Raw genomic sequence first — 243887 nt, forward strand, 5'->3', positions numbered from 1 at the left:
ATTTGCTGTGTGGCTGGCGTAGGGATTAGGCGAGTACAGCGGAAGCAGTTTCTTACAACACTTTGTGCCAGTCTACGGCCCCTCGGTGGCCAGAATTCCTCTCGGATGACAGTAAGGAGTTGCCGCCCGCCGCCGTGAAGCAATTTACGATGAAAGTGCTCGAAGATTAATCGCGTGAATGGATGATTAGAAGGTAGTAGGACAGGATGCTTAGCCTGGTAGGGTAGTTGGGCAAGATTTAATCTACCTCCGACTCTCAACACTCCCTCTGGGTCAAAGAAAGGATTCATTCGACGAATGTGCGACTGTTTGTGCACGACCTTGCTCTTCTTTATTTGTTTAATTTCCTCTTTATATTCGTCTTCTTGAGCTAATCTAACGAGAATGGTTTTTGCTTTGGCGATTTCGGCAACTGTGAGCGACATACCGATAACGGAACCTTTTGCTGATGATTGTGTGCGTATTTTGGATCGGGTGTTGGCAACGAAGCGATTTATGTATGCAACGATGTGAAGCAGGCGGCTGTAGGAGGACCAGCAAAGGAATATCGGGTGAATGGTTGTTGATTCCTGAATAACAGCAACAGTTGGTTTGATTTCCAATTCTTCTTCTGGAACTCCTGGAGGTTTGGAGATCGGCCAGTCTTGTGGCGAACTTGCTAACCAATTTGGACGCTGACTCCATAAATGACTCTTCAGAAACTCGTCCACAGAAATGCCACGTGAGATCAAATCTGCTGGGTTCTCGATTCCTCGAAAATGTTTCCACTGACAGCCATGCGTAAATTGCTGAATTTCCGAAACCCGATTGGCAACGAATGTCGGCCAGGTGTTCGGAGTTGCCCGAATCGATTGCAGTGTAACTGAAGAATCCGACCAGAAATAGGAGGACGAAACATTAACGTTATTAGCCTTCTTGATTCGGTCGTGTAAATGAGCTGCTACCACGGCTGCGCATAATTCGAGACGAGCGATAGTGAGTCTTTTAAGTGGGGCTACTCGGGATTTCGATGCAAGGAGCTGGATGCGTACTGTCCCCTGTGCGTCTTCGCAACGCACGTAGGTGCAGGCACCGTATGCAGATTGTGATGCATCTGCAAACGTGTGAAGCTGGATGTTTGAACTAGGAAGAAAGGCATAACGTTTGGTATGATTCCCATTTTGACTTAACAGGATCCGGTATAACCACCTTTCTCCAATAGACAACTTAGTTCGGATCGTAGATGGATTGCTTCCTGAACAGATTATGCTCCTCCAATAAAGTCATCAACATAGAAGCTCTTTTTCAACGCCGGAGCAGCCTTTGAAAAGGCTTCCCCTTCATCTTCTGCGAGCTGCTGAAGGGTGCGCGTTGCTAGGAAGGACGATGGCGCTAACCCGTACGTGACGGTAAGAAGTTCGAATATTTGTACTGCAGCTTGTTGAGAAAATCGCCACAGGATGCGTTGTAGTGGCGTGTCGTCAGGATGGATAAATACTTGGCGGTACATTTTGGCGATGTCGCTGACGAGAGCAACTGGAAAGGTTCGAAAACGCAAAATGATGTCGAGGAGATCGTCCTGCACCACGGGACCAACGCAAAGAGCTTCGTTGAGGGAGAAGCCGGTGGAGGTCTTTGCCGAGCCGTCAAATACGACTCGAACCTTCGTCGTCGTACTCGCCTCCTTAATCACGGGATGGTGGGGCAGGTAATAGGCCGGAGAATTTTCTTCTTCGTCCGCTTCGACCACGCGCATATGGCCGAGGGAGAGATACTCTTTCATGAACTGATGATATTCTTGTTTCAATTGCGGATTTCGTTCCAGTCGCTTCTCTAGATGTTCGAATCGTCGATGAGCGTTCTCTTTCGATTCACCGACCATATGATTAAAATCAGGTTTCTTGGGGTAGCGAACTATATAACGGCCGGTATTACGAGTAACTGTTGATTCGTAGAGTGCTTCACATCGTCTTTCTTCGACCGAATAGGTGTCCGCAGATGTCAGCTCTTCTGTCTGCCAAAAACGCTCTAACGATATCATCGAAACCGTGACTGTTTCACAAGTAGTGGCACACTGAGTAGGAGAGACCGACTTGGAGTATCCAACGACAATCCAACCGAAAACGCTATCTACTAAGAGTGGGAGATTGTCATCCAATTGAACACGCGGGAAAAACGAATAAAAATGCTTAGCTCCAAGCAACATGTCGATAGGCTGACTCTCGCTGAATGACGGGTCGGCGAGAAACAAATCCGTAGGCATCTTCCATCCTACCGTGGAGACACTTTGCGAAGGGAGATTGGCAGTTAGTTTGTCCATCACAAGGAAGTTAACGCCGCACGAGAAGTCCCCTTTCCTAGATTGAATGTGAGCAAAAACTGATTCGTGCACCGTATTCGAATGTCTCCCAGCTCCTTGCACAGTAACATTTACTTTCTGCCGTCGCAGTCTCAAAATCCTCGCCATTCGATCCGTTATCAGATTTGGTTGTGATGCGCTGTCCAGAAGCGCTCGAGCTAGATGCTCTATACCTGGGAGGGAGGCACCGATACTACACACGAAATATGACACAACACTTTTCCAAATTGCAAGATAACTCCCGCTCACCAACGACAATCAAGGCAGGCTTGGGGAAAATCGCTAGTTTTCTTTTGTTGTGTACCTTCGATCTTTCTGGACAAACTTGGAAAAAGGGCCATAGTTTTATGTGCATTCAATTTTAATAATGATTGGAAAACAGTAAAAAGATGCGTGTTTCTTGACTTTATATTCGATCAAATTAAAAGGTATTATCGTGGCATTGCTTTTGGGTGTTGCAGGAATTGATTTTCAACCGACTGTTGTCAACTTTGTTGGAATGCAAAAATTTGTTTTGATCAATTACGCGCTTTTATCAAGTTTGTCCTTTCTTCAAGATCTGGGCTCACCGTGACAGTTCGTGACAGCAGAATCTCGGTTCACTATGACGTACATAAATTTTGTATCGGTTTCTCCCTCCCAGCTCTATACCATGGTCGTCGGTAATTTTCAAAACAACGGTGAGTAGGAAAACATTTTCACGGGGATGTTGAACAGTAGTGCTAACTTCAACAGGCAAGATAGCTTTGGCAGCAGTAACCATGGATTGCGTTGGAGACTCAATAACTGATGGAGCATTCGAACTGGCTGGCGTAGGCATTACCGGATTAGACGGGACTTGATTGATGGACTTACGTGCAGCTTCGGGTTGTTCAGGATGAAGCAGTGTATGATGACGTCGATTACATATACGGCAGCTGAAACTGGACGGACAGCTACGAGCGAAGTGATTTCCCTTGATGCAATTATGACACAGGCGTTTTGAGTTAACCAGATGCTGACGTTCGTTTGGCGAAAGGTTGATAAAATTCTGGCACCTAATCACAGCATGTGACTGGCCGCAAGCAATGCACTTCTGCCCTGCAATCGTGGTGGTGGAGTACGAAGAAACTTTGTATTGGGAATGATGATGGTTTTTTTTCAGCTGTTGCGCAGGGCTTCCATTAGAGGGCACCGTACCCGAGCAAAGTAGGGTAGCAAAAAGATAACAATTTGTGTTATCCGATAACAAGCATTTGATAACAAAGTTTGTTTTCATTTTGGTTGAATAAGCAGGCAACATAACAAACGTGATAACAAAACTTTACACTAAAGATATCATATAAATATCTCATTGTGTTATCATTTGAAACACATTGATAACAAGTTTTGTTATCCAGCCAATTTCCCTCATTGATAACTCATTCTGTTATCAATTAGTTATAAAGATCGAATTATGATAACAAACATTTGACGTCATTCACCCGTCGGCGGCATCCTCGATCTGACAGCTCAAAATTCGTTGATAACAAGAGTCTTCGTATTGATAACAAAAAATAACAAAATGAAATCATGATGTGCATCTTGTTATCACTGTGTTATGTGGTTGTTATTCGACTTTGCTCGGGTATTCGGTCCATGATTGTTCACAGAAATTGACTCCAAAACTCTCGTTTGTCGCTGGAGAAAATCGATGAGACATACGTAGTTTGGGTCCTCCACAGTAGACGCATGGTCCTCCCAAGCCTTCACCGTGTCGTTGTGCAGACGCGTGCACAGCAAATGCCCCAAAATGGTGCTCCACGAATCTGTTGGCTCTCCCAATTGATTCAGGATCTTCGTATGGCGCTCAAACTCGTCCACCAATCCATGCAGAGATGCAGCGGACTCCTTCTTCATACAGGGAATGTCAAAGAGTACCTGCAGGTGTCGCTTCTTCAGAAGATAGTCATTTGAATACCGGTTCCTCAGCGTCTCCCAAGCCAAAGCGTAGTTAGCGGAACTGATTCCAATTGATTTAATTAGCTGAGCAGCTTCGCCCTTGACAGCTGCTCGCAAATAATGAAATTTTTGAATATCTGGCACATCGGCATTGAAATGAATGAGCGCCAGAAAGGTGTCATGGAATGCAAGCCATTGCATGTAATCTCCATCGAACTCTGGCAGAGAAATTGTCGGCAACTTAATCCCAGAGAGAGCGGAGGAAACTTGAGGGGGTTGAGGGACTTGAGCGGCAAAACCAGAAGGCGGGGGCAGTTTTGAAATCAGACTGGCTTTAATTTCAAAAAGTCGAGGCTCGAACTCAGCCCGAACGTTAGCATGCTCTGTCCTACCTTCATCAGTCGTCTCGCTGTCCTCAATTTGTGAATGTACTGCCTCTAGGTTGCTCCAAACGCCATTCAAATACTCCAGCCTCAATGGTACTTGCGCTTGATCTCGTTGAGGGTTATATCCAGTCGCAAATGCCTCTGCCCGGCCCAATGCAGCAAGAAGTGTCGTTCGACGTGCTATGAGTTGACTCCGGGACCCTAACGTAGGCATCTGGGCTTGCTGATGGCCGTCCGTCATCCTTTGCGGTAGTGTCTTATCCAATAGAAAAGGGTTCCAATCGAGAAGCGACCTGCCAACCAAAAGACCACAAGTAGACCCACGGAGGTAAAGATAAAGCTCTTGGAAAGGTACTCACCTTATCCAAGGCAGAATATGCCTTGAATTAATTTCTGCCTACTGGAACTCGAGGCAGCACTGTCCGTAGTGAATGCCAAGTTAGATCAGCAAATCTCTAATGATCGGTCTACGATGTAGGTGTACTGACTGACTGATTTCTGTCAATCAGTGTTACTGTAGCTGGGGACGCCACAGGAAAAAAATCCACGATATTTCTTTTCAAGTATCACCAGGGCTGGGAACGCCACGTGAACAAAGATGCGATTGTAACCGACCAGGAAGATGGCGCTCAGACAAAGCCACACTCGGGGATGAATGGCAGCAATAGTCCAGCAAGATCGATTCTTTGTAGCAGTGTATGCAAAAGGAAATAAAGGTATCTAAAGGACACCTGTGATACCCGCAAAATCAGATCGGACAGATCGTTACCTGGCGCCCGATTAAACGAGCCGTGTATTCATTTACGAGCAGCAAACAGGATGGCGACAGTTCCACTGATATACTAGCGTCCAAGATGGCAGCGCCCAGTGGACAACTCAGCACGTGTTGAATAGGACGAAATCCTGGTCACGGCACCAAAAATTATGATGGCGTGCGTCCCTACGTTGTGCTTTTTCAATTATCCTCACCAGAATTTCGTAGGTGTACGAAGGTGTAGCGCTGACACTAAGCGCCTCTCAGGGACATGCAGCGGAATTGCACTTGCACACACAATAACTTTGTTAGGAGGAAAGAGACTCGGATCTTCACTGTGAATAATAAGATCTAGATTTATCAGCTGTGTTGTCTAATTCACTTGCTAACTACGACTGACTCTGGTGATCGATCGCAGTATGCCGGTTCCCGATCATCATCGTCAGCTGCACTGACTGTGTTGCCAGAGTGGTTTAAAATCTCACCTTAACTACGAGCGGTAGCACCGACTACTACGTGAGAAGATGATTCTCACGCGGTTTCGACAATTCAGATTCTGAACCAACAACTCTTATTCTTCACTCGACTCGAAGAAAATACCAACGATTCATTGTAGGATCAGTGTTCCCTTAGTGGACAGTCCCCTATAGTCGCACTAGTGGCTTTTTACGGCCGTTTTGCTATAAATCTTTTCAAAACATTTTTTGACATGAAGGTCAGGAGCTATTTATCTAAGTACCATTGATATACAGCTTGATTTTGTTCGAAAAATGATCGAAATAATAAGTTTTGCTTAAAATTTAAGCGCCTGTGGTAAACCCTATAGTAGCACTACTGAGAGAAACTATTTTTTATTATACGAAATAATTGATCAATTAAGATCCACACTTTGTAGGAAAAATATAAAAGTTTTGTAAAAAGACGATTTTAATAAGTATTTTGCCAACGCCATGTTGCTAATGCTACTATTTGAACAGAAATTAGAAATAGTACTACTATAGGCACATGTATTCCTATAGTGGAACACGCGATAATAAATACAAACATTTGAGTTTTCGTAGTTTTCATATTTTTCCCACAAAACCAGGATAAAAAGCTTTCAAATGATGTGAAAATAATGACGCTAGCGTTATTTTTTGATTTTATACGATTTTTTTCTTAGCTATGCAGCTATTGGTACATCGACCCTAGTACAAAACAATGTTGCTTTCATTGATTGCACTCGCCATATACGTCAAAATCGTAGAACATGATTAAGAAAATCGTTCATTTCATAGGGTAAATACCATTGCTCACCTAGTTGTTGAAGCCTATCTTATGCAATTTTTTCTCAACTTTCTGATAATGGTGAAAAAACGGTTTTTCTAATAAAATCTTTAATTTTAGCATATACTAGCGATCAGTTGGAATTCTAACGATGTGTGCCGATGGCGACCAAGTTTAAGCGAGAATTGCTCTATTCAAAAAGATTTGTGTCATTTTTTGAAGAATTGAATTCAGAATCCCTGTAGGATTTTGTGAACAAAATTGTTGAGAAGCCTTCTGGTAGTCGCTTCTTTTTCCAACGTTAAGTCAAATTAGCAGATCTGGCCATTCTTTTTTTGTCATTGAAAAGTCTTCCCAAGTGAAATAGTCTATATCTTTAGCAATTTTTGTTGCATACATTGGCATGCGCTAATGACATCTTTAAAATAGCTTCATGCTTCATTGCTTCGAAAAAAGTACAAAACTTCAAAATTTCAATCTCTATCGAATTCATATGTTCAAGCTCTTAGCCAATCAAGTATCGATCTACTACCATCGTTTGCCACCAAAGTTCAACCCTTCCTATTTTCAGTTGAGCTTTCCGTTTCTCTCTGTCTCTCTTTGCTGCATTTCCCGCCAGGCAGGAAATACCCACAGTCAATACTATTCATGCGACCACCATCGCCACCACACACTGCGAATCAAATTCCGAGGTTTGCTGTAATTATGCATATACTTAAATTGTATATGAGTTCTGCGTTGTTGCTGGAATTTATTGGTTAAATTGATAATAATATGTTACACGCTTCCGCGGTAGCACAAACCGTCCCACCCGTCCTCACATCCCATCGAGGCAGAAGCTTTTATTCCTCGCTTGTGGTGAGAGCCGATAGGCACGAATTCTATCATCAGGCCATTACCATTGCCAGCCTACATTCGTGACAGATAGGATTATTGTATCTTTCAACGAACGCCAACTCTCCGAATGACTCGTTTCCCGGAATAAGAAATTTCTGCTTTTGCTGAATTGAGAATACTTATGAAAATTTTGATAACGGATTCGTTTCTGGCGTATTTTTAGTAAGAGCCATATTTTCCTTGCTCATATTTTGTATTTTCAGAACTTATGTTACCCGTTTTACAGTAGGGGAAATTGGCTAATCGGGGAAACGGGGTTTTTGGAGAACTAACACTCGGAGAAACGTAACACAACCGACAGATAGTTTTTCCCATAACATTCGTGTTCTTTGTGGGGCCTTCCTTAGCCGAGTGGTAACAATAACATTCGTGTGTACCAGGTAAATATCCAAATCCAATGCAGAACACTGATTGACAATGCATTCATTCATCATTATCAGTAGGTCAATTTCAGAGCAGAAGCAGATGAGAAAGAGGAACCATAAAATTTCATAGTTTTTTTTTTAATGCAAAGAGGTCGCAGCTGGTCGCAATGCTTCATTTCGTCGAATATATCAGGAGCTGAAAAAACGAAATCTATTCAAACTCTCTTCAGAGCCTCTCTGGCCAACTATCCAGTCATCATTCGCAACAGTTTAAGGTGTACCCCATGTCCTCCTATATTTTTGAGAGCCGACATCGATGTTCGGCAGCCAGACAGCGATCCAAATATGGTGGTGTCACGTATGACAACACGCAGTCAAAGATAATGAAAAAACAAATCAATTTTGGACCCGATTCGAGTCAGTGTTTAGTCGCTGCAAATTGCACTGAAAATGAGAACTCATTTAGCATTTTCAGCTGCGAAAACTGGTTTGGAGTATGTCTTGGAAGGCGAACATCAGGGAGAATGCATTTTTGGAGTTATCACTTAACCTTAAAAGGGGGGGCTGGTGAGAGATGTCAACTGGTGTGATAGCGTGAAAAGTGCAACGCAAATGATTAATCACCAAAATTGACTTGTTACATTTATGGTTGTACTGATGAAGATAACTTAGGTGTGTAAGATTAACAGAATCCATATATTTAATAAAGACGGCCTAATTTTGTTTTTTTTTTTTTTTTTGTTATGATGTTCAGAGCTCAAATCAATGTTTAAGTATATTGTTGTTTAATTTTGAACTTCTATTTATACTTATACTTATACTTCTCAAACGCTCGAATCAGTTGTTGACATAGATATGTCAAATCAAATGCATTCTTATCAGACGCATTGTCACTGGGAACGTCCCTATTTTCAACGGCTTTGTGACTTATCTACTGCTACGATCAGCATGTCGATTAACCTGCCCTGTTGTCATCGAATGCATAAATGCAAACACACACACCCTGCGACACACAGTTAGCGAGGCTACATGCATCTGCATATCTTCACTTGTCATCGTTGCTCAGCTTGTTTGCGCCCTCTTCTATCGTCTTTTTTCTGTTCTGTCGTCTTACTCGTTGATGTTGATGCTGATGGTGTTGTTCGCAGCGTCTAACAATTTGTACAGATTTGTTGATTGTGGTCGGGCCTGGAGCTGGCAGGGCGGTGCCAAAGGGAACTAGAGGTACGTTGTGTACACACGTAAAGTTATTAATTTAAATACGATATAATGGCAGATAATTAAACTGACGACAAAGCGCTGGCAAAACGCGCGTTGATCCAGCGGGAAGTTTTTTTTGCACTCATGCTGCTATCGTAGGTTGGTAATGATTGCCACTGGCGAGTTGTACTCTCCCACCACAGAACGAGGGGTTAACATGGCAGTGAGGGGGAGTCATTACCTGCTTCGTTGAAGACGAACTGATTTCTAAGAACAAAATGACGTTTCAATAGAGATATGTGTTTTCAAACTAATATACATGACGATGGTTTTGAGTAATACTAATTTACAATCGTATTTCCCATCCAAAAGTTTCTAATGATCAACATACGATCCCGCATTAAAATTGAACAATTCATTCCGGAGGCAATGAATTTAAAATAATGAGTGAATTGTGCGTTGTGCAAATCAGTTGAATATTTCGAACCCAAGCACCAACGCGACCCTTCCTCTGACTTTACCAGTTGCCATGTACTTTGTTTTGGTGCATTGTTTTTAATCAAGGAATTTTGAACCTGTATTCAAATTTGATGTAGTTCACATTTTTTAACAAATTTCAACAGTTTGATCTCATTTTTTATATTGTTTAGCACGATTTAAATACAGTGGGATTCCGTTTTTGGCATGCTCCGTTTTTGGCATGCTCCATTTTTGGCGACCCCCGATTTTGGCAACAAAAGGGATCCGTTTTTGGCAACAATTTTGAATACCATTAATTTTTTTTTTTTTTGTAAATATTATCATGTTTGTTGCTTTATTCATTTCAATAGTAGGTCAACTACACACCGATTACATACAAGAGTTCCATTTTCGTCGATATTCCCCCAAATCTCACCCACTACTAAGGGCTTCTTATTTACTTCCGGATGGTTAATGGCCCCAAATCTCACCAACCACTAAGGCTTATTTACTTCCGGATGGTCATTGGTCATACATTCGCAACGTTTCATGAGGCCATTAATCTCCACCAGTATCTCAACTAGATACTAACCTCTTTTCTCAGGCATTCATACTGAGTGACCAGCCCACTTGAGTCTGCCAGCAGGGGATAATAATTAAAAAAAACATTTTTCCTCATATTTGGAACAGCTTAAGGATTCCTTAGGGAATTCTTGGATCTTAAGGGAATTCGCAGACATTTCAACGAATTCTTAGGAATATCTTGCAGATTCCTAGCGGACGCTGAGTGTTTTTTGCGGGATCCTGAGATTTTTTTTTTTTTTGGGAATTATATCAAAAACCTAGTGTTTCCTAATAAACTCTTAAGATTTCTAGGGTGTCCAGTGAATTTCTAGCGGGAAAATGTGGATTTTTACAGGTATTTTGAGTATTTATGGCAACATCTAGGGGATTTTGGAAATATTTCCAGAGGAATTAAAGGAGTGCTAGTGGTAGCCTAAAAATAATAAACATTTGAAAATTTTCATTCGGACACTTGAGCATTTTCAGCAATATCACAGCGGAATTCCAAAATTTTAATTCCTATCAAAATCTTTGGCGAGATCCTACGGATTCCTAGCAAGATGCTTCAGAGCCCTAGCGTTTTCCTGTGGATTCCTTAGGCGGCATCCATTTATTACGTAACGCTAAAATTGAAATTTTTCGACCACCTTCCTCCCCCCCTCAGTAACGCTTTTTGTATGAAATTTTTTGAATTTTTGTATGAGCGGTAACGCTTGAGCCTGCTCCCCCTCCCCCTAGAGCGTTACGTAATTTGTGGACGGCGCCTTACGAGAACCTGTAGATTCTCATCAGGCTCTTGAGGTTTCATAGCAGGATGCTGTAAATTTCTGTTGATTTCATAAGGTAGGTGTAAAACATATATAAAGCTCAATTAAAAATAATTTTAAGTAAAAAAGATAAGAAGCTTGTTTGTGCATTCTACAAAATTGCGAGTCGCATTTATGGGTCATCAGATGTAGTTGTTTATGTTTGCCATTTTGACTGCAATTAATCATTCATTATTAAATGCTTTATTTTATCAGAAACATAAATTACAAGGAACAATTCTAAACTTACCAAATTGTGTTTTTTTTTATCTTTTTCGTATTCTTATACTGCCGTTATACGCATAATTGTTCCATGTTGCTTTTTGTGCATTTAGACTTTTTGTCATCAAACAGTTTATTTTTACGCATAGTTTTGGAAAACACTTACCACTTACTTGGCGGTTCTAAAACTTAATTTGCGATGTATCAAATTTGATTTTGCAAACTAAGTCCAAAGAAATATCAAATCGTGTGAAGATTTGTGTAGTGAATTTTGAGTTAAATATTTACTCCGTATAACACCCTTGAGTTCGCAGATGAGTTTCTGACAAGCCTGCAGCTGAAAGAGTCGATATAAGAATTTATTACATCTTATAAACTCTCTACCTTAATCATCCACTCTTTCTTTCACTAAACTCATACATTTTCTCTTTATCACACATACAGAAAACTTTGCTTTCCATCCCAAGCTATAAAATCGTATTTCTTCACTTATTCACACGTGGCTCCGTTTGGCACATGTCCCTTGAGCCTTCATTAGGTGCCTATACATAGTCTTGAGAATATGCGTCCTCTACATTCGGTACAATATATACGTAAGAACGGTCATCTACAGCCGTATGCTTAGCACACAATTGTAACTAGTAACTATCAGTGGGACTGTTATGTGTAGAAATTCATCAAAAACTCCGTATTTCTAGGCATAACAGTCCCACTTTGAAATTTGTAGCTAAATTTACTTTATTCCCATAATACAAAATCTTGACTCAAATGAAAACGCTATTCTTTATACTATTGTAAAGATTTTAATTTGATTTATCACACACCTGGTCAATACAAGGCCTAAATGTGATAAAATCTTTAAACGCGTTTTTCTCGATTGCATATTTTGGAACATGGGACAATTATGCGTATAACGGCAGTATACAGTTTCAAGGAAATGTCCAGTTCTTGGATACAGGTCATTTATGCGATTATTAATTTTGCATGGCCCACTCATACAAATAGTGTATATAAAACTTCTGAAAAATCACTGAAGACGTTGAGGCGTGAAAAGTATGAAACGATTGACAAAATTGACATAACGGGACTATAGATTCATTGCGAAGATCTACCCTACAGAAAACTGCTTCCAAGTGAACCATTCCGAAGTTTCAATGCCATATGGTTCCATAAGGATGATGTAATAACATTCTGACGATGTTTTCAAAATCAATAGTTGAAAAATGAAATTTATAGTATGGGTTCCGATTTTGGCATGGTTCCGTTTTTCGCAACTGAAAATTTCGACTTTATTGCTAAAAACGGAATCCCACTGTATTACACTCCAACCTCTTTTTACGACCGTTTTTTTACCGACAGTTCTTTTTCCGACCACTTTTTTACGACCGAAATTCAGATTAACGACCGTTTTTATAAATGATCATTATCTTAAAAAGTATTCAAAATAGAGGATCATGATGTTCAGCAAAATTGTTCAGTAGTTCAAGGGCTAACATATGGTGGTCATTGAATTGCGGAATTCTGCCACTAAGCGGCGCTAGTGAGCATGAAACTTTTGTTTTGCGGATATCTCAGGATCCTGGCCACTTAGAAAGATGGCGTCTTCGGCAAAGTTGTTCAGTAGCTCAAGGACTATCATAATTCTAGCCAAGAGATTCGAGATTTTGCCACCAGGCAGCGCTAGTGAGCATGAAAATTTTGTTTTGCGGATATCTCAGGATCCTGACCACTTAGAAAGATGGCGTCTTCGGCAAAGTTGTTCAATAGCTCAAGGATTACCATTATAAACGCTATAAGGTTCAAAATTTTGCCACCAGGCGGCGCTAGTGAGCATAGAATTTTTGTTTTGCGGATATCTCAGGATCCTGACCGCTTAGAAAGATGGCGTCTTCGACAAAGTTGTTCATCAGCTCAAGGACTATCATTATAAAAGCTATAAGATTCAAAATTTTGCCACCAGGCGGCGCTAGTGAGCATGAAACTTTTGTTTTGCGGATATATTAGGATCCTGACTACATAGACATGACGTCTTGGGCAAAGTTGAGCTACTTAACAAGTTTACCGAAGACTTCATCTTTCTTAGTGGTCAGGATCCTAAAATATCCACAAAACGAAAGTTTTATACTCACTAGCGCCACCTGGTGGCAACACTTTCAATCTCATGGCTTTTATAATGATAGCGCTTGACCTACACTGAATTAATTGGAACAGGCATACTTATCGGAAATTGCATATATTCTCTACTTCCTGCGTTACACACATATTGCAATAACATTTCAATACTTATCATCATTAAATCCGTTCAGATTTACAAGGCTTCAAATAAAAGTTGAAGTTCTGAGTCCATACAAAAATTATTTGTTCTTGGCCTATACTTGGTGAGTGCTTTGCATATAACATTCACAAGGCTGGTCAATTTTCGAGTCTCTCATGTGAACTGTTTGTCAGAATCGAAACCATAATGTATTATCAACCAGCATCTCTGGATCCTCATCAGAATATCATTGTGATTTGAAGTGAAGTTTATTATTGCAATTTCTTTCTGAAGGTAAGTAATTCATTAAAAAATTGAATACAAGGAATATTAGAGCGATTTCCTTCTAGATTCAAGGTTTCCTGGTCAATAACTGGAAGATGCAAATCAAATAAAATAGAGGCAGATCATTTGTGTTGAAGCCAAAGGTAAATGATTGATTATTTAAAAAATGAGGTTTTAATAATGTAGTTATTTTTTTAGATCCAAAAACATGTTCAAAAATTTTTGACGGAGGCAAATGCAGAAGTGAAATTCAATCCAATAATTTGGCTATCGGGACCCAGTAGCAGAATTCACTTTGAACAATTTCGCCATTCTTTTTGTTTTTTCTTTATTCAATTATGTTATTATTCAAGTTCAAGAAAAAAAAAACGCTTTGAATATACTTAACCTAACTTAACCTAAACATATAACGCATTAATCGTGGCAATAGAAGATTGTAACGATTTTTGCCTGAAATTATTAATTATTTTATTTGACATTTGTTCCAATGTTTCAACATTGGATTTTCTATGTACCCATTGGTACTATACCAGGGAGGAAGCTTCAGAATCATTTCCAAATTTTATTGCTTGATTTTCTGATTCCAGGCACGGAACATGAGTCCATTGCTCGATAAATACTTGTTTTTAATTATTATTCCGTAGCCGGTCGTTTGAGAACGTCGCGACCCATTGGAAGCCCACACAATAGAAACCTCAGCCAGCGCAGTTGCTGGCTAGTGTAGTGTGCTATTTCCATACATAAAAAACAATGCGCTCTCGGGCTAGGCATTGGATATATATAGAATGCGTTGTGTTTGGATGGGCATCTAATTCTTCCGAAAGAGGTGCACTTTGCGAAAAAGGACCACGTGATTATTAAGCTGAAATCGAATTCAGGTTAACTTCTGCGTTCATGGGTCCTCTCATGGCATTTTGGTAACGCGCCCTAACTAGAGATCAGGGAGTCGTGAGTTCGATTCTCAATGAGAAGACGTGTAACTTTTTCGCAAAACTTCATATCAATTTGTCCATTTAATCCAATTGCAAAATATATGTCATGTTTAGCTTTCGGTAGTTGTTAAACTTCCACTCGGCTGGTTAGCCGTACCACGATTCATAATTAAAAACAAGTAAAAAAATCATGCTCACTAGCGCCGCCGGTGGCAAAATTTTGAACCTCATAGCGTTCATGATGATAGTCCTTGAGCTACTGAACAACTTTGCCGAAGACGCCATCTTTCTAAGTGGTCAGGATCCTGAGATATCCGCAAAACAATAGTTGCATGCACACTTGTACAGCCAGGTGGCGCAATTTCACTTAAGCAGTGTTGCCAGCTACGAAAAAAAATTTGAACCCTTCATGAAAAACTGGATTACAGTTGAAGAGTATTGCTATTTTGCTAAGCATTATATTTTTCTGTTCCGCTCAAGTTTGATGGTTTTGATCTTTACTTTATTCTTCTTAAACAGTGTTGCCAGCCACATGAACATTTGTGATTCGGCCGATTGTATGGCGCGCAACACTTCCTTCGACTTTGGTGAACATTCGGTATCGTTATCTTTAAATTTTGTTGGTATTTGCTAATCACACCCCCATAAAATTGGCTCTTTTGATAACAATCGAGCAGTGTTGCCATCTTTTACGAAAATATGAAAACTTGAACGGCCATTTTGGAAAGTTCTCAACCCATGCTTCAACTTTGCCGAAGATCTCGAATCAGTATTTCCGCATCTAGACGTTGCATTTTTCAATAACATAATTATAACCCTGATTATTTTTACGACCGATTTTTTTTACGACCCCCCGATAACGGTCGTAAAAAGAGGTTGGGGTGTATTACTTAGTCCTATTTTTTCCCAATGTGATCGAATTTTCTGCAATTAATCAGAATGTGTGCTACTGTAATCTCATCGTTTCACACTTTACAAACAGAGGGATTTTGCTTATTAAAAAGAGGTTTTTTTTTTCGTTATCAAAGTATGACCAATTCGATGCCGAGTTGGAACACGTTATTTGCGTCTGTCCGGTCTGTTTATCCATTTATCTATCGAAGGTGTGCAACTCTTAGAAAAGGGCGTCCTGTGAGTATTCCACGTGTTCTGGAAGCTCTCGTATACCAAAGTTTTGATCCATGTTTTTACATCAGACGAGGGAACGGTCGTGTTGAATGTCCTAGGAGATCGCCCTCGTTCAGCTGCTCGGTCTGCTTCTACATTTCCTGTGATTCCGGAGTGGTCCGGGATCCAGCAAACGGTGTTGTTTTACTGTAGATCAGTATTTTCAAATTCTTGCAGGGTGGTCGGATTTGCATTTATCGATAGCAGCGGTACAACTAGCTGAATCAGTTATAATAACCGTTGGAGTTATTGATGCATGTCGTGTCACTGCTAATAGAGCGACGGCTTCTGCAGATTTAACAGAACACTGGGGATGCATTCTTCTTTCGATTCATAACTTAGATCCAACCACTCCGATACCGACTTCGTTTTGGATTTTCGATGTGTCAGTAAAGATTTTCACATGATTACACAAGAGATACTACTCTTTTCAAGATACTTTTTCATACTGATCCTCGCTATATTGGTATTGTTATCTTTCCTAAAGATGTTCTTAATGGACCAGTCTACTTTAACCTGTGGACAGTTCATTAACGGTGGTAAACACATTGAAGCTTAGTGATATCAGGAATGTCACCTCTTGCAGTTTAGCGGAGCGCAATATCAACCGCATTGCGGAGGTGAGGATAGTCGTGATCTGTTTTTTCCACCAATCGGCAGTACTTACGGATCAGTATTTCGATGCTCCGTAGCTCTAGTGGCAGCTCCCCAGCTTCAATAGCAAGGCAATAGGCAAGGAATGCCCCCGATGATGTTCTTAGTAATTGGTTGAAGATGAGCAGCAGAGAACTGATTACTTAGTGTTGTTCCGAAAAGTTCGATACCGTACAACATATTTGACAAACAAACTGCATTGCAGATTTTCCACAAGGTTGATCGATTTGCTTTCGGTGCCAAAGCTCTAATGAAGTTGATCCGACTGTGAAGTTCTTCTTTTGTCTTGGCGCTATACTGAACTTGGAAGCGCCTATTCTTTTAATATTCTGCAATGCAAGCTCTCATCCGATAACCGACGTGAACACGACCAAATTGGTTGAGTATATGTGGCCGCCAGGCTTGATCATAGGCCTTTCGGATGTCCAATAGAGCGAATTCAAGATGAGTTTCTGTTTGTTTGGTCTCTTCGATGATTTCGTTGAACTCAGCAAAATATGACGAAGTTCCTCTGCCGGCTCGAAACGCATGGTGCCCCGTATGGAGAAACTTGCTTTTTTCGAAGAAAGTTGTCAGGCGATGATCACCATTCGTTCGTATATCTTTCCAATGCAACTCAGTAGAGTGATTGGACGATAGTTTTGTACAGAATTTGGTTGAACACCAGGTTTGAGAATTGGTACAACAATCCCTTATCAGCCCAGACGTGGTTGAAGCTTCGTTGCATTGCTACTTCTCCGGAGATGGATAGATGGCGAATCAATTGAAGCTTTTTCTAAGTTATTGGCAAAGTGTTCGGCAATGATTGCTGGATCCTGCGTGCACTCATCATCAATCGTGAGTCCTTTGAGCGTTGATCTTCTTTTTCCGTAAAGCTTGTTGAAATTACTGAGTAGGTGAATGGATTAAAAGAACTGCAGAAAGTTTTCCACGCTTCTTCCTTTGCCGGTTTTGCCGTTTTCCTAGCAATACTAAGTACTACACAACACACTACCACCCTTCAAACCGCCGTTTTACATTTGCTAAAAAAAATCTCGTTGCGTGTTGTTGAGATGTTCATAATCGTACTCCATTTGTATGCAAGGGTCGTCTTGCGCAGTTTGGAGTTTTGCTAATACGTTGTCCATATCAGGGTCCGGATTCATTCCAGGGTCAGTATTTCCAGGGGCGTACATGGGAGAGTTACTAGTAGTCATCATCGGTGGTGCCTTCGTTTTTCATGGTACCGATCCGGAGGGGAGATATTAACCTTCGGGCTGTCGCGCTGTTGTACTTTGTACAACAGTTGTGATTTATATGCTATCAATTTGCAACAAAGATATCTATCGACACCAAACCAAAATGTTTTCCTCAAGAATCTTCTTAAGAACAATACTCAACAGTTTTTATTTACAGTATGGCCCTTCATAATACGGTAAAATCAACAAATGTACATGGAATTCGCATAATAATGAACGCAGCGCTAGTGAGCATTAATTTTTTGTTTTGCGGATACTGCAGGATCTTGACTTTTAAGACAGGCACCTTCGGCGAAGTTGTTCAGAAGCTCAGGGAGTATCATGATTTTACAAAATCTCGAACTTAAAGGATTAAACAAAGAAAGAATTTGAGCTACTGAACAACTCTGAAGAAGACGTTATCCTTCTAAGTGATCAGGCTCCTGAGATATTTGCGAAATAAATGTTTAATGCTCACTAGCGCCACCTGATGGCAAAATTTTGAATCAACTAGCTCAAACAATGATAGTCCTTGAGTTACCGAACAACTTTGCCGAAGACGCCATCTTTCTAAGTGGTCAGGATCCTGAGATATAAGAAACACAAGTTTCATGCTCACTAGCGCCGCCTAGTGGCAAAATTCCGAATTTCTTGTGTAAAATAGAAGTAGCCCTTGAGCTACTGCACAATTTTGCCGAAGACATCATCTTTCTAAGTGGTCAGACTCCTGAGATATTCGCAAAACCAAGGGTGTTGTACAAAGTACAACGCGCGACTTCTCGCGTTACAAAAATTCGCGCGACGACCGAAAGGTTAATACGCTTGTCACTTTGGCTTCGGTTCCGCAGTTACATAGCACTATGGTCCAGGAATCAGTTTTACGCGGAAAGATGCATTTTGAGCTTTAGAATGAAACATTAGACAAAAACGGTCTTCTACAAAGTTGTTTGTATTAGTTGAGCCCTTTGTTTGGTTTTATTGAAAATTAGGGTGGACCACATTTTCATAGAAATTGTGTAACTAACTTTCTTATTTGTAAAAATTATATTATACATGCTTCAGCAAAGTTGTAGACCATTCAATTTCAAGCAACTTTGCCAAAAAAAAGTTTTTTTTATCTCTTAAATTGACCAATTTAGAGCTTTTTTCCTACGGTGACATAGGGTGGTCCGAACAAAACTGGTTTTCTGGCTCTAGAGTTTTCAATTCAAATTTATCATCAAAGCAGTCTAAGAAACACTTTTAGAGCTTTGAAAAATGCGTAATTTGGTGAGTGAAGAAACTCGCTATCTCCTTCCGTTTAGGAGTTATTGTTGTTTTTTTTTCTCAAAAACATGCCTACTTTGATTGTGAATATCTCTGATTGGGGCAAACATAAAAAATATCTTTTGACGGCATTCAAAAGACAAAATAATATTGTATATTATACGAAAAAATTACAGATGTGTTATTTTTGTAACTCTAATAAAACGTCTTGAAAGTCAAATATTTTTTATCACAAAAACTTTAATAACTTTTGAACTAAAATAGATATCAACAATCTTTTTGCATGAAAATTTGCGTTTTGTTAAGTTCTAAAAGTCGTTCATAGACGACTTTGATGAGAAAATAATATTAAAAAAACTGGAGTTGAAAAACTTATTTTTGTTGGACCACCCTGCGATGATTAGGAAAAAATTCTCTAGATTGGTCAAATTTTGCGCTACAGAAAAACTTTTTTTGTCAAAGTTGATCAAAATTTCAAGTTCTACCACTTTGCCTAAGAGCATATACCAGTATTTTTGCAAATGAAAAAGTTGATTATATGATTTGTGTGATATTGTGGACCACCCTAGTTTAAATGACACAGTATGTTAGCTTACATTTTTAGAAACAATTCTGTAGAAGATCATTTTTGTCTAAAATTTCATTTTCATGCTCAAAATGCAAAATAATAAGGAAATACATACTATGAAAATCTTCAAAATAGTTTTAGAGGCCTATCTTTCTTATTTCGGATTTCTCGTCAAAGCGGTCTATGAACGACTTCAAGAACTGAACAAAACGCAAATTTTCATGCAAAAATATTGATGATATCTATTTTAGTTCAAAAGTTATTAAAGTTTTTCTGCTTAAAATCCTTTGTTTTTCAAGGCATTTTATTAGAGTTACAAAAATAACACATCTGTAATTTTTTGAAATAATATACAATTTTATTTTGTCTTTTGAATGCCGTCAAAAGATATTTTTTATGTTTGCCCCAATCAGAGATATTCACAATCAAAGTAGGCATGTTTTTGAGAGAAAAGCAACAATTACTCCTAAACGGAAGGAGATAGCGAGTTTCTTCACTCATCAAATTACGCATTTTTCAAAGCTCTAAAAGTGTTTCTTAGACTGCTTTGATGAGAAATTTTAATTGAAAACTCTGGAGTCAGAAAACCAGTTTTGTTCGGACCACCCTATGTCACCGTAGGAAAAAAGCTCTAAATTGGTCAATTTAAGAGATAAAAAAACTTATTTTTGGCAAGGTTGCTTGAAATTGAATGGTCTACAACTTTGCTGAAGCATGTATAATATAATTTCTACAAATAAGAAAGTTAGTTACACAATTTCTATGAAAATTTGGTCCACCCTAATTTTCAATAAAACCAAACAAAGGGCTCAACTAATACAAACAACTTTGTAGAAGACCGTTTCCGCGTAAAACTGATTCCTGGACCACTGTGCATAGTGTAAAACATTCTATTGTTCGTGCTGTGTGATGAGATTTTTGGAGGTGACATTGATAATTTGTATAATTTATCTTTCCGAGATTTCTTTCCGGTAATTACATTTACGCTTGTCCAAGTTCCACTCATGGTAACAGGTGCGGATAACGACGGCATTTCTATTATTATTTATTTAGTTGGTGTTACATCAATTAATTTGATAAAACCTCGTTAACGATGTTACTCCAATTTACTCGGTCCATGGCTGTGTCCCTCCAACTTCGATTTTGTCCCACGCTCTTCAGATCCTGTTGCCTAGATCAGGTGCCCCCTCGCTTGCTGCGGCTTTCGCAATCTTCTGGACACTGGGTTGGCCGTAGAGCCTAGCGAGCTCGTGGTTCATTCTCCGCCGCCACACACCGTTTTCCTGCACACCGCCAAATATGGTCCTGAGCACCCTTCCTTGGAGGTACGACTTTTATGTTGATGTTTGAGGTTATAGCTTTCAGTCCTAAATAAAACTCAAAAACGGATTTTTGCTTACATCCGACGTTTCGGACACATGTATTGTGCTTTTTCAAGGATTAGCTGTGTTCCGTTTTATCCGTTTTATAAAACGAATTCCCCGTTCGGGTACTATACGGGAGTAGAAATCCGAAAACGATCCGGGTCGCAGAACTGAAAACGCAGTTGCCTGTTTTGGCGCCACTTTTACTCTTTTACTTCGTTTGAACACCTTCTTCAGCAGTACATGAAGAAAGGATAGAGTCGGTACAAAAACAATTTTTATTATATGCTCTTCGCAAATTAGGTTGGACTGAATTTCCATTACCATCTTAGAAAGCTAGATGTTTGTTGATTGATATTCAAACACTAAGAGAGCGTCGCGAATATGCTATGATTTCATTTATAAACGATATTGTTTCTCATAAAGTTGATTCACCAGAATTATTATCTAAATTAAACTTTTATGTACCATCAAGACGTTTACGCCATCGAGAACTATTTGCAATCAACTATCACCGTACTAATTATGCAAAATTTGGACCAATGAACCAAATGATGACCACTTATAATAAACATTATGATTTAATTGACTTAACTTGGTCCAAAGCAAAGCTAAAACAATACTTCCGCACATTATCTTAAGTAGGAAAATTGAATGTATTAGTGAAACTAGCACATAAGAAATTCTATGTAACGGTCTACAAACATGATTGACGGCAATAAATAAATAAATAAATAAATTAATGTTGAATTCCTGATTCTATATTACAACAAAGACAGTATCCTCTTTTCGATCAGTGTATTTTGTATACTACACACACTATGTATCACACGCACACTATCACACTAACCAATGTTCATTACTCAAACCAGAAATAAAAGTTTCATTCCAAGTTCGTACGTTAACCGTATCACACGTTTCTTTCTCTGTACTGCGTATATCACAACAGGTTATGGGCCTGTACGCGGAGAAAAGTAAAAGTGACGCCATTTTGTCGAAATACCATTTCTGTTGAAAATCGATTGTTCCGTCGCGGTTCGTCGCGAGTTTGGTTGATTCGCCGTGAAAGTCGTTACCGTATAAATCATGGATGGATCCCGCTTCAGCATCCAAAACTTGAACAATAGTAACTATCCCAGCTGGCGTTTTAAAGTTGAGCTGCTATTGATCCACGAGGAGCTCTGGCGCTATGTAGAGCCAGGAGTCAAGCCGGAAGGTGAAGTAGACGCTACCTGGGACGCTGGGGACGCTAAGGCGAGGGCAACCATCGGGCTCCTGATTGACGATAATCAGCATAGTCTGATTCGTGCCGTAAGAACCGCAAGAGACACATGGCTCGCACTGAAAAACCATCACGAAAAAACCAGCCTAACCTCGAAAGTTTCCCTTCTGAAACGCATTTGCGATAAACGCTATTCGGAGGGGGAAAGTATGGAGGAACATTTGTTTGCCATGGAGGAGTTGTTTTCGCGGCTTGCTAACGCCGGGCAAGAGCTGGCAGAAAATCTCGCCGTCGCAATGATCTTGCGAAGTCTGCCAAACTCTTTTGACGCCTTGACAACTGCACTCGAGAGTCGGGCCGAGGCCGATTTAACGTTGGAGCTGGTAAAGCGAAAGCTTTTGGACGAAGCTGCTAAACGTCAAAGCGCAGTAACGGATTCAGTGCTAAAAGTGAAAGAAGGATACAGAAAGAAGAAGCAAATCATCTGTCATTTCTGCAAACAGCCGGGGCATAAACAACAGTTTTGCCGGCAGCTCATTCGTGAATCAGAAAAACGAAGTAATCCCCAACAGAAGCCCACGAAGAAGAAAGAAGACAGTGTTTCGTTCGCCTTCGTGGCCTGTGCGACCGTGAACGACAGTGTAAACAAGTGCTGGATTGTTGACTCTGGTGCTTCGAGCCACACCGTCGCGGATCGAAATTTTTTCGTCGAATTGCACCGTAGTGATGTTCAGTACGTTAAGTTGGCGGACGGAAAAGTGGCTAAAGTGGAAGGCGAAGGTCCTGGAGAAATCGAGTGCTGCAATGAAGAAGGTGAGCGGAGAAAAATGCGACTCAGCTCAGCACTGTACACTCCGACTCTAGCGATGAATTTGATTTCGGTATCGGCACTAACACAAAAGCAAGCGACAGTGATCTTCAGTGCCAGTGGTTGTCAAATCAAACGAGACGACGTGACAGTTGCAGTCGCCAGTCTAAAGCAAGGATTGTATCAGTTGAAGCTACCCGACGAGACTGTTTCCGTAGCGAAGAGCCAGCATAACGTGAATTGTAAGCATGTCTGGCATAAGCGGTTTGGCCATCGGGAGCCGAATGCTATCAGATTTCTGGAGAAGCGCGGACTGGTATCTGGATTGAAAGTCTCCGAGTGCGACGTTGATGAACCGTGCGAATGTTGCTTTAAAGGTAAGAGTACACGTCTTCCATTTCCTAAAGAGTCCAAAACGAAAACCGCGGCACCGTTGGATATCGTCCACACGGACGTATGTGGCCCGGTAGAAGTCCCATCGGTAAGCGGGTATCGATTCTTCATGACGGTGATAGACGATTTCTCTCGCCATTGCACGGTATACCTGCTTAAGGAAAAATCAGAAGTTCCCGAGAAAATTGAGGAATACGTAGCCTATGCGAAAAATCATTTCGGGCGCAAACCGAGAATTGTGCGTTCGGACCAAGGAGGGGAATACTCCAGCAAGAGACTGCGACAGTTCTACAAACAAGAGGGGATTACCCCACAATTTACAGCGGGATACAGCCCGCAACAAAATGGGGTAGCAGAGCGTCGCAACCGATATCTAATTGAGATGGTAAGATGTCTGCTTTTCGATGCTGGGTTGCCACAGTCCTACTGGGCAGAAGCTTTATGTACAGCGGTGTACTTGCAGAATATCCTACCGTCGAAACCTGTGGAAGCTACCCCATACGAACTGTGGTTCAAAAGGAAGCCGGACGTGAGCCATCTCAGAATCTTCGGCAGCAGTGCGTGGGTCTACGTTCCTAAGCAAAAACGCAAAAAGCTGAGTGAAACTTCCCGGAAGCTTACGTTCGTGGGCTACTCTCCAGAACACAAAGCCTACAGATTTCTCGACCGAGCAACAAGGAAGATTATCGTAAGTCGCGATGCCACATTCATGGAAGGATCGCCTGCAATCCGTGATCCAGAGGTTGCATCCGGTAACGAGCAGAGTGACATCGTCGAGTTCGAGCTCAAGCCTGGAAATCGCCCAACATCAGTACCACCTACAGTCGACGAAGATGACGATGGTGATGCCGATAGTATGGAAGAATCAGATGACAGTTTCCACGGATTCAGCGACGATGAGCCACTGTTGGGTGTCGAAGTCGGACAACCAACAAGACGTTTCGAGCGTTCGACTAGAGGTATGCCACCGGAAAGGTATGGTAACACATCCGGTGCTGTAGCGCACAACATCGGCGAACCGAGAAGCTATAACGAGGCGATCAATAGTTCCGAGAAGTCTAAGTGGCATGCAGCGATGAAGGAGGAGTTGGATTCCCTGACCGAGCACCGAACGTGGGATTTAGTTCAGCTTCCTCCGGGTAAAAAGGCTATCGGATGCAGGTGGACCTTCAAGAAAAAGGAAAATGAATCCGGACAAACCGTCCGGTATAAAGCGAGGCTTGTTGCGCAGGGGTTTTCGCAACAATATGGTAGTGATTTTGACGAGGTGTTCGCCCCCGTTGTCAGACAGTCAACCCTGCGTACAATGCTGACAATCGCAAGTAGAGAAGGTATGCTGGTTAAACATCTAGACATAAAAACAGCGTACTTGTATGCCGAGCTGAAAGAGGACATATATATGAAGCAGCCACCGGGTTTTTCTGAGGATAATGGATTGGTGTGCCACCTGAAGCGCAGCATATATGGCCTCAAACAGTCGGCGCGGGTCTGGAATAAGAAAATTGACAGCGTACTCCAGCAGATGAAGTTCCGCGCGGCCGACGCAGACCCTTGCCTCTATGTACGTAATCGAGATGGCAAATCGTCATTCATTCTAATTTACGTTGACGATATTGTCGTCTTCTGCCATTCAGAACGTGAGTTTGAAGAAATTTGCGGAGTATTACAGAAGCATTTCAAACTATCGAGCCTTGGACAACTGCGACAATTCCTCGGTATTCATGTGGAGAAAATCGGAGATCACTATACTCTCAACCAGAAGAACTACATCGAGAAGATCGTCACGAGATTCGGACACGAAGATGCGAAAACTTCAGCTATTCCCATTGATCCGGCGTACGTTAAACAAAAGGAGGAGGAGGAGCTTCCCAACAACGCTTCCTATTGCAGCTTGGTTGGTAGTTTGTTATACGTCGCCGTCAATACCCGTCCGGACATCTGTGTCAGCACCTCACTGCTGGGACGCAAAGTAACAACGCCAACCAACCGGGATTGGACAGAAGCCAAACGCGTTTTACGATACCTCAAGGGGACCAAGGACTTGAGGTTGCACCTTGGCTCTGGAACCGGAGGCCTCGAATGTTTCGTTGACGCCGACTGGGCCAGCGTCGAAGGAGACAGGAAGTCAAATTCCGGCTTTCTTATAAAATACGGTGGTGGACTGGTAAGCTGGGAAACACGTAAGCAGTCGTGCGTCGCGCTATCGTCTACAGAGGCGGAGTTTATTGCTTTAGCGGAGGGTTGCCAAGAACTTCTGTGGCACTTGAAGCTATCGAGTGACGTCAACGAGAAACAGCTTACACCGATACCAGTTTGGGAAGACAATCAGTCCTGTATTAGGCTGGTTGAATCGGACCGTATTGGTAAACGATCGAAACATATAGATACTAAACATGCATTCGCCAAGGATCTGAAGCAACGAGAGGTCATCGATTTGAAGTATATTCCAACATCTGAAATGCAAGCGGATATAATGACGAAGCCCCTTGAGCGAGTCAAACTAGAGAGACATCGAAGTGCAATCGGCGTTAAGTTGATGGCTGATACCGTCTAAGTTGAGGAGGAGTGTTGAATTCCTGATTCTATATTACAACAAAGACAGTATCCTCTTTTCGATCAGTGTATTTTGTATACTACACACACTATGTATCACACGCACACTATCACACTAACCAATGTTCATTACTCAAACCAGAAATAAAAGTTTCATTCCAAGTTCGTACGTTAACCGTATCACACGTTTCTTTCTCTGTACTGCGTATATCACAACAATTAACACTCCAAGTGCTTACAGGTCCTCTTCCAGCATGATCCATGCTTCATTTCCATACAGGACCATCGGTCTTATAAGCGTTTTGTACATGGTACATTTGGTGCGAGGGTGAATCTTTCTCGACCGCAGCTTCTTCTGGAGTAGGCGCGACTTCCACTGATGATGCGTCTCCGTATTTCACGACTAACGTTGCACTATGGTCCAGGAATCAGTTTTACGCGGAAAGATACATTTTGAGCTTTAGAATGAAACATTAGACAAAAACGGCCTTCTACAAGGTTGTTTGTATTAGTTAAGCCCTTTGTTTGGTTTTATTGAAAATTAGGGTGGACCACATTTTCATAGAAATTGTGTAACTAACTTTCTTATTTGTAGAAATTATATTATACATGCTTCAGCAAAGTTGTAGACCATTCAATTTTAAGCAACTTTGCCAAAAAAGTTTTTTTGTATCTCTTAAATTGACCGATTTAGAGCTTTTTTCCTACGGTGACATAGGGTGGTCCGAACAAAACTGGTTTTCTGGCTCTAGAGTTTTCAATTCAAATTTCTCATCAAAGTAGTCTATGAAACACTTTTAGAACTTTGAAAAATGCGTAATTTGGTGAGTGAAGAAACTCGCTATCTCCTTCCGTTTAGGAGTTATTGTTGTTTTTCTATGAAAAACATGCCTACTTTGATTGTGAAAATCTCTGATTGGGGCAAACATAAAAAATATCTTTTGACGGCGTTCAAAAGACAAAATAAAATTGTATATTATATCAAAAAATTACAGATGTGTTATTTTTGTAACTCTAATAAAACGTCTTGAAAGTCAAATATTTTTTATCACAAAAACTTTAATAACTTTTGAACTAAAATAGATATCAACAATCTTTTTACATGAAAATTTGCGTTTTCTTAAGTTCTAAAAGTCGTTTATAGACGACTTTGACGAGAAAATAATATTGAAGAAACTAGAGTTGAAAAACTTATTTTTGTTGGACCACCCTGCGATGATTAGGAAAAAATGCCCTAGAATGGTCAAATTTTGAGCTACATAAAAACTTTTTTTGGCAAAGTTGATCAAAATTTCAAGTTCTACCGCTTTGCCAAAGAGCATATACCAGTATTTTTGCAAATAAAAAAGTTGATTATATGATATGCGTGATATTGTGGACCACCCTAGTTTCAAATGACACAGTATGTAAGCTTACATTTTTAGAAACAATTTTGTAGAAGATCATTTTTGTCTAAAATTTCATTTTCATGCTCAAAATGCAAAATAATAAAGAAATACATACTATGAAAATCTTCAAAATAGTTTTAGAGCCCTATCTTTTTTATTTCAGCTTTCTCGTCAAAGCGGTCTATGAACGACTTTAAGAACTTAACAAAACGCAAATTTTCATGCAAAAATATTGATGATATCTATTTTAGTTCAAAAGTTATTAAAGTTTTTCCGCTTAAAATCCTTTGTTTTTCAAGGCATTTTATTAGAGTTACAAAAATAACACATCTGTAATTTTTTGATATAATATACAATTTTATTTTGTCTTTTGAATGCCGTTAAAAGATATTTTTTTATGTTTGCCCCAATTAGAGATATTCACAATCAAAGTAGGCATGTTTTTGAGAGAAAAACAACAATAACACCTAAACGGAAGGAGATAGCGAGTTTCTTTACTCACCAAATTACGCATTTTTCAAAGTTCTAAAAGTGTTTCATAGACTACTTTGATGAGAAATTTGAATTGAAAACTCTAGAGCCAGAAAACCAGTTTTGTTCGGACCACCCTATGTCACCGTAGGAAAAAAGCTCTAAATCGGTCAATTTAAGAGATACAAAAAAACTTTTTTTGGAAAAGTTGCTTGAAATTGAATGGTCTACAACTTTGCTGAAGCATGTATAATATAATTTCTACAAATAAGAAAGTTAGTTACACAATTTTTATGAAAATGTGGTCCACCCTAATTTTCAATAAAACCAAACAAAGGGCTTAACTAATACAAACAACTTTGTAGAAGACCGTTTTTGTCTAATGTTTCATTCTAAAGCTCAAAATGCATCTTTCCGCGTAAAACTGATTCCTGGACCACCGTGCGTTGTTATCAGCCGTTAACAAGGATCCGAGGTAGGCGAACTCATCAACCACCTCAAAAGTATTCCCGTCTATTGTAACACTGCTTCCTAGGCGGGCTCTGTTGCGCTCGGTTCCGCCTATCAGCATGTACTTTGCTTTTCACGCACCACCACATTTCAAGCGGGTGTACAGGTCTGCCACCGTTCTAAATGTTCTGCCGACAATATCCATATCATCCGCGAAGCAAAAAAAGTAAGAGGTTGTTTCTAAGATACGACCGCCAAGTTGACGTTGGATAACGTTAGCCTCTTCTATTTCCTGGCTTGGGACCGTCACGAACTTATGAAAGATTTCTACTGCTAAAAATCCAATTAATTTTCACACTATTTGTTGCATGTCGATTCTGATTTATTATAGACATTTGTGTTATTATTTTGTGTTTATACAAAATAATCACTTTCAGAAGCTTAGTCCGTTATATTGAAGAATTGATTTTTAAGTGTATACTTAATCATTGTTAATTTGGAGCAATTAATTCAAAATATTTGAATCATTCCTTAACAATAGAAAATATACTGCATTCCGACAGCACTGCAGCAGCGTCTTCGGAAACATTCTCAAATTGTCGTTTTGTCAATTATTCATAACTAATTAGAGATGAATTATAGCAAGAATGTGGTAAACACATTAGCAAATATAACACAAACAACTCTTTAGTACACATTTGTTAGCCCTGAAAAGGGCCGATTGAACTGTGAGAATCGAGTAACTATTATTTAGTTCACCGACAGTTCTGTTGCTGTGAGAATTGCCAATACTGTTGCGCTTCATGGTAGAAATATTTTCAAAACTCTTTCAAAATTGAATTATCGTCCTGAAAAGGACGGTTGGGTTTGGATATCGTCGATCGCCATTCCATGCACAGGTTTGATGGATTCAGTGCTAGTTTTGAATTCTGGTCTCGGTGATGGAGGTGATTTAACCTCAAAATCTGTACAGCGTATGGCCCTGCCACTTCAGAGCGTAGCCGACAGAATTCTGGATGACTTCAGCACACCGCGGGTTTTCTCGTAGATGAGACCGAAGGTACGCTTGACGTCACCACGGCGAGCCAGACGGCGGTGGTTTGGTGATGATGCAATTGATGTTGTCACGCAAAACCTTGCGATGACGCTTGGCGCTTCCTTTTCCGAGTCCGGTTTATCTTCGGCAACGATTGTAACAAAACTGATGCTTGGCCGCCGGCTCAGCTCCTTTTATGCGGTACGCAATGGATGAATTCTTCTTGCTCGCTCGCTGTTCACTGTTCGTCTCGCTCGCTCGCAAGAGAAGATCATAAAAGGGACCGGCAGCCGCGCACATTCAATCATTCATTTGTTTCAATCCGTCCAGAGAACACTACGACGATGGCTCTACCAAGCCGACTGCCCGTAAATCCACTGGTGGAAGCGGCCCCACGAAAGTCTCTCGCTAGAGCGCCTCAGCCACCGGAGGAGTCAAGAAGCCGTATCGCTATCAGCCAGGAACGGTCTCTCTGCGTGAGATCCGTCGCTACCAGAATTCGACGGAGCTGCTGATCCACAAATTGTTTTTCCAGCGCCTGGTCCGTGAAATCGCTCAGGACTTCAAGACCGATCTGCGATTACAGCGCTTGGCCGTCATGGCCCTGCAGGAAGCGAGCTAGGCCTATCTTTGAGGCTACCAACATGTGCGCGATCCACGCCAAGCGTGTGACCATCATGCCGAAAGCCTTCTAGCTGGTTCGTCGTATCCGTGACGAACGAGTTTAAATTTAAATTGAATGACACAAGCAAAACGGCCCTTTTCAGAGCCACAACAATGCATTCCACGTAAAAGAGTTACGGCTAGAGATATTTCACATATTATTATTAATTTATTTATTTAATTGCCAATTGAAATTTCGGATGATTAGTTTTACAACGGAGTGAAATGGCAAACAAAGTTTTACATAGGTTCCCGTCGGGCGGCGGTAGCATTTTTGCAGTCTACTCTGTGCGATTATTTGGTTTCGACCGACAATTTCTTACCAAATCAAATCATCAACGAAGCTGTTGCTGATAAGTTTTAGCTTTCAAATCGACAAGTTTATACTGATCGTTTTGTCATGCATGTGGTTAGCGACGACGACGACAACGGCATTATCCAATCATCGCATAATGCGAGGCAAACCGGGATCCTCATTCTAGTGCCGTCCCCAATTTATCTCTCATGCACACAATGTCGAAGATTGCCCTGCAAGAGTGCGATGGGAAATTGATTTCTTGGCCCTGTGATTCTCGTAAAGCACTAATGTTGACGCTTATGAAAGATTGCATGCAAATGACTGACCGAAATATGAATCCATCACATCCATTCACCAGTAATGTCGCTCTTCACGGTGTAAAATTCTCATAAATCTCTTTCAAAATGAAATTGTCGTCCTGAAAAGGACGGTTGAGGGTAGTCACAATCGATCGAACTGGGTTTTCATTCCATTCTTAGACAGAAACACACCAAAAGATTACCGAAGACGATTTAATTAAAATGCGGTCGTGCGCGTGCGCGTGAAGTGGAATTTGATTGGCTTCGACTGAACACGAGATAATGGAGAGAAGTAAGAAGAAGACCGAAAGGGGCGTTTCCCTTTGAATGACGAAAGTGGCTAAGATATCGCGCAATGATGTCTGTGTCAGGAATACACAAGAAAAATGTGCTTTTCTATGAAAAATAAGACATGCTTCGATATTTCTCAATTTTTCAATAGTTTAGTCATGAGAATCAATAGTTTTCATTGTTGGAGTAGATTCGTAGAAAGATTTCCAATCGATTGGTGAAAGAATCTTGAAAATCTATCCGGGCATTAGAAAGTTATTAACAGTCAAAATCTAACCACTTCTCGTGACGCGAGCGATTTTTCGTTTTTCGAAATTGTACCCCAGTATGTTGCCGTAAGACGTTATCCAACGTCAAAAAGAAGATAACTTTTGCGTCTGCTAAGAAGAAATTGCATCTGGCGGTACTGAGGAAAATTTTATCTTGGCTTTGGCAATGACGGCGCATCACAACGGAGATTGGAAAACATGCGAACGCAGTGACGACATCAGGCCTTATCGTTCAAATATATCGTTCCGTCACAGGGGGAGGGAGAGGGTCTTCCATAGTGTTACAGCCCTTATACACAATTTAAATCTTCCATACAAAAGTTGTTACGTGGGGAAGGAGGGGGTCTAGAACTGGCACATTTTGGGTTATGTAATATTTGAATCATTCCTTAACAATAGAAAATATATTTATTGCATTCCGACAGCACGACTCGGAAACATTCTCGATTTGTCGTTTTGTCAATTATTCATAACTAATCAGATATTGTATGATGCTACGAGATGAATAAATGTAAGAATATGGTAAACACATTAGCAAATATTACACAAATAACTCTTTAGGACACATTTGTTGGCACTGAAAAGGGCCGATTGAACTGTGAGAATCGAGTAACGCGGACACATTTTGCCAGCGAACAGGTTGAAATCCTCCTCGCCCGATAAGATTTGCGGTGGCGATGATGATGGGCGCTTGAACAAGCGGCTTGAGCTGATTTTCTTCAGCCATCTCGTAGCCAGCGATTTCACAAACCGGACACTGGATTTGCAGCAGCTTAAGGTGAAGATGAATCGAAGCCAAACCTCAAATTTTCAAGAGCACGGATCTGGAGAACCAAACATACGTTTAAGCTGAAAACTTTTTCGATTGGTCACTCGCTGGTGGTGACCAATCGATTAAGTTTTCAGCTCAAACGGGTTTTCGGTTCTCCAGATCCGAGCTCTTGAAAATTTGAGGTTTGGCTTCGATTCTTCTTCACCTTAATGATTGTTAATTATTGATGCTGGTTTTCTTGTCCACACACTAAGGGTGAGTTACGAATTTTGATAATAACTCAGCAGCGGAACATTCGGTAAACAAAATTTGTAGATATTGTTGGAATTTTACTGATTTTGGTAAAATGTTACCGCAAATCACTAAAAATTTCACCAAAACTATTATTTTTGATTCACCGACAGTTCTGTTGCTGTGACTATTGCCAATAATGTTGCGTGAAATATTTTCGAAACTCTTTCAAAATTAAATTGTCGTCCTGAAAAGGACGGTTGGGTGAGGATATCGTCGATCGCCATTTCATGCTCAGGTTTTGTGAATTCAGTGGTAGTTTTGCTGTCGGTGATGGGGACGATTTAGCTTCCAAATCTGTACAGCGTATGGCCCTGCCACTTCAGAGCGTAGCCGACAGAATTCTGGATGACTTCAGCACACCGCGGGTTTCCTCGTAGATGAGACCGGAGGTACGATTGACGTCGCCACGGCGAGCCAGACGGCGGATGGCGGGCTTGGTGATGATGCAATGAATGTTGTCACGCTTGGCGCTTCCTTTTCCGAGGCCGGTCTAATTTCGGCAACGATTGTAACAAAACTGATGCTCGGCCGCCGGCTCGGCTGGTTTTATGCGGTACGCGATGGATGAATTCTTCTTGCTCGCTCGCTGTTCACTGTTCGTCTCGCTCGCTCGCAAGAGAAGGTCATAAAAGGGACCGGCAGCCGCGCAAATTCAATCATTCGTTTGTTTCAATCCGTCCAGAGAACACTACTACGACGATGGCTGGAGAGCAGCCCCTCGCAAGCAGCCGGTCACGAAAGTCGCTCGCAAGAGCGCCCCAGCCACCGGAGGAGTCAAGAAGCCGTATCGCTATCGGCCAGGAACGGTCGCTCTGCGTGAGATCCGTCGCTACCAGAATTCTACGGAGCTGCTGATCGACAAGTTGTATTTCCAGCGCCTGGTCCGTGAAATCGCTCAGGACTTCAAGACCGATTTGCGATTACACAGCTTGGCGTCATGGCCCAGCAGGAAGCGAGCGAGGCCTATCTTTGAGGGTACTAACATGTGCGCGATCCACGCCAAGCGTGTCACCATCATGCCGAAGGCCTTCTAGCTGGCTCGTCGTATCCGTGGCGAACGAGTTTAAATTGAATTAGGACGCAATTTCAAGCAAAACGGCCCTTTTCAGAGCCACAAAAATGTATTCCACGTAAAAGAGTTACGGCTTAAGATATATCACCTATTATTAATTAATTAATTTATTTAATTGCCAATTTAAATTTCGGATGATTAGTTTTTCAACGGCAAACAAAGTTTTAGCTAGGTTCCCGTCGGGCGGCGGTAGCATTTTTGCAGTTTTCTCTATGCGCTTATTTGGTTTCGATCGACAATTTCTTACCAAATCAAATCATCAACAAAGCTGTTGCTGATAAGTTTTAGCTTTCAATTCGACAAGTTTATACTGATCGCTTTGGCATGCATGTGGCAAATGACTGACCGAAATATGAATCCATCACATCCATTCACCAGTAATGTCGCTCTCCACGGTGCAAAATTCTCATAACTCTCTTTCAAAATTAAATTGTCGTCCTGATAAGGACGGTTGGTGGTAGTCACAATCCATCGAACTGGGTTTTCATTCCATTCTTAGACAGAAACACACCAAAAGATTACCGAAGACGATTGAATTAAAATGCGGTCGTGCGCGTGCGCGTGAAGTGGAATTTGATTGGCTTTGACTGAACACGAGATAATAAAGAGAAGTAAGAAGAAGACCGAAAGGGGCGTTTCCCTTCGAATGACGAAAGTGGCTAAGATATCTCTCAATGATGTCTGTGTCAGGAATACACAGGAAAAATGTGCTTTTCTTCGAAAAATAAGACATGCCTCGATATTTCTCAATTTTTCAATAGTTTAGCCATGAGAATCAATAGTTTTCATTGTTGGAGTAGATTCGTAGAAAGATTTCCAATCGATTGGTGCAAGAATCTAGAAAATCTATCCGGGCATTAGTAAGTTATTAACAGTCAAAATCTAACCACTTTTCGTGACGCGAGCGATTTTTCGTTTTTCGAAATTGTACCCCAGTATGTTGCCGTAAGACGTTATCCAACGTCAAAAATTGACTAGATCTTTTGAGAATCGTACCTCAGATATTGAACCCGGCTCTCCGCATGACACCTTCTAGCACAATGTTGAACAGCAGGCAGCAGCAGAAGTCCATCACCCTGTCGTAGTCCCCGGGGGGATCGAAACGAACTGGAGTGTTCGCCTGAAAACTTCACACAATTTTGCACACCTTCCATCGTCGCTCTTGTCAGTCTCGTGAGCTTCCCGGGAAAGCTGTTCTCGTCCATGATTTTCCAAAGCTCTACGCGGTCGATACCAGGGATTGAATCCTGAGAAAATTGAGAGAATCTCTCACGTATCGCTCTCTGTAACTATCATAACATGCTGCACATTATGAGAGACTGTTTATCGTATACTGCTACAACTTTGATCAGATTGGGGGGATAGTAGTGCATGATAAACCCCCTCTAAACATGCTCCAAGCCTGGGGGACACTATTGCTATTGGAAGTTCGTAGATTGTTTATCGTGCCAGTAAAGAAAAACACCTATCCCCAACGGTAAACGAGCGAGAAAAATGGATTTTATCATCGCTCTCATTTTGGGGCTTTCGCTCGCTGCTTTTATTTATCAGCCTTGTTACACCCTGCGATACAATGACGATCGTGGACCGCAACAGATGGGATGTTTTTCTTCGCTTGCTTTGATCGTGCTTCATTCTCAAATGAGAGCGAATTCTGCAATGCCTGGTCGATACTATTGTATGCCGCCTTGAAATCGATGAAGAAGTGATGCGTTAGGACCTGGTGTTCACGACATTTTTGGAAGATTTGCCGTACAGTAAAGATCTGGTCCATTGTCGATCGGCCGTCAACGAAGCCGGTTTGATAACTTCCCACGAACTCGTTTAATAGAGGTGACAGACGATGGGACAATACTTTGTAGACCACATTAGAATGGTGATCGCTCGAAAGTTCTCACAAATTAACTTGTCGCCTTTCTTGAAATAGGGCATATTATCACTTCATTCCACTCCTCCGGTAGCTATTCTGTTTCCCAGATCGTGCCTATCAGCCGGTGCAGACAAATGACTAGCCTCTCCGGGCACATCTTTATGAGCTCAGCTCCGATTTTATCTACTACACCATCCTTACCATTAACTTTATTGTTCTTGAGCTAGTAAATGGCATCCCTAACTTCCCTCAAAGTAGGGGCTGGTTGATTTCTATCTCCCACAGCACTGACGAAGGCTTCGTTGTTCCGTCCTTCATTGTCTGGGCTCTCAGCGCAATTCAGGTGTTCGTCGAAGTAATGCTGCCACCTTTCGATCACCTCACGCTCGTCCGTCAAAATGCTCCCATTCTTATCCCTGCACATCTCGGCTTGGCTGCATCGTTGATGGCTGCTTTCACTGATCTCCCCCTCAAGAGGGGCTTTATCCAGCCCACTCTCTTCCGGTAATGCAGCGTCGAGGTGCCACGCGTATGCAGTTGCGACATCGGATTGCTTAAGCCACTCTAGGTCATACCGGGGCGGCCTTCAATACCGTGGTTTGTTAGCGACGGAGAGTTTTGGGCGCAGTTTAACCATCACCAGATATTGGTCAGAGACGATGTTGGCGCCACGAGAGGTCCTGACGTCGATAATGTCGGAGAAGTGTCGTCCATCAATTATAACGTGGTCAATTTGTGATTCTGCCTGCTGCAGTGATCTGCAGGTGTGTCGGTATTGAAGGCTGTGCTTGGGTGGGCACTGAACTTTCCAATAGTCGGTCTGAATTCCTCCTCCTGGCCAACCTGAGCGTTTAGATCTCCTATGACGATTCTGATGTCGTGGCTTGGGCAGCTGTCGTACTCGCGTTCGAGCTGCGCGTAAAATGCGTCTTTATCTTCATCAGTGCTTCTTGAGTGAGTGTATTGCACGTTTATTATGCTGAAGTTGAAGAACCGGCCTATGAGCCCCAACTTGAACATTATCTCATTGATCGGCGCCTCTGCATACCACATTGATCCCTTCCAACACACTTTCTGCAACGCTACGATGCCGAATCCACGGTCCTTCAGCACGTCGGCGTGTATGCGTGTGCTCCCGATGAAGTTGAGAGATTTACAGTTCCATGTACCGAGCTTCCAATCGCTAGTCCCTTTACGTCGCTGTGGTCTTCGCCGATTGTTTCGGTTCGTAATCTCTCATTGATTATTCATTGCTTGATTTTTTTACAGCTGGCTAGCAGGGCCTGACACCAACCCCCTAGTTTTCCGGAGGACCCCTAAATGTTCGGAGGGCCATAGTGCGCAGTTTAGCTTAGAGTCCTTCTCTGGTACTCGGACGATGATCAGCCGCCTCTGACATGGGGAACAGACGCTGTTGTGAGCCGCTCCTAACATAGAGTACAGACGCAGGTTTGCAGAAGCAAAAGCAAAAGCAAATCCCCCACCCCTTCCCTTTCAGCATACGACCAAAGTTCCCAGTTCCCACCGGTTACTCGTACTCCGGCTAGTACCATGAGGAGATAGGCATAGGAGTAGCTGGGCAAGAGGCTAAGGACCGCACAGAGGGGTCTCTTTTATTCCTTCAGGTACGCGAGGTACCAATGGTACGCCATGCCCAGCCATTAACCAACGCACCACGATGTACTCGCGTTATGGGTAATCCACCGGAGATAGTGTCATATCTATTCGCCATAAATGTATGAATATCCGCGTTCCGATTTAACAACAAACCACACAAACTCCATCAATTTCAATTAATTTGTGTAAGCATTCTTTTATTCCTTACGGATGCGCTTTGCCAATGGATTCCCAGTCAGTTTGTGCTTGTCAGTGATTTGAGCAATTCAATCATGCCGGCTTCTGCAGTAAACGGGAATACTACTTGCCTGCTGCTGATGATGTTGATGATGCTGCTCCAGAGGAATGTGTTCAAAAGGCCTTCGCCGCGTGTAAATAGACATTGCCCTGACCGGAAAGGTGCGCTCGGCCCAGCTCCAGCAGTTGGTTCGATTTCTAGGAATAATGCAGTTGCAAATCGCTTCCATTAAAGTGCAAGTGCACTCCGCAAGCGACGCGACGACGGGTGAGCGTCATTCCGATGGATTTCGCCTCAGAGCACATAACTGAGCGGCGGCGGTGGCGGTTTGATTGATTCATGATGGTTAATTATAATATTTTGTATTTGCGCTTGTCCTGTTTTGTGTCTCGGGCGGTTGAGATTGAGGAAGGTGCAGATGAGGTGCAACTGAGCTATAGGTGTTCAAATTCATATTTGTTCCATGCATAAATTTAATATAGGAAATTTCCTGTAGTCCATTAAATTTGCGGTGCAGTTCAGGTTCGATTCCAATCAATTCCTCTACGATTCTCAGCCAAATTAAGCAACATCTTCTCTACCAGCTGCTGAAGTAACATCTCTGTTAGTCCCAATCGGTGGGGCTGGGTAGATTTGATCCCACCCTATTTTCTTGAAGTCTAAAACAGTTTTGTTCCAAGCAATGTTGTGCAATACTTCTTTGAAAAATGATAAAAATTAACGTATGTACCTAAATTTAAAATTAATTAAGAAAAGCAAATATATGGATCGCGCAAATATGATCGAATTTAATAATAATTCGAAAGTATGAATGTGTTTTTCACCAAAAGTGGAGTAAGTTTGCATAAACTTCTAGTTTGATCTAGCACGTCAGTCTTGCTTGGAAGTGTACCGGCTTATGTAGTGATTTATTTGCTTAATTCCTCACAAAATTCAATTTTTATGCCTCAAGGGACTGAAGACGACCTTACAGTTGAGGTCGAAATACGCGTATCTGTCGAGAGGAATTAAATGGTATAGTACTAAATTCGGTTTTTCATTTACTTATAGGTATTACACCAATGGGGCCTTCCTTAGCCGAGTGGTTAGAGTCCGCGGCTACAAAGCAAAGCCATGCTGAAGGTATCTGGGTTCGATTCCTGGTCGGTCCAGGATCTTTTCGTAATGAAAATTTCTTTGACTTCCCTGGGCATAGAGTATAATCGTACCTGCCACACGATATACGAATGCGAAAATGGCAACTTTGGCAAAGAAAGCTCTCAGTTAATAACTGTGGAAGTGCTCATTAGAACACTACGCTGAGTTGCCGGCTCTGTCCCAATAGGGACGTTAATGCCAAGAAGAAGAAGAAGATTCCACTAAACAGCTCGAAGATTTTTATCATCACTGCAAAACATGTTTACAGGAGAGCCGGTGCAAAAATCTCATAAAATTTTAATTTACCTGCAGAGTTACAGTTTTATTAATGATGGCGAATCAAATCTCCCCAACATCCCCTACTGTCTGTCCGACTGCATCTGAGGTCGATTACGGACTTTATTATCTAGCAAATAGGTGACGCAATTCGTCCGCTGCGGATGCACACTTGCAAGTCTACCGCCGGATCCAAAACACCATCATTCGTCATCGTCTCACTGCCTCCCGATGATACCGCGAATAGTTGATGTCGAGTAGCATCATTATCATGTTTGGTCCATTATTGAAACACATATACGCCGTGTGCTGCACTGCAAAACAACTTAGAACTTGCCACCGTCTAATTTGCTGCAACTATATTCCTTGTCGACTTACGACTAAAAGGGGGAGGGCACAAGGTACGGACAAAGGGCACACGGAATGGGAGCCTCCGGTCACGTGAGATAATGAGCAATGAAGGCGCGGGAGATTGATGGTTTTGTTGGCTTAGCGACGTCTTTATTGTTGGCAATTCGCGCACTGTTGCTACTTATTGGGCATTGTGCGGTGGGAGGAACAAGCACTGATGGAGATAATTGATGTCAAGTTGAGGAATTTCCGGAATTCCTGAATTGATTGCGTCTACCGTATGGGGTCTACAAGTGTGGAGTTCAGTGAGTTAATGGGTTTATCTATTTTGGCTTGACGGCATTCACATGAACAAGGCGTAATTGAATGACTTGAACTAACTTTGTCCTACTAAGCGGATAAATCTATTAGAACAATTCATCAAATTGGTGAATTGGGACTTATCAGATTAGATGAACGCTTTTCAACGGTGTTTCCAGTACTTCACAGGTAGCACAATAATTTGTAGATGTTAATTGGTCTGTTACAATGCCTACCGATGGGCTGCTCAAAAAACAAATTAAAAAGTTAGGCCCAAGTGGCCTACCATCGATCCTAACGGTGGGTTCTCATCATACGCTTAGTACAGGGTTTCCCTACCGGTGGTCCGTGGACCCCTATGGGGCCGTGACGAATTCTCAGGACCTCGAATCCATTGAGAATCAGTGTCGTATCTCTTGATCGATGAATGAATGTCTGTACCGAGCTGTAAATTTTTGATTTTTTAAGTATTTTTAAACGGTAACCTATTTTTTCGTACTGTGGAAATACTGGGAAATACCTTCGATGCAAGCCGGATATAATTACTAACCGCGCAAAAGCTCTAATTTCTATCCGTGTGTCTTTGAGTGCTAAACAATACAGTATGGCCCATAAAAAATGCGAAAATTTTTTGAATGTGAGTTTAGCATACACACGCGTAATTTTCTTAATTTTCATGATTGTATGTAATATCTGATGACTGTTGTTCATTCTTATATAACTTCGCTATATAGAACCATTTTTATCATTAACCTAAAAAGTCAGAAAAAGCATTTGTCTGTCGTATACTCTGGTGATAAACTTTCCACCTTGGAAAATCACACTTAATTGTTGATAATATTAGCTTGTTAGGTATCAGAGGGTCAAGGAGTTCTTAAACTACATGTTTTTCATGTTAACAATAAAATATTTTGCCAGGGTCATGGTTTTGGGAGCATTTATGTCTTATGGGTTTGGTGTGTCTTCATTTTTGGTTAAATTTTAATGAAAAATTAACACAAAGGTCTATGAGAGTTTTTTGAGGAAACAATTAGTTTTTTTTTGGTTAGAGATAACTAAGATGAATACTAGCTCAAAGGTATATAGCAAAACAGAGTCACTTATCTCACTTATATAAAGGTTCAACCACGGCTGTTCAGAATGAGCCATTTATTATATTATTATTATATGTTCATGTCTCCAGCGCTCCAAGTGTAAATCTATTCTGTCATTTGGCATGGGCGAATGTTCAAGACAAGGCCTGTGAAGAATCTCACTTTATCGTTGATGTTTTAAAATCTCATTAAGTCAAGCAAGTAGGAAAATAAGGTTTATACTTTGTTCCGATATATTCCATATAGATTATAGTTTGAAAGCTTTTGTTTGGCATATTTGCAATGCATTCTGGACTATCAATATATTCTTAAAAAAATGTTTTCCCTTAGGCTGGCTGGTGCTTCTACCCTACTTTATTCCGGAAAACTTTTCGTCAGGAACGTATTTCGACTGTGCCACTGGGCATTGCATGCTAGTCCGTTTTCTAGTGTGGTGCTTCCTTCAAAGGACATAATCGTCTACTGAAAGCATTAACGTATCGGTATCGTCAAGTACGGAAAAAACATTGACACATTCTGAACTTTCTAGTTGTTGATAAGTGCATGAAATACTTTTTCGAGAATCAAGTTTCTTCAGTATCCATTATGTTCTCTTATTCAGCGATATAGTTTCGTTGGAACTCAAAATCTAGTAGAAGTAAACTTTTAAGTTCACTGCTTAAGTAAAATCCGAACTTTTGGTTGTAAAGTTGTAAATTCGTGCTAAAAAATATAGATTTAATCGTAAATAATTATTACGATAATTAATTAGCAAATAATGCAAATATTTTGTTATTCCGAACAATTGGGGTACGTTTTCCTGAAATCATTAAACAACACTTGGTTCAGTCTGTCTGAACACCGACCAATTGTGATTAGACCAACCTGGTTCAGCAAGACCATATTGAGGATTATGGGTTCGAATTCCTCCGGAGGCGGATCTTATTGCATTCCTTCCTTGACATCCCTAGGCATAGAAGTACATGTACAAGAATGGTAAATTGACAAGAAAAGCTCTCTGACAATAAAAGGCTTATTTTATTAAAAGCCCATTTACAAATGTAATAACCCTGAAATGTTGTGAGTGGTTATCCTCAAAATATTACTCAGCTCATACAAAATGTGCAGCTGAAACTGGCACTATCCAGAAAGAAGAAGAAACAGATAGTTGCCATAGCTGGCATATAAAAGAAGGGAAAATATATAAGGAACCGTCCATAAATGACGTAGCATTTTAGGGGGGAGGGGAGATTCTTTGATTTTGTGACGAAACACGTATGAGGTATGGGAAAATAGGCTACGATGTTGAAGGGGGTGTTGAAAATTGTCCAAAAAATGCTACGTCATTTATGGACGGTCACTGATGAAAATTTTACTGACCAATAATACGTACTTTTGATTATCAATTTACATTAGAGACACATACATGAATGTTCAATCTTTTATAATAGAATGGTCAACATTTTTTGGCCGTTCAACAAGATACTACACTGTATCTCATGCTATTCGGTTAAATTACTCATTGGGGGTAGTGGCGTTCAGGATAATTACTCTTTCTGGGTATTGGCTTTTGGGGTAGTGACACATTCGGGGTAATGGCGTTCAGGGTAATGGAATGGAGCCGTGTATGAAACATATTCAAAATAGAGTTTGAACTTTGAGCCTTGTTAAGTGTCCGAATATGGATGTATCACGGTATATATTTTTTGATAAAATTCACTGGTTTGTCTGTGAAGAGATCTACGCGAGTTTTTCACAATTCAAGCTAACTACCAATATCCTTCCCAGCACTGGCTAAAATATGAGCCGAGTATTCGAATAAGGACACGATTTCAAACTTTTTACACTTAAACACTGTGAAAAAAAAATTTAATATCGCTACAACTTGTGCACAAGAGCTCCGCAGTTTCAATGAGAGAACGTTTCGTCTGATGGTTGCCCTCAGACATTCTCATTAGTTTATGAGATAGCGAGTCAAGCAAAAATTTAAAGGAGCGAAATTTCAATACTCGAATTAATCTACCAAAACCCTTGTTGCTGTATACTGAGTGTATACTCCGTTAACATTATGTGTGAAATAAAATAGAGCAGCGTTTCTCAAACTATGTTCCGCGTTAGAAATCCTTTCCTTGCAAGGATGTTTCTTGAACATTTTTGAATCGTCATTTCTTCAAATAAGGTATTGAACTTCAAGACAAAACTTCTTATTTAAAATACTGTCAATAATAACTTCAAATTATTATTTTAATAACCTAACCCTTGGCGGGACATAATATTAGAGTACGGGAATTCGGGCTAAATGAATATCTTCACATGTTCTTCCAAAACAGACGCGTGATCACTGAAAATTCCCACCGATTGGGAACACGCTTAGTAAAATTGCATTTAATAGATTGTCCATCGTAAGAAATATTTAATATTCTACCACCACCACGATACTCTACTGGTTTTTCACAAGAAACATGTAGGAGGGTTGCCAATTTAAATAGCATTTCACCGAATGTTTTGACTAAAAAAATGAAAGTCACTGGAAAGGATTGATAAATTCTTAGAGTAATTCCTTCATAAATTTACATATTTTGTACTTAATCGTTTTCGAGATAGTATCGATCTCTCAAATGTCAATGAAATTTCTGAACATAGACTCTAGACTACATCAAAATGATGCACTGCATAGATACTTAGATTTTAAGTGTGAGGCTCTTATTTTCAGTGAAATCTATATTGTATTTAACATCAGCAATTTGACAGTTTGAATAATTGGTAATAAAATTATTTAAAGATCTGCTGCACCCAATCGCTCTATTTATAACATTTTTCCTTTTTTCAACATGCATTTCATAATAATTTCACAATAATTTCATAATCAGTGAAGAATATTCAGATCATATATTTGAAATAGATACCGTCAAGCTACCATTCACCGTGCATTTGAGAAAAATCTGCACTACAAAAAAATATATAACTATTCCAAATCATTGAAAGTAATTTTTAATGCCACTACGAAGCGTGCAATTATACCATAATTCAGAAGAAAATCTAAAATTAGTGATGCATAACGAAAAATCACTCAAAAATTATGTTCACAAATATCATTTAAGGTCGCCTCGTACCGTTCTATGTCACCGTTCACGCTAGTGCACCATTTACCGTGCGTATAGTTTTCGTCATGATTTTATTTCGTATCTTGAAGCAACGTTGTTGGTAGAGCAACTATGCAACTAGTAGTGTGCGCACTCATTTTTAATGGTATTCAAATCTTATTTTATAACAAAAGCCATAAAAAGTTGAAAAAATAGATGATTTTTTTTTTTGTTTTTTTTAATCGTGACTGTATTGTCCAAACCATTTCATATTCTCTCAAAAACTAAATATGGAGTGGGTAAATCACGACATAACAATAAATCCAACATTACCCAATACAAGCCTTTTACACTAATGCACGGAAATAGGAACCATAAATATTGAAAAGGATTCACTTACCGTGCATTTGTGTTTCGTCTGAAACACAATAATGAAGTCTAATTTGCATGAAATCTCATGGTTCATTCGGTGAAATAGGTCTCAATAGAGGTATCTGCAGCGAAAACTTATTGAAATTATGAAAAATTTGATGGTCTAATGTTAAAATGAAAAATGTGAATTTTTGGCGTTTCTACTAGTAAATAATCGCATTATCAAACAGAATTCACATGATTCTGGGTACATAAACTAAAAATCTTTGTGAAAAGAACTACTCCATTTCATCAGTTTTGTCTTATTTATTGCTTAACTTATTGCTGATAAAAGAATGAATTTATTGTGAAAATTGTATGCATATTCTGTAGGAATTTGTATAAGTGCACGGTGGATGGAGGCCGCATGGTGACTGGTGACATAACGGTACCTAGATCAAATAAAAAAAAGTTCTATTCGCATTGAATGTGTTTTTCATTCACAACATAGAAAGAAGTAACCGATCATTTTGTTTGCTAAATTCTAAAGTATTGCAAACCATATGTTTCTCAAATGAGGGTGCAATGATACCGTCAGATCTTTCAGTGAACAGATAATGCGACCGGGTCCAACAAAAAAATATTGACCTCCCCGACGGGGAATTGAACCCCGGTCTCCCGCGTGACAGGCGGGGATACTGACCACTATACTATCGAGGATGCGATGATGGAACACTAATTTGGTACAAATATCAACACAAGAATTTTATTTTATACCAGTGCAAATTGCAACTTTAATTTCAAATTAGGTCATATACGGTCACTCTTGCGTCTATTTACCTTACATAAATTAAAGAATTTTAAACGCATTGCCATATTCAAATCCTTCGAGTTTTCTTTGGCTGTCGTGAGTTTCGGATCGATTTTCAAACGAGTCCACAAGCTATAGTAGTTCGACGATATTTCTACATACATTATACAACTACAGGCTAATCAGACTGAGCGGCTACTACTTCCTTACACAAAACACAGCAACACGACATTCGTTCTGTCCGAAGCAGTTTTGCTCTGTTTTCTACTTTTTTTTTGTGTTAATCAGCGTGACTATCAACCATCGTCTTTTTGAGGGCTGGGTGTCGACCGTTGAACTCGTTGTCATCGATGTTTTCTACCTTTGGTTTTGGCTCGACAGTCGGTTTCGAAGGCTTCTTCTTGATGTACGCCTTGTAGTAGAAATCGAGAAACAGTACAAACATGAAGAGGTTCTGCGGAAGAATGACAAACAGCGGCCACTTGGGGAAGTTGCAATTCGGTTGAAACACCAGCACGAACCACTGGAGGAATATTGCTCCAAATTGAATCTGAAGGGAGGGGGTATAACGAAGATAAGATCAATGATTAGGTACTATTATAGTGAGAATATTGGATCTTACAATTTGCAATTGAGTGATGTGTTTCTTCCACCAAACGTTAGCCTTGTACTTGGGGCTGATCGAAGTTAGGAAATAGTAGTAATACATCACCACATGAACGAAGCTGTTGATGAATCCCATGAATACACTATGGCCACCTGAAACGACCAAAAATAAAGTCGGTAATTCTGTCTTTAACTTTATTTAACGATGAACCAACCTGGGAACCATTTGACTCCACTCCAACTCAGCATTACCATTCCGGTGTGGTGATAAACGTGCAAGAAACTGACCTGATTCTGTTTCTTCCGTAACACGAAGAATACAGTATCTAGCAAATCTATAACTTTTACCAAGAAGTAAATGTAAGCTCGCCTGGTGATCGCAAAGGGTACCCCTTCGGTTGAATAATCAACTGGTTGACATAGTAAGCTGTAGTCGCGCAAATAACACAACCGTAAACCCTAAAAAATGGTTCAACAAATTATCAGATAGGATCTTTTCAGAGCCCAATTGCATCGTACCTCCACAAAAAGAAATGAACAAATCAGAACTTGCACCAGATTGTAAATCTTAATTATATTATCGATCTGCATTGGTTTCCGACTCTCCATCCATTTCGGCCCCAGTTTCAACACAAACCAAAGATATAAACCAAGGATAGCGAATCCAGGCCAAGGTGTTCCCATCAACGGCAAGTCATTCACCCTCGCATCTATAAAAATCAATCACATTCTTCCAGAACAAACTTCAGATCTCAAACAACTTCAGGTATTACCGCTAACTTCATAGTTAACATAGTTGTAGAACGACGCCAAGTACCGCAGCACCAACATCCTGGCCAATATCCAACTCAACGACAAACACCGGTTATCCGCGAATCGACGCACCCGTACGGACTCGACACACGTGCACTACTGGACCAGACTTCCTGCAGTCCCGTGCGAAACTAAGGTGGCCATTAAAGACGCGAAAAATTACGTCGAATCATTGTGACCAACCGGCACCAATACGGAACCAACTTCACACAACAATAGCTGTGACCAACCCGTCATTACACTTTTAACAATATGCATTTATTCAACAAAGGAAATAAAATTACAACTTTCTCGCTAACCGTTATGGCGTCGACAGCGCGAACCTTAAAAACATGGAAAGCGCAACCCCAACGCAGTAGGCTAAATTCTAACTCGATTGCACCGCCCGGTAGTATTGCGCAAGTAAACGCAATAAGTAGAACAACGAAACGGCGCGGCATTAGAGTGGCGTCTATGCGAAAGGACACTCAATGGACTTTGAGGGCAGCTTTTCTACATACGTTTGTCAACGTCATTTGGCAAAGTGTCTTTGCTGTTACGATACTGTGTCGGTGTAAGGAATTCGGATATAAGAGGTCAAGTGAAATATTCGGTTGTAGCACACAGGTCATCACTAACAAGCGAAACGAACACAGTGAGAAGTTTGGCAATATTCAGATACACATACATTTCAACCCTGCTAAATTCGATGAAGACAAACCCACATATACAAGCACAACAAAACGAAACCTAAGAACCTTATTAAATATTTTGTTCATATTACTAGCGGAATAAGGTTATAAGGCAGCGTCCATTTAGTTATTAAGTAACGCAAAAAAAATGAATGCATTTTTCTTCCCCTCCTTATTCATTACGCTTTTTGTAAGGAAAATTTCAAATGTGTGTTTGATCCGCAAAACTACTCAACTCTTCTCCACTCTCTATAGTGTTGTGGATATTATTTGTGGACTTAGCCTTAAGCACTTGTCAAGTACTATATTAAAAATAGGTACTGATAATTTTTATTTTTCGGGGATGAACCAGCCTCGGGCTGAATTTCCCCTTAATAAAGAGTCAATCAATCAAATCAATAATTTTTATTATCGTATTACTATTGGACGTCAATCGTTTTAGTAACTACAATCAAATCAGTCGATTCAGAATTATTTTGATCATTTGAGTCCATTAAGCCATGCCATCCACTTCAGTTATGAGTGAAGCCCAAAATCACATGGACGTGTGAAAACCAGTACACTGAAAAGAATAATGCAACTGTGGATGAAAAAGGAATGGCATTAAGAAGATGTGCAACTCTTAAGCAAAACTGTTTAATTTTAAAACATACTCTGTGTAACAATATTTAAGTTTGTGGAAAATATTTAAAAGATAAAAGCAGTGCGATAAAAAAACCCAAAGAAAATATTAGTCTTCAAAATTACAATAAAACTTTAACAAACTTTTAAAATTTTCATCGGGATAGGTGTAGATAAGAACATAATTTAGAGAGCCATTTTCACCAGTTTTTTTTTCATTTTTCTAGAGATGCATCTGGATATTTCCTGAAATTTTTCCTGTAATTTCTCAATGGGTTCCCAAAGAAACCCCTCAAAGAACTTTTCAAGAAGAATTTTTCCAAAAATTTGGTGTTTAATTCGAGTCAGCCACGTGGGATAGTTCCGCATAAAACTCTTCTATTTTTCATTATGCCCAAGCAAACAAATCCCCCGACGAGCATAAACATGCTTTAATTCGGCTGTCGAGATCAACTGAAAGGGGAAATATTGAAACGCAAATCAAACTTTCCTGATTTCACCTCAATGTTTGCATCACTATATTGATGTCACACTCAGATGACATCAAAATATCGAGGAGTTACATCAATTCTTCAAAATATTGATGTCGTCTAAAGGTTGCTCTAGCGAATCGATCAGAGATATTCTCATAGATCCTTCTTAGAATTCCTCCACTAGTTATTTGATTAATTTTTTCAAGGATTCCTCCAATAATCTCACGTAATTTTTTCTCCAAAATTCATTCCATCTCCAAAAATTCATTTATGAAACAACGAGAAGAGTATCATATCATTGAAACTACAAGCATTGCTGCATTAACTACTCCACCAGCAGCTTATATTTTTATTACAAAAGATATTCAAATCGCGATAACTTTTTTGTTTCTCGATATGTTTGTACTATTTTTTCACAAGTTCATGAAAAATTCTTCTATTTTCAGAATCTGCGTCGGTATTGATCATTGGTTATCTGGGTTTGAAGATCTTTCGATGTTCCCAGGTGGACCGACGTTCCCCATACAATTTTTTTTGGCGTAATTTTGTTTTTAGTCATTTTATCAAAAAAAAAAAACATGGGCTTTACAATATCAGATAATAAAGAGCTTCTCTGAAAAACCATCCAAAAAATTGTCTCCAAGAAATCTCAAAATTACAATTCTTCTAGTCTGAGATATTTACGCATCTGTTCCCCAAGGAATTCCAGAATGGAAAATCGACGCAGATTCTTGAAGTGGAAGAATTTTTGAGAACTTTTGAAAAAATGGTGCGAAAATATAGGAAAACAAAAAAGATATCACGGTTGAAATATATTCTTGCTGTTAAAAAATGATGCTGCTAGTAGAGGGGTTGAGTAGTATACATTATTGTAACCAGTTAACGCCCAAGTTATCGCACAATTGGAATGCAGTTCAGTATTTGGTATTCGTAGATGTATTCTCATAAACTAAATCATTTCACCAAAAAAAAATCATGTGTTTGTGTGGGGATCCAAAAAAAAAATGTGAAGATGTGTCGTCCATATCGATATATCGATTTCTCGACTAAGTCGAGTCTAGTACACGTCACTGAAGACAGCCTTACAGTTGAGGTCGAAATACGCGTATCTGTCAAAGGATACAAACTCTAGTTCAATTAAATGGTATAGTACTAAATTCGGTTTTTCGTATACTTCTACTGAAAAGATAAGTTGAAAGAACAGATTATTTTTAAAAGAAGGGTAAGTCATCTATGAAATGCAAATATGTGAAGATGGTGCATATTGACATGATCAAGTATGAAGATATCTTAGACTCCTCTTTGATGCTTATGTATTTTCAAAGAAGAACCTCCCCTGTCAATTAAGGTTGATAGAAAAAAGTCGAGAAATGAAGATATAATTTTCCGGTAAATGGTCCTTCCGGTAAATGGTTCATTCAGGTAAATGGTTTTCCGGTAATTGGTCTTCCGGTAAATTGCATTCCGGGTAATGGTTTTCCGGGTAATGTCGAAGAACCAAAGAGTAACCTGTTGCAGCCCTCATTTCGAATCATCGAATAATTGCATCATCGAATCAAATTTCCGTTGATATGGTTTAACTTTCAGAAAGAAATAATCACGGAAAAACCAGGATGGGAAACATAGGAAGAAATTTGATAAGGATAAAAGAGCATATTGAGGACAGGTACAAATCAGTATTTTATAACTTTCAGCAGGGGAAGATAACATGGTCGGCGTTAAGTCAGAGTGGACCAAGTGATATTTATGATATTTTGAGAAAAATGGGTTTAAAGTCTAACGCTCTGTAATTTTTGAACTCGTTTAAATTTTGGTTCAATATTTCTGCACTTCTTTGTGTTACTTTCAAACAATATAATGTGAAGTGATAATCATGAAAAATCATTATCCAAACCTCTAATAGAACAATTTTTTTGATGGCATATGTATGTACTTGGTCCACTCTGACTGAACCAAAGTCCACCGTTCAGTAAGTTGGTTCACTCTGACTGAACAATTTATTGGAAAATAACAATCATTTAATGCTTGCATGGTCAAATTTGGCGCATATCTCTAAAAGAAACAGATTATCACACCAGTATCGTAAATTCTTCAATGATCCATATAGTCAATACCGAAATCAATGGCATTACGATAGCTTGAAAATTAAGGTTTCGCAGATTCAGGGCATGGAAGACCGGAAATATTCAAATATGCGTTCAGTCAGAGTGGACCAAGTGAAAATCTTGAGTACCGACCAAAATATGCTGGTCCAATAAGCGGGTCCTAGGACATGCCATACATACACCATAGAACTACCATAAACTTCTTTTGGACTCTAAAATTGACTCAAAAAATGCAACAATCAATTAGTTTATTGCTTTTCAACACTTGGTCCACTCTGTCTGCACAGAAATTATTGCAATTTCTGACCACCCATCCGAATATGGTAAATGGTCAAAAATCAAAATAAAATGAATTGAATCAAGTAACATTCATGAATTGATATTGAAGGATAAGTAGGAGAATCATTCGATGTCGAAAAATCTGACAAATCTCTTGAAATGTTTTTCATTTCCTCACATTCCTCAGAGTGCTGATCATTTTCGCTGCTATAGTAATAAGCACTTGGTCCACTCTGACTGCACACTTTTATCGATTTTATTGATCATCCAAAGTAAATTTATTACATATCTCTCGCAGTTTACAGCATCCATCAAATCTGATCAAAGTGTAACGGAGGTAAGGTAATTCCGCATCTAATGAGACAATAATCCAATTTTCCCAAGTTTTGTACTTGGTCCCCTCTGACTTAACCCCTCCAACATGGGAAGAAACTCGGTAGGAGAAGAGAAACTTATTTGGAAAAGTTTAGAGTTTCCAGAAGCGCCTGCAAGGAAAAAACGGATCCATCTTGTGCAGTTTCACAAATACCTCGCCGTCTCTGATCGACACCTTCTCGATGAGTCCAGCTTCCTTCATCCTCATTGCCGAAGATCTAACATCTCGTACTCGTTTCGGTAGGCCTTCATTGACGAATATACGGAAAAAACCTCCATTGGTATCGTTAGGGTTCGGAGAATAACCAATATCCTTCAAACAAAGGGACAAATCCGACAAATAGCTATTGAAAAACTTGCATCTACTAGTACGTAGTGCAAAACAGCAGACTATGAAGGATTTATCTGATGATGATGCTGAAGGTAATCGATCCAAATCAATAACAGGTACATCTTCCAACACAGGCGCAAAACTCAAATCTTTGAGCCAACCCTTCTTCAGTAGAGAAGCTAGGTAGAATACAGGACGCTTCGATGTTTACTGACTTTAAAATGGCTTGCTCAATTTTCACCACCTAATAAAATTTCAATCTTGTCGCTCCTTTGCAACGCGACCTATTCATTTCAATCATTTGTAAAAATCTTCTATAGACTCCCTTTACCTTTGAGTTTTTTTATAATTAAAATTCACGACGTAAGTTATTGATTTATTTTTGGTATCAAGTGTGCAAGTGTGCATAATTGTGCATGTATGGATATGTATTTACGTTTTCACGTCTGTGTTTTACTTATGTGGTAGGGCAAAAAATGTATGATTTTAGCGCTGCATCTATGTTTAAATTTATGTTTATGTTTATGTTTAAATTTCTTTATCAGGGAACGTTCATAAATTACCTACGTCACGAAAAGTTTTGCCATGTTCAACCTCCTTCCTTTTTCTCTATATCTACCTCACTGCTCCTGTGTACGTGACGTAATTTATGAATGACCCCGTCAGCTGCAGTGTTTCGATATATTCCATTAAACAGCTCAAAGATTTATTATTATTTTTTCAATTTGTCTTGGCTGAACTGGCTAAATTTGGCTACATCTATGTAGCTTTACTTTTAACACTCGACCGTCGGTTCTCCAAGTGTCCAAATGTTAACAAATGAGCAATGATTAGAATTATTTAATAATATTGGTTGTGCTACTTTTTTTTCCACCGATCTCGGCATTTTTGGCAAAATGTTCTTCTTCTTTCTAGCTTGCTTCTCAGATTAGTGTTCTTATGAGCACTTCCACAGTTATTAACTGAGAGCTTTCTTTGCCGATTGACCATTTGTGCATGTGTATATCGTGTGGCAGGTACGAAGATACTCTATGCCCTGGGAAACGAAAAAAATTCCTTTACGAAAAGATCCTCGACCAGCGGGATTCAAACCCACGACCCTCAGCATGGTCATGCTGAATAGCTGCGTGTTTACCGCTACGGCTATCTGGGCCGTAGTGTTTAGTCGAAAATGACCAGCATCTTATGATTGTTCTTTCTAGTTTATTACCCTGGCATTTAATTCGGGGTACATACAGAATTATGGCATTCGGAGAAAAATAAGCAAAATCAAGCAAATTCACAGTAAAAGTGATTCTATTGAGGTTCAATATTTAGAAATCCAAAGATGGACGCGTATAGTGTCCCTACTCTCGATCACTAAGGCACTCTTAGTTTCGACTTGATTTTTAAGATTTCCTCAAACCATAAAGCTGGAATGAGAACTGCACTGTTGTATGTCGCTTCCCTCGCAAGAAACTTGTTTTTTTATATTTTGATACAACATGGAATTGGATTCTGAACTCTCTCAACTTAGGGGAATAAGAAAACCATCATTACTCCAAACATTTTTAAATGCTAAGATGATCCATTTACTCAAATGCACCCTACCTTTTTTGTTAGGCGATTTTTTCGATTTTTTTGACCTTGTTAATATTTGGCATCAAATATGTATGAGGCTGATACAAATATTAATTTTACATTATGTCACCCCCTCCAACCCCTCTTCCAATATTGGAGAGGAGAAAACAAAGATCCATATTTTTTCTTGAAATCAATTAGATATTATTTTTTTAAGGCAGAAGAATAAGGGAAAATGGCGATTCATAGGAGAATTGAAAAAAGTTCAACATTCAAATTTAAATTTTAAATTAAAAAAAATATTTTTGTTAGTTCCTTACATATTTTATAAAGCCACCCCCCCCCCCCCCCCCTTCTCGTACCTTCCAAGTGGTCTCGGACATAAAAAAAAATTGTATCAGCCTAACCTTACCTTGCTTGAACATCAATTCATACCTGTAAAAGTGGGAAATTCTGGATTAATCAAACCTGAACTACTTGAATATCAAGTAATTCGTACTTGAAATAGGTGAAAATGAAGTGCAGGTCTGAAGCAGCACTTGAATATAAAGCGAATCAAACCTGATACACTTGAATATGGACCGATTCTGACATGAATCACTTGGATATGAAGCGAATCAAACATAAATCACTGGAAATAAATCCTACATCTCTTGAATATGAAATCAATCAGACCCGAACTTTCTATCGCTGATGGATCACAAACTAGGACTAGTTCAAAATGCTCAATTTTACATGCTCACTAGCGCCACCTAGCGGCAAAATCGCGAACCAAACTGTTTGCTTTCCGGATGTCTTTGATCCCCTGAACAACTTTGCTGAAGATCGCTTCTTTACAAGTCGTAAGGATCTCGAGATATAGCAATGTGAATTAACCTGTTTTGAGGTGATGCTAAACTGTTTGGGGGTGATTCATTATTCAGCTGAGTGTTGCAATACTTATTTTAGTGAGTCCGTATTTATGACGGGTAGTGTACATACTTGTCATCAGTGTTGACCAGACTCATTTCCCCGAAATTCGAATTGTGAAGCCATGAACTGTTATAACTGTGCGTTGTATTCCTGAGATGGAGGGGGAGGTGGTTGGGCTTGAGTGTTGCACATGGGATCCGACAGTTTCGATCTCGGTGGGTTTCTATGAAATGATTCGCACTCACTCACTCACTCATTTCATTTCACCGAAACTTGAATTGTGGCTCTCTGGGATCAAAATTGATCGATTTTGTGTGCAGTACTCAAGCTTAACCATCTGCTTTTCTATCTTAGGAGGATAGAGCATGGTTGTAGTAGTTCGTCGCTTTGTAGTTCGGAAAATGTTATTTTCGGAGAAATGAGTCTGAGCAACACTGCTTGTCATAACTTTGAACGAATGCAAAAATGGTCGGTTGACATAGGCTCTCAGCTATCAACTGTAGAAATGCTCCTAGAACAGTTGAGAAACAGGTTTTGTCCCATTTGAGTCGTAACGCCGACAAGAAAAACAACATATTTGATACTGATTCAAAACATCCTTGGTATAATAAAGAATCTCATAACCTTCTATTCAAAACACTGAGAAACAGTGTAACTACAATTATCAGGAATGCTCAGTGAAATTTCTACAATCATCGGATTAATACAAATGTTCCCAGTATGAGAGTATGAAACTATGAAACTATGAAAAAACATTAAAAGTTCAGGAATACACAACAAAAAACAATGTTCTGTTAATTGTGATTCAACAGCAGATCAAATTAATGATTTCTTTTCGAAAAATAACTCTTTGATGAAAATCTTTGTTTGAACTTAAACAATGATGTCTTTGGTTTAGATGTGTAGAAGAATTTGAAATAGTTAATACACTGTTTTCAATTCAAGATTTTTCCAAAACTATGCTCCCACTAGCCCTTTCACTTTACACTCATTTGTTCAATACAATCAATACAAATTCCACAAGCTTGTACATGTGTTGAAGTGATTCCAATAAAAAAAACCTCGTTCAACTAGCATTTCAGACCTCAGACCAATCAGCATACTAAATGCACTTTCAAAGCCTTCGAAAAAATAGTATATATCTGCTCAAATTTCTGACTATGTGAACAGAAACAAGTCCCTTTCAGTCAGGTTTTCGCCGAAACCACAGTACTGAGGCAGCTTTGATCAAGGTACATGATAATACTTCTTCATCAATTGATAAAAAAGGGATAGTAGTTCTCTTGTTGATAGATTTTGAGAAAGCGTTCGATCGTCTTTCACACAGAAATTATGTTAAATAAACTAGGTACATTTTTTGGATTATTTTTTCTTCTTATCTCACAAATAGATACCAATCCGTATTTTTCAATGGTAAATTCTTTTCTTTACGTCCAATTGATTCAGGGGTACCACAAGGATCTATTGTAGCACCCCCCCCTTTTTTTTCTTTTTTCATAAATGACCTTCCAGCCGCATTAAAATTCTGCTCAGTACACATATTCGCCGATGATTTATTTCGGCGCTGATTCTAGAACAAGTTCCATAGAAATGTCTAATTAACTACGATCTACAACAAATTATCAGTGGTCTCAAGAAAATCTACTGCCTATTAACACAACCAAAACTAAAGCAGTATTTAATCGGATCATCAATCCCACTTTTCTATGCCTGAACTTATCATGAATAATGAGCGAATTCAATTCACAGACTAAGTAAACAATTTAGGAGTCATTTTTAAATCTAAATAAGATTGGGAACCTCAAATAAATTCACAAGTTTGTGAAATATATGGTATTTTAAAACAGTTCTCACTTACTGGTAAGCCTCTCAATGCCCATAACTGCATATTTGTAACATTCGACAAAAGTAGGCATTGAATAGATGGAATACCAAGTGTGCATTTCCTGGCAGTATGAGAGGAAACTTATATTCCTAAAAATAACCAGGTACTCAAAAGTGCCTATTTGAGGCTAAAATTTTGTACAACTCATATCGCATACTGGGTGAATAGTCAGAAAATAATTCTGATAGAAATTTCATTGCTACTACATTACGAGGCTCATGTTTATTTCCAATGTGACTGTCATGCGGCTTTAATTACCAATGTGACAAAACAACTTGGTATTCTTTTCGAATTTTCTAGAACAGTCTCACAGTTTTCAATAAGTTGCTCGAAAGTGTTTGTTATTAGATGACTCTCCCCGATATTAACTCTAAATTGTCAAAAATATCGAATGTGCAATTACGGACAGCTCAGCTATCATATATAAATCAAATTAATAAAGTCGCTTAATTACCCACATTTTATCTATAATGACTTAATTTTTTTTTTTTTTTTTTGAATGCTACCGCAAACAATGCTAATAAGCTACGTGTTGCACTCAATTCCAGCACTAGGTTTGTTTTTAACAAATCAGACATCTTTAATTAGCTGCTCTTTTGATCAGTTCCTCAAATATAGATTGTGCTGCCATATTAACAAAATACTTACATGTGATAACACTGGTTATCTATCCTCAAAGTTGAATCGGTGTAGAAATACCAGAACAAGAAGTCTTCTTATTCCTTTACATCATACCAGTTATCGTAGTCACTCGCTGTATTTAAGGGGTGTAATTAATTGGAACCTAGCAATAGCACAACCTACACAATATCAAAAAATTGTACCATTTAAAAAGATTGTAAATCTTGCGTTACATAAATGAAGTGTAACAAGATTGTCTTATTTAGTTGATCAACTTTGTCTAAGACACCAATTTTGTATATCATAGACTGAAATATGGGCCCAGATAGCCGTAGCGGTAAACGCGCAGCTATTCAGCATGACCATGCTGAGGGTCGTGGGTTCGAGTCCCACTGGTCGAGGATCTTTTCGTAAAAGAAATTTTCTCGATTCCCAGGGCATAGAGTATCTTCATACCGGTGCATATTTTCATCGAAAAAATCGAATATTTTTGCTTGTGAGTAATGGAAGAAAATTTCTTCTTTTCGAAGAAATTGTTCGCCGGAATTCACCTACTGGTGTTAATGGTGACGAAGAATCAAGGTGACACCCATATTTTTCAAATGCAGAAATCTAGAAAAGCAAAAATACAATCACTTCGAAAATCGTGTTTATCAAACAGTTAATCTTTTATTTGGTATTCTAGATTTCTATTCTTTAAAATTCCAGTTGTGGCTTCAATTTATGCGAGTCGTTCAACATGTCAGGTAGCCTGGTAATCAGCCTTCCATGTTCTCAGAATGCATCAAATTCCAATATTCAAACATAACATACGTGCACACCCACGTAAATGCTGTACACAGCATTGCCCAAGTGTCCTGATTCCATGCTAAAGATTAAAGTATCAAACATTTCCCACATCACTCTTGAAGCCTCGAGAGAATTTCCGTCACCGTTTTCCACTTCCGTACCATCCACTGCTCCAAAAACCCAACCGAAGCTTTCCACCATACGGTACGGTATACTATCTTTTTCCACTTCACCCAGCTATAAATAATCACATACATTCGAGAACAAACTAACTCTTCCGCTCTCTCACACACGCACTCATATTCAAACATGGCTAAAATTCATATCCCTTTCCATTGGGGAAAAACATCACGTCGTCGCCAACCGATCCTCATTACCACCCACGCACAACAATCCACCACCCACTCGCATGGGAAAAGCGCGCCTCTTAGCTTTGAGTTTCTCCTCCGGTTCTCTGCTTCCTCTTGCGAGCTTTGTCGTCGTCGTCCTCATCATCGTCATCGTCTAGTTTATGGCGCACAAATACAGGCAAACCCTCCACCGCCACGCCCCCCACCATCCACTTCTCTCGGATCTTGGATCGAGAGCCTCCGCATCATACACAGCACGGACCAGGGCGAAAGCTCATCTAAGGACCTGACTGTCGCTGTCGGTCGTAGTCGTAGCAAAGCGAAGCGCCCCCATTGCCGTATAAATGCAAACGGCTGAATGGGTTGACACACTCTAGGGGACGACAGGACGCGACGGGCGTGGGTGGAATGCGAAAGGACTTCCCAGGCAAGCACACTAAGCGGATCATAATTTTCTACCTCGTTCGCACCGAGCAGGCGGCGAGAGTCAGAGCGCCACACCGATCTACATAACCTCTCTTCTACCATCCAGTCAGTCAGCCAACCAGCCAGCAGTAGCAAGTAGCGCAAAAGGATGTGATGGTACTATGGGCGTAGCCTGGATTCCAAGGGGGGCAAGTGGCCTGAAAAGTTCAGTTACGCAAAAACGATCATTTCTCGCATTACTTATGATATCGCCCGAAAGGCCGAGTAACGGAATGTCTTCTTCTTCGTCTTTTTGGCAGAGCCTGCTTCTCAGCTTAGTGTTCTTATGAGCCACAGCCACTGATAGGCACCCTTCAGAACAAAAATCCTAGCTACGGCAAAGGATGACACACGGACAAAATACTCTTAAATTGGAGCAGGCTTCGGGTTGGGTTTGGGTTGGGAAGGAGCGAGTCAAAAGGAAAAGCGCTTCCACACAGCCTCCTTCGCTTTTCGGTCGAACGGTGAACTCTTTGTCAGCTGCTGTTGCTGAGGTTGAAGGGATTGCGAAATGGAAATGGCTCGGTGGAGAAAGTTCTGCTCGCTATACCTTCCTAGCTACATATCTATGGAGCGACACAACCTAGTAGCTAACAGTGCAGGGCAATGGCAATAGCTATAGCAGCAGCAGTAGTAGACACAATTCACTCTTCAACTCTTTGGCTCCGGTGGTGGAGGTTGCTGTTTAACTCTAGTGGTAGGGTTTCCAGGCCAGAATTGCATTTTGTAACCACTTTAAGATGTCTGACTACTTCAACATAGCTTCATAATTCCAAGGGCCCATTCACAAATTTCATAACGCTGATGGGGGTGGGTGGGTGTCCTAAAAATGTTACAGCTCATACAAAAATTTAAAAATATTCATACAAAATGCGTCACGAGGGGGTGGGTGGGTATCGAAAATTGCCATTTTTGGCGTTATGAAATTTATGAACAAACCCCAACATCTATTTAATTTCAACTAGAATTTGTATCCTTTGACAGATATGAGTATTTTGACAATGCCCATGGACTCGAAAATCGAGTCTAGTCTAGATACGGTTGAGATCGAAATATATTTTTCAATATATACAAATTCTAGTTGAAATTAAATAGTATTGTAGTGTTTATTTCCAATCATTTACGCTTGCATACTATTCATGCACCTATATATGGCAACCCTATCTAAAGCTCATGCGATGTGAAAATATAATCATCAAATCCATTTCATTGTTCCACTTTAAATGTCACCGAATGGAAACGACGAGAATTTGAATGAAATGTGCATAGCTAGCAGCAGTTTCAGGGAAAACGAAGATTGAATAAAAATTGCTGGAACTCTGATTTTACGGCAACGTTCGTTACACCTGATTGGCTAAATAGAGCCCCAATCTTAAAACCAAAAGAAAGACCAGATCTTAAAGAATGTGGCGTATGTATCGATCATCGCAAATAGATGGACGACTTTCCCAGTGTGCATCACGGTCACCTAACCCGAATGGCGAATCATAGTTGGATTTGAGTTCGAAAAACGGTAAAACTTATATATTATAATTATAACTTAATAATAATAATTTAAACTTGTATATTATAACGGTAAAACTTATATATATATATATATATATATATATATATATATATATATATATATATATATATATATATATATATATATATATATATATATATATATATATATATATATATATATATATATATATATATATATATATATATTGTACGTTCGTTCATTTGTTTGTCAAATAAATCAATTTGAAAACTATGAGAATAGTCAAAGGCGTATTGACTGCATCATAACAAACTTATAAGAGATTTCTCAGAGTCCATTCAATAATCAGATTTCTGCAAATGATCTTACCAGACATCATTTAAGGTTTCATCAACAACGTTTTAGATTAAACTTGCGAGGAATCTGTCAAAAATTGTCTGTGAAATTTAAAAGATCTTGCCAGCAGAACTATTAGCAATCTTTGAAAAAATGGATCCAAGAATTCTTTGACGTCTCTCCATATTTCATGTATTTCTTTTTATTTTTCCTTAGATTCTTCACAGAAACTATGTCCATATGTTTTTCCTGATAACTTGATCCACCCACTAAACACGTTGGGCTCCACAATTGGACCTTCCTGATCCGGAGCTAGCACCATCTTTGCAAGGATGCTGTGTGGCATTCTTGCAACTTAAGGAATTTAAGGATTCTCGGTTCGTCGTAGCTTGACACATTTTCATATATTCAACTAACAATGTCTGCATCACCTTCGAAGCAAACAAATTGACTGGATCTGTCAAAACCCGTACTCCGGCTCTCCACATCACACCTTCTAGTGCAATATTGAACAAGAGGCACTAAGAACCATCCAAACGAAGATCTGGAATAACATAGTTATCGCTCGGAAGCTCTCACAATCCAAAGTGCAACATTGCTTGTAAATGAAGTATTACCCCTTCTTTCCACTCCTCCGGCAGCAATTATGTTTCCTAGATTGTGCTTATCATCTGGTGCAGACAAATGTACAGCTTCCAGGGATTGGATTCTGAGAAAATTGAGTGTATTCTCACTTCTCGCTCTCTGTAATAATCATGATTCGCAACATATCATGAAAGACTGTTCATCGTCTACTGCTACAGCTCTGATTATATCGGGGGGATAACAGTGCATGACAAAATCCATCTAAACAAGCTCACCTGGGGGACACTATTGCTATTGGATATTCTTGCATTGTTTATTATGCCAGTAAAATAAAATATTAGCCCCAATGGTAAATGAGCGTGAAAAATGGTTTTTATCATCTCTCTCTTTGGGGCTCTCGTTCTCAGCTATCATTTATCATTTATTACCGCTTGCGAAACATTTCCGATAATCGACTAGTACAGATGGTATATTTTTCTTCGTTTGCTTCGTCCTTCTGGATCAAATGAGAAAGAATTTTACAATGCTTGATAGCCTTATTTTATTTAACTGTTGAATAGCATACTAGCCGTACTTTTTTGGGCCTTCACTAGTCTAGTGGTAACGTCCATATGAAGGCTAAGTCATACTGAAGCTGAAAGAGTTCGATTACCGGTCGGTCCAGGACCTTTTCACAATGGAAATTTTCTTGACTTATAGAGTATCATCGTACCTGTCACACCATATTCGAATGAGAAATTGTAAAATTTGGCAAAGAAAGCTATCAGTTAACAATTATGGAAGTGCTCATAAAAACATTAAGAAGCAGGCTCTTTCCCAGTGAGGGCGTAATACTGAAAAGACAAAGAAGAACCTCCATCAAAGTGGGGACTGGTTTGTCTTTTCTTACGTTTGTCTTTTAAGATGCTTCCATTCTTATTCAATCCGATATATGAAGCGGAATATGTGAATTGCTTCTTCAAATGAACAAGGTAAGCAGTCAAATGTTGGTTAGCATAGCTTAGTTGCACTAAGAACCAACAGACGAAGCTTGGGAGTAGCTTATCATCTTCAGAGTACAATTTCGAGAAACCCAAACATTATAGAGTCAATAACGGCGCCGGCCACGTCCTTACGGTCATCTGGAATGGGAAAGAATGTTAGTGTGACATCCATTGTTACTATAGACCGAGTATACCTCTGCGTCACGGGAAGTAGTTTTTGTTAAGAAGAAGGAAGAAGAAGCTACACAATCAGGATTCACCTTGTTAAGTGATGCGATTCATGTAACCTCAAAAAGACATCCATTTAGATAGATGGAAACTAAACATAAATTATATCGGTACCTCTGGTAATGCGTTGAACCATTCAAAGTTTTTTTTCTTCAACAGAAGCTAATGTATTAGTTTTTATATATAAAATGTATGAAATAGAGCATGTCGACACTTGGATTCAGATTTTTTTCTCAACCCTGATCCCATGGCTCAAACTCAAATTTTGGGTGTATTGTTTTTTCCGTGTCCCTTCCGAAATGTCAGATAGGAACAACCCCAGTGTTAAAACTACAACCCATGTGGAGTTTTTGTTGACTAAGCGAACGTCAAACATGATCAAGGCTCAAGTGTCAAGGTTCATTTATGGACCCAATTTTTAAATTAAAGTTTAAATAAGATATAGCCGTTATTTTAAAATAGTTGCAGTAACATGCTCTTCCGTGTTATTAAATAAAAACAAGATTTGATTCAACATTTTAGGACCCTATTGGATTGGCCTTCACTAGTTTGCCTGATTATGGTTAGCCATCAATCTTCTTGACGGTAAGATGGTCCCTGTATCTCATATTAATCTTCCAGGTATTTTCACGCTTCTCGCGCAATGGGAAACATTTCCATTCTACTTCTTTCTCGTCATTTTTTTTTTTAAATTTATTTATCAAACATACTTCAAGTAAATCACATATTACATATTACATACTATACCGTTAGTTAACAAATATTTAAATATTCACCAAATATTTTTTTTACTTTTTCTTTCTGATTCCATCTGAATTCTCTTATGCTTTTTTTAAATACAAACAGGTTTATTTTTGGATGTTTCTGTACACAGAATGCAATATAATGTACTGCTAACCAAGACACAGTTTTCTGACGAGGACACTCTAAATCAAAATCCCAACTTAAGATGTCTTCAAAATCATTGAATTGTACTTTCAATGTGTTATGTATAATACTACACACCCAGTCCCTCACTTCCTTCGAAGAGCTGCACATTTTAATACGATGCTCATTACTATCAATTTCGTTGCATCCACATCGTTCACAGAAGGCATTTTCAACGCCACCGATACCGTATTGGACCTTTTTCAGTTTATTAATAACCAGATCGTTGAATAATTGAAACAATGCTGATTTATCTTCAGCAAGAAGATGAATAACTTAAGATTTTCCATCTAGAAGCCCAAATTATTTGCGGATATAATGAAGAGGTGTGAAACCTTGTGAACTGATAAACGATCGATAAAGCAGTTTCACAGAATCGAGACCATTGTCCAATTGGGGTATTAGTGTTATCCATTCCTTTCCATTCCGTGTTAATTTAGACATGTGCTTAAAATTTAGAAGATATTTTTCTCCAACTTCACAGTTTTCGTCATTGTTTTTAATGATATTCCAAACAAAAAGGGCTTTACATTTTTCCGTTGGGTCTATCAAGCCAAGACCACCACTATCAGTATCGCGATAAAGCTGTCGCCTATCAACTCTAAAAATACAATTTTTCCATATGAAGTTTCCCACTATTGTTTTAATTTTAGCCAAATGGAGATTTTTCGCAGGAAAAATCTGGGCCAAATACCACAACTTCGATAAAACAAAAACGTTGACATACCAAACTTTTTCCAATAAGCACATGTTGCGGAATGACACTTGCCAAATACGATGCCTCATTTCACCTAATAATTTTTCATAATTCGATTCAATAGTATCGTTCCAGGAGGATTTGAAAGTAACTCCTAGTAACCTCAAATTTTCAGTTTCTGGGACCTGGAATGGGCCACCACGACAGTTATTGATCCTTAAAAATTTTGATTTTTTCAGATTCAAGCTAATCTTCGAAAACTTTGAAAAAATAGCTATGATATTCAGCACGTTATCAAGCTCTTCCAAGTTTCGAAGAAAGATATTCACGTCATCCGCAAATGCGATCACTCTCAGGAATTTGTCATACACAAGTACCCCGAGCACGCTTTGATCAATCATCCGAATAAGAGGTTCCACATATAAAACAAATAACAACATGCTCAGAGGGCAGCCTTGTCTGACAGACGAACTAATTTGAATTTCCTGCGTCAGGAATCCGTTGAACAAAATCTTGGATGTTGCCTTTCCGTATAAACGCTGAATACATTGAATCAATTGGTCTGGAAAACCAAACTTTCCTAGCACTTTCCATAAAAAAGCGTGGTCAACCTTATCGAAGGCTTTATCCAAGTCGAGACTAAGGAGTAGACCTTTGAACCGTTTGCTTTCTGTAGCTTTAGTCATTATCCTACGCACATCTTTCAAGTTTTCAATACAGGATCGCCCTGGTATGCATGCTTTTTGTCCGGGTCCTACGAGTTTCTCAACACTTATCTGCATTCTATTACAAATCATTTTGGTGAATAGCTTGTAATCAGTATTTAATAAGCTGATGGGGCGATGGTTGTCTAAATTTGTCAGATCTCCTTTTTTTGGAATCAAAGTAATAATTCCATCAGAAAAATCTTTTGGAGGTACAATCTGTCCACTCAAGTACGCGTTGTACAATCGCAAAAGTTCGGTTTTCAAAATTTCAAAGTTAGAAAGGTAAAACTCGTAGGTCAAACCATCAGGACCCGGCGATTTTTTCTTATTGCAAGCTTTTAGAGTCCTCAACAATTCATCCTCAGAAATTTCTTGCACCAAATCATCAATCTCTTCCGCAGGAAGAGTGTTAACGATTGAATTCAACGGATTTTCATATCTATTTAAGTCTGAGTCATCTATTGTACCTTTATACAACTTTGAAAAGTGGTCATGTACCAAAGAACCTATCTTTGAGTTGTCTGTTTCAAGAGTATTTCCATTTTTTAGTCTCAACCCAAACACATTTGATCTGTGGATTCCTTTAGAAAGATGATAAATTGTAATTTTTTCGTCCTCCGTTATTGCACTTGTAGAAATTTTGGCACTTAAATTCTGTAGTCTGCTCTGCTCTAGATTCATTAGTTTGGATTTGGTAATAGCAATTTCTTTGGTAACATCTTCTCCTGCGGTTTGTCTGTTGAAATACTCAAAAAGCTTGCTGGAAAGAACTGCTTTCGATGATCGGTTGGATTGGTTCAAATGCCAACTCTCCGATTTATAAAAACTTCTTGCTTTTGGTTTAAAGCAATAATGCCACCAAGCGCTAATATCAGACGTATAGGATGACCTTTGCTTTAGTTTTTCATACTCAGCACGGAACCTGTTTCTGGTTTCAACACAATGTAAAAAACTAGGATTAACTTTCCAATAGCCACGGCCACGTGATGATATCTGTTCTTTTGTAACTTTTAACGTTAAAATCACGCAATGGTGATCAGAAAACACAAGTGGCAAATTTTTGCAGTTGCTAACATTGCAAACAAACTCCTTCGGTATATAAAAACGATCTAAACGTGAAGCTGATTGATTTCTATGAAAAGTGAAACGGTCTGATTTGAGCGATTTGGCTACATCTTTAAAAGAAAAAAGGTCAACTAAATTCTTCAACCCATTAGAAAAGTTCTTGGTCGACCCCAACGAATCTTTAGGATCCAAAATACAATTGAAATGCCCTCCAAGCATCGTGAAAACAGTTCCTGGTTTGTTAAGGTGAACGCTTAAACCTTCTGTGAACAGTTCATTCCTCTCTCGCTTCTTATCACTTCCTGACTGCGCGTAAATATTTATATAGTTCACTCCATTTACAACTACTGATAAAATCCTACCAGATGGATCGAATATAAAATCCGAGTAGCTGAAGCTTTTTCTAATTAGAATTGCCGTCCCTTTCCTATCTACGCTTACGTTCACCAATGCATTGTGTGATGACACAAAAGCAAAAGCTTACTTCCTGTAAGAACACAATATCAATATTGTGCTCGTGGATGAAATCTTTTAAAAGGCTCCTATTGACTGCTATGTTAGTACTGTTAAGGTTTATCGTTGCTACTGAACAAATAAAATTCATTGTTAGTATAGGTCAGCCTACTCTCTGTTGTTGGTTTTCTTTTTGGTCGTGACTGACCTTGACCTACGGTTCTGTGCTACTAGCAGTTTGCTATCGTCGGATGGTACGATGATTTGCTTCCTCGACACCGCATTTGACTCTGACGATTCAGAGTCCACGCGTTTCAGATCACGTGTGCGTTTTTTTGATCCATTTTCTTCCTCTATCGACTCTACCACAGCAGGCTTGCTGGGAGATTCACCGGCCGATGGATCGGCTGGCACCACGACGCTGTTCACATTAGAGGCACCCAATAGTTCCTCCGGTTTACTGCCACTTTTGGTTAGCACCACCATACCCGGCATGGGATCTGGTTGTGCCAAGAGACCTTTGACGACAACGTTTGCAAAGGATCCAGGTTCCTTACTTCCACAGGTTGAGTTGGCTGCTGCGGCTCTCTGGCCAGAAACTTCCTCCGTAGAAAGCTTCATCCGCGCGTTCACACTCTGACGTTTTGGACAAGCCGCTTTCAGGTGATCCAAAGCTCCGCAAACGAAGCACTTATGCTGCAATTCTTCATAGAAGACCCTTGCTCTGATGCTCTGGATATAGAGTTGCGCCGGAATCTTGGACACCATCTCCATATGTACTCCTCGAATACCATTCCAGATAGGGAAACCCGTCTCCACAGAGTATCGTTCACGGACCATCTGATGGATGGTACCGTACTTCGCCAATACAGTAGCGATCTGTTCGTCCTTTACCTCTGGCGGCAAACCGAAAATGCGGACATAACGGAACGTTCCGTTCGCCAAACTCACCGATACTTGTACCTTATCTCCGTTAGCGTACTTGAAATCCACGTGCTTGCCCAGCTTAATAAGGGCATCCTTCACACGTGCCTCCGTCTGGAAGCGCACAAACAAGCTAAAATCCTCCCGGTACATAGCACTCAGGTCATCACAGCTCCATCCTTGTTCCTTGAAAAACGTGAACACTTCTTCGTTGGACGGATTCCGCGTATGCGATCCAAAGCGAAGCTTGATGGTATTTTCTCGTTTCGGTTCCATTGTTCGTTCCTCTAACTAAACACTACTATGATACAAAAAAAAGGGAAACAATATCCACAATAGCACTCTTTCACCGTCTCGAAACACGTCTGATTCGGACGAAGACTGAAAGCGAACTGCATTGAAGAAACGGCAGCACTGTTCGTGTGTTTAGCTGTCTCAGGAGGACCAAGTGTCAAAAACATTGTTTTATTTTTTTATATTTCCACTGTTCGTTCATTAGTTAATAAACCGTTTTATACTGCAATACCTGCTACTTTGAATTTCAGCCAGCAGGTTATGGGCCCAGCAACAGGATAATTGCAGTGGTTATGTTGTGTGTTCGAGAAATCAACGATGGAGCATTCGGAATTGAGTTTCCAGCGGCTTGGATTTAATAATGGCAAAGTTTGGAAGGTACGAGCGACTCAGTTCTTGACCAGAGAGGGACTTTGGTCATTAGTGAGTGATGACCTTCCACCGAGATCGACAGAATGGGCTACGAAAAACGAGCTTGCGTTGCAAATAATTGGCTACTTGGTGGAGGATTCGCAATAGGGCGATATTTGAAACTGAAAAGGCAATAGATGGCTCTTTTTCAGTGGTAGTAAAAACGAAATTCTGAAGTAAAGAAAGCACCACGGAAGATGAACTAAACAAAAAAAGTTATGTATTCACATTACACTTGATTTGTAATCACTACTTTTTTGATCCAGTTTGCTAATTGCAAGTAATTTAGTTTTTCATTATTTCCCATACGTTTTAACAGTTTTCGACTACCATTCATCCATGCGCTTGTGTTGAAAGTTTGAGAAATTTGAGAATCCAGTGTAGCGCGATCTGATCGGGCCCAGATAGCCGTAGCGGTAAACGCGCAGCTATTCAGCAAGACCAAGCTGAGGGTCGTGAGTTCGAATCCCACCGGTCGAGGATCTTTTCGGGTTGGAAATTTTCTCGACTTCCCAGGGCATAGAGTATCTTCGTACCTGCCACACGATATACGCATGCAAAACTGGTCATTGGCATAGTAAGCTCTCAGTTAATAACTGTGGAAGTGCTCATAAGAACAGTAAGCTGAGAAGCAGGCTCTGTCCCAGTGGGGACGTAACGCCAGAAAGAAGAAGAAGTGTAGCGCGATCAGTGAGTGGGATACAAACAACAGTGTCGTCGCTCAGCGGCCAGTGAAAGAAACTGAATGTTCGAAAGGTTGTTGCCTGTACTTTTTGCCGCTGACGCCAACTGTTAGCTTTTAAGAATGAAATAAACAGTCGTCACCCTATTACGAATCATACAAGATGCAGAGACGACACAAGATGCATGGCAAATGTTGAAGAATTATTATGTCAAGGATTCATCCGTGAACAAAGTGTCCTTGATTAAGAAGTTGGCCAAATTGGAGAATCGAACACACTGTTTGAACGGATTGAAAACGTTGGATGTCGGCTTTCATGAAAACGAAGCTATTGGAAGAGTATTTACGCAGACGCGAAAAAGCCAACTCGGAAGAACAAAAATCTATTCTGGCGAAAAATTGTGAGGAATTGTGAAATGCTGAAAAAATGTCGAAAAGACTCGTCTTCGTCATACGAACCCAGGCAAAACGTGCAAGCGGCTAAATCTGCGAAGAAGGAAACTGGAAGGCACATTTGCTTCGACACCATAGGTAAACCGGTGGAGTATGGCTCTTGGATTCTTGAGCGTCAGAGCACATGGCGGACAGATTGGTTAATCTGGATTGGAGCGAACTAGTCGAGCGACAGAAGGTGATACTAGCTGATAGAAAGGTTTTGTTATCGAAGCGTGTAGGTGTCAAGAATCAAGAAGCTAGAAATGGTGATGGTAAATCAGTTCAGATAAGAATGGAATGGAGAGAGTATTGGTTGTTGAAGGGCTATCAGTAAACTTAATCCCCGTACAGGCAATTGGACGAAAAGGATTTGAAGTGTGTTTTAACTTGAATGAATGTCGCACTGTGAAAAACGTACGGAAGACGAACAATATTATCGTCTGACAAAATCGAATTTGTAAATTTAAAGTTAGAGAAGAAATGAGAGCCAGAAGAAACATCAGAAGGACCATTGTACGCCGTCGTTTCTTGAGGAGGAGTTTTGAGATATGATGTTTTGTAACAAGAAACGGCAGCACTGTTTATGAGTTTAGCTGTCTCAGGAGGAGCAAGTGTCAAAAACATTGTTTTCATTTGTTCATACTTCCGCTGTTTGTTCATTAGTTAATAAACCGTTCAATAATGCAATACCTGCTAGTTTGAACCTCAGCCAACATTCCCAAATATTACTGATGCCACACTAGTTTTCGGATCCTCGATGCAGGATCTAAATGGGCTCCTCGTTTCTTCATAACTTCTGTTTTATATTTGGATTCGTATCGCCTATGCTGCTCGATTGACGTGGTACGGTCAAATGATATTGTCCATCTGGACATCAGGTTATGGCCTTGACTGCCATAGGACATCTTACTTACACGTTGATCGCAAGCCGTTTGACTGAAATCTGTGGTTCAGATTTTCATACTGCACGAAATCTTTTGGCTTTTGTTGAGGATTTGATTACTTCCGAAAAAAAAATTTTGGGCACCTCGATTCTCTCTAATGGACAAACCGTGTCGGTAACCCTCTCGAACATGTTACTTGTAACGAATCTGCTCTATTGCGGTCCTTCGTCATATCCGTACTCTGCTAGGGTAGGCGTTCTATGAAGAATCTTTGGCCTCCCTGGTGATTGGGTACTACTGCCCGCTGCAGAAGATCGTTAGGATGGTGATCTGTTGTTACCATTAAAAGAGGATAATTGAAAGCACGGCAGCGTGTGGTGCTTGTCCTTGCAATCTACACACGTAATGAGAAGGACAAAAACTTGTCACACGCTATGTTTGAACCAGACGATTATAAAAATCGAATGATCATCGGGTTTTTTCTTCCTAGAAATAATTTTTAAGAGGAAATGTATCGAACACTTTAATTAAAATAGATGAATTAGATATAATTATTTGCGCGTAAAAATTAGATAAATTCAGTTAAACTAAGTTTATAATAGTGGCACTTTTCTATCATATCGCAATTGTAACTGTTAAACAGACATATATCTTTATCTAATGTTACTAAATATAAAAGAATAAATAAATAAATAAATAAGTATTTGGGTTATATTTTCATAATTGGATTTTTTTTTAAATATTCCGTCGGTCCGTTCGAGGCGCGGTATCGAAAGGGGCTGGATTGGAGCTACCTTCGTCTTCGAAGAAACCAAAGAACATCTGACACGACCATTGTCGACTACGCGAAAATAAGCGACTGCTGCGTAGGCTTCCTCGCTTGCATCAACGAAGATGTGCAAATCTAAGGAGTTGTAACATTCGATACTGTATCCCGGGAAGTAACAACGAGAGACTTTCACCGTATTCATCTTACGGAGTACGGCAAGCCACTGTTGCCAACGGCAGAAAATTTCCCAGGGAATCTTTTCGTCCCAATCGATTTTGGCCCTCCAGACTTCCTGAACAAGAGCCTTCCCATGAATAACGCAGGCTTCAACATTTTCCTCTTGCTCGGAACTATTTCTCCTTCAATTAGCTGTTGCAGATCTTCACGGAAGCTCAAAGAAAATGAAAAGAAGTCTTCGTCTGGCCTCCAAACCATCCCGAGAAGCCTCTCCGTGCCTGTTTTTTTGTCTGCACCGAAACATTTAACGGAACCGGGTTTTACTTCACCGATTTTATCAAGTACCGTTGTTCTATTTGACAGCCAATTCCTTATTTCAAACCCGGCTTTGGAATGGACCTCTGCTACTTCCAGTACTAATTCCGCTGCTTCTTCCTCTGTGTTGACACTGTCCAAATAGTCGTCTACATAGTGCCGATGTTCGATTGCAGCGGCCGCTCTCGGATAATCAGCTTCGTTCTCAGTAGCGTTCAAGTTCATGGCGAATAGCGATTGCGCTGGGGAGCACGATGCACCAAATGTTGCAACGTTCATCACCATTATGTCGATCGGGCTGTTTGGGCAGTTTCTCCATAGAAAAAGTAGTGCACTACGGTCTTCCTCTTGTATCAAAAGCTGGTGGAACATTTCTCTGATGTCTCCTGAAATGGCCACCTCCCGCTCGCGATACTTGAACAGCACGGATAAAAGCGAAGTCAACTGATCTGGTCCTTTTAACAGCATCGAATTGAGTGAAACGCCTTCAACTTTTGCGGCAGCATCCCAGATAATCCTCACTTTACCCGGTTTTCTGGGGTTGAGAACTACACCGAGAGGAAGATACCAGGTTCGACGTGGATCGAGACTGCGCAACTCTTCTGTGGTAGCTTTGTGTGCATAGCCCTTCTCTAAGAAGTCCAGCATTTGTCGTCGAACGTTATCGTAAAGTTGCGGGTCTTTCGACAGCCGTTTCTCTAGGCACCTCAACCGCTTTTCTGCCAACGACCAATTTGGAATCTCCCACTATTTGTCCGTATAGTTGTTTCTTGCAGAATCTTGCGTGCTCGTCGATCGTCGGCACCTTCGACCTGGGGAACCATCGCAATTCCAAGGCTTTCTATGGAAAAGAAGCTCTGTACGTAATCATGCAGATCTTCGTCGGCTGGTTTCGCACAGATATGCAGTTGTCGGTGTGGCATAACTTCTATATTTCCTCGCTGACATCCGTAGATTGACCAACCGATACGGGTTTTTGTCGCAATCGGCTCATTTTGTCGACCTTCTCGAAGTTTCAAGGTAGCCAACAAGTGAATATTGGTTAGTCCTATTAGCACACCTGGTACTGCAGCATCATAACTCTGTACAGGTAAACCTTCCAAGTGCTGAAAACGTGCAGACATCTCGTTGAAATTCAGCGACTGCTCTGGTAATCCGAGGTGTTCTACTGTGTAGACCTCGTTTAGTTTGAACCGCTGATTACTGCCCAATGCTGATATTTGTAGCTGCACGAGATTTGTGTCGGTAGTTTGTTTCTTCACACCTCCTGTCCAGTGGATGCATAGGGATTCTGCAGAACCGTTTACTCCAAGTCCATCAATCAATGACCGTTCAACCAAAGTGACTGACGAACCGTCATCGAGGAATGCCAGTGTGTTCACCTGACTGTTTTTACCATACAGGGTTACCGGAAGGACTCTAAACAACGTTGACGAGCTGATTTGACGGTGAACTGATACTGTTGCATTAGTTGGATTTTGAGTTGATACTTCTGACGACGAATTGTTGGAGTGTAGCAGCCGATGGTGTTTCTTTTGGCAACCGTCTATCCCGCAGACTTCTCCCTTGTAAGGCCACCGTGTGTGCGGTGTTAGACAGCGACGGCATAGTTTATTTTCCTTCACTAGCTTCCACCGATCGTCGATGGATAGTCTCTTGAAAGACGGACATGCGGCTGTTTGATGACTTCTATCTCCACATGCTGGACACATTTTGCTGACAGCAATTTGCTTATCGGGTGACTTGGCTCGATTGTTCGAACCTCTCCATTCGCCAGACGTATTTCTTTAGCCTTCGCTTCTACCTTCGTTCGACGTTGTGTGTGCGTTCACATATACCTTCTCCTTGGACCGAGGTTCCTTCGATGATTTGGTCGGAAGTGCGTTGAAACAGGTCACGCTGCTGGTGGCGGATACGATGTTGCCCATGTATTCTCCGAACTCAGTGAGGTTTACCGCTGGTAATAACTGTTGGTGAAGTGCCCAACTAAGCTTGACGTTGGCCGGCAACTTGTCGACGAGTTCTTGCAGTAGCATAGGGTTTGAAAGGTGCTGCTCCAACCCAATCGCCTTGAGATGTCCACAAAGGTTCTGCACTGCAAGACCGAAACCCACAAGTGTTTCCAGTTTGTCCGCCCTTGGTGCTGGAATTTCGCGGATTTTGGAAATCATATTGTGGATGATGTGTTCTGGCAGTAGAAGCATTAACCTAAGAATGCTAATGTCGCTACTGTTTGTGTTACCAACATCTAGTTTGCCACGAGCTGACAGCTTGAGTACCGGTTCTCAAAGTGTCAAATAAATTTTAAAATTATCCACTACAACATGGTGATAATAAACTAATTCAGTTTTGTGAGAACAGCGCCATTAGCGTTCTACTACTAATATTTCTATTGTTCTGGCCTCCCAAACAAAATTTGCAACGTAGACAACACCTGTGGAACCGTAGAGGGATGAAGCAAAAAGCTGCTGACTGCTTCCCGAGCTCGACCCTTGAGACTTCGTTGTAAACGAAGCAAATTCTCCGAATTGGAATAACCACACGCTTGAGTCGAGTGTTGATAGCTGCTGCAGAATAGTGGCCAATCCAATGGATCCCCCGAAAAAACAGGCAAATCTTTTGACACTACTTGCCTAGTAGCCAACTGCTGGGGTGATGGACCAAGCTCAGTTGACTGGAATCCAATGTTTGGCACTGCTGTGTTCATCACAAACGGATTTGGAATCGGACGTTGGCTTTGTACACCAGACACAACATGGGGGGGAACTATTGGTGGACTTACTGGCACATTGTAATGACTTCGACCACCCACAGGGGTATGAATCGGCGATGGGGAATAATTTTCATTAAAACTGTAGCGCGGATACGAGGGGCTAGTATTTATTGATGCGTTTTGTGAATTATTGGGAATTACATTTATGAAACTCATTGGTGGCATGATGGTACAATGGGGTGCGGGGTAGTTACTTACATTTGCTGCATGTTGCGACGTTGGCTGCTCGTGGATCATCTGCGCTGGTTGCACGTAGATCGTTCGCTCTGGTTGCTCGTCGCTCGTAGGTTGTTGGTGATTTCCCTGAAGCAGTTCGATCGGGTCGGATTTAAGCACACCGATATATCCACCAGTATTCTGCTGTTGGGAATGCTTCAGAAACTGCTGTTCCACTGCTCGGAGCCGCTGTAGTTCGTCCTGAAGCGCAGTCAATTCTTGATGCTACTGCTCTTCGATTAGTGCTTGGTCACGCTTCAGTTGTTGAAGTTGTGCTTTCAAATCTGCTTCTCGTGCTCGTTGAACTTGCAAATCGTCACGGTTCTGGATCTCTAGCTGCTTTAATTGGTTCGCCAGCTGCAGTTCCCGTTTTCGTCGTATTTCGTTCTCCTTCTTACGCTCCGATTCCAATTCCTTGCACTTTCTGAGGTTTTCGGTTTCAGAGCGCCACTTCTCGAATAACGTTGTGTTCTTCAATATTTTTGGCCCAGTGATCGGCTTGGCGATGTTGGGTTCCTTCAAGAACTGGCTATATATCTGTACATCTACTGGTGATATAGAGGCGAAGCGTTGGGATGATCTCACTTCGGTACCTATAGCGCTACGTTCATCTTCATCGTCGGCTGTATCCCCAATAGTAATGCTGCCATTGGTGTCAATATCGACTGCCAAAGCAAGCTGTTCCGCTAAACATGGCATACGGTTCGGTTCAACACCGGTCGTTTCCTTTGAGGTTAGCGGTGTCGATTGCACATTTGGGAATATTTCCCGCGAAGGCGTGTGGCGGTCCCCGGTTGGAGCCTGTTCTGGGGTCTTTACTCCGTGTATCACGGCATCGGAAGGAACAGCGCTGATAGCCACTTGCTGCTCGCGGATCCAGTTCTCGACTCTGTTATTGTCGCTGGCGTTGTTACTAGCATCATCTTCTTCTAAGTCCCCCTGACTCAGAAGCTCGTATTTTCGAGCGATGAACTGTCGCTGCCGTTCTAGCTTTTCCCGTCTAGATCTTTCTTGCAGCACTCTCTCCTGCTCTATCTGTTCCCGATGGAATTCTTCCTCCAGTTGTCTTTCCTCCTCTAGTCGCTGTAGCTCTCGCGCTATTTGTACTTGTCGTGAACTGGACGTACTCAAACGACCAGACGTGGAGCGTGCCGGGGGGAGACGAGTTAGGGGAGCAAAAATTTCAAAATTTGCATCACTCTACTGAACAACGCATGGATCTGTCACCGCTTGAGCTGTTTGCTGTCATTATACCCCTTCGTCAAAATGTCCTAAGCTATTTGGTAGTTGGCCTTTGTGATCGCCAACGTGTACAAGTCGCGGAAGCTCAACTATTCATTTATAAAACCGTCGAAGATCTGCAACTTGATCTGAAGCAGGCGCGCGTGCTTGATGGTTGATTGCTGCAAAAAAATCGGGATTCGAACGGATTGATTCATCCCAAACGGCTCCTCTAACTTCTTGATTTTGTCCAGCAGCAAGGATTTGATGCCGTAGTTCTTGCTGCTGAACTCCGAACGACCTTTGAAATAGATTTCGTCCTTTTCAACGAAGTCATCATGAGTTTCGATGTCCAGGATCACATTATCCCATAACTCGTCTAGCATTCCCAGCCGAACCGTCATCTGATTGACACTATTCATCTCACCCAACCTATCCATAGGGGCCTTCCTTAGCCGAGTGGTTAGAGTCCGCGGCTACAAAGCAAAGCCATGCTGAAGGTAAGGTGTCTGTTTTCGATTCCCGGTCGGTCCAGGATCTTTTTGTAATGGAAATTTCATTGACTTCCCTGGGCATAGAGTATCATCATACCTGCCACACGGTATACGAGTGCGAAAATTGCAACTTTGGCAAAGAAAGCTCTCAGTTAATAACTGTGCAAGTGCTCATAAGAACAGTAAGCTGAGTAGCCGGCTTTGTCGATGTGGGGACGATAATGCCAAGAAGAAGAATAAGAACCTATCCACAAAGCCACAAACCCCAGAGATGATGTTTTGTCTTAAAATATATCTTTCAGAATTTAGAAAAATGGCACTGTTCAACAAATTGTGCCCAGAATGTTACTGATTTTGGCCACTTTTGATTGTTCTTTCGCGCTATGTCCAATGGCTTGAGTGGGTGGTGGAAGCAAAAGTTGACACCGAGGACGATGATGGTTGGTTGGGAAATGGCTTGAGTTGAGAGCGGGCGACATTCGAACATGTTTCTACTTCTCTTCATTTGGTTGCTGTTGCTGGCGGTAGGTATAGGAAGGTTATTGCATGGATGGAGTGCAGAGTTCTGCGTTTGCCTTTGCCAGCACCTTCTCTACAACTCTATGCCTTTGCAGGGTTCGGTTTGACTGCTATGCCCTGTCTGTCTCTTCAGCTCCGGTCGCTTTCTGTGTTATGATGTGCACAACCTTCGGTTATATATAAATAAAACATTCATCTGTTGGATATGAACGTACACATATTTATAACTCCCCAAACACCCCCTGGGACTCGGCGGACGACGATCCTTCTCTCCAGAAACCCGCCACGAAACAAAAGTTTCAGTTCACATGAAAATGAACGTAAAGCGACGAGGGCTGATGGCTCCAAGCCGTTCGGTGGTAGCAAAACGATAGCAGCCATGGAGAGACACAGCAGTAGGAGAACCAAGTATATAGAACAATGTTCCTAAAGGGTGTCCCAAAAAGTGTGAATCGAATGAGTGGTATCATCCTATCATTGAATAACGACAAATATTGAAAATTATTAAACATTGAAAAAATGAAACGCGATCGTTATTACGATTCGGTAAGCATTAACCAAGATCTCTGTAAATGCTGTAATTACCGAGATCTCAGCTGCTGAATTGTCTGAAATTCGTTTACCGAGATCGATTTCCGGATTTTAGTGTGTATTGTCAACGCTTACATTTCGTCGATTTAAGTCACATCCACATTTTCTGGCCCACCCTTCAGCTTGCTGCGGTGCCATCGTATCGTATCGTTCGTTGGCTGCCACCACACAGCATATGGACGGTCTCGTTTTTCCTACCATTCCCAGTTCACTCCCTAATCTGGTAGGGGTGGCGGCGATCCTGGCGGAAGGGTGAGAAAGAAGCTCACGGCAAAAGTTCAGCGAAATTTCTACTATGAAGCCTCGCAAACTTGCCGTTCAACGACAGCGAACAACCCATCTACTCTGACTAGAGGTGGTTTACAGTGGTTCTTCAGATGTCAGTGGATCGTTATCCTTTCCAAAAAACTCCTATTCAATCAAATGCCTAAAATAGCGTGATTTTAAGTCTATTCATCAATTGAAATTTCTATTAATGTATTTTAGAGTGACCCGTATGATTGAGACACACTGACCATAGTAGGCTATAGTGCACCGGAACACCGCGCCGACTACTACGATGATGACGATGATGATGTCGTTTCCTCATTCGCTGTGCACACCGAACCTCGATAGCTGGAGGACAACAGGCAACAACAAGAAAGCACATGGTGGCACTAAGAGCACCAGCAAGGATCATGGCGAAGCAGGACAAGCAAACGCGATCAGGACGCGACTAGGACGTGAGTGGCAGTGGGTGGGTGACTAAAGGAAGTTTCAATGGCAATGAATGTAGGCGTAAGCTGGGAAGATAGTATACACCTATAGCTGTAGCAGAGTAGAGCAGAGCGCAAATTTCGATTCAGCTTGTGTTTCTGGGAATGTTGGATTCTTGGAAAGTACTAACTGTATTCGTTGCCGCTTGAGACGATAGAGCTGTTAGTTGAATCGATGGGGGAATGGCGAAGGGCAGTAGGTAGGTGGCGGACACGATAAATTTTCCAGGAGTCAGAAGGAGACAGTCATTTTCTACAGTTGGTTTAGTAACTTTTGCAAAGCTCATTTAATGGAATTTTTATCGTGTCTGTGGCACTTGAGCGATAGCACTAAACCGAATAGCGCCTTCCGCTTTTTTACTAGCGCTGTACGTTAAACCTAATGTCGGAAATGTGTTTCTGTAATATTCTCGTTATTCCGGTAGGATTCCTGATCCTTGGCATTTCTAGAAATAAAAATCAGTTCTCACAATAGTGGTTGAATTTAGGAAGGATTTTTTGGAACTCTGGTAGGAATCTTCGTACAGTTTTTTTAATCTTGTATTTTATTTGACTTTTTGAAATCTTGTAATCAATTCGATCTGGTGGGCATCCTTAAATATAGGTGGGAATGTCCAGATTTTTATAGAAATTGTAGTGATTCCGATGGTGATCGTTAGTGTTCAATGAGCATCCTCCTGAATGATCTCCATGTCCATCTAAATTATTAGGATTCTTATCAATATCACATAAGTTTCCATCGGAATACAGAAGATATTTACCGATAATCAAAAATCACTACACTGTTTTATATTAAGTTTAGGGGAGGGATTATTAGAGTATGTTTAAACTACAAATTGAACTTTAACACTTCACTTTTTTCAAAATAATAAAATACTAAAATCATTAGTAAGACGAGCAAACACCTTTAAATACACATATTAGAGTTCAAAGGTATTTGCTCGTCTTAATAGTGATTTTAGTGTTTTATTTTTTTGCAAAAAGTGAAGTGTTAAAGTTCAATTTGTAGTTTTGATAATCAAAAGGTTTATTAAGGCTTTGCTCTGAAATCCCAACAGAACTGGAAATCTACGGAACCTCAAAGGTTTTTACAAGAATTCCGTCATCAGAATTTGCAGAAATCCCACTGAAATCTCATATATTCTTACAGAAATATCGACACAAAAATACCTACACAATTCCAAGAGCTTAATAACTGGAATCCCATTCCCCCCAAATTCTAGAGTTTTATCAGATTTTCAATATTTCCACAATATTCCTAGAATGGTTTCTTAAATCCAAAATTATCATAACAAATGCAGAATATCCAACGAAATCCCAAAATTCATACAGGGATTCCGGAATTCTGAGAATCCAGGATGTGAGAATTCACACGTAAAATTCAAAATTATTTCAAAATTATTAATACCAGAATTCCTACCGAACCTCAGAAATCCTACGAAACAACATAACTATTGTAATGCCATAATTCATACGGATTTACATATTCCTGCGGTCAGTAAGCTTACTGGAATCTCAGAATTCTACTCAAAACCCCTGAGTTCCTATGGAAGTCTCAAAATACCTTTCGAAACATCAAAACTCACATGTTTTCCTATGATTTTTACTCAAAAGAAAATTATTCCATTCAATTCAACTACCAGTAGTTCTGTAGTAAATGCTACCTTTATTCATACCAACACGTTGTTTGTAGTGTGTTCGAAAGGTGTAGTAAAGTAAAATGATACAAACATGTTCCACTCGTGTTCCACATATTGAATTTACTACCGAGAATGTAGAAACTCAACTTTACTACATTTTATTCATATTGTCCATTAAATAAAAAAGGCGCAAATTGTTTCTGTAAGAATTTCTCCAAGCGATTCTCAAAGATTCTGCTGGAAATTGTTTCAAAAGTTTGATCTAAGATTTTTCTAAGCAATTCTCAAAGATTCTGCTGGAAATTGTTTCAAAAGTTTGATCTAAGATTTTTCATCTGTAGTTTTCCTGAGGAATTCTTAGAAAGATCTTTAAGAAAGTCTTGCGAAAATTTCAGGAAATTAAGATGCTTTATTTTTTTATTCTACCCCATTACTCCGAATGCCATTACATCGAGTGCAACTATCCCGAATGTACCATTACCCCCAATTCCATTACTCCGAATGCTGTTTCCCCGAATGTTTAATTACCTTGAAAGGCATTGCCCCATGCTATTGCAATTCGGGGTAATGGGGTAGAATTTAGTGTTAGAACCAGGGATTCTGGAATTTATTTTGTTTACGAAGTTAGATCATAAGTGCACAGTTTACAAACATTTAACACATACCGAAACTATTGTAGTTTTATCGTCAAATTTTCGCTTTTCCATACTATCAATCATCATTTCTTGGCTATACAATACCTATGGTCAGTTTTTGAAGTTTTATGTTCGTCACTCTTACTTTATCCGTTTTTTTTAAACGAATTCGATGCGAGTTACTAGAAGCATGCTAGAAATTCCAAGGAGCTTCTAAATAATTGTTAGTTATTTTTAATGAAAGTATTCTGGAAGAGTTTCAAAAGTTATCCTTGGTGAAATCCTTGAACGAATCTTCAAGAAGTTTTGATGATCTAAGAAAAAATATCCAAAAAATAAACCTCAGGGAAATCTATGCACGATTTTTTTTTTTTTTTGATAATTCTTGAATGTACAGCCGACTTACAGAGAGCACGATTTAAGGAAAAGAAGGAAAATGAAACCCATCAAGAAATAGAAAATATCGTGTTGTAGAGAATCGACTGTATTTTAATGAGAATCTCCTGACAAAATTCCTCAGGGGAAGCCCCATCAACGTGATGTAGGTATCGCGACCCCGGTAAGGTAGCATACCGAATTCATTATACACCACGAAAAATAGAGAATGAAGAAGAAACGAACGTTATTTTTGGCAACCGATCTGGCAAAGAAATAAGGACTATGGTTAGAAACTCGGTACCTAGCGTCCAGGGCCTTAAATGAACCTGGACGAGTGAGCCTTTTGGCTCGTGAATTGCGAAAAGTTGGCGTATGCGTGGCAATTATTCAGGAAGTTGGTTGGCTAAGATCTGGAGAACGTGAATTCAGAGTGGTAGAGTGGTAAATATAAAATCTACCACAGCGGTGTCGATAAAACTGAACACGGAGTCGGCTTCATAGTTAACGGGAAGTAGATGAAGAGCGCACTACTATCAAAAGCTCGACGAGCGGATTAGCGAAATCAACGAGAGCATCAACCTCAGCGATCTGTGGGAGTCAGTTCACGGAGCGGTGAGCACAGTAGCGCGAGAAGTGTTTGGTACTGCTCAACGAAGACCAAGGAACGGTTGGTTCGACGAGGAATGCCAGAGAATGACGAACGAGAAGAACGTGGCTAGAAGCCGGATGCTGGTGTCTGGCAGAGAAGAGTTCAAGAAAGCAAGGACAGCCGAGAAACGGATACAAGGTTCATCAGAAATATTTTAAAAATATATAGTAAATTGCGTCCCAAATTCTCCTTTTTTCTGTAAATTCTTCTTCAAATCCACGGATTATACAGGAATTATCTACAGAAAGTATTTTTGGAATGCCTTTCTGCTTCGAAACTTAAGAGAAAATTTATTGAAAACTCCCAAGAATATGTACTTTTGCTCCCAAAATACCCAAGTAACAATTTTAGTTTTACGAATTACTTCCAGGGTGCTATAAATAAACGCCCATAAAACCACGGTCAAGGCACTGTTGCCTTCATCGTATCCTCCAAAGCCTCTTGTAGATTAGAACGTGACTAGTTGGCCCACTCTGAAAGAGGCTATGAAGTGCATATTTATGTCACACAAATAAAGCAAAATAGCATTAGTGGTAGCTATTTTGAGGCCACCTGTTCTAGGTGAATGTCGCTTCATCTTGAAATTGATTTTATCATAAGGTCGATCTTCACGGATTTATTCCAACGTAAACAAAACAAAAGAAGATTTAAAATACGTCTGTGATAATTTATTTCGTAGTGCTTGTGATTAAAGTGATTTATTTTGATATAGTGCTAAAATTTTTAGTGCCGAAGGAGATTTACAGTGAAATGTGGTGAAAAAGAAGTAAAATTTCGGGTGCCCCCTCTGAAAGCGGTATATTTGTAGTTATTTAGCATTTGCTAAAACAAACTGCCAGGTGAAGTATAAAACATATTCAACATTTGTTGGTTTGATTGCGCAGTAATTGTGCATTGAATTATATTTAGACAGTTTAATAATCAAACCATAGCATCTTATGAGCGAATTCATGGAGATAATATGAGTTGGAAAAAGTGGAATTGTGGCAACCGGAGTGAAATTAATATGGCGGGACCATAATTGATTGATTCATCGACAAATGCTGTTTTGTGATTATAAATACACGAATAAAGGCACACTGTTATGGTTCAGCATTTGTAGATGTAAAATTGCCTTAATAAATGCTGATCGAAGATGATTCAGCTTTTCTTCACATTTTATGGTAACTAAGCAGCATTTAACAAAGTTTGACAGTTTGCGAGTGCTGTTTTGAAGAAAATACGCAAAAACAATGAAAAAGGAACTTTAGTTTGGCGTTTTTATATTAAGAATAAGTGTTTTTGATTAATGACGCAATGCCAATGATGATGTGGTGGGATATAAATTCGCAATGCTAAAGGTGTTATCCCATATTAGAAGCCCCATTACTGATTTAAGAGGTATGATAAGGTAAGTTATCCAGATTCAAGTGCAAGTTAATCAGTTTAAAAGCAGCTTTTATGACAACAAGGTGTATTATATCAACCTTTTATCATAGCCGTAACAAATAAGTGTCATTCAGCCACTTCAAGCAGTTTAAATGAGGTATCATATGCTGCAATAAAGCTGGTTTTGTAGCCACAACATTTTGACTTTATATTTTGTCTCCAAAAGGTTTTGAAAAGAACTAAGAGCTGACTTACAAAATAGCATCTTCTAGCAACGTTAAATGTCGCCTCTAGCTGTTATAGCATTCACGTAACTGTCATAAAACATTGATAAATCCACACGAATGCCAAATTGCTGTGGAATTGTTACTTGGGTAAGAATAGCGCTAAAATAAATATGTGGAGAAACATGTAGAATAATAACTAGGCAGGGAATCATTAAAAAAATTATAAAGATATTCCTTGCAACATTAGTTTAGGAATACCTTTATAATTTTGCCAAAAATCCATATTCTGGAATTGAATTCTTGTGTAAGGCGGAATTTTTAAAGGCTTTTTGGTAAAATTATGGGGAATCCAGAAGTCAAAGAACGAATTCTTCTTGATTTCAAGAATAATTTCTAAAGAAGAATCTGATGGAGCTCCTAGAGAAATTTATTTTTAATTCATTAGAGAGGTTTCAATTATCCTGCAGTTATTCATCTCCAGAAGAAGAAATATAGATAATCATTTATTTATGGTTGTTTTGTTATCCATCTGTTGTTTATATCTGCTTTAACAATTTGTTGTTTCTCCTTCTTTAGAATGACGCTTTCTCGAGAAACTTTGTTAAAAATCTTTCTCCAGAAGCAACATTTTAAAGAATCCAAAGGAAAAAAATAATTCTAGGAGTATTGAATAAAATCAGGATTTTTATATGTATGGTTCCTGATTTCTTAAAGTCCATCAGGAATTCCTCAACGAATTTCCAAAGTAATGCACAAATTTCCTCTAAATTTAAAAATATTCCCTCAAAAAAGTTTGTTTGGAATTTCTGCAAGTAGAAAAAAATAATTTTCAAATTTATCAGTTAGCCATACTACCATGAAGTTTCGGAGTTCATGCAAAACATTTTCTAACATGTTAGAAACAAACACTTTCGGTAAAAATTCCATCCGTTTTAACATCATTGCCCATTACAAAAGACGATGAAAATGAACCAGATTTTTTGTAGTTAATCTTACACAAGAAACCAAAAAAGCTTTTTCTGTGAGGTACACCAAAAAGTATCAAAAATTCTATGGTGAACTCATGAAATTCCTGACAAGAATTCAGATTTTTTCCCAAATTCAATTTGAACACTCACAAGACGCGACGCGAGACTGACAACACTTATTGTTCTTGCAAACATAAAAAGGATTTAAACATTTACCTTTTTCGTCGACCGGTTTCAGGCTCGATGTTGCCCATCTACAGGACGATGTTCAACTCCTTGGACATCGTCCTGTAGATGGGCAACGTCGAGCCCGAAACCGGTCGACGAAAAAGGTAAATGTTTAAATCCTTTTTATGTTTGTAAGAACAATAAGTGTTATGTCCAGTCTCGCGTCGCGTCTTGTGAGTGTACTTCTTACGTTAGGCCAAAATCTTAAAATGAGTTCAATTTGAACTTCAATTAAAAATAATAGAAGTCAATGAAAAGATTCGTAGAGCAATTTGTAAGGATTTTGAGGCATTTCTCGAGAAGTTTTTAAGCCAAATATGGAAAGTGGATGGATTTCAGATATTCTTCATAGAAGAATCCTTGAATAAACATTCGGAGTAAAATATGGAGTAATTTTTGAAAAATGAAAATATATTTTCATATATATATAGGGGAACTTACGTATTCTCGGCAGCTTAAGCCGATGCCGTGCTTCTTTTGTAATTTTCTCGGACATCAGCAGACAAATTCCGTGTGTGTCTATTTACATTTATGCGTTGCTCAATCCTCTATCGATTCACACCGACAGACTTGTCAAAATGCTTTTGGAAACGTTTTTACAACGCTGCGAACATCCCTTGTTAGTGTGGTGCCGAAGCTGTAAGTCTCCCTACCTTATGGAATTTCAGGAGAATATTTTTTGAGATGTTCAAGAATTAATTTTAAAATCCTTTAGTAAATCAATTTCAAATTGATTTTCAGACAAATCTTAGATTTTCTGTGAAAATAAAGCAGATAGATTTGTGGAAAACTTCTCTGACAAATCACTAAGAACATTTTTCCAATTGAATCTTATGAAAATCTGGTAGAATATTATAATCTTGAATTAATCATCCAACTTTTTTTTGCAGGAAGTCCTGGATAATATTTGATGCGAATTTTTCGAGCAAACCTTCAAGAATTTCTGAGGGATTTAATGAGAGATTTTCTGAAAGGTTTGGTGAATGAATCTGAAGAGAAACTTTAGGAAGAATCACGAAGGCAAAGTTTGAAAAACCTTTAAGTGCACTCTCTGATGAGTTTGTGGAAAGAGTCCAGTATTGGTGATCCTGAAGACAGTTTTGGTAGTATTTATTGTACTATTTTCTGGAGAAATCCTCAATATATCCAGAAAATCCTCAACAAATTATTAGTGAATAACTAAATTATATTTTCAACTAAAAAATTAAATTTTATGTGTAATAAGTACGTAGTTTACCTTCATGGAGAAATGTTCAATATTTGGAATTCTCCAAGAGCAAATTGATACAGATTCTTCGAAAAAAACATGGTAAGATTAGAAAGCCTAAAGAAACTCCAAGAAAAAATCTGTTAAATAATAATCCGGGAAAGATTTTCCGTGGGAGTTTCAGAAGGAACTTAGTGAAAACTCCCGTACCATAAGTCCAGAATGCTCAGACACTTTTCGTTGAAAATTCATAGTTCTAAAAGTACATTACTTTTGGCGTGAATTTTGTTACTAATTGAAAAATCTACAATTGAACAAGAGGAATATGTGTGGTTCATTAAACCGTCACAAATGTTTTTGAAAGCTATCACACTTTTTGTAAAAATTTGCAAAAATTTTTAGGTGTCCTCTATGTCCGGATACTAAATTCAGTTAACTCGTACAAGTGAACCAGTTGATAAAAATTCTAACCAATACCATAGACTGGAGATAGAACATTTGTTTTTTCCGCTTCATATAAATTGATTATTTTTTTATGCCCTTTTATCTACAAAATCAGTGTTTTCCAGGGGTCCAAAATTAAGCTTAAAACTTCCATATAAGTGTCCGGCTTTTAAAACACATGTCTCTGATTTCATTATCTGTGAAGACAGAAACGTCATATTCTGTGTAACCAAATAACTTCCCAATAGGTATTGTATTATGGTGTTGAACTTTTTAAATTACTCTTGATTTCTGAAAAAAACGGCTAGTGTCTGGAATGTACTGGAAAGGCTTGGAAATAATTCATGAAGAGATCCCCGATATCTGAAAAGTTCCTGCAAGAATTACAAAGAGATATTCCTCGTGAGTTCTTTGGAAGAATTATTGATGGATTTTTTACTGGATTAGACATAGATTGAATATTTTCCGTGGGTACATGGTCGATGGATTTAGTAGGGGTCACCCCAATAGAATGAGGAGAATCAGATATATATCCGGCTCGTCCCTGACCATCGTGAGCACCAGACGATCTTGCGGGGTCTAGGTGGGTAACTGGGGAAAGAGCCAGAGGTAATGGGTTACCCTGTTTGCATCCCGTTACTTTATAAAAGATTGCTGTTGGGATGTCCATATTTGAAGCGTACTCCTCTCGTCTTATGGATTGGATTACCTCTCCAAGACCTCCAAGCTCCAATCTAGGGCGATCGTTATAATTACCTGATGATTGAATGAATGAATTGCGCTCAACTAACGACCTGTTCCGATCGTCACTCTCTTTCGTCTTCTTCTCTACTTTTGTAATCTTATTTACCTTCTCGGTCATTTTTCTTTAAAATAACACTTTCCAATTCCTACTGTAGAAAATTATGAGTTGAATTCAACAGGGGGGTGGGGGTTTGCCCCCACGAGTTGATTAGGTCGAGTTTAGGTCCTTCGATAAGTTATTCAAGGACAAATTTAACATATTTATTGCACGTAATACAAACTATGACAGTACATAAGTGGACCCTGTGGGAGTTGGAATCCCAGAACAAATTTCAACAAAGAAGACAGCCACTGACTGCTGTCGTCTAAAAGTAATTAAGCTTAACAAAACACAATCATTTACGGGATTGACTGTTCAACGAGAAACTTGCGACGATCGACGCGCCACAATAATTCGTGTACGGAGGGTATTAGAACTAAGTTGGAGATGTTGAATTCGAAATTTTTGAAGTAAACATCACCTCCAAACACTAGCGATTTTGCGGTGGAATATTAACGTTTGATTACGAATTGTCTTGAGGACCCAAACACTTAAACGTTCAAGGATCCGTCATCGTAATCATCGAAACTTCAATAGCCATTTTTCTGTTCAAAACTGAAATTTACTCGTCGAAAATGTGTTCACTGTGTTTCGGTTGGAGAATAAAATACAGTGAACACATGAATATATTCATGATTTTTTACGACAAAACTGCTTTTGAAAATTATCGAGTTGATGACGGATCCTGCTCCCTCAAACGAATTCTCGTCATTCCGAGTCATCGGCTCAAAGATTGGCGTTTCCCACAAAAGTAGTAAAGAGAACATTACAAAGGTAACTCGATGTTCTGTGATATGTCTACTCGCAGAAGTTGTCCTTCATTAATTAATTTGTTTATTAATTATAACTGGTTCTATCGCACAACATCAAAAATAGAGATGTTAATTAACGAGACTATGACAGCTAAATTTTCACATACTTTCATCGTCATTAAAATATTATGGAAATGTTCATTTTATGTTGGTGGCAAAACAAACATTTTTGAATTTTTTATCACAGTCCTAAAAAAACATCTATGAATGATTATAATCCCTTCGAAAACAGTTCTAAAGGTTTCTGCTTCGACATCATATTATTACGATATTCACTTCATTGAAAAACCTCAACATCTCCGTGCCTAAAATTAAATCAATTTTAATTTCTGAACGTGGTTCTGACTTAAATTTATCTCCGTATCAACAAAAACACTCTTATTTATGCTCTAAATCATCCGTGCGTAATAAAAATTATTGAAATTTGGTGTTCATTTTACCATCCTGTTCATTTTTTCACCCCTTCCCCTATGACAAATGGTAAACAAACTTCATGCTGTTACACACATGTGACTTAGCAATCTGTATGTAACCAAGCGTGTTATTTGTTTCTTTGCAACCACAGATTTAATTTCAATGTAACTTATTCATTTTGACAGCTCTAGGTTAAGTTACATGCAAGTAAAAATGCAACACCTATGTAATGTAAACAAAGCGTAAGTTACAATGTAATAGTTTAGTAACCAAAATTGAAAGTAATCAATAAGATATGCTACAAATTATCTGAAATGCAACGGCAATGTAATTTGTTTTATTTTTCTAAAATATTGCATTTGTTACCAGTGCTACTTGGGTCAATGTTTCCATGAAAACAATAGCAGATGAAACAAAACAAATACCATACAGCGAACCTTCAACATATTGGCTAAAACTTTGCTGAACAAACTTGTGTCAAAATATTTACCCATTTTTAGTTATAACAATTTCAAAATTGATTGTCTTAAACGAACTTTTGCCCCACCGGTGGGGCAAAAGTTCGAATCTAGTGTGGGGCAAAAGTTCGTTGGCTAAAACACAAAATATCAATACTTTTATAAAAGGCATACTTTATACCAGCCGTAAACTTATGTTTGCCGAAAAATACACACTGAATTTTCATCAAAAAATGCCCAAAACAGGGTTAATTGTAACACACCCAAAAAATAGCAGTTTTTCGCAAAACTAAGTGAAAATGAAAAATTTTTGTGACATTTTTCGCTCGATCAGGCAAATTTCGCTAAATTTAAAGATTATATGTAGATTTCAGGAAATTTGAAAAATTTTCCGTGGATTTATACATGGGTCGAATTTTTGCCCCGCAGATTCGAACTTTTGCCCCGCTATGGGCCAAAAATTGATTCCAACTATTTATGGAAAAACTAATACACGTCAAAGCATTCTTAAGATAGGCCTAGAAACGCCCTTACATAAAATATTGAAAAATATTTTATCTTCATTTGGTTCCATGCATCGAAAGTTTGACCAAATATTACAATATTTACGTCGAAAAACAACAAATAGCCATAACTTTTCCAAATCTCAATCGATTTTTATGATATTTGGAGTGAAAGTCTCTTATTTGAATAGCATTCGAACCACCATGACATTTCTAAGTTTTGATTTGATTTGAGCTAGAAATCTTAAAAAGAAACTCTTGCCCCACTCGAACTTTTGCCCCACTTTACTCTAACGATATACAGGATGTGGGACAAAATCACAAATATATTAAATTTATGCAAACTACGAAATTTGTGATTATTGCGAGCGACATTACTTCGGTAAGTCAACAAATTTGCTAGGCCCCCCTAGGCCCCCTCCAGGAAAAAATCCTAGCTACGCCAATGGTTGTAAGTATTGAAAATTATCTGGTATGGAATACCTTATTTTGGTATTCAGTATTTATTTTGTTCTGCTCGGGTAGTGCTACTATAGGCACAAGCGATATTATTTTAAAATAATATTTTCCATAGGTATCTTGTTCTACAGTACGCCTATTCGTACGCCAACCCTATAATATTATTATTGAATTCAAGCTAAATCAAGATCCTGTGAAAAGAAAAGAGTTGTGGCAGAGATGTTCATTAACGCAATGTTGAATATGTTTTTTCTGCAAAAGTAATAGGGCTGATGTTTTGCAACGCATGATGAGTGTTCAGAATCGGTTTTTACGATGAGAAATTAGAAAATGGTGTGTGACTATTGTATCACAAGTTATATCAAAAAACGACTATTAGGCGAAAAAAATATACGGCAACCTTCATCGGACGTTTTTACCTTCCACAGAGGTTACTCAGTAGTAAGTAAGAAAACTGTATAATCCTTCTAATAAACCAGAACAGTTTCCTAAAAAGCTTCAACAATCTTTTTAAAGACTTTTTGGTAGGATTGTACTATTGATCCAAACATGTAGTTGATATAAACGACGCAATTTGGTTGCTTAGTTTGTCAAGAACAATACCGACAGCTGTTCCTGTTTGCAGAAACATTTTCACTAAACCGCATCACCCCACTGCAGTTGGAAAACGTGGGAAAAGCTCTCCTAACTTGCCTGAAAAAAAACTTATACGTTGATAACAAAATTAAAATTCCCATACTTTTAATACATCACTTTTATGTACATCCTTTTAAGTAAACTATAACTTTGATTTTTCCATCAGTGTAAGAACAACAAGCTTACACCTGCCTGTAATGTGTGAAAATAGGTGAAATAAATAACATCCCTTCACTCTCCGCCAGTCCCTTGCTCGATCTAAACCCGAATAACATGTTGCCGGCTTTCCGATTCCGAGCCAGAGCATCGCCATAGATGTTTTTCGGAATATTTATTTAGTAATTAATAAAATAATTAATTTCATATCCAACACATGGTCCGCTGGCGCCTAGTGGATCGGCTCGAAGGATTCTATGGGCAACCCGGAAGTGCGAAGTGCGTGTGTGTGGAGGGCGAATGGAAAGGCGGATGCTGTAGTGTGGGTGAAAATCTGGTCGAGAACAAAGAGAATTCCTCCACCCGAAAGCGACACAGGGAAATCGAAAGTGGCTGAAGGGGTGGTGGTGGGAAACGATTGTGATAATGTTATCATGTCAACCTTCTGTGCTTGAATTATTTGTGATGGTTTGTAACGGTCGGTCGGTGCCGGTGCAAGGCTCTGTGAAAATGGCGCAAGGGAGACGTGGATCAGAGATTTAATGATGTTGCTGAGTTGACCGTGATGCTGCTGGTGGCGTTTTGGGGCCAGGTGAAAGCAAAGGCCGAGTGTGGGCATTTGATTACACATTATACATTTATAATAAAACAGAACGGGGAATGGTGTTCCAATGGATGATACGGTTGGTTTGTTGGATGGTAGTCGGATGGTTGCCCGATCAGAGGAAAGTGTCATGCATGTAACAATCATATACCGTAATCCGGGGTATCATTGATCAGCGGGGTAACATTGATCGGAATGACTCTTCTCGTAATAAGCTGGTATCATCATTTTTTTATGAAACATTTCCAAAGCATGAATGTTGCTTCTCTTTCTTATACTTACAAGCTATTGAAAATAAGGATTTTTGCAAAAATTGCGTTATCTTTATGCGTAAATTTTTCAAGTTTACGAAACAACGATTTCAATGGTTAAGGATGACACTACCAAAGATTCATGTCTCACATAAGTTCGGCAAGCGATATGAGCAAAAAAATGCCGTTTCTCAATAAAAATGGCATCGCCAAAAACGTTTCCACTGTCAAAACATTTATAAGTATGTTCAATTAGGCAACATTAACGAATTACTGTAAAGAATGTAGAATTCCCTTGGGAAATTGCCTACCTTTAGGCGTATTCCGCTCTTCGAGGTGTTTTTATGTTTAAAATAACTCAAAAATTAAATGAGAGTCCAAATATTTGGACATCATATTCGACTTCAGGGGCCATGATTTAAGTAAGTAACGGTATTTTCAATATTACCGAACATTGTTTACATGGATGATCAATGTTACTCCATATCAGCTAAATGAAAAAACCACATTAAACATTTTTGTAAACATGCTTAAATCTTTCAAAAAACAGAATACAGTATATAGTCACAAGCTATGGGTGGCAGTACTTGTTTTAAAAATATAAAACTCACAATATTTGCATTTTTGAATTAAATATTTAAGAAATATCCTAAAAACTGATCTATGTTACCCCGGATTACGTACATAAAAATCTCGATTTAATGTTTAGTTGCTGGATAACTATGGAAACTTGATTAGGACCATTTCATGCAATCATAACAGAAATACAGTCACCGCCAAAATAAAGTGCCTACTTGCTTATAGTCACGCAACATGGCGAAAATCATAATATAAAAGTTTAAAAATCTGTTAAGTATCTTATACAGTCAGTGACATAAGTTAGTAACCAAACGCTGTTTTTCCATACAAAATGCCTAAGTTTAGGGTGCTGTATCTCAGCTTCTGGTAGTCCGAATTGGCTGAAATTTGGATGACGAACTACAAATAACTTAAAATTTTGCCTGTAAGGGAAATATTACATTGCAGTCATTTTACATAGAGTTTCAGAGGGTTGTTCAAAGACAAAAGTAAGTAACCGAGAGACTTTTTAATTTAAATCGAAAACGGTAAGTCGTGGATAGTTGGTGTGTTCCACAAAGTTGTTTATTTTCAGAAGTCACACAAATTTGCAGAACACACCAACTATCCACAACTCATCGTTTTCGAATTAAATTAAAAAGTCTCTCGGTTACTTACTTTTGTCTTTGAACAACCCTCTGAAACTCTATGCAAAATGACTGCAATGTAATAATTCTTCAACAGGCAAAATGTCAAGTTATTTGTAGTTCGTCATCCAAATTTCAGCCAATGCGGACTACCAAAAGCTGAGATACAGCATCCCAAACATGGACATTTTGTATGGAAAAACAGCGTTTGGTTACTAACCTTTGTCACTGACTGTATATCTACCTTATGTTCAAAATATGATCTCTGTGATACATACCAAAAAATTCTTTAATGAAAACATATTTTTACGATGACGAAATTTACTATGTGTTCAAAATAGATGTGCTAAAATTAAGAACCCATTTGGCGTTTTTTTTTTTACTTGACCATTTTTTTCTCTTACTTGTCCAATGTTTGTCACAAAATTGCTGTTTGTTCCTTCAAACTACTGCTTGATATATGCTGCTTTTCATACTGCGTATAAAGCAAAATAAAAATGAAGTCGGAAAAATCTGATGCCAAGTTATGGTTAAGGGCCACGAATGTAAATGTATGCGTCGTAAATTATTTCATCACTATCACTGGTGTTCAGTAAAAAATTAGAAAATGAGTATGATTTCAATACTGTTCTGTAATTAAAGTAAAGAGGTGTTATTTTTTTTTCCAAGAGAATTGCTCTCTGGACTCCCTACACTGAAAAAAATCCGCATGTCAAGGTCGTGTGTTTTACTTACAATCTCGCCATTGACTTCACGGCATTCACGGTATCAACATTAGGTTCTCGTGTGAATCAAAACATAAATGTCTAAAGTAGGGGCCTTCTTTAGCCAAGTCTCCGCAGCTACACAGCAAAGCCATGCTGAAGGTGCCTGGGCCGGTAAGTCTAGGATCTTTTCGTAATGGAAATTTTCTTGACTTCCCTGGGAAATTTTGAACACGGAAAGCGACAGCGAAGCTCATCGATTTCATCATAACAAATTATAATTGCGCAAATCAATGAATCGACCAACTTGAACATGATGATCATGACACAAGATAATTATAAGTAAAACACACTGAATCCGTATTGGGTGATGATCTATGCACCCACAGGTTGACGCATACAAATCTGAACTGGAAATTTTCTGGAACTTAGGTGGAAAAATTATGGAATCTTTATTGTCGATTGTTGAGTCAGTCCATGAAGCAAAACTTTAGAATTAAATGTGTAACACTAGACTGATGAAAATCGGTGATTTATTATTATTGAATTATTGATTAAAAAAATTTTAGGTGATTTTAAAAAGAGATTTGGTGGTGCACACGCCATTTGAAGTTTAAATAAAAATTACTATGGAAAAAGCAAACCTTTTGTGTTCAGTCCCCTAACTGCTAGTCATCATTCTCATGTGAAATCTTCCCGTCTACCGAAGACTATGCCGAAGACCACATTTTGATGGGACGTAAGGATAATTTGTTATTATTGATAGCAAAGTCTAAATCATGCTGAGATGATCATTCCGTTACTTTCAGAGCAACACTGCCTTTTTGCTGTAGAACGTAGTAGCCTGGATTACTTTGATCTATTATACCCACCCGGAGCACCACTGTTGCCTATCGGGCAGATAGATCAGCATACAAAATGCATACTCAGTTTATTATTATGAATAGCAATTTATCCTGACGTACAATCAAAATGTGGTCTTCGGCAAAGTTGTAGCTAGAAGGATTTCATATGAGAAGAGTTTGTTCACTTTTCCATAAAATATCATGATGACGTGATAGTCGGCTGAGCACAAAATGTTGGCGTTCGCCATAGTAATCTCCATATAAACTTCAAATGATGTGTGCACAGCCAAATTTCATCCAAATCATTTTAAACTTCGGGAGAATGCTATTTACCTTAAAAGAAAACGTTTAAGCATAGGGGAACCAAAATTTTAAAATTTGCATCTCTCTAGTGTTTCACACACGAAGTTTGCAAGAAAATCACAACAAATTGCTATGGACGTTCGTGGATGGATCCATAATTTTAAACACACAGATCAAACGTGTGGACTTTCATCAGTGTAAAAATGGATGGCATGTTTCTTTTCGCTCGGGTGCTGTAATTTCTATCGAAGATGGCGTCGAAACAACAAACACTCCGCGAGCGTGTTGTACGGTTTTACGGTTTAACCGTACGTTCCGAATGAAAGGAACCCATTTTCCCTAGTTCCATCCCTGTGAGGACGTTTTTCGGTTCCCTAAGTGCCCATGGACAAAAACAATTGGTGGGCCAAGGATGTGAAGCAGTTGACCACAAGGATCCTCGGGATATATATCAGGAAGATTGACGTCAGTGCCGCCCAGCGCTCTTGTAAAAGTATCGCGACTGAGTTGGGCCGTACGGCTGGTCAATAAATATGTTTAAAAAAAAAATACTGAAAACGTTGAAAAAAAAGTTCAGTCTATGATTGAAAAATCCTCATTTTTTATTGAATATTGAATTGAATCATTGATATAAAATTAACAAAAAATCACAAATGAATTTGATTGAAAAATGTCTCTAAATGAACTATAAGACAACGATATTAGAATAAGAGATTATTGTGGTGAAAATAATAATGTTAAGATAACTAAGGTGCCTTCCTTAGCCTAGTGGTAAAGTCCGCGGCTTCCAAGCAAAGTCATGCTGAAGGTGTCTGGGTTCGATTCCCGGTTTTTCCAGGATCTTTTCTTAATGGAAATTTCCTTGACTTCCCTGGGCATAGTGTATCATCGTACTTGCCACACGATAAACTAATGCGAAAATGACAACTAAGGCAAATAAATCTCTCAGTTGATAAGTGTGGAAGTGTTATAAGTTATTTTTATTTGTGTTCTATACTTCTGCCGATAGGATGCTGATTAGTACTTATTTGATTGTTTATTTGACAACAAAAGCCTTAATCCATGCGGAAACTTTGTATTGATTAGATTGGCACGGGTTGATTTTGGCAACAAAACTATTCAGTTTTGGCAACGGTTTTGGAAATGCATAAACAAAAAAAAATGAATCATCACGGTCAGTCACCAATCCTGCCAATCTCGATGTTTCTGTAGGTCTGTGTTCAAAATAGGTAAATTTAATTCGTGGTGATTATTATTATTACGGCGGTAAGAGTTTTCATAAAATTAACCGTTCGATTTTGTCGTGGTTCAATTGAAGCAACAAGAACATTTTTGTCATGTTGCCAAAATCTAACGGGTACTGTTTCTGACCTAAGTATTTCGAAACCAATGGAAAACTCTCTATAAGGTCGTGTTTAGATTATTCTCCCTGTTTAGACCCTGTTTTATTTACTGATTTAATTTACCCTGTTTTATTTACTGATGTTCCCAACACATTTTAGACCAATAGTTTCCATGAACTATCACAAATTACTTCATAACGTCTGTTGAAAGTTTTGAATAACAATATCATAATTGTAATGTAAACTTTGGATAAGTAAGAGTAAAATATTGCTAAGTGAAGCCAATGCATGTATGTAAAGTCATTTTAAATTGAATACACATGTATTGATATCAATCATAGTAAGCGGAATCTAAGGAGTTGAAAAAAGGAAAATTATTTGCTGAAGCAGTTTTCAAGTGATCAAGGCCCACCTTCTGGTTCGTTACCTTAGACAGATATTTGAGATTTATATCTGGCTCTTGTTCAAGTTTCATGCATTCTTCAACAGGCGAATGCTGCCCTGACTTATTCGTTGTGGCAGATTTATTGGATTTGATTGAATTGAATGGGATAAGTTGGATGCCCAGATAGAATAATTGCAGATACTTCTATATTTCTATGGGAGGATATCACGGGAAGTAAGGTTAATTTGAAGGAATTCTTCAAAGTATACGTTTTGTTATCGTTTAGGGATGATAATATAATAAACGGGACCGGTATTGAACGCATGACCTTCTGCTTAGTAAGCCGAAGCGGTAGCAATTTATAACCAACCACGGCATAGATTAGCTGGACAAACAATATGTCGCGTGAAATAACAAGACTTCGTTTATGGATTAATGTTCCATGGATCACTGTTAAAACTGCTTCAGCAACTAAATTTCCCTAACTCCCTAGATTTCGCTTATTGTGATCGATCTTATTTCATTACATATATATTCAATTTTAAATGACTTTACATACAGTTATTCCGGTTGTTCCAGCAAATATCTCTTTTTTCGCTTTCTTTATGATATAAAATTCGGTTTATGGTGAATATATCTTAAAGCGATAATTTTTCATGAATACTTTGTATGAAGCACTTTCAGAACTTTCAATTTTGCACATTTTTGATGAAGGCACCAAAGACCTATCTCGAATATTTTTCAAGTTATGGACAATTTTCGGTTAAAAAACATATTATTTTCAAAATTTTGTCAATCTTTTCAAACAAAAAATGTCCTCACAGTTTTTTCACCATAAACAGAGAAAGAGATAATCTTTCTAATGCCGATAAAAGATTGAAAATCCGTTTGCGCCTTTCGGAGATATCGGCATTTGAAAACAACCATTTTTTCGAGAAAATTTTCGATAACTCTGTAACCATAAGAGATAGAACATTAGTTTTTTCGGCAAAAAGTTGCGCAATCAAAAGTTCTAAAAGTGCTCGGAACAAAGTTTTTGCGAGAAATTATCGTATGAAAAGTTATCAAGAAAAAACTGATTTTTCAGTACCACCCTAACTTTTTTGTAAAAAAAATCATAACTCGCGAACCATAAAAGATAGAAATTTGGGTTCTTCGGCAAAGTTGCTCCAAATTGATTGTTCTAAAACATTGTAGAACATTGTGTAGTCCTAAATGCGTCAGCAAAAAAGTTTATGTGCTGATCTCGTAAACCGTATGGGCCACCCTAATTTCACATCTCTGAAAAAAATGTCTGAGAAATATGGAGAAACTTTGCCGAAGACACCATATATCTAAAATTGACGGTTTAGGCGCAATCGTTTTTGTCTTCCTAGATATGGCTTTGGGACCAATGTGCAATGGCAAGTGGACACATTATATTGGCGATTCTACCCCATTACTCCGAATTCCATTTCCTCGAATGCCATCACCCCGAATTCCATTACCCTGAATGTACCATTACCCCGAATTCCATCACCCCGAATGCTATTTCCCCGTGTTTAAAATTATCTTGACATGATGATATTGATGACATTTCCCCATGATATTGGATTTCGGGGTAATGTCATTCGGGGTGATGGGTCGTTCGGGGCTTTGGAAATCGGGGTAGTGGCGTTCGGGATAATGGCATTCGGGGTAATGGGGTAAAATCATATTGGCAAATCTTATTTTGGGCACATTCGTTTCATCTTTATGAAATCCTAAATTTTATTGAAAAATAAGAATTTGTTTTATATGTATCACAGAGCTCATATGTTAATTGTGAAGTACACACATTTCAAATAAAGATTTTCTAACTTTAACACACGATTTTTGCCTATTGTGACTGTGTAGCTGTTTGTAAGTTATTCTTCCGTTTTTTTTTTTTTTTTTTGCGGTAAAATACACTGCTGACTTTTATTTGTGTCGAGCACCAAAATACAGTTATTTACTTAACTTTAAGTTGCTTAATACATTGTTGTTTTCATGTTTAGCATGTCTAGTTATTGCTTTGTTGGGTGTTAAAAAGCATTATTTAATGATTTCAGTTAACTTATAGTGTGGCACATTAACTCAAGAGCGGTCGCGTATTTAGCCATCCCCAGCGCCACCTCACTTGTGCTGTGTTTGAAAAGCGAGCTTTTTTAAGGTGCGTGTACTCAGTACACGCATGCGACCGATGTAGGGTTAAAAAAATGCCAAAATTGTTTGAACGTGAATTCAGCATCCACTTGCGTTGTGCTTTTGTGAGGTAATGAAAATATTGATTACTATGATATACACTGGCATAAATACGCTATCTAGGACTATTTTTGTCATGTTTTTCTCACTAACCTGAATAATGTACTAAAAGCAAAAAAGTTTAAATGTTATGTTCGCCAAAAGTCAGAAGCTTTTGATCGTGGTACACTTTCCACCTTTTTTAAGGTTATTACATTTATTTATTGAAAACATTAGTTTGTTTGGTATCAGAGGATGGAAGAGGTCTTAGAGAACGTGCTTTTCATGATGCCAGTAAAATATTTTGCCTGGGCCATCGTTTTGCGATAATTCACGTCCTATGGGTTAGGCGTGCCTTATTTTGTTAAAGTTTAATAAAAAAATAAATATAGAGGTCTATAAGAATCGTTTGAGGAAGAAGTTTGGTCCTTTGGCTAGAAACAACTAGCTAGAATCAATACTAGCTCATGGAATTTGAGCAAAACAAAGCCGTCTATCTACACCGTTTTATTCAAAAAAACTTATGGTAGGGAAGGTGTACCGGTATTCGCCATGTACCAGTTATTCGTCACCCCGAATTATATACCATTTTACGACATATATGGTTGCCAATTGTTTAGTGTTCGCTAAATTGCTTTAAGATGATACGGAAACATCCTTGGAAACCGCAAAATTTTCTCAGAAAATAATAGAAAAAAAATATTATCCTTTAAATTGTTGCTCCTTTGCACCTATTTTTCACCATGGTGTTCCTGATTCGCCACCCTCCATAAGAAATCAACGTAGGTGGCGAAATCAAAAACCGAAATTGAAATCGTGGCGAATACTGGTGCAAATGGTCCAGTATTCGCCACCCCCAATTTTAATACAACAACAAAGTTTTTGATTAGTTTTTCCCTGCTGAGCATAGATTGAAAGCTTTCGTTTAATGTTGTAATGGTGCTAAATAAAAGACGACTTCTCGCTTCGGTGGTACAATACAAGTGACAGATTTATTCTTTTAATAATCTTAGCCTACTACGATGATCTCTCATTCTTGCTAGCCTACTACATCTCTCCTATGTTTTATAATAGTTGAAATAGATGAATAATAAAATGAACTTATTCTATTAACGTAATTAAATCAATCTTGGACATTTGTAAATAAAATAATCATTCAAGTATTCAGGTTTTCTCTTCTCGCGCTTTGATCGATTACTCGATCTCGGTGATAACTCTTCCGATGTTCTAGATGTTAAATTATCCTCGAAGGGTTTCTGGTCTACTAACAAGTTCTCATCTGATGTGCTCGTTTCATCATGAAAATCTCTTCTGAATGGATTGCTGGAAATCAAACATTTAGCATGATTGACATGACGATCTAATTCTACTCCGCTAGTCAAATTCTTCACAGTGATCCTTGTTCCGTTTCTTTTTATAACCACAAATGGCTGAGGATTAAAATTTGTCGTCAATTTGTTGCGTTTGATCACGTTCTTCAAAATTACGTGATCGCCAACATCAATTGAAGAATGCTTTGCTTTGCGTCTGTTATCACCATAGACTTTCCCTTTTTCTTTTCTTGTTTTGTCATTATGCTTCATTGCAGTTACATCAGGCTGTAAAATAAATGGTTAAATTAGATAATATAAAAACTTCTATCATAATGAAATACTATTTCGATTATACTGGTAACTCCTTCGGGATCTTCTGCAACAGGAAGTTTGTCTTTTAGTATCCTGCCCATCAATAACTTTGATGGGGCTACATTAGTTGTAGAATGTGGAGTATTACGATATGCTAATAGATAGTCATACATGTCATTTTTCCAATCTCGTCCCATTGCAGTGCTTATCCTTATTGTTTTTAACAATGATCTATTGTACCTTTCCACAAGGCCATTCTGGAATGGTGCGTATGGCACGGAGTGATTGATAGTAACTGCATTCATTTTACAAAAATTCGTGAACTCTTCCGAACAGAATGGTGGGCCATTATCGCAGACTATTTGTTCAGGGTACCCAAACCTAGCAAAAATCATCCTTAGCTTTAAAATTGTTAGTTTTGCCGTTGTTGAAGACATAATTTCTACTTCCGGATATCTTGAATAGTAATCTACCAGCACTAGCAAATGTACTCCGTTTGAAACTTCAGTGAAATCCAAAGCTAGTTTACGCCATGGGCCATCAGGAGTTCTACACATAGGCTCAACATCTGGTTCCGAAACAAGTAGGCACTCTTTGCAAGAATTCACATAAGATTTCACCATCGTATCTATTCGAGCCCACCATACTTTTTCTCTAAGCCGTTTCTTCATAGCATCTATCCCTAAATGGGGTTCATGGGCTAGTTGCAATACTCGTTGTTGCAAAATCCGTGAAATGACAATTTTGTGCGCTTTTAACAAAATGTCACCATCTGTTGACAAGTCGTTAGCAATTGTTTTGTACTGACTTAATGTTTTCGGCCATCGTTTCACAGGAAATGGTAACCATTTAATGAGTTCGCCGATCTCTATGTCCTTTTTAGTCGCTTCTTTAATCTCAGCTATAGGTATAGCTACAGGACACGAATCTGCTGACACTTGACATATAATACGTTCGCTTTCTTCATCAAAACTTTTCACAGAAATGTCTTTTCCATGACAAAGTCTTGAAAAGGGATCAGCCAAATTCGATTTTCCTGGCCGATATATAACTTTATAATCATAGGCCATCAATCGAAGCTTCCATCTTTCAATTCTAGCACATGGCCTTGCGTGATCACCGAAAATAGAGACTAGTGGCTTGTGATCAGTAATGAGCCAAAAGAATTTGCCGTACAGGTAGTAATGAAACTTTTCTGGCGCCCAAACTAAAGCTAGTGCTTCTCGTTCAGTTTGTGCGTAACGTCGTTCTACTTCTGATAGTGTTTTAGAGGCGTAGCTTATAACTTTGTAGTTTCCATCTTTAGATTTTTGAAATAGGACAGCCCCGAGGCCAACTGGACTGGCATCCGCAACTAAAAATGTTTCCAAGTCAGGGTCGAAAAATGCTAATGTTTCATTTTTGGCTAAACTTGATTTTAGACGTTGAAAGGCAAGTTGATGCTCCTCTTTCCATTGGAAAGGTGTACCTTTTCTTGTGAGAGCGTTTAACGGTTGGGCTACGGTAGACAGATCTGGTATATAACGACTCACGAATGTGACTAGACCAAGAAAGCTTCTAAATTCCTCGGCTGATTTCGGTTGCCGGAATTTCGTTACTGCTTCAAGTTTTTCATCTGATACTCTAACACCTTCAGATGATAAATGGTAGCCAAGAAAATCTAATTGGTCCACATTCTCTACCGTTTTGGATTCATTCAACAAAACGTTTTTTTCCCGAAGACGAGCACGAACAAGTTCAGTGCGATTCTACAATATAATACAAGATGTTTAAAAATAATAAAAACTGTTCATGTGTAAATATAAGTTTACCTTTAGAATGTCAATGTTAGGTGCAAAAATTAAGATATCATCTATAAAAATGATGAGCCAGGGAAATTCACCGAGAATCGTTTCCATACATTTTTGGAATAATTCTGGGGCAGCCGATAAGCCAAAGACTAGCCTATTATATCGCATCAATCCGAGTGGTGAAATAAATGTCGTAATGTAACGGCAATCGTCTCTGAGTAGCAATTGATGAAATGCTTGCTTTACATCAAGTTTAGTGAACACTTTACTTCCTTTACTTCGGCTGGACATATACTAAAATTGGAACGATACAGAGAAGATTAGCATGGCCCCTGCGCAAGGATGACACGCAAAATCGTGAACTGATCCAATGTCTCATGAGAGTTAAACTGGAGTTGTCGAAATCTGAATCTTTCGTAACGCAATGACATCCGGGGAGCGTAATAGTTGTCCAGGATTTCCATGGCCGCCCGGTAAGGATTATCGAGCAAACAACCTCCATCCGTGCTAACATTTTGGGCAATCTTCCTAACATCTGACCCACCAAAACACATCAGTGCACGATACATCTCTCCATGGTCATCGATTCCCTTTAATGCCAAGTACGAGACGAACTGATCTCTCCAGTTTTCCCATCGAGTAGACGTTGGACCATCACCATTTTCTACGAAAGGTGTAATGCTGAAATGAAGCTGTAAATTGAAAATGACACAACAATCGAGTGAGCATTGATTTTGCTTTGTCGGATTTGATCACGGGTTTCTTTCAACAGTTACCATGGAGACCAGTGAAAATTTCCAAACATTTTTTTCTCTGACGGACTAGAATCATTCAAGGATTCCCTTCGTCTTCTTTTCCTGCGGACTAGAATTCGTAATTCTCTTCGCTTGTGTACCAGGTATACGGACTGGATTTCTCCCTACGTTGTCCTGGTTTTATTTGCGGACTGGAATTCTGCATTCCCTACGCCGGTGGACCAGGTATACGGGCTGGAATAATAAATTCCCTTCGTTGTCCTGGGTTTCAATTGCGGACTGGAATTCTGCATTCCCTGCGCTAGTAGACCAGGTACACGGGCTGGAACTTTTCATTCCCTTCGTTATCCTGGGTTTCATTTGCGGACTGGAATGTAACATTCCCTGCGCAGAAGAACCGAGTTCACGGTCTAGAATCACGATCGTCACATGTTGCTGACTGATTTCATATTTGGAAATTTCCAGCGGCAACATCACAAAAATTCACTATTATAGTTACCATAGCCATTTTTCCTCCAACGGTTGATCCTTGGGTTTTGGAATTATGATCTTGAGGGGAGCTTCGATTTTCACGGGAGCTTCCAGACACTTCGCAGCCGTTTTTCCTACGGAAACTTAACCTCGTTCGCCAATGTAATGGTGCTAAATAAAAGACGACTTCTCGCTTCGGTGGTACAATACAAGTGACAGATTTATTCTTTTAATAATCTTAGCCTACTACGATGATCTCTCATTCTTGCTAGCCTACTACAAATGTATTGACAGTAACCAAAGCTCGTTTGATTTATGTATAAACAATATTTTTCCTTAGGGTGGCCAAAACTGGTACACTTTTCCTATTATTTTTTAGTGTTTCGCCTCTTAATCTTGTATTCGTTTGCCATGTTTCTCTGCTCGGGTGAGGTTCTACTGTCAAGCGGTGTGAAATCCCAGAGGGACTCGGTTCAGATACAATGGACGTATGCATGAGATGGGGTGGAAAAAGGTACGGACGGATATGAATCGGATGACGAGTGTCAGGCCAGAACCGATCAACCTGACCAGCATAGGCTACCTGGGAACTGGGTCCGTCCTGGTGGGAGTTTGGAATATTAAAAATCGCTGAAATGTTGTGGTATTTGTGTCAATATGTTGTAACGATAATTTATTGCAATCAATAATTATCTGGTTTGCTGGAGAGCCACCCACCGTCATCACCTGCGGATGCATTTGACCGTTGCCACTGTATATGGGTAGTTAGGCATCCGAGGGGAGTTGATTGTGTCGCGTAGTTGATTGCATGCAGAACCGAGGTTTGGAATTGATTGGCTATCCACTGCTATGTTGTTGGCTTCGATAGACCACGCTGACTATTGGAACAATTCACATCAGTTTCAGGAGAGCCATCAGCGACCATTTGCACATAAATGACTTAACATCATTCCCATTCAATGAACTTTCGATGGATACAGGTAGCGAACAATTTATTGGATTTGGATTGGATTTAGATAAAACATCAACACTTCAACAGAAAAAGTATATGATAGCAAAAAGACGCACAGGAAAATTTAGTATTTAGACTGAAGAATCAACGTTTTTAGGAATTATTTCTTAAATGTCAATTTCACGCTCGCCAATACTTCGAATCTCATTTCCTCGAATGTTGCATTTCTCCGTATAGCATCTGATACGATCTAATAAACTTAGTTTGAGCATCTCTACGACAACAAACATGATGTTTATTTGTCAGTACGATTTATTATCGAATAATTCAAAAGATAAATAACACTTAATCCTACAGTTAGCATCTCACTGGTCTTCTGTCATCTACAACACTCTGGACTTGCCCACCTGTTCCGATTCAGTGCACATTAGCGAATCATCCGTCATCTCCGAGAATCGCTTCATGCTCTCCACCGTCCGGTCGAAGTTCATACGGTACGTCAACAGTCCGGTATTGATGGTGTTCATCGCGTAGTACTTGGATCCGTTCAGGATGCGGTTTACGAAGTCTACATTCAGCTTGCGGGAGGTTATGAGTTTGGTCACCACCGGCAGCGAATCGCTGATTGCCTTGTTCCAGATTTTCGTCAACTTGGCACTCTTTGGGAACAGATGCGCTATTTTGACCTAGGGGATGGGATTGTTTTGAGAGTAAGCGTTGAGTAGCTTGATCGATCGAACTTACGGTTGATGCACGCAGAGCAAGATCGCCATCCAACTCAGTGACATAGAGCAAGTCGTTCTTCTCCTCGTACTTTGCTTCCAGATATACGAGAGTGTCATATAGTGATAGACGCGAAGTTCCGTTGGCCCGATTCAGCGAGGTGTCGGCGATGATCGTTACATTCGGAAAGTTGAGCATCAAATTGGTTTTGGTGCGGCTGAACGAGGTGTTAGATGCCTTCCAGCTGAAGTTATCCAGTCCATGTATCACAAAGTTCGTGGCACTGATGTAAACCCTGTTGAAGATCCGAACACAGTAAATTTGACGAACAAGTCGTTTCATGATTTTGCTTGACCTACTTTTTAAGGTTGAGGAAATCCAGAGACGTTTTGAGCTTGTAGCTCAAATTGAGCGGAACCAGCGATGGTACGCCAAACTTGGGATATCCACATTTCATCTGCTTCTTCACGGCATCGAAGAAACGGTTAACGTCGGCTGCTGTAAAGGGCACATCAAACAGACATCAAAGATGTTCAACGTAAAATCCAAAATCTACCTTACCTTCATATTCGATCGCATCACTGAGAGAACTAAGTGAGTCGAAGGTTGTGACAATTGGCTCGGTCGTCGTTGGAAGAAGTTCTTTCGATTCTGGCAAGTTGTCCGTACATAACTCTATCGTTACGGGTTCTTCGACTTCACTTTCACAAATCGCCAACTGAAAACTACTAATTAGCACCGCAAGCAACAGAACCGGTCCAACGCGATACAGCCCCATGATGACAACGGTGGATTATTGTTCGTAGCAGGTCACTCTGTAGAAATCGACTCGGCCTCAGTCTCCAGCGATCGAAACCGTTCTGAAGGCGGGTCTCTGACCGAGTTTTATTTTATATTTCGGAAATCGCCGCTTGCATACCTTTATGGGCTAGGTGTGCGATCAGCTGGTGATATTAATTTTTCATCACGGGAACTGGATTTTGGGTGGCCCATCATCGAAGTCCCGCTAACGGTATGCCTATGGTCGTCTATCTTGCCATGCAGTCGGGGTCGGGGTCCGAGCAGCATTTTTCGGGGGTCCCCTCGAAGTCATCAATCGGTAGGTAGGTGTGGGCTATGAGAAGAACTTGTTTTTCGTTTTGTTATTCTACCACACTGGGGCTTAAGTATTAAGAAGCGCAGCACATAAAAGGGAGAAATGGTCGTCTGGAAGAGTGAGAGTGGGTGGACAACATGGCTCGCTATGTTTCATGCTTATGCGCGGATCAACTATGCTTTCGCTGGATGACCTTGTTCTGTCACTTTTGACCCAGATAGGCAATACAAGCTTTCTTTCGTACGAAGAAATTTCGAGAGGGTCATGGAATATTTGATCTTTTCATTCACAGAATCGAAACTATACTTCTCTTGCTCAATACAGTCGTTGACTTCTCTCTACTGATTATCTACTCCAACAATAACTTGATATCGATCATTTCAGTCACAAATTGTTTCGTAAAGATAACTTAATCATTAGGATGCAATAATGTACATATTTTAATATGACTATAGATATGTATAAACGAAGCGAAAAACATTTCAAAAAAATAATCCTTCTTCGTGCATCTTTATATTCAGTAGCTCGATATTCTTGCAAATTAAATCAGAAATCACCTAATCTACTGCAAGTTCACTACTTATTTATTTATTTGTACTCTATTTACCAGCTGTACTATTCACGAGTCCCTATGATAATATACAGTACAGGGTGTCCGCAAATTATCCGTACAAACTTTGAAGGCATGACTCTATGCAATTAAGCGGAATAATTTCAGTATTCTTGCATGGTATAATACATTGACCTATTATATCCTTTAGCAGTAAGTTTCACACATTTCCGATTTCAAATATCTGTGAAACCAAGACAAAAGTGTTGAAAGGTCTTAGAGAGAGCCGTTTTTCGAGCTTTTTGACGGAAGATCAAAGTCCATAGAACTCACAGGATTTGAACTGATTCATTTTATATCTCCAGCCTTTCTTGAATCCAAGGAACTATAGATTATTTCAAACAGTAATAGAAAATTTGGAATAATCTTTTTCAGATTTTAGGGAGAAAACATCTCTAAAATGACTAGCGGCCCTCAGGAAAAACGTCTCCGAGAAATTCAAATTTGCCTATCTCAGAAAGAAGCAATTATTTCTAAATCATTTGAAATTCTGTTTTGTGTCAACATATGGATGTATCAAAAAAGGTACACGGTCATTGATTTTTTATCGTTTTAAATGTGAGATCATCATTCTCATATTTTGTTGTTCGGATAATTTACGAACACCCTGTATAAGTGTAGAACTAGCCCTCGTGTGTTAAAATACACTCAAATAAAGATTTAAAAAAAAAAAAAAGAACACCCTGTATGGCCCATAAAAAAATGCGAAAATTGTTTGAACGTGAGTATAGCATCAACAAGCGTTATTTTCATTGTTTTCGATACTGAATGTAATTTCTGATTATTGTAGTATATTCTGACATCACTTCGCTATCCAGGACAATTTTTGACATATTTTTCTTACTGTCCTATACAATGTAATAAAGCAAATAAGTTCAGAGATTTTGTCCGCCCAAAGCTAGAAACAGCGTCTGATTGTCGTATACTATGGTGAAAAACTTTACACCTTCAAAAATTACACTTTATTGTTGAAAATTTTAGTGTGTTTGGTATCAGAGGATGAAGGAGTTCCTAAAGAACGTGTTTTTCATGATCACAATAAAATATTTTGCCAGGGTCATAGTTTTGAGGGAATTTGCGTCTTATAAGTTTGATATGCCTTTATTTTTTGATAAAGTTGAATAAAAAATAAATACGGAGGTCTATAACAGATTTTTGAGGATGAAATTTGTTCCTTCGGTTAGAGACAACTTATATCAATACTAGCTCATAGGTTTTGAGCAAAACGGAGCCGCTTATCATACCTATATAAAGGTTCAATCTAAGCTCTCCAAAATCAGCCGTTTTTTCGAAAATATGTTTAAGTCTCCAATTACCCAGGTATGAACCTGTTCTATCATTTGATATGGGCGTATGCTGGAGAGAAGGCCTATGAAGAATCTTACGCCATCGTTGATGTTTTAGAAGCTTTCACCACACAGATATTGAACTCGACGTCTGCATGATCAAATTTGAAGGTATGCTTCCAATTCCTCTCTGGTAAGGTCAAAGTAACAGATTAATATCATGTCCAAAGCGAAAAACTGAGTCTAAATAGATTAAGGAATACAAGTAATGCATAATATTTATGTTTCATTCACTTTTTCTATGTAAAAACTACCATAAAACATGATATGACGATTTTCGCATTTTTTTATGGGCCATACTGTATATGATTATAAAATCAACATACAATAGTAAGAAAGACATATCAAGTATAGAACAATAAAACACAAAGCTACGCTAATTTCGGTCGATGGTCAGGTATTGTCTAAAAATACAAATCTAAAATTCCAACGCCCGTGTTCCATGTACTTGAGTACCGTAAAACGGGGTAACTTTGATAGTTTTTTCGAAGAAAATTTCAATAATTATTCATTTTGTTTCAAATAATTACAATTTATATTTTTTAAACAAGTACTGACATCCTAGCTATCGATTGCACTTGATACTTTGTCAAAAGATTTATTCTTAATGAATATATTATTTTTCATATAATCGAAAGTCGGTTTTCTGTTTTGGAGTAACATTGACAATGGAGTATAAATCGAACAAATTTGAATGAATTACGGAACATTTATAAGGCGTTGCAGACCTCTGGGCGTTCAACACTATATGGGCATTTCTGATTTAGAATACAAAAAGAGACCGAATTCATGTTCTACTATACCTAGGCTGTCAAGGATAGGTGACGAACTCATTATGACTTCATCAAATAGTGATCGTAGAACAGATTGTTTGGAAGCATTGCAAAAATGCTAAAATCTTACATTTTTTTAAATATTTGCGTATAAGCCCTCAAATGCACTTGATTCCAACGAAAATAGCTTTGACATGAAATATCATACTAATACTCTTTACTTTTGTATTCGTTTCGCTTAACTGATTAACAGAAACTTCGTTATTTCGTTTAATATGTTGTGGGTCTCGCACTCTCAAAGTTACCCGCATTATCAAAGTTACCCCGTTTTACGGTACAAATTATTTTTTGGAGTTCGCTTCATTTTCTAGCAAAATTATAAATCCAGTTCATACCATGGTTGATTAAGCCATCTACTATTAAAAGATCGATTGTGCTACTTTTTCCTGAATACTGTTTCCTCGAATGACGTTTCCCCGAACGACGAATCACTGAAAAGTTTTGTAAAAAAATGTGAAGGAAATTAAGCATAACTTGCCGTCGGTATTTCTCAAAAAATCCTATTTAGAGAACCGCTTTGGGAAATTATTGACTTATTCAACATTTGTTAAGAAATAATCTCATTTTTTTATTAATTCTTAAAGTTTTCAGCTAGTTTTCAAAAATTATTGACATTTACAAGAAAATTTAAAAAATCCGAGCAATTCCAGTTATCATCACATTTTCCCATTTGCCCTGGTTATTCTTTTGTCTATATTGGCTAGCATATCTTTCTATGACAATGTTTAATATTTTCTCCTAGTCAATCTCAGTTCTTTTTTATTTTATTTTTATTTTTTTTTTTTGAAATTCTCCAATAGCCTCTATTTGATTGAATGTCTTTTTGAATTCCTAAGATTCACCCACAATTTAGAAATAGTATAAGACTTGTTCCTCATGACAGTCATAATATTCCTCCCGGAATCAATAGGGCGATATTCAAAACTGAAAAGGCAATAGATGGTTTTTTTTTCAGTGGTAGTAAAAATGAAATTCTGAAGCAAAGAAATCACCACGGACGATGAACTAAACACCAAAAGTTATGTATTCACTTTACACTTGTTTTCTGATCACTACTTTTCTGATCCAGTTTCCTAATTGCAAGTAATTTACATTTTTCATTATTTTCCATACGTTTTGACAGTTCTCCGACTACCATTCTTCCATGCGCTTGTGTTGAAAGTTTGAGAAATTTGAGAATCCAGCCTAGCGCGATCAGTGGGTGGAAAACAAACAACAGTGTCGTCGTTCGGAGGCCAGTTAAAGAAACTGAATGTTCGAAAGGTTGTTGCCTGTACTTTTTACCGCCGGCGCCAACTGTTAGCGATTACAAACGAAATAAACAGTCGTTACCCTATTGAATAAATTCTTGAAGAATCAATTGAATAAATTCCTGAAGAAGCTTGCTTAAGCTTGCTTAAGCTTAGCTTAAGCTTGATTGGCCGCCCGTGGATGCACTCCAGTATCGCCAGATCAGCTGCACTTACACAAGGAACCAACCGAATGACTGCTTGGAACTAACAGGCATCCTCAGTGTATAAGTGCTGGTGATCTTCTATTTTTAGGCAACAATGGCACCTGCCACGTCAGAATGCAGACCAATGAGGGGAAGGGGAGGAATTGATGATGCATTGAACTGACTCCCACGTAGACCGTATATTCCACTGCATCCACGTCAGTTCATGCGGGAGTGTATGGATTGGGGGAAAGGCATGGCAGAGAGGTTTGCTTTTGTGGTTAGCAGACTGCCTATGTATCAGGCGTAAGAGAGGCGTGCGCGTGGAAGTAGGAAGCGTTAGGGAAACGGTTTCTTGTCCGTCTCTGGTTCTAGCGTTTTGCTATGAACGAATAGTTTGAGTGTGATATATTTAGAATGGAAGATAGAAGCAAGTGAGAGATATACAACTACAAAGTACGAGGAAAGGGACGGGCCTGGGATTGAACCTATGACCTTCTGCATATGAAGCAGATGCGGTAGCCATCAGACCCCCAACCCCGTCATACAATTGAATAAATTCCTGAAGAATTGCTTAAAGTATTTCAAGATGAATTCCTCGAGAGATCCTCAAAAAATTATGATGTTAAGTTATGAACTTAAGGAAAAATCTGAAAATTTCCCGTCTAATACTCTAATGAGTAGACAAGACCTGATATATGAGAAAATTAGAGGTATGCAATCTGTTGGTGGTGGTGATTGGAACAACCAGTATGAATAAATTGGTTTTGAATTTAAAATTTTATATATCGTTCAACTTGTGGTCATAAGGGGAGGGAGGGACATTGGCCAAAACCAAGCAAAGCCTTGAGAGAGAATGGATATCTAAAAATACAACAAAAATGAACACGTAGCATGTAGACGATCCCAAAGTAATCTAAGGAAGGAGGTATTTGGTCATTCTCCACTAAACACATAGTGCCAAAAATGCTATGCATGATGGAACTCCGAAGAACTGCCAATCGAATAAAGAAGCGATGATGATTGGTTTGTTCACCACCTTGAAATGTATAGTCATGACTATTATGAGCCAGAGGCCTTTCGGAAAATAGTACTCTTCGGGGAACTGACGTTCGAGGAATACTCGTTCGGATAAACGACATTCGGGGGAAAGTAGCACAACCTATCAGATCGGCACCAGAGGCGCGTTCCCGCCATTCGTACATTCCTTGTATAATGAGTGTAAGCCGTTGACTTACCTGCATTTGCGTGATTAGAATCAAGTTCATGTCAAAAAAAAAATACATGCCATCTCTATGAATTTTTATTTACAGGCAAATGGTTTAAACAATAAGTTTTTTTTTTTCATAGTTTATGAAAATATTGAGCACAATCGAATATTTCCAGGCATTGCAGAATTCACTCTCGTTTCATTTGATTTCAAAACACGATTAAAGCATGCAAAAAAGCATTCTATCTGTATCGGTCCATGATCGGCCATGTTCCGCAAGTTGTAACAAGCTCCAGAGAAAGGTAGCTCCAATGTGAGAGTGAAGATAAAATTCTCTTTCCTCCCTTATTTACCATTGGGAGTAGATGTTTTATTTTACTGGCACGATAAACAATCCCCAACCATCCGATAGCAATAGTGTCCCCTAGGTTTGAAGCTTGTTTAGATGGGTTTCATCATGCACTGTCATCCCCCCGATCTGATCAAAGCTGTAGCAGAAGATGATAAGGACTGTTCATTTAAGAAAGTGGACACGTGTTTTTTACAGTAAACTGTTTATTTTCGAACAAATTCATGAGTTTACCTAAAATACATGAAAATCAACGTAATTTCGATCAAATTCACATAAATTTGAACATTCATGAGCATTGCTGGAGAATGCTCTTACTTTTCTTTCGATACCTCCCATAAAATTCTGCACAACTTTTTTCGAAACTTTTCGAACTGCTTTTTGAACTGCTGACCACATTTTCTTGAAAAAAATCGATGGAGCTTGCTTCTCTTCCATCCTTCTTAAAATTCCGTTTGATTAATATGTAATATGTTTCAATGAGGCGTAGTTCTGAGCAATTTGATGGATTTGATCATTTTTCTACAAATTCGACTTATTACTTCTTGAGCATCTCCAAAGTAGCTGAAGCATAGTGAGCCAATGCTAGGTCTGGCAAAAACAATGGAGGCATGGTATGCTTTCAGTAGATGGGCAGAAGCCATTTTTTAATGCATTCAGTTCTGTAATTTTCGCCGTTGATTAAACCCGTCGTGAAATATGTAGTACTTTCATACCGCAGGAGCAAATTGCTTGCCATACCAAATCATTTTTCCTAAATTTTTCTGTTGGGATGTATCGTACGTCGTCAGGAATATCTGTTTTGGCCACAGCGTTGAAAAAATTCAATTTGGACACTTCGCGATTTAAGCCACATCTCGGAAGGGCAGTTTTTCTGTACACCATTTGTGCAGAAAAAAATTGAGAGTCGCCATGTCAATTCGACCCATCGTTTAGAATTTATATTTTTTTATGTCAACTTTTGTCTGCTGTCAAAATAAACACTTGAGATCACACTGAAACAAAATTTTATTTGTTTTTATGGAATTTTTATACCAAAATGCTAATATTTAGGTGTCCACTTTCTTAAATGAACAGTCCTTAAACAGATTCTCATGATGTGTAGCGAATCATGATTGTTACAGAGAAGGTTAAGAAAGAGATACTCATAATTTTCTCAGAATTCAATCCCTGAATATTTCCATTCTCTGGTCAAACATGTTTACTAGATTTCTACGAGTAAATTTGTGTCGGAAAATTGTACACAGAACAAAGAGTCCGAACAAATCATCAACATATATAGATATCGAGATGTAAAATATTGAGATGCGGAGAAGTCGTTTGCAATCTAATTTGAAGGCCTGGATCTCGGCTTCAAGATAGTATCGATAGTACTGAAATGTTCAACACAGCTAATAAATAACTTGAATTTTGCTCTGTAGAAAATTTGCAATACTTAAATAACAAACGTTTAAGGCTCAATAAACCATCATTCAATCATCAGAATTCAAAAACAAGTTTTTTCGTTCAAACTAAAAAAAAAAAGAAAAACGTTCCATGGCATCCCGGATAACAAGTGTCGTTCAATAATGAGATTTTTATGAACTTTGCTCCGAATTTATTAAAAAAATAATTTAAAAATAATCGTATATACATTCTGATATGATTTCTGGTCTTCAACGAAATTTCAAATAAAAAACGGATGCACCCAATTCGTTGTAGAACTCAATTTGTACATCACTCATCGTAATTATTCAACGAGGCTTGCCGAGTACAACTCATACTGTAAAAATGAAATTTCTGCAACTTGCTGCGTAAATTACTATTAAGTCATCTCCAATCTCTTAATCTATTAATTTTACTGAAAAAGTTTGCCTACAAACTTATTTTTCGTACCAAATTTATCAATTTTGCTGACGGTTATATTTCTTAAAATATTTTGATAAAAAATTCTTTTATTTTAAATTTCAAATTTTAATCATAGTAAGACATTTGCGAGATTCTACCTCATTACCTCTTGGTTTTAAGAGATGTCGAAAAACAAGCCGCATTCCAAAGTAAAGGATGTACCATCTTTTATGTCAGTATGTAAACATTGAATAATTTTGACATTTATCAGCCGATCGACTTGGAAACGTCAGTTCAATACTATTTGAACCATATATAACTTTATACCGAAACAACGCGCCAAAAGTCTGTCAGTTGTGTTAACTTAACATTTATATTTTTGAAAACATCATGGTCAATAATATCACATTTGAGGAAGAGAAAATTTATTCGAGAACCATAAAACGCCATTCCACGGCCAAAAAGAGACCATTTGAGCCGACCAAACAATACAAAACCATCGATGAAAATCGATATCTTTGGATCGTTATGTCGACCCTCAAACGCGTGAAAATGGTATTGACGGTTACTGCTTCTAATAAGACGGCACTTTGTATCTCACTAAAAATCAAACTGCCTGCCACTGAAAATATGACTCCCCCTGTCGGCATTTTGTGGAGCTACTTCGAAAAAAAAAATTATGCCACCAAATCTCAGACCATTGATGGCAAACACTTGTGCCAAAATCATCGCAAAACCTCCTGAAAATCTTAAAAAAGTAATGAAAATGTAGCAAAGTGAGCTTATTTTGCAGCGGCCAACAAAGACAGCCTATTGATTGATGTTGTTTTCATAGAATAGTACAAATATATTGTAATAAAGGGCCAGATTGAATGAAAATAACTCATATATAGAAGTTGGTTGATTTCACAAAGTAATTCAATTTTCAAATACCGACGTAAAAGATAGCGCACCCTGTATTCACCGGGAAAGTCGGAAAAACGAAACTGAAAAACTGGGTTCTAAAGCCCTATCCCAATATTAGTATTAAACGCTTAAGTTTCAGTCAAAAACACATGTTTACTCAATTTTTAAATGTTTTTTGTTGTTTTAAGTCCAAAAAACATTTTTTTACGGTTCAAAGTCAAAGTTTGGGCTAAATTTGTTTTCCGTGTCTCTTCCGACATTTCTTAGCTTAGCTTAGCTTAGACTGACTACACATATCAATGGTTGCTATTCCGTGATTGACCGAAGTCAGTGAAAATGCACAAAGAATCAACTACCGTGGTGAATCAAAATCCGGACGGTACCAATATCCGGACACTCTGATTATATTAGTCAATTAGAGTTAAATTAAATGACAATATGTTGGGTTTTTATTCACTCCGTTGATTATTAACAATACTTCTAACTTTACATTTATGTTTAATTTAGTAACCATCGTCAAACAATTACAAAAATAAAAACAAATAATTTGTTCGTGTTGAACGTCATTTCTCCGCGTTCTGACTCCAACTCAAGTTTAACGATCGATGACCGCGCGAACATTGTTTGATTGAAGGAACAGTTTGTGAACTATATTTTATAGAAAGTTTTAACCATAAGTGTTTATGAAAAGATATTTCAAAAGTTTGGTGACTCCACTGTTGGTGAATAAGTCGGGAATACATATTTATCGGTGCTTCTAGAGACTGTCCGGGATTTCGAGCCAGTGTTTTAAGATCCGGACATCTTCTAAAATATCCTGGTATAATTAGTGTAAGTGAGTTTTGTACAAGAAAAATCAGAGAAAACTTGAAAAATAACTATTGGAAGCTTCGTGAGTGTTCAACATTTAACTCGATGTGAAATAAATAGTGTTAAACTTCCATAATAACAGTTTGATCTGCACCGACTGCAGTTCAAGCCACACGCACCTCGGCTCAGGTAGTCAAATCACTAATATTACAAACGTGCTATTCTTTTTGACATTATAGGGCAAACGCAGACATCAAGATTTTAAATATCTATATTTTATTGTGTTTTGATTTGATTTTCATTAAAATTAAACGAATATTATGTGCGATTACACAGTGTCCGGATTTTGATTCATAAGTGTCCGGATTTAAATACACCGTTTGCATCAGTTGTCCGGATTTATGGACAAGACGTGCTCAAGTATTTGAATGATTTTCATGTTGAAATCATGATTTTTACCAAAAAGTTCATCAGTAGCGTAAAGATCTTGAGTTAAACAAGGTTCGAAACAATATTACATTAAAGGTTTTCTGAAACAACACCTTGATATTAGCATTTGAACATTTGTGTCGACTTAAGCGTCCGGATATTGATGCACCACGGTAGAAGTTCGGCTGGGATTGGCCATAATCTTCTTCAGTGTGCATAATTCAGTGCCTCTATTTATACATGGGCAATAACGGCGCCGGCCACGTCCTTGCAGTCAGGTGGGATTGGGGGAAGGAATGTTAGTGTGTAACCTTTGCTATTTGGAGACCGTGTTTGCCTCTGCATCTCCGCAAAGGTTACTGGGAGGGATGTTTGTTAATGGGGAGGATCGTTGGGTCACAGGATTCACTTTGATAAGTGATTAGACCATGATAAACGATTATTTGTGAGATATAAACATACTTAGAAATATAATTTTCGATTGACATGAAAAATTTTCAAGTATGAGAAAATAATGCCGTTACTTGAAGTGACGAACCATTCAAAGTTTGTTGAACAAATAGCTAAAAGCAACATTCCTACAGGATATTTTACTAAAATTGAGAAAAAAAAATATCGATTGGCTAGACCATCACATAATATTCTTATGCCGACACTTACAGTGGCGAACCATTCAAAGTTTTTTGAATAAAATGAACGTTTTGCAAGTCTACACTTCTAGCACAGACCAAACCATTCAAAGCATTTTTTTTATGTATAAAAATAAAGGTAAGTGATTTAATACAAAAAATATAAAACAATAATGTTATGAATAAGAGTTTATGTCGACACTTACAGTGACGAACCATTCATAGTTTGTTGAAAAATCATATTTATGTAACGATTAAATGTGCGGTCATACATATTTTATAGACTTGAAAAAAAAGCATGAAACGAGCTCACCGATTGATCCTTCATCCTTGATTGAGCAGCCACAATCCACTTTCAGCTTCACTCGTGTGCTCGGCCATATAAAAGCACTCAGAAAAAAACGCGTCACCTGAGAGGAAAAAAAAACTGACGACTTCTCGGACTTTCTCTACGCACTGCCCGGCCGAAAAGAACGCGTCATCCGAGAGGGAAAAAACTGACGACTTCTCGGACTTTCTCGACGCACTGCCCGGCAGAAAAGAACGCGTCATCCTAGAGGGAAAAAACTGACGACTTCTCGGACTTTCTCGACGCACTGCCCGGCAGAAAAGAACACGTCACCCGAGAGGGAAAAAACTAACGACTTCTCGGGCGTTCTCGGTGCACTGTCTTTCCGACATTTCAGATTGTTCTTCCGACATTTCATATAGAAACAACCACAGTGTTTAAACTAAATCCTCTATGGTGTTTTTGTCGACTAGGTGAACGTCAAACATGATCAAAATTGTCAAGGTTAATATTTAGACCCATTTTTAAAACTATAGTTCAAATATGATCTAGCCGGTTTTTGAGCGGGAAAAATTGCTAAAACAAGATTTCATTACAAATTTTAGGACCCTTTTGCCGAATTCGACTGTTATTTTTTCAGTGCGAACTATTAACCAAAATTAACATCGTTCCTAGAGGTATCAATGAGAAATAAGAAGCCTTTTTTTGCAGATTTCTCCAGCTTCCTGGCAAGATTCTTGAAACTTTCTTTGAAGTTCGTGAGTAAACTTTTTACGAGATTATAGAAAGTTGAATTGTTTACAATTTCCACTCAAAACATTAGCAGAATTTTCCCGAATCCATCAGCAGGATTTTGAAAAGATTTTCAACAAACATTTGTAGTAGTAATCCTAGGAACATTGAAGAGTAATCCAAGGATAATTGAAGAAGAAGTTTGAAGAGTTCCTAGCTGAATTTTCCACGAATTATTCCTCCGGTCATTAATTGACTCCTAGGAAACCCATTAGGAAAATAATCCAAAATATATTCAGAGCAGCTAGAAAAGTTGATGCTTAGTGGATTCTTCTATTCTGCTAGGAATATTTTTGACAAATTTCGGGTGATCATTTTTTGTAAAAGTGTTCTCAACTACTAGATTTTTTTTTTTAAAGATTTTTATCAGAGTCTTGGTATGATTCTTAGTGGACTTAACAGACAGACAGACGCGCAGCTATTCAGATAGATCAGTTTGAGGATCGTTGGTTCGAATTCCGCTGGTTGAGGGTAATAGAAATTTTCTCGTTGGATATATGTTGATTTATGAGATCTTTGGTAAATTTCCATAAACTTTCGTTCTTGCATTTCAAAGGTCCGCGGAATGTTTGTAGAACTTCAAAGCGAATCGCAACTAAAAAAGGTTAGGACCCATGGTCCTTCCAGTACTGATAAACATGGTTTCGAGATACATATATGTAATTTATATTTGGCATTTCCAGTTCAAACTGCTGGATTTTTTTTTATTCTGATTAGGTACCTATACATATTATTGAGATAACGATCTCTCAATATATTCAAGACATAAATATTGAAATTGCTAAGTCAATAAACTCCTAAATTCATACATTCCAAAATGATTATAATGCCTTACGACCCTATTGGTGTTGCACTTCGTTCGCACAAGCAATAATTTGGTGCAAAATCTCCCAAAAACCAATCAACTAACTTTCACACTAGAGAAAGTTGAGAAATTCTCTGGGAAAAGGCACTCCATCACAATGCATTGCGACCAACCCACCAACCCCCACATGACACGGAGATAAAAAGTTTTGGATGTGGTGAATCACATAGCAGAAAATAACCCTGTGGAAGGATTCTTGAAGTATGGCCTTCTTACCACTGCTAGCGTTTGCTTCTTCCTGAGCACAAGAAGCGCATAAAGGAGCTAAAGTTTGTCGTCTCTTGTTTCACTGTAGGAATAAGAGATGACGGTGTGGACTGAGTGAAGCATGATTTTATGCTCTCCTTCAAAATGGTTTTTGGTGCCAAGGAAAGGACAAAATTCAGCTGCGAAGGCTAATGCTAATTGTATGTACGGTGCAAGACTGATTGAGAAACGGGGCTTCAGTCATCTTGAAAGGGACGTTTCCGTTGGTCTGCGATCAATTTCAATTTGCAAATTGTATTCTCAGTAACTCAAACTCAACTGTGAGCTGTCGAAGGCATTTGTGGGAGATGATCATTGACCAGTTTTTTTATTACTCAGTAACTTCCTCCCCTCAACGTTTGGAGAACATTTCGACGAAACTCTCGACTGGTTTGGGCCGAGCCTTCGTAACACTCTGGGAAAATCTGACGAACTTTGTGAGAATCCTGAGATAATTTCTCCGACATATGCTCAAGTGGCGACTCAACGCGCATCCACAAGTCTTCTCCCGCTCCCGCGCTGTTGTTGCCGCTCTGAAACTGAACTCGGATCCGATCAACCTGTGTTCTACGGCGGAGCGATATTCCCCGTCCCGCATCTATTGGTTCGGACCAGGCGGGTGATGGAAGAGTTGCGAATCCCCCAAAAGTACGAGAGTAGCTCACGCGCGTGTGAGAGCTGGAGGACGACACAAACGCGCGCGCGAGAATAGCCACTTCAGAATTCGATGTCGATGCGCTCCCCGGAGCGTACCATCGGAGGGTCCCCGAAAAATCTCACTTCCCCAATCGAATCTCCCGACGACCGCCGTATTTTATCGCGCTTAGCCCCGAGACCTAAGAACTACCCGGTTCAAGTCATAGCCTCCTAGTACCGCAGAGGCCATTTCACTCTCTTTCTCGCTCACTTTCATTGATTTAAACTCTCCCGCCTCCGTATGCAGGACCAGGGCAGGCAATCGTCAGATTCGTCACAGTGCGATGACGAAATAAAAAAAGACATCGTCATCCAGTATAATAACTCTGGCAGGTCGTCGTCTCTTCATCGACGAAAGAATGCACGACTAACTTCAATCCAAAATCGTCAACGAGCAAATTTTTCTTCATCCCGCTTGCTACCCTTACTTACAAGAAGAAGACGTTTACTGTATATTCGCTTGCTTCGCACCAATCAACGAATGCCATCACATAATTGCTTGTATTGGCAAATGAACCCGCTTCCCTCATGATTCTAAAATAGCTTGGTTGGTAAGCGCGTGGTGTTGACGATTCGGAGATCGTTTGTTCGATTCCAGTCGTGTTTTGTTATTTTCTTTTTGTTTTATTTTTTCAAAAAATGCTCTCAATCTGTCGAAGACACGATTCATATTTTTAGTCGGCTCAGTGCTCCCGAACGAAGATTCGCCCGTAACGAAGGAATCGTATTTGTTCGTCATGACGCCGAGCCTCTGCGCCGGATCTCTGCGGCAAATCGTCATCCGACGCTACTTGAGTGACGATGACGATGCTTCTTTTAGTTTCGTCGCCGACTTTTTCCATTTGAAGGTGACGATTGTCTGCCCTGTGCAGGACCAATGTCTGACCGCACGGTCACCATTTATAATGCATATCTAGTGGCATTTATAGTTGGCATTAGCGATGGACAGAAGTCAATTAGTTAATCCTGGAAGAACAATACGGCTACTCCAGCCGATTTCGAACCATCGCTGATTGAGTTCCTGTTTGTTTCATTAATCGATTGGGTTTATAATTTCCGCATTCAAGTTTGAAATTTTAGATTTTATTTGTCATAAATCTCCTTCTTACCAAGTTGCCCGGCTAGCTCAGTCGGTAGAGCATGAGACTCTTAATCTCAGGGTCGTGGGTTCGAGCCCCACGTTGGGCGCAAATATATTTTTGCCCCTTTGGCTATCAAATTATATCAGTGAATCTGCAATATTTGTAACTTTTGTCGTCTGTAATCAAAAAAATAAAATAAATGTTAATCAATATTATTACATGTCAATCAATGATGTTATGAGCTTATACCTCGACGATCATGTTGAAAAGAGTGGAATACGTAGATGGCAGCACCTATCAATACCCTGCGAAAAACAGTTTGCACTCAGATTTCGATCCCATACAGAGGGAAAGAGAAGCAAGATTCAAGCAACTTTGGTATACTGTAAACATCTGTATGTAGGAAGGAGATACCATGCTATGTACTAAAGAGGGGAAGTAAGTGTGACATACATGTGTACGTGAGAAAGCGAAATGCGCATGTGTTGGCCTCATAAAATTTCATGTGTTATGTGATACGAAGAAATGCTTGCGATTAAAAGTTCATAGTTCAGTAAATTTAACCTTTTCCAAATGGCCCATTATACGGAACGATGACGTGTTAATAATGTAACGATACCTGTAATTTTTATTTTGCAGTTCTTGAACGAATTGGAAATTGAAAGTAAATTGTTTACTTCGTTTTAATATGAAAAAGTATTTAAGGAAATTAAGGCTTACTCCCTTTAAAAAAGGCAGCTAAGCTCCACCCCACGTCCAATGTATCTTTACATGGAGTAAAGAACTACTATGACCAAAGAAAGATGCACTAATTAGTCAAGTAACCCGAAAGGCAATGTTCTACGAATCGTAAGGCATGAAATTAAATTAAAAATGAAAATACATACAATTAGTCGTGGTGTACGATAATTTATTTTAAACAATTTAACAAACAAAAATATAAAACTTTCCGTTGTAGTATTTCAAAGCCTAGGCAGCTGTTATCCATAGTATTCCATAGTCCGACTCGGGCTCAGATTTGGTCCCTCGGTAGTGCAAAAGGTACCCAAGTTTGACAGATCGCAGTACACTTTTCACGGCTTTCTAGATTACCTTATGAGCCATAAAATTTTGGGCAACTGCAAGGGACATGGAGGTCTTTAATGTGTCTTTGTTTTAACCGTACTTGAAATATTCACAAACATATTGTCAATATATTTTACATTCAGTGGCGCGGGAAGTGGGTAGGACAGGTAGGACATGTACTATGCACAAAAACACCTGGGTAGGACAGTGAAAGGATTGTCCTACCCACGATTCAACAAAAAAAAATCAGCAGGAGGCTTGGAATACAAATTTAACTATTTATCATCTATTCAAAACAAATACAAACTATTTGATGGAGTTTCAGTGCGACGAAACATTTTTCAAGCATCTTCAGTTCCTTCTAAAAAAATAACAAATTTCACAGAATTTTTGCTGTTCATCCATTTGTTATCTAGAAATAGATGACGAAATTAGAACCACCTCATTGATTGAACAGGCAAGCAGTTTGGTCTAAAGCCTGTCCACGATAAATTTCGGACACCCAAATAATGGCAGCAAAAAAAAGTTACTCATAATTCAACAAAAACAATTGTTTATTTCAGAATAAAAGAGTTATATCTACAAAATAAACAGTTGACAAGGATGTTAATCCTTCTTTCTGTAAAATTCTCGAACTTTTTTTTGCTGCCATTATTTGGGTGTCCGAAATTTAACGTGGACAGGCTTTATTTTTGTCAATGTGTTTAATAATATTGATTCAAAAAGGATAAACAGTCGACTCTCCACATCTCGATGTTCTTCATCTCGATATCTCTCCCTATGTCGATGATTGCTTCGGTCCCTTCATTCTGCATACGATTTCTCGCTCCATATTTCGATATCCTCCTAATCTCGATATCTCCATATCTCGATGTCTTTCTGTTGATTGTTTGTTCCCAATTTCCTCTCCATATGTCGATAAGAACATTATCAAAGGTTACTAGGCCAGATTTAAGGGATTCAGAACAATTTGGAAACTCGAAATGAAGTTTGTTTGTTTATTATTTTCCTAGTAACGGAGTGATTTTCAATCTAGTGTTCATTAAATTCATGTTCTTGGTCTCGATCTCTCCCTATCTCGATGGTCCCTTCGATATCGAGATGTGGAGAGGCGACTGTAAATGCAAAGGATATTTATTTTTTAATATGAATGATAATTGAAGTTGATCCAATGAATAATCCTGAGGATACACACTTAGAAAATTTCACCGACTCCGGTAATTTTTTTACCGAAATATAAACCGCTGAGCGCTCAGTAATCCTTTCGGTAAAGTTAAGAATCGCCGAACAATCAGTAATTTAAACCAAAACACAGCTGTCAAAATATTACAAACTGTTCGTTAATGGTTACCGAGCAAATCGTAAGATTATTACCGAACGCATTGTTTTTATCAGCAGACAGCCAATGTTCCATTCCGGATGATTGAAAAACATAAAAATAATGAAATTTATTTTGATAATCGATAAATTTATTTCGGATTCTGTATAGACATTTGGAATGCATTTCCACAGCTACAGTGTTCTGAAGCACAATAAAGATCAAGGAATCACTTAATTTTCCCGAACATCCTTATACGTGACGTTGTAATTCGGAACGAGATTTGGCACTATAACGAAATATTTTGCATTTAAAATAAGCTCTTCAATAAGAATCCACTGGTCATACCTACGGAGAAGTACCAGACGCACATCTTGCTGCAACAGGTTTTCGAAAACAGTATCCACGTTCGAAAACACAGAATTAAAAAAGACATCGGAGACGATCCAAAGCGTCGATTTGCACTTCAAAACAAATATGGCGGCATGTCTGCTGATCTCGAAAATCCCAAATTACAATTTGTTCGGTAAACCATTGTGACACTATGTACCGAAGTACGGTTAAATGTTACAGTCTACGGTTAATCTATACTATGTACCGGTTTTTCGGTAAATGAAACGACGATGTCAGTAAAAGAAGATGAATATATTTTCTATCTCCTTTTTTTTCAAGTTTTTTCGGTAATTTTAGTTTGCAATACCGAAACTTCAGTAAATTATTTATTTACAGTTCGTTTTCGGTAATATTATTTACCGAACAACGAAAACAAATCTAAGTGTGTACGACTGCACACTGGGCCAGGAGCAGAATTTAGCCAGACAAAACTTCTAGCGCTTTAGGAGTGCATTTTTTCGGGTTGGTGTCAAAGGAGACTTATCTTGAATTTGTTTATTCTTCAATTTAATGATAAAAGTTAGTTGGAAATTTCGCCACATAGGTGGCGCTGCGATGCAAACTTTTTTGTTTTGCGTCCTAGAGCTTTCGCGTCTTCGGCAATGTTTTAGAACGTGTAAAAATACGACAAGTTGTCGAAGACACCAAAGTTCTAGGACTGCAAATAACAAAATTATAATAAAAAATGTGTAAATCACTTAAATTTTACGTTTTTTCTACTTTTTACGTCAACATCGTGAAACGTTTCATTTTAACACCCATGCGTCGCTTAATTTCGATAACATGCATATACTGTATGAAAAAAAAATCTTATTTTTAAATAAATATTTGAATTTTTCAACAAATTATTGTAAAAAAATGATAATTTTCAACATAACTTAACTCAAAAAGTTGCAAATTTTTGCAAAAACTTATCAATGATCCCAAATACGCTATATTTCATCTACCAAATGTCAAAGTTTGCCGGATGTATATTTTGATATATTTGAGATATCTGAATTCAAAATAACCACCTTTTTCATATAAATAGAATAGACTTATTATTAATTTTATCATTGTACTACAAGATTGTTTACACATTGCGTCAGTCAAGTTTTATTAATCAAATACTTTTTATTAGTCAGGTGTTACAGTATCTAGATATTTTCATATTGTTGTTTGGCTCTTATGTCATCTCCAACAACTGTCTAATTAGAACTTCGCTATGGCCTGCTATTATTCATATTTAACATCCTGTTATGACCGCGTCGAGACAGTTCTCTCTGACATAAATCACAATTTACAAATCACTAGTATCAAAATAAAAGTATTTGATTAACAAATCTTAACTGACGCAATGTGTCAAAAATCTTGTAGAATAATGATAAAATTAATAATAAGTCCATTCTATTTATATGAAGAGATGGTTATTTTGAATTAAGATATCTCAAATATATCAAAATTTACATCTGGCCAACTTCGACATTTGGTAGATGAAATATAGCATATTTCGGAACATTGATAAGTTTTTGCAAAAACTTGCAACTTTTTGAGTAAAGTTATGTTAAAAATTATCATATTTTTACAATAATTTGTTCAAAAATTGAAATATTTATATAATAATAAGATTTTTTTTCATACAGCATATGCATGGCATCAAAATTAAATGACGCACAGTTGTTAAAATGAAACATTTTACGATTTTGACGTAAAAAGTAGAAAAAACGTAAAATTTAAGTGATTTACACATTTTTTACCATAACTTTGTTATTTGAAGTCCTAGAACTTTGGTGTCTTCGACAACTTGTCGTATTTTTACACGTTCTAAAACATTGCCGAAGACGCAAAAGCTCTAGGACGCAAAACAAAAAAGTTTGCATCGCAGCGCCACCTATGCGGCGAAATTTCCAACTAACTTTTACCATCAAATTGAAGAACAAACAAATTCAAGATAAGTCTCCTTTGACGCCAACTCGAAAAAATGCATTCCTAAAGCGCTAGAGGTTTTGTCTGGCTAAATTCTGCTCCTGGCCCAGTGTGGACTGGTATATAGTAGTTTTTTCTCTTGAGACCTGCAGGTGAATTCCGGCGCACATTTTCTTCTAAGAGAAGAAATTTTCTTCCATAATCCACCAGCAAGAATTTTTTTTTCTTTGAAGAAAATACGCGCCGGAATTTGCCTACTGGTCAATGTAAGTCTCTAAATGTCTCTATTTTTAATGAAATGTCTCTAAAGCGGCTATTTTAACCAAAATGTCTCCAGTCTCTTTTTTCCTTATTTTTCTTGGTTTGGGTCCTGATGCAAAATTGTAGAGGCTCCAAAGAAATCTTCCGAGACTATCTTCTTATTATTGGCTTTACGTCCTGACTATGACAGAGCCTGCTTCTCAGATTAGTGTTCTTATGAGCACTTCCACAGTTATTAACTGAGAGCTTTCTTGGCCAAAATGCCATTTTCGCATTTGTATATCGTGTGGCAGGTACGATGATACTCTATGCCCAGGGAAGTCAAGGAAATTTCCATTACGAAAAGATCCTGGACCGACCGGAATCGAACCCAGACACTTTCAGCATGGCTTTGCTTTGTAGTCCGCGGCTACAACTAACCAACCGGCTAAGGAAAGCCCTTCCGAGACTATTACGGGTTCAATAGGCTCTTCAAAAATTTCGTCTCAGATTCCCCGAGGAAAAGCTTCAGGAACTATCATAGTGATTTTATTTAGAATACTTTCAGGGTCTCATACAGGGATCTCTCCAGACATTCTTTAAATGAATTTTCTACCAATTCTACAAGAAATTATTCCAGCGGATTTTCAAAGGATGCTTAGAACAATTTCTCCAGAATTTAAATTGGAAATTCCAGAGCTACTATCTCCAGTAATTTCCTCTCAGGATTATTTTTTCAAAACTATTTTGGAATTTACTTCAGACATTTGTTTCACTTCACTTTCTCCAGTAAATCCAAGTAAAAACAAGTTTTTCAAAAAACCCAATCTTCAAACATTTATCTATGTTTTTACACCAGTTAATAAATACTACAGCAATTTTTCTAATAATTCCTCCATTTAATCCTATACAAATTACTGTAGAGATTCTGTTCAACGTTTTTCAAGAAATTTCTTTAGAAAATACTGCGTAACACTATCCTGAGATTCGATTTTTTTTTTCGAATATCTTAGCATATTATCTAGGACGTCCTCAAAAGTTCAAGAGTTAATTCAGAGGTCCATGTTTATTAAGTGTGACTTTAAAACTTACACAAATTCTATGAGAGGTAACTTTGGATCTTCTTATTTTTTAAATATTTTCGTGGCATTTCCCGGGACGCATTCTTCGGAAAATTTCTGAAAACAATCTTTCAAGACTTGCTTGAGAAAATCTCAAATAATTATTGGAAAAATTTCTGTAGAAGTCTTGAAGGGAATCTCTAGAGCTTAGAGAAGTCCCCAGTTGAAATCTTTATAAATCCTAAATGACTTTTTTAATGAAAATCCATAGAAATTTCTCGAAAAGTTATTGATTGAATTTTTGAAGACGTTTTGATCGGGAATCTTGATGGATTTCTCAGGGAAACCGATGGATGAATCACTTTATAAAATCTTGGAGGAGTTAGGATTTTTTTGAAAAATCTATCAAAGATTTTTTTGAGCAATTCAGGTTTTTCTTGGGAAAGTCCAAGTTGAATTCTTGACATTCACGAAACGCGACGCGAGACAAGACATAACACTTATAGTTCTTACTAACGTCAAGAAAGCTTAAAAATTACCTTTCTGTCGACCGGTTTCGGGCGCGATGTAGCCCATCTACGGGACAATGTCCAACTGATTGCTTCTCGTACGTTGTTCGTACGCGTCCGAAGAGAAATGTTACTGCATCGTCGTATCTATCAAATTGAACAGACACGACGTGATGGGTGGATCGTCTTCATTCATCAGCGGTCCTTCGTCGTTGCTGATGAACATAGATTCCCATGCGTTCAAGTGCGAAGTTTTCTTTACGCTCTTTATAAGCTTCGCACTTTCCCAATCTATTTCATGATTGGATGTTATCGCATGGGCTGCTACACTCGATTCGTTAATTGTATTGGCCGATACTGCATTTCTGTGTTCTTTAAGTCTAACTTTCACTTTTCGGCGAGTTTGGCCTATGTAGGCAGCGGGACAATCCTTACAAGGGATCCGGTATATTCCAGATTGCTCGTCCGGTGGAACCTTGTCTTTAAGGTTGCACAATAGGTCACGTAGGGTCCTGTCGCTCTTGTGTACCACCTGTAGGCCTTGTCGATGAAGTGTGCTTCTAATGGGATTCGTTATTTTCGGGAAAAAAGGCAAACTGATCCTCCTTACACCACACAAATCGATATTGAATTCTTGAGTAATCCTAAACAAAATTTTTTTAGGAATTCCTTCGGAAAATTCGTCTCAGGAGAAATTCCTTGTGAAATATTAACTAAATGTAGTTCATTTATAAAACCTAATTCCGTGCAAACATTTAGGCAAATATTTGAATAAAATAATAATGAAATTCCTAGAGAGAATAATGTAAAAAAAAACATATAGTAATATTTGTCGTAATATCACAAGGAATTCTAAAAACATAAGAAAAACAAAAGTATAAGATTTGAGAAATATCAAACTCTTATCTTCTGGCTCCTATTAGGTTTTGTTTTATTTTCTTGGTTGATTTTAGGTTTTTGTGGCTAATTTCCAATTTCCTAATTTTTAAGGAACGCAGACGCACTAGTTTAAGAAAATCTATTTTAAGGAAAATCTACTTTGAATTTTTGTCAGCAATTTTTGTCACCACCAGCTAGTGACCAATCGGTTAAGTTTTCAGCTTAAACGGATGTTTGATTCTCCAAATCCGTGCTCTTGAAAATTTGAAGTTTAGCTTCGATTCATCTTCACCTTAAAAGCGTAACATTCGCAAAGAGCTCATAACCAAATATAACGAATTGCACGAAATGCAATTATGTGTAGCGAAACCTAATGCATCAGGCGCTTGTGTGAGACGTCAAGGTATTTTTTTAAAGTGATTGTTAAAAACGTAGTCGCGGGAAATTTCGACAGTGTTACATCTATTTGGGGGCCTTAAGGTGAAACAGCTTGGAATTAACATCTAAGATTGCACTGAAACTCAACGGCACAAATCTCGCGAAGAAAGCATCCAACATCAGTGCACTTTTTATTTTGGCTTTGTGCACTAGCAGAAAGCTTAAAATAAGAAGATCAGAAACGTTTGCCAACTATTTCTCTAGTTTAGTGCCTTTAAAAACGTGAGTAGGGGCACAAGTCGGCCATTGTGCCGACCATCTTTGGATTCCGAGATGTTTCACCTTAATAGCTTTAGCGATTAATGCGCAGCTATTCCAAGCAAGACCAAGTTGAGAGTCGTGTGTTCGATTCACACCGGTCGACGATCTTTGCGGAATTTAAATAGTCTTGACTTCCCAGAGCATAGAGTAGTATCTTCGGTTTATGGACAAAAGGTCGAAAGACAAAGAGTCGAAGGAACAAATGAAAAATTAATTGTTTGGTGGGGAAATTTTCCTTATTTGAAAAAAGAATTTCTACCTTTCGTCCCTTCATTTTTGTTCTTCGAAGTTTTGTACAGGTTGAAAGTACAAATGGTAAATTGACAAAGAAATCTCTCCGTTAATATATGTGGAAGTGCTCATATAAACACAACCTAAGAAGCAGGCTCTGTCCCAGTTAGTACGTAACGCCACAAAGAAATTGAAGACGTATGTTTGTCTGTGATTTTAGTATCACTCACTATCATTTGCCTTTTTCGATTGTCAGCGTTCGGATTTTACAAATCCATCTAACAGCTCAGTCAGGTTTCGCTCAACAAGTATACCGCTAAAGTTGCTATCCGTCTCTCATCCAGACAACACGTTTTTATCAGTTCGCTCATTCGATTCTTTTGTAGTTTATTATTTCTGCAATCATGCCGGTGACAAGAAAAAATTGCATTGTGTTGGACACTTCAGTTCTACCAAAACGACCTAGCGTCGCCGATACAAAACAGTTTTTAGACTGCGAGTTGAAACTGGACATGACGGTGGTGAAAAGCATCCAAATGGACAACGTGAAGCACGTAGTTTTTTGGCCATGCAAAGTGAGGAGGCAGCCGCCAACATCGCTTCAAATCACCACATGAAACGCTCCATGAATTGTGAGGGGAAACGGCTCGCAATCCCGTTGCCGATTTACATCGATAGCTGCGCTGTTGATGTTCGTCTGCATGATCTCCCGGAGGAGATCGAAAATCATCTCATTGTCAGTTTTATGCAACAGTATGGTGAAGTGATATCTATACGAAACGACGTCTGGAGAAGCTACTTCCCGGGCCTCAGCAACGGCGTGCATATAGTACGCATGAAACTAACCGTACTAATTCCGTCGTACATCACTGTGTGCGAAGAAACGACACATGTGTCGTATTTTTCGCAGACACGCACCTGCCGAAACTGTGGAGCTAAAGAATATCCAAAGCTACGGTGTTCTACATCTAATAGCAGTCACAAACAGCAGTCTGATAAAAAGAGCAATCGTCAAAGCCAGCCGAAAAACAATGGCCATCTCTATCCAAGCCGTAGAATGTGGGTAAAGTAGTACCAAACAGATAAAAAATAAGCAGGAGCCAAAACGACAGAGATCAGTTGATTCGGATACAATCAGCACCAATGCCCCGAAACGTGTCGCGCCGCCTATCACCCTCTCCAGCGAAAGTGATAGCAACGAAGTTGTTTCTGATGATCCCCCCGCTGACCAACGAACTGGCATGCGATATGGTTTATACTCGCATATTGATGACTCTGTTCTTCGGCAGCAATCCATCGAGGAGGAAAGTTAAAGGATAGAGGAATTATATAGGCAAGGATATACAATTTAATTATAATTTTTATTAAATTGATTTGGTTATTTGACTCCGTTATGCCTAGTGCGCTTGAGCCTGCCAAATAAATAAATAGAAAAAAAGTATACCGCTATCCACATAAACCAGATCCAATGAACGTAAGCACTACGACCAACCCGGTGAGCATGCCCAAGTAACCACTAACCTGCTAATTCTCCTTTCTGGTCTTATAGGTCTATTATACAGCTAATATAGGACATGTTAGCTCTGTAATAGCACTATATTTGAAATTATGGCAAATTTAAGTGCTATTTGGTAGCTTGGGTGATTTTGACAGATAAACATACATGATAAGCTATCTGTACACACTTTACCAAGTGTACAAATATTTGGTTCTTTGACGTTTCAAACATTTGCCTAATGTTTGTCGTTTCCCTATTGTTTGCCAAAGGTCAGTACACGGTGGACACACATTTAACAAACTCTTATTTATCCATGTTTGCCACTCGAAAACTGAACGGAGTTGCAAACTTGACCAAATAGAATTTGTTTCGGCAAATTTTCTATATGAGGCTCTGCACAAAAATCTCCTCTTGTACACAACAAGGCCAGTAAAAGTCAAAATCCCATGCAAAATCAAAACAATGCACAGCCCCATATTTTATCGTATCTGCAAGTATTGGCTTTTACAAAGTTTGGCAAATATTTGCATAACAATGATGACACACATGACAAATAAATTTGTCAAAATTTGTCAAATATTTGCACATATGGCAAAGTATATACTGATAGCAATAGTTAGAACAATCATCAATTTGGCGGTACTGCACAAACGTCAAATTCGAACAACAGCAATACAATCGCCACGAGTGAACATGTGGCAAATATTTGAATTGAGCGCAATTTTTCTGCACGATAAAATAAATTCGAGTTGTATGCCTACCTGTCTGTGCTAACAACACGAGGTTCAATTTACTGCGTTCTTCATGCATCAAAATTCGTCCATACGCATTTGCTCCATTTTCATGAACCATTCGGCCAGCAAAGTTTCTATTTTTAGCCGGGAATTGTACTAATAAATATATCTAATTTTGAGTGACGCGAGTGACGGATGTGAGTACCAGAGTGACTCGAGCAGCATCCATTTATTACGTGACGTACAAGCCGGCTTATGACGGATCCAATGGGGAACAGCATTTACTTGGAGGTAAATATCGGATTGTTAGCACTCATCATTGTTTTATAAATGCAAAAAACTGCAAGTTTTGTGTACGAACAACGTGTTGGGAACAGTCGAAGAAAATAACTACAATCGCGAAATTACGAATTCACAAACGTATATTGAATTGATAGTAAAAAGATTACATTCTTTATCGAAAACACTGATTTGTTAGTGACTTAAAAATAGTAAACAAAGCCGGCTCGTTTGTTCAAGGTGTGCTTACTGCTAGTGTGAGTTATTCATGTAGGGAAGATTGCATAGGGCAAACACTGCTCACTTCTACACAACGGAGTATCATATGGGTGCGTGAGTGACCAACTAATCTAAAAGCACACCTTGATTCTATAGACACTTTGCACTAGAGAAGCTCCGCGTGATAGCTGATGATGTGAATATTGTTCTTGCTTTGGCGACCTTGCACTCAAGGGGCCTCTTTAGCTCAGATGGCAGAGCGCTGGTCTTGTAAACCAGCGGTCGTGAGTTCGATTCTCACAGGAGGCAGGTCTAGATTTTTTGTTCATTTTTCAATTTGACCTTCGGTTTTAGTACGACTTTTTTAAAATGTGTTTGCATCCTAATTGCTAAGAAAAATTGTAGGATAGGTTGATTCGAAATGAAACAAAAAACCTTTTGTATATCCAATGGGAGTATGTTTCATTTAGTCCAAAGTATTCTGCTAACAATTACAATATGATAAATGGATTAAGTTATAAATGTAGGTGATGCTCCTTCAACTAATTCAAAAAATCTTCAGTTGAGCATGGTATGTCGGTCGTAGATGTTGCGCCGCTGTTCTCGCACCTGCCGTTTCCACTTATCCTGCGAGTGACCGACCCGATTGAGGACATTTCCATCTCGAACCTGCATATCTTGACTGTGATTGCCAACGGCGACCGAAGTATCCTCCTGCAAAAATGATGAGATACAAAGATAAGCTTGTTAAAAACGTTATCACTAAGTACCTTGCCATACAAAATGCCTTTTTAAGACAAACAAAACCATTCGTGTAAAACTGATAACAGCGGATGCAACGAAACAAATGATAAACTGAAGATGGTGTAATTTCAAAAATTCATAATGAGGTTTATTGTTTGTTGTTCAGCCTTGCTTTATCATATCAAGTCTCAATTTCAAATATATGAGATATTTAAAATAATGTTACGTATATGCTCTTGAAGAACAAACATATTTGTACAGAAGTGCATAAGTGGATAGTCAAAGGGAATCTTCCGCCGTTAGTAGACGAACCCGTTCCAGATCTCGTGTGTTCGAAAAATATTCGGAACTATCGCTATCGCTTTCCTCAATACTGGCAATGATGGCGGATGTGCGCTTATGGCTAAACTTAACCCTACTACTACCACGCTTTTGAAAGCTATTAATACTATGAAATGAATTATTGTTATCACGATAGATATTCACATCTTCATTTGTGTGTTCCTGGTAATTCGCCTTCACTCGTTTGTTCAGCAATGGATCCAGACACATAAGGAACAGCATGTAAATCACCAGTAGGGATATGATCCATATTACGATGATTACGACCACCTAAAAAGAAATACAATAATACTCTTTCATATAGTTATTCCATGAACACAAATCCTGATATACCTTTATAATCGTCGTATTTCGGTTCTCGTACTTGCAGTCGCATCGTGGGCAAAACTCCTGCTCTTTGCCCTTTATCTTGTCGGCAATACGCGGAAGAATGACCCCATCACAGTTACACTTGTTCGGGGGAACATTGTCGATTATCAACATCCGATCCGAGTCATCCTCAGTGTTGTTGTTAACCGACTTGATGCTGGGACAGATGCACTTACATCGTTTGTCCTCGTAGGATTGTGCCTGCGAAGTATTCCGATAATGAATTGGTGACTACTCTTCTTGATATGGTATCTTCGCCACCAAATGAATCCAACAAATCCGTGACGAAGGTCCTAATTTGTTTCAACGAAATACGTACCTGAGAACTAACGAATTGTAGGAAAACCATCAGCACTATACCTAACAGTACTTTATTATTCATTTAAACTAATTATTTGCAGCACTAAATGACTCTAAAACTACCGCAAAGTGAAAAAATTACGCCTTCAAATTTTGCTACTGCCTGCGTTGCGATAAATATTACGAACGATTTGACAGTTCTCACGAATCGCCCCTCTCTGCACAGCGAACGCACAACAACAAATCGCACTCACCGCCGGTCACTCGTGAGCGTTGTCTTGGGATGCTCAAAATCTTTGGAGGGACCCCGAATAAAAATAATTCAAATAAACATTATTAAACAATGTGCTCCAGTACAGAGGTGTGCGGTTAAATGAAACTATAGTCTAACGGCCAATTTCTCCACCTTCGCTTAAGCCGTAAACCACGTATACCCATACAATTAAACCAGGTTTAAGGCCAAAGCGGTGATGAAGAAACCGCTTATAAGAGAAAGAAAGAGATAACTAGCTTCCATCAATCGCACCTCTGGACTATTGATTATTACATTATTAAACCCACATTATCCGATAAAACGTACACGTAAAATAATGTTGCAGTTGAAATTACCATTTTAGGGGGTTGTCTTAACAACAATGTACCCACAATTTACAACAGACTATTTGACGATATCACCCTAACAATCAAAGCGGTCAATTTTACTATTTCAAGATTTTAACATGTTTCCTTATATTTGACCACGTTTACAGTATTGTATTTTACTATGAAAACAGTGAAATTGACAAATAATGTATTTACACTTTACCTCCGTTAATGGTATATTTGACTAACTTTGATTTCAATCTGCCCTAGTAGAGGAAACCCCGCCGACTATGGAAATGCTTATATAAGCAATATATATCAATATTGAATATATTTTTTATTACTCGAGGTTATATTGAAATGATCGATTTAAACTGCAATCAATCCGTTCATCGCTCATTGTGGATGCCGATCGTCTTGTATGGCGTGTCCGGACTGTTTTGGTCGAAAGATTTTCAACTCAATGTAGTGGGCCCATCTGTCTCCATATTTCTCGTACCGGATCAATAGGGTCCTAAAGCCCTGTCCCAATTTTAGTGCCAAACGCTTAAGTTTAGGCCAAAAACACATGTTTACTCAATGTTTTAATGTTTTTCGTTGGTTTAAGTCTAAAAAACATTTTTTCATGTTTCTTTAGATGTTGTCACACTCTTTGGCTTAAACTCAAATTTTAGGTATATGTATTTTGTTTTCCGTGTCCCTTTCGAAATGTCAGTTAGGAACAACTGAGAGAGAGGAGACAGCTAGCTTTGATTGCGAGCTCCCAAAAGTCAAGGGAACCTGTCACCAACTTTCACTGGAAAACCGGCACATAAGAAGGGCAAAGCGTGCAAAACCGTCAAAATTCAAGTAAACGTTATAAAAATTTCTAGGTGTTTTTCAATATTTTCACATTTCAAAAAATTGAATACCTAAATATAGTTGAGTGTGCCAAACTTCTATTGTTTTTTTTTTAACTTCTCATCCTCATGTTGTTAAATAAAAACAAGATTTCATTAAAAATTTTAGAACCCAAATTCTCCCCTGCTCAGCAGGGAAAATATAAAAACTAATCAGAAACTTTGTTTTTGTATTAAAAATGGGGGTGGCGAATACTGGACCACTTGCACCAGTATTCGCCACGATTTTAATTTCGGTTCCTGAATTCGCCACCTACGTTCATTTTTTTATGGAGGGTGGCGAATCAGGAACACCATGGCGAAAAATTGGTGCAAAGGAGCAAAAACTTCAAGGAAAATGATTTTTTTCTATTGTGCATTTAGACAAAAATTGTCGGGAGGGCGCTGGCAAACTGTCAACTTTGCTTACATCCGATACTTTTTTTTTGTTCAAATCATATGATTTCGCAACACTGCACCTAGTAAATCAAAACAAAAACATCGTGCAGGATGACACACTAATGGTTGTGAAAAATCTTCCGTGGAACTTTTGCCTTGGCTCTTCCAGGAACAGGACAGGTTCACGGCGGTAAAGGTCATTCCCTCCTTCCACCACTTAGTTTCTCAAATACCTGCTTTCACTGTTTTTCTTATAGATTCCGTTTTATCCGTAGGCCTGTTGGCGGTGTACTGTTATCGTACTTTACTTCCCTTTTCAGCTAGCCAAAACAAGCTCATTCTCATCATAACGTAGTTGCCAAATCCAAACCCAAGGAACAATTGGTAGCTTTTAAGCTACTTTCATGTTTAATACAAGCTGCATAGCAGCAACCATTGCTGAACAAATTTTTAGTTGAATCATTAATTGAATAAAATTAATTTCCGCATATAAAAAAGCTGTTATTCCACTTGAAGTTTGTGTTTTGAATAAGAGCTGAATAAACCTCCGAAAATGCAAATATAGTAGCTTTTGTTCTACAACACATAAGAAGCTTAACAATTGACTGATCAAAAGCTTCTATAGGTTGTTGCCATAATTTTAGTAAAATATTGAACATTTGATTAACAACAAATCGTACAAAAGTTTCAGTGTCTTATACTTAAAATGTTGACCAGCATGATTAGTAAAACTTAAAAACAATGCGAATAACAGTATATGAGTATGCTTTTATTCAAGCAAAACATATCATGTCTTTTTATGTTATTTTCAAATGTTTCAAATGTTTTTCAAATCAAATCTAAGACATGTAGGTGACTATGGATCAACGAGGGTAATGTTCGAATTGGATTAAAAACATCATAATTTAAATTTTTCAAATGTAGTGATTATCATCTGCGGCGCTATTGATATCGGAAAAAGTTACTATAGTATAGGTTGTTCAACTTACTACACACTTAGATTAAATTACTGGGGTCGGTAAAATTTTACTGGGTTTTGGAACTAGCGAAAAAGTCAGTAAAATGAAAACTTTCGTCACGCGTAATTGAAAAGCTAATTTAAACATGATTTATTTTTTATCGATATCTATATAAATAAACATGGAGTGGTGTTTGTATGTCACGAAATGGCTTACGAACGGATCAACTGATTTGAATGATTATTTTTCCGTTTTGTTCGTCAAGTGTTCCGACGTGTTTGTGTGTATAAAAATCCCAGGATATTCACCGGGAAAGTCGGAAAAACGAGCCTGAACGAAACTGTCATTTTGTATGGGACGATCCATAGCGTTTTTCAACAGCCTACTTGATGGCAAGACGAAGTTTGCCGGGACCACTAGTATGATATAAAAAGAAAGCTCTCTGCAAAATTTCAGTGAAAAATCTCTGTTTTTTGATTTCTGACATTTTTTTTAGTTTACTGACTTTTTCGGTAGTTCAAAAACCCAGTTATTTTTACCGAACAGATTGAGTGTGTAATATTATTATTATTTATCGCTATTTGAGTGGCTTACCGCCTTTGGCGAATTCATCACTAACTTACTAATATATAAAAACATATTGGATACAATAATAACTGATGCTTTCTCAATACAGTTATTCAATTATGTTTAGAAAATATTTTGAATCAGTCTTTTGATATTGGATTATTTTGAAAAACAAAATGAGCACATTTAACATACAAATGGTTGAAATATACTTTACATTTCTATAATGTTTAATATATGGAAAAGTACGACAAATACTTAAAATATTAATCTTATAAACATATTATATATGAAATAAATTAATTTTAGTATAGCTAGATGAACAATTAAATTAAAGTTTTAACCAGTTGAAACTTATTATGAAATTCGATTAATCATTTCAGACTTTTTACTTTGTGTATAAACTTTATTTTTGGCCAGCATTGACATAAATTTTCTCACCGTGCGCTATAAATAGCCGACTGAATTCAGCTCGCATCAGTACTGAACAGCAACAGAAGTAATGCGCTTGTTCAGTTGTTGATCAGCATAGCACGTGTTGATTAGACATTGTTGAACAGAAGCTCAAGCATGATCAATGTTCAACTACAAGAGGTTTATATTGGGCACTGGAAAGCTGATATATGAATTCTAGGATGGCGCAGATGGCAAGGTATATCGCTGACGATGGGAAGGTCTCGAGTTTGAATCCAGTATCCAGGTAATTATTGAAAGTGGTTATTAATGCATAGTAAAAGTGTACGCTGCATTTGATATATACGGTGTTAGCGATTTTTAGTCATTTATTTGTTTTCAATTAATTTTGTGGCAGTTGAATAAAAGCTGAGTGTCGTAAATTCACACTTATCCGCCAAGCTCTAAAGCAAAACACAATCAATTTTAAAATAAATAGTGTGGACGCGATCTCAAACACGTCCGTTTACCTCAAAATCTATCCAAAGAATCATCTACAGATTAGCAACAAACTCGGAGCAGCATTCTAATCTCGTTCTTTCTCTCTTTCACTAGAGAACCACATCCTGTGAACATATTATGTCTGTCTTCCTTCAACGTCGCCGTTTCTTTTTTCCCACATCTGTATTTCGTTATGTCGATTATCAGTGATGCCAAATACTTCTGAATAGACCGTAATAAATGCACCAAAACTGTTTAATCGATGGCATTTTTAATATTTCTATTTTTATTATTGGCCTCGTTCTATATACTACACTGAGATAAATGCTTATAAAGCGAATTTGAAGTTGTAGAATAAAGTCAATAATACAACGACACGCTTTATAACTTCTCCAAATTTGTGTGAACAACGCCTGAACAAAGGTTTCACATGCAAATAATTAAAATGTTGTTAAACATGATGCTGAATTAAACTGCAATAATGTTGTTTGTTTAATTAGCGTTGTTAAATCATCAATCCTTATTAGGCTAAGTGAAACCCTGAATAAACATCATTTCAATATATTATTACAGTCATTAAATGATTTGTAGCCTAATAACACAGACAAACAGACGTCACACTCTCATCGTTGTCCATCGACCAACTTTTTAACGACCGATTCGAATATATGGTAGGTGGTCAATTGACCACCCGCAGCGCTCGTGTCGTTTTTGTTCGTTTTTGACGTTTACACAATACTGCCACCTGTTGGTCCATCGGCCAACTACAGTGTTTTAGCATTGGGCGTACATGTTTTCGCGACTATGATTTTGATCGCGATTTGTTCTAAGTGTTACGTCTGTTTCTCTGTGCTAATAATTTCGCCAGATTTGCTTGAACAATGTGTGCGTAGCAGCTGCAAAGTAATATAATAGACTGGCCCTTAAACAAAAAAGTTGTAAAATTCAACGGGGCACCCCCTAGATATGTGCCTTAGGGTAAGAAAAAAGCTCTCTCAAAATTTCAACTCATTTGGTTGCTCCCCCAGCTGGCGCATTCAATTCAAAGTTTGTATGGAATATTCGTCTCAAATATATTGAAAATTGATCCTATGTAACTGTTTCGTCTCGTACACTAGTTAATCGCGTTCAATTGAGCCCAGAATGACAAATTCACTAGTTGATACGCTAATGAACATTGTTGCCGAAGGTAGTATCTGGATTTAAGCTCATTTTCATTAAGTTTTCAGTTGTTGAAAGTTAGGCTTAGATCAGCACTCCCGTACAATCACACATGTGCATGCACCTTGTGTCGAAGCTCGCCCAGCGTCATAGGTGGCTATGATGCGCTTGGTGGCTACCACCCAGCTAAGTTGAAGGAATACTATGCAATATTGCAAATCTACTTCAGATAGTTAAAACACCAACTCTATCAATTTTAATCATCATACAACCTTCTACAATATTGTTTGCTATTGTATCAAGTAGTGTTTTTGACATTTTGGGTTCAATTGAACGCGATCAACAATTTTCCTGACTCAAACAGGAGATGATGTGCTGTTTCTTATATGTTGGAGCTGAAAATCCCATATTAACTTCAATTCAATTGCGCCAGCTCATGGAACGACCAAATGAGCTGAAACTTTCAGGAAGTCTTCCTCTAACCCTAAAGAATAATCCTGGTGGGTGCCCCGTGGAATTATACAACTTTAATTTTCTCCCATACTAAAGTGGGCCAGTCTAGTAATATAATAAAGCAACTATTCAGTATGTAGTTGTGAAAAATTGCTTAATAAATGATTATAAAATAGGCAAATGTTTCTTGGGAATGTCAAAAAACTTCGGAAGTAAGTTCGGAAGTCGAAAGTGTGGACTTCCGAACTTCAATTTAGTGCTGGCGACACAATATTATTTTCTGAGAAAATTTTTCGGTTTTCAAGAATGTTTTCTTATCATCTTAGGGCAATTTAGCGAACACTAAACAATTGGCAACCATATATGTCGTAAAACGGTATATAATCCGGGGTGGCGAATAACTGGTACATGGCGAATACCGGTACACCTTCCCTACTAAATTTTTACTTAATGTTGATACATTTGTCAAAAAACACACTGTAAAGTGTAACTATAGAGTTCTTTGTTCCGACTAGCAGGGTCGTTTTAAAATGGTCTCTAAGAGGACTTTATCTTCCCGTGAATGCTGGACAAATATAAAACAGTACTTTTCAAAATGGAGGACTAGACAATTCGGTTCAACAAAGTACTCAAAATTTACACAATACAATATTTAACTAAGAGACTAAGGAATTTATTGAGAACAAGTTTTTAGAATATTCATTAGGACGAAATTTGTACAAAAGGTTTTAACACTTAGCTTTCGTTGTGGCCATGATGAACGGTGGTCGACATGCAGATCATGGAATGCGAGGCTTCTCGGTGTTGGACAATTGCGGCGATGGAATCCGAGCAGGGTAGGTAATAGGGTCCTAAAGCCCTGTCCCAATTTAAGTGCTAAACGCTTAAGTTTAGGCCAAAAACACATGTTTACTCAATTTTTTAATGTTCTCCGTTGGTTTAAGCCCGAAACCATTTTTTTATGTTTCTTTAGATTTTGTCACACCCCTTGGCTTAAACTCAAATTTTTGGGTATATTTTGTTTTCCGTGTTCCTTCCGAAATGTCAGATAGGAACAACCCCAGTGTTAAAACTAAAAGCCCTGTGGTGTTTTTGACGACTAAGCGAACGTCAAACATGATCAAAAGTGTCAAGGTTCATTCATGGACCAAATTTTGAAATTAAAGTTTAAACATGATATAGTCCTTATTTCAGCGGGAAAAATTGCTAAAGGAATTGCAGTAACATGCTCTATCGTATTATCAAATAAAAACAAGAATTCATTAAAAATTTTAGGACCCAATTCTGGTAGGTCTCGGGATATAACCCATAAAGCGGGGCTATTCCCGACACGTCACACTAGGCCTATTGTAACGGACGGCAAAAGTACGTTCCGCGGATCCGGGGAGTGGTACCAAGCGCGCACTGTTATTCAGTCAGGAACCCAAGCGATTCACGACACTATATCTGGCAGGTCACTCTTTTAAGCAGTTCGCAAACTCAAGATTCTGGTGCGAAATCAGCTCCAAGCTGCAATGTTTATTTTAATTAGCTTAGTTTTGTAACGTAGGGTGTCAATGCTAGTAATGAACCCCGTAGTAGCTGAAATTCATTCTCGACGCCTTTTCGCAATTATATCTCAGGCAGATACACGTTTTGTGGAGTCTAATAACAAGTTCAATGTCTTTACTTTACAGTACACCCATGCAACATACAAAATCATACGATTTTCCCAGAGAAATATACATTTGGAAAACTGTTGTCCGAATGCCTATTATGGACCCTCCCGGGGTCCATAATAGGATTGTTTACAAATTTAACGTTGCGTATTATGGACCCTCCATTTGATTCCCATGTAATCCGGCTCGCTGCCGACGTGCCTATTATGGACCCACCTGGAAATGCGTATTATGGACCCTCTTGGGTGGTTTCATTTACAAAACTGTTCAAATATATGTATTTATGGGCCTCAAACCAAATATTTTGCCTGAAACCGCTGACTAACAATGCAATCGAAGTTCCCCCGATGGATTTTCATAGGAATAAGGTTGCTTTGAGTGCTAATTTTATGTTTTTCTGTAGGGGGTCCATAATACGCAAAGGATCCATAACCGGCATCGACTCCCTATATAGGTAACTTACAATAGGCCTTTTCATGTGACAGATCCGTCTATGCATTTGTTTACATCGGTGGAGGACCGGTCACGGGCCCTCCAAGCTTGTCAACCACATATTGATGCACCGTGGCCAACATGATTATGACATTTTTGGGAATCTGACACTTTTGGGAAATCTGACAATTTGGGTTGTACACGTTAGCTTATAACTACTCATTAACGTGGGTTTAAGCTGGGTAAGGCGCATAATGACGGAATTGATTTTAGTGTGTTTTTGCTTAACCATTACACGATTCCTAGAAATACGCAAGTAAATGAGTAAACAATTGTGTAAGCCACCAAATAAAAGGAGAAACTATCTTCAACGTGTTTTTGTTGTAAGCTACGGAGTAATCATCTTTTGATGCCCCCTTGGGACCGGTGCATACACGAGGCTGTCAGTTTCATAGAAGAACTGTCAAAGAGCTTCCCGATCAGCTGTTTTGGAACGTCATGTGAATAGGCCTATAAATTTTTCGGTTTGAGCTTGTAACAAATTGATATGTGTTCGCCTATTGTCTGTTCGACTACCAACCTGTGATTTAGATTTAGGTTAGTTTTAGTGATTTAAGGTGAAGATGAATCGAAGCCAAACCTCAAATTTTCAAGAGCACGGATCTGGAGAACCAAGCATCCGTTTAAGCTGAAAATTCAATCGATTGGTCACTCGCTGGTGGCGACCGATCGATTAAGTTTTCAGCACAAACGGGTGTTCCGTTCTCCAGATCCGTGCTCTTGAAAATTTGAGGTTTGGCTTCGTTATATCTTCACCTTAATGTAATTCAACGACTTACTTTCTGTGATAGTGAACTGTGATAAACTAACTGTGATAGCGCTAGTTTTAAGGTGAAGATAAATCAAAGCCAAAACTCAAATTTTCAAGAGCACGGATCTGGAGAACCAAACATCCGTTTTAGCTGAAAACTTAATCGATTGGTCACCATCAGCGAGTGACCATTCGAATAATTTCTGTTTAAACGGATGTTTGGTTCTCCAGATTCGTGCTCTTGAAAATTTGAGGTTTGGCTTCGATTTATCTTCCCCTTAAGGTATATTTAACAAATATTAGAATTCACTGTAAATATGGGGACAAATTTTAGAATCTAGGATAGTTCATTTTTAACTCCATTACGTTTATCGAATTGCTGCCTCGAAGAGTAACAAAGAACCGTCTCAACTTTCCTTCGCTTTGTCTCGACTTGCTATGCCTCACATCATTCCATGGATGGCATTTCAGCGCATCACCATCGTTCAGTCGCGTCGACACTGCGGGGCAGTGCTGGCAGCAACATCCGGTGTTATGGGAGACGATATAACTGTTACACCTTAAGGACTTCGATTTTAGCGGTTACACGCCAGAACCGATGCGGAACTACCGATACGCATACAGACGGGCGTAACCGGCACTGTCACTAATCTTCACTCCTCCGGATCAAACTTCTAATAAAACAAGAGACCCCCTAAAGTTCGCAAGGTCCTTTTATATCCGATTTCGTCATCAAATTCTTGCCCTCTCATCGCATCCAAACCGCCATTCCAAATTTTAGATGTCGGGCTATAGATCTCCTAAGCGGGCAACCCGCATAACACATACATTTTCCAATTCGAACATTATATACAAATGGCTGACAAGACGAACATTTAAGGTGAAGATGAATCGAAGCCAAAACTCAAATTTTCAAAAGCACAAATCTGGAGAACCATACATCTGTTTAAGCTGAAAACTTAATCGATTGATCACTGCCAGCTTGTCTTCACCTTAAATTCGAAACTTGACGCGAGGTGACCACCAAACCGGGAAAAACGGGAATAGCGGGAAAAAGACGGAATTTGATTTCACCTGGGAAAAGACGGGAACACCCGAGAATTTGAGATGACTATCGGGAAAATCGTGTTGAACGAACATTTTAGAGCAATAAACCTACAAATCAGAAGTTTTAGAAAATCGTTATATTTAAATAACACACTGGAATGCTTAATTTTTTTAATGATTTAATTTCTACTATTTACACTATGCGTCTTAAAAATGTTCAACTTTTCTCACAACATCGCTAACCATGTTTCGGAATATTTTTCAAATCTTTCCACTACTGTCAAGGTCCTTGACTCAAGAATAACTTTTTTCTTACCTTTTCTCTAACTTTTTTGAATCAAACATATTTATTTTCTAAAAATGAATTATTTCTTAAAATATCTAATATTTCATCCTTCAAAAAATCGACAAAAAATTAATGCTTCTATTTTTTTACAGACTTCTGTAAAATTTCAGCTTTTCAAAATTTTAGTGACTTTTTTTCAGATTTGTTGAAACCACTGTTATTTTACAGGAAAATCTATTGAATCATATTTCAATGATTTTTGTTTCATTCTAAGTGCGTTGTTTGCTTTGGAGAACTCTTTATTTTCATAAAGAAAAAAATCAAAAGATTAGAAATTGAGTTGAAATATCTTTAATTAACTTAATAAAAAACCGGGAAAATTTTGGCGACCGTACCGGGAAAAAAACTTCAAAATGTAAATTAGGTGGCTAACCTGTTGACGAAAACTTTAAGACACAATATATCAAACTAATTCCCTAATTGTTTATAAAAACTATCGTTCTATGTCAACCAAGGGCTTTTAAACATAGAATAAATGATCACTCAAACATGATTTCACGGAGCACGAACATTTATTTTATATTTAGACATTTACTAACAATATTGAAGTATCATACAAAGTGACTGGTTTCAAAAGACATTGGGTCGACCACAATTTCAAATCAATGTGTCATAAGAATCGTTATCTTATATTTTTTGAAGAGCACTCACGAAATCTTGGCGAAAAAATCTAAAACTGATTCAAAATCAAAGAAACAGTCATTCAAGTCATCGTACTAAAGTTTGGGTTCACCTGAACTTATTTAAAACGCGAAAATTATTTGAAGTATCAAACCCAGGGCCGCATTTACGGGGGGGGGGGGGCGTTGAGGGGGCCATGGCCCCCGGGCCCCCACAAATCTCGACAAAAATATTTATAATTAAACTTTCACGAATAATTAGAAGCAATGCAACAGTACATACTTTTCGTAAAAGGATCATATGATTTGAAAGATTAGTTTTGTTTAATAAATTGGAAAAAAGGGCGAATGGTGTGGAAATAATCTCTAATATGCAAAATTACTAAAACAGAATATTTGAACATTCAGAATGGGATTTTGTTGATTTCACGAGAAATAAGGAGATCAATGAAGATTCAAAAACGAATTGGATAAACTAGTAGAGTGCCATTCTTTTGCTTAAATTCTTAACGATTTTCTAATATGACTTTTCCAACTACAACGAAAGCATTCTCAACGAAGTTTAAGACTAGACAGTGCAGACCTGGTAGCGTTTTAGTGCCTTGAATATAGGAACTTTAGAGAACTCAAGCTTGAAAATATGGACCAAACAGAAAACAAAAAGAGACCGAAAATGGATCGAACAGGAAACAGAAACACAAAATAACACCTAAAATGAACCAGAAGGAAATAGGACCAGGCAAGACATTTTTTTGTAATTCTCGTAAAGAAGAAGTATTGGCTGTGTTACTGCTCGTATTACTGTATGTATTTTTCCATGATTTTTTCTGGGTAATTCGTGAGAATTAGGGTATTTTTCCAAAGATTCAGAGATAATTCCAAAGATTAAGTTATTGTTTCCTGTGGAATTCCTGCAAGAATTTTTCCGAGGCATTTCTCCAAGAATTTTGTTTCGAATATCTCAAGAATATAACCAGAATTTTTACAAGGATAACAATAGAAGTTACCCAGGAATTTTTCCAAGGTTTCTTTTAGATATTTTTCTAGGAAGGCACAAGTCCTCCATGATTGTATCAGGCGATTTTTCCATCAATTTCCTTCGTAACAACTATTGAATTCGGTTGAAGGATTAGTGAAAAAAATACCTGGAGGAACTCCTAATATAGTCTTAAAAAAAAACTCGGGGTAATCCCTGAGGAAATAACTGAAGGTGAATCGTTGGAGTGTTCAAGGTTTTCTTGGAGGAAGTCCTAAGCATCCTTTGCAAAATCGCTGGAAGAATTTCTGGAAGTGTTGGCAGAGGAATCTCTAGAAAAAAATCTAGAGGGATCCCAGTATGAGTGTTTCAGATGAAATCTTTGAAAAATCACTAGGAGATTTCTTGAAGTTTTTCTATGAGACATTGAGAGGAAATTTTTATTGAACCTGCTGAAAAGCTGCATTGAAGTCTAACAAACATTAGTAGCTGAATAACAGTTCATTCAGCTGAAATATGTTAGAGAGTTGTTGGTTCAACTCTGACTCCGTAAAATGCTCGTTGGGAAGGCTCTAGAAAAAGTCCTGCCCTACAGCAATTTATTTAACTCAAAACTGCTAAATAAATCTGTTTGTTAAACAACTTGAATTACAACCATGAATAGAATAAGCATAATTTGAATTAAGGTATCTATAAGAAGAGAATCGTCAAATGAATTTTGTTGTTAACATTGACATTGACAAAAACATTGAATTTAACCTGTAAACATATAAAATCTATTAAGATGTAGATGTAGGGACCCAGATAACCGTAGCGGTAAACGCGCAGCTATTCAGCAAGACCAAGCTGAGGGTCGTGGGTTCGAATCCCACCGGTCGAGAATCTTTTCGGGTTGGAAATTTTCTCGACCTCCCAGGGCATAGAGTATAATCGTACTTGCCACACGATATACACATGCAAAAATGGTCATTGGCATAGTAAGCTCTCAGTTAATAACTGTGGAAGTTATTTTTTTTAATTTTTTTTAATTTTTTTTTTTTTTTTTTTTTTAAAAGACACCGACACGTTAATGCTTCCAGTGGACGATTTGCCCTTTGAAGTGCTCATAAGAACACTAAGCTGAGGAGCAGGCTCTGTCCCAGTGAGGACGTAACGCCAGAAAGAAGAAGAAGATGTAGAAAAAATTAAAAAACATTACCTACATTAATTTAAACTTCAATTTGATTTACGTTCACAGTGGATTTGAAGTATTTTAACGTTATAAAATAGTTTGACTTTGGTAATGAAAACCTTATAAAGCATTATAAATATCTAGTCTAGTCTATTCTAAAGTATCTATTTTTTTCTTTCTGGGAAAGGGCCCCCACAAGATAATGGCCCCCGGGCCCCCACATTTGTAAATCCGGCCTGATCAAACCAATCTTGTGCGCGCCATTATTTGCGTTTGAAATAGCTACAAACTATTGAAATCGGTTGAAAAATAACAGAGACATTGACAAAAATTATTTGAGTGCCGCTCAGGTGATCCCAAACGTTTGCACGATGACTGTTTCTTTGATTTTGAATAGTTTTTAGATTTTTCCGCTAAAATTTCGTGAGTACACTTCAAAGATACTAAGATTACGATTCTAATGACACATTGATTTAAAATTTTGGTCGACCCAATGCTGAGGAATTTAGCAATGTATTTTCAGCGTGTTTTTTTTTTTTGAAACATGTCTCAACTTTAAGTAAAAATTTAGTATACAATGTTCAAAAAATGTTTTTGGAAAAATACGTACGAAGCAAAAATTACTCATTACCTTTCGAATGCGTTAGAAAGAGAGTTCCAATTGGACGTGTAATCCCAGAGATATGGACAAAACACTTTTGTATGTTTTGTATGTGTATGTTGTATAAAACCCAATCTTTTGCTCGGGAGTGTACCTACAACTAATTCGTACTGCTCTCTAATGTAAGTAACACTTTTTAACATCATGAATACATTACTTTTTAATGTTGATGTTGGCATCGAAAACAAATGTCAGAGTAATTTGCCTTATTTCTATTCCACATATTCAGGATTCAGCTAAAAGTAATGGATTAAAAACAGAATAAATCACACTGTTTCCACTGAGACCTAATTCCTAGGAATGAAACACACTTTCTAATGTTACCTATTTTCAGAAGCATACAATTGACAGCTAAGACAGAAAATCGAACAGACTTCCTAGAGCATTGTTCATTTGAAATAGGAATCAACCAATATGGATAAAATGGTGTCATTTTGGGAAACTGGCCTAGTCATGCACGAAAGTTTCCTTTGCTGGTGCTAGTTTTAATTATCTATGTCATGCAATTAGTTTGCGATATACTTTCCTCCAAGTATTCGAACTACAAATCGATTCTACGGTCCTATAAAATACTATAATACTGTTCTGGTTGTTATGTATAAGTCGTTAATCTGGGAAAGTGATATTGCTATGTAAGCACAGATTTACGAAAGTTCTACTTTATTCAGACACTTTAAAAATATGTAAATCAATAATCCCACTTGAACGAAAGGCTTTTTCTTAACAGAAAACTTTAATAAGGAATATCATAACGTTACACGTTATCTACAACCTAAAGCGAACCCCCTATCTTTAGGAAATCATTTTCCTAATCATGTAATTCAAAATTCCTCCATTACGGTAGTACTCGAGGTCCACCTCGGTATCGAACCGTACAATCACCTGGAACTTAACGCCGGTATCGGTCTCCACAGTAATCTTATCGTGTGGCTTCAAATTCTCCGGGAAAGCGATGCTGAACAGTTCCTTGCCGGTCAATCCAACGCTATCGGCATTCTGTCCATCCAGATACTGAAGCGGAACGATTCCCATTCCAACGAGGTTCGAACGGTGGATACGCTCATAGGATTCAGCAATGACGGCCTTAATTCCAAGCAGGTATGGTCCCTTGGCGGCCCAATCGCGACTCGAACCGCTTCCATAATCCTTACCAACGATCGCGATCAGTGGAGTTCCCTCCTTGACATAACGCTCAGCGCAATCAAACACGTCCATTTCTTCTCCACTAGGAATGTGCAGGGTTCGTGGTCCAGGGCCGGAAACTAGCTTGTTGACCAGACGAATATTGGCGAATGTACCACGAGCCATCACAGCATCATTTCCACGCCGAGAGCCATACGAGTTGAACTCACGAGGAGTCAATCCTCGCGAAGACAGATATCTAGCAGCCGGGCTATTGCGAGCTATCGAGCCTGCCGGAGAGATGTGATCAGTCGTCACCGAATCGCCCAAGTTGAGCAGAGCGCGGGCGTTAACGATGTTACCCAGTTTGGGTAGATCGCGGGTCATTCCCTCGAAGAACGGGGGATGCTTAATGTAAGTGGAAACATCGTCCCAAGGGTAGAGTTTACCCGTTGGTGCGTTCAAGTCCTGCCAAGATGGTGATCCCATCTCTACCTTCGCGTACACATCACGGAACATGGCCGGAATAACATGCTGCTTCTCAACGGCTTGGATCTCCTGGCGAGTTGGCCAGATATCGCGAAGGAATACCTTAGTTCCGTCGGGACTTGTTCCAATCGGTTCCTTTTCAAAATCAATATCGACGGTTCCGGCCAAGGCATAGGCGATTACGAGCAATGGGCTGGCAAGATAGTTGGCACGAGTGTTCGGATGGATGCGTCCTTCAAAGTTCCGGTTTCCGGATAGAACACCGCAGCAGACCAAGTTGTTCTTTTCGATGGTGTTAGCGATATTGTCATCCAGTGGACCGGAGTTTCCGATGCAAGTCATACAACCGTAACCGACCACGTGGAAACCAAGTTCTTCCAAAGCTGGAACGACTCCGGATTCTTTCAAATAGTACGTGACTACACCGCTTCCGGGAGAAAGAGATGTCTTGATGTATGGAGCAACCTTCAGTCCTAGAGCTACAGCTTTTTTGGCCAGTAAACCAGCTCCCAACATTACCGAAGGATTACTAGTGTTTGTACACGACGTAATAGCTGCAATGACAACCGAACCATGACGGAGCGAATATGTTTTTCCATCGTTCCAGCTGAACGATCCTTCAGTCGACAGCTCTGCTTCAGGGACTGCGAATCCCTTGAAGCCCACCTTGTTGATCAGACATTCGCGGAAGTCTTTTTGCATCTCACTGACGCTGACGCGATCATGCGGACGCTTCGGTCCTGAGACTGAGGTCACTACTGAACTCAAGTCCAGTTCCACGATCTGGGTGAACACTGGATCTTGTGAAGCATCGCTGAAGTTACGCAGCTGATTAGTTGCCTTGAGATAAGCCTCAATTACCTGAACCTTATCATCGGCACGATTTGTCTGCCGAAGGTAATCCAGGGCATTCTGGTCGATCGGGAAGTAGCCAACCGTTGCTCCATATTCGGGACACATGTTGCTAATCGTTGCACGATCAGCAATCGACAACTCGCTGACACCAGGGCCAAAGAATTCGACAAACTTGCCGACAACTCCGATCTGTCGCAAATGCTTGGTGATGGTCAACACCAAATCCGTTGAAGTAACCAGGGGATTCAGCTTGCCAACTAACTTATATCCGATAACCTCGGGCAGCAACATAGAGATAGCTTGTCCTAACATGACAGCCTCGGCTTCAATACCACCGACACCCCAACCAACAACTCCCAATCCGTTGATCATGGTCGTATGCGAATCAGTACCAACAACGCTATCCGGGTACAGCATCTTCACGCTGTCCTTCGATTTGCTGTCGTCCTGGAACACAACACGTGCCAAATATTCCAAGTTCACCTGATGAACAATACCGGAACCGGGAGGGATAATCAACATGTTGTTGAACGCCTTAGCGCCCCACTTCAGGAAGGTGAATCTCTCCTTGTTGCGCTCGAATTCCAGATCCTGATTTTTGGTCAGGGCATCCGGCGCGCGAGCAAAGTCTACCTGCACCGAGTGATCAATCACCAGATCTGACGGGCAAATTGGGTTGATCTTGTCCGGATCGCCGCCGAGCTTGAGAACGGCATCACGCATAGCGGCAAAGTCGACCACCGCCGGAACACCGGTGAAATCCTGCAGGATGACACGCGCCGGTTTGAACGGGATCTCCAGCTCGGTGTCGGTTTTGACACTCTTGGTCGCCTTCCAGCTCAAGATGCCACGGACATCCTTCTCGAGGACCTGGAAGTTGTCGCAGTTACGGACGGCGGATTCTAGCAGAACACGGATGCTGTAGGGGAGTTCCTCTAAAAGATTGGAATGTTTTAAGGTATGTTTATTGGTGATTTATGGTTTTTGAGACTTACTGAACTCCTCAAAGGATGCGATGTCGAAGTAGTGGAAGGTTTCGCCATTAACGTTGAGCTCCTTCTGGAGGTTTTGGAATGGATTTGTACCTAACAATAAAAAGAAAATTGTTAAATTTCAATCTAGACTGTAATGGGTTCAACGAGGAAATAATTCGAGGAATAAAGATTCAATTCAGATACTATAATTACTGCACATGTTTAGGTTGAATGAGATAGTTATCCAAACATAAAATACGCACAATTTGTTTCAAATGAGTTATATTCATTGCTCCTAAAACAAGTCTACGACTCCTTTCTGACAGTCTCTCAAGGAAGTTGATAGGAATTTCAAAAAAACTGCCTCTGGAAATTTCTTTCAGGCGTACTTGTTCGGGTTCTTTCAGGAATTACACCAAAGAATTTCTATAGCTTATGAATTTTGTCATAAGATTATTAACCATTTCACCAGAGGTTTTACCAGTAGTACAACAATCTATGAGCTTTTCATGAAATTGGCATCTTCTTCTTCTTTTTCTTCTTGGCATTACGTCCCCACTAGGACGGAGTCTGCTTCTCAGATTATTGTTCTTATGACACTTCTACAGTTATTAACTGAGAGCTTTCTTTGCCAAAGTAGCCATTTTCGTACTCGTATATCGTGTGGCTGGTACGATGATACTCTATTCCCAGGGAAGTCAAGGAAATTTCCATTACGAAAAGATCCTGGACCGATCGGGAATCGAACCGAGACACCTTCAGCATGTCTTTGCTTTGTTGCCGCGGACTCTAACCACTCGGCTAAGGAAGGCCCCAAGGAAATTGGCATATTTAGAGGTATTCGGTTTCTTACGTATTCTTAATCTACGTTAAAAATTTAACTAGAATCCAAAGCTTCAAAACTTCCCGTGACCTAGTTCCAGGTGTTCGATGAATGTCACAAGTTTTCTCGCTCCCATCGGTATCATGCAGATCTTTATTCGCTATTGGAGGAAAGAATAGGTAAGACAGCACAAACAGTAGCTGAATAAAAACACTGATCGATTCGATCCTAAATCAGAATCGTCAGCCTATGTCTGAACCAGATCGCACAACGTATATATATAGAATCAGATGCTATTGTGCTTATTCTGCGCGGCGTGTGATGCGAGACAAGTCGACTCACCCCGATTGGATTAACATTAGTCACCTCACGTCACCCGAGGTTAGAACGACTCGTCCCAACTCACACGCCGCGCAGAATAGGCACAAATGGCATGAAGAGACTCACTGAGGCAAAAAAACTTAATAATTTCTTAAGGAACAATTATGATTTGGCTCCACAACGATTATTGTTGAAATTTTTAAGTTTTACTTATGATTTTGGTGAAGATTTTCATAACTAAATTTCATAAGTCAATCAATGAAAAACAGTAATAAGCGTAATGATAATTTCTTACTTAAAATTATCAATCACTAATAACGATTACCTGTTATATCAGGCGAGCTCAAAAATTGACATGTGTTGATAACATGTGATCTGTTTTCGATTAACTTATACCCAACATCGAAAGCGGAGCAGCTTTTCTAGCGATTGCTATGAAAATTATTTCAAGTAATGGTTCTTAAATATTTCAAAGCTCTGACTTATGAAACTTATGATCCCATTTTTGAAATGGTTAAATGTTCAATGAAACCATAATTTGATTGATTCATAAGTCATGATTTATGGAAAATCTAAGTATTTTTGGCTCAGTGCTAGATTGTTCAATTGACGCCTAACAAAACAGTACTGAAAAGTGCTACTTTTCAGTACCAAAAAGAGTGCTGTAAAATTGCATTTTTCTGCGCTGTGGATTCGGTAGGAAAAGTAGGTCGTTATGTTGATCAACTTCTCAATGAAAAGTTGATTTGTTTGCAACGGAATAAAAAAAAAATTCTGGTTTTTCAGCTTTCGTCACACCCTTTCGTTTAAAATCAAGTATTGGGTGAATTATGTTTTCCGTGTGCATTTCGAAATTTCAAATAGGAGCAACCCCGGTGTTAAAAAGATGAACCCCTGTGGCGTTTTTGTCGATAAAGAGAACTCAAACATGATCAAAAGTGTTAAAGATCAAATTTGGACCCATTTTTTAAATTAAAGTTGAACCATGATATAGCCGGTATTTGACCAAAAAAAATTGCAAAAGTAGTAGCAAGAACACGCTTTATCGTATTGTTCAATGAAAACAAAATTTTATCGAATATTTTAGGACCCTATTGAAATGTCATTTAAACAGCGCAATTGAAGCGCAATAAAATACTGTACCACTTAGAAAAATGTGCTCTTTCGATCAAGCTACAAAAAACTGTGTATTTTTCATTACTAAACAACCCAATTCTCTTTAGAATCCTTCAAAGTTCATTGTGCAATTCTTACAAAAAATCAAAATTTGTTTTGTTGTCTCTTGCTTTTTCAAGATTTTTTTTTCAAAGGTTTCTTCCAGGAAACAATCCAAGAATTTGTTTCCATGTATTTTTTTCAAGTATTTTGTCTTGATAACCGCCCAGATGATGAATCCATGCTTGTTAAAATCCTTGTCAGATCTTTCTTAACTCACTGAAAAGGACAGTACATGATTCACAAAACAATTTTTGTACATTTTCTAAAAAAAACTTGTTGAATTCTTCTCATCACCTTAGTAGGTCATTCCTGTCAAGCTTCAGTCATCGTTTAGCAATACTATTAAGATTGGCTGATAGCTCCTTGTTGGCAAACTTGGAACCAAATCTTTAAGCAACTTCCTGAAATAATGCCTTCTTGATAGTTTTTGATAAATTCTGAAAGGATTGTGCGTATTTCATCTGCACTCTCCAAGAAATCGTCAAAAATTCCCAATTGTGGATTCACCACAATTATTCTCATTCTATGTTACCTACTGTAAGTCTTACCAGGAATCATTTGAGAATTACCGCAAAATTATCGCCTACATCTCATAAAAAAATCTCATTAGAAATTCAACGAGAATCATAGAGGAATTATTCTTAGAAATTGCATTATAGCATAAAACTACAAAGAATCTTGCCAGATGTCTAACTCAGAGTTCAAGTTATTTTTTTTAAGAATCTCACCATAAATTCTTTAAGGTTTTCAATAGGTGTCGCTAACAATTTTCAGTAAAAAAAGAATTTCAATAGAAAGGATATTTCCGACAATATTTTTTTCAAAAATCTACCAAAAATTCATTTAGGATGTTAACAAATGTACAGACAAAAGGCCGAAAACCAATCATCGTTAGGAAATCCCGCACTCTGCAACAGCTAACAACACTGATTACAGAAGAAAATGCTGTAGAAACTACGTGGAGAAATCCAAGCAACATTCAGTGAACGATCAGTATTTGACCTTAATCTTCGTAGTAAAATGGTTACAAAATATTCTTCTCACAAACATTCACGCATACATTTTGTATGGGATACATTTAGCATTTCTCCGTTCCAATATTTTTAACTTTCCGATTCTTAAACTTATACACGGTGGCTAACTATTCGAATAGTAGACAAAACGAGACCTCAGCTTGAATGTTCAATAGTACAAAAGTCTAAGTAACAAAGATACTATTCTTGATGATTACTCGTAGGTTTTGGCCAAACTTTTAGCTCTCGAGATTTGTACTCTTGAAATATTGAGAGGTGGCGATTTATCTTCACATTGAGATGTCTTCTAGGTTATGATTCATAATGAAACAGCCTAAAACATGAACAAACAATTAAGGAGAAAACTGAATCTAGTACTAGGTATAACATTTAATTCCACTAGAGTTTGTATCCTTTGACAGATACGCGTATTTCGACCTCAACTGTGAGGCCTCTAGTCTAGTCTAGTCCACGACACTGAAGACGGCTTTACAGTTGAGGTTGATATACGCGTATCTGTCAAAGGATATAAACTCTAATGGAATTAAATGGTACAGCAAATTCGGTTTTATCATTTGCTTATAGGTATTCCATTAAACAGCTCGGAAGATTTATTAAAAAGTTAACAACTAACAAATAAATTTCATATTTGCATGGATAAATCATCATATATTCAGATCTAGTTATTATATCTATATATTAATCGATGTACCAGTGTCTTCCTTTATAACATGACATAAAGCAGCGCAATTTTTCAATCTTACTTTCAGATCAAAAAACTTATTCGAAATGTTTACACGAGCTTTTTCAAGCCCTAAATGATCAATTGGGTTGGTGTTGTAGGACCGATGCAAGTGGGTTGAAATTTTTGATAACAGGTGCCCCGCGCGACAATCAGTATTGACAAGTGCTTCGCGAGCAAAAATGTCTAAACAATTCTGTTCTATCTTATGTCCATCCTAACCTGCCTTTTTTGGGTAAAAGTAGCACAATAGTTCTGAATCAATATCTTAATGATTGTGAATGAATTGTAAAAGCAAGTCCCCAAGTAAACTCCAACGGAATTTCAGGAGGCATCTTCATTGAAACTCTTAAATGGAATCTTACAAGTACACCAAATTTTCTCTGGAGATTTTCTAGGAAAAGTCCGTTCACAACTCCTGAATCATTTCGATGAGATACCCAGAAGAATTCAAAGGGAATTTATGAGAAAAAAAACTGTGTTTATATCATAGGAAACCCACCTGAAATTCGTAATGGAGTTTCTGGAGAAATCATTCAACGAATGATAGATTATTTCCAAGAAAAAATCCTATTGGAACAGCTGTAGATATAACTGTAGGTTTTTATACAAGAGAGAATACTAAAACTTATTTGTGATGTAAATTTTTGGAGACATTCTTGAAGAATTATATTTTCTGGAGGTAATGCAATAGATATTATATTTCTGTGACCAGAACCTCGATCTATTAGTAAATTATAACCAAACAATCCGTTCCCTAGTTTCATAATCATCTCCTGATTCTTTGTAGCACATAACGTGGTGCTGATGCTGTAATCTCATTCTTCTTTAGATTCCAATGCAGAAGAAAGCTCAATTAAATGCCCGTGAACCATTATTTCACCTAATCAACGAACAATGCTAATCAGCTTGCATTCGGCAATTCCACTCCATCGACTTTCCAGAATCACGCTCAGCCAAGCCTCCTGATGTAATGTGTCATGCCACTTAAGAGTGTTGACCATCATTTGCCGGTTATCTCTGAGTCGATTCGCCATTCGGTTGATACGTGCCGTTGTCAAAATCTGCTAAACCATTATTGCTAACAAAACAGCGCACCGATTACGCAACTCAACATTTGGCGTTAGCGGTCATCAGGAAGCCGATAGCTCCAGGTCCCAATTAAAATTCGACAGCAATTGAATCGATCGTCGAAAAAACGTCCGACACTTCTTCAAGACATTATCAACACACTATAGCGGACATGATTTCAAAGTGTTTGTAGCCTCTTCTACGCTTCATATAATGTCGCAATGTTGAATAATGGATAATATCACCTTCATCTTAATTTATACCGTCTCGAGGTTTGGAAATGATACTCTTGGGCTTATGGCCTTATCTCGAAGGTACGGCTCTTATCACACCCTCTATTGCTGTTCCAAATTTTAATAATCAACCTAAACTCATGGACAGCAAAAAACGAGTAAAACATATAAAAAATCCACCACCGTTCCTCGATCCTCCTAACTTTCAACCTATTCGCCGCCACTTACCAGCCATCGTTTTGCACGTCCGCCTTTCCCGACCACGTAGACAGCTATATACACTGTGCCTCACGCCCTACAGGTGAAGTTGAAGTATTAATTCTGGAAACCGGATTCCTGTGCCGACAGCGAGGTCCCTGACACTTTTTTTCCCCCAAAGTCGGTTATCGGGAGATATCAGAACAGACCGCGAATCGTTCTGGGCTGGATATCGAATTGTGTTGATAATACGGTGGTGGAATGATTTGGCACAACACCCAAACTAATACCAGCGGCTCAGTAGTGTACAGAAGAGTACTTGAGCTCACTCACAATCACCGGTCACAAGCGATTACTAAAAACGACGAGTCGTACCGATATACGTCCAACGCTCACCACGGCACCTGAGAAACTGAACTCTGGCTGATGTCTGTGGATTTCTAACAGCTAGCTGAGTTCGTGCTAAAATTATTGAGAGTCGTTGGTTGCCACTCACCAAACTTTTAAGGTTCAGTCATATGAACACAAAAATCTCATGCAAGAGGCGACTAACAGAATGTATGAACGTTGTATAAAGTGAGCGATAAAAATTGAATGCAGAGGTATACAGAGAATAGATTATAATTTGATTGGACCGGTCTCACCATTGATATCTCGAACCACACACTTGTTACAAGGAAGTTACAGACACAGGTATGTGACCAAATCTAATAACAATCAAGTTACAGCAACTACATGCGAATCAATTGTGTTACTTGGGGCAAGTGCCATGGAGTAAGTGGAATATTTGGCAAATACTTGAATATTGTATCTGTTCGAAATTATTTCTGCATTTCTTGTTAATATTCGCTCGTTCAAACCTTCATCCATACCAATAATACGAAAAGATTACTATCATAAATAAGTTGATTTCAAAAACTTAACAAATAAACTGCAGAAAATCAATCTTTATGATTATATGAAAATATCCAGTATTGCCGTATAGCCCAAAAAAATGCGAAAATTATACGAACTTAAATTTAGCACAAACAAGCGTTGTTTTCGTGTCTAAATGTGATTACTGATTACTGACGTATATTCTGAAATGATTTTTTATCTTAATTTTATTTCTGATCTAAATAAGGTACTGAAGGCTTTGTTTTCTAATAAGCGGTTTCTTCACCACCGCTTAGGCCTTAAACCTGGTTTAATCGTATGGGTAAACGTGGTTTACGGCTTAAGCGAAGGTGAAGAAATCGGCCCTAAGAGTAATAAACTTTCCATTTAATAAAAAATAGCATTTAACTGTTGCAAATACAAGTTTGTTTAGTCTGAGAGGTCTTAAAGAACACGTTTTTCATGGTCACAATAAAATACTTAGCCAGAGTATAGGGTGTCCCAGAAAAAATGGGCACGACTTCACCTTACTGCCATTTCGAAACTATTGCAGATAAAAATCTGATTTTCTCACATTTTATTCTTTTACTTATCAAGAGCAGATTTTGAATTTTGAGTGTTTCTTTTTCGCTACACCATCAACAAGTGCTCTCAACGATGCTCTTCTTATCAGTTTTGCACAAATCGCGTTATTTTTGTACGAAATTTGTGCAGGTTCATAAAGTACGCACTAGAGTGATGCAAATTTCGAAATTTTTGCTCCCCTATGCTTAAACGATTTAAATTATGGTAAAAAGCATTCTCCCAAAATTTGAAATGATTTGGAAGAAATTTGACTGTGCACACGCCATTTGAAGTTTATATGGAGATTACTATGGAAAACGCCAACCTTTTGTGTTCAGCCCTCTATCTCTTCGTCACTAAGTTTTATGGAAACGTGTACACACTCTTCTCATGTGAAATTCTTCCAGCTACAACTTTGCCGAAGACCACTTTTTGATTGAACGTCAGGAAAAATTGTTATTCATCATCTTAAAGTGGGTTTGCCATCAGTAAGCTTCACCAACTATTCGGCAGGCAACAGTGGTGCTCCTGGCGGGAAGAATAGATCAAAGTAATCCAGGCTACTATGTTCTACAGCAAAAAAGCAGTGTTGCTCTGAAAGTAATTGAATGATCATCTCGGCATGGTTTAGACTTTGGAATCAAGAATAACAAATTATCCTTACGTCCCAACAAAATGTGGTCTTCTGCAAAGTTGTAGCTGGGAAGATTTTACATTGGAAGAGTGTGTTCGCTTTTCCATATATTATTATGGCGAGCAGATACAGGACTGAGCACAAAAGGTTTAGCTTTTCCATAGTAATTTCCATACGAACTTCAAATGGCGTGTGCACAACCAAATTTCTTCCAAATCACTTCAAATTTTGGGAGAATGATTTTCATCAAAATTGACACCGTTTAAGCATAGGGGAGCAAAAACTTCAAAATTTGCATCAGTCTAGTACGCACAATAAAAATCTTAAAAAATATATTTAACGTTGCTGACACGATAAATGGTCAGACTATCACTTATTTTACTGGAAATTATAAACCTTAGTAGATGAAGTGTGAATTGAAACTAAAAATCCGATTTCAGCTGTGGTCCATTTACATAGGGAAAAAACCAAGTCCGTGTATGTCCAATATAACATGTAAAAATCTAAAAATTCTGTTGCCTATCCAAAAGTATAGATATTTGGCATAAGTGAATTTTAAATGAAATAATTTTATTTTTATTGAAAATAACTGAATACCGTTTTGACTCATATTCCGGTCATTTCAAATGTGAGGCATAAATTAGCTGATATATGTGAAAATTTCAATTTATTCGCAAATGTTAACTGTTAGCTGTTGGGTGTGCCGATAAAATTGTTTAATTTAGCTTGTCTAGTATTGTTTTTACGTTAAAGTATCGAACAACTTTTTGATTCAAATGCCGAACACTGTGTTCATTTTGTTCATATTCCGAACACCTTGATTCCGAACAGCACAAATAAATCATATTCAAATAGATAATTTCGTTAATTTTTTTTTTCTGCTCTAGTTTTACTGGACTCGAATTAAAAATTATTAATTCACTATTAATCATTACTCCAGAGGTATAAAATAGATAGGAAGACGTTAAAATTGAATTACAATTAACTGCCATTTCCTTGTAATTTGATGACATATTTTAGCGAAACATTTCAACTAAATCGCCATACAAAAACCGAGTGCTCGGAATTTGAGACAAAACGGTAGCCATGGTTTCATGAAATTATCGTATGTGGAGAGAAAAATTAGCGATTTTTCAGAATTTTACCATTTTGTGAAATGTTTTCTTGCAAAACCAAATAAAATTTTAAACAAAAATACTTATAAATCGTCTTAAATATAATGTACTTAAACTCACCACATCCAAGGATTAAAAAAAATCATTCTTCACAAGTTAAGTTCCAACAAAACACAAAAATAGGGTCTGTGCTGGCTAGATAAAAATTGATTTTCCTAAATCAAAAATTTCAATGTGAAAATTAATTTATTTAAACGAAATGTTCACAGGCCGCATTTTAAGAAAAACACAAATAAAAAAATATTTATTTATTCGAAAAAAATTGTGATTCTTGTTATCACAGTCATGCCTATACTTTCTGGGACACCCTATAATGGTTAGGAGCATTTGAGTCTTGGGGGTTTGATGTCCCTTCATTATTCGTCAAAGTTTACCAACAAAAAAATATCTACGACAGGGTGTCTACTACCTGGAAAAACCTGGAAAACCTGGAATTATCATAGAATTTTATTCACCCTGGTAAAATCCTAGAATTCTCAGCGAATTTCGACCACAATCAAGGAAATTATTTTGAATTAATAATAGTATTATTTGTCCTTTTGGAGCAAAAAATCTGATCAATCGAAAAAAATTTCGGCTGCGCCGCTATAGTCGTTTTTATTTGTTCAACGTAAAACATATAGTAGAACATAAGATTGCCAAGTTGGTAAATGCATGTACAGTTCTCAGTCCCAGTTAGTTCTCGTTCATGAGCATATGAAACATGGTTGAATTTTTTTTTTACAAAAACATTTTCGCCTATTCTACAAAAACAATAAACTTTGTAGGAAAAGAGCAAAAATTACAACAGGTTTCGAAAAATAGTACTTTTCACTGGTAAGCAAGTCTCTTTCCAGAGTCAGACTATTTTAATGCAAATCTTTGAATAGTTTCTATTTTTAATTTAGAGAGTCTCTATTTAAACAAAATGGGGTTTAAAGACAATTTTTTGCCTTATTCTGCTTGCCTGGTGCGCAAATCTAGAGATTCAGAGAAACCTTCAGAGACTATTACGCGACTATTCAACATGTTCTTAATGATATTTTTCTCAGATCCCGAAGAATGCTTCAGGAGTTCTAGTGATTTCTCCATAGATTCCTTCTCAAATACTTTCAGGAACATCTCCAGGGATGCTATCAGCGATTTTTCAATGGATGTTTGCAGGAATTCTTTTAGAATTTGGTCTAGAAAATCCTGCCCACACTACGACCTCCAGTAATTTTCACAGGGATTGCTCTGAAGCGACTATCTCAGGATTTCCTCCATATATTTTTTAAGTTGTTGCTTCTAAACGATTTCCCACAGATTCTATAGGAGTTCATCAACAAACGTTCATTCCAAAGCCTTTAAAAAAAAATTTCGACATTTTTGCTAGAAACAATACAATAATTCCTACGTCGATTTTTTGTTTAATGCCAGGTATTTTCACGAGGGATTTTAAAAATTCATCTACGATTACTCTAAGGAATTGCTCCAAAACCGGCAGTTCTTCAGCATTTAATTAAAATATATTGCGGCAATTGTATAAATTTTCCATAGCACCATTGTTTCATCACAACTTCATTCAAGGTCCCACAACAGTTGATATTACGCCAATTATTACAGTAATTCATCCGATCATTCATATATATTTTTTTTCAGAGATTTTGTCAGAATTACTTCAAAAAATCTTGTGGAACATTGTGGAACATCTCAGTAAAATTTAGAAGTTTAAGAATTTCATTAAGCAATCCATAATTCTTTCAGAGATCATCATAGGAATTTATCAAGGTATACTTAGAATTTACCCAAGTTACATTAGAGATTACTCTAGAATTTGCTTAAGAAATTCCTCGCGGTCTCAAAAAAAAATCCTCGACCTTTTCCTGAAGACATCCCTTGATAAATGATTGGAAAAATTCTTTGAAGACTTCTTTGTGAAATTAAAAATTGAGGAATTCCTGAAGGCATTTTGAATTCTTGGAGATGCTCTAAACGGGAATGTTTGAGAAAGTCCTAAATAAATCAAGGTATCTAAAAAAAAATCATGGAAGAATTACTTAGAAAGTTCGTGAAAAATCACATGCTGAAGAACTCTATTGCTAAACGAGCAGTTATATTTATCGTGATATCACAAGGAAATGAAAAAAAGTAATAGAATTCTTACAGAAATTACTGTTTAAATGAGGAATCAAACTCTCGTGTCGTGGTTCCTGTTAGGTTCTTTGTTTGTTTTTGATTCTGCTGAGTCTCTAAAAAGTTGTTATTTCCAAGAAGGTCAATCACTTTCAGCCCTAATTTTCCCAGGGTATCATATATGAAAAAACACAAATCGTCCTCCAGAGAAATTTTCTGGTTTCGTCACTGATGACCATAAATCTTAATTCCATTTTTAAGGGGCCAGCTATTAGTTTTCTTAAGTTTTTACCTTATATCTGACTTTGTTGATTAAAGGCACTTTCAGAACATATGATAGCATGCTTTAGTTTCGGGGAAATTAAAACAAAATCGCCAGTTTCTTGTGTTGTTGACACTTTTAGAACAAACAGATAGTTTTTTTTATTGAAGTGAAAAATACTTTGAAATTTATCATTGTATTTTATGTTTAATTGTTTCGAAACCAAAATCCCAATAAAATAAATAAAATCCTAAATAAATAAATGTTAAGTCTTATAAAATGAAAAATTCATGTACTATGGAGAATTTCTTGAACCGGAAATATTTTTTAAACCTGGAAATATCAGGGAATTTCATTTCTATAATTGAGTAGACACCCTGTACGAGCTTTTAAAGAGTTTGTTTCTTTGGCTAAAGACAATTTAGAGGAAGATCGGCTTCTAGTTTGTCAACAAGGCGTAGCCGCATATCATACTTACACGCCAAACTCTTGGCTCATCAAATTGGTATATTAAGATAAAATCTGTTTAACTCGCCAGCGCTTCAGACATAAATATTTTCTATCATTGGGATGTAAAATTCAACAATTTTACAAAACTTTGAAGGTACAAATCTCGCGAAAAAACCATCAACCGACAGGCAATTTCTGGTTAAGCGTTTTGTACCTGCAGAAAGTTTAAAATAAGAAGATCGACTTCCTACGTTGATTACTTTTGCAGATTAGTACCTTTGAAATCGTGAATAGAAGCACAAGCCGGCCATTTGAGACAGCCATTAACATAGAAACTATCCGAAGGTAACTGAAAAATATTGCAATTTTATGGTCTTAAAGTAAGCATTCCCTTAATGTGTCAATTATGCTCGTAATCCCCCATTTTATCAGAACTACCAAAGTTTTATTTCTATTCATAATCATTTCTGAAATGTTTAGTATATGTAGATTTACAACAGTGTACTTGATGAATAAGGTTTTTTCGATGAATAAGGTGTACTCGATGAATAAGGTCCGTCTTTATCCAGCGAATATCGAAATCATATCAGATTTTTGAAACTTTTGTATAAAATATGTACACTCTCGTGCATAAGTTTGGGTTCAAAAAAACATGTAAAAGTATTTTGTGCATATCTCTGTGTTTACACATCCAATTGAAACTATCTACGGCGCATTCGAAAGGCAATGAGTTATTCTTACTTCGTACGTATTTTTCTAAAAACATTTTTAGAATGTTATATACTAAATTTTTACTTAAAGTTGTAACATTTTTCAAAAATTTCGTGCTCCCGTTGTTTATGATTCCGCCGATATTAGCAGGTGCAACGTCATCCAGGTTGTAGTGCTTTGTTTAACGCCAAATAGCTGCGATAGAACTGGCAGATGGTGCTGTGGATAAAGTGTTTTTTTATCTTTGCGAGGATTTTGAAGATAACTTGTGGCATGCTAGATTTTCACATGATTCCGTAGGTGCTACGCCACACGGATAGTTTTTTTTTCGTTTGAGATAAGTGTGACTCCGATAAATTAAGATGAAAGAGCATACGGTTGTGTGATTTGAATATTTTTAATGCTACCCGAGCAGGTGGAAAAAGCTGGCCAAGATCATATTTTGTTGTTCTAAAATTAATACTGACGATCATAATCAGCTATTGGTTTGTTGGAGATAAGAGATAAAAGATTAAAAATAATATCAAAAATTAATATGGAGAAATATTAAAAAATATCTTATTAAGATATTATAAAATCATAACAATATGTGGCAAGTTTATTGATTGACCAACAAATCAATATCAAAATATGATCTGACACATACCGAGGAATAAAAATATTCATAAAGCCAACAATTAGGATCGAATCCTCGACCTCAGATCTATACTCAGATATGTTAACCAATCGGTTAACATGCCTATCAGATGGTAAATCAAGGAAATAAGAGCATCATTTTCTTCGCTTTCTGAGACTACTTTTTGCTCCTAAAGGTTGTTTTGACATCACACTGATCTGTTCCGCCATTTTGCTGTTGAATGTGTTATGTGTTACATATATCATTTTAAAACTTTCATATAAATCATGCACAGTGCTCTTCGCCATACACCTCTGCGTCGTGTTCCGTTTCCAACTGGATCGGTGTTTGTTCCCCCATGTACTAAAATTTCCCCATCGCGGCAACGACAGCAGTCAGTGATAAAAAAAAGCTCTCCCCATTGACAGAACAACCCAATAGCGAATATAGCCTACTAAGTGCACGTACATTCATCAGTTTTGACTTTCATTGGTAGTCGTTAGCCCCCGTCCGATTAGAATAGTGTAGCATCGCTCATATCACGGACCGAAAAAAGTTCTGCACATTTTTCCATGTCAGAATGTTAAGGGAAATATTGTGCCTTTTAGAAGTAGCCTTCTAGCAGATATACCAAAAACTTGTTCTTAACTGTTGCATGTGTTATTTGATATGAATTTTTGCTAGTTATTTTCTATACTAACCGCTGTAGGAGTAGGTTAATTTTATCGTAAAACAAGAGTGCCTTTTGTGCAATACGTCGATTAGTCATGGTGTGTGGAAAGTGCCAAGTGGCTGATTGTGGCAACAAGGTCGAAGGGCCCAACATTGAAAATTTATCGTTCCACCGTTTCCCCAAGGACACTCGCACGTAAGTTTTTTAAAACATTGCTTAGCTTTATAAAAATATTGTGCTGACAATGGTCCTAAGATCATCTGCCTAACTAAACAACGGAGTTGTAGAAGAGAGTGATTAATCGTGTACCGGCTTAGATTTTATTATGAATTAATTTCATTGAGAAGAATATTGAAGCAAAGCGTAATCCAATCAAAACAAATTTCCCTTTCATCCTTTTTATTGCGAACTCTGTTGTGTCCATGTGGTTTGGTTGCTCGGACGACGACGAAGACGACGTGGAGCACTGCGACCGCAGACTACTGCGTGAGATTTTCCCAATCACTGAGAGAGCGAAAGCTGTCTTGTCTGTCGTTTCGTCTCTGTTTTTATTGAATGAGCCATTGATTGCGGAGATAAGAACCGCTTCGCATTATTGTTATCGCTGAATGTATCTTTATTTGCTAAGGTGGGACGATAACTCCAGGTATACCTAAAGTTACCAAAAGTCTCTCAACACTGCTGTTCATAATAGAGACAAAAAACTTCATTCGTGGCTAAATTTTACGCATTTCGCTCTTGATGGGTTTTATGTATGGGATAATACTCTACATACAGCTACAGATGAAAGCTCTCTCGCGCAGTAGTACCGTTAGTTTAAATGCTCTGTACGTTGATCCACTGATGCGGTAACTCTTTCTCACTGTATTATCTCGGCATTGCTCGTTAGGGTCGTCTTTTCGCCGGTTCTCCCGATACAACCAGTGTTCGTGAAGGTCGTTCTAGCTGTATCTGTCGGATTCGCAGTGGTCCGGATTAAATAAATTAGTTGGAAAAATATGTAAGCAATCTCTTGTTATGCCTCAGAATTCACTTAGGGCCGATTTCTTCACTTTCGCTTAAGCCATAAACCACACGGCTGGTAGCGAGTCACTTTTAAGTGCTTGGTCACTTTTTTAAACCAGTCACTTTAAAGTCTCTTTTTTGATGCCATTTCAACTTAAGTCCAGAGTTGCTCGCTGTCACTATCAAGGCTTAAAATTGGTTGATTTCGACTGGCCGACTGCGATACAGCTCAGATCATTCTGTATACCATCAGCATCATGCTGATTATTCCATCATCAGTACACTGATGGAGATAGAATTTATTTATTTATTTATTTATTTATTTATTTATTTATTTATTTATTTATTTATTTATTTATTTATTTATTTATTTATTTATTTATTTATTTATTTATTTATTTATTTATTTATTTATTTATTTATTTATTTATTTATTTATTTATTTATTTATTTATTTATTTATTTATTTATTTATTTATTTATTTATTTATTTATTTATTTATTTATTTATTTATTTATTTATTTATTTATTTATTTATTTATTTATTTATTTATTTATTTATTTATTTATTTATTTATTTATTTATTTATTTATTTATTTATTTATTTATTTATTTATTTATTTATTTATTTATTTTTTATTTATTTATTTATTTATTTATTTATTTATTATTTATTTATTTATTTATTTATTTATTATTATTTATTTATTTATTATTTATTTATTTATTTATTTATTTATTTATTTATTTCATGTCGTCAATCAGAAGTAGACCATTTTGTTACAATTTTACACTTAATATTATATAGTTTGAAAACGTTATTTTCTTAATCTAGTTCGAATTTTGATATGACATAAATTTTTGTTTTAGTTCCGATTTCGTCATAGTAAAGTCAATGGTTCGCAATGTTTATTGTAAACAGACATTATTTGATTTAAAGGCTCAAATTTGGCATAATTTGTGCGGTGATGGTTTGTATAAAAAATACTACGACTTCGCAGTTGTCTTGAAGGAGCATAAAAATTTAATTTTGAAAAAAGTGTCATCGATTCAATACGATGCGAAACTATATCGTTTACGAACGAGACCATTGCAAATTCGCGACGTTTCTTCAATGTTTGAATATTGATGAGCATGCATCGTGCTTCATAAGATGGTAGAGGTAACCTTGTCCAACCTAATTTTCGAAGTGCGAACAACAGAAATTGTTTTTGAACTGATTCTATATGATTTTCATGGGTTGATGAAAATGGTGACCAAACTATGCTACAGTATTCTAAAATTGGACGCACATAGGTTATGTATAATGTTTTTATAGTGTATGGATCGTGAAAATTATAGCTAAATCGTTTTATAAATGCTAACATCTTGTTTGCCTTGTTGATAATTGTATTATAGTGATCTATAAAAGTAACTTTGGAATCTAAAATCACTCCTAAATCTCTTATTCTTACGCATTTTTCTACTAGTTGATTCCCTAGGTAGACTGTTGTGTTAGGTATACTACGCTTTCTGCTAAAGGATATTGAATTACATTTTTTCACGTTCAATTGAAGAAGGCTTTTATTGCACCATTTGTAAAACATATCAATTTCATTTTGAAAAGTATGTATATCTTCATCGTTTACTATTTCAAGAAACAGTTTCATGTCATCAGCATATATGAGAGCTTTCACTTTTTTCAGAATGAAGGAAATGTCGTTAACGTATAAAATAAAGAATAATGGCCCTAAATGAGACCCTTGAGGAACTCCCGATGTAACTTTAATTGGAATAGATTTTACTCCTTTGTATCTAACTATTTGTTGGCGATTAGTAAGATAAGACTCTACCCATTTAAGAAGGTCCGGTTGAAATCCTATTTTTTCTAACTTAAAAAGCAACATTGGTATGTCAATGCGATCGAAAGCTTTACTGAAATCTGTATAGAGAGCTTCCACGTGATTACCATTATCCATGGCTGTCAAGGATATCACTGAAAGGTTAAGTTGAGTATTAAATTAGCCTAATAAAACGGCAACTTATTAGTACGATATTTTTGACAGTGCTGTGGATTGATGGCAACTATTTGTTCGTCACCGAAAAACATTAATAGCTTGGATAATTACCACGTGATCACTTATTCTGCAGTGATTATGATCTAGAGGGCGGTTTTGCTTCACTGCTGTTGGTTATCAAATCAGAATGATATTGATAGCTCGATAATGATAATGATAGTTTTAGGCCATCATACATCAGTTGATATGACTGATACTGTGCAACTCTGCTAAAGTCACTTTATTTTTCAAAAAGTCACTTTTTTCAACTATTTGGAGCTAAATTTTCGGGAGAAAATTATGAATCGACCTTTTGGCTAAATTTAAAGTTAAGTCATCACCAGAACAACTTCTTGTCAGTATCAAAATATTGGTTCATGGTTTTCTTGTGAAATCTTCCATAGAGTTCCACGTAATTTGTAGAAGTATCTAAGTTATTATATAGTTATTATTAGTTGATTGTTATAAAACTAAAGATTTAAATATTTTTTTTAATATCTCGTACATTCACGTGCACTACGTAGAAAAAGACCTCGTGTTTTTCGACGTTCTTCGACCATAAGAACCATAACAGAACATTGTTTTAACAGGGAAATAAAAATTTTGTCTTAGGTTGTTATTCGCCGTTTTTTTAATGAACGCTGTTTTTTTTTATGCGGTACCGCGTAGAAAAAAATCAGTGTACTTCCTTTTTTATTATGCATGTATTTAAGCATCTAGTTAGGAATGTATTTTATCAATTGTTTCTAAACATAAATTTTTAAAGAACCTCTGGCGAAGTTTTTTGAGCATGATACCAAAACATATATTCATGGGTTAATAAATAAGAATGTTAATTCCGAAATGCTTCAAAGAATTTATAGTTTTCATTGAATCGTTCATGAATTAAGCATGCTTTCTTCAAAGAAATGTTTGGTGTCGGATGCTCTTCTTGGCTTTTTTGATTCACCTCGGCAGGATGTTTTTTTTTTTGTATTGCATAGTTTATTACAATTCGACCCACTATAACCCCCAATGTCAAGTGAATCATGAAAGTATCTAAAAAATTTTGATTTAAATATTAGAAGCTTAGGGGCCTTCCTTAGCCGAGTGGTTAGAGTCCGCGGCTACAAAGCAAAGCCATGCTGAAGGTGACTGGGTTCGATTCCCGGTCGGTCCAGGATCTTTTCGTAATGGAAATTTCCTTGACTTCCCTGGGCATAGAGTATCATCGTACCTGCCACACGATATACGAATGCGAAAATGGCAACTTTGGCAAAGAAAGCTGTCGGTTAATAACTGTGGAAGTGCTCATAAGCATACTAAGCTGAGAAGCAGGCTCTGTCCCAGTGAGGACGTTAATGCCAAGAAGAAGAAGATTAGAAGCTTAGTGTTAATAATTACTTGAATAACATGACTCAGAAGAAAAGCCTATTAAGCCTATCTTCTTTGCTAAATTCGGCCAAACGTACCTCCCATTAAACATACTGATGAAACATTTCAATGACACTCAGGTTTATGTCAACCATTTGTTCTCTTTTAGTGGGTGTTCAAGGGCGCGTCTATAATACATTGGTTTTAAGCAGTATTTCAATCATGTTCGATCTTTTATGATCATTTTTTATTTGAAATATTGACTTATGCCCAAGTAAAGAGCCGGATCCTATTCTTGGCATTTTTAATTCACTTAGTAGTAAGTTGAGGTCATATTTTACCATAATATGCGTCGTATTGAAGTGCTTCTAAAAAGCAAAGTTTTAGATAATTCGGCCGAGAAAAACCCTTCCAAAATGAATCATTTCTCGCATAACTTCTGATCTCGCCCTAAAAGCCATTGGTAACCATGTGTGTAGCTCGTTGTTCCTGAGCATATGAATGGATTTTCATGTTATTTAACAACGCTATGGGAAAGAAAGGATCATTATCTACCTGCCTGCGATGTTGGTTTGGATGTTTATTGTTTCTTGTGCTCAGAAACAACGAGCTACACACGTGGCTACCAATGGCTTTTAGGGCGTTATCTCATAGTATGCGAGATTTAGCGGCTTTTAAGATGTCATTTTTTGGGAGTTCGGATGGAAATGTGAAATGACAAAAAAAAATTCCTAATTCTTATTACAATTTACAAAATAAAATACTTGGATAATCTTTTGAAACGATTTAAAATCTGCTAAAAACATTATTCACGTAAATGTTATTTTCTCTGTTTGAAACAATTTCCAAATATTGACTCAACTAGACCTACTACCTGCAGTAGATCATATTTAATATACCCTATCATATTGGATATTGATCTTTAAACAGTATAATAGAATTGAAAGAAAAACTGACTACGGTATGATTTTTAAGTCACTTTTTCGAGAATCGAAAGTCACTTTTTAGTCACTTATTTCTCAAATATGGTCACTAAAATAACTTTTTTCGGTACCACTTTTCGCTACCAGCCCTGATAAACCTCGTTTACCCATATAGTTAAACTAGGTTTAAGGCTTGAGCGGTGGTGAAGAAACCGCTTATTAGAGCATTGAGATGCACACTAAGGGGCCGTTCATAAACCACGTGGTCATTAATGGGTGGATGGGAGGGGAGTGTCTGGCCAGAGACCAAGAGGGGCAGGGAAATGAACGCTTGGTTAATTGTCTAGGGCATAGGTTCCCAAACTTTTCGAGTCCGCGACCCACCTAGCCGTCCGGCACATTCTTCGCGACCCACCAGGTGGAAAATGTTAAAAAAAAACTAGTTTAACCAAGAGAAAAAGTTTTAAAACTTCTCAACTTTATCATGTTTGTGATTTTTTTCGGTAGTTAACAGCAATATTAAACAAATTTTTGCTGAGCTGAAAACTTTAGCGTTGAGTGTGCTGTTTATCACTGCACTTTCAGTGTCTGTAATAAAAATATTTTAACAAATACTTCACATTTCAGTTTTTGCTAATTAGGTGTATGTTTCATAAGTTTTACATGTAGTATGTAAATCTCGACATCTGTCAAAACTCTTTGTACAGTAGCATAAATGCTAAAAAGTTCTCCGTTTTAACGCAAACATTTCCTTTATGAGTAAAAGGTTTGTTTTTAATAAAATAGTTTGGCAGCTGTTCTGTTCTGTCGATGACAGTTTCAATTTACTAACATCTTTCCAAGAAAATTTTGAAGCCACATCAAGTGTCTTCACCATTAATATCTAATGATTGTCAGGCAGTCTAAAAAAATGCTAAAATCTCGCATAACTTATGATCTTATAAAATTCATTGATAAGCGAGTGTGTAACTAGTTGTTTTTAAGCTAATAAATTGACCAATATAAAAATTATCACCACTGGAAGATAGAGAACGATCATTTCTCCATTGCAACATTGTTAAAAAAACGTTTTTAATTATTCGTTTACTCAGTAACTACAAGCTATACACTTGGTTACCAATGGCTTTTAAGACGAGATCATAAATTAAGCGAGAAATTATTAAATGAGATTTCAAATTTCAATTTAAAACCGCTTGCTTCAATTCGAGGAGACATTTGAAAATAGAAAAAAAATCTAAGAAAATTTATATGTATTAAGATTTTTTTCGCGACCCACCAGAGAGCATCTCACGACCCCCCTGGGGGTCGCGACCCACAGTTTGGGAAACTATGGTCTAGGGTGTTCTCAAATTTCACTTTGTTACAAAACTGTTGGTCTCAACCTCAAAATGGTAGCTAAGGATGTTACAAACAAACTTTTGTATGGAGGAAACTCTAAAAAATGACGTTTAAACGTAGCCCCACTGAGATTGTGGCCATTGGTAACCGAGTGTGTAGCTTGTTGTTACCGAGCAAATGAATAGATTTACACGTTATTCAACAATGCTACGATGAAGAGAAGATCCTCCTCTATCCCCAGTGGCGATACAGTCGAAGCTCGTTATAACGACAACTTTTATAACGACAAAAGCTCTCTAAAGCGACATTTTTCGGTCCCATGAAAAACATTCTGATGTCATAACTATTCTCTATAACGACTTTTCCCTATTGCGACGGTCCCTTGCGATGTCGTTATAACGCGCTTCGACTGTAGTTTTCATTCTGGTCCATTCGTTTGCTTGGAAACATGGAGCTACACACCCGTTTACCAATGGCTTTTAGGGCGAGATCCCAAGTTATGCGAGAATTATAGTGACAAAAAAATTGCTACCAAAATTGACTAATCAAGCTTTATGTCAAAAAGTGACGTAGCCCACCTAAAGGTAGTGCAACAAACGAAATTCGACTGTATTCGAAAACTATGATTTTTTTCTAATCTAATCTAATCTAAGCGCTTGCACAGCCAATATTTAAAAGCAGCCTGGAAATACCTAAATTTAATTTAGTACCTTAAATGTCAGCATTAATATTTGCAGAATATCAGCGATATGATACAAATATTAAAATGGCCTGTGCACTGTGCAGACTTTGTGGTTGAAGATAATTAAAAAAAATCATGACGAACCTGTTCGTTATGAATAAACTCACGGTGTACTAAAATTAAGAAGGTGATATATTCCGAAAACTGACAGCTACTTGACGACGTCATTCCTATCCACCTCGAACAAATTTTCGAAAAAAATGATCTAGTGGTCCGGAAGGTATATGGTACGATAGGAGTGACGTCACATGTTTACAATGAAACTTGATATTTACATCAGTAAAGAGACTGCCTTGTTAATTTTTATGCCGTGAATAAACTGATAGTCAAAATGCAATTCAAGAAAGGAAGAAACGGGGATAGCCGTACCAACCATTTTTTTTTCTATCTTTATTAACGAGATTTTTAGCCCTGGGCTAGTTCATCTCGGGACCAACGGCTTTACTTCCCTTCCGAAGGAAGTCGTCACTGAAATTTTTAGTGACTATCTCGGGGATGGGATTCGATCCCAGGTCCTCGGCGTGAGAGGCGTGTGTTCTAACCACTACACCAGGTCCGTCCCCATTCGTACCAACCGTTTCGATTCATGGTTATAGGTAAGATCACTGGGAGTGGCGTTGCTAATGAAGTTCATGCACACTCCATTGTTGTTCTCATGGGCTGGGACTTGGGCATTTCCTCCTCATGTCCTGGCCCTACACCCTAAGATCAGTATACCCAAATATGGGTAAAGTTTACCCATAATCGCTGAAAAGTACAGGCACTCATTTTATGTAATGTTATGTTGTTTTTACCTATTTATGGGTAAAGCTAGTTTACCCATAAATGGGTAGTTGTTCAGCGTTAAAAATATAAAAATTTTCACCCATAAATGGGTAAATCGAAAAAGATTTTTGGCTTCTAATACTAAAATAAATTAAAAATCAATCATTCGAATCATAAATGTGTATTTTAAAGGCATATTTTATGATTAGCAATTACAATCATGACACAAGAATTCAGGCAACCAAATTATCAGGGAAACTTGATTTTGAGCCGAAGACTAGAACTGATAAAATAGCAAAGGAAATTTTCTCATCCTCTTCACTTCCTTTCTAGATGGATATGTTTTGAGGCAAATTTTTAGCCTGAAAGTAATAAAATGATATTATGAGTTATATAGACAATTCATACAAAATTTAGCTTACCTATTTCCTCTCGATGGGTTTTGTTTAACTACAAATCTAAAACAATGCACAGTGGGACGGATTGGGGTTTTAGGAGGAAAAATGGAACTCACGCCTTCAATTGTAATTTTACGTAAAAATGATGTTCTACAAAGTTGTTCCTATTTTAAAAACAATTTTTTTGTTCGGAGCCAAAATTAGGGTGGCCCTTTGTAAAAAAAGATAAAAATAAAAACTTTTTTATTTTAAAGAATATTGGTACAGTTTGTTTTACAAAGTTGAAGATCAGAAAATTTAAAACTGATTTGACCAAAAAAGTTTTTTTCTAGCTCAAAAATTGACCGTTCTAGAGCATTTTTCGCTATTAATGTAGGGTGGCCCTTTAAAAATAGGTTTTTGTGTTTTATTTTTATTATTTCAAGTTTTGTCAAAAACTTGCATTCCCATCACTTTTAGAGCAAAATGGAACGCAAACATACAAGATAAAGCTAATTGAAACAAATAGATACAGTCATCCCTCCATGAGTCGATGTTCTATTACTCGATATCGACTCATGGAACCATACTAAAAATATAAAATCATGGTTACTATGATGACCCATTTCCTTATTTTTATTGCTAGCCTCCTTTGAATATATTCACAAGTACTTTTATATGAATATGAAATAAAATACTTTGTTATTCATATTTAAAGCCGAAAGGAAATCATTATCATGCAAAAAAAAACTTTTTGTTTGCCTCAAATACATCTGCAAGTGGAAAAATGTTTGTTTTTCATGAAAAATGTTTATAACTCTTCATCGGAAAAATTATGCAGGCCCCAAAATATGCGTTTCAATCAGCTCTACAGGTGATGGGAAGGCAACTTTGCTGAGAAACTCTAAATAAAAAAATAAAACATTAAAACCTGTTTTTGAAGGGCCACCCTACATCAATAGCGAAAAATGCTCTAAAACTGTCAATTTTTGAGCTAGAAAAAAACTTTTGAGGTCAAACTAGCTTAAAATTTTCTGATCTTTAACTTTGTAGAACAAACTGTATCAAAATTCCTTAAAATAAAAAAGTTTTTAAGGTTATATTTTTTTTTACAAAGGGCCACCCTAATTTTGGCTCCGACCAAAAAAATTGTTTTTATAATAGGAACAACTTTGTAGAACATCATTTTTACGTAAAATCACAATTGAAGGCGTGAGTTCCATCTTTCCTCCTAAAACCCCAATCCGTCCCACTGTGCAATGTAACAAAATAAATCATGGATAACCCTACAAGTTAAGATGATGCTTGCTCTACGAAAACTGCTAAATCCAATAAATTTCACTCATATATGGGTATGCACGGTTTACCCATAATATGGGTAAAATATACCGTTTTTTATTAGTATATTTTACCCATATTATAGGTAATGTGATAAAAACTCATATTTGGGTGATTTCAATACCCATTTATGGATAATCTCATCAAAGCTTTACTGTTGGCGCTTAGCCTTTTCTCGCTCTCTGAAACGAGATGAAAATTTATTTTGCCCTTATCCCGTAGTACAGGAATCGAAACTGTCTCCCGTAAATTTAAAAATAAATGTGCAAAACAATTAAAATATAAAATAACAAATAAAGTTTATAATGGAAATCTCTCACAAAATTCCTCAAGGGGGCAGGATAGGCCACACATGACGTTTCAAATCAGCTGATCCGGAAGCTCTTTGACAGTTCTTCTATGAAAATGACAGGCCCGTGTTAGCACCGGTCCTCCACCGATGTAAACAAATGCATAGACGGACCTGTCACATGAAAAGGCCTATTCGTTACTTTAATTCTAAGCAACTCTTGCAACACGGTGTGCCAGAAACCGTTATTAACACAAAAAAAAGTCCAAGTGCCAGTCCTTTGAACATTTTGTACTTTAATATGGCCATATAAATAAGTATAAAGATATACCCCTGGATTTACACCAGTTCATGCGGGGAGGTGTAGGGCTATTTTTTGCAGAGAGGCTTGCTGAATATGTATCGTCCTAATGATAGAACAAAGGAAGCGTAGAGAAACGATTGGTTTGTAGGTACGTCTCTGGTTCGAGCACATGTTGTGAACTGTTTTAGATCAACTGTGATAGATTAAAAGTGAAAGATAAAAGCAAGTGTAAGATACAACTACAGTGTACAAGGAAAAGACAGGCCTGGGATTGAACCCATGACCTTCTGCTTATGAAGAAGCAGCAGTAGCCATAAGACCACGAAACCCGGTTTAAAAAAAAACTTTGGTCATGATGAAGCAATACAATTTCATCGATCTTTGAAACCTTGCCATGGACTACTTGCACGCTAAAAAAATATTTCTCTTTTCAGTTTATTTTAGCAGATGCACAGACATTGCATTCAATGAACAATCCGACAGTGTGCATTACAAGTTAATTTTAGTAGCTACGACGCCATACAATCTATGGCAAACGTAGTGTGACGAAATTGTGTAGCCGAGGCCCGGGAGTCTATTACGGCGTGAGAAGTGCAATAATTTTTGCAAACATGAATATCGGCATTTGACAAAATACATACACTACCCGTCATAAATACGGACTCACTGAAATAAGTATTGCAACACTCAGCTGAATATTGAATCACCCTGAAAAGTTTAGCATCACCTCAAAACAGGTTAATTCACATTCCTATATCTCGAGATCCTTACGACTTGCAAAGAAGCGATCTTCAGCTAAGTTGTTCAGGGGATCAAGGACATCCGGAAATCGAACAGTTTAGTTCGCGATTTTGCCGCTAGGTGGCGCTAGTGAGCATGCAAAATTGAGCATTTCAAACTAGTTCTAGCTTTTGATCCACATGAGATAGAAAGTTCGAGTCTTCTGCGAAATTGTTCAGAAAGTCAAAGACATCCGGAAGACAGATAGGTTTGGTTTGGGCAAAATCGCGAACTAAACTGTTCACTTTCCGGATGTCCTTGAACCCCTGAGAAACTTTGCCGAAGACCCGAACTTTCTATCTCTTATGGATCACAAGCTAGAACTAGTTCAAAATGCTCAATTTTACATGCTCACTAGCGCCACCTAGCGGCAAAATCGCGAACTAAACTGTTCGCCTTCCGGATGTCCCTGAACCCCTGAGCAACTTTGCCGAAGACCCGAACTTTCTATCTCTTATGGATCACAAGCTAGAACTAGTTCAAAATGCTCAATTTTACATGCTCACTAGCGCCACCTAGCGGCAAAATCGCGAACTAAACTGTTCGCTTTCCGGATGTCCCTGAACCCCTGAGCAACTTTGCCGAAGACCCGAACTTTCTATCTCTTATGGATCACAAGCTAGAACTAGTTCAAAATGCTCAATTTTACATGCTCACTAGCGCCACCTAGTGGCAAAATCGCGAACTAAACTGTTCGCTTTCCGGATGCCCCTGAACCCCTGAGCAACTTTGCCGAAGACCCGAACTTTCTATCTCTTATGGATCACAAGCTAGAACTATTTTGAAATACTCAATTTTGCATGCTCACTAGCGCCACCTAGCGGCAAAATCGCGAACTAAACTGTTCGCTTTCCGGATGTCCTTGAACCCCTGAGCAACTTTGCCGAAGACTCGAACTTTCTATCTCTTATGGATCACAAGCTAGAACTAGTTTGAAATGCTCAATTTTGCATGCTCACTAGCGCCACCTAGCGGCAAAATCCCGAACTAAACTGTTCGCTTTCCGGATGTCCTTGATCCCATGAACAACTTTGCTGAAGATCGCTTCTTTGCAAGTCGTAAGAATCTCGAGATATAGCAATGTGAATTAACCTGTTTTGAGGTGATGCTAAACTTTTTGGGGGTGATTCATTATTCAGCTGAGTGTTGCAATACTTATTTCAGTGAGTCCGTATTTATGACGGGTAGTGTATTCTTAGTCAGCATAATTTACTGGAAATTATCTCAAATATCTTTGTACAATTCTTGCCCTTTTTCATTTCTTATTGTGTTTCCAAATCGGATAAAACATATAGTGATTGTTTAGAATATTCTATGTTTTGAATTGTGATTTTATACCCTGGGCAGCCTCCACGAAAGATTCTAATTTCTAAAAGACTCCTTGTTTGATTTCTCAGACGTATGTATCTCATTTGTCATTTGCACAAAGGAATGGGACCCAAATAGCCGTCACGGTAAACGCGCAGGTAAGCTCAGAGTCATGGGTTCGAACCCAAACCTCCGGTTCGGAAATTTGCTCGATTTCTTTGTGCATACAGTATCTTCGTACTTACCACACGATATACACATACGAAAATGGTCAATTGACAAAGAACGCCCTCAGTTAATAACTGTGGAAGTGCTCATAAGCACACTAAGCTGAGATGCATGCCGAAAAATGTCGAAATAGAGAGCTTTAGTCACTACAAAAGTTGTCTTTATAACGAGCTTCGTGTAGAGACAGCTCATATGAATTGATTTACGAAATTGTTTATATGACTGCTTCATGGACATTTGAAGCAAATTATTTTTCAATACTTTTGCATGAAAAAATATGATAAATCATTATTTTTATCAACCCAATATGCGATTAATGAATAAAAATGTCAAAATTTGAAGAAATTGCAGTGAGCCACTGTACAACTTAACATTTAGAAATGAGTGACCACGTGCTCTCTCAGCCGTACAACGTTTCCAACGTGTATGTCCATAGTAGGGAAACCGTGCAGATTTCCAGGCCACTGTGATCGGGATAAAAACAAACTTGTCTCTCCCGCTGGCACCTCCTCACGCACTTCCGCTTTTGCCATCCATCCATCTATGCTTGGCATGCTGAAGATGAGCACCGGTGAGAGAAAGCGCACGCCATATCCGACTTCGCATCAGTCAACGACTAGTGAGAGAGAGAGCACGAGTGCCAGTTCTGACATCGGAACAAGGGGCAGAAGGAAAAGATCTTTAAAAGTCCCGTGAAGCTATCGGCGTGTAGATCCAAATCCATCATTCATCGTCGGTCATCTTCACCACACAGGAACGGGCCACAGAAGGGAAAATCCGCAAGTTCTGGGGGAAGAGTGGTGGTAAAAAGTGACGAAATCTGGTGCAAACAGTCAAATGTCCGTGTTGATTTTTTGATAAGCTGGTGGTCCTTGGAATCGGTAGTAAATGTGGCACACAATCCGGTGAGGAATCGGGAATCCAAAGCTGGAAAACTGCCACGACCTAGAAAAAATTTTCCACGCCATCGTCGCCGCACATCTTTTAGTGCACACAGGAAAAAGGTGGAAAAAAGAGAAAAAGCGAAGGAAATCTCTAGAGTGAAGTGGACCTCTTTTCGTGGAACGGATTCCTCCTCAGTTCGAGTTCGAGTCGGTGCCAGAAGAGTCAAGCGCGAACCGTGAGCTAGTGTGAGGTGCGAAAATTGGAAGACACCACCAGAAAGGGGGAAAAGAAGCCATTGGGCAGCTGCGACTAAACTAGACTAGACTAGAGTTAGTACATATAGGTAGTAGAGCAGAGTGCGCCGCGCCGGGAAGGGAAGAATCGAGGACAGTTAGGTTTTGAGTTCGTGGCGCTCCGATTTTTCTTATATCTAATTACGAGCCAGTTCCCAACGGTCCCCCCGTTAGTATTTTTATGAACGCGTGTATGTGTTTATACGGGGTGACGGTGGAGTGAAATAGACGTGAAAATCTTGAGTCATCGTTTTTCCAAGCCGTCTCGTGTGCGGAAAGCGGAAAATATCTCCCCGAATCAATCTCGCGCGCAAGTGTTTTCAGGAAATTTGATCTTACCCGACGATGCCTCCATCTTACTGTTCGGTCCTCGGATGTAACAACAGCCGAAGCCCTACGTGCAGCCTGTACTGCTTTCCCAAGGATGATGCTGTGTAAGTATAGAGAACTCAGAAAGCCTCTGTTTCACCCCACACCATGATCTCCCCCTTCAAAACCCGGGCACCGAATCGTGTACCAAACCAAGTGTCTATATAGTGCAAGAGGGCGAACGGAAGCGTAAAGAATGCGGATGCCTTGCCTCATCCTAGCTCAGTACTTTCGAGTCGGAGCCGAGAATTTCGAAGGGAGGACTGGATGGAACTAAGGGACGAACGGGCACGCAAAAAGGGACACTGTTCAAAACTTTCGGAACTGAAATGCTGTTCGTTCGCAGGGCTGGTAGCAGGTTTTTTTTTAGTGACTTCGTCTTAATACAAGTTATTAAAAACTATTTATTTTTAATGAAACATATATAACAGGTCTGCCAACCTATTTGTACCGCTGGCTAAATTTCAGCAACAAAAGTTGGTAGCGCGATAATAGGACACAATTAACTTTTTTACTTCACTATGCTCTCGATAAAGGATAGTTTTAGCAATTCTCATTGCTAACTACGTCAAATTTTTGGGTTTTAGACCCTAAAATACGATTTAACCTGCATATGTTCTCCATAATAGAACGAATATCCTATGTCATCTTGCCCAGTGTTTTCCAGAATGCCTTGAATTTCATGAGAATCGAGTATAAGATTTTTTAAGAAAATAACTCAAAAGTTTACCAGTCGCTGAAAGTCCTGCCCATAGTTTGGAAAGAAACATGACATGAGATTTTATGAGAAGACTGCGAAGGATTTTACGAAAATTTTACCTAGGATTGAATTAGTCTCATGCGCAGGACTTTTGAAAATTGTGCATAGCATTATGTCAGAATGTTGGCTTAGATCTGTGAAATCGCTCTCTAGTATTTTCCTGCTCAAGGTGCTGTTAAGGCAAAGTAGCCCGTGCGTCATCGAAAATTTGTACGTGTTATTGATGATTGATGCGACTTTATCTCACAATTATAAATCAAAGAAAAACAATTGATTTCGCACAGAGATAACTGAAAAAGTATCAGCATACTTTCCACATATCGTGAATATAATGATACTTTTTCAAGTAAGTATTAACTATGGAGACTGAGTTTTTTTACTTTGAAACTGCGAGCTGCAAAGTCAACATGGCTGCCAAAACAGATGACAGGCTACTTAGCCTTAAATCTCACCTAGGATTGTGTAAATGGACTGCTCATGACTCGTGAGAATCCTGCTAAAAGTTTTCAAAAAACCATGTCAATGATTCTGAGCAAATCGAGGCTTCTCTGATATTGTGAGAAATTTTCCTTCTATTCTAGATAATCCTGTATTTTGCTTGAATCCTTTCCTGAATTGACCAAAATTAATGCCCAGAATTTTGTGAGAATCTAGTGCGATTTTGTTTAACCAATTTGGCCGACAAGTATTGTTGAAAGTTGATAAAATTTAAGTTTATTTTTCTATCAAGTAGTGAAAATGGTCTTTCATAATACGAATTCAAACCTTCAACTTCAGATTAAACTTTTATAAATAACAGTATTTAAAGGAAAGGGAAATAATCCGACTTGGTATGCTCTAACTTCAAGTTAGTAGAACTATCAACGGGCCAGATATCTATGAAATCTATGAAATCTTCGCGGGCCTCACAAATTTAACCCACGTACCGTACGTTGGGCAGCCTTGGTCCATAGCAAAGCTTCCCAACCGGTGGTCCGCAGAATGATAATTCTTCTGATTAGAAAATTTAAATATAAAAAAAAAATTTTCAAAGAGAACATTATTGCCGAGTTGCAAATGTTTGATCTTTCAAATATGTTTAAACTGTTACCTATTTTGTTTCTTTGAACTGGGATAATACTGGCAAAATATTGCGGTTTCTTTGAAAATTTTCTGTTCTGCGGTAGCCGCCAAGTTCTACCACAGGCTTGAGAATCATTGTTATCATTGAACGAAACCATCTAATCGAAGTATGCTAGTACAGTTAAAAGCTTTAAAAACAACAGTCACAGAACTCTACCATCTTCGATTTGGATTAAATTTTGCGCATTTTTTTTTTTTTTGGTTTGGTAGAACAATTGTTTTCCATAGAAAAAATTATAATTTCGACTCAAGAATAACTTTTGAAAATGGCCTATATTTTTTTGCACCCAACTTATTTGAAAAATTCTAACTCCGAAACAGTTGATTTTAGATAAAAATGTTCTATGAAGAAGTCATAGTGAACCGTTTGGACTACAGTGGGATTCCGTTTTTGGCATGCTCCGTTTTTGGCATGCTCCGATTTTGGCACCCCCCGATTTTGGCAACAAAATGGATCCGTTTTTGGCAACATACCATTAAAATTTGTAAATTTTTGTAAATATTATCGTGTCTGTTGCTTTAGTCACTTGAATAGCATGTCAACTCTACACCGATTACATTCCAGACCTCCATTTTCGTCGATGTTTCCCCAAATCTCACCAACTACTAAAGACTCGCGTACGCGCTTATTTACTTCAGATTGGTCATTGGTCATACATAGGCAACGTTTCATGAGACCAATAATCTCCACCAGTATCTCAACTTAAGACCATTCATTTTTCATAGGCATTCATATTGAGTGACCAGCCCACTTGAGTTTGCCAGTACACAGTTCGAACGAAACGTGTATATTTCTGAGACATATAATGCACATAATCGGAGCGTGGTATAAAATGGACATTTACATGGTATGTCATGTAAACTTCAATTATATGTCATGTAATCCGGCGGGATTCTATGTGATTACGTGACATATAACACTAATTTACATGATTCAAGACTTAAATTTACATGACGTCGTGTTTACATCGCATAAATAAAGTTTACATGACGTGTAATCTTCATTATTTTTAATTGTGTAGGTGATACAATAAAAAAAACACTGTTCTTCATATTTGGAACAGCTTGTTTGAACAAAGCAACAGCACCGACATAAGAGCAACGAAAAATCTATGACTCACACAGAGTTACAATCATAAATTTTGTCTAGCCGTCTTTATTATTATGGATTTATATAAATTGCGTACCGTAATCCGCGCGAAAATAAAGTTGTGTTCATGCGTAAATTTTTCAACTTTTGTAAACAATGATTTTCATGATTATGGATGACACCATAAAAGAATCATGTCTCACATGAGTTCTGTAAACGATATGAGCAAGAGAAATGCGGTTGTTACTAAAAATGACATCGCCGAAAACGACTCCGTAGTCAAAATTTTCATAAATATGTCCAATAAAACATAATTCACAAATTATTATAAAGCGTGAAGAATTTCCTTAGGAAATTGCATACATTTAGGCGTATTCCACAATTCAAGGTGTTTTTAACTTTAAAATAACTCAAAAAGTAAATGGCTTATAAGAGTTTGACCTTCATATTCGGCTTCAGGGACCATGATTTTAGTAAGTAATGATATTTTCAATATTACCGAACGATGTTTTCATGGTGTGATCAATGTTACCCCATATCAGCTAAATCAAAAACTCACTTAAAACATTTTTTTAAACATGCTTTAAACTTTCAGAAAACAAAATACAGTACATAAACACGAACAATGGGTGGCAGTACTTGTTTTAAAAATATAAAATTCGCAACACATGCATTCTCAAATCAAATGTTTAAGAAATATTCAAAAAAATGATCAATGTTACCCCGGATTACGGTATGTAAAAACACACCGCAATCATAGATACACATATGTACAGCAAAATGTCGTGTATCATAACTTTTCTTAAATTTCATTAAATAACATGACAAATGCGACTACAGTCCAAACTACAATTTATTTTCAATAATACCATTGGAGCGTGCGATAAATACGACTGAGAGTATTTTTACTTTTTGGCTGTGGTATTGGTGTGTATACTGATCTTTCTGCGTCAACTATTTAAAGCTCTCTTTTCTATAGACTCTATAAGGCGTTATATTTGTTAAGAGACGATCCAGAATTCTGTACAAGATTATTAATCAAGGATACGGGTCTCAACATCAGCAAAATGTTCCTTACGAGCTGAGTCTATGAGTTTCCTAACTGTACCCTGGAGAATCCTTAAGGGATTCTTCGTTCTTGTGGGACTTTTCAGAAATTTTAACGAATTCATAAGGATATCTGCAGATTACAAGTGGACACTGAGAGCTTCTTGAGGGATCGTTAGAGTGTATAACTGGTTATGGTCCAAAATCTGGTGATTCCTAATAAACTCTAGGGCGTCTTGTAAATTTTAAGCGGGATAATGTGAATTTCTAGTAATATTCTTAATATTTTTGGCGAAAGCTTGAGGATTTTGAAAAGGTTCCCAGAGGAATTTGAGGTGTGCTAGTGGTAGCCTAATAATAATAAACTTTTAATTTTTTTCATCGGAGACTTGATAATTTACGGCAACATCGCAGCGGAATTCCAAGTTGTTAACTCATAGCAAAATCCTTAGCAAGATCCTGAGAACTCTATGCGAGATCCTACGGATGCTTGGCAAGATGCTTCAGAGATCAAGCGCTATTTCTGTAGATTTCTTATGAACCTGAAGATTCCTATAAAATTCTTGAGGTTTCATAACAGGATCCTGTAAATTTTAGTTGATTTCATAAGGCAGGTGTAAAACATATATCAAGCTGAATTAAAAATTATTTCAAGTAAAAATTTAATTCTACACATTTACAAGACATTTATGCATCTTCTCATGTTTATGTTTGCCCTTTTGATACAGTCAACCATTCATTATAAAATGCTTTACTTTATCAGAAACATATATTGAAGGAGCAATTCTAAACTTACCGAATTTTTCAGATTTTGTGCTAAAGTCCAAAAGTTAAACTGATTTTAAATGTTCATTTAATTAGAAAAAAGGTCCTGCCGTTTTGCAATACCCAGCGCTTTTGATTCGCAAATACGTCTTTAAAAGAAAACATTTTTGTTTTTGTTTTCTCTCAAAGTTTTAAGAAAATGTCCAGTTCTTCAATAAAAGTCACTTATGCGATTATTGGTTTTACAAGGCCAAAAAATTATGCATAAAGCTTCTAAAAAATAATTGAAGACGTTGAGGCGTAAAAACGCGACCAGAAAATCGTTTGCCAGATTTAATATTACGGAGCTATAGATTCATAGCATAGTACAACCCTTCGGAAAAATGCTTCGAAGTGAACCTTTTCGAAGTCTCAACGCCTTATGATTCCATAAAAATGATGTATTAACATTGTAATGATGCTTTCAAAACCAATAGTTGAAAAATAAAATTTGAAATATGGGTTCCGATTTTGGCACGGTTCCGTTTTTGGCAACTGTAAATTTCAACTTTGTTGCCAAAAACGGAATCCCACTGTATAAGAAAAAATATACACTGAAAATATATTCTATTTATTTTCATAAAAAAAAACAAAAATAAAACTTAAATTTTGAATTGCACAAAAACCTAATTTTTATTATTTTTTTAATTTTCACCATAGAATCTTAATAGTCAACAGATGTTTGTGGCATTTTTTTTTGGTTTGGTAGAATATTTTTTTCCATACAAAAAATGATAATTTTGACTCAAGAATAACGTTTGAAAATGGCCTATATTTTTTTGCACGCAACTTATTTGAAAAATTCTAACTCCGAAACAGTTGATTTTAAATAAAAAATGTTCTATGAAGAAGTCATGTGAAGTGAACCGTTTGGACTATAAGAAAAAAATATACACTGAAAATATATTCTATTTATTTTCATAAAAAAAAGAACAAAAATAAAACTTAAATTTTGAATTGCACAACAACCTAATTTTTATTATTTTTTTAAATTTTCACCATAGAATCTTAATAGTCAACAGATGTTTGTGACAAAGCTTCATGACGGAGAAATTTCAATAAAAAAGTTTTTCTAAGAACAACTTTTGGCCAATTTTATTGTATCATCAAAACGTATTTATTTTGACAAAAAATAAACATTTTGAAAATCGGCCAAAAGTTGTTCTTAGAAAAAAATTTAATTAAAATTTTTATTATCATTTAACTTTGTCTCAAACATCTGTTGACTATTAAGATTCTATGGTGAACATTTAAAAAAATATGAAAAATGAGGTTTTTGTGTAATTTAAAATTTAAATTTATTTTTGAATTTTCTATAAAAATTAATAGAATATTTTTTCAGTGTATATTTTTTTCTTATAGTCCGAACGGTTCAGTACAACTTCTTAATAGAACATTTTTATCTAAAATCAACAGTTTCGGAGTTAAAAATTTTCAAATAAGTTGCATGCAAAAATGTATAGGCCATTTTAAAAAGTTATTCTTAAGTCAAAATTACCGTTTTTTCTATGGAAAACACTTATTCTACCAAACCAGCTTCCTATTCAACCGTAGAATGGAAAATATACTCTGAAAAAGAAATATTTTCAATTTGATTCTGTCGGTTAAAAATTGCAAGCTAGAAATAATCACTTTATCGCGCATCCGCATCACCATTATCCACTGCTTCCACAAAAACCATTCGCGGAACTCTTGTGAATCAATCATCGATTAGATATCTGACTAGATTTTCATAAATTACCTGGATTTTTTACGACAAATTCTCACGCCATTCAGTAAGCTTCTAAGAAACCCATTCGAAAGCGTCATAAATGTTCAATCCACAGCTTCCAGAGCTGATGATTTCTGAATAAGTCCTTGGAAGATACCTTGATGAAACCCTCAAGTAACTCCTGGAAATAGTTTTGACGAACTGCTAGCGGGATTGGCAATGTTCCCATGTTGGGGTTTATTCTTGTTCTTGACTTTTGATTCATTTTTTAAACCACTAATCTAATATTGGGCACAATATGCCTCATTTTGAAGTGCTTATTATTGGAAAGTTTCAAACGATTCGGCCGAAACAAAATTCCCATGACAAAGTTAAGGGTGGAAGTGTTCAAGTTGGTCCTTCCTTCACTGCTGAGTTACAGACAATTAGATGGGAGAAAACCCTAAATGTTAAAGTAAATGATGAAGTTGTCCAAGTGGTTTATCCTACTTGCCCTGTATAATTTTTGTTGGATTTTGTCAAGATCATCTATGGAAATTCTTTGTTCCTTGGTACTTTTGGAAAAATACTAAGAAGATGCCTGACTCAATTATTAGAAGAATTCTACAGATGATCATAGCAGAATTCTTGCATCGATGTCAACGCAGTACTTCAGTAACCACGATTTTGTATTTCGTGCAACACAGGTGAGAAAGAAACTCTCTTTTCGTACACAGCATCTGCGTGGTCGTTTAATCATTTTGAGAGATTTGGTAGGATTCCATATACAGTGAAACCTCCATGAGTCGATATTCAAGGGACCATCAACTCATGGAAATATCGAGTCATGGAACAGCAATTCTTTGGAAAGCTGCTTCTAGGGATCATCATAGTAACCATGAAATTATGTTTTTAGTATGGTTCCATGCGTCGATATCGAGTCATGGAACATCGACTCATGGAGGTATCACTGTATCTTGATTTCAAAAACATCCACTTTAGGGGTCCGCGAGAAGTTTATGAAGATTCAAAGGGGGTCGCGGCTCCGAAAAGGTTGGAAATCACTAATCTATAAAGTTAACTGTTTGACCACAATGGTTCGAGGTCACTATTTTCTTCTTTATCCTTGCAATGAATCCTGAGGCTTCAGAACAATCTTCAGAGACTGTAATGCGATTATTCTCAAAGAAATTTCAGATAAAAACCTTAAAAAAATATTCTAATTCCAGAAATTTCTTCTCGAATACCTGCAGGAGCTTTTCTAAGGAATCGTTTATAAATTCCTCCAGAGATTTTTTTAATTAATGGAATTTATCCAATATTTAAACAAATTCGTCAACTATTGTCTCAGGAATTGCTTCAAAATTCCTCCAGGTATTATTTCAGGAAATGTATCGAAAGCTCTTACAGATATTCCTCAATAATTTTGACCAGCCATTACTCATCAAGTTCCTCCAGAAATTTATGTAGGATTTTCTCCAACATTTCGTCAAAATTGCAGTTCTTCCAAACATTCATCGATTTTTTTTTTTTTCAAAAAAATCTCCATGGGTTCTTCTAAGCCACCAGCGAATAAAAATTCCTTAATGTGTTTCAACAAATTCCGTCAAACAGAAACTACAGGACTTTAATACACAGGAACTGGATTGATTTTTTTTAATATCTTTGCAATTTATATAAAAAAAATCCACCATGTTTTCCTAAGAAATAAGGGAGCTCTTTCAGAGATATTTTCGAGAGTTCATCGGGAGTTTTCAAAGAAGTTTCATATCACAAATTAATTTAAGATTCCTATAGGATTTGTGTTTAGAAATTTTCTCCAATGAGAATCCCTGGCCCCTGGAGACATCCCAGGAAAAAATTTAGAATAAATTTTTGAGTACCTTCTTGGGAAATTTCTCAAATATTTCCCAGACTTCCTGAAGGAATCTTGAGAGGAGTCTCTGCAGAAATTACTGAAGCTATCTTTAGAGAAATTTCAGGTTTAATTCATTAAAAAATCATGCACGACAATTTCGGAAAAAAAATCCTTAGAAATCAGTTGCTGAAGAAATTATGACCTTCTAGAGTTATTCTGTTATTGAGAAATTTGTGACAGAATCTTCAGGAAAAATGCAAAAAAAATGAAGGAATATTTGAAGTAATTTTTGTAGTTAAACTCAATAAAACATCTAGGTTGAATTCTTGAAGATATCTTGAGCGAAAGTAAGGCTGTTGAATAAGCTACAATTAAAATCCTGGAGAAATTTTCGGAGTAATACTTACCTAAAGGAAACTTCGGGCAAACAACTACATTATTTGTTTATAATATTCCGCAACAAAAATCTTGAAACAAAATTTGCGTCGCCATGTCACGAGTAATATTTGTAGCAATTAAAAAAAAGAAATTTCCATAGCGAAATTTGTGGCCGGATATTGATTTTTTTCATATAAAAAACCTATTTCCTTATGATTTCTATATGGTGTCTATTTGATCCCTATTTGATTTCAGTACGCTCCCTTTTTTAAAGCTAGAAGTCTCTTAAGTTAATATTTTAAAGACACTCCATCGCTACCACCCCTGGTTCAAGCTAGGAAGAAGAGGGGGAAAGTAGAGAAATTGATTTTTGTCTCTCGGGCCTCGACCGCTTGTTCTTCTGGCAGGATACCAGACGCTCTGTGCTTGGCTTGGATTGGTCTCAGTTTGGCCCAACTGCAACGAAACTGCGAAAATGCCACACGAAAATAGGGGAACTCTTGGAACTAGGGATCACATGCTGTTCTTTCCGGTGGAAGGGAATCGAAATTGGGACTGGCTCTTCGCGAGAAACGACGCAGATAAACTCGGTGGCGTGGGTTTTGGCATTGATGCGAACCTGATGTTGTTGCGTTGGAGATGTGCGTTTGGATGCTGTTGTTTTGCGTCTACGCACCCTTTATCTTGTGACACGCTTTTAACGCACTGCGTTTCACTTTTCTAAACGTAGTCGGATGATTGCAGGTGACCTACGAAATAACGTATCATATATTTTTGGAAAGTTACTTTTTCATGAATCCATAGATTGAACAGAAAAATGCCTAGAAACGAAAATACGTTCCTTATACTGCAGTGAATCTCAGATCAGTTTCGTCTATAATTTCGCCAAACGTGAGTCTGTTTCCAACGTATCTCGCGGAACTTTTCAAATGGACCTATGCAACATTGAGAGGCTCTCTTTGTTTACTTTCCCTTTGATTGGAAGAGTGGTTTTCCGTTACTTTTTTATGTATGAAACGCTAGACAAGGACATTGTTTTTCGATCTAAAGTGATTTTTTTTAAACTTCAGTATTACACTCTAATATTCGAAAGAGAGCGAGAGAGGAGAAAATCTCTCATTGTTATGACACAATTTGTCTCGGTGGGTTTTCTTAATTTTGCCCTGTACTGTACTTTAGTGCAGTTGAAAAATCATTAAAAGATATCTCATTGAACTTTACTAAAGAACTTATCTAAAGTTCAATGAGATATCTTTTAATAATCTTTGAATTGCACTAAAGTACAGTACAGAGCAAAATTAAGAAAACCCACCGAGACAAATTGTGTCATAATGGAAAGTTATAACATACTCTACAAATTTCCGTACTATCATAGTGTAACATGAAAATGAAAAATGTTTTAATCGACAAAGTTAAAAAATAATATTTTGCTGAGAAAGGTATCGGAGTTGAAAAAAAAAGCTTAAATGAAGGCCTTGCACAATCTTTCTAACGATTGTATGGCAAATGAAAATTTCATCGATTTAGATATAACTTTGAACGGGCACTAAAATTTTCTCAACTTGTTATCGTTCAGCTGATGATAACATTTCACATTGGTTTGCAGTTGAGACCGATTCTATATGATTTCAAATTCCCATACACCAACTACCCAGCTAACCACGAACAGAACTGATGATAAGAGTGTTCTCAGTTTGCAACTCCAAACCACCCGATCAGCTCCCAACGTTAAACCACCATTGTGATTGCGCTTATCGCCCCACCCGCCAGATATCCACTTCTAACCGCTTTTCGCCTAGTTGAAAATGCCTTCAATGTTGTTCAGCGTGTTCTAAAGTTCTCCCCATCAGCCCAACCGCAAAAACCACGCTGCTTAGGCCGCTCTCTCTCACACTTTGGTTTCGATTTCTTCCATCCGCGCGCGCATTTCTGGGCGAGGGAAACCATCAACGAGTAGGGTGGCTGATCCAGTGATAGTGTGTATCTAATAATGAGCCTCTGTACGTTCAATAAAATCTTCAATTCTTTTGACTTTTACTCGGCGCCTCGGTTCTGGAAATGTTTCCATGTCACACAGACATCAAACATACATTTTGCTTTTTCTGAAGCTTCAATATTATTTAGATCACTTTTCTAAAAGTAAACTAAATAATATTCTCTGTTGCATAAAAATCACTTGGGCTGGGAAAAATCCAGGTGAATCATTTATTCCATTTTTGATCTTCTCAGGTTGATTGACCTTTAAATACGACCTTGAACAAACGTTCAGTAAAGCAATTGTGACGCTTCTCTTCAAGATGTTTGAGAAGAAGTTCGCGATCTTTAAGAATTTCCGGCAAAACATGGCAGTTTACTTTCTTTGCGATTTGGAATGAAATATTGATTCCCCTGATTGAGTTTAAGATCTCCTGCCTAAATCCTCCTAATTCGAAACAACTGACCACGATTGGTGTCACCCTTTGCCAATTTTTTAATTTAAGTTTAAATATGATATATTCGTTATTTGAGCGGGAAAAAAATGCTAAAGTAGTTGCAGTAACATGCTCTTTCGTGTTATTAAATAAAAACAAGATTTCATTAAACATTTTAGGACCCTATTATCAACATTAACTATTTTATCCTTGGAAGAAATCGCACATTCCAGAGAAACGTCCTTTCTTCCATTTGTGTCACGTTTAGTGACAGTTTTGAAACAGTTTTTATAAAGGAATTTGCGAATTAAAAGATTCACACTATCTTTTGTTCGCGGTAGCAACCATATTTTGTGAAAGTGGCCTTCAATTTCACAAAAGGTGTTTTCCCACCGTTAGCTTTCGCCAATGGGTCCAAAGAAAAATTGAAGGCACGGCCCAAGTAACCAGTAAGCACGATAATGCGGCACGGTAACAGCATTATATGCGCATATAGGGTAATCATTTGATGTATGTCAGTTTTATATACGCATATAATGCTATTATAATGCCAGAAAAGGCGAAATAGCGTGCCATAATAGTGCCAAGATATAACCGTGCTTCTCTGCACCACTAATGCTGATATAAGACCACGTGAGAAACGTCAGTTGTTTTCGCCAGGTTTTTAGGGCGAATATTTTGTGCTTTCGCGTACGTAGCCAGAGAGCTTTCGCGTATGCGGCAACTGGTACACGAGGTAAATAAATGAATGAATGAAAACGGAAACCTCTAATAGTATGCAAAAAATGTAATAAAATGATACAGATAGTACTTCTCCGTATCAGACATATTCGTTTTGGTAGTTTTCATCCTTCTGAGGACTTGCAACTGCCACATTTTGATCCTCGTTTTATGATGATGAAATTCCTCATTTTGCGTCTCGAACCTGCGACACCCGTATTGTTGAGTTGTTGTCCTGCTCCTTTGCTCCTACGGCCACATAAGGTGAATACTATTATGTTTGACTCCCTCTTACCACTATATGCAAACACAAAGCACGTGGTATATCTGTCAAAACACTGGATGGCATTTAAACATGCCCTGTATTCGAATATAAAGCCAATATAGTGCTTATTTAATGCCTGTAGGCATCAGGCTTAGAAGCATTAATGATGCTGTAATAGGGTTTCTATGCAGCGGAAGTGCTGTTATAAGGTCTGTAAGCATTTGTGGTGCTATTATAATCCGCGGTTTAAAAAGGTTGGGCAGGTGTTTTATAGCAAGCATAGGCTCATAGTATAGTCACTCTTTTCACAGTCTGGTGGATAGGACTATCGGAGCCAATCAGAAAGTGCTTGAATCGGTGGGTAGTATTGTAACGGTAGAGGCATTAAAATCAATTAAAAAACAGAAATAATTCGCATTACAGGAAAAAATAACAAAATTAAAACTAAGTTCAGGTAAAAAAATCAGCGAGATTTTTCCATAATGAAACTTATTGCTTGATCGAGAAAAAATATTATTTTGTCATTGTTCAAACAAGAAACTCACTTGAAAGCTTAAACTACACAGCGTAACAAAAATGGCGTGTTTGCGTGTCTGAAGAATCTAATTCTGTGTCTCTAATAGATTTGGGGTTCCTGAATCTGATGCCGTTCTCAGAAATGTTCCAGCACGTTACAATTTTTAGCTACATGTCGCCAAAGTTGTATTAAACGCTGGTTTCATTGATGTTCACATAAAATTTAAAGTATGATTTATAACATTTTTTGTGATCCAATCCACCGAAAATGCAAAATGAGACTTTAACTTTAATTTCAGATATAATTTGGTTGAAAGTACACTATTCAATTTGGATTAAATCGATTTTTTCAACATGCTTGCAGTCTCCATACAAAATTCTTCGTTGCTCTTATATGGCAAAATACAATACTCAAAAAAAAAAAATTAGGGAATGAAATTCTGTGATAAGTATTATTATACTCTTCTTCTTGGCATTTAACGTCCTCACTGGGACAGAGCCTGCTTCTCAGCTTAGTGTTCTTATGAGCACTTCCACAGCTATTAACTGAGAGCTTTCTTTGCCAATGTTGCCATTTCAGCATTCGTATATCGTGTGGCAGGTACGATTATACTCTATGCCCAGGGAAGTCAAGTAAATTTTCTTTGCAAAAAGATCCTGGACCGACCGGGAATCAAACCCAGACACCTTCAGCATGGCTTTGGTTTGTAGCCGCGGACTCTAACCACTCGACTGAGGAAGGAAGGCATTATTATACTCATGAAGTTTGAATTCTGTGACGAATTAAGGAAATAAATTGCCATACAAGCTGGAAACTTTCATGCAAGTTGGATGAAATAGTCAAATTTCGGACGCACAGTAAAAGTCAAACGTTTTAGACAGCATCTATTTATTACGTAACGCTAAAATTTATAATTTTATACCTTCTCCCCCACCTTCCGTAACGCTTTTTGTATGGAAAGTATCATTTTTTGTTTTTGTATGAGCCGTAACGCTTTAGCCTACTTCCTCTTTCTTTCTAGCGTTATGGAATTTGTGGAGGCGCCTTATAGCATGCATAGGCTCATTTTAAGCCATTTTTATGTAGCACTTTGTAGCTTGTCGAAATCAAATGAACGTATATTTAGTAGGAAAAGAATAGAAAATAATGAAAAAGCTTAACTTTTTTGCTAGTTTGCACAAGTAAAGGGTCACCAAAAAACAACAGGGTCTTATATACTTCTGACCAGAGACCACGGTCCAGAAAAATTTGAAAATTGCTGTGCGGACAAAAAATTAAAAGGAGGAGGTTCAAAAAAAATGACGAATCACGTGATACAGTCCCTAATAGTGAGTCTTATGTTTCTATTTAGAATGGGAAATACTAAAAAAGCAGTTTTTTCCCGAACGGAGAACAAATATAGACAAATCAAAAACGTCTGTTTCTTCATTTAATCAATTGTCAAAAAATGACGTTCTTCTTTTTAGTTATTAGTTGATCATTTGAAAAAAAAAACTTTTTTTTTCAGTTTTGACATATGATCGATTCTAACTGGAGCCTTATGGGAAATCAATGTAAACAACTATTGTAGGAACAAAAATTAACAGTTACCACTATTACTGGAACATGTTCCGTTCCTATAATGGAGGTAGTGGTTTTCTAAAAAATACAATGATTTTATTATTCTATGATTATTTTACGTGGAAAAAACCTTTGAATTGACGTATGGAAAGGTGTGTAAAAATAAACAGTGAACACCGAGCCTGTTACGCATGAAGAACAAATTTCATTGAATTTTTTATCATGCAAGGACGATTTAGGATGTTCATTTTACCACCAAAAACTCTCGCATAGTCAGGCCCGGATTTGGGAGGGGGTGCCAAGGAGGCAATCGGGCTCCCGATAAAGGGCCACCCCGAGAAACCATGATTACTTAAGCTCTTCGTTATGTTGTTCAGATGCAGTAGAATACATTTGGAAAATTTATAAGCGGACATATTTGAAACTTAAGTAAATTTAAGAAAAATACCAGTTTTCCCATGTTTTTTGCTAAAATATTCGGTAAGTCGAACAATAAATTGCATTTTTTTCAACATCACTTCCTTAAGATTGATAACTGCGAATATTGCACAAGTTTCAAAAAATTATAATCAGTTTTAGAGTAGCTAGGAGTGAATATCGACAACTTATACTTTTGAATCTTAGGTAGTATAACATTTATAACAAATCCAAAACCAAAAATTTAAGTCAATTTCTTTATGTTTGGCTCCTAAATGTATATACATAATCCATAGTTAATGTTCCTATCAAAACATTGCGTAATTATCATTTTTAATTTACATTTTACTACTAAACATGATTAGCATAAATATTATTGCCATAACCGCAACACAAACGTTTTTTAAATGATGAAAACAACAGGATATATTCTATTAAATAGTATATTAATGCTCTCTGCTCATTCAAATTATTTTGTATTTTTCTTATAAAATCAATAAATTGCAAAATAGGGTGCTATTTTGAATATAATTTGAATATCATTTCAAAGATAATTGAATATTGCGATGGCATCAATTATGTGGAGGTATGTACTGCGTAGTTTAGGGTATCAGGTATCAGGTATCAGAAGGCCGGCTCCAAAGGCACGTTCCCCACCAGTTGGGAGATTTGTGCCATCGCCATATTTGAGCCTATTTCATCATCTACCCGATGGGAGAGGAAAGGGAAGGGAAAGATGGGAGGAAATAGGAGTGGGGTCCCTTGAAGAGGGAAGATCGCATAAGCGAAATGAGAGCATGTAGCTCCATACCACAATGGGTTCGAACAGCGCCCTAAAAAGGGCACTGCAAAACGCATGAGCGTAAAGAGAGCCTATAGCTCATTACCACAGCGGGTTAAGAATAACAGGATGTCCTGAAGATTCAGGCTTCTGTATTCAGTTTCACTTAATAAGTGTTTACCAAGTAATTGGAATCGCATTTGCGCAAAAACTGGACAGTTACATATCAGGTGATACGAAGTTCCATAATCGGAGTCACAACTATCACACACAAATGAGTCAGCACGCTGAATATTTGCCATGTGATAGTTGAGTCGGCAGTGGCCTGTCAACGCTCTGACCAAGAGACTGCAATTCTGCTTTGACAGATTTGTTAAATACTTCGCCACCTTTGGAGATGGCTCAGTAATATACAATTTTGTTTGACGACACGACTCCAAACTATTCCAATATTGCTTGTGCTGAGTTGCCGCCCAAGAGTTTATCTGAAGCTTCACCCAGCACTTCGAAATTGGAATAGCCGGCTCAGGGTCAATGAAGTCATGCGATGCTCCATCGCGAGCTAGCTCATCAGCCAATTCATTTCCAGCGATGGAAGAATGGCCAGGTACCCATACAAGGTTTACAGAGTTGACTGAATTCAGTTCCTCAATTTGAGTTCGACATGCGATAACAAGCTTAGACCTTGAGTTGGCCGAAGCGAGAGCTTTTATAGCAGCCTGACTATCTGAACAGAAGTATATGACTTTACCCATTACGCGCTGTTGAAGTGCTGATTGCACTCCACACATAAGAGCAAATATTTCTGCCTGAAAAACGGTGCAGTTTCTACCAAGTGAGTAAAACTGATTCAGCCTTAGCTCACGAGAATATACTCCTGCACCAGCTCTACCTTCAAGAAGGGAGCCATCAGTGTAACATACTATATTGTTTGATATACTTCTTTCCAAATAGCCAGACGTCCACTCTTCCCGTGAAGGGAATTGTGTGGTAAATGTCCTGTAAGGAAAGTTACAAGCAATTGTGAGATCACTTGGAGCAAGGACAATTTTGTCCCAATTCACCAAAAGTGGAAACAACGAAGTGTGTGTAGATCTACGATTCACTGGATTTTTCTCCAGTAGATCCAGTACCCATAAACGGTAAGAGCAAGAAAGTGCTTCTTGTTTAAGATGTATGTGTAGTGGCGCAACGTCGAAAAGGGCCTCGAGCGCTGCTGTGGGAGTTGTAGAGAACGCACCAGACATCGCCATCAAGCACATCCTTTGGAGATGGCCCAATTTTGATTGGATTGTTCTCACTTCGCCCTTTTGCCACCACACAAGACATCCATATGCCAATATTGGTCGAACAACTGTTGTGTAAATCCATTTGATATATTTGGGTTTGAGGCCCCAAGTTTTACCAAAGGTTCGCCGGCATTGACCGAAGGCCATACAAGCTTTTTTGACTCTGAAATCAATGTGAGCTGTCCATAAAAGTTTGGAATCTAGAATGACTCCGACATACTTTACTTGATCAGTCACATTAATCTCAGTGCCAAAAAGACGTAAAGGTCGAATTCCATCGCGGTTTCGTCTTTCCGTAAAAAGAACAATAGATGTTTTATTCGGGTTAACCGAAAGGCCATATTGGCGACACCAACTCTCGACTACCTGAAGAGCACTTTGCATCAGGTCGAATAGGGTGCTTATGCACATACCAACTATCAGAGCTAGATAGTCGTCGGCAAATCCATAAGTTGGAAAACCGCAATTATTGAGTTGCCTCAATAGCGTATCTGCTACGAGATTCCACAAAAGTGGTGACAAGACTCCCCCTTGGGGGCATCCGCAAACACTCAATTTTCGAATCGCTGCTTGACGCAATGTCGAGAAGAGATGTCGGTTTTTGAGCATTTGATGAATCCAATTGGTAATCATTGTAGGTAGCCCATGGTTTCGTGCGACTTCCAATATGGCATCGAAAGACACGTTATCAAAGGCACCCTCAATATCCAAGAAAACACCCAAGCACGATTGCTTATGAGCGAATGCTTTCTCGATATCGTATACAACTTTGTGTAAAAGAGTCACAGTGGACTTTCCAGATTGGTAAGCATGTTGATTGACATGAAGAGGCATGTTTGCCAAATAAACATCACGGATGTGATGATCGATAATGCGTTCCAGACATTTCAGAAGAAAAGAGGTCAGACTGATTGGTCTAAAACTCTTCGCTTCCTCATACGACGCACGTCCTCCTTTTGGGATAAACTTTACAGTAATATCACGCCAGGATTTGGGAATGTACCCGGTAGCAAAACTGCTTACAAGTAGCTTTTTCAAAACATGTTTGATAGACTCAAATCCCTTTTGGAGCAGAACAGGATAAATCCCATCCGCTCCTGGAGATTTGAAAGGAGCAAAACTATTAAGTGCCCATTGAATCGATTCAGTAGTTACGATACTGCGAGCCGAGGCCAGAGACTCGTAACTACATGAAAAGACATTTGGTTCATCCGTAGATGCTATGTCCACACATCCGGGGAAGTGTGTATTGAATAAACATTCTAAAACTTCTTTATCGGAAGAAGTAAAGTCACCAAAGTTCCTATCAAAACATTGCGTAATTATCATTTTTAATTTACATTTTACTACTAAACATGATTAGCATAAATATTATTGCCATAACCGCAACACAAACGTTTTTTAAATGATGAAAACAACAGGATATATTCTATTAAATAGTATATTAATGCTCTCTGCTCATTCAAATTATTTTGTATTTTTCTTATAAAATCAATAAATTGCAAAATAGGGTGCTATTTTGAATATAATTTGAATATCATTTCAAAGATAATTGAATATTGCGATGGCATCAATTATGTGGAGGTATGTACTGCGTAGTTTAGGGTACTTTATTGTAAAACGAAGTTCGTAGTTCAAATTATTTTTACAGACAAATTCAAAATTTACATTTACCTGTTGTTTAGAATGAAAATTTGGTTTACATTGATTAAAAATATCATTTTAGAAGAGTTTTGAACTTATGGCACAACAATTTTCTGAATTCAAAAGGGATAAAAACTGTTTATGATTTCTGTATTTCAACTAAATTTCTATCAGAGCTTACGAGTATAATCTATAGATTGGATCCAATGGCAAAAATAAACGTTATTGTTCAAATTATAGGATTTAATAGCAAAAATCATTGGAAAACTGGCATTTCTCATAACTTTACCTAAATTTCATATATGTCCACTTATAAATTGTCTAAATGTATTTCACTACATCTGAACATCATAGTAAAGCATTTCAGTAATCAAATAGAGCTTCTTAATTTAGTTTTGAACGTTGTGCGTATGAATATTGGTAGGTGTACGAATATGGAATTGGATGAATTTTAGACATCAATAATTGAATTATTCAATAATTTTCTATTAATCCAAAGATGAATGTAAATGGAAATATTTTTTTGATTGGCAAACAATAGATGACACCTGTTACCTTGAATGTGGATAAAGTATTTGTAGCTCAATACTTCATTTAATAGTTTTTTACTAACGTGATGTGGAAACAGTATCCTGTACGAATATGAAATTGGACCACTGTATCTCTCTATAAAGGATCACTAGGTAGAACTATACAAATTATTCGTTTTTCATTAGAATCAAGATGATATCCTTCATTTTACGACCCCTTCACATAATTCAGCTTTGAAAAACGAGCTTCCGTCATGTTCTGGCAATTTTTTATTCCTCAACTCGTTACTACTACCGCTATCACTGGCACAGTCGCCCTACATGCCAGTCAAGCTTCGTTCGCTCAGCCTCGGGCGCATCCGACATCGAAGGAGCGACTCCACCGCGGGTATTTCGTTTCACTTTCAACCCTGTTCCTGTTGGTAACCGCCCGACGACGACGACGCCTCTCTCCTGCCTGATGGATGGCTGCCTGCGCGCTGCGTGGATGCATGCACTCTGCTTACGGGTCTCTCTCCCGCTCCGGCGGACATTCCATATGCCCAACGACGACCAACCGAAAGTCCGACAGCCATCAGCCAGCCGCGCAACCACAGTCACAGATGCACTTTCGTTGTCGGTTTAGCCTTCTCGGCCTCCACCGCTGGGCGAATCAATCTCGCAGTCGTCAGTCCGTGCCAACAGCAGTTCGAGTCAAGACGCATTTGTGGATCGGGAAGCAATAAGAAGCTCAGTCAGTCAGTCGGTCGGTCGGTTTGTCGGTCTGCGCGCAAGACCAAAATCCTTGATTCGCCCAGTAGAGCCAGAGTGCCAATATCAGTCAACCAGTGCCTTTAGTAGTGCGTCTTCCTACTTGCCTACCTCCCCTTCGGCCTTTTGTGAGTTTATCCCCCGAGGGGCCTCTACTAATGTCGGAACGAGTGCTGTGTTAGTGGAAGCAGAGAATCACCTCGCCTGGTGGAAGCCAGGGAAGAAAGAACATCATCAACATCATACTTTGTGTGCCATACGGGTTCGCAGTGTTTGTCAGTGTGGTCGTGGTCAAAGTGGACGGAGATTAGCGAGAGAGCGTATAGGGGACCTAGAATTGTGTCACCGAAAATTCCTTGGAGTGGCTACCAGTGCTGGTTTTTCCATTCCAACGCGTAGTTTCTGTGCGAGTGTCGTGGTTTGTTGGCGAACTGGAATATCTCGATCGGTCGGATCAAAATGGGGAAGATGTCCGGAAGTCACTGCTTGGTGATGGGGTGCCGGAATAGGCAACTCCTGAACCAAACCAATACGCGATCCTATTTTCGCTTTCCTCGCGATGCAGAAATGTAAGTAAACCTCTATCTTGTGCATGTACTTGGGGCTGTTGATATGGGAAGTTGAAGGTCACAGTGGGGGAATTATCGTCCCAAAGCCATTGGATGACTAATGTGGGTAGAAACAATCAGGTCTCTTCACGTTGGTACCCAGCAAACCCGGACCCTATCTATCCGGTTTCCATTTGCACACCACATGCTGCTACCTCCAGGATACGCATTCCAATGGCGCAGGATCAAAATGGTGGTATCCATCGCGCACCCCAGTCAGTCCCGGAGTAGGGATGGAGAACAAAGAGCCAAAAAGGAGGTCGAATAAAGGACCATCTGCCATCGTGCAGGAAAGGAGCGCACACAGCACACAAAAAATCTACCGATGAGGAGAAGAAAGCTGCGCGCTGCTGGGTAACAACTGGCTTATTTCGGATCGGGTGGTCGGACGTTCGGATCGTCGGTTGGCGACCAGCAGCAGGCAACAGGCACACCAGTCTCTTTGTGTGCTTGGTCGGTCGGTCGGTTGGGTTGGTTTGTCGGTCGGGCGACCCTGCCTTGCCTTGATGGTGGCGGCGAATTCGGTTTTTTCCATCCACCTCGGCGTATAGGCAGGCACAGAGCTGGCGGATAGGGGGGAAAAGGTGCAAGGTTTTCCGTTTGGGTTGAGCGTTCGTATCGGCGAATGCAGTTATTTGAATGTCATGTTGGATGACGTTCGTTAAAGATTTTGAAACTGGGAAAACCTGGATTTATCTAGGATTTTCGGTGCACATGAGGCATGACATAAAAAATATGTCACGTTCTCAGAGGAAAAGTTGAAGGAAATTCGACGACTCATATATAATTAATAAAGTTGTTATAAAAAAATTGGAATATTGCGTAACATAATTAATAAGCGTCATCCTATATCACCGCAAATTCAAAGGGTATTCTAATCATTATTGAGATATTTTCGTTTATTAATTTCTTTAACTATAATAATACATTAAGAATAATTATATATCAATAGGATTCCACAAAACACCTCAAAGATGTATAATACATTGGGGCCCACTCACAAATTTCATAACGCTAATAGCGGTGGGTAGTTGTCCTGAAGATGATTTGAAAAATATTCAAACAAAATGCGTTACGAGGGGATAAGTGGGTGGCGAAAATTACAGTTTTCAGTGTAATGTGGTTTGTGAATGAACTTAATATTGGTTCAAATAAGTAATCAATTTGAAACAAATTTTTCTAGGTTTAATAAATCTCGAATTTTGGACCAAATTTCAAGTAAAATTGCGTAAAATAAAAGGTATACCGTGCTCTTCCGTTAATCAGTAATAATCCTGTTGTTTTGCATGAGGTGTAGTTCAACCTGTGATTACCTCATTAACTATTTTGTCTTAATTTTGCATTCCGTTTCTCAATGTTTCATTTCGCTTCACTCCGTTCCAAGAGCTTACTGAAGTTTGAACCATTTTCAATTTGAACGATGTACAGATTAGCGTGATGTGATTTAAGAACTGTTCAGGTTTCTCATAGGGCGAGATTCCAACCACTTTCATCTCCCCGTAATTTTTCGGCCGTCTCATTGAAGTATACTGTTTAACTTGTTACTAATCGAAATTTAGCTATTTTTTTGTATTCAAACTAATAATAAATTTTATCGCACGTAAGAAATTCCAAATTTCCTCCTTTCCACTTAAAAGTTCTTACGCAATAAATAAATGGCCCGTTACTGAGATTTTGCGTATGCATCAAAGTAAATGGCAGCATCTTATAAGAAATTTGTATGTAATTGGGCTGTAAGTGCGGTTCAGAATAATAGCAGCGCATGTCGACTTCCATACGAAACGATCCACTTTGTTTACAGAACTACAAATACAGTATTGACTGCGATTTGAGATAACTAACTTGAGCACATTTCTAGTTATCTTCATCAATTTCAAACTATTAGAAATTCAGTGATCCCTACAATCACATTTGACCTGGGTTTGAATTATATTTCTCGATATCCCACTTTCTTCAATATTGAAATGTGAAGAAAACTCAAAGCTTCTTAAAGCTTTGGTTTCATTAAATCCGAAACGAGAGACTTGGTTGACCGAAAAACTTTCTGAAACACCTATCCCATGTACAAATCTCAAATACACAAGTAATGTTGTCAATTTGGAGTGTAAAGTGCTTGAACGTTGCTCGGGTAATGTTTTCATTGCCCCGAAGCTGATCTGAATGTTATATTCTGGGATCAGAAGCAGTAGGGAATATTCAGAAATGACATCCATAATTTGAGGGAGGAGTATCTACGAAAGCGGAAACTTCGAGAATTCATCCCAGTCATGCTGTTATCTTAGCTTCCATATTAACTAGTGCCACGTATCTTCTATGTCGATGAGACCTCTAGTCTTAACACTTCGTGAAAGGATATTCTAGAAACTTTTGACTTACGCAACAGGAATACTTTGAAAATCTCTTTCAATGGATTATTATAGAATTATGGAATTTGTATTTCAGTATGGTTGCGAGAGTCGATGTTGAAGTAATTAAATATCGACTAGGGAGAGTGTACCAGTTATGGCCATTGTGGTTCCCTACTTGGCCATACGGAAAATTTCGATAACTTTCACATTTTAAATCTTTTTGGATGTTTAAACATAAAGATACTTACTACTACAACACAAAAAATCTTTCATATCCCATATGACGAAATAGGGAACCACTATGTCCATAACTGGTACACCTACCCTAGTAGAAACTTTGACGTATCGTTGAATTTTTGTTTTTGTTCTGTGTTACTTGGAAAACTAAATTGTGGTAAATTATCAAAAAAAAATCAGAAAATTAAATTCACAAATTTGAAAAAGATTCTGCTCCATTCCATTGCCTTCGAAATCAGAAAAGTCAAGTGGAGAACTTGTTCCAAAAATTCCTAAATTTATTTTTACCAGAGTTAGTGTCCTTTTACAGATACGCTTTATTCGACCTCAACTGTGTGGCCGTCTTAAGTGTTGTGTATGAGTCAAGTCAAGTACATGACACTAAAGACGGCCACACAGTTAAGGTCGAAAATATTTGTAATATTTGATATAGATTGACAATGTAATAAATTACGAATTATGTGTGGTTAATATTTGGTATACCACCCATAGCCACTTAAAGATGTCTTCAATTTTTTATCTTTGAAGTTCTCAAACAGTGGACAAGATGCCAGCATTTGCAGTAAGTTAACAATTTACTATTCATATTGCTTGATCTATATACAAAGCAAGAGTTTCTATCAGTCGCATAACGAAGTCGATCAACGCCAAAAACCAATAGGAAGAACCGAACGGATGGCTCCCCCCTTGCACACGCCGATGCCTTAGTTCGGTGCTTCACTTGGTGCGGAACACGCGTGGTGACGATGGCGGGCGGCAGCAACAGCGATGATCGTTCACAAAACCACTGCTGCTAGACCCTCTTCGCTGCCCTGCCTGACCGAAACCCCCCCGCACCTCACCTCGTCACCCTCCACGCACACACACCCGCTACCTCGAAGAAAAAAAAACCCTCCCATAACAGTCCTGTTGTCCCCCGATTTTAATACCACCGACAACCGAATGCTTGGTGGCGAGCCTGACTCTGGTGAACCACACACCAGACCCCCCTCTCGCCCTTCCGCACCCGCATACCCGCTGCTCTTCCTGCTCTGCGCGCAGACCTTGTTCGCCTTGTGTCGTCGTCACCAAGTGCGCCGCAGAGCAGAATGGCAGCCTACTACATTCCCGCATCCACAACTTCCACACAATCACCGAACCTCGCCCGCCAGCGTCAGCCAAGCAGTAGGCCAGGCAGTCAGTGCGCGAGCGTTGAGTCGAGTCGACTTCGAGTGTGCTACTCAGTGCCAGTGGCAAACCAATCGACCTACCAAACCAAACCAAACCAACCCCACAAAACCCAACGACTACTACGATGACGACGAGCAAACCAAGTCCACCACCGATGACGGCGACGACAACGAGAACAACAACGAAGAAGAGCCGGGCGGTCGGACGATTGGTCGCAGTATGCCAAGTTGCTCGATAATAGAGTACCTACACTCGGCAGCTGAGTAGTAGCCTCTGCCTCGGAGCTCGTTGTTATGATACGGGTTGCGCCCATCGCCCATCTCGCGACTCGTCCCGCTTAGTAGTCGTCAGCATCGGGTACTCACGGTGCTCCCCAGACCGTTATCGTCATAAAAAAATCTTTATCAAATCTATGCTCACCTGTCGATCTAAATCACGATTCTACCCCTGTACCACGAATTTCATCACCCTGTATGCCATCAACCCAAATGTCACTACCCCGAATTCCATGACCCCGTATGTACAATTTTCTTCGAATGACATTGCTCCGTGATAATGGATCTCGGGGTTATAGGTCGTGCGGCTTTATAAACTTGAAACCCCAAATAACAACTGTAAAACGTAAATTATGAAAAAATAAATATCAAGTTTACATTTTTGCAGATCAATAGAAGCAAAACGTGTTACCTGTGGGATGATTTTAAATGAATATGGCATGCAGAAATGTACTCGAAAACTATAAACATTTGTATGAGAAGAAAAACTTTCTCAATGCCTACTTTGTCTATATTAGATTTTTTTTCCTGACAATAACGGTCTGGTGAGCACCGTGGTATTGAATTTTCTCATTGACAATGATTACGAAATTCTCCACGGACTGCGTGGCTCCCCTTTCATGTCACGGACGACATTTTCGTTCCAGGATCATCGAGTCGAAAGCCATCTGCCTGCCGAGTTGAGCTTGAGCGGGGTTTTTCCCTTTTCCGGTCCGATGGCAATGGCGGCGACGGACGCCAGATGTGTGCAATAACCAATACAATTTCAAAAGTCATTAAGCTAGTAGTTCTCGAGTTCGCCAGAGGTCAGTTTGTCGGTGGTCGGATTGGTCGGTCGGTTCGTTGGTCGGTCCGTCGCGCTTTACATGGTGTGGTATGAGAATGAGCGCACGTAAATACGTTTGGGGGAGACGGCGGCAACCTGCTTTTTTCTTATCACCAGTGGCGATTGGGACGAATTCGAAGAACTCGTCGAACGTCAAACTGGTCGGTTTGGTTCTGCTGCTTTGTTCGTCGGTTATTTGTGGTGTCCGACTTTTGCGACTGGCCCCGTATCTTGATATTAATGCCTACCCTACTTGGGTGCAGATCCTGCGCCAGCGATAGGAAAATAGATACGACACACACTCGGCCTAGTTTTGATTAGTCATTGTTCTAGATTGATCGAGGAAATGAGACTTGGAGCCCCTGGCATAACATACCAAGTGGGATTGAGCCTACTTCTCAGCTTGGTATTCTATGATTGCATTCGAATTTCAAAACTGTTTGTTAAATTTCATCACCCATGCGAAAAAAAAACGAAACCAAAATCAGATATAATTTCATTAAAATTTCAAGGTGATAAGGCTTCTATTTCAAGGTGAAAATAGAAGTCTTTTCACCTTGAAATTTTAATGAAATTCTATCTGATTTATGATTAGCCACACTTCAAATTTGCAAGAGCACAAAACAAAAGAACCAAACAGTGCTGTACGCTAGACTACTAGCGAGTCATCTAAAGATCAAATCAAATCAAATCGTGAACAACTGATTGGCTCTCCGGATTCGTGCTTGAGAAAATTCAAGGTGGTGTACCGTTCTATATTCACTATAACGCACTTCAATTCTCTTCAGGATGTCTTAATTATTAGTCTTCTATTGATAATGGTAAACATATTAGGGGAACTTACGTATTGTCGGCAGCCTAAGCAGTTGAACTTTTAGGAAGGCAATTATACACAACAACAAAGCACAACAATTAACAGGAGACACCAAAACTACACTTGAGCACACTTAATTTATTAATTATTATGCACAAAACACTATTTTGTTCTCTAAATCGTCTATTTTTCCTCACCAAAGTCACGAGGCACTTGTTCTTTTATCGGCAATGCAATTACTATTGTCGGCAACAAAATTGTTCTCTTCGGCAATCCAAAAATGTACAAAAACTAGGTTATGTATTGGTAACTTTTCGTAATTGTTGACAATGCCTGAAATTGAACGTCACTCATTATGTTCTACTTGTTGAAAGGGCCAATGCAGAAAAATACAGACTACACTGAGAACAGCATTGCAGGTATAAATAGAATAGCTGAGAGTCATATTGAATACACAACGCCACTAAATTTGTGCACACTAAGGCGCCGGCCACAAATTACGTAACGCTCTAGGGGGAGGGGGAGTAGGCTCAAACACAAAATTTACTTTTTCATACAAGGACCGTTGCGGAGGGGGGAATGGTCGAACACGGTTCCCTTGATTTGTTCTTATTGCGTATCAATTCTACATGCGGCGATCTGGACTATAGAAATTCATACATTTTGCCTTAAGTACCTATGACAAAAGGTCGAAAGGACAAAAGGTCGAAGAACAAAAAATAGGAGACAAAAGCTCGAAAATCTTTTTTCAAAGAAGGAAAAATTTCCCACCAAGCAAATCATTTTCGACCTTTTGTCCATAAACCCGATAGACGAGGGGAGTGCGCACGAGCCTATCGATCACAAGGTTCTTGGTTCGATTCCAGGTAACAGGCTTCAAATTTATCCCTCGCATTTACCATTATAACGTCTATCTTTTGATACTATCAAATGATACTATCACTATGGGTAGCGTTAGGGATACTATCACTTCTTGAAAAATGATGAATAGAAGATAGACTATAATATCTCAATCAATTGATAGACGGATAGAGATACTATCAGCATTTTTTATCACTGTTGGATCAAGCATATCTTTATCATCTATCTTTGGGGAAAAATATACTATTTGCAAAATTCTATAGCTATCCTTATCTATTCTATCATTGATACAAATACTGAAACCACAATCTTGCGCATAATGGGAAAAAGGCAATAAAAATAAATCAAGGTATGTTCTCATGGATATTTTCGAAACGGGCGCGACGAGGGGATGACGGAAGTCGATGTGCGACGCCATTTTGAAATCTAAGATGGCGGGCTCCGGTTTGGTAAATTCATTGAAAACCCATGCAATATGGGTATTTTCTGTACGAGCACGATGAGGGGCTGATGAAAATTGATGTCCGACGCCATTTTGAAATCCAAGATGGCGGCCTCCGGTTAAGGAAAACCGTTGAAAACCAATGCAATGTGGGTATTTTCGGAACGGGTGCGACGAGAGGATGACGGAAATCATTAATCATTCATAAATCATGTTTTCGTTCATGTTATATTGAGTTACGTTATAAAGAGGTTACGTTATATCGAGGAATGATTTTTCTAATCCGGAGGCCATTATCATGGATTTCAAAATGGCGTCAAACATCGATTTTCATCATCCCCTCGTCGCGCCCGTCCCAAATATACCCATATTGCATGGGTTTTCAATGATCTTACCAAACCAGAGGCCGCCATTTTGGATTTCAAAATGGCGTCGGATATCGATTTTCGTCATCCTCTCGTCGCGCCCGTTCCAAAAATACCCATATTGCCTGGGTTTTCAACAATTTTCCTTGACCAGATGCCGCCATCTTGGATTTCAAAATGGCGTCGGATATCGATGTTCATCATCCCCTCGTCGTGCCCGTTCCGAAAATACCCATATTGCATGGGTTTCCAACAATTCTTACACTCCTGAAGCCGCCACATTGAATTGCTAAATATGGAATTTAGTTAATTTTCTATATTTTTATCAATTCGATTCAATTTTTATTCTATTTTTATCAATTGATAAAGATAGAACCTCTATCATTGTTATTTGAGAGATGTTGTACTGATATTATCATCATAAGATTTTTTTGGGATAGGGATACTATCACTCTATCCTCTATCTCTGATAGGAACCATTCTCTCAGTGATACTATCAGGATGGACAAGAAGTGATAGTATCATCTGGCTGAACTGGTAGTATCAGTTGTCTATCGGATAGATGATAGTATCATCGTCTATCTGATAATTTTGATGCCTGCCTGAGGCTACCGTGAAATTTATTTTTGCAATGAGAATTCATATATTTTTTTTAGCCGAACACATCAAGTCAAATTGCGAAAGTTGTTCAAAAATATATGAGGACTTTCGCATTTTTGGCCAAATCTCACCCCCAACGACGGTACTTGCACATTTGTTTTCAATGTTCCACGATCTTTTTCAGGTTTATGAATATTGTTCGATCCATTCGGATCAAAATCAAAACTTTGCCAGTAAAATTGATTTGCGTTCCTATTATTCTCAGTGTATGAGAAAATCAGAATAGGCCCTTTGCAAATCAATTCACTTATGACTTGACACAAAAACATCATCCTCTGATTGCCTGTAGAACAACAGGAGTGTTGCCAAAATAGTTCAACTATTAAAAGACGTATATTTTATATGTTTCTCAGTATATTGAAGATTATGCCTTACAATCTACTAATAAGAAAGTATTAAAAGGCTCAATTGTTACCAATGCATGCTTTGTTGGCTAATTCCAATAAATTAATTAGTTGTGTTCTATTTTTTCGGTGAATTTATATCGTGAATAATAAATACACCGCAATTGAATATGGTTTTCTGGCAACCTAGTCCAGTAATAAAAATTGATTGCCGAGGAAATCAAAGTGCATTAGTTTCAATATGTGATTTAAAGCATAAAAATTAGATATTTTCGAGTGCTTCATGTACAAATAAAAAGTTCAATAGTGCATAAGTGCACCGATCACTAGCTTGTGTGAAAAAATTGCCATTGGATCTGAGAATTGGACCTTTTAAAGTGGTGAGTTTTTATAAGCTGTTCTTGTGTTGTTTTATTCGGCAGCTCACAAAAGACGATAATTTCGTAAGCATTTATTTGATTTAATGATAAAACCCATGTTATATAATATTTTTGTGAAAGATGTGATTTACATGGAAGATTATAGTTCAAGGAATATGTTGAGTACATTGAAGTTAACTCTTGTTCCATAGATAAATTTAAACAAGGACGATAAGTTAGTGCTGCCGAAAACACCCTCAGGGTGCCGAAGCCATCATTTACCCTATTACATTTTGAGATTGACCTAAAAGAGTTTAAATTCTCAACATTACATTGTTTACACAAATGCGCAAAAATATCGAGAAAATTTCAAAATGATCTCTAAAATATGAAAATGGGGTTTTCCGCGCCTGCAAAGCAGAGCCATAAAGGTGTCTGAGTTCAACTTGGTTAGTCCAGGATGCATGGTTAGTCTAGTCCAGGAGTATCATCGTACCTACCAAATGCCAAACTTTGGCAAAGAAAGCTCTCAGTTAATAACTGTGGAAGTGCTCATGCTATGCTGAGAAGCAGTTCTGTCCCAGTGAGGCCGTTATACCAAGAAGAAATATAAAAATAACATTACAAAATTATAATAAATAGAAAACTTTGTTAATTTTGATACCCATAAGCTTTTTCTGTAATAGTGTTAATCTTTTTTTTTAGATTATGATTATATATCTTCTCGATTTTTTCATTACTTAGTAGTTGTTTTTGAAATGATAAGAAGGGTAATAAAAAAAAACAATGACAGAAACTTTCAACTACAGCTATGAGTCGATATCTGAAGGGACCATCGACTCATGGAAATATCGAGTAATGGAACAGAAATCACTTGAAAAGCTGTTTGAGGGGACTATCCTAGTAACCATGAAGTTTTGATTTTAGTATGGTTCCATGGGTCGATCTCGAGTCAAGGAACATCGACTCATAGAGGTTTGACTGTATTACAAATAAAACCATAGGTTGTAGAGAGTATGGTAGCCATCGTACCGGAGAAAACGGAAAAGCGGGTGAAAGACGGGAATTTGAATAATCGGGGGAAAAGAAGGAAAACACCTGGAATTTGAGATGATCACCGGAAAAATCGTATTAAATGAACATTTTCAAGCTTTAGATCTACAAAATTTTACAAAATTAGTTTTAGAAAGTCGTTATGCTTGATTGTTGAACATCAATATATTCCATTTCTACTTTGCCAAACTGTACTCATTCACTTTTCTCAGTGATTAGCAATGCTTCGAATGTTTTTTTATACCTATTGTCAGGCACTACTTTTCTCCAAATCATATAACTCGAAGTTTTGAAACAAAGTCAATAACTTATTGCAGAAGGTTTTAGAACTCATATATTGGATTGAAAATTTTCTTTAGTTATTGAATATTTGTTGAACTTCTTACCAATTAACTTATCGACTAAGAATTAGATAAATAAGAGAAGAGATACATACTTCAACATGAGTTGCGTTCTTTCATATATACCTTTAATCTTGCTTTATAGAACTCTTCATTTTCATGAAGAAAAAATCCAAGGATTGAGAATTGAAATAATTTCATTTAGGATAAAGACCTACCCTTGGGTATCTCGATAATTTACGTTGGGATCTGATGTTTTCGATGACCAATTTGTAAAAAGCTCTGTGGTAAGATACACTTAAAAAGCATATTGTTAATAAATAGGTTCAGTAGCATTCAAAAATCCTTCTGCTGATGTGAATTTAGAGTGCCAAGAAAAGAATCTGTTCTATTAGCACAATTAAAAACCTGGAAAATGCTGAGAACTTTCCGGAGGAAAAGCGATAATTTCAAAATGTAAATTTGGTGGCCACCCTGAGAGAATCACAATTTTTACGCATATGTGTTCTAATGATTTTGTCCGTCACTGTATTCATCAGGCTTTCCAAACATGTTTTAGACTTGAACATATTTGCCATAGCATTAGTAGGCCCATAACTGTATATTTGTCACATTCGACATTTTTAACAATTTTGTAATCAACTTATTGAAATCTGTGAGATAGTTCTGAAAAATTCGAAAAAATACCAAGTTGTTTTGTCACGTTGGTAATTGTAATTGCATAACAGTCACATTTAGATTTTTATGAGCCTTGTAGTGTCTGACTATTCACCCAATGTAGTGTCTGACTATTCACCCAATATACGATGTGGGCTGTACAAAATTTCATCCTCATAGCAGTTTTGAGTTCCTGGTAATTTTTATAATTTTAGGTTCTTCCCATTAGGATACTGGGTATCCATTTGCACACTCGATATTCTATTTGCCTGCTTTTGTCGAATGTTACAAATATGGTGACTCTCTATAGCAGTGTGTTCATTCATTCAAACTGTTTTTTCTATTCCTGAATGCGTACTACAGTTAACTCTCCCTTGCTCGATATTCCGTATCTCGATATCGAGTTAGAGAATCATAGTAAGAGTTGGTTCTCGATGGTCCCTTGGATCGCATTTGCACCGGTTTTGTGTTCTGTAATTCGATATCTCCCTAACTCGATGGTCCCTTCAATATCGATTAAGGGAGAGTTGACTGTAGTTTAAAACAGTATGACATCACGATTCTGCAATTTCATAATTTTCCGTCATTTTTGTTAGATATTTTGTTATATTTTGTTTAGAATTCAATTTCAATATTCAAATTTCTCAATGATATTTCATTATATTTCCTGGAAAAAATATTCTAGTTTTGCTCATAGTTCTCTTTCTTGGCTTTAGAACATTTCTTCGAATGACGTTTGGTCGAATTACATTTGGTCGAAAGTACAGTTGGTCCAAGGGACATTTGGTCGAATAGGCTTAACAAATTTCGTCAAACGATATTTGTTTCAATGCAATTTGTTTTTTTGTTATGGTCCAACCGATTAAAGTGAGCCGAATCGAAATTTTTGCACAATGGATGAACATTGAAACTATTTAAAGCATACTATTTTTAATCAGAAGTCAATAACAAATCTATCCAAATGATATTTTTTTATTAACCCGATTAATAAATAAACGATATTTTTAATAAACATCACCGATTTTCATTTTTTTGTTGAATTTTTTATTGTTTCAATATATCATCATTCTTTTGCTTTCGTTATTGTGTTTTGTTATTATTCAGTTGTTATATATTACTGCGGGTTCTTTATCCAATGATACTCAGTGTAAGTAGTCGAAAACTTTTGTGATTTTCAGATCATAAAGCGTACGAACTTGGTTGGGAATTTAGAATACGGGGACTAAACTTGAAACGTGCATAGATCTATTTGGTCACCTCGAGTTGTCTGCATAAAATTATTAGGCTCATAAGCCCGATGATCTATATAAATAAAAATGGAATGGTGTTTGTATGTCACGAAATGGCTTACGAACGGGTCAACGGATTTGTATGATTCTTTCTCCGAGTTGTTCTTCAAGGGTTCCGACGTGTTTGTGTGAATAAAATTCTTAGACTATTTGCCGGGAAAGTTGTAAAAACGAGAGTGAACGGAACTGTCATTTGGTATGGGACGAACCATAGCGTTTTTCAACAACCTACTTGATGGCAAGGCGAAGTTTGCCTGGACCACTAGTTTACAATAATTAAGAGCATCTTTAACGGGGGCGACTATTTGGGTGATTAAAATGATCACCCCCAGAGTTGTCATTTTAGTTTAGTCACTCATTCTCACACCGGTGGCTACCATATTTAGTAACTCGTTACCGTACCGGTCGTTGCTTTTTGGGTTAACATATGAGTTGTGAAAATAATGGTGATCAATTCAGGTTGGGAATTTTTGTAACTCTGCTGGAATATCTATTATATTCTGGTGCGGAATTATTAGAATTCCATCGGAAATTTTTGAGATTGTTTATGAATCCAACTGGATGCTAATTTGATTGGAACCCTTGCCAATTCTACCGGAATCCTTGTAAATCCTACAAGAAATATTGCAAATTTGACCGTAATTATTATGAATCTGACTGGAATCCTTGGGATTCCGACTGGAATTCCAGTCAGAATCCCGAGGACTCTAATCTGAATCCCGAGGATTCCAGCCGGAATCCCTAAGATTCCAGCCGAAATCCCGAGGATTCCAGACGATATCCCAAGGATTCCAGCCGGAATCCCGAGGATTCCAGTCGGACTTCCAAGGATTCCAGTCGGATTCCCAAGGATTCCAGTCGGAATTCGGAGGATTCCAGTCGAAATTCGGAGGATTCCAGACGGTATTCTTATCAAAATCTCTTTCCAATTCCAGTCAGAATCCCGAGGATTCCAGCCAAAATCCCAAGGATTCCAGACGATATCCCAAGGATTCCAGCCGGAATCCCGAGGATTCCAGTCGGACTTCCAAGGATTCCAGTCGGAATCCCAAGGATTCTAGTCGGAATTCGGAGGTTTCTAGTCGGAATTATAAGGATTCCAGTCGGAATTCAAAGGATTCCAGTCGGAATTCAAAGGATTCCAGTCGGAATTCGGAGGATTCCAGTCGGAATCCCAAGGATTATAGTCGGAATCCCAAGAATTCCAGTCGGAATCCCAAGGATTCCAGTCGGAATCCCAAGGATTCCAGTCGGAATCCCAAGGATTCCAGTCGGAATTCGGAGGTTTCTAGTCGGAATTCTAAGGATTCCAGTCGGAATTCCAAGGATTCCAGTCGGAATTCGGAGGATTCCAGTCGGAATCCCAAGGATTCTAGTCGGAATCCCAAAAATTCCAGTCGGAATCCCTAGGATTCCAGTCGGTATTTTTATCAAAATCTCTTCCCATTCCAGTCAGAATCCCGAGGATTCCAGCCGAAATCCCGAGGATTCCAGGCGGAATCCCGTGGATTCCAGTCGGGATTCTAAGGATTCCAGTCGGAATCCCAAAATCCCATAATACTCCGAAATCGATAAATTCTTACGAGGATTTTCGAATATTTCATAAACTTCTATCGGATTTCCAATAACTGCATCAGATTCCTACACGGAAAAAAATTCCGCGGTTAAAATTAATATTTCAGCTGACTACGCCCATTCTTGAAACTACCATGGAATTTCAGACCAATTTACTATGTTTACGGTACACCCCACCACATTACTGGTACGTTTGACAGAAATAATTTACAACAATCTGATTTCGACTACAGACATGGTAAAATCAAGCGCATTTCTGGTCTGCTGAAAATTGCCGGTGCGAACGCTTAAGTTAACCCCCTAAAATGGTAGTTTTTACCGCACAATTTTTTTGCGTGTAGTATTCTTATCAAAAGGAATGGATCTTGAAGGTTTACCCGAATTCCCAAAATTTTGAAATTTCTACTTCATGCGCATCATGCATCAGATTTCCAAAACTTCAACCAGAATTTCATATCCCACACCGTATGCTTGAATTCAAATCGAATAGCAGCGCAACTATCGCGCTGCTAAATTTGCTCACCCGATGCTTTCCGAAGGCAGCGCTGTCATTTTGCTACCCCGGTTAGCAGCGCCCGGTACGGATCAGCGTAATGATACTGCGCTATGTAATTTAGTTTAGTCGCGCACCGTTACGGCTGCTCTAACAAATAAACAAAGAGAAATGCACTTTTATACGTCGAACATAGTGACTAATTTTGATGGCCGTTGCATTTACGAAACGCTTATGACGAAGTGTAAAACGTAAAAAACACAATTAACAACAAAATATCACTCTATTAGATAATCCTTCAAATCCCTATTCAAGTGCCCTTTCGACCAAATGTAATATGCTTTTCAAAGCAACTATCGATCGAATGTCCATTCGACGAAATGTTTGTTCGACTAAATGTACTTTCGATTAAACGTCATTCGACTAAATGTCATTCGACCAAATGTCATAGATTCCTCTTCCCCGGTGCTTTTTACAATTTCCCGGGTATTTCCTGTTTTGTTCCCGGTCATTTGGAATTACCTTGTTTTTGCTGCTTTTCGCGGATAGATAGTCTAGATCAGTGATTCCTAGAGTGTGCGAAATAAAAAATATTTGAAGTTCGTTTATTTTCGCCAATCTATAAATGTATGAAAATGGATACACTCTCGCCCCATCATGAGGATGACATTGGCTCAAACGAACAGGAATCGGTCCGCATATGAAATGAAGCAGAAGAATTGGCTGTTATTCAATGTTCATACCACCTGCTTACTTCATTATTTTAAGTTCCAGAGGTTTTCCCGGAATTCCCATCCTGATTATTACTTTAACAATTATTTGCGTACAGTCTACGTAGTTGTCTTCTTCAGGAAAATATGTCCAAACTTTGCCCTCACCACCACGCTGATGTGGTGTACGATAAGCGAGGTTTTTCCACCATTGTTGTATGAAATACAACAGCGCGACAATTGATGTATGAGAAGCATGTTCGAAAAAGTCGTTAAAAGATTTAAATTCAAAAAATCCGCGACTGGATCTGGATTTGAATCCAGCCAAACTGCACTGTTGTTTAGCGCTAGTAAGGAAGTAGCCGTTGTATGGAGAGAATCGGATCTTCTTCATTGCATATTTAGTCTAAATCGGCTACGAAAGAGTATACACTTGTCTCTCATAAAAAAATGATTATCAATCTTGAAACTGAGAAAAGAAATGGATATTTCTAACTATTCCAGAAATATAAAAAACAAAAAAAAAACAGTAAAAGTGGGTTTAAAACGAATGCTCCTAAAATAGTATGCGTTATTAATAAACGAAATCCGAATTTAGTAGTATACCATTTAATTCCACTAAAGTTTGTATTCTTTGACAAATATTCGTGTTGTAATCTCAATCGTAAGGCCGTTTCCAATGTCGTGTACTAAACTATGCGTATTTGTCAAAGGATACAAACTCTAGTGAAATTAAATGGTATAGTAATAAATTCGGTTTTCATTTATTTATAAGTATTCCAATAAACAGCTCGAAGAATTATTATCATCATGGTATGCTTTAACTACAATATTTAAACTTTGCGACACGTGATTGTGTGTGATGTATGGGGCTGTTACGTCGCGATTTCGATTTAATCAAACCCAAAACCAATCCTTTTAGTCACATGCAGGCATCCAAATCCACTCAAGGCCAAAGCGCTTTCATAGCAATGAGCACTGCGCGGCTAACACACATTCCCAACCCCGTTATAATCTACACTCTCACCCCACGTCTCTTCTTTATACCAAGCCTCCCAACTAATTTCTTTCTGTTCTTCTTCTTCTCTCCAACCCTCTCCAGGTGCAAGCAATGGGTCGAGTTTTGCAACCGGCCCGAGCTGTGGAAAAAGTACGAGGAAAACGGCCCCGAGTACCTGTACAAGAGTTCTCGGATTTGTTCCGATCACTTTCAGCCGAGCGACTTCAACAATCCCAATCTTTTCAGTCAAGGGTAAGTCCGTCCGTATACTTTTATATTTTTTGGTTTTTCGAGACGTGCACGGTACCAAATGGTCGCCTTGAGTGGCACACAGGATTGAGATGGCCGCGATCCGTGGCGATGGATTTGCCACCATACAGCCGTTCGTTCACGAAGTGTGTGGGTTTCTTTCCGCGGAGAGTGACCAGAGGTTTGCGTGTGCTTGTCGTTGATGAGTTTGGATCAATCAAGTCTCGCATACTCTGAGATAACGCCCTAAAAGCCATTGGTAACCACGAGCGTAGCTCGTTGTTTCTGAGCAAATGAAAGAAATAGCATCCAAACCAACATCACGGGCTGGTAGATATTGATCGTTTCTTCCCCATAGCGTTGTCAAATAACATGAAAATCCATTCAAATGCTCAGAAACAACGAGCTACACACATGGTTACCAATGGCTTTTAGGGCGAGATCAGAAGTTATGCGAGAAGTAAGACCGGTTTGAGGGCGATTTCCGTGAACCACCCTTAGAATCTGGTAACCCCCGAGGAAAAAAATCACACACCACTGACGTCGGCTGGCTGGCTTTGGGTGCACTCTCAAGCTCATGCTTCTGACTAGAGGTGCATGCGGGCGAGGCGGGCAAGGAGAAACCCAAAAATAGCTCGGTATGTAATCGATTTTCTTCTTCTTGTTCTCTTCCCTTCCTTCCTTGGGTTTCGGCTCCGACTCGCGTTGTCTGTCTGCAAACCAAACCGACTAAACTGGGTCCTCGGTTTTGCTACCTGGTGACTGGCTCATGGACACGGATAGGTTAAAAAAAGGTTCGGTGCCTACACTCTATCCAGCCAGTAAAGAACCAAAGAATCGCTACAGCATTGGAGGCAGCGGAATTAGTGCCATCAGCGGAATCGGATTCGCTGGTGGTGGTGGTAATGGTGGCCACAGTGGTAACAATTCGCCACCCAACACCAACAACGACAATGATTCACTCGTCATACCAATGTCAACGAAGCGACCGCTTCTCTCGCAGCCTTCGTCTCAACAGCCAGTTGCTAAGCGAAGATCACTTCCACCTGCCCTCAGTTCCTCCATTGCCACCAACAACAGCCATGCTGCCGCAGTCAGTGGCGTATTGGCCGGACTGATCCAGCGGCAGCAGCTGAAAGAACAACAACGGAAGGCATTTGTGGCTGCCCTGCAGCTCCAACAGCGACACCAACAGCAACAACAACAACAGCAACAGGTACAACCAAACCCACAGCGATCATTGCTGGCCTCGCTGAAGCAAAAACCAAATAACAATAACAACAACAACAACAACAATAACCACATCAGCAGCAACAACAACAACAACAACAACAACACCAATACCAGCAGCAGCATCGCCAAACTGGCAGCTGCCAGCTTACAGGAAAGGCTCGAGGATGAACGAGGGTACGGCATCAACTACGTGGACATGGATGGAGGCGGTAAGTAGGATGCGATGCAACGCAGACAAAAAAATGCAACACATTAGCATGGGTTTTACTGCTGGCTGCCACCACTGGGATTGGGAGGCAATTAAGTATTTTTTTTGTTGTTCATCCTCCTTTGGGGTGCAAATTGCATTCGTAACGATGAGTATGACCAATGACCATGCGTCTCCATTCGGTGAGGCATGAACCCACGCACAGAGTGGCTTCAACAGAGCTTGTCAGTTGTGGATTCGTCCTATGAACAGTTCTTTCCTGGTACAAGCACAAGTTTCAAAGGAATATCAGTATGTAAATGTGAACAATATTCTATCTTCAGATCCTGAAAGTACACACCCATACTAGCAAAACCGTGTTGGGGTTTGAAAGATTATTAGTTCGTAATTAATGTGGAGTTATGCTCATTTTAATTTTTCAGCTTTGTTTTTTCTTAATACGGCTATATCTCACAAGGTATTGAGAATTTCTCAATGCTACCTTCAAATAAATTGGTTTTTACACAAAAATGCACAAGTTTTGTGAACATATCGTGAGTGCATTCACATTTTTACGTAGTGTTTTGGTTCAAAAACACAAAAGCTGTTTTTCACATTTTTTAATCATTATCCATAAATCGTTTATATTTTACCATGACATGTCATCCACACGAATATGCTTTCAATCAACACAAACAACTTTGCTAAACATTCTTGTTCGATACTTTTTCTTGTTTTGGTCATAATATTAACACTTCAGTATTCGCGCTGTTGTATTTTGTACACAAACAGGTGGAAACCCATCGCTCTTCGTACACAGCTTCAGCGCGGTGCTTGAGAATCGCGCTACAAAATACCGTTTTGATTCGAATCCCGGACAGCTTCAAATTCCGGACACTCTACTTTGTATGGGAAAGATTTCACTCGAAATGTTTCAAAATGCGCCGTCAAAAAGTTGTCAATTTTAAAGATGATTTTTATAAACATTTTACATAGCAACCCATGAAAATTTACAATGTTCAACAAGTTTTGACGTCTTTTTAACGGCTTAGTGCGTTTAATTAATGATTCGACTATTCTGATTATGTATTTCAAGAGTTGTCCGGAATTCGAATCATAGTGTCCGGAATATGAAGCGAAAGTGTGGTTGTGTCCGGAATAAAAATCATGAACATTTTATTGAACATTTTTATTGATTAAAGTGAATTAAAGATGTGGAATCCAAATCTTCATCCACCATTCGAAAATCAAGTGTTTGCAAGGCCTGATTACGCTAAAGTTTTGAACAGAACGATTCAATTTATATGTGTAGTTATTAGTTGTACTTCACTGAAGCCTTAAGTGTCCGTAATATGAATCAAAACGGTAAGTGTTTTGGATCGAATTTGGGCATTTCGGATAGCCAAGCTCAAAATCACAGCCAAATTTGATCAATACATTCGATGATTTTATTAATAGTTAAGTTGCTCTATAACTTTTGAGATATACAAATTTTAACGTAGAGCTTCAACGATTGTATTTTCACATTTTTTGTGGAAGACAATCATGTTAAAATATAAACCGCCAATTTCCGCACTACGAAAATGAGAATACTGCCACGGTATCTTCACAGAAGTTGTGCCGTTTGGTGGTGTGAAGAGTATTTCGTCCGAAGATTGCATGGAGGAATTCCCAATAGTTTATAAGAAATAGCCGTACTGCGAAAATATCATCTCGAATAGGGTTATGGGTGTATCCAGAACTGCAGTCACAGAGCTGGTAGCAAGTCATTTTTTAGTGACTTGGTCACTTTTTTCGACATGGTCGCTAAAAAGTTACTATTTCCAAAGTCACTAAAGTCACCTTTTTTTCAGAAAAATGGTCATTACAAAGTCACTATTTTCGCGATCTGATGAGATTTCAGGCTGAATTAGCTTTTTAAATACAAGCAGCAAAAATAGATATTTGTTGTTGTAAAGACAACTACCTATAGTGTGATTCGTCAGGATTTTTTTAGAATGTTCTGTAATTAATTTACGAAATTGTGGCGAAACAATTTTGTCTACAATCAGCAATTCTCCTTCGATTTATTACACAGATTTGCTAAGAAACGAAATCTCCAATTCGTCATCTTTTTGACCGTCCATTGAGTTCGAATGACATCAAAAATGTGTCAAATTTATTGCTTAAGAATATAATAGATCAATATATTAAACCGTGTAGGAATGCTCAAAATTTATTCATCTTGGTTGCATCAAAACTGTGTTTGCTGGAAGTCTTTTTAAAAATGATTACTTAGGTACAAATGTACAGAAAGAAAATCGAGAAGAAGTGTGATACTTCTGGAAAGAGCCTTTTAGGACAATGATCATACAAATAAGGCTAAGCAATACTATGGTTACCGAGAGACATTACACATCCTGAAACCCAAAGATTTTAGGGGAGACAGTACCAAAACTCAAAACGATTAGAAAGTATATTTCTTATAACAGTAGTTCCTAATGCTTTTGAAGCTGCGACCCCTTTTGAGGATCTAGAAACACCTCGCGAAGGAGTTTTGTTAGTGGAAGGGTTCAAAAGTTACATGATTATGATTCACCTTGGTAAGTGATGCAATTCATGTCTCAATGTAGAAAGCTATCTATCACTGCGTCGACATTTTTGATAACAAACTATTCAATCGTTATTTAAGTAATTGCGACGAACAAATAAAAGCATAAGTACGTGTATTTCAAAATTTTATAAAACTGGAATAATAGCTTATGTTTACACTTATAGTGACGGACCATCCATAGTTTGTTTAATGATTAAATAAATGCAACATTGCCACGAAACAAATTTGTGTTCTCACAAGCATGAAAAAACGAGCTTCCCACTTGGTAATCCAACCTCGATTAAAGTCTCGGCATCAACACGCAAAAGCTGGGTTCAAATAACAATCCGGTGACGCGAGAACACGACCTATTAAGCTTTTGTCTTTGCAATGCACTGCCCATCAAAATTTGCAACTGAAAAAAAAACATTGCATTTCGGCGACGCGAAAAACGACACCTTTATTTTCAAAATGTGTGTAGTTAAAAGGAGTTAAATTTAAAAAATACAGTCAAATTTCCATGAGTCGATGCTCCATGACTCGATATCGACTTATGGAACCAGTGATATGACATAAATTTGATTGTGGACAAGCCGTTTAAAGTTTACATGGAAATTATTATGGGAAAAGCCAACCCTTTGCATTCGGTCATGTAACTCTTTGTCATAGCATTCGATGAGAACCTCTTCTTCTTTAGGGAAATATTATCAGCTACAACTTTGCCGAAAACCACATTTAGATTGAACGTCAGGCAAATTAGTATATTTAATATATATTTAAAATGAAAGGTTTAAATAAGGAATTCGGCAAATTGTGTTGTGTTTCTCCGAGATAATCGGCTGCCCTTCTTCAGTCTCTATCCTGAGGCTTAATAAGGGTGGGATTATGAATATGTTGACATTTAATTTAAATTATCACCTATATGGATTCGCATTATGCGTTTTACACAGTGTATTCTGTACTCTTTCGCCTTTGGCGACTTTAAATAGATACCGATCTGGTTTTTTCGTTGCTGGTCTTTTTCGTGCTGAGATTGCAAAAAGCTTAATCCTGCCTAGTTTGGGTAGTGGCTACGGTTAGGTTAGCTCAGATCAATCTTCAGCATAAAAGAACAGCAACGATCAATCTTTGCAGACTCATGCAAAATGGTGCAGCCCAAGTGGCGCTAGTTCAAGAACCCTACTTTCGTAGAGGAAACTTCTATCTAGGTAACCTTGTGGACCCAGTTTTTGCTACTTTCAGCAAACTTGAAATGGCAAACTCGCGCTCCATGCCCCGCGCATGCGTGCTCATAAATAAAGCAATCGTTGCTACACTCATTTCTGAGTTGACGATCAGAGATGTATGTGCTGTCACAATTGACGTTTCTGTTGGTGACCTCAACAGGAAATACGTCTATTGTTCGGTATATTTACCACATGATGAACCATCCCCAACGGATGACTTCAAACGAGTTGTCGTATACTGCGTAACAAAAGGCCTTCCGCTGATTGTGGGCAGTGATGCCAATGCTCATCACATCATCTGGGGTAGCTCAGATATCAATTTGAGAGGCTCCAGTCTGATGGAATACTTAAGTAGTACAGACCTTGGATTACTTAACATAGGCAATCGCCCAACCTTCATGGTTTCTAATAGAGAAGAAGTGTTAGACATAACGCTCTGCTCGAATAGAATCAGTCACGAGTTGACGAATTGGCATGTATCAGATGAGGAATCATTATCTGATCATCGCTACATCTTCTTTGAACATTCAAATGTAACTGCGCAGACTTTGCGTTTTAGGAATCCCCGATCAACAAACTGGGAACTCTATATTGAATTGGTTGCGACCAAATTTCATGGATATTCTCCGTCCATTGAAAATCCGAATGATCTGGATGATGCCGTTGATACTACAACATCCTACATTATGGAAGCTTTTGAAGAAGCATGTCCTCTGCGGTCTGAAAAGACTACAAGAGGGACCCCATGGTGGAATTCCGATCTGACTAGACTCAGGAAACAATGTAGAAGGAGTTGGAACAGACGCCGTTCAGCTGGATCAGAGTCGTTCAAGTCGGCTCGCAAGGCTTACAAGAAGGCTCTTCGTTCTGCTGAACGATCCGGCTGGAAAAACCTTTGTACAAATGTTTCCAGTTTGAGTGAAGTCAGTCGGCTGAACAAAATCCTTGCAAAATCTAAGGATTTCCAAGTGAACGAAATTCGCTTACCTAATGGTGATTTTACTTCTTCCGATGAAGAAGTTTTAGAATGTTTATTCAATACACACTTCCCCGGATGTGTGGACATAGCATCTACGGATGAACCAAATGTCTTTTCATGTAGTTACGAGTCTCTGGCCTCGGCTCGCAGTATAGTAACTACTGAATCGATTCAATGGGCACTTAATAGTTTTGCTCCTTTCAAATCTCCAGGAGCGGATGGGATTTATCCTATTCTGCTCCAAAAGGGATTTGAGTTTATCAAACATGTTTTGAAAAAGCTACTTGTAAGCAGTTTTGCTACCGGGTACATTCCCAGATCCTGGCGTGATATTACTGTAAAGTTTATCCCGAAAGGAGGTCGTGCGTCGTATGAAGAAGCGAAAAGTTTCAGACCAATCAGTCTGACCTCTTTTCTTCTGAAATGTCTGGAACGCATTATCGATCATCACATCCGTGATGTTTATTTGGCAAACATGCCTCTCATGTGAATCAACATGCTTACCAATCTGGAAAGTCCACAGTGACTCTTTTACACAAAGTTGTATACGATATCGAGAAAGCATTCGCTCAGAAGCAATCCTGCTTGGGTGTTTTCTTGGATATTGAGGGTGCCTTTGATAACGTGTCTTTCGATGCCATATTGGAAGCCGCACGAAATCATGGGCTACCTACAATGATTACCAATTGGATTCATCAAATGCTCAAAAACCGACATCTCTTCTCGGCGTCAAGCAGCGATTCGAAAATTAAGTATTTGCGGATGCCCCCAAGGGGGAGTCTTGTCACCACTTTTGTGGAATCTCGTAGCAGATACGCTATTGAGGCAACTCAATAATAGCGGTTTTCCAACATATGGATTTGCCGACGACTATCTAGCTCTGATAGTTGGTATGTGCATAAGCACCCTATTCGACCTGATGCAAAGTGCTCTTCAGGTAGTCGAGAGTTGGTGTCGCCAATATGGCCTTTCGGTTAACCCGAATAAAACATCTATTGTTCTGTTTACGGAAAGACGAAACCGCGATGGAATTCGACCTTTACGTCTTTTTGGCACTGAGATTAATGTGACTGATCAAGTAAAGTATGTCGGAGTCATTCTAGATTCCAAACTTTCATGGACACCTCACATTGATTTCAGAGTCAAAAAAGCTTGCATGGCCTTCGGTCAATGCCGGCGAACCTTTGGTAAAACTTGGGGCCTCAAACCCAAATATATCAAATGGATTTACACAACAGTTGTTCGACCAATATTGGCATATGGATGTCTTGTGTGGTGGCAAAAGGGTGAAGTGAGAATAATCCAATCAAAATTGGGCCATCTCCAAAGGATGTGCTTGATGGCGATGTCTGGTGCGTTCTCTACAACTCCCACAGCAGCGCTCGAGGCCCTTTTCGACGTTGCGCCACTACACATATATCTTAAACAAGAAGCACTTTCTTGCTCTTACCGTTTATGGGTACTGGATCTACTGGAGAAAAATCCAGTGAATCGTAGATCTACACTGCCCATAAACGCATAACTGTCCCATGTGAATAGGAAATCCAGCAAACATGGGACTGACATGCATTTATGGGCAGTACACACACTTCGTTGTTTCCACTTTTGGTGAATTGGGACAAAATTGTCCTTGCTCCAAGTGATCTCACAATTGCTTGTCACTTTCCTTACAGGACATTTATCACACAATTCCCTTCACGAGAAGAGTGGACGTCTGGCTATTTGGAAAGAAGTATATCAAACAATATAGTATGTTACACTGATGGCTCCCTTCTTGAAGGTAGAGCTGGTGCAGGAGTATATTCTCGTGAGCTAAGGCTGAATCAGTTTTACTCACTTGGTAGAAACTGCACCGTTTTTCAGGCGGAAATATTTGCCCTTATGTGTGGAGTGCAATCAGCACTTCAGTGATAGTTGTGACTCCGATTATGGAACTTCGTATCACCTGATATGTAACTGTCCAGTTTTTGCGCAAATGCGATTCCAATTACTTGGTAAACACTTATTAAGTGAAACTGAATTCAGAAGCCTGAATCTTCAGGACATTCTGTTATTCTTAACCCGCTGTGGTAATGAGCTATAGGCTCTCTTTACGCTCATGCGTTTTGCAGTGCCCTTTTTAGGGCGCTGTTCGAACCCATTGTGGTATGGAGCTACATGCTCTCATTTCGCTTATGCGATCTTCCCTCTTCAAGGGACCCTACTCCTATTTCCTCCCATCTTTCCCTTTCCTTTCCTCTCCCATCGGGTAGATGATGAAATAGGCTCAAATATGGCGATGGCACAAATCTCCCAACTGGTGGGGAACGTGCCTTTGGAGCCGGCCTTCTGATACCTGATACCTGATATTTAATATATATTTAAAATGAAAGGTTTAAATAAGGAATTCGACAAATTCATTAGCTATTATTTATTCCAAAGTCTGCACCATGCTAAGATGATCACCCAATTATTTTCAGAGCAGCACTGTCTTTCTGCAATAGAACATAGTAGCCTGGATTACTTTGATGTATTCCTCTCGCCAGGAGCTGTATTGTTGCCTGCCGAGCAGTTCGTGAAGCATGCTACATGCAAACCCACTTTGTAATTGAGAATAGCAAGTTAAACTGATGATCTGCCAAAATGTGGTCTTCGACAAAATTGTATTTGGGAAGATTTCGCTTTAGAAGGGCATGTTTAGTTTTCAAAAGAATATTATGATAAAGTTAGAGAATATTATGATAAAGCAGTAGTTCCCAACCATTTCGGTGCTGTGAAGCTTAACAAACGTCTCGCGGACCCTCAAAGGTGAATGTTCCTAAAACAAAATGCAATTAACAAAATGCAAGAATCCTGCTTTGACCAGCATCTTTTCAAAAGTATGACAAGGAACTTCATAAACAATTTTGATAAAATTCAACAAAAAATAATGCAAAGACAGTAGCATAAATCCCTTGGGCACCTTCATCTTTCACTTTAACATTATGGATGTTTCTCCATCCGAAGGTCAGAAACGCTGCAGTAAATCGCATTTATGTCCGGTTTTCGAATAGAGTATATGAAAACTTGGGACAACAACGATTCACTGTTAGATGGTGAACTTCTCTCTGCCGAAACTTTACAATTAAAATGTTTCTTCAACGCATTTTAGCCCAAATATGACCTCAGTAGCTTTTAAAATATTCTGCCACGTGAAACAAAAGTGCAAGAAATATACATTATTCAACATTCTAAATCTCACTAGTTTCTCAACAAAAAATATTCTCAGGAGTCAATTGAGTTCTAAAGCCCTGTCCCAATTTTAGTACCGAACGCTAAAGTATTGGTCAGAAACACATATTCACCCAATATTTAAATGCATTTTGTTGGTTTACGACCAAAAAACATTTTTCCTGATTTATGAGATTTTGTCACATTCCTTGGTTCAAACTGAAATTTAGGATGTATTTTGTTTTCCTGTCTCTTCTGAAATGTCGTATAGGAACAACCCCAGTGTTATAAAGTTGAGCCCCTGTGGTGTTTTTGTCGACTAAGTGAACGTCAAACATGATCAAAAGTGTCAAGGTTCAACCCATTTTTTGAAACCCTACCTAATAAAAAAAGTGTAAGACCCAATTGATGATTTTATCAGAAATCGTCAGGTCTGGATACTCTGCATTGAATATTTAAAAAGACTTGCTAATAGGCTCCTATGCTCTGCTATATTCTGCTGTGGGGAGATTTTTTCAGAAGTTTCGCCAGGAAATCTTCGAAAGCTTTGTCAGATAACCGTGAGGAATCTACGCAGAAATGTACCAAAGGTTACTGCGACAAATATCGATCGAAAATTTTACTTGAAAACTTAATGAAAGATTCACTCGACTTCCGCGAATGTTATTTGTAAAAGCTGTGAAAAATATTGCGTTGTTCACTAATTGCAATAACCAACAAAGTTCTTAGAAATTCTTGGAGGATCTTGCTAGGAAGCTGGTAAAATCTGCCAAGCTTTAAACTATTTTCAAGATTACACTGAATTGAACTAGAACGGATCCGCGTTAAGTAATCATCTCTGGCTTGCTATGTAAGACAACAGAATGATATTGAAGGTAATTTCCCAGTATTATCACAGTTGAATGAAACAAAACGACCTAAAATAATTGAAAGACGCAAAATTTGCTACTGGGTAATTAGACAGCGTCCATTTATTACGTAATGCTAAAATTGGCGTCCGTGACGCTTTGTGTATGAAAAATTTCATTTTTTGTTTGAGCCAAAATGTTTAAGTGGGCCTTTGTGGACGGCGCTTAATATATTAGGAACAGATTCCTCATATCAAGAGAAACGAAACTTATTCTCAATGGCTTCACGGACCCCCTGAGAGCTCATTACGGCCTCCTAGGGGTCCGCGGACCACCGGTTGAGAAACCCTGTGATAAAGGGTAAGAGGGCTGAAGACAAAAGTTTGACTTTTTCCAAAGTAATTTCCATATAAACTTTGGCGTGTGCACAGTCAAATTTCTGTCAAGTCACTTCAAACTTTGGGAGAATGATATTTATTATAATTGACATCGTTTGAGCATAGGGGAGCCAAAACTTAGAAATGAAGTCTTTCTATAAATGTTTGTATTGCTAAAGATCATTTATGATGAGTAAAGAAAATTGAGGTTTGTCAGGATAGATCCTTCTAGGACCAATCCAATACCCACGTAGACTTAACAATGCCACATACCGAGAAGTTGTTCAGGGTGGTTCATGTATGTTTTCAGACTCCGAAATGGAACATTATGGAACGTCGAGGCCATATTCTGCACCCTGACACAGCCCTCAGCGCATCTCGACCCGCGTCCCATAAAGCCAAAACCGCATACTCATCGTTCGGAGAGAAAAAAAAATCCGTCTCCGGTCGACGACGATGACGTCGCCATCGATGTCCCTGACGAGACCGCGGTTGTTGTGAAACACACTCGTCGGCGGTCATCTTGTGGACACCACCAAGATAGGTACCCACCATACAAACGCGTCGACACGTATATTTTCGTGGCGATTTCGGCTTACCGCTGCTGGCTACCCGGTTTCGCTGACGAAACTGCGCATATCCAAAGATGGTTCCTACCTAAACCCACCTAGAGGATAGGGCACTGCGGGGGAGGAGGCGGTGAAGGTGGCATGGCGACGACTGCGATTGGCAAGGCGAGTGTGTGTGGACGTGGTTGAAGACGAGTGAAGCGAGGAGTGTCCGGTCTCCGTCCGATCCAGCAGCACACACGCCATTGCTGGTAGTCAGTCGTTCGGATGCCTCGTTTTTCTCGCTGCCCGAAGGGTGGGGGAATTAGCACATCGGAAAGGAATTTGCTAGCCCGAGATGTTTTCGCTTTTCTGGCGAAGGGGAGACAAGTGAAGGTTTCTGGAAGGTGGGTCTTCTTCGTCCTACATACTTCCCGGAAACTTATTCATAGTAGGCGATTGAAGTAGGCAACTGAAGAAAGGCTTGCTTGGATCGATTATACGCGTCAATCAGACTGCCTGCTTGGATACGGTAGTTCGTCAACGTGCTAGACTAATAGGAATGCCAAATTGAGTAAACCCCTAGTTTAACGAAGCTCTCCAAGAAATTCACTTTCATTGGTGTCTATGTCTTGACGCGAATTTTGCTTTCATCAACCATTCGAAAGATGTCTATCGAAAGCCCGTTTATACCTGTTGTCTTGGTTCGGGCTCAGCTGAGCAAGAATGGATCCATCTAAATCGCTAAAGTAAAGCAAAGACCGCTAAGCGGAATAGACGTAATGAAAACAAACTATAAAATAATAATCATACATGCTTCTCTCGTACACTGCTCACGTACGGAACCATTTGTATGTCAGTAGTGTAACTAGCGGACCATTATCATCGTCGACGCACACATGCGCGCCTACACGTGGCAGTCAGTCCGTACGACAAACGGTGCGTGTTGTAGGTATCAAAACTGATGAGGATCGGCTACAAACAGTCAGCCAGTCAACCACATGTTGCGAACGATCCGTTCCGTTTCAACTAGCAGAGACGAAGTCGCTTCTCTCTGAAAGCATACGTTCATGGTTTTTTGTTTGCGTTATGCCACTTCACGCTGGTCGGACGATATACCTTTCTCATCTGCTGAAAGGCTTTAATTTCTCACCGGAAGCGTGCTTTGGGTGGAAGGCATCTAGGATGAAGGCTCATATTCCAGTAGGCTAAGCTTCTATGAACATGTTCGACCTCAAAATTGATGTTCAAGTCATACTATTCTTGACCTTTGCATTAGTTTTTCTACAGTGCTTTGAAACACCAAGAGACAGAGACTTTATCCGTAAAAACGCCATATTATGGTGGCCCACATGATCAGTAAGTCTTTGTACCATTGTTGTAGTCTGACAACTATTCTTGCCTAGTCTTGACAAGACCATACGCATCGCTAGGTGGATTGTTCAGAGGGGTTTTCAATCATTGGTTTTATTCCAGTCATTCCCATTGCCATTACACACATTCATCAGGTGGTTTTGTTGAGAATCACACAAGCGTTGTTGGCCTCTGCTGCTGTATTCGTTTCCCGAGTGGAATGGGACTGAGCTGCTACATGGCCATATCTCTCCCTGCACACACACGGTTCGTATAGTCCGTATTATAGACCGTAGTAGTAGTACAGGGTAGGGTAGGCTAATGGCACCAACTCGACTCGACACGGTTCGAGGTCACGCGGTTCGCGCTTCTGATGTGATCTCTCATTCTCCTCTCTCTCATCGGGGCTTCGAGGGATTTCAAACGAAACCCCAGTGGTCAGATATCGGACGGATACACTAATGCTTCTAAATCAAAACAAAACAGAAAATGAAACTGGGATCCATGGACTCGCACATCGGTATCGCAAAGCAAGAGAGTATTGTAATCGGAATCTAATTGAGAGAATGAAGAGCAAAATGAGCAAAGAGAACTAGAGAAGCACAATCACACAAAGAGCACGTTAGCTATCACACAACGAACGTTAAATGCCGCAGTTAAAAACACGACGAAACCCACAGTCAGCAGTCAATCGCAGCCTGTGAGTAGAGAAATTGAAGAGCAAAACAAAAAATATGAAAATGGTAATTATTTGGTGTTTTGCTTTGATTTGTTTGGGTTCAAACACGTCTGAAGGCCGCCGTGTGTGTACAATATAAGCTTAGATTTGCCTAACGGCCGTTAGATGAACTTGCACTTTTGGTTTTTGGGATGCGCTATAATTTGCATCAGGTTGAAGTCCGACTACATTAAATTATTTTAGCTGATTTTACACCTCTTATTAAACCCTGGAATGATCGGAAACATCGGAAAGCCTTAGGTTGTAAACGTTCAGAGCACGCCGTTCCTGTTTCTGCTCTATCTGTATATATTTTATATTAATTGAGAAGAACGAAGTTTGACACCAATCGCGCTTTCTCGAAGTCTAGTTGGGGATGAAATGCGTAATACAGGTATGTTCCGTTTTTATCACGTTCCGATTGTGTCACGTTCCGATTTCGTCAACAAATTATTTCGTTTTTATCAATACACAAAAAATGATTTTTTTTACCTTTCAAAATGTTTAGAATATAAACTAAATACCTATTTTGAAATGCTGTTCAATAGCATCTGAGTTGAATTTTCGACATTATGTTAATGTTGAGCACCTACGATACATAGTACGTGTCAAGTCATATACGCTTCAATCAGGTTTGACTCCTGCTTGTCCACTAATCAAATGGAGTTTTCAAACTTAGCATGGTTTGTTCGACAAGATCGACCCATTCTTCAACAATAAAGAGTTGCTCTGGCCACGTCCTAGAAACAACTGGTATTTGTGATTAGTTCAATACGTACTTAAAATAGTTGCAGAGACCTCATCATTTATATAACATGGCATCAAAGAACTTTCTATGTAAATTTGATTGACATAGGGGCTCTCCATAATTACGTAAGACATTTTAGGCAGTTTCTCGACCCCCCTTTCCTTATGGTATGATTTTTTGTATGAAAATATGGCATGTGTCAAACCCCTCCTCCCCCCATAACCTGTTACGTGATTAATGGACGATCCCATATATGTTTTGTTCTTTTTTATAAGGGTTGCACTTGGGATTGAACTCAAGGATGTTTGCGTTACGGCAAGACAGATGATCGAGTTTATTTTATTCTTGATAAGACTGTCGACCCCGTTACACCCTGGGCTTGGGATTATATTTTCCAGGGAGCGATGAATTTTGATAATTGATCGCTGTTGTTAGTAGTTTTGATTAGATGTTGGGTGAATTTCAAAGCAATGGCAACCTTTTTATTACAAAATTTAGATTTTATCTTCTGACCCAAAAATTCTGGTTAAAATACTGTACTATGCAGTTGGGCTGCACTAGGCTATCACTCATCAAAATTACTTTCACTTCGGGAAAATATAATTTCAAACTGGCGAGAAGATTACGAACTGAGGGTGGGTTAGGAGCACAATTAGACCCTTGAATGTGCAATGTGGGGTAGTAATTGGGAATGCCATTGACGGTTTGTAATCTTCTACGAGGTTTTCGAAAACCAACAGGGCGCGTGCACCAGGTTGCGGATAGGAGCAAAGGGAGATCAATAGCATCTACCTAAAATAATAGAACAAAAAGCCGTTCAATGATTAGGTAATGTTTTGCGATCTTCTATGGTGTTCTAGTACTATAAAATTCTTCACTCACTGGGAATTTTGGCCTTGATAATAACAATAGTGATAAAAACATAAAATAATACCTAATACTTGATAAGTACAATGTAGCTTCAATATAGTAATAAATGATATAAAATCAATTTTCTATACTTGACAAGGTTTTGAAGACAATCAATGAGTGAAAGAACTACCTATTAGAAAAGCCACATCAGCTAAGGCTATACATATACAAATGTTGGTCATAGGGTCATGGCGAGCATTCGGTATGTACGTCTATGATTGATTCTTATCTAATAGGGGCACTAGAAGACCACGCGGACAATTTCGAAACAAATTATTTTTATACATCGGTCTTACGATCCGAAAGGCTCAGCTATGCTGCAAAGTCATTTTAAAAGCTATTCATTACTACTGTTTAATTGTTTATAATTCTAACAAAACTACATAATTAACTCATTACTAATCACTGTTTCTATATTCTCTTTTTCTCTCCTTCTTATCTGTTGCATGATTATGAGCATCACTAATATAACGCATGAGCATGCACAATAAGAATAATTTCAGGATTGAAAGCAGTACATGGATACCTGGATAGAATAACTTCGAAAAGGGCGCTCAAAATATAATATTTCTGATCAGGGAAGTATTATTATTAAGGGTATGTAAAATTTTTCCATTATTAACACAAACAAATGAACTAATAATATCAAATATTTTTAAAATATTTTTATTTGAATCAGCATCGTCAATCAGTGCAAAAACAGATAAAGTTTGTAAAGTTATCACCATCGAATGAATTGCGCTCTGTATAGTAATGTTCAATCAGTATCAAAATCTCCTAAAGCTTTGTGTCGCATTGTGCCATCAGCAGCCCTCATATTGTTATTATTTTGTTGTTTATAAAATTTCTAGAAAGCGATCAGCATATTCTTTCTTACTTGTACAATGGCCGATCTATTTGGAATTTTAATAAGTCAAATCTAACTTCAAAATTCAAATTTAATTGCTTTCAGCACATTTACATTTTGCAGCATTAATCGCATTACTGTGTCAAGTCTTCTCCATTCCCTATACCCTACCCCAACCCTTCTTATCCTTTCCGATGGTGTTCAAGTGGTCCGCATAGACTATTACGGCCATTACCTATCCCTTCCCCCGGCTTTGGACTGACTTGCGCTCTCATTGCCCCACCAAACGCTGCAAAATGAAAATGAAAATGATAAGACTGTCGACCCCGTTACATTTTGAACATTATCTTCTATCTCCCAAAATCGATAGCTTCTTCTTCTTCTTTCTGGCGTTACGTCCCCACTGGGACAGAGCTTGCTTCTCAGCTTAGTGTTCTTATGAGCACTTCCACAGTTATTAACTGAGAGCTTACTGTGCCAATGACCATTTTTGCATGCGTATATCGTGTGGCAGGTACGAAGATACTCTATGCCCTGGGAAGTCGAGAAAATTTCCAACCCGAAAAGATCCTCGACCGGTGGGATTCGAACCCTCGACCCTCAGCTTGGTCTTGCTGAATAGCTGCGCGTTTACCGCTACGGCTATCTGGGCCCCATAGCATTGTATTGATTATGGCAAACAGTTATTGATTAGATTCTGGTCAAAAAGGTAGGGGAAGAGGTTCAGCAAAACTAAGCAATCTATGTAGAATTTTGGAAGCTCCACACAACAAGTTTACATCGAGGGAGATGGTCAAGTGCTGAAATAGCTGACAATTTCATAAACGTCACGCACGTCGGGTGAACTTTGAGCAGACATGAACCCCTTCCCCACATGGAGACTAAAAGATTAATTAGGAATTTATACCATTAGCCATATGCTTATTCATACAACTTTACAAAAGAGTTTCCTACCAAAATGTTCTAATTTGGTGATGCTTGTTCTAGAGTTTGTACACGTTTGTGTTTTGATAAACTTCTATGGAATGGAATGTGTTTGTGTTTGTATGTCACAAAATGGATTAAGAATTGGCTTAGACTTACATCATTATGTCACTGTTGCATTGGTCAAGTGTTCCGACGTGTTTGAGTGAAAGAAACGATTCGGAAAATTCTCTTGAATAACTGGAAAAATAACTGAAAACTAATTGTCGTCTTGTATGAGAGATTGCATGCTATTTTTCAGCAGCTTACTTGATGGCGAAACGAAGTTTGACGGGACCACTAGTATTTAATATTATTTTTACTTAACAAAAACCTAGAACTTTAGGTTAGTTAATTGCAAGTCTATTCGTGATCTAACGTAAATTTTAAAGACGATGGGGATGCTGCTCTAGATTGGCGATTAGTACATCCCTGGCGAAGTTGTTGGTAATAACTTTAGAAGAAAAGGACACTGAACGTCCACTGAAAGCATTAACGTGTCGGTATCTTTTGATAAGAAAAGAAATATCACCACAATCATTTTACTGATAAGATTTTCGTAATTCAAAGCACAGTAAACCTTAAATATTCATTTCAGTTTGCAAAACTTCCGCAACATAACTCCACATTTAATCGCCAATCGAGTGTGACCAAAAATGCAAAAAATGTACCTTAGCAAAAAAAAAACTCTCGGTTGATAACTGTGGCAGCGTTTTAGGAACACTAAGGTGAGAAGAAGGGGCCCAGATAGCCGTAGCGGTAAACGCGCAGCTATTCAGCATGACCATGCTGAGGGTCGTGGGTTCGAATCCCACTGGTCGAGGATCTTTTCGTAAAGGAAATTTTCTCGATTCCCAGGGCATAGAGTATCATCGTACCTGCCACACGATATACACATGCAAAAATGGTCAACCGGCAAAGAAAGCTCTCAGTTAATAACTGTGGAAGTGCTCATAAGAACACTAATCTGAGAAGCAGGCTTTGTCCCAGTTGGGACGTAACGCCAGAAAGAAGAAGAAGAAGAAGGTGAGAAGAAGGCTCTTTCTCAGTTGGGATGTAATGCCATAAAGAAAAAGAAGAAGAAGCAGAAAGATTAGGATGAACAGCAGAAAAAGAAGTTGTTTCTTGATTAATCTTTCTTGACCAAAAACAAAAACAATGATCAGCTTGACGCACTTCCTTGTAGTTATTTTTAAATATATGACGCACCTTACGATTCAAAGGACATTTATGTGATTATCATTTTAATATTCTATATTACATTTATTGAAATTTTAACCAAGAAAACTAAAACCATTAATGATTTATTAGAAAATCATATTGATTGATAGGAGTTAGCAATCAGCTTTTATTATGAACCTATACTGCCCATACTCGCATAACAGTCCCATATTATATGGGATTTCATATATAAATGGGACTGTTATGCGAGTATGGGCAGTATAAGTATGAACAATCTTAATGCTCCTCACAGCTCCTAAACATCGATATTGTACGTTTATATGATGAAAATTTGTATTATCCTTACAAAACTGCCACTATCTTTTCAAATTTGTAAAATATTTTGTCCAAGAAAATTAGTCCGTTTTTGTCACGGTTCCGTTTTGTCAACTGAAAATTACCGATCGTGTTGATAAAAACGAAACTTGCCTGTACCGTTTAGTGATTTGAAGTATTACTTGAAATTACAATTCTTGCCTTCATGACACTCCAATGAGCCTGTGAATGCTATAAAACGTTTGACTTTTACTGTGCGCCCTGCTTTCAAGTTACCCGTGAGAGAGAGCGAGAAAGCACAAACACACGGCGCACAGTAAAAGTCAGAAGAACATAAGAATTTATAGCACGTACAAAGGCTCATGCTGCAAAGATCTTTGTCCTGGTCAAATTAACCAATGAAATTCAAAGGTCAATCAATTAGCGAGCCACGGAATCAAGACCAATTGTGTTCGGATCGCGAGTGCTAAAAGATATTCGTGTTCAGTCTAAGGTGAATTGCTAACTGGTGAGTTCGTTTCATGCTTATGATAAAATTTATGTAATTTGCAAACGAACTTTGGATGGTTCGTCACAAAAGTGCAACATAAACACTTATTCCTATTATTTATAAATGTGATATACACATACCTTTCTGTCTTACTAAAAATAAATTTGAATGGTTCGACATTATACATGTCGACGTACTTGTGTTCCTTCTTCTACTAATATCTTTTCAGCACGTTACAAAAATGCAAAACTAGTTTTAAGATGAAACAGTTTGGAATCTAACTTCTAAGATTGTACTTAAACTGCAAAGGCACTAATTTCGCGAAGAAAGCATCCAATAACAGTGTACTTTTTATCTTGGCTTTGTGCACTGGCAGAAAGTTAAAAAAATATCATGAACGTTTGCCTACTATTTTTTCCAGTTTAGTCAGTGCCTTTGAAAACGTAAGTAGGGTCACAAGTCGGCCATTGTGATGGACATATCTGAATTCCGAAATGTTTCACCTCAAGTAAGAATCGTATTTTTCCTTCTTATTCATGGACCAAAGCTAACTCCCAATGTTTTTCCTCTCTCACACCCTTCCCGTGGGCGTTGTGGATTTGCTGAGGTATTCTCGGTCTCTAGAAGCAACAATCGTTAAACACTAACATACCTTGCCCATCCCAGCTGACTGTTTAAACTTGGCCGGCGCCGTTATTGATAATACTAGAGCTGCTAAAATTGTACTTCGAGAGAAAGTGGAAAGTCCCAACCCTTCTTCATTTGAATCTAAGTACAATTCTTACCGTTCCGATCAATCACGGAATAGCAGCCATTGACATGTACAGTCAGTCTATGCTATGCTCTACTAAGAACTGCCGCCTAGTTCTCATGATTGTGTTCTTGTAAATATGAGGTTTGACTTCGATTCATCTTCACTTTAAAGCTGCATAAGTTTTACTCAGTTGGTTGACACTTTACCATTTTTCTAGCGAAATCCTAAAAATAATTTAATGCTTGAAGTTCAATCTGCATTTAAAAAAGCCCATACCTAATGGGTAAAGTAGTAAAATACTTCTGTTTGGATAGTCTGGTGCTATCAAAGATCTTGCTTCGACCAACTCAGGGTCGAGGTTTCGTAACGCATGTCGAACTTAAATTGAGGAACTGAATCCAGTTAACACTGTACATACACCTTGCATGAGTACATCGCTGAAAAGTATTGGCCGATAGCCATTAAGGTAAAGCTGCATCGAAGCCAAACTTCGAATTTTCAAGAGCACAAATCTAGAGAATCAGACGACCGTTCGCCGAAAATGCGAAGATTGCTTTGATGCAGCTTTGCCTTAATGGAGCATCTCATTATTTTAATTTCTCTGGGCCAGCTATTACTAGGCTCAGATTAGTTCCAGGGCGTCAACTTCGGTGGCAAAAGTGTTTAAAAGAATGTGTCTAAGCAGAATTACAGTCTTCAGGTTAGAGCCACTAGCGATTCAACTATGTGTGTATGATAATTGTAAATCCGAATATCGAATATGATATCATTTGATATATAATTATTCAGTTATGTCCCACTGCGATTCCAAGTACTAGATAGATACTTCTATGTAAAGTGAACCTAATTTCAGAAACCTAAACCTTTAGAACATTTTGTTATTCTTAGCTCGTTGTGGTGTTTCCACTCATGTATTTTGTGGTCCTCTCTTGTGGAATAAGGCTATATGCTTTCAATTCGCTTATGCAATTTTTCTTCTTCAAAGGACCCTTATTTCCTCCAATATATGGCGATGGTAAGATTCGCTCAATTAGTTCAATGTCGAGTTGTGGCGATTGCCAGTTTGACCTGTTCAATATATCTTGGAACTATTTGAAATAAACATTAGATTTCGGCTTTCAACTAAAAAACCGTCAAAGTAACTACCTATTTTGGTATTTTTGAACAGGTAAAGTATTGATACGAGGTGCTAGTGCATTGAAAGCTTCAGACTTCTGGCTTAGCGAGCTATGGAATGCATTGCCGTAATCCGGAGTCAAATTGATCAGTTGGGGAGTAATAAACAATCTCTTTCCAAGATGTCTCGCATAACTTATGATCTCGCCCTAAAAGCCATTGGTAACCACGTGTGTAGCTCGGTGTTTTCGAGCATTTGAATGGATTTTCACATTATTTAACAACGTTATACTGAAGAGAGGATCATTCTCGATCTGCTAGTGGTGTTGGTTTGGTTGCTTATTCATTCATTTGTCCAGAAACAAAGAGCTACACATGTAGTTACCAATGGCTTTTAGGGCGTTATCCCATATTATGCGAGATGTTTACGATTTGTTCACATTACAGACATTCAATTTTTCTACTTTCTAATGTAACACAACTTGGCTAGACAAAAGTTTACGGTAGAGCTATATATATATTTTTTAAATCCCCAAAGTCAGCAGTTGAAATCCATATCTGATGACATGAGCAAAAATTATTCACTAATCAATTCTGTCTTCTTCCCACAGATTCATCCGAGTACGATTCCAGTTACCAAAATGCGGTCGAGGAGGAACTCGCCGCCTACAAACAGCTTCAGCAGATGAAGGCCATCAAAGCGGCAGCCGCCGTAATTCCGGCATCGCTCAAATCGGAACTGACGGTAACGCCGGCTGTCAACCACAACAACAACAACAAGAGCAGCAATTTCAACCGGATCAGCACCGGAAGCAACAGCAGCAACAGTGCAAGCCCTCCGAGCTCATCCGCAGCAACAACGAACGGTACCATCAACTATAAGGAAAAGTACGAGCAAGCCCTGAAGGAGCTGTTCGCGTGCCGTAAGATAGTCAAGAACCAGAACAACGCCATCAAACAGCTCCAGGGGGAGATAGATTTCCTCAACCAGCTGCTAAAGGAGAAATGATCTCGTTCCGGGTGATCGAGCCGTGGAAATAGTTTTAGTCGGGTGCCAACAACAGTTTGCTCTTAGGACTTACTCTAGGACGTGTGCGTTGTGTAAGTCGTTCGTGTGCTGTTCGGCCACGATGCCCTCTCGAGGTGGGACCATCGTGGCCACAATTACGTTTCTCTTTTTTACATAGTCTAGTACTGGAGACAAGCTTTTAAGTCATCGGAGGTAGTACAAGGATAGATCGAGTCCTGTTAGAAGTTAGTATTAAGATTTGATTTAATCGTACAATTATATTTACCACAAAATACAAAATGGAGTGGACATATTTTGAACTGTTCTGCTCCGCCTGTAGTGCCAGATGAAATAATAAATGATACCTACGTTTTCGGAACGAGAGAAGCAGTATTTTTCGTTCTCCTCGTCGAAACATGCTAGTTAACCATCATCACTTCTACATTAGTCATAGTTACCATCCTATGATCCTATGATCCTATTTATTTTTCTGCGTGCATACATTCCAATAGTGAACCAAATTTGATTGCATGAAATCTCCCGCAAGTTTTTACTAATAAGCTGCAAATTTCGTACTGTTAAGTTGTAGAAAAGAAGCAAAAGTATGCCAGTACTAACGAGCAGGATCGTATTCGCGATTTCGAAATAAGTTTATTTACTATATCTGTAAAAACAGAAATCTCAGGTGCGCCAAAAAAAGCACCTGGCTCCTCTGGGTACGGAGTCCCAAACACCCAGATCTATACGAAAACACAAAACAGGAGAATATTGCGCCTTTCAAACGAGTGTAGTCTGAAAATCTAATCAAATGACAAAGTGAAAAATAAAGATAGGTTTATATATACCATAAACTCTTACAAAAAAGCGGTTTCGAGAATAAAGAAGGTGTTTGAAGTAAAGTAAAAACGTTTCCTACCAAAATCCGTACACACTTTGGGAAAGGAGCGGAAACGAACACGTTAGTCATAGAATCGGAAACGAGTATTCTGGTTCTGGTTACTTGATTCAATTACACAAACACTTTAAAATGCAAAAAAAAAATACAAGAAAAATATATTGGAAATAGCTTATATTATACCCCTATATACATATTTAAGAAAACAAAATGGGTTCAACCAAATGAATTAAAAATGCCAGCATTAGCTTAGAATGTGTACCAGACAAAAGTATGAGGACACGATTCAAATGTTGTGAAACGAAATACAAGCATACTTCGATATAACGTAACTAACTTTTTTACTGTACGCTACGAGGAAGTATGCTTGTATTTCAGAACAATATAAATACTTTTGTTTGGTACTGTATGTGGGAAACGGTGGAAGCCAAAATCAAGTTGAAAAGGATACGTTTTACCTAGCGCTGCGTGCGCTTCTACAACACGGAACAAAACCAAATGGAACAATGGAAAACAAATGGACAGTCGCTTTCTGTTGCTGATAAATTTGATCGGGATAATATAGATTCTAAACATTGTACGACGTTTGAGTTGCTTATTGAATGAAAATATGAGAAAACCCAAATGTTTGTCTACCAAAATAGCCACGAGTAAGAAGTCTTGTGATGCTGTACACTTCACAGCGTGTGAAATATGTTGTTATGTGGCGATAAAACATAAAAATCGACCTGCAAAAATCTTACAAAACTACCAAAAATGGGCGACCAGGAACTTTAGAAACTTTATGCTTGAAAAAAAAATAGAACGAACAGGAACAAAAACAGGCCAAGAGACAGAACGGGAACCGTTAAGAGACCACATAGGACAAGAACCTTCGAGACAACAAAAATATTTCAAACAGAAATCAGGAAATTGAAGTTTCCATAACATTGTTTTTAGAAAATCCGACCAGTCATTTTTCTAGGATTTTTTTAATTTGTTTGGGAATTACATTGTATTACTGCTCGTACTGCTGTATGCATTTTTATCAATAATATTTTCTGGACTTTCATCAGAAACTAATTCAGAAATTTGCCAAAAGAATTCATGTATTGATTTGTTACGGTCTTATTAACCCTCAAAGCCCCGGGACAGACCTTTTATTTTCTATTGACTGATGCTGAGCAACAAAAAAGTTTGATGAAATGCGGTTTTCACTATGAACGATGGGATGAGTTAGGCTTCCTGTGAGTGAGGTTTGCAAACCGGAACTTCAGGTCTGGGCATGTTTCTCAACAGGAAACACAGCGTAACCAAAATGACATTTTTGCGTGTCTCTAGTAGATTTGGGGTTGCTGTATCTGATGCCGTTCTCATAAATGTTCCAGCACGTCACAATTTTTAACTACAGGGCGCCAAAGTTGTACAAACATGAAACATGAAATTTAAGGTTTGATTTATTAAACTTTTTTGTGATCTAATCCACCAAGCATGCAATATATGACATTATATTTTATTTCAGATATAATGTGGTAAAATTGCACGATTAAATTTAGATTAAATTGATTTTTCCTAAATGCTTGCAGTCTCCATACAAAATTCTTCGTTTCCTTATATGACAAAATACAATAGTTTTCGAAACCATCAAAATATAACTTTTGAGCATCAAAAGTATTATGAACTTAATACACATGAAGTTTGAATTATGTGGCAAATTAAGCGAACAAAGTGCCTGGCCAACTTGCATGCAAGTTGGCTGAAATAGTAAAATTTTGCTTTTCAACAGTCAATATCTTAAAAACTAGACGTAGTGAAATCGTCATTGGATTCAGAAATAGATAATTATTGCATAAATAATCAATTGAATCTTTGGATAAAATACTGCAGAATTTTCTGGAGATATTGCTTGAAAAACATTGAACGAAATTCCTGAAAAAAACTTGTATACAAATGGTTGGACTATTGCTGTAGTACTTGCTAGTGTAAAACCTGAAAGAATCCGTGGAAATTTTATTTGAAAAATTAAGTAGGGTGAAGCACTTCAATGCGACGCATATTGTGGCCAAATATGAGCTTTAAAAAAACTCCACTGTCGAAGTGAATCAAAAGTGCCAAGAATAGGATCCGAATCCCTACTCGAGAATTGTTAGGAAGAACTGCTGGGGTAATTCGTAGATGAAATGTTGAAGACATTTAAAGATAGTTTCCTAGAGAATTTTAATAATGGATCGAATGTACTGAGGAATTCCTGGAAGAGTTAGATTTTCAAAAATAATCCCTGCAAGAATTTCGGAGTATGCTTCGTGAAGGCCAAGCAAGCGTATTCGGTTTTCGCGTCTCCGGAATGAAATGTTTTCGGATTCAGTTTTTCACGTCGCCGGAGTGAAATTCATTTTTTTCGGTTTGACATTTTTCTGGGCAGTGTTATCCGTGCAAGCGGATTCGTTTTCCACGTCTCCGAAGTGAAATGTTTCTGGATTCGGTTTTTGGTGTCGCCGGAGTGAAATGTGTTGTTACCCGGGTCCACACTTTGCTGGGCTGTGCGCATCGTAAATTCGTTTATGCCGGGATTGTGACTTCATTCAAGGCTAGAGTGAGCTCGTTTCATACTTGTGATAACACACATTTATATCGTGGCAATTTTACGTTTATTTAATCGCTAAACAAACTATGGATGGTTCGTCACTAAAAGTGTCAGCCTAAGCCCTCATTCTTGATTCATAACATTTTGAAATAAACAAACATATCCTTTTATTTTATTTCGCAATAGACCATTCGGTCAGACCTTACCCCCTATTTTTTATATTTTTGTTCGAAAGATGATCATTTTTAACGATTATTGGCGTTTAAAGAACTAATTTATAAGAACTCCTTATTTTCTTACAATTTTTTTGAAAATTTGAGTGGTTAAAACACAACATATCAACGCCATAATAAAATGTTTTACTAGAATATATAGATCTACGGGCATCTCCCTCTATTCCTTCAGCTTGATGGAATATACTAATTTCCTTTAAAATTAATTGTTCGTCATCAAAATTCAGCCCAAACATATGCACACAATTCCTTTTGACCGTACAATCATGGCATTTGCTCACAGTACAGCGAAAACAACACAATCAAACACGCAAAAAAATTGTGCGGTAAAAACTACCATTTTAGGGGGTTAACTTAAGCGCTCGCACCGGCAATTTTCAGCAGACCAGATATGCGCTTGATTTTACCATGTCTGTAGTTGGAATCAGATTGTTGTAAATTATTTCTGTCAAATGTACCAGTAATGCGGTGGGGTGTACCGTAAACATAGTAAATAGGTCTGAATTTCCATGGTAGTTTTAAGAATGGGCGTAGTCAGCTAAAATAGTTATTTTTACCACAGAATTTTTTCCCGTGAAGGAACCGTATTTTCACGTCGAGCGTCGCGCACAAGCTTTTTTTTTCTCAGTACGACGGATTGAACTTTGTTTACATTCTCAATTATACGCAGTGGTTGAAGAAATTTCGTAAAATTTGGTGATTTATTGAAGTTTTACGGCGTGTGATTGGAATGAAATCCCTCAGTGAAGAAGTACGAAGGTTTTCCATAGTCAGAATAAGTGCCCGGCGAAGTAAGTCACCTACGGGGCCGGGAAGAAGTTTGTGTAGGAAAGTAGTGTGGCTCAGTCGATCGCTAAGCATTTTTCTCAAATCGTGTTCGTCCATGCGATTTCGGTGAAAAAGTGCAAAGTGGATAATTGAACTGAAGTTATTTACCGAAATACAGAAGTATTATTGCATTTTTGGTGTACAATTGTACGAACCATAAAAAGTTTCACAAAATTACACTTGGATAATGAATCTACGTTGCAGGTAAGTTTGAATATCCACCGTAGTGGAGCATTTAAAGTTTAATACGACGAATAATAGCGCTTACGACGAAATAGAACAAAACCCTACCCATGGAAGCTGGGGGAATCCAAACTGAATGATGAATGTGCCGTCAATGCTGGAAAAGATCGCATCACGAAGCAGCTCACGAGTGGATACCAACGCATAACAAACATCACAGACTCGCGAACTGGCTAGGTGTGAGTAAGTCCGCACCCGCCTGCTCGAGAGAACATGTCAAAAGAACGTTTACTCGCGAGTAACCGAGCAAGTTGTGATTTAATATGGTTCTGACAGACAAAATTAATGGCATAACCATCAAGCCGACAGTAAACTTCTAGTTTGTAGTCAAAAACCCTTGGAAACCATAAATCTTGGAGGGGAAGCAGCTTTTTCTCAAAAACACAATTTGACTCTGAACAGCTCCGAACACGTTCGCGAATCACTTTTAGCTTCGGTTACTCACACTGAGAAAAATCCACACGTTTGATCCGTGTGCTTAAAATTATGGATCGATTCATGAACGTCTATATCGATTCGTTGTGATTTTCTTACAAACCTCGTGTGTGTTACACATTCTATTCTTTAGTTTTGCTTCATGGACCGATTCATCAACCGACAACATGAATTCCATAATTTTCCACATTAGTTCCTGAAGCTTTCCATTTCAAATTCGTGTGTGTCAACCTATGGGTGCATAGATCATCATCAAACACGGATTTAGTGTGTTTAACTTATGGTTATCTTGTGTCATGCTCATCATGTTCAAGTTGGTCGATTTGAAATCGATGAGCTTGCTGTCGATTTTCGTGTTCCAAATTTCTAAATTGTTAGTGATCAACCCATAGTGAACTAAATTGCGGTCGGACCTCGTGTCGAACGACAGTCATCATCATGTTCCAAAGAAAAGAAGCAAATTCTGAAGCTGAAAGTGTTAGAGGAAAATTTACGGATTCGTTTTTCTTTCAATTAGTGAAGATATCCGGGTGAAGATGATGAGTTCATTCTAATTTTCTATAAATGAAATGCATTACTTCCAGCATTGGATATAATGTATGGTGTTAGAGAATCGAATTCCACTAACAGATTTTCTTTGCTTTCAGCTTCGAATAAAAAGAAATATGCTAATCCCGGGCTTCCCAAAATATGGATTTGCGGCGCCACGCTTGTTGCTGACTCACTTGCTTGAAAAAAAAAACATTCAAGTGAGCTTGCGACAAGCAGAGGAGCCTCGAATCCATATTTTGGGGAGCAAGAGTTCTTCTACCAAATTTCTTCTTTCAGTCTCATGACTTTCATGTTCTATCACACATAACTATCTAAAGCCACTACATTTCGAATTCAATAAGCAAATCAGTTGGTTTTCATGATTTAATAGGGTGTCAATGCTAGTAATGGACCCCTTAGTAGCTGAAATTTATTCTAGACGCTTTTCCGCAAAGATATCTCAGACGCATATACGTTTTGTGGAGTCTAACAACAAATTCAATGTCTTTACTTCATAGTACGTCTATGAAACATACAAAATCATTCGTTTTTTCCATCGAAATATGCATTTGAAAAACTGTTGTCCGAATGCCTATTATGGACCCTCCCGGGGTCCATAATAGGATTGTTTACAAATTTGACGTTGCGTACTATGGACCCTCCATTTGATTCCCATATAATCCGGCTCGCTGCCGACGAGCCTATTATGGACCCACCTGGAAATGCGTATTATGGACCCTCTTGTGTGGTTTCATTTACAAAACTGTTCAAATATCTGTATTTATGTGTCTCAAACCAAATATTTTTGCTGAAACTGCTGACTAACAATGTAATCGAAGTTCCCCCGGTGGATTTTCATAGGAATAAAGTTGCTTAGAGTGTTAATTTTATGTTTTTCTGTAGGGGGTCCATAATACGCAAAGGGTCCATAACCGGCATCGACTCCCTATTTAGACATTCATGTTTGTTTCAAATGACAACCTAATGTTGATACACATGTTATTATACCGTGAAGTCAATTACGAATTCCATATGGCTACCACACTCAAGTCATGTGGTTTTCCTCTTTGCGCAAATCTATAAGTAAAACACACGACCTTGACGTGTAGATTTTTCTCAGTGCAGGAGCACGACGGATGCGAGTAAACCAGCGCTCGGGAGCGTTTGGTTTTGTTTTTGTTCCAGTTCAGCAGAACTGTTCGCCACTTTCCATCAATGTGTGCCGTTGGTTCAAAACAGTATGCTGCTATGCCGCGAAATTCTCATCGTCAGCCCCCGACCGACCACAAAACCGGAAGTGGGCAAGACTCTTTTCAAATCAAATTGGAGCATCACAGCAACCCCAGGTAAAGAAGTGGTGGTTGTGAAAGATTTCGTCATGATTTTTTGTTTCCACTATCAAATTAGTCAGCATAAAACCAAAACAGCATCTAAAAAAAAAACATTAAAACATAAATAAAGCTATAAATGGTTGCACGCCTGACATAACCTCGAACCTCCTTATAAAAAATTGTCAACATTTCATGCAGTGAATAGATCGTTGCACGCTTGACCTAACCTCGAAACTCCATATAAAAAAATGTCAACAATTCCAGCAGTGAATGTCAACTCCATATAAAAAAAATCTAAACAATTCCAGCAGTGAGTGTCAAAGAGCAGGACAGTCAATTGAGCGTGATGAAAGAGGGACAGAGAAGGAGAATTTTTCGTGACGTCACCATGCACTCTTCTATGTCAACTCTATATAAAAAAAATAAAACAAATCCACAGGAATGTCAAAGAGCAGGACAGACAATTTAGGTTAATGGAAGAGGGACTGAGATGGAAAGTTTTTCGTGGTGTCACCCTGAGAGAGACTCGCGAAGAGGAAAAATATCAACGTCATATGCAGCCCAGATTCCCCTCTCACGAAACGTCAAATGCAGCCCACCGTTTTTATGGCTGAAAAAGTGAAAAGTATTGTGTTCAAAGTAAACTGTTATTAAAAACCTCAGTCGGCGGTACAGTTTTTTCCAAAGTTGTTGATAAATCTAAGCAGAAAATTAATTATTTCTAATGTCTGCTACGTTTGCTGGCATGAAATTTTACTCAAATGGCTATTTATAATTCGATGTGATGCAAACTTAATCATTTTTTGCTGAGAGGTTCATGTGAGGATTTGAACAGCATGTGCATAATTGGTATAAACACAAAGTGGAATAAGAAAAAAACTCAGCAATCACAGAAAAAGAAGACCGTCTTCGCGAGTCTCGTCTCAGGTGTCACCATGCTTTTATCTGTCATGATTGGTCCGAATCAGCTGATCAAATATTCACCACGATGTGGAGAAAAAATCATAGGGAAAAAAGGGGTCGCATAAAAATCGTAGAGAAATAAATTGTAGGGGACCGAGGGGTTAACTAGCGTGCCGCCAGTTTTTCAATGTTTTCCAACAGTTAGAGGCTTAGTTCGGAAAATGTTATTTTCGGGGAAATGAGTCTGAGCAACACTTGTAGGATGGTAGCCACTAGCGCATCATAGCCACCTATGACGCTGGGCGAGCTGAGGCACAAGGTATATGCAAATATGTGATTGTACGGGAGTGGTGAACTAAGCCTAACTTTCAACAACTGAAAGGGTAATGAAAATGAGCTTAAATCCAGATACAACCTTCTGCAACTATGTTCATTAGGGTATCAACTAGTGGATTTGTCATTCTGGGCTCATTCGAACGCGATTAACTAGTTTACGGAATGAAACAGTGACATAGTGTAAATTTTCAATATATTTGAAACGAATATTCCATACAAACTGCGAATTGAATCGGATGGTTTAATATATTTGAAACGAATATTCCATACAAACTGCGAATTGAATGCGCCAGCTGGGGGAGCAACCAAATGAGTTGAAATTTTGAGAGAGATTTTTTCTTACCGTGCCTTAGGGTAATCATATCTAGGGGGTGCCCCGTTGAGTTTTACAACTTTTTTGTTTAAGAGCCAGTCTAATCTGATATTAATCGGATCGACATCGTTAAACTGACATCGAATTGGAATGGTCGCAGGGCGCTCGCTTATCTTTTGTTCAAGGTAGTTCTAGATCCAAAATATAAATCTCGTGGATTAGATTCATCAACTTGGCCGAAGAATGTTAATTTGTCAAGAGGAACAATGATACGTGGAGACCTTAAGAATCTAAATATGTGCGATGATGATTCCCTGTTTGTTAATTTGTTAATGATTTTTTTCTTTGTGATTTTTTTTGTTTTTGTTACTGAAATAGTGTCGGTTTTAAACGTTTGTACAGTTTGTATAGTTTTAAGACATTCAACAAGACTAATGAGACCCAGTTGGATTAAACAAATTAAATTAAAGATAAATATTGGTATAAACGAAACCATGGGGAAGTGAACTTCCACCTGACGCAGTTTCTGTCAGGACCTGGTTGCTATGGGCAGCACCTACTTGCATAGCTTCAGGCACTATGAATCTCCTGTGTGCTCCAATTGTGCTGGTATGGAGGAAACAGCGGAGCATGTCGTGTTCGATTGCCCCCGTTTCATTGTTGTGGGAGATCGATTGCTCGCTACTTGCGGAGGGGACACGTCTCCCGACAACATAATAGAGAGAATGTGTGCGGATGCCGAGTGCTGGAATGCAGTAACTACGGCTGTCACTCACATTGTGTTAGAATTGCAGAGCCCTGCCGAGGCTGGACCCTACACTCAAAAACATCCAAACGTCATTGCTACGTGAAAAATCACGTAGATCATTCCAAATTCATTTTGCCTTCACTTCACCTGACTAAGATAAAGATCACTAAGCCATTCATAACCATCAAATAGTGAATCGGTAATTGTTACTGAGGTTACCTATCGCACTTACGTGAAATTCACGTAGGTGCCTAAGTTCATTTTGACATCTGCATATTGTACGTACATTCGGTGTTGAGTGCAAATCCTAAGATGGCACCCGCTTGATTTTTGTAGAACTTCAGAAGCTGCTGAACTTTAAATCCTGTGTTAGATTGATTTTAAGGTAAATATGCTTTGAATACCGAAGAATCCCTGCATTACTTCATATTTTACACCTGATTTATAACCTCTATCAATTATAGCACGCGAAGGCTGCAACAAAACAGAATATACTCACAACATTTGGGAAACAAGATATCACAATCGTTTAGATTTGTTCACATTTTCCAATTGGGAATTAGTTCCTTCCAAAGCCTATATTCTAGTTAATTTAATGCAAAACCATATAGGTCCTATTGAAACGCTTCGTAAAAGCTACCGAAAAATCCACGTAGCTCTTACTTGTAGCGCCGGTGGAATGGAGGAAGTTCAAAAGTTCATGCGTTCATTCTGGGCTACCTATGATTAACGTAAGAGCTACGTGAAAAGTGCGATGGAAAAAAACCACGTATGTTTTCACGTAACAATGACGTTTGGATTATTTTGAGTGTAGTAACATTGTTTAAGTCGGCTAGGAGAAGCGGTTTGCTAGGCTACTTTTGCTCATGTGTTGTGCTATATGCACTGGTTCCTTCTTGAAAAAAAATTTCGTAAGATGGTTCCGGGGAGATGATGATGCACTCTGTACACCACATAAGCAATTCAGCAAGAATTGCTCATGTACAGTGCATGGGCTGGTTTTAGTGGATCATCGTTGGTGCGACATCCCCACACTCCCTGAAGGGGTCTATTTGCAGATTTCCTCCTTGTAAAA

General features: G+C 38.3%; 5 protein-coding genes and 3 non-coding genes across 11 annotated transcripts; 3 read left to right on the forward strand and 5 right to left on the reverse strand.

The window, feature by feature from the left end:
* Positions 1 to 44107: 44107 nt before the first annotated feature.
* On the reverse strand, positions 44108 to 44179 carry Trnad-guc. The gene has a single exon. It is a non-coding gene; the product is annotated as a tRNA-Asp (tRNA).
* Positions 44180 to 44223: 44 nt separating this feature from the next.
* On the reverse strand, positions 44224 to 46191 carry LOC5570274 (elongation of very long chain fatty acids protein 4). Its single transcript, XM_001658978.2, has 5 exons — positions 45650 to 46191; positions 45396 to 45586; positions 45092 to 45335; positions 44893 to 45029; positions 44224 to 44820 (listed from the first exon to the last, which is right to left on the reverse strand). The coding sequence occupies exons 1-5, from the start codon at positions 45705 to 45707 to the stop codon at positions 44551 to 44553; spliced, it is 900 nt and encodes a 299-aa protein (XP_001659028.2). The 5' UTR covers positions 45708 to 46191; the 3' UTR covers positions 44224 to 44550.
* Positions 46192 to 101579: 55388 nt separating this feature from the next.
* LOC5570251 lies at positions 101580 to 103164 on the reverse strand. 2 transcript variants are annotated; one of them, XM_021839801.1, is made up of 4 exons: positions 102841 to 103164; positions 102639 to 102774; positions 102301 to 102574; positions 101580 to 102242 (listed from the first exon to the last, which is right to left on the reverse strand). In XM_021839801.1, the coding sequence occupies exons 1-4, from the start codon at positions 103055 to 103057 to the stop codon at positions 101940 to 101942; spliced, it is 930 nt and encodes a 309-aa protein (XP_021695493.1). In that variant the 5' UTR covers positions 103058 to 103164; the 3' UTR covers positions 101580 to 101939. The 2 variants fall into 2 exon arrangements, with proteins under 2 accessions (XP_021695493.1, XP_001659029.2); XM_001658979.2 differs by having other exon boundaries at positions 102639 to 102777; positions 102841 to 103163.
* A 14598-nt stretch (positions 103165 to 117762) lies between these two features.
* On the forward strand, positions 117763 to 117835 carry Trnak-cuu. The gene has a single exon. It is a non-coding gene; the product is annotated as a tRNA-Lys (tRNA).
* An 11160-nt stretch (positions 117836 to 128995) lies between these two features.
* Positions 128996 to 129068, forward strand: Trnat-ugu. Its single transcript has one exon. It is a non-coding gene; the product is annotated as a tRNA-Thr (tRNA).
* A 127-nt stretch (positions 129069 to 129195) lies between these two features.
* LOC5570277 (uncharacterized protein CG1161) lies at positions 129196 to 130721 on the reverse strand. The gene is made up of 4 exons (XM_001658980.2): positions 130534 to 130721; positions 130179 to 130415; positions 129990 to 130115; positions 129196 to 129473 (listed from the first exon to the last, which is right to left on the reverse strand). The coding sequence occupies exons 1-4, from the start codon at positions 130594 to 130596 to the stop codon at positions 129318 to 129320; spliced, it is 582 nt and encodes a 193-aa protein (XP_001659030.1). The 5' UTR covers positions 130597 to 130721; the 3' UTR covers positions 129196 to 129317.
* A 14056-nt stretch (positions 130722 to 144777) lies between these two features.
* On the reverse strand, positions 144778 to 153606 carry LOC5570276 (cytoplasmic aconitate hydratase). The gene is made up of 3 exons (XM_001658982.2): positions 153219 to 153606; positions 147591 to 147680; positions 144778 to 147530 (listed from the first exon to the last, which is right to left on the reverse strand). The coding sequence occupies exons 1-3, from the start codon at positions 153223 to 153225 to the stop codon at positions 144922 to 144924; spliced, it is 2706 nt and encodes a 901-aa protein (XP_001659032.1). The 5' UTR covers positions 153226 to 153606; the 3' UTR covers positions 144778 to 144921.
* A 7444-nt stretch (positions 153607 to 161050) lies between these two features.
* Positions 161051 to 234928, forward strand: LOC5570254 (myb-like protein AA). 3 transcript variants are annotated; one of them, XM_021839802.1, is made up of 4 exons: positions 161051 to 161438; positions 211741 to 211890; positions 212671 to 213329; positions 233056 to 234928. In XM_021839802.1, exons 1-4 carry the CDS (start codon positions 161338 to 161340, stop codon positions 233451 to 233453), a joined length of 1308 nt encoding a protein of 435 aa, XP_021695494.1. In that variant the 5' UTR covers positions 161051 to 161337; the 3' UTR covers positions 233454 to 234928. The 3 variants fall into 3 exon arrangements, with proteins under 3 accessions (XP_021695494.1, XP_021695495.1, XP_001659034.2); XM_021839803.1 differs by lacking the exon at positions 161051 to 161438 and adding an exon at positions 174699 to 175643; XM_001658984.2 differs by lacking the exon at positions 161051 to 161438 and adding an exon at positions 195072 to 195780.
* The last annotated feature ends 8959 nt before the right edge of the window (positions 234929 to 243887 follow it).

Source organism: Aedes aegypti, chromosome 2, assembly GCF_002204515.2.
Source record: "Aedes aegypti strain LVP_AGWG chromosome 2, AaegL5.0 Primary Assembly, whole genome shotgun sequence".
Lineage (NCBI taxonomy): Eukaryota > Metazoa > Arthropoda > Insecta > Diptera > Culicidae > Aedes > Aedes aegypti.

Coding starts and splice junctions, on each gene's coding strand:
- LOC5570276 (XM_001658982.2), bottom strand. Junction 147,531..147,590: donor CGCATCCTTTGAGGAGTTCA/GTAAGTCTCAAA, acceptor CCAATCTTTTAG/AGGAACTCCCCTACAGCATC.
- LOC5570274 (XM_001658978.2), bottom strand. CDS start 45,707: ATGTTGGTGCTGCGGTACTTGGCGTCGTTCTACAACTATGTTAACTAT. Junction 45,336..45,395: donor GTTCATTTCTTTTTGTGGAG/GTACGATGCAAT, acceptor ACCATTTTTTAG/GGTTTACGGTTGTGTTATTT. Junction 44,821..44,892: donor ACATCACTCAATTGCAAATT/GTAAGATCCAAT, acceptor CCCTCCCTTCAG/ATTCAATTTGGAGCAATATT.
- LOC5570254 (XM_001658984.2), top strand. CDS start 195,671: ATGGGGAAGATGTCCGGAAGTCACTGCTTGGTGATGGGGTGCCGGAAT. Junction 211,891..212,670: donor CCCAATCTTTTCAGTCAAGG/GTAAGTCCGTCC, acceptor GGACACGGATAG/GTTAAAAAAAGGTTCGGTGC. Junction 213,330..233,055: donor CGTGGACATGGATGGAGGCG/GTAAGTAGGATG, acceptor TTCTTCCCACAG/ATTCATCCGAGTACGATTCC.
- LOC5570277 (XM_001658980.2), bottom strand. CDS start 130,596: ATGAATAATAAAGTACTGTTAGGTATAGTGCTGATGGTTTTCCTACAA. Junction 130,116..130,178: donor GAAATACGACGATTATAAAG/GTATATCAGGAT, acceptor ATTTCTTTTTAG/GTGGTCGTAATCATCGTAAT. Junction 129,474..129,989: donor AGGAACACACAAATGAAGAT/GTGAATATCTAT, acceptor TCATTTTTGCAG/GAGGATACTTCGGTCGCCGT.
- LOC5570251 (XM_001658979.2), bottom strand. CDS start 103,057: ATGGGGCTGTATCGCGTTGGACCGGTTCTGTTGCTTGCGGTGCTAATT. Junction 102,778..102,840: donor TGATGCGATCGAATATGAAG/GTAAGGTAGATT, acceptor TGCCCTTTACAG/CAGCCGACGTTAACCGTTTC. Junction 102,243..102,300: donor TTGCTCTGCGTGCATCAACC/GTAAGTTCGATC, acceptor CCCATCCCCTAG/GTCAAAATAGCGCATCTGTT.